The sequence below is a fragment of the Schistocerca gregaria genome, chromosome 7, assembly GCF_023897955.1.
Source record: "Schistocerca gregaria isolate iqSchGreg1 chromosome 7, iqSchGreg1.2, whole genome shotgun sequence".
In the NCBI taxonomy this organism is placed as follows: Eukaryota; Metazoa; Arthropoda; class Insecta; order Orthoptera; family Acrididae; genus Schistocerca; species Schistocerca gregaria.
Window position 1 is genome coordinate 542,820,130 of NC_064926.1, and position 288,358 is coordinate 543,108,487.

The 288,358-nt window shown below is 40.3% G+C and overlaps 5 protein-coding genes across 9 annotated transcripts in view; 2 read left to right on the forward strand and 3 right to left on the reverse strand.

The window, feature by feature from the left end:
- The first annotated feature begins 17,309 nt into the window (after positions 1-17,309).
- LOC126281159 (60S ribosomal protein L22-like) lies at positions 17,310-18,048 on the forward strand. The gene is made up of 2 exons (XM_049979827.1): positions 17,310-17,439; positions 17,523-18,048. The coding sequence occupies exon 2, from the start codon at positions 17,541-17,543 to the stop codon at positions 17,952-17,954; it is 414 nt and encodes a 137-aa protein (XP_049835784.1). The 5' UTR covers positions 17,310-17,439; positions 17,523-17,540; the 3' UTR covers positions 17,955-18,048.
- Positions 18,049-19,958: 1,910 nt separating this feature from the next.
- On the reverse strand, positions 19,959-144,299 carry LOC126281158 (serine/threonine-protein kinase ULK3). 4 transcript variants are annotated; one of them, XR_007551224.1, is made up of 10 exons: positions 144,099-144,299; positions 103,108-103,259; positions 80,758-80,972; positions 67,996-68,222; positions 66,600-66,861; positions 66,179-66,334; positions 51,103-51,287; positions 48,915-49,002; positions 29,343-29,511; positions 19,959-20,412 (listed from the first exon to the last, which is right to left on the reverse strand). XR_007551224.1 is itself a non-coding variant. In XM_049979826.1 (9 exons), the coding sequence occupies exons 1-9, from the start codon at positions 144,183-144,185 to the stop codon at positions 29,492-29,494; spliced, it is 1,392 nt and encodes a 463-aa protein (XP_049835783.1). In that variant the 5' UTR covers positions 144,186-144,290; the 3' UTR covers positions 29,224-29,491. The 4 variants fall into 4 exon arrangements, 1 of the variants encoding a protein (XP_049835783.1); XR_007551223.1 differs by lacking the exon at positions 19,959-20,412 and adding an exon at positions 25,527-29,179 and having other exon boundaries at positions 144,099-144,268; XR_007551225.1 differs by lacking the exon at positions 51,103-51,287 and having other exon boundaries at positions 144,099-144,268.
- Positions 144,300-144,391: 92 nt separating this feature from the next.
- On the forward strand, positions 144,392-221,006 carry LOC126281157 (E3 ubiquitin-protein ligase ariadne-1). 2 transcript variants are annotated; one of them, XM_049979825.1, is made up of 11 exons: positions 144,392-144,574; positions 144,668-144,911; positions 150,132-150,293; positions 166,239-166,307; positions 177,815-178,030; positions 190,010-190,231; positions 191,852-191,982; positions 195,904-196,108; positions 207,437-207,550; positions 208,098-208,210; positions 219,038-221,006. In XM_049979825.1, the coding sequence occupies exons 2-11, from the start codon at positions 144,699-144,701 to the stop codon at positions 219,117-219,119; spliced, it is 1,527 nt and encodes a 508-aa protein (XP_049835782.1). In that variant the 5' UTR covers positions 144,392-144,574; positions 144,668-144,698; the 3' UTR covers positions 219,120-221,006. The 2 variants fall into 2 exon arrangements, with proteins under 2 accessions (XP_049835782.1, XP_049835781.1); XM_049979824.1 differs by having other exon boundaries at positions 144,513-144,568.
- Positions 221,007-230,056: 9,050 nt separating this feature from the next.
- On the reverse strand, positions 230,057-240,078 carry LOC126282238 (uncharacterized). The gene is made up of 2 exons (XM_049981825.1): positions 232,400-240,078; positions 230,057-231,474 (listed from the first exon to the last, which is right to left on the reverse strand). Exon 1 carries the CDS (start codon positions 233,960-233,962, stop codon positions 232,742-232,744), a length of 1,221 nt encoding a protein of 406 aa, XP_049837782.1. The 5' UTR covers positions 233,963-240,078; the 3' UTR covers positions 230,057-231,474; positions 232,400-232,741.
- Positions 240,079-286,786: 46,708 nt separating this feature from the next.
- Positions 286,787-288,358, reverse strand: part of LOC126281588 (uncharacterized) — a 166,534-nt gene continuing 164,962 nt past the window's right edge. The window contains exon 6 of the mRNA XM_049980671.1: positions 286,787-287,177. Within this exon, the coding sequence (XP_049836628.1) occupies positions 287,001-287,177 (177 nt within the window). The 3' untranslated portion in view covers positions 286,787-287,000. The remainder of the gene's footprint in view (positions 287,178-288,358) is intronic.

Below are 288,358 nucleotides of genomic sequence, written 5' to 3' on the forward strand. Positions count from 1 at the left end.
CGGGACTGGATCAGACTCTGAATGTGGCTCTCCAGCAGGGATACGACTTCCTAAAATCCTGCCCCGAAATGAGATCCATCCTTCATGAAATCCTCCCCACTCCACCAAGAGTGTCTTTCCGCCATCCACCTAACCTTCGTAACCTCTGGGTTTATTCCTATTAAATCCCCAAACCACCTTCCCTACCCTCTGGCTCCTACCCTTGCAACCGCCCCTGGTGTAAAACCGGTCCTATTCACCCTCCCACCATTACCTACTCCAGTCCTGTAACCCGGAAGGTGAACACGATCAAAGGCAGAGCTACGTGTGAAAGCACCCACGTGATTTTCCAACTGACCTGCCTACACTGTGACGCTTTCTATGTGGGAATGACCAGCAACAAACATGAATGGACACAGGCAGACAGTGTTTGTTGGTAATGAGGATCACCCTGTGGCTAAACATGCCTTGGTGCATGGCCAGCACGTCTTGGCACAGTGTTACACCGTCCGAGTTATCTGGATACTTCCTACCAACACCAACCTATCCGAACTCCGGATATAGGAACTTGCCCTTCAGAATATCCTCTCTTCTCGATACCCGCCAGGCCTCAATCTCCGCTAATTTCCAGTTGCCGCCACTCACACCTCACCTGTCTTTCAACAACATCTTTGCCTCCACACTTCTGCCTCGACTTACATCTCTGCCCTTACTCTTTGCCTTTAAATATGTCTGCTTGTGTCTGTGTATGAAGGATTGGATATGTGTCTGTGTGTGTGTGTGTGTGTGTGTGTGTGTGTGTGTGTGTGTGTGTGCGCGCGCGCGCGCGAGTATATACCTATCCTATTTCCCCCTAAGGTAAGTCTTTCCGCTCCCGGGATTGGAATGACTCCTTACCCTCTCCCTTAAAACCCACATCCTTTCATCTTTCCTTTTCCTTCCCTCTTTCCTGACGAAGCAGCCGCCGGTTGCGAAAGCTCGAAATTCTGTGTGTGTGTTTGTGTGTTTTATTCATTGTGCCTATCTACCTGTGCTTTCCCGCTTGGTAAGTCTTGGAATCTTTGTTTTTAATATATTTTTCCCATGTGGAAGTTTCTTTCTATTTTATTTACATCATCATTAATTTGAATCCAACAATTACGTTTGTTATTGTCTCTGTTGCATTTCGAAATCTTCTCTATCATCTTACTTTCTCTTTTTGTTTATACAAATAGTTTCACTTTGTATTCATCTTCCCTTTTTCCGTAATCTACCATACATTTTATCCTGCCTAATTATACTCAATAATACGTAATTTACTTCCAAACCATAACTTAAAAATTTTTAACGCTTTCAACATAACCGCTGCTATAAAATCCACTGTTCCAAGTTTACAAACATTTCGTGTAAACTCGTGAATATTATTTCACAGCTTCAGTTCCTTTCACCCATTAAACAACCATCTCAGCTATTTCCAACAACTTTCGTTTTATTTCCATTCCCGTTTTTCCCACATAACCGATCATTTTTTAGCAGCTTCCCACAGGTTTAAACGTTATTATTTCTTCATCAAACAATTGTTAGCCTTATTCTCATAAACCACCAGTACACAACCAGTCCTTTGAATACATTTACACGCATATTTTTCGAGTTTTATTTTTTCGGGAAATATTTTTCGAAACTTTTTTCAAAAAAATTTTTTTTTCGAAACATTTTTCGAGAAATTTTTTTCGAAATTTTCCTGAATTTCCCCACCCTTTAACGTGATCTGGAGACAACATAACTACCTAACCTTTGCACCCATTGTTGTTCACCAACCTAAGTTCAGCACAGGATCAACATAGCTCATCTCAAGCCAACACTTTTTCGACTTTTTTCACACCTTTATCTCCCCCTATATAAATTTCTTTTTATTTTCACTTTAACCTCATATTACCCTTTCCACCTTCTAATACCATGTTAACCTCACAACATCCCTACAACGACCCCATTAAATTTTATTTACATTCCCTCCGCAAACATGCCTTCACCCTAGCCAGATTACGCTCCCATATTTTATTTACTCAGGCTTGTCTGACATTTGGCATTACCCCCAAAGGCCTCACACTTAAAGTTCCCATCTCTGGCTGCAATCCTTCTTTCCATCAGTCCTTATACCAGTTCCAAACAGCACAATCCATAGCCCTCACCCGCCTAATCCTTCACCTATACATCGACTCGGCCAATGAATACACCCGTCAACTCTTATCCCAAATCAAAGTCCTCAATCTTTCCTCTCCCACATCCACACTGGCTGTACATAGCATCCTCCTACAGGCCAACCGCAAATTAGAACAGCATGCCACCCTCCACCTCAAAAAACTATCCAATCTCCTGGTTTCCCACCTCCGGAAAGGCAACTAACTCACCCTCCACAACCTTTCCAACAAACCTCAACCTCCTCTCATTGCACACAGACCCAGTCTCTCCCATCTACTCAATCTCCCACTTCCAGCTCCACTCCCCCCAACACCTCAAAATTCTAGTAAACACAATCTGGAACCTCAACACCCCAATTCAGTAGTTAACCTTTCCTCCAAACCCCTCTCCCAATCCGAAACCTCTGTCCTATCCAAAGGCCTCACCTTCAGCCCCACTCCCAGGTTCAACTAAACAGCCCTTGTCAAAGATTTTCTGTCCTACACTCGTAGTCTCTGCTGGAAATATCACTTTGCCACGAAGAAAAATAATCCTGATCCCACTCCTAATGATCCAACTCCCCAAGACACTATCCAAATTGAACCCTGCCTGGAACAGTTCCACCCTCCATCACAGCAGGACCCACCTCCTCTTCCTCAAAATCACCCTCTCCAAACCTTCCAGGAATTTCTCACTTCCAGCCTTGCCTCTCAATCTTTCTTGAAAAACCTTAATCCTACTCCCAACATCACCACAGCTGAAGCCCAGGCTATCCGTGATCTGAAAGCTGACCGATCCATCATCATTCTTCCAGCTGACAAGGGTTCCACGACCGTGGTACTTGATCGTCGGGAGTATGTGGCTGAGGGACTGCGTCAGCTTTCCGACGACTCTACGTACAAAGTTTGCCAAGGTAATCCCATTCCTGATGTCCAGGCGGAGCTTCAAGGAATCCTCAGAACCTTAGGCCCCCTACAAAACCTTTCACCTGACTCCATCAAACTCCTGACCCCACCGACACCTCGAGTAGTATATTAGCGTTTAACGTCCCGTCGACAGCTAGGTCATTAGAGACGGAGCGCAAGCTCAGGCGAGGGAAGGATGGGGAAGGAAATCGGCCGTGCCCTTTCAAAGGAACCATCCCGGCATTTGCCTGAAGCGATTTAGGGAAATCACGGAAAACCTAAATCAGGATGGCCGGAGACGGGATTGAACCGTCGTCCTCCCGAATGCGAGTCCAGTGTGCTAACCACTGCGCCACCTCGCTGACACCTCGCACTCCTATCTTCTACCTACTTCCTAAAATTCACTAACCCAAACATCCTTGCCGCCCCATTGTAGCTGGTAACCAAGCCCCCACAGAACGTATCTCTGCCTACGTAGATCAACACCTTCAACCCTTAACATGCAGTCTCCCATCATTTATCAAAGACACCAACCACTTTCTCGAACGCCTGGAATCCGTACCCAGTCTGTTAAGCCCGGAAACCATCCTTGTAACCATTGATGCCACTTCCCTATACACAAATATCCCGCACGTCCAGGGCCTCGCTGCAATGGAGCACTTCCTTTCACGCCAATCACCTGCCACCCTACCTAAAACTCTTTCCTCGTCACCTTATCCAGCTTCATCCTGACCCACAACTTCTTCACTTTTGAAGGCCAGACATACCAACAATTAAAGGGAACAGCCATGGGTACCAGGATGGCCCCCTCGTATGCCAACCTATTTATGGGTCTCTTGGAGGAAGCCTTCTTGGTTACCCAAGCCTGCCAACCCAAAGTTTCGTACAGATTTATTGATGACATCTTCATGATCTGGACTCACAGTGAAGAACAACTAAAGAATTTCATCTCCAACCTCAACTCCTTTGGTTCCATCAGATTCACCTGGTCCTACTCCAAATCCCATGCCACTTTCCTTGATGTTGACCTCCATCTGTCCAATGGCCAGCTTTACACATCCATCCACATCAAACCCACCAACAAGCAACAGTACCTCCATTATGACAGCTGCCACCCATTCTATATCAAACGGACCCTTCCCTACAGCCTAGGCCTTCGTGGCAAACGAATCTGCTCCAGTCCTGAATCCCTGGACCATTACACCAACAACCTGAAAACAGCTTTCGCATCCCGCAACTACCTTCCCAACCTGGTACAGAAGCAGATAACCAGAGCCACTTCCTCATCCCCTCAAACCCAGAACCTCTCACAGAAGTACCCCAAAAGTGCCCCACTTGTGACAGGATACTTCCCGGGACTGGATCAGACTCTGAATGTGGCTCTCCAGCAGGGATACGACTTCCTAAAATCCTTCCCCTGAAATGAGATGCATCCTTCATGAAATCCTCCCTACTCCACCAAGAGTGTCTGTCCGCCGTCCACCTAACCTTCGTAAGCTCTTGGTTCATCCCTATGATATCCCCAAACCACCTTCCCTACCCTCTGGCTCCTACCCTTGCAACCGCTCCCGGTGTAAAACCTGTCCTATGCACCCTCCCACCACCACCTACTCCAGTCCTATAACCCGGAAGGTGAACACGATCAAAGGCAGAGCCACGTGTGAAAGCACCCACGTGATTTACCAACTGACCTGCCTACACTGTGATGCTTTCTATGTGGGAATGACCAGCAACAAACTGTCAATTCGCATGAATGGACACAGGCAGACAGTGTTTGTTGGTAATGAGGATCACCCTGTGGCTAAACATGCCTTGGTGCACGGCCAGCACGTCTTGGCACAGTGTTACACCGTCCGAGTTATCTGGATACTTCCTACCAATACCAACCTATCCGAACTCCGGAGATGAGAACTTGCCCTTCAGTATATCCTCTCTTCTCGATATCCGCCACTCATTCCTCACCTGTCTTTCAGCAACATCTTTGCCTCCACACTTCTGCCTCGACTTACATCTCTGCCCTTACTCTTTGCCTTTAAATATGTCTGCTTGTGTCTGTGTATGAAGGAATGGATATGTGTGTGTGTGTGTGTGTGTGTGTGTGTGTGTGTGTGTGCGCGCGCGCGCGCGCGCGCGAGTATATACCTATCCTATTTCCCCCTAAGGTAAGTCTTTCCGCTCCCGGGATTGGAATGACTCCTTACCCTCTCCCTTAAAACCCACATCCTTTCATCTTTCCTTTTCCTTCCCTCTTTCCTGACGAAGCAGCCGCCGGTTGCGAAAGCTCGAAATTCTGTGTGTGTGTTTGTGTGTTTTATTCATTGTGCCTATCTACTGGAGCTTTCCCGCTTGGTAAGTCTTGGAATCTTTGTTTTTATATATATATATATAAAAGGATGTATTTACACATTCATACATATTTTACAATCTCTCTCTCTCTCTCTCTCTCTCTCTCTCTCTCTCTCTCTCTCTCTGTCACACACACACACACATGCATACATATTTTTACACCCCCATATATGCACACACACTCACACCACACATCACACACACAACCAATAATTACACTATGATAAAAGACCCACACTATTTGATGTATAAACCCCCTCATCCCATTCACACACTCATTCTCTCTCTATCTCTCAATCAGAGTCCTCCAACCCTACTTCCGATTCAAGTAAATAGTGGTAGTTTGGGAGGGTTTCCAACCCATCCTCACTAGTGACTCTTTTATCGTCATGAGGAGACAATATAAAGCAACTTTGGTTCTACAAAATAAGATTTCGCAAACTGATAGTGGAAACAGTACATGTAGAATTTGGAGATATCCAGTATGCACATCCCCAAGTAACAGGCTTCATAAACTCTACTGCACTCTTCGACATCTCCACAGCAACAAAGTTTTAATTGAAGATGGTGGCATGCTCAATTTTTAGCCTGGTGATACACTTTCTCACACCATAACACACTTCCCATGCGGTTTTAATCAAAATATCACGTTCATTTCTTACATTCTGCATAGTTTTCCAGAAAATGGGATTGTTCACTAATTTATAAAAATCTTTTTCAGAACCATTACTTGTGACCACCCTCTTTTCGGTATTTAGTTCAATATATTTCTTCAACCAGGGGGATTACTTGGGTGATTGTAACAAACTTCATCCCTAAGCTGAGGCACTGCTAGAGGTTACAATAATGAATAATATACCTCTGCTGATCTCCAACAGCAACCAACAGTTTAGGGATTGTGCTTCCTCGCAGATTTGTTGCTCTGGGCTTAACGGCAAGTTGCTTGTCATTCCATGCAAGTTATTAGGATATGTGATGTCTCTCTCAAGCATATACCCTACATCAGAATCGGCCGCAAGACCCATTATTTTTCCACCTAATCCCTTACAAGTTGTACACATCTAAGTACTTAATGTAACTTGAATCAAGGGGTACGTTAAACACGACACCCATCCATACGTTATTTGCCTCGGCATTCCTGTGAATGCATTGAAAAAGTCCCTCACGGATTCCGTGCTCAAAAAATAGAAGCATTGCAGCATCAGTCAGAAGTTCGATGCTAGCTCCATGTTTTTGAGCATGGCGTCCCAGGACAACCCAGATGCCGTGTAATAAAAGGCGGGGTCTAGAGATTACGTGGCCATACATACACTCAGGAACTTTTCGGAAACATCTGCAAGCAAATGCACGTCTGTGTCCATGTATAGTCTTGCATATTCTCCCAAATTGGGGAAACTGAATTCCCACCAGATATTCACGAGATGCTCATAATCTGCTGTAGTTATGGCATCGCCTGTGAGACGACTGGTAAATGCAGATGTGTCAGGAAGCCTGATTTCATTGAGTTTTGCCATACTATAAACATACTCATATGGGCAAACTCCTTTCCTAGTGGCAAGTTGGAACTTTTCCTCATCAGGAAATGCAGATAGAGTGGTATGCATATCATTCCGAGGTAAAGATTCAACGAGTTTCTGAAGTGAAGTCTGCATGAAGCATAAAGAATCAAGGAAGTGGAGCATAATTTTTGGCATCATTCATTTTGAGAGAGAAATATATTTCTAAACACTTTCAGGGAGGATGCTGACCTGATCATACTTCATACTGAAATTAGCCACATGCTCAACGAGAAAATGAGTGTCATACCCACTCAAATTATGAAAAAAGACAGGTATGTGCCATGGTAACTTATACCTCAAATTGCATGCATTATGAGCTGCAACGCAGAACTTTCCCCAAAGATGATAATGATCTCTATGGGGATTTCTGCTTTTCTATCTAATGGTAGCCCATAAATATGACAATTAACAGCCTTTTCATGCAATTCATCATCACCCTTTGATTTGGTCATGGGAATGTTGGTGTTGTAGAGCTTATCAACTCCCTATGAAAGTTTTTCATGTTCAGTGAGGAGCCAAACCGCAGGATCGTCTCCAACGTAAGACTCATAGCAGTTAAGTTTAGAATCATATCCACATACAACTTGGAACGCTGCTGCATAAGGTACAAGTTTTTGTGTGAAGGATGTATGTGAGGCTAAGGGGTTCCCTTCACAATGAGTAGTAGGAGCTAGCAGGCATTCAAAGCTGGCATACACTACAAAAGGACATCATTGCTGGTGGTGAGCATTTTGAAATTTAATGAAGTTATTATCCTCTGTGGGCATAATGACACGTACCGGATCCTTGGAAGCACAATCTAACAGATGTATGGCTAATAACTCTTCTGATGAAAAATATTTTAGTCACCTTAAACACCGTTTGTTACCTGAGAACAAAGGAGGCGGGATATGTCTCTGATCCAAACATAGTGATAATTATCACCTTCAGAGAAGACCAGCATGTTTACATGCAGCTCTCACTCACCTGAAAATTTTGATAAATGGTGTGCTTGTCTTGCTCATCTGACTTGTCATTATTCTTCTCCAGGCCATAAATGTGAACCGATACTCCGGTATTCTGCACCTGGAATTTTATGGGTAGCTCTATACCATCAAAATTATAATAGGTCTTAGTATCATGGACTTTGTAACTGTTCAGATGCTGTGGATTTGTCTTGTAATTTCTCTCACAAGCCAGGACTGACCACGCAAAACAAGCATCATCATTTGTATTTGCGACATTAATGCATGCCTTCTTGTTAGCGATATCCTCAGAGAACATAATATAACTATAACTTCCATTTACCGGATCATAGACATGTATGTGGATGATAAGGAGTGGTACACCGCTGAGCACTTTAACAGGCCTGCATACTTCCATTTGGAAAATCAGGCCATTATAGCACTCAAGATGGATTCACGATACCACTCAGCAATGGGTGTGCTCCGAGAAATAACGCCACAGCCCATACATAGAGCAGAGCTGTAGCCTCTGTATCACATGTATGTTTAGGTAGGTGATTCAACTTGAAGCATAGTACTGCACTGCATTTAATAGCGTTAAATCACGGATCGTCTGGGACTTTGATAAGCTCGCTCTCCAAGACATGGAGGCACACTTCCAAAACCTCGACAGGGTCACGGTACCTCCTTACCGGATTCTCAGTCCTTGTGAATGAGATATGCCCCTCAAAAGCACTATCAACTGCTGAGTATTCTAGAAGGGTCATTATACTGTTATTCTGATGTCCTTCACTATGAATAGCATGGGGGGAGAACACTTCCACGTGCCATAGGATAATCAATATTACTAGTACTACTACTACAAGTAAGAGTGCAGCACGTCAATGACGGGGCTGATGAAGGTGTGTCAGCTATAGCGAGGGGTATGGACCTTGGTACACACACCTTTCATTGACAGAAGGGGCGAACTCTCCGAGGGGGTGGAGGCGGTGATGGTCGGTGGTAATAATCGGCCTGCAGTGATGGCCCCTCGGGTCTGATGTCCCATTTACTGACCGGTGAGGTGGGAGACAGATACCCTTGTTCGTCTTCTTCTGTCGGCTGAGTTCCCATGGGCGCCAGAGGCTTTGCGGCAGTGCGAGGGCAGGTGCTGCTGCCGCCTCTCGTGCAGCTGTGATTGACGCTATACACAGTGCTGGGTGTCTCTGTGGTGTGTGGGTAATTCTCGCCCCCGCAACCGCTCTAGATACACGATGTACTTTGTGTGATATGCCTGTAGCATAAATAAGAAAAAATAAATTTAATGATCTAGATTTAAAACAATAAATTTTAAGGCTAAATAATGGTAATTATTTTCTGTAATGATAAAGTTCAAAAATATTCCCCTTCTCCACTCTGCCTTCATGGCTTGAGTAACTCATCAGCACATTCAGTGAATTCTCCCACCCACTGAGGTATATCTGCCGCCTCATCTAAAAGGGCCATACACTCACGCCTTTCGGTTTCTTCTTCTTCATCCACAGTAGCTACCATCTCGCGAACCCAGTCAGGGATTTTACCCCCACCTTGCACGACACCCTCAGCAGCCCCCTCCCTATGCATAGAATCATCTAGAAAGAAAGGAAAATAATATGTCTCTGACAGCTCAGTCCAGGCACTTGGAAAAAAATATATATTACACGAAATTATTTTATCTAAGAACTACGCTTTACAAATGTACTTACGTTTGCACTGTGCTTCAGCCCTCTCGACCTCTAGCTGATAGGCTAGCTCAGCCAGCATGTGAGGAATCAATTCTAGAAAGACAGAAAAGACTGAGTATAATATCCAGTATGGAAAAAAATCTCTCTAGCATGCACATACAAACATACATACACAAACTCCGTTAAAGGGTGCACAGCAGTCTGTGGACTGTAGCCCAAACAGATATAACACATAACACAGACACAGAATCTGTTAAAGGGCGCTGCAGTTTGTGGACTGTGGCTGAAACAGATATAACACATACATAGAATCGGTTAAAGGGCACAGCAGTCTGTATAGACTGTGGTCCAAAACAGATATAGCGCAAACAAACATTGAACACAGACACAGAATCTGTTAAATTGCGAAGCAGTTTGTGGACTGTGGCTTAAACAGATATTTGAACACCGAAAAAGTACTTACCAGGTAATTGACTTTCATCTCCTCGGCAGTGCTTGCCGCTGCTCCTGCTGTTGTCGCTGCTTGTACGCTTCATGATGAGAATGAAAATACAACGATTGACCTCTGGACGAAGTACATAAGCAGACTGAGGGCGAGTTCGGTTGTGGTTTGGCTTATATAGCTTCTATGGCGTCGAATCACGTCACTAATGCAGTAGCCAATAGGAGTGCAGCATTCTAGGGGTGGGGGGTGCTATGTCATGAAAGAATGAATGATGGCTGCACTCCTGGTGGGAAAATCTCAAACTTCTCATTTGATCACTGAACCTCCAAGTTATACATTCAGTTATCGAATATCATTAAAATTGGATTGGAATTAAGTTGGTTCAAATGGCTCTGAGCGCTACGCGACTTAACTGCTGAGGTTATCAGTCACCTAGAACTTAGAACTAATTAAACCTAACTAACCTAAGGACATCCATGCCCGAGGCAGGATTCGAACATGCGACCATAGCGACCACTCTGCTCCAGTCTGTAGCACCCAGAATTGCACGGCCACTCCGGCCAGCTGGAATTAAGTACTTACGAAATTCATACGTTAGATGCGTGATGTGTCACATGTGCTCCACTACAATCGTTAGCACATTTCTAGAAGACGATCTGTGGCACCAGTATGAGTGTGCGGGCTAGAGGCTATGACGTCAGCATTCGCGTGCTCGCAGGCTATACACGTGGTGCGTGACCCGTTAGAAACACATGAGAGAGGAAGTATTGCAGCATCTCTCTCTCAGCGCTTGACTACAGGTGGGGCGAGGGTGACACGTGTTTCATGTACTGCGAGCGACGATCTTGGATTACATAACGGGAGTGTGCTCTGGCTGTGTCCTAGACCACGTGGCGACCACAATGTTTGCCAACATCTTGGGTGATGTCAGGGACGACAGCGTCCTTTGGTGCCAGTGCTATGTACCAAGTCATGCGGTGAACACACTGTTTGCCGCCATCTTGTGTAAATGTACATGTGTCATCAGCTGACATCACAGTAACGCCCTCTCGTTGTGGTGCTGTGTACTAGGTCAGTTTTAGTCTGGACCTCATGGCAAACACACTGTTTCCCGCCATTTCTATTCGCCACCTTGGATTACATCACAGATGAGAGTGCTCTCTGGTGGTGGTACTGTGTACTAGATCAGTTGAAGTCTGGACCTCATGGTGAACACACTGGGTGGCTGTGCTGCATGAAATTGATTAAATAAATACTTATGTCCACCACTGGTTGAGTCCTTTTCCCATGAAACCTAAGGAGGTGGTAGTGGTTGGGTGACTGAGGTTAGGTCAAATGTCCTTTCCTTCACGCCATTTTCTTAGGTTAGTAGAGAAACCACAAGTGACTAATCTTCCTGCCAAAATTCAAACTTGGCGCCAGTTCCTAGGAACAAGTGGCAGTCGGATGACTTAGTTTAGTGAAAGTAGCCCAATTTCCCTTTCTTTCCCGCCATTTTCTTAATGTGATGCATTATCCTGTTGCAATTTGAACTTCCCACCACTTTTCTGGGGGATGGAAGAGGAGAGGGTATGACACTTTCCGGCCAAAAGCCGCCATCTTGGATAACGGTACTTACGTCATCAGCTGATGTCATGGCCGCCATCTCGGATGACGTCATACGCTGTTGCCTAGTCTACACGCCGCCATCTTGGATGACGTTATCACCGGCATCTTGGATACATCTGGCAACAATGTAGAGTGTACCAGAATACCCCTTGCCCCAATACTCCAGTTTCTTTGGCCCTTCAGTGCATATACTCTGCAAACCACTGTGAGGTGCATGGCAGAGGGTACGTCCCATTGTACCAGGTACTGGAGTTTCTGCCCGTTCCATTCATTTATGGTGGACAGGAAGAATGGTTGTTTGAAAGCCTCTGTGTGTGCAGTGATTATTCTAAACTTATCTACATGATCCCTAGGTGAGCAATATGTACGAGGTTGTAGTATGTTCCTAATCATTAAATGCCAGTTCTTGAAACTTTGTTAATAGACTTTCTCGAGACAGTCTATGTCTATCTTCAACAGTCTTCCAGTTCAGTTACTTCAGTAGCTCTGTGACATTCTCCCATGGATTAAACAAACCTGTGATCGCTCATGCTGCCCTTCTCTGTATATGTTCAGTATCAGCTGTTACTGCTATCTGGTACGAGTCCAACACGCTTGAGCAATATCCTAGAGCCAGTCACACAAGTGATTTGTAAGAAATTCCTTTGTAAACTGAAGGCACTTGTCCAGTATTCTACCAATAAACCAACAACTAACAGATGCTTCACCCACGACTGAACCCATTTATGATCATTCCATTTCATATCCCTACAAAGGGTTACACTCAGGTATTTGTTGGTCCATTCCAACAGTGACTCATTGATATCATGGTCATAAGATATTATGCTTTTTAGTTTTCCGAAATGCAAAGTATTTCATTTCTGTACATTTAGAGCAAGTTGCCAATCTCTGCACCACATTGAAATCTTATCAAGATCTAGCTGATATTTATGCTGCTTCTTTCAGATAGTACTTCATTATAGACAACAGTCTGCAAAAGGGCTGATTTTACTGTAAACATTTTCTGCAAGGTCATTAATATACAACGTGAACAGCAAGGGTCCCAACACACTTGCCTGGGGCACACCCGAAGTTACTTCTACAACTGACGATGACTCTCCATACAAGGTAACATGTTGTGTCCTCTCTACCAAAAAGTCCTCAATCTCATCACAAATTTCATTTGATACCCCATATGATCGTACTTTTTACAATAAGCATAGATGCAGTAATGACTTAAATGGTTTCAGAAATCAAGTAATACTGCATCTACCTGGCTGCATTGATCCAAAGCTTTCTCTATGTCATGTGTGAAAAGTGGGAGTTGGTTTTCACATGATCGATGTTTTCGAAATCCATGTTGGTTGGCACGAATGAGGTCATTCTGTTTGTGATAGCTCATAATGTTTGAGGTCAGAATATGCTCTAAGATCCTACAACAAACTGATGTCAAGAACATAGGATTACTTCTATTGTCCTTCTTGTAGACGGGTGTGACCTGTACCTTTTTTCAAGATCTGGCATGGTCTTTTGCTAGAGGGATCTACGATAGATTATACCTAGGAGAGAGGCTAACTCAGCCGCAAATTTAGTATGGAATCTGACAGGGATTCCACAGAGACCTGAGGCTTTGTTCAGTTTGAATGATTTCAGCTGTTTCTCAATGCTACTGACACTAATACTTCTTTCACTCATCTTTTCAGGGTACGACGATTAAACTGCGGCAAATCTCCTGGGTTTTCCTTAGTAAAGAGACATTTGGTAACGGAGTTGAACATTTCATCACGCACTGCTCTCTTGATAGCCATACGTATTTAATTCAGTATCTCTCTATCTATAGCCCTTTGTTTTGTACCTATTATGCAGTAATCTCTATTTGTTTAGAAATTTCTTTACAGTCGCTGTATGCCATGGAGGTTCCTTCTCATTATGAACTGTTCTACCGCGTACATATCTATTCAGTGCCTGATCAACTATTCTTTTAAACTTAAACCACAGTTCCTCTACATGCTCCTAACCTGTGTTGAAAGTGTCAAGTTTTTAATTGACATATGACGCTACTGATTGTTTATTTAGTTTACTGAACATATATATCTTTCTGCTTGTTTTAGTTGTACTTTGATAATCATTGTTACCACAACCGCGTCATAGTCACTAATACCAGTTTCGATGTGGACATCCTCTAAGAGGTCAGATTTATTTGTTGCCATTAGATCCTACATATTTCCATCATGAGTGGGGTTCCTAACTATCTGATCTAGATAGTTTTCAGAGAACGCATTTAGTAAACTTTCACAGCATATCTTACCACGCCAACCACGATCAAAATTGGAATTTTCCCAACTGATTGTTGGATGATTTAAGTTTCCACCAATGATTGCAAGTATAGCTGGGTAACTTACGTACATATGAACTGAGCTTTTCTCTTAAGTTTTGAGTTACACCAGCAGATGAGCCTGGTGTGCGACAGAGGGATCTAATTATAATTTCATGCCCACCCCTGATACTATGTGTTGTCCAAACTATCTCAGTGGATTTGAATTTCTTGTCTTCTGCGACAAATACTCCACCTCCATTTCTCATCTGTCTATTCTTCCAATATGCACTTAAATTTTCAGCAAAAATCTCACTCCTAAAAATTTCAGGTTTCAAGCAGCTTTCTGTACCGTGTATTATGTGAGCTTCACTGCCTTTCATGAGCGCTTCAAACTGTGGCACTTTGTTTCGAATGCTACGGCAGTTTACCATTAGGCTTTTAAAATACTCACCTGTAGGTTGGAAGCATTTCTTTCGCCCTTACGCTGATACTTCTGGGTTTCCTAGAGCCATCGTTATCCTACAATTACTGTCATCGTTATCCTCACAAAGTTCCAGGAACCGGTATTAAGTGAAGAACACAGTAATATGCTACAGTGTCTTACGTCTAGCTCTCATAAGGAACGCAAATACACGATAAGAGTGCACGTAAGCATTTAAACAATCACTTCCCGCACTCCAGATGTGCCCAGAATGGGAAGAAACACTAATATATTGTTCATTGGGAAGCATCCTGTGCCGTGTACTTCACAGTGGATTGCAGAGTATGGATGCTGATGTAGAATCTGCCATTTGAGCACCAGATGTGTAAAAAGTAGATCTAGACTGAAGAAAATGCCGGCCATCCTTGAGAGCCTGGGCTGCACTGGCGAATCCCTCATCTTTATCATTTATCAGATTGTTTAAAAACTGTAGTAATGATATTTCACCTCCTCTAATATTGCTATTGGCAGAACTAAATGACCACATCACAGTTTTTGAGCATTTTTGCGAAGGATGGGACATTGCTTGTCTGGCAAAAAGTGTAGATTCCTCAAAGAACCAAGCTTTTACGCATTAACATGACACATCGTAATGATATGAAATACAGCTGCACATATCTCAAGAACTGCTTCATGTTAGCTTTTCTTGGACAGTGTTCTGCAGAACCATGGGGATCTGTGAGGATCACACAGGTGTTCCGCGGGACGTACAAGCCTTTTTTTAATGACATTCAAGAAAGTATTTTTGAAAAACAACAATTAAAATTGACGCTTCCACGAAAAAAAAAAACTGACTCTTCAAACTGTTACCGCCGTCCGTCACAGTAGATCCCATCCACAGCGATCTGTATGGCACTATCGTATTTCGCGAGAAAAATGAGTAGCTTTACACTTTGTAACTTTACATATAGAGAGTATGTTAGTTTATTACAGAAATTTGCAGTTTTATGTCTTGCTTATGAAATGTTGTATACTTTATCCCAAAAAAGGAGAGAAAGAAATGCACCATTAAAAAATACCTTTTTCATAAATTTAAATAAATTATATAAAAAGGAATTGTTGCGTTAATAAGTAATTAAATGTTATCGGAAGACCTGTAACTGCCACTTTTGTTGCAAAGAATAATTTACTGAATGGTGCTCTAAAATAATTCTATAGTAACAAGCCTGCGTTCGAAAATGAAAGTGGTTCCACTTGTCGACAAAATTCAGAAATGCTGATTTAGGTGATCTAACAGTAGCTGTCGTATGGGACTAACGCTCCCTTACACGAAGGTGATTTATAGTACCTTTCAAATGAAGATCAGAAAGTTACTTCTGTGAAAGTCGTTGGATTATTGTAGGACCATTAAGTTTTCCGGCCTTTTGCAGGTAGGTTGCAAGTGCATCCTAGATTTGAGTTACGCTGACATGTAGTTCCCTTAGAACACTTTGCAATATGCGTGCTGTTATATTCTTTCAATTCGTGATTTACAGGTGCATTACAATCCTAAATTCACACCTACGGAACGAATATCAGGCTGGATATTCCGTGTTAGGCGGCTCTAAATCTAAATTTTCTATTGATATCAGCACGTCACTGCCCTTAAATGTTCAAAATAATATTTTCATTTATACTATGAATCAACAACATAATCTCACATATACTGCAACAGAAATTGTAAAAAATAATGCTGAATAACCAATTAACTACAGTGCAAATACTAACTTAACTGCGAATGTCACCCTGTAATTCCTCACAGTACGACACTGATGAGAAATGAAAATCTTGTATAATATTTATTATTCTGATTGTCATCCAAGTTTCGTCTTGATCACACACATACATACTTTTGGCTTCCCGTTCGTCAATGTGCTTTGGAGTTGGATGCATTACGTTTGCTGAGTAGTTGAATAGAATTACCTGCAAGCTGTAAAATGATACGGCAGTACCATCTAGCGCTTAACCCTTTCACTACTTTCGTACCGCAATCGACTGTCGACATTCAGTTGTTACTAAGAAACGCAGAGACGTAACGTTGGGTACAATGGGAAGGAAGGAAAACGCTGATGAATAACACACTACTGCAATCGGATAACTTCAAAAATATATTTTTATGATTTTCAACAGAAACTATTTTTTTCATACGATGATTGCAGCCATAAATCAAAATTTCGTGATGTTCAACCTTCTAGGATGCCGAAAATGTCAACAATTTTACTTAACGAGTTCTTCCAGCGAAGTCACAAATGTGTAGCTTCGAGTGCTCCCACATTAATTTTCTGAAAGTTAATGACGAAAACGTAAATAAACCAATTGTGCTGAAGCTGCGTCAGCAGTTTGTATAGTCGAAGTATAGAGATTCATTAGTTTAGTTTAGAAGAAATGTTTGTAACTGTGTTTCAAATTTATCCGTTTCTCAAATTATAATGTTTGCGGTAATTCCTTGACGAAGAGCTAAACGGCGTTTACAACGCTGCGCTTTAAAAATAATATTTCGCTAGCAGGGTCGCAATCATGCTACAAATGTATTTTACGTTCGCTATCCAACGAAAATCTACCACCTTTATATGTGCTGACAGAAATATTCTGGGATGAGTCCTCAACCACGATATGTAGATAATTAATTTTTTCTGATCTCTATCCGGTGGAGAGTGTTGAGAGTTTATCCATGAAATTTTAAAGATTCCATGAATGAAGCGCAAAAATTATTATTTGAACACCTCCACGTCTTGGATATAGTAATTATTAGAATCGTTAAAAGCAACAAATGTTTACAGAATTTTGCTTGGTGAAATAAATAACAGAAATATGCTATTTAAAACAGAAGCGTATGAATTTTGCTGTTCAATGTTGGCTGCAGCAAGCAGCAACTATTTCATTAATCTTTGTACACTTCCTATAGAACTGTGTTTCCTGTAGCTCTTACGAAGGTCTTTGCAGTGGTGAATTTGTGGTGTGTCGGACACGTGGTGGTTGATTGTGATTTGTGTTTCAACGCATTTAAATTTTTTGTAATTATTCTTCGTAAGAACAGGTGAGTGTTCAAGCTAACATGTTAAGGTAATTAATCCTATTTGTCTATGGAGGGATAACTAACGTCACATGTCATTTGCTTAGCGTCAACACGTTTGCATAATGGCTGCAGTGTCTGCTAAGAAACCCTCGTCCAAAAAACAACATATTCGAGGTAAAGGCATAAAGAAGAAGAAGGTTACTCTTAAGTTCACCGTGGACTGCGCCCACCCTGTTGAGGACAATATCATGGATGTCGCAAATTTCGAGAAGTACCTTCAGGAACGCATTAAGGTCAACGGAAAAACCAATAATTTTGGGAACAATGTGTCTCTGGAGAGAAACAAAGCGAAAGTTTCCATTAATTCTGATGTACCCTTTTCGAAGAGGTACTTGAAGTACCTCACCAAAAAGTACTTGAAGAAAAATAATTTGAGGGATTGGTTGAGAGTTGTCGCCAACGGCAAAGACACTTACGAATTAAGGTACTTCCAGATAAACAGCCAAGAAGACGAGGAAGAAGAAGATAACGATTAAATGTATGTGTAAATTTTTGTAAGATCAATGTTGTGAGTGCCACGGTTTTCCCTGGCGTTAAAGTGGAATAAAGTATCTAATGTGAATCAGCTTATTTTCTGTTTACTTTCGAAAGTTCTTTAGCGTTGCGCGAAAATGGAATTTTGTTCCGGCTATTTTTGGTACGTATTGAATTATAACAGTATCTCTTGTTTGTCAGTAATGTTGCGTTGTTCTGGGTTTCATTAGAACTGTTTCCATCATTATTTTTATTTGGTCGCATGTGCGTGTTACGTGGTTCAGTTTAGAGGAAGTAAGGTGTTCAATTCTATTCAATGTACAGGGTGATGTAAGTGTATAATGTGGTACGTTTTCATTTTGCTGTATTACAAGCTTTTTGCTGTGGGGTTGACCTGCATTTAAACATGGGAGAATTTAAGGCCATAGCTAACAAGTTTCGCACATTGTATTAAGATTTTTCTGCTTCAAATTAGCAGTGGCAGGAAAGTTATGATACAAATAACTCATTGAGCCCAAAACTTTGCGTGTTCAAAATAGGTGTCAAGATAATACTATATGCAGCATCAAAATTTTGACCAAATATGAGGGGTTTGTGATGGTGGTGTGTAAAAATTTGTTGTGGGAATGAGGTATTTGAATTATAGCTACACACATTTGAAAGAGACAAGTTTTTGTTAGGAGCCCACTTTCTGCATTAGTTTGCCAAAGTACTCCTAAAGTGCTCTGCCTCTTTTAGTCACACATAGGCTGTAGTTCAGGTTTGATATTGTGAACATTGATATTTGTTTATTCATTGTTAATTGACAATATAGAGGTGTCTACAGTATGAGCATTCCTCTGCTTATCCAGTGTTCTTTATAATTTATTTTCCAACATTGCTAGTTTGGAAATGTTGTATTGAACTGAATTCACAAATCATACACAATGTAGATAACCAAAATATTGTCAGAAAATTTAAACAAAGTGTCAGTTGCTCCTTGAACCTTCTGAAAAAGTTTATTACTGAAGCAGGTTGCACTTGAGATTGACTTTGCTTGGAGGAAAATGTCCTACTGTAAGTTATAGTTATTTTGGCAAATATTCTGTGTAACATAGCAACATTTTTTTTTTTCTATTCTGATGTAGAAGCTTAGTGGCTGTGCAGAAATAAGTTTAATCATTTACTCCATTGAGGTAATGTCCTGGTATCAGATTATATTTCAGAGAAATGGATTTATGCTTCTTCCTATAAATTTGAAGATGGGGAAACACTTTTGTTTTGGTATATGTAAATTTGAGAACACATGAATTCAGTAACAAGGCAGGAAACACACAGCCCCTTTCCCTTCATGAACTAATCTTGATACATTTAAAGGGTAGATGACCTATCACACTCAAACATTCATTATAAATGTTTGGATGTGCCATGTTTGATACCAATACTGTTGAGAGGGAACAAAAAATCTAAAATAATTTTAAGGAATTCTACAAGAATGAAGCAGCCTGGAAGGTTTGTGCTTGGTTTTACAGCCTGGTGTAAGTATGACACTTCTGTTATTTGGAATTGGAAATACTTTCCTCAAACTATTTTAATGGTAAAGTTCATATCATTTTGTGTGTTTTATAGATATTCTCAATAGTTTATGCACATAACATTGCTCATATCTCATTAGCATAAGCAGTGTCTTAAGATCCGTAACTTTGAATGCAAAGTATAACCTTAACTGGCAGTGCTCAGTTGCTCCAGCTGAAGGTGTTATGTTTTCCTAGAGTATTATGTATCAGTATCTCGGAGAGAAAAACCTTTTATGATAAGTGTGATGGACAACTTGATATGGCTTATCCTGATAAGCGAAAGCAGTTTGTAGTTTTATGTTGTCAGGTGGGGTATGATTGATTTTACATTGTTGCCGGGAAAAAAGTGGTGACTGTCAGCTCTGGGTTGGGAGGAGCTGATACAAGTAATGGTTGGTAGGTCCTATGCAGTAACAAACTCAATTTATGCGATAAAAGCTTACAGTGGAATGAAGACACATGTATATTTATTGTACAAAATGTAATCCTACATGCTCATGTGACATAAATTCAGTTCATCCATGAATCTTGCAATTTGTTGCTAATAATTTTAATGCTTTAATTAGTCTGTAATGACATTAATTTGTTCTAATTTACACGAATATACTAAAGCCACATTACAGGACATTTCCAGAGGTTTCCCACTCTGGTGTATGATTCTTACAATATTCTGTATTTTTAGCATTGAAAAGAACACATTCCACCACTATTCAAAGTGTTGGCGATGGTAATACTTCTTCCAAAAGCTTGTTTTTCTTCGCATGGTGTGCAGCAGTGCACATGATTAAGCATAGCATAGCTAAGAGTACAAACACCAAGGCGAAAGTGCTCAAGTGTTTCCATTTTCAGTACTTTCCCTTCTGTTATTGGTGGGTTCATAAATATGTAAGTATTACGCAGATACCTGAAGAGAAAAAGAAAACAAATTATTACTCATAATTGAAATTCCAAAATGATACACAGTATAGTGTGAAAGGTACAAGCTACCACTTACATTCAAGTGGTTTATGGGAAATATGTAAAGAACAACACTAGCTTTTTAAGTTCAATTTATGTTCCCATCGTGATTAGTTGATTTTTTGTACATGCCATTGTCACATGAGTGTTTGACTGAGGGCTCTTTTCAAGTTGTCCTGAAAGGATTCCATTGTCTAGTTGCATACTGAGCCTTCTGTTTTAATGTCTAGTTTTACTTTCCTTGCCATCTTTTTCTGCCTTAATTGCATGGTTACCTGTTAACTGCATCAGTGAAAGTGCTACTTTGGCTCACAGCATGAAGACTTTCCATTATATATGATTAATGATACAGTATTGTATCAGTGTTCTGCTTTGGCATGGAATTCCAATGCAAAAACTGAAGGTCGCTTAGAGAAATTGGCGGAAGACCGAGAAACAGGATACAAAAGTGACTGCAACAGTATATCAGATTTTGATCAATAAATGTGGTATGGAGGTGGACCAAGAAACTGCTGCAGTATACTGATTTCATGAGAAATTGACATAATAGACAGAAGACTGGGCTTTAATGTTCCACCAATGTCAGAGTTGGGTTCTAGTGGTAGGTGGGTAGATGATATAAAACATTCAGGAACAACATTGTTGAGTGGTCTGCTCACTTTTCCATGAAATTTCATTTCTTGTACCTGTATTACTCTTTTGTTTCTTGAGAAAGGACTACATATTCCATCCCATACATTTTTTGAGCATGGGGACAAGTTGTCGTTTATTTATCAAATTCCTGTCCACTGTTCCTGACTTTTTGTTCAGTGTCTTGATCGTTTATCACTCACTGTTCTGTGGTTCTCATAATGGAGAAACCTGGGATGCAAAGTTAGTCGAGAGGTATACATTAACAAAATGAAACATGTTAAGCTTAATTACTGATGAACTATTGTTAAATTTATGTTAATTATTTGTGCTTACTAATTGTAAGTTTAATAAAATTAATTGGAAACAAAGCTGCTACTTTGGAAAGAAGAGCTGCCAGAATGATGCTACTTGACTGACATGTCAGAGAAATTTTATGTCTTAGAATCTACATAGATATAATCAGATAGTATGTTGGAAGAATAATTACAGGTTTTCAGTTGCTTTTGAATTTTTTGGATTCATTATTTCTTGCTGGTGAAGTCCCGTTGAAGGTTCATACCAGCATATAGAACCTGTGGATACTATATTTTTTGAAGAGGGTGTATCAAGATGAGTGAGTACCTGTGTCATAAAGTTTTCTTTCTACAGCCATTTTCATCAAAAAATTATTTATCAAGGTTTGGGGATATTCTTGTTAGAAAATATCTGGATTTAATGTACATGGGTGGTTTGATAAGTGTTACAAATTTCCAAGAAAGAATGGATCATTTTTATTATGATTTGGTAAGCTGGATTATTGCAAGGATCATATAAAGAATTTCAATAATGTACTGTGTACAGTTCATTGTTGACAGCTGTCTTGTCAGCTGAATGGTAACACACTTGCTTCCCCTGCAGTGGGCTCGGGTTCGATTCTCAGCCGGGTTGGAGATTTTCTCCGCTCGTGGATTGGGTGTTGCGTTGTCGACTGAAATAAGGCTTGCACTTGACAGTCGAAATTCCCCCGGTGAGGCCTCTCAGCCAACAAGGCCATATGGTAATTTCATTTTTTCCTTGACAGCTGTCTGAGAATTGCTTAGTGTGTCAATTGTGAAAATGGGAACAGTTTTGTGTTGTTATTCCATGAGGTTTTGATTGCTAATAGAGTTCAAGAGGTGATTCTATAAAGTTTGCATACAATTTTTATATTCTGCTAAATCAGTCATGCCCAAGAGGCATCGTACTTTTTAGGGAAAAACTATTTATATTCTTAGGAACTGTAGTTTAATGGCATTCACTGTTCCTCTGAAATAGTTTTCTTGCCCTGGCATGTGTACACTCCCTGCTCCCTGCTTCTGTTTAATTTTACCTTTGTTTTAAGGCAAAATGGGACTAGTTTTGTTATTTCATATCCTAAACTTTTTACTTGTCCTGTGGTTTCATTGTCTTCAGCACCATACAACATTATCAAGATATTTCAGTATTATCACCTTCTTGTACTGCAGAATTCAGCTAATTATTGTAGAATGCTTTAAAAGACTGAAATAACCACAGAAGTGGGACATTTTAGAAAAGTGTATATCTGCAAATCACATAATTATGAAAGGACAAACTATAGCTGACGTGGTGATAATTTCCGAGGTACGTTTTAAAATAAGAAAGGAAGCGTAATGTTTAACACTCCGTTGAGGCCACTGGAGACTGAGCACATGCTCGGATTGTATGGAAGGCTGGGGAAGGAAATCAGCTGTGCCTTTTCAAAGTAACCATCCAACGTGTGCCTAGGGTGATGTAGGGAAAACTGGATGGTCAGGTGTGCATATGAGCCACAGTCGTCCTGAATGCAAGTCCAGTATGCTAAGCACTGTGCAACCTCTCAGCAGATTTTTAAATGTCATATGAGCATACCATGTGTACTGTGGACAACACAAAGCTGCACAAAAACATGAACAGCATGTTATCCACATAGGGTGGTATAAATTGTTCCGGATTTATGCAGTCAGAGTTCCCGCTGGGTGGCTACTGGTTTGCAGAATAACGGCAAGAAGCCGAAGTCATAAAGTTTATATAATGTTTCAAAACAAGTAACACAATCAAATCACTGTTTTTCCGGACATTTTGATCTTTCATCAAAAGTGTAAGGAACCCAGTGATCCACATGAATTTGTTAACAGCTGGAACACGTATCTCTGATTGCAAGTGCTCCTGTAAAGGCACACATGATATAGTCTACTTTAAGTTCTCAGGAAATTGAAGGTAACGTCGTCCATGTCATTGGTTAACCCTTCCCTCATCACTAAGCCAGGATGTAATTTTTTGGTGAATTGTAAGCAAAAATAGCCACTCTCTCTCTCGAGGAGGGGGGGGGGGGAGTGGCAGTGTTGCCATTCAACTGAGAAAAAGGTCACAAAACTAGTGTAAAAGAAAAAGATAATGAATGAAAGGAAATTGTCAAGAAAAAGAATCAATATGGAAAACTAGAAGTAAGGAAACTGGTCAATGATGACTAGTGAAGGTTAAGGTCAGGTGGCATAGAAAATGTGCTAGCGAGAAATTTCCCATTTTCACAGCTCAGTGGGATTAAATGGGGTGTGATTGTGATTGGGGGGGAGGGGTGCCAGGAGTTAAAGTTTGCTCCTGATGTCACAACTGGTGTAGTATACAGCTAGTTAGTTGCCTTGCCCAAACAGAACGTGGCATAGTAGCTGCAGCATAGCTAAATACTGTTTTAGGGAGTATAGGTAGGGTATCCATCAGGTATTATGATAAGACAAGTGTTTTCTCACAGCTTGTTAGGGGTGGGGGGAGGGGCGCCATGCATGCACGCACATCATGGGAAGACCTGTTCGGAACTAATTGGGCACTTGTTCAGTCAGTCATTGCTTTCTTTAGATCCTACCGAAGAGAATATGAAGCAAGTCCATCTATACAGTAACAAATACAGGAATCACACGTTTTTACACTGTATTAATATCACTATACTGCTTAATTTCTATGCCAGCGAAATTTTGAAACTGGAGAGAAAACTTCGGACTCCTCAATTATATTACATAGGTGACGTCTATTGATATTCATAGTATTTAGTTGATTATGATGATATCTTTCAAAGACAGTAATTATTTACATGTGTAAATGCTAAGTCCTATTTACAGTACATTATTACTTGCAAATATGCTTCTTGGGTTTGCTGCCAGATCGTATTGTGTAACACAATATTTCAATCAATTCAACTGCTCGTCATCATCAGGTGGTGGTAGCTGCTGCAAGGCGCGACTGGTGATAATCGTGCAGCAGCGTCGATACTTACTGTGCCAGGACCAGGCAAAATGCGTGCGAATGGAAGATGCTCGTAGTTGGAGGAAAGCAGTGCTTCTGGTGCCGCCTTTCTGGGAACCACAGAAAAGTCATCCGCACGTGTGCTATGGGCAATGACTGTTCTGCCAAATGCTCCTGCAGTTAAAGGCTGAATTAAGTGTCAGTAGTGTGTTGTCACGTGATTAATCGGAAGTTCTTAATTTCCCTGCTTTGATTTAATGGAAGCCAGTGCTGGATTTCAGACGGCGCTTACTTTAAAACCTGCTTCGCTGTTGATAAGCTTGTCAGCCTTATGGATAGTATGGCCTCCATAACAACACAGTCTCAGAAAGACGACATTGGGGATAAAATTTGTCTGTTCATAAAGCATATGATGTCCTGTGTCCAGGCAGTGCACCACTACCACTGATTTATGAGGTAGCTCCATGTGTATGACACGTTCTTGCATGGTTCGGCATGTCTGTCCAATATAAGATTTTCCACATTGGCATGGGATTTTACACGTGCCACATTTCCTAAGGCCAAGACCATCTTTGACCGAGCACAGTAAATTCATCAATTTATCTGATGGCCAAAAACACTCTTGATGTCATGCTTGTTGAGGATCCTTTCCATTCTATAAGACATGCTGCAAAAATAAGGCAAGAATGCTGTTGCAGTGGGTGCCTCCGCATCTTCATATCAAAATAGCCATTCTGTTGGATATACCATTCACAGGTATTGTAACTCATCTGGTAGACTGTCGGCATCTGAGACTACATGTGCTCTATGCACAAAAGAGCATAGGCCACTGCTGTGTTGCGCAGGATGACAACAGCGTGTGGCCTGCAATTATAGCTCCATATGAGTTGATTTGCGATAGACACTGTGTCCCAGTGTACCATCAGCTTTTCTTTTGACTACGACGCCCAGGAATGGTAAGATGCCATCCTTTTCCACTTCCATTGTGAACTGTGCATTGGGATGGAGCGAGTTCAGATGCCAGAGAAACACAGGTAACGTCTCTATTCTGTGGTCACACCACAAAAGTATCGTCTACATACTGCCAGAAACGAAGGTTTGAGACTAGCCAACTGCAGTGCTTTTTGCTCGAAGTCTTCCTTAAAATAGTTGGCCACAATGGGACACTCACACGACGACACTGTCCACTTGTTCAAAATACTGGTCACTGAATAAGAAATAAGTTGAGGTAAGCACGTGTTCAAATAATGCCATGATGACATTGGCTGCTGATAAGCTCTAATGAGTCCTGCAGGGGTACTTCCATAAACAAAGGTCAAAACTTAACCAAAATATCCAACGCTTGTAGCTGAAGGTCTTTAGGTGTCCTATGAATTCTGGATATGGTTGATCACACTTGCCTATGAGAGAGGTCCCAACAGTGTAGTAAGATGTTTGGCCAGAAAGTAAGTAGGAGCTCCAATGTCACTCACTATTAGGTGAAGAGGAGTCCCATCCTTAATGTATCTTACGTAGGCCATACAGTCTTGGAGGAACTGCAGCTTGTTGACGTAGGCTTTTATTCTCAGGGTCATCTATCTGGGACTGTGTTGTTAAGGAGGCCCCTACATATTCGTAAGCTGGACAGTCTTGTCAACAGGGATGCAGGTTTTCATCTAAGCGCCACCTGGAATCCAGCAAAGGCTGCCATTAAATCAAAACAGGGAGAATAAGAACTCCCGATTCATTACATGATGCAATGTGCTACTGAGATTTAGTTCAGCCTTTAACCGTAGGAGTGTCCAGCAGCACAGTCATTGCCCATAGCGCACGTGTGCATGGCCTTCCCGCACACACGTATTGTTGCCTGCTTCTGGCATGATAAATTTCGATTCTGCCACGTGATTATCATCAGTTGCGCCTTGCAGCAGTGATGGCAGCATGTCGTCGAGCAATTGCATCGATGATGTATAATGCGAGTTACACAATATGATCCGGCAGCAAACCCAAGAAATGTATTTGCAACAGATCTGTTGGGAAAGCATGAAAAGTCACATTACTAATTGTCATCTTTTTTTTAACAGAACTTTCCATTCCTTGACACTCGATAATCTGTAGAAAGAGTGATGAATGAAGAATGTTTTTTTTAGTTTCCTTTGAACTGGCAGGGTTTCCCAATTTCCTCATGGATGGGAGCTTGTTGAATATTATCTTCACAAGAGACTGCATAACAGTACTGCAAACCTTAGTGAGGCAAAGTAGACATCGAAATAATTACATGTTATAGTTTGTGTATATCACAGCTCAGCAGATACTATTATTGTCAGCAACAAAAACTACAACGGAGCAATTTTTTTTTAGCAAAGGAGTAAGATTTCCAACATCATTAGAAAGGCTTCTGCAATGTGTAAAATATTTTTACTTCTCACGTCTGCTGAGTACTTTGGGTATGTTACATAAGATGACAAAGGGTGAACACATGTTTATTAAGCCAGCACTTTTGTTTTTAGATTAACACACAGAGGCTGCAAGACTGAAGTTGGACGACACTGAGTTATTGTTATGACATTTTGGCTGACAGCTAGGGAGCCATCTTCAGCTGAAGCATTAAAACTGGAAATGGCTGGTGCATGCCACTAAGTTAATGCAAAAAATTGACTTGGCAGTACCTGCACCTAGCTCTTGCTACAAGACCACCCTCTATTGAGTGTTGACCTATACATATTGGTATTATTGCATGTACGCCATCATCAAGTTTATCAAATTGATTGTTACTGCACGTAGCAGTAGGTGTCAAATCAGCATTTTTAAGGGTGTGTTTGTGCGCCTTAGCTTCACTAATATTCAACATAGAAAATCGAGCAAGTAGTTATTAACTTGTGCCACAGTCTGAAGTTTTTTTTTAATAAACTATATAAGGATATGAAACACAATGATTACATTGGTCCAGTTGTGGGTAAAGCAGCTGGTAGACTTCACTGTATTGACAGAATGCTGGGGAAGTGGAATCAGACTAAAAGGATATTGCATACAGATTGTGTGACTAATTCTAGAATATTGTTCAAGTGTGTGGGACCCATCCAAATAGGACTCACAGGGGATATATACAGAAAACAGCAGCACGAATGGTAACAGGTTTGTTTGATCTGTGGGAGAGTATCGTAGAGATAGTGGAGGAACTGGGCTGGTTGAAGATACATGTAAACCATCCTGACAAGGTCTATTAACAAAGTTTCAAGAACCAGCTTTAAATGATGACTAGGAATATACTACAAAACCCTGCATATTGCTCACGTAGGGATTGTGAGGATAACATTAGAATAATTACTGCATGCACAGAGGCATTCAATAATTGTTCCCGCACTCCATAAGTGAACGGAATGGAAAGAAACCCTAATGATTGGTACAATGGGATGTATCCTCTGCCATGCACCTCATGGTGGTTTGCTAGGTATAGGTGTAGATATGCAGTTATAATTTCCAGTTATATCATCTGATGAAAGCTGTCATGCGAAATATGAAGGCAAGAAGTCAACACTATTTGGCTCCAAACCCAAAATCTAGTGTACGTGGGGTGATCACAAGTTAAGAAAGAAGTGCTCATTGGTTGTGGTGGATGTATACGAAATTATTCAATCAATAATTGATTTCATTGCCATATACTGCGACACAGCTGTAACTCCATTAACAGATTCTTTTTATTTTTATCTGTGTTTCGTATTACAAAGCATGTCCATAAAGTAAGTAAACATTATTTCATACTAAAACTTACTTTTACAAGAACGCATTTCTTAAATTATTTTCCTATATAGTTGCCACCACTGTTGAGACATTTGTGACAGCGGGAAACTAACTTTTCTATGCCCTCTTCAGAGAAAGATCACCAGTGAAGACAGCCACTGCTACACACAGTTTTCTGCCATGTCGTCATTGTCAAAAGCGCCTTCCTCCAAAATCACACTTCCAAGTTCAAAAACAAGTGGTAGTTAGGTGTGAGATTGGGACTGTACGATGAATGCTCGAATGAAGCAATGCCGAAGTTTTCTCAATGTTTCACAGTATCTCATTGCATTTACAGTTTCACATCTTGAGAAGGAATTCAACAAACAGAATGCCCTGTCACATCAATGTGCACAATTTTTTGTGCTGAAAATGTTTTGAAGTATCATGACTGCCTCAACTCTGTTTCTATTATTTTGATTCTGAAGCAATATTAAAACCCAAGTTTCATCACCGGTCACAATTATGTTTCAGAATTCGTCTCCCCCATCATTGTATCAGGTAATAAATTTCAAAGCACTGCCAAGTCACTTCATTTAGTGGACGTCTGTAAGCATTCTCGAAAACCAACAGTACACAATTTGTGACAATCTCAAGCAAAACGATTTTTGAAATTTTAGGAAACTAATCACAAAGCATTCTTATTGTGAATAGTCATATTTTCATTCACTTTTTCAACCAGACCATCACTGACAACAGGAGGCCATCCGCACTGTGCTTAGTCATGAGCACTGGTTCATCCAACATTGAATCATTTTCACTTTCTCACCATTCCATCAGTCATTACATTTTCACCATAAGTGCCTACAAGCTGATGATAAATTTCAGCTGGCTTAACATTATTTTTGTTCAAAAACCATATTACAGAATGCACTTCACAGTTTGTGACCTCAGAGTCTGTCTTTAAACATTTTGAATGATCTCTAACAAATGTAAATACAACACAGTCCAGTTGTAATGATGCCAGTGGAAAGACAATGAACCTGAGAGATGCATGGAACTGCAACACTAGTGCTGCAGGGCAGTAGAAGGAAATTGCACTCGCTTGCTGGACCTCTTAGTAATTTCTGTAATATTTCAAATTCTTCATGAAACACACATAATCTGTTACTATTTATAAATAAAACTTTTAGTATTTATTAGTTTTGTATCTTGCAACACAGTGTAGGTAGAAGGAACAATACAGTTCAGCAAACTTCACTTGATAAGTATAAAAGAAACACTGCTTACAAAGAAAATTGTTGTCATCCCAAAGAATTACCATCAGTGACTATTCTGAAAGCTTTATAAAGTGTCCTACTTTGTGGTATCAATTTGTGGTTTCAAAAGAATTCTGGATGTAACTAGATAACACTCCATCAGTTCTCATCAAATGAACTTCATTGTATACTACAGGCTTCTGCAATGACAGAAAAGAAACAGATAAGGCCACATAACACAAATTATTTAAAAAAATCTTAGTTTATCATATTTTTATTATCTTAGACATTAAAGAAATAAAACCCCATTGCAATATATAATATACTTCTTGGCATGTGGTTCATGAAATGGAACTTAAGTGAAAAGCTGTTTTTATTTGTGAAGTATCTTCAATTGTGATTTGTGATCTCATTAGTGTATATGTGCCATTCTGGAGTTTTACTTTGATAGTTCACATGCTCATAATGTTTGGAAACCATCTTAGCACAACTGCAGAGAGATCACAAATTGCCACTGGAGATGCTTCACAAATAAAAGGTAGCGAAACACACATGGCACAATAAAAACAGCTTTTCATGTAGTTGCATTAGATAAATCACATCCTAAAGAGATAGAAGCAACTAAGTAACATTGGAAAACATAAAAATATGATGATGATAAAATTGTACTTCACTTACTTGCTGAAATTTCTCCGAAATATACAATAAAAATGTCAGTGTCACTGTCCAAAGTTAAAATACAAAGCACCTCCACATTGTGTCATGGATGACGACTAGTGCTTTGTGCAGCACTCAACTGTGCACTTATCAGCACCCCTACAAATTCCCAATCTTTGCTCAGTCCAGGCTCACCATTTTCATGAATGATGATGAAATAATGAGGACAACACAAACACCCAGTCATCTTGAGGCAGGTGAAAATCCCTGACCCCACCGGGAATCGAACCTGAGACCCTGTGCTCGGGAAGCAAGAAAGCGAGCATGAGATCACGAGCTGCAGTTGTGTCGTCGAGTGTGGATTAGTAACATCCTTACAGTTTCCAGGAATGGAGGCATAAAATTCGGCAGATCCTTTGTTGCTTTTTAAGAGGAGTAGGCTGCCTCTACTGGCACTATGTTTCACATCGTATCTTCCTTTCAGTTCATACTAATCCATTACAACAGTATACTGCATAAGCACTCGTCACAACCATTGACACAATACAGATGCACACTTAACAATACATGAAAGAACTGAGAAAGGTACCAGTGAAAAACACTTAATCTAGAACTGCAATGTGAGATATTTGCATTGTCTCCACACCTTACTGGTGACAACAAGACTGGAGGTAACTTTTATTTGTGAGCTATGATTACGTTCCAACTTGAAAGTCATGGTGAATGTCTCAAACTTACTTTAGAATTATTAAAAACAAAGATTCCAAGACTTACCAAGCGGGAAAGCGCCAGTAAACAGGCATAATAAAATAACACACACACACACAAAATTATGAGCTTTCGCAACCAGTGGTTGCTTCGTCAGGAAAGAGGAAAGGAAAAGGAAAGATGAAAGGATGTGGGTTTTAAGGGAGAGGGTAAGGAGTCATTCCAATCCCGGGAGCGGAAAGACTTACCTTGGGGAGAAAAAAGGATAGGTATATACTCGTGTGTGTGTGTGTGTGTGTGTGTGTGTGTGTGTTTTTCTCCCAAAGGTAAGTCTTTCCGCTCCCAGGATTGGAATGACTCCTTACCCTCTCCCTTAAAACCCACATCCTTTCATCTTTCCTTTTCCTTCCCTCTTTCCTGACGAAGCAACCGCCGGTTGCGAAAGCTCGTAATTTTGTGTGTGTGTTTGTGTGTTATTTTATTGTCCCTGTCTACCGGCGCTTTCCTGCTTGGTAAGTCTTGGAATCTTTGTTTTTAATATATTTTTCCCATGTGGAAGTTTCTTTCTATTTTATTTACTTTATAATTAACAAAATACGTTCTTTGTTAATGTGAAATCTGCTCCATTCCATAAAGTATCTACAATACAAGGCTGCAAGAGCTATCAACTTCACATAATTCTTGTATATTTCAGTCTGAAACTGTTTCCTCCTCTCTCACATTCTTCCAATTTTCACTATTGTTGCCAGTGTAGTAACAGGTAATCAGTCAGTTCAGTTCCTGACTAAAGCTCATGTGACAACAAAATTTAACCCTTGGAGACAGTATGTATTTTGCACAATTAATAATTACTTGCCCCCACATTTGTTTTATATGTTAATAATTCTTCAAAAATGGCATTTATTTGTCAGTTAAGCCTTTTTGCATAAGTAAATGAAAATTGCAATCTTCCTTCTTCATAAATCTCAAGGCTTGTTTTCAGATGAAAGCTATTCTCCACAGAGGAGCATCTGTTTCTGAAAACATTTTCAAACTCAAGTCAATGCTAGTCCTATACCCAACCAGTAAGCATTGGTGACGTAACACAAATCACAAAAATAATGGTGGGGTTGTCTACCAATGCCTTCACGCAACGTGTTCCAAAATGGCAAGTGAGTATCCACACTATGTGGACATGAGAGGAGGGCCACGGTGAATGTTCAAACTCCCTCGCCCGAAATATTGACAAAACTGAAAATGTGTGTGTGGAAAGGGGGGGGGGGAGGAGGACATGATCTTAAAATCAATTGCAGCGTAAACATTATTTCGAAATTACCGCATTTTTAAACTGCGGTTGTTGCCAGTGTGGGTGATGAGCTAGCATTGGCCACAATGTTGCCACCATTGTGTGCACAGAGCCTCAAAGGAACTTACTTTGTTTGGAGTCCTGGAAAGTACAGTTATCACTATCCCTCCAGGAGGATGCCCTAATTGCTACAGTTGCCAAGGGCTAGTGTGCACAATATGAGAATATCTATTCTAGGCAGTATAATTATAGTGGGAAAGTCCTGCTGGAATGTAAATAAGTAAGTATTTTTATGATAATCTGTGTTTAATTGTATAAATTTAAATAATACGTGCAATATTTCAGAAGTGACCAATTTGACACAAAATTGTACAAGAGAAAAGTAGTTGTATCAAAGCAGATTTTCAAAAAGTCTTTGCAAATATTGCCATTTATCAATTTAATAAAAATCATATCCATCAACTGCAAAAATTAAGGACTGAAGTAACTTTCACATAAGTCCCTGCCAAGTAACCTAGCTTGATGAGGAACCATACCTAAAAAGAACTGCTGCAGTATAGTACGTAAGGTAACTGAAAGAAATATGCTATGAGATGAATAGAAACGACTTTTTATTCAAAGAGAATAAATACTTTGAAGTCACTGTGATTCCCTGGATGTAAAAAAAAAGGGTGGGATGTGGTTCCTAATAGGATGTGTGACATCACGGACAACAGTGCATCGCCTGCATGTACTCCCATGCTGGTGACAAGGTTGGTAGAGGAGTTCCTGTGGTAGGATGGTCCATTCCTTCACCAGCATGGCTGACTACTGCTGGCTGGTTGTTGGTGCATGTGGACCTTCTGCAGTATGTCTCTCCAATGCATTTTGCATGTGGTTGAAGGGGATTGAGGAATGGGCAGGTCAGTCCATTTGTCTCATTCCAAAAGCTCCTCCGCTCATTTTATTTGGAGTAATTGTGCATTATCGAACCATCAATACTATCATTTTCAGCAATGCCGAACTTACCCTCATAAGGCGAGGGGTGGGGTCATGTAATAAACTCAGGAACATTATTGAACATGATCATTTTGATGGTCCAGATGTCATGTTGTGGGGTGGCATAATGTTGCAGGGGCTTTTGGATCTCCAAATCTGGGAATGCTTTACAATTTGCTGAACATTAACTAGATAAAAGAATTGTCTTGAGAGAGGCCTACTGCTTTTTCCATACTGAATACTTCTAAATTGTCTGATATCATTGTAGGGTTAATTCAAAAAGTGATAGCAGACATACAAGATCTCTTGATCCATATTTTTTGTATATCATTTTATCAAGAGCTAGTTGTGTATTAGAAACAAAGAACCTTGGTCTTACAGCTGAAATAACAGAATGTGAAAGGCCATTGACTGTCATCTTTAGCTTTGGACAAATGATAATCCTATGAAGTAATTTCAGTGACTCCGGATGTCACTTTCAACTTTATCCAAAAACATACCTGAAGGGAGATAAATCTCCACTTCATAAACTCGTGATCTAATGTCCTTCAGGATTATGGCATCAGTTTCAACCATTCAGATGAGTTCCTGTTGTTGGCCTCACATAACTGATAAGAGAGAATGGCCTGTGTTTTGAAAGCTTATAATGGTTTTGTCATATTGGCTCATTTTTTCAACAAATAACAAATCATCTTAGAAATTTCATAACAACCATGTTTGTATCATCTTGACCTGTGCAAATTATCCACTATAATTCTTCAAACTGTATTATTGAGTGTGAAATGTCATTCATAAAATGAAATTTAAGTAGGCAGACACTTCATCACCTTTTGGTCATCCAACGCTACTGAGAATTGTAATCCCATACCTGTTTTTTTTTTTTTTTTTTGCAAAGTCACTATGGTGTCTGCCATCTACAACAAGATCTTCAATGTGTCCTACTCAAAATTTTTCCTCATAATTTTCATTATCGATTCTGAATATGTCTTTGTAATGTCATGACGAAATTTTTTTTTAAAAAAATCAGTTTCTGCACTTCATTTTTCATGTAATCCTGTAACCCGTCTTCCTCACAGGTTGTTTTAAAGTAAATTTTGAACTGATGTTAGGTTAATGTGGGACTCATTTTCTAACAGCATTTCCTGCACTTTTTGTGAACAAAAGTAGTTTCTCGTCTTAAACCTCTCATAAATGTTTATATGCCTTTTTTCTTCACTGTGTCAGATCTAACATATCCGCAACACTTTCAGTGATACCTTTTCCACTGCCATATTTGGAAGTGGTTAATAAAAGATGCAGTAAATAAATGAAATGATTGAATATTGGGAACAAAAAACGTTCAATGGAAAGTAAAATATTGACCTTTCCATAAAACTGATAAATAGCAATATTTATTAACCACACAGGGTTTTTAAAAGTTTCTTTGACTCTTTAGCTTTTTGAAAACACGTTTTAAATGTTATTGTGATCATTTCATAGCTTCTGTTACTGCTAATAACTAGACACCAGTGGCTACGAGCTTTAATTTGTACGATAAAGCACATCATTGTGTGATCGAAAATCAATTTTGCTGTTAATAAATCATCAAAATTACGGCCAATGCTGACCTTCCTTCTAATTTTACTTATCATATGGTCGTTGTGCACACAGCACTCTATGGAGTCGCCAATCATATCTGAAGAGAGATAAATCCCCACTTCATAAACTCGTGATCTGATGTCCTTCAGGATTATGGCACCAGTTTCAACCATTCAGATGAGTTCCTGTTGTTGGCCTCTGTGTCTGGCCTCACTCTATGGAATCGCCAATCAATAACATTTTAATGCTCTACAACTTTTCTCTTATAATTTTTTTCATAAAATTAACCAATTCTCAGATATTGCATGTTTTATGGAGATGAAACACTTTTATTGGCAGGTGAAAAACTCGCATTTTCTGATATAGCATTGAAGGCAAGGAAATAATGTTTCATGTAACCACATTATAGACATATTCACATTCAAATGTGGTGCTTATTTGTACTAATGAGTATAAAGTCAAATTAATCCTGTCCAAACACAATTATTCAGTAGATCACCAAGGCTGGAGAGACTTGTCAGAATACAAATGACATAACGACTTCATAATGTTACTTAAAAACCGTCTTGATTGCAATTTTTTTTAAATTCATATGACCGGTTTCGGTTCATTCAGAACCATCTGCAGATCTGTAAAAATAATGATACTAATTTACTATTTCACGGAACCAAATCTTTTTCATCCTATCTAATCAACATCAAATGTACCAGAGCGTACCTGATATTTCAGTTACAGGAGTAACCCGTCCAACGCCAGCAATTTTCACATGCTACGTCACATAAAATTGGTGGGCAGAGTGCACGTCATTTATATTAATTATAACACTATTACCGACAGGTGGCGTCTGGTACATTTGTTACATTCCATTTGCACATACTGTTTCAGAAGACCTATTTTTTTTTAATTAAAAACACTTAATTAAAATATGTAGATGTCAAGGTTAAAATCTGCACTTGTCGGCAATAAAATTATCATTTTTATACGATCTAAAAAACATAGGGTGATTTATATATCTATGGTGATGGTGTGAACTTGTTTTCCTCTATGGTCTGCTTCCGTAGTTCCTGCTATTTCGGTGTTGTGCCGCGGTCCGCTCAGTCGTCTGATGTCCATCGCCGCGGACAAGAGGGCCGCACAGGAGGGCCCCGTCAATGACGCCAGGCACTGGACGCGTCTTCCGGCTTCTCCACCGCGCACCATCTCTCACCCCTCGGCCTGGATCACCACACGCAACAATTGTCATCTTAGTAGGTTGTCATAAATGCTAAAATAGGCGTTATGATTGAATTCGCTTTGCTCGTTGAGGATTAAATCCGGATCTTTATTTTTGTGGTTGTATATTTCAATTTCTTCCAAAATGTTAAGAAACCGTCCCTTATGAGCTCTAAGCAGGATATCTAAATTGTGTTCAATGTTCGTGACTGAGTGCTTTGTCGCAGCCATATGCGCCCCAGAAGCTGTTTTGTTTTGAGAGTAGGTGTGCTCCCTGAATCTGGTTTCAAAGTTCCTACCAGTCTGCCCTATATATTGTTTACAGCAGTCATTACATTTGATCTTATATACTCCTGAATCCTGAAATTTATTCCTACTATTACATATTCTATGATGGAGCTTCAATTTTAACATGTTATTTGTTCAGAACCCTATTTTAAGGTCGGATTTACGAAAGCATCTTTCAATTTTATCTGTAATTCTTCCATTGTAAGTGAGAGCTACATATTTTTTCTTGTTCCTCTGAACTGATACTTGACTTCCTTTTATTTGTTCCATTTGCCTCTTCTTTATCTTCCTATAAATATTCATCACCTGCTTACACGTATATCCGTTCACTACGGCCACTTGTTTTAAAACACTTAACTCCTTTTCTACTTCCTGTTGGCTTAGTGGCAATCTTAGTAGCCTGTATACCATCGAAGTAAAATATGCCCATTTGTATTGCGGTGGGTGACAAGAGCACTCATTGGTAACTAGATCTGTACACACAGGTTTTCTGAATATGCTAAATCCATGCTTGCCATCTTTCTTTATTAGTGTTAAATCTAAGTAATCTATACGGTTGTTTTCTTCAAAATTCCATGGTGAATCTAATTTTCGGGTGTTGAGAGCTCATTTTTTGTGCTAAGTTTTCGATATCATTTTTATCTCCTTTGTATAATAAAATGGAGTCATCAACATATCTCCTGCAATATACAATTTTCTCAGCAATATTAGGATTTTCATCAAAGAATTTGTTTTCTAAGTGATTTACAAATATGTCAGTCAGCGTCCCAGCCAAACTGTTCCCCATTGCCAGCCCGTCTTTCTGTTGATAAATTGTACCATTGAAAGTAAAGTAATTGAACGACAAGACTTGTTCCAACATTTCCACTAGTTCAATCACTTCCCCCAGTGCCAATTTACCATGAGTGAGGAGATTGTCCTTAATGATCTCAATCGTTTCTTTTACGGGAATGTTTGTGTACAGATTGGTGATACCCAATGAAGCTAATGACGCATTCTGAGGTATAAGTACGTCTTTAATTTGCTCGGAGAAAAGTATATATTACAGGAGATATGTTGATGACTCCATTTTATTATACAAAGGAGATAAAAATGATATCGAAAACTTAGCTCAAAAAATGAGCTCTCAACACCCGAAAATTAGATTCACCATGGAATTTGAAGAAAACAACCGTATAGATTACTTAGATTTAACACTAATAAAGAAAGATGGCAAGCATGAATTTAGCATATTCAGAAAACCTACGTGTACAGATCTAGTTATTAATGAGCGCTCTTGTCACCCACCGCAGTACAAATGGGCACATATTACTTCGATGGTATACAGGCTACTAAGATTGCCACTAAGCCAACAGGAGGTAGAAAAGGAGTTAAGTGTTTTAAAACAAGTGGCCGTAGCGAACGGATATACGTGTAAGCAGGTGATGACTATTTATAGGAAGATAAAGAAGATGCAAATGGAACAAATAAAAGGAAGTCAAGTAGCAGTTTAGAGGAACAACAAGAAAAAATATGTAGCTCTCACTTACAATGGAAGAATTACAGATAAAATTGAAAGATGCTTTCGTAAATCTAACCTTAAAATACGGTTCCGAACAAATAACAAGTTAAAATTGAAGCTCCAGCATAGAATATGTAATAGTAGGAATAAATTTCAGGATTCAGGAGTATACAAGATCAAATGTAATGACTGCTGTAAACAATATATAGGGCAGACTGGTAGGAACTTTGAAACCAGATTCAGGGAGCACACCTACTCTCAAAACAAAACGGCTTTTGGGGCGCATATGGCTGCGACAAAGCACTCAGTCACGAACATTGAACACAATTTAGACATCCTGCTTAGAGCTCATAAGGGACGGTTTCATAACATTTTGGAAGAAATTGAAATATACACCCACAAAAATAAAGATCCGGATTTAATCCTCAACGAGCAAAGCGAAGTCAATCATAACGCCTATTTTAGCATTTATGACGACCTACTAAGATGGCAACTGTTGCGTGTGGAGATCAAGGCCGAGGGATGAGAGGTGGTGCGCGGTGGAGAAGCCGGAAGACGTGTCCAGTGCCTGGTGTCGTTGACGGGGCCCTCCTGTGCGGCCCTCTTGCCCGCGGTGATGGACATCAGATGACTGAGCGGACCGCGGCACAACACCGAAATGGCGGGAACTACGGAAGCAGACCGTAGAGGAAAACAAGTTCACACCATCACCATAGATATATAAATCACCCTATGTTCACTCTGCCAACCAATTTTATGTGACGTAGCATGTGAAAATTGCTACGGGTTACTCCTGTAACTGAAATATCAGGTACTCTCTGGTACATTTGATGTTGATTAGATAGGATGAAAAAGGTTTGCTTCCATGAAATAGTAAATTAGTATCATTATTTTTACAGATCTGAAGATGGTTCTGAATGAACCGAAACCGTTCATATGAATAAAAAAAATTGCAATCAAGACGGTTTTTAAGTAACATTATAAAATCACTGATTGCTGCTATCCCATAAGACATTATGACTGTTTTTGCAAAATAACGACTTCAGACTTCTACCGGCATGTACTGATAGTGAATAAGAGGAGGCACTGCCAAGAAAAGTTTCACAAGTTTTAGTTAAAATCATAAGCCTGTATTTTGGTAAGTTGATAAACTTCATACAGTAGCCCAGTTATTGCCAACTTTAGTGATGTAAAATAATTAAAACATGTTCTATTTCATTTCATATTCATTTTTATTAATAAGTACTACAATGATGAATGTAAGCGTTCCTATTCTGCACTTTCACAAAACCTTATAATTCTTGTCTGTCATTTCTACCATAGTAGCGTAATTTTTTCCCCCCTCCGGAAATCCAAATGGGGGATTATTTTAACACCGGACACTGATTGAATATGAGAGGAAGCCATTTTTGTGAATAAAATGGAGACTACATTATGCAGGGAAGAATCTGCCTTCCGCAGTTCTGGAGGCTGCCCACTCCGGGTCAGACGCTGCCCTCGAAACCTAATAGCGCCAGGGTCGGAAAAGAACAAGAGTTGGTCGAGGGTGGCCAGTTACAGTCAGATGAATATGTATTGTACTACTCAGGAGGAGAAGAAAAGGAATGAATGGAGTAGGAATGATTATGACAAAGTAATTGGCTAAATCTGTGGAACATGTGGACTACACAAATGACCGGGTTATTGGTGTAAGGCTGAAAGGAGCACAAAAAGATTTACTGATTGTCCAAGCGTATATGCCAACTTCAGAACATGATCACCAAATTGTAGAGGAAATGTACAATGTAATAGAGAGAATAATGGAAAAAAATAACAAATGCTGCAAAGTAGTAATGGGAGACTGGAACGCCATTGTGGAAAAAAGGAAAGAGGGAAGCATAGTAGGCAGTCATGTTCTTGGAAAGAGAAGTGATAGATGTGAATGACTAATTGATTTCTGCAGGGAAAGGCAGCTTATAGTGGCAAACACATGGTTCAAGAACCACAAGAGGAGGCTCTACACTTGGAAATCACCATAGGATAAATACAGAAACCAAACTGATTTTATACTGGTGGAAGAAAGATACAGGAATGGAATCAAGAAGGTACACACATTACCAGGTGCAGATATTAAAAGTGACCAAAACTGACTTATGGCAGAGATAAGATTGAAAAAACTGAAAACAGTAACCATGGTGAAGAAGTGGGATCTAGAGAAGATAAGATCCAACAAAGAACAAATTACAGAAATGCTGTCACTTGAGTTTCTAAACACATTACGAGACAAAGAACCACCTGATAATCTCAACAAGTACTGGAATATGTTGAAAGAAGGAATAATTAAAGACAGCAAAATATAGAATAAGTAAAAGTGAAAAGGGCAAAAAACCATGGGTCACACAAGAAATGATTTCCAAGATGGAGGAGAGAAGAAAATTTAAAAACAAGAACACTGAAGATGCAAGAAAGATGTACCTAAGATTAAATAATGAACTGCATGAAGAGAAACAGAGCAGGCTGGGAAAAAATGGCTAAAAGAGGAATGTGATCAATTGAAGAACTGGACATGAAGGGAAGATACGACTTACTATACAAAATTGCTAAGCAAAATTATCCAAAAGTCAAAAAGTTTGTATCTGTGCTGCAGAATTAATAAATCTAGTAACAATATCAAAACTGTGTGGGAAGTGATAAAGAGTGAGACTTGTGCAAACTGCCCCAGTAGGTCCCAAAACACTGTTCTCAATAATGAAGATAGACACGTACGAAATCAAAATACTGTGGCAAAAATTTTCAGTGAGCAATGTGTTGCTGAGAAAGCAGGACACAATGGCTCCTTAGAAGAAGCATTTAAAAATACTGAAAGGGCATTTCGCAAACTCCATAGAGCAGATAGGTATAGCCCCTATAACAGTACAAGATGTAAGAAAAACCATTATTTCTTTAAAAGCAAAAAATTCAACTGGTGTTGACGACATCTCTAGCAAATTGCTAAAAGCCTGCTGCAATGAGCTCACTGAAGTCGTAGCTCATATATTCAATGCCTCTCCCCACCAAGGTATCTTCCCTGAAAGTATGAAATATGCTTTTGTAAAGCCCCTCTATAAAAGAGGCAATGCCTCAGATGTTACAAACTATCAGCCTATCTCTCTTCTGAATACATTTTCTAAAGTTCTCGAAAAGCTAATATATGCCAGAATAGTCAGTCACCTAGACAAACATGAAATAATTAGTATAAACCAACTGGGATTCAGGGAAGGTATCTCCACAACTGAAGCAATATTTTTGTTTACAAGTAACATTTTGGAATGCCTCAACAAAAAGACTGCCTGTGGGGGCATATTTTGCGATCTGTCTAAAGCCTTCGACTGTGTTAGTCATAGAATACTTATGAAGAAAGCATAACACTATGGACTCCGAGGACAAATGGGCAACTGGCTCAAATCCTACCTACAGGTCAGACTACAAAAAACAGTGCTAGATGGTAACAATAGTCACATAGGAGGGGTAGAGTCCAACTGGGGAACAGTAAAATATGGAGTTCCACAAGGTTCTGTCCTTGGTCCCCTGCTATTCCTCATATATATCAACGAACTTCCATTGTCATCAAACAAAGCAAGCAATTTTACGATGTTTGCTGATGACACAGGTACTGTGATAGACAGTAAGATACCCTCTGATCTAGAATTAAATGCCAACCATTTACTTGAGGATGTTTTGAAATGGTTCACAGTAAATTCTCTATCAATAAACCTCAGCAAAACTAATTATATGCATTTCCATCCTGGTCACGAAAGTCCACAGGAAATAAACATTATACATGAGAGCCAGCAGACAGAGAGAGCAGATTGTTTGAAATTCTTGGGTTTATATATAGACAGCAGGCTTAACTCAGAACAGCACATCAACCAAACCCTGAAAAGGCTCTGCTCAGAGCAACAATTGCCATTCAGATAATCGCCAAAATTGGAGACATCAAGGAGTGCAGGCTTTCTCGGTGAATTTCATATACGAAGTCTTCACAGGTTGTCAGCCGAGTAGCGTCGTCGTCTCGTAGCAACGTTTCGGTGGAATACGTCTCCATCATCTTCAGGTGAAGTATCGGGATATTGTCGGTTACAGGCTGATATCTCTGCTGGACTGCTGCCCGCTTCCCGCCACCGGCCAATCACATGCCTGCAGAATCGCCATATGCGCATGGGGCTACCAGGGGGGGGGGGGGGGGGGGGGGTTGTGTCCCAGCGTCCATCTCTGTCTGCTCCTTCCATGGCCCTTGGTGGAACAGAATGTTTTTCTCTGATTTTCGTGATTGTAGGCTCCCAGGCTGTGCTGAGATGGTAGCCACTGTCACGGTTGATTAAATTGTCGTGTAACTATATTTCTAGGGACTCTTTGATTACCGAGTCCCAAAATCCGTTGTACTTCATATTTTCTTTGTGTCCTTGAAATCAAAGGTGTGCTTCTTGTCAATGCTATGTTCCACCACAGCAAATGTGTTAGTCTGACCCAAGCATACATGCCTGATGTGTTCATTGCGGCGCTGTGAGATGCAACGCTATGTCTGTCCTACATATTGCATCCCACATTTGCATCCGATCGCCGACATATGGTATTGCTAATCATGTATCACAGATGCTAATACCCATGGTGGGCCCACACCATGTTAAAAACTCGGCTGAGTTTGTGAAGGTACTACAGGGCATGCGGCTGGAAAATGAAGACCTACTAGTCAGCTTCAATGTGACATCCTTATTCACACTAGTACCAATAGAAGACTCCCTGGTTTTACTCGAAGAACACTTTGAGGAGGGTATCATCAAGCTTTTTCGCCATGTGCTAACCACCACCTATTTCAAATGTGGTGGGACGTTCTGCAAATAGACAGATGGTGTAGCTATGGGCTCCCCCCTAGCACCAGGCACAGCCGACCTATACATGGAGCACGTCGAAAAACCACTGGACACTCCTAAACACAAGCCAAAAGGAGTAAGACAAGGATGCTGTCTGTCACCTACCTTTTTCAACCTCTACTTGGAAAATATGATTGACCAATGCTCATTAGATGACAAAGGAATAGAAATTGGAGGAGGAAGAGTAGGGTGTTTGAGGTTTGCTGATGACATGGTCCTTCTAGCCATATGGGAAAAAGAATTGCAAGATTTAGTGGACACCATTGAAGCTAATGGAAAAAATTATGGAATGAAAATTAACACAAAGAAAACAAAAGAATTGGCACTAGGAGGAAATAAAGAAATAAAAATTATGCTGAATGGAGAAATATTATAATAGGTGCAAAATTTTAAGTATTTTAGAAGCAGGATAGACACTGACTGGAAGCGCAGCACAGAAATTAAAACAAGGAGAGCAATGGCAAAAGACACATTTTATAAGAAAAGGAAAATTTTCTGCAGCAGTCTGGACAGAGAACCGAGGAAAAGACTCATAAAATATTTTGTATGGAGTGTTCTGTATGGTTTTGAAACATGGACTTTGAGAAAGAACAACAGAGAAAGGCTGGAGGCTTTTGAGATGTGGACATGGCGGAGGGTGGAAAGAATAAGTTGGATGGACAGAGTAAAAAATGAAGAGGTACTGAGAAGAGTGGAGGAGAAAAGACAGTTACTAGACGCAATAAAAAGAAGAAAAAGAAATTGGATTGGGCATACATTAAGAAAGAGTGACGGACAGATAAAAACAGTTTTAGAAGGTTATGTAGAAGAGAAAAGGAAGTGAAGAAGGAAGAGATTTCAGATACTGGATAACGTGATGGGCGGTACAACTTACAGCATCACGGTACAACACACAACAGCCATAAGAAGGAAGCAATGGTTCACAGAAAATGGAGAGGCAAGGCAAAGGACCTGCTAATATAGCAGAAAACTGATGATGATGAGGGTAGCGTAGTGCCTAATGCATTAGACTCACACGTGGAGACCTGGGTTCAGAGACAGAGATCCAGATTTGGGTTCTGCATAGTTTCCTAGTTTACTCTAGGCAAATGTCAGGATGGTTCCTTGAAAAGCCATACCAATTCGTTCCTCTCCAACAATAATAAAAAAAAAAAACTGAGCAAAGACCTGTCTCTAATGATCTTAGATCTCAACAAGACATAAAACACTGAATTTAACTTCCTGACTTCTACCCTATACCCTAGCAGATGATTGATTGGGGGTGGGGGCATCAGCTTTGAGCAAGATGGAAATTCTTTTCCATTTATTTCTCTTCTCTTTGTGACAATCATTGTGCTTCCTCCTCCACTCACTAACTCATTTTCATGCGGTCCAGACTTAAAAAGCACAAAATTGAGGGGAATTCTAAAAACCCATAAAATAGGAGCAAAACACATGTAATTGGCATATATAATTAAAAATTGCAATCCTCTCCAGTACTTTGTATAAAATCTGTCTAAGTGAAGGAAGTTAAATGTACCATACAATGTTTATACAGCAATTTATGGTGCTGAATTTCAACAGCAATTAAAAAAAATCAAGGCTGTGTAACAGCAAGTAAAAATTTATCAAAGAACTGAAATTGGTTTCTGGGTACAAGACGATCGAGCTGCTTTCTGACGTGCTATGACTACAAATTATACGTTCAAAACACGCATTTTTGAAAGATCGCCCTTCGTGCTCACCAAGAAAAAAAAGCAAAAACTGATGAACATATTGAATTAAACCAAAAACATCACAGCAGCTAAGTGGTTAAATCATAAGCATAAATGCAGCATCTAGTTAATGACATACTTTGTCACCATTGCCGTTATTGTTTAATGCTTTCCTTACGAGCCATACTTCATATGCTCACCACCGTTAAACTGTTATTTTAGGCTTGACGAGAGAAACCAAGACGTGAAAAAGTGAGTTTACTTTCCCAATTGATGTTACAAGCTTACTAGAAGCCGGCTCAGCAAATTTATGTACACTACGTAAAACATAAATTTGAAAGAAAGCTCAGGTGCTGCAGTTGTATATATATATATGAGTAGTGTATGTAGTTGTTTCAACTTTAACACGTCTTTATAAAATGTGCTATCGCAAAACACTTTTCTATTTCCGTGCGGCATCTCTGTCATAGCACATCATCGGGATGAAAAATATATTTCAAACACTTCACAAAATGCTTTCACCTCTACCTGCACTCCCATCGCTGAAGGGCCTCTACCCCTCTCCACACATCCAATAGATGAGCTCATTTTATGTGTGTTAGTATGGTGTGGCGGCTGTGCTGGCTATTGGGTGACTTAACAAGTCACCAGCCAATAAGAGTTCACTAGCTGTAAACGGGTGACATTTCCTCACTTATGACCAAGCATATTCTTCAAGACTCAGGGTTTGAATTTGGAAGGCTGATGACTGGTATTGTTGCTGAATACAATACATCGGAAATACATGCAAAAAGATGAAACAGTGTTATAAGTGGTCCAAGCGAAGGTGGTGGCTGGCCCCTTCGTCACATATTGGCTCAGTCTGGAACACTTCGCTTTGACTGTCCTGTTTTTCCATTACCACTGCAACCTAGCAGTAGTTGTATCATAACTTGCGGTGAAGCTAAATGTTGAAAGTTGTATTGGCAATACTAATTGTGAATCACATAAGCATTTCCTCTCATGTTCCCTATCACAACAGCCTAAAACATTCCCTTAATTCCACCACCACCCGTAGTACGAACCATCTGTCATTTGAGCCACTCACAACTTGTTCAGTCACATCAAATGTCAATATGAAGAAAACGGGACGAAGTCCAGCAAGATGTTGAGTAAGAACTTAGAATCAAGGTAAACTATACTAGTAAGAAATGTGAAATCAGGGAACGGTTTTTTTTTTTTACCAAGACTACGAATTTATTGTGTAGAATTGCGAAAATCTGAGAATGTAAAAGGTTCCATTGTATACTACTTGTTGGAAAAACATGTATGTGCAAATGTTCACTGCTATCTGCATTTTCTCCCATACTAAAACATATCTCCAGGGAGATACAATCTACAGAAGAATTTTACCAATTGATTTCTGCTTAATGATGAATGTTATAATTTAGTTTTTCATAATCAAAGTCCAAGTTGGAATATCAAAAATTATTAAAAGAATAGATTGTTATGCATTGTAGATGCCACACTGTGTTGCAGGCAGGCACTTTGAAAAGACTGTTACTCACTAAGCTTTCAGCCAAAGCCTTCTTCAGAAAAGAAAGTGTATTAAAATGTTGATTTGTTGAACTCCCTGGCTATGCCTATGCATGTGGATAACTGTGAGTTTTACTTGTGCATTGTTGTATTGTATTGTAATGAGGAGTATGGAAAGAAAGTGAACTGATAAAACTTAATGCCACCTCATAACCTACTCGCTCAAATAGTGTGAAGGGTATCACTCCCCCCACCCACCACCCCTCCTCCACCACCAATGACAGGGTACATAACTTTAATCCATGACACCCTGTGGAGGAGTTGGGTTTTAACTCAGGACACTGAAAGGAAGGAAAATTAAGATGTAACACCTCAGTGACAAAAGAACATTGGAGTGAGATTTAGTGATGAGAAACTTAACAACATTACCTCTCCTCCCTATGCCAACCAAGCATCAATAATGAAAATTTCTTCCATGATCACAATTTTCAGTGTCAGGCTCCCAAGCAATATAATCTGCTAACGATGGCAACATCAGCTATAGAGGTGGATTTATATAAAAATATATATGGATGTGAGCTGTTTTATCCATATGATTAATATATGTAATAACAAGAATGTATCGAATGAAAAGGTGATATCCTTCTGGTAAATAAAATACCATTATCACACTAAGAAAAAGGTGTTTTGTTTATAAGAAATATCAATATAATTGCTGCAGAAAATAGCTACACCACAAAGTTTGTTTTAAAATAGTTGGCCAGAAATGTGCACTGCCCATAGTTATTATTTTGGAGTGTCATCTCTTCCTTTTCTTTGGGGAATGAAAGAAGAGGGGGTGGGGGATGGACGATGGTCGTGTTGTAAGTCTTCTCTGAATGTTCCATAAAATTCTGCCTCCTTTATTTGGTCTTCTATAAAACTTATTAAAATCTTGTTTCACTCTCTTCTGAATGCCTCTGCAGTTACCTTTTTTCCCCCTACATATTATCTCTCTCTCTCTCTCTCTCTCTCTCTCTCTCTCTCTCTCTCTCTCTCTCTCTCTCCTCTTTATTTTTATGGTGGTGGTTGTTGTTCAAATACCTCCAGTGTTCCACGCTTTTAGCTACTTTTGAAGATGAGTGACTTTTGACTTAATGAATTTTTTTTAGCACATATTCTTTTTCTTACATATGTAGTTGCCATGTGCCTCCCTATTTTTGACTTGATGAAAATTTTGCTGGCCATCTATTCTGAGTTCTGATACAATTTTGCTAGTCATCATTGCAGACTTGTCTGCATAAAATACATGTGTCATTAAGTCCTGATGGACTCTTAATTTTGTGCCATTGAGAGGTTTTTGAAGTGAATAAATAATTTTGTGTTGAAGTGTTTAAAAAGTTTAACTAATCTTCCCTCATATCTAACTACTATTTCATATGCTAAGTGTTCTATTAGCATCATTTTACATTTCTTTTCTTACTCTTCCTAGCACTGAGGTCTCCAACAGAAATTTGAACATTTCTTTGCAGGCTTAAAAATATTTAGTTTGCAAGTATCTTGTAGAAGCTTTCTGCTCTCTTATTGATCCTGTTGTTGCTTCATGGGTATAAGAGGACTGAAGTGTTTCATGAGCATGTGGTTTCTTATATTGTCCTATAATATGGAGAAACAACATACTCAAAAAAGTTATATACAATACATAACATACTTAAAGAAATATTTGTCTTCTGTAATACAGATACTGTCAGTGACAGGCAAATGCTCAAAACTAGTCTGATTAAATGAACTACCATAAAAAATCAGCTTGTATCTGAGCATTCTTTTTCAAATTTTATACTTCATTTTGTTCCAAATCTCATGTATAGCACCCAAGACCACACACACACACACACACACACACACACACACACACACACAGCTACTCCTTCACTCCCCCCCCCCCCCCCTTTCCCCCAAAACAGTTATTATCACTGAAGATGTCACATAAGGCCAAAAGGCCAATTGCTGACATGAAAAAGAAAACGGGGAATCCTGCATTCCAAACTTAAGTTATAATCTTCTTGCTCACAATATACAGTGATGTCAGGGAATGGTCTGATAAAACCTGTTGCATTGAGAACTATTATGTTTTATTGTGTTGGGAATTACACAACTGGCAAGAACAAGTCACAGAGATCTTGACACAAGTGACATTGGTAGCACTGTCTGGGTGTAGGCAAAACTTGATCTCTTGCCACACATCAGCATGCATCACCAGTGTGACAAATCCTACTGCTGCTGTTATCCAGCCATGCAGATTTGCAATATTATTCATTTGTTCTTTCACAAACACTTTCAGAAGTAAGACCAATGAGCTCAGGTCCAGCAAATGTTCATTTACTTCCCCAAATCCCTAGATCCACTCACTTCCCCTAATCCCTTGATCCATAAATTTCTCTCAAAGTAAGGAGTGTACAATGTTGACTAATGGGTATGGGCACAATTTTGTTAAAAAAAATGTGTCCAGTGGTAACAGTGGACTGTAGTAATTCTTCAGTGTATTCAGGTAAGTGGCATTGGTCAATGTGGGTTCACGAATGAAGAATGGGTTATCCCACTCGTACATAACCATAGCGTGGAGGTTTCCAGGCCCCCTCGCTCTGTAGTTGTGTTGTCTGCTTTTCCAAAGACAGGAAATCGGGCCTAAACTGGAAAGACTATCATCAACCAACAGGAGTCCAACAATGGCTTCACAAACTGTTTCTCATGAGGAAGACCATCTGGTCACATAGTGTGAAGAAGTAGCAGTTTTTGTACATAATCCTGTCCTCTTGGATTTTGGCCTGTTAAATGACATCGTCTCATGGACTGATATCCTAAGGCTACTAACAGATAACACCTTCATGCAGCCAATGGCTGTCTGGATAACCAGAGATTTTGGCATTTTCATTTATGTCACTCACTGTTACCCATCTGCTGAATTATCTGGCTCCAGAGCAGCATACTGTTGTAAGGAGGAGGAGGGGGTTTAACTCGGCTTTGCTCCCTTGTATAAGCTGTGTGTCCAACCCACCACCTCACAAAACTTGCTTTCTCACACACAATGTGTTTTTCATGGTATAAGATGTTTAACTTTCATTTCTGTGCTGAAAGGTCTGTTCTGCTGCTACACTATGGATCTTTGATGTTCACACATATTTTGCATTATAATTACATGGTAACCAAGACAGTTCACTCTGTCCTGTAACATTAAAATTCAATAACATATCATTACAGCTTATTAGCAGGTTTATGAAGAACAAACAGCAAATACCTTGAAGAGTGAAAAAGTACAAACCTTTAGAAAGTGCTGCTGTGTCATCAGTGATACTAATGAGATTTAAGAAAGACTTAATGTTTTCAGCTTGTGTTAACCACTGCTGCACCTGCAAAATTACCAAGACCAAAGATCACTATTAAGAGTAAGTATGAAAATACATTATTACCACCACAACGAAAAAATCTTCAGCATGTCTCTTACAGATCAGCATCGAACTATGAAGAGAACGGAATGGTTGGTTTACTAGCAGTTTTGGGTACACAACATTTAAATCTAATATTGTCCAACTGGAATAATAAGAGAGAGATGCCATGCTCATGTTACTGAACACATGCTTACATGAACATAGTGTGTAGTCAGAGGATACATACATATACACACTCCAGTTTCTCCCCAGTTGTTTTCTTCGTATATTAGTTTACAAATGCGAGCAGTGCCCCTTCACTGCAAGTGTAAGAGCTATTTAAAATGCATAAAGTAACTTTATCCTTGAAAATTAATTCTGTGATTTAGTTATTGCTACCACTGTACATAACCCTCCATGTAATGGGATACTGGAAAGTCATGGGTCAAACACAAATGTTGAGTACCAGCAGACTGGCCTCCATGAACAGCTTAGTGTAATGCTGTGCCAGCCATTCGCTGGCAGTCTTGTTTCCATCTTTTCTTTGATGGTGGGAGACTTGTGAGAAAAACAGGATATGGCATGTGGTTATCTCTATTCCTTCCATCTAATGGTTATGACAAAGGAAAATTTCCTTAGTTTTTAATAGTGCACCATATGGAAAAAAGCACAAAATTCATCAGGGAATATAGTATATCCTACTGATGTTGATTGAAAAAAGCATGTTATAAATATTTTGTAATAGTCATTTTTATTGAGCGGTATAAACAAACAACAGGCAAGAATAACATACTCAGTGCTCTAACATGAGAAAATTCTGAGAGTTGGTTCATACAAGGACTGTAATTAAAATGATAATGAATCAAGCAGAATTTTCATAGTGATTTACCTTCCTGTCAACAGCAATATAATGAAAGGTGGTGCTGCATTTTAGTTTTTGACATCTCAAACACTTCTTACACAAGAGTTGCAGTAACTTTTCTTTATAAATTGGTCCCCAATAAAAATACGTGAAAACGCTCACTTTCAGTTTATTGCAAACTCACCCTATTGGAACATATGGCAGGTCTTTGACGTTTCTATCACATCAAATGTCATAAGAGAGAAGATCAGATTACAAAAGAGAAACAATGTTTTATACATGATTGAAAAAAGACAGAGGGAAATTAAATAACAAATCAGACTGCATGGCTATCAAAATATTAGCTTGGAAAGACAGAAGTTTTATTAATTTGTCTCAGAATGCTTCCAAAACACAAGAAAGCTGCATAGTTTACGCTTCCAGTCATCATCAGCTTCCAGGATCAGGCAGTATATCCACAAGAAGAGAATAATTCCTTCCAAAAAACTGATTACTTAGTTTAGACAAATCTAATTAAAATGGCTCTAAGCACTATGGGTCGTAACATCTGAGGTCATCAATCATCTAATTAATACATGGGCACTTTCCAAAATCGGACATTATGAAATTTTGCTGCTAGATTGCTTCTGAAGTAAAAAGTAGCATCCAGATTTCTCATTCATATGGGCTGCTATGAAGCAGCAGCTTGAATCAGGTACAGTTACCAAGTTTTCCAACTTAAAAAGTCCACACTGGAATAACAACAACATGGGAACAATAGACTGTTATTCACCAAATAGAGGAGGCATTGGGTTGCAGACAGGCGCTTTGAAAAAGAATGCTAGAAATGTTCACCTTTTGGACCCGACTCTACGTGCACCCTCAGACAGCAGTAGCCTCTGCCCTCACATCTACCCTGCTACCTTTCCACTCCCCACACCTCTTCCATAGCCCCCACTATCTACTCCAGCTCATCATCTCAGACACAGTTCCAGTCAGACTGTACTGTGTGTGTGTGTGGGGGGGGGGGGGAGGGGGGGGGGGGGAGTTCGGGCATGCCTGTATGTGTTTTGTGCCAGTGTGTGACTGTTTTCTCCTTCTAATGAAGAAGAGAAATTGAAAGCTGTACATTTCTAGCATTCTTTTTCATGGAGCCTTTATGCGACTTACCGCCTCTTCTATGTTCTGAACAGAAAGCAAACTATCCTTTCCACATTGTTGTTGCAAGTTTCATGACTTACTTGTGTATGTAAGAGGTCACGTCTTCTTCCTTTTGGTTCACTGCTCAGCAGTGGCACAAGTAAACCTAGACAAGATTGAAATTTTTCCAATGCATGTGAGTACTGTCCCTCTTTCAAATACTGCTCTGCAGAAGCACCAATTTCCAGAGCAGTTTGCATTGTGGAGTTTGTCGCACACAATCGCACTGTAAGAAACAAATGGAGAAATGAAAAAGATAAATACTGTGCTTCAGCAAACAACATTCTCATAACAGACAGACTACCTGCATCAAATATACCATCAAAGAATGGGAGACAGAACTGAAAGTAGATCACTAGAATATCAGTTTGGTTTTAGGACAAGCAGCTGCATTTGAGAAACAGTTTTACCTCTGTCTAACAATCTAGGCCAACTTTAGGAAAAAAGAGGAAATATAAATTACAGTCATAGACTCGGAGAAGGCATCATGATAATGTGGAATAGAATGATATGTTTTCCATTGTTAGGTAGTACTTATGATATTAACTGCAGGAATAGAAGGGTAATATTGCTCCATATTACCCTTCTATTCCTGCAGTTAATATCATAAGTACATAAGTAAGGATGGTACAGGAAGCCAGAGTCTACATCTATGTTATTACTCTGCTATTCACAATTAACTACCTGGCAGAGGGTTTAAGGAACCACTTTCAAGCTGTCTCTCTACCGTTCCACTCTCGAACAGCGTGTGGGAAAAAAGAGCACTTAAATTTTTTTGTGATGATAATTTCTCCCTACATAGGTGGGTTCCAACAGAATGGTTTCACTATCGGAGGAGTAAATGTGATTGAAATTTCATGAGAAGATACCATTGCAACGTAAAACACTTTTGTTTTAATGATTGCCACTCCAATTCACGTGTCACGTCTGTGGCACTATCTTCCCTATTTTGGGATAAAACAAAATGAGCCACTCTTCTTTGAACTTATCAATGTTATCCATCAGTCCCACCTGATGCAGATCTCACACTGCACAGCAATACTCATGAATAGGGCAGACAAGTGTGGTGTAAGCAGTCTCTTTAGTAGACCTGTTGCACCTTCTAAATGTTCTGACAATGAATCACAGTCTTTGATCTGCTCTACCCACAACATTATCTATGTGGTCATTCCAATTTAGATTATTTGTAATTGTAATTCCTCAGTATTTAGTTGAATTCACAGCAGCCTTCAGATTTGTGGACTTCTCGCGTAATTGAAATTTACCGGATTTCTTTTAGTACTCACGTGAATAACTTCATACTTTTCTTTATTCAGGGTCAATTGCCACTTTTCGCACCATCAGGAAAGATGTTAAAACACAGTTGTTGGTTGACACCAATGATAATTAATTTGTATGAGGAGGAGATCATGAAGGAAGTAAAGATCTATCTCAATGTGGGAGTTACTTGCAATGGAAAGAAAATCAGCACAATACAGTTTGCTGGCGACAAAACAGTGGTCGCTGAAGTAAATACGAGTTATGTCAGGTGCGTAATGAAATGAGACTTGCACTAGTAATGAAATGAGACTTGCACTAGCTGATAGCTATAATATGCAAATAAACAAAATAACGATAACCAATGGTATGTGCAGCTGGTGGACATGCTAATACCTAAATTTTAAACTACGACAAGAGACTCTTGAGTGATAGCAGAATTTTAATCTGTTTGAAGCACAGCTCTGTATGGCTGTAAAATATGAACAATGGGAAAGACAGAAATAAAACAGACTGAAACCTTTCAACTGTAATGTTAAGGAGCCTGTTGAAGATCAGATGGCTTAACCAAGTAAGGAACAGAGAAAAAGTGTCTAATAAAGAATGTCACGAATCAAACCTTACAGCTGACGAGCAAAGCATCAACAGATTACTTAATTAAACATGTTGTTGAAAATTGTGCAGAAAACAACAGTTAATAAAAACACTTTACAGAGCTCTCTCAGACATGTAGTCAATTAACAATTCATTACAGAGAGAAAAGCATGCATGCAAGATATCAGCTCCAACAATGAATGTCACACAAAAATTTGGGCCACACTTCCGACAGTACACAGTTATGACCTTCTGGAAGCACAGTTTTTGAATTTTCACGTGCACCATTTGTTTATAACTCGCTCTGCTCCACTTCAGCCACCTAAATCCTGAGCATGGAGTGCTGTACATTTGGAGTGACAACTAGTGCTCTTCCTACTTGTGGGATGTCAAAGGCTAAAGAAGAGGGGGAGGAGTACATATGTGCCAAATGTGTTTAGAAATCTTGTTTGAGAACAGACATTATTTTACATGGACACTAGTAAGTAATGTGAGTACATAATATATCAACCTCATGCACAAATACATTCAATATTATTTTAACAATATTCTGATAGTGACATTCTGCAGTTATAAATATGCCTCAAAATCAAAATGAATAAACCTAAGCAACCAAAGAATTATTGTGGAATGAAGTTAATGAGTTTAGATTTATAATTTATTCATGTCAATCAAGTTGAAAAATAGCGAATCTACTGCATATGCACTTGTCTTTAACAGCGCCAGCTTTAAAATCCAAAGAAAAAATGCACAACAGCTATGTTGATAATTAAATTGTGCTATGTTACTTCATTAATGACTCATTTATTTTATTTATTTACACTGCATTTGTGACACAAAATGTAGCATTTTCCATAAAAAAGGGAGCAGGTCACTTATCTGTCCCATATGCCGACATGAACAAGGTACAGGAGGCATTCGCAAGGAGACTGACAAAATCGGTGTGTGTGGTGGCCAGAGAGTTGGATATGAAATGATCTATACTGCACAAAGTCTTACATAAGAGGTTATGTCCATATCCCTATAGCACGTTAGCTGCTTCAGGCATTAAAGCCTATCGACAAGCCTCAATGCGAACAGTTTGCAGTGGATATGCCAGGCAAGATGACTTTTTGACAAGAATTTGTTTCTCCGATGAGGCATTGTTTCATGTATCCCACAAACTGAATCTCATAACATTCGTATTGGCATTCACAGCAACCTCATATTACACGTGAAATGGTAAGAGACAATCATCACGTCAATGTTTGGTGCGGGATCACTGGTGGTGTTGACCTGTACTTGTTACAAGAGTGATGTGCCACAACTGGTATACCTGAATGCTACTGTCATATTCCAGCAGGATGGTGCATTATTGAGACTGGGCCCTAAATGTCCACTAATGCCATGATCCCCTGACCTCACACCACTAGACTCCTTCCTGTGGAGTTTCGTAAAAGATCTGGTGTACCAGCTCAAGGTTAGAGACCTACAGTACTTGAAAGTGTGTATTCGCATTGTATCTGAACATGTGATCGTGGAGATCTTGAATCATAAGTGGAGAGAAATGGAATTCTGGCTAGACATTATCCATGCCACAAAAGATGCACACATTGATATGTATGAACGAGGAAACAAAGCTCTATGAATTATCTTATCACATGTTGAAAACCACTTGTTAATGTCTGGTATACTTTTAAATTAAGTTGTAAAGATATTTTATGGACACCGTGTAGTTCACAAACAAGTTACTCACTCCACTGTACAGTACTTCACACTCAGGCATAGGTGGCTGAAGAAGGGGGCAGAGCAAGTTCAGGCAAACAGTGTGCACAAAACTATAAAAGCTCTATTTTCCAAAGGTCATAATTGTATACTGTCAAAATTATGGCCCAAATTTTCACACAGGATCAATTGCTTGTGCTGATAACTTGCATGTGTGCTGTGATTCTTGAGTTTCTCCCGGCATATTTGATAATCAAAATATCCACGGATGTACTGCCGGTCACAGTGTCCAACGGGCACAATATTTCGGCGATCAAACATGTCGCCATCATCAGGTGAACTGACAGACTGAGCTCCTGTGAACGCGCCGGCATGGAGATCCGTACGCTATGGCTGCTCAGGGGGAACTGGGTTCGGTCGCGGCGGCGGCCGCTTTAAATACCCTCCGCCCGCGGCACGCTCCCTCCGCCGTCCGCGCTCTGCGCTACGGTAGCGTGGTGGAAGAGATTGCGACGGCGTCTGAGATGACGTCGGTGTGATGGCTCTGTCCGCCGTGGTCATCACAACTATGCGTTTGCTCGATTTACTCTTGATTAACCCAATCGCTGGTTCCCAAGCCTTGCTAAGATTATAGCCACAGTCACGGTTTATGAGGTCGTCATTGGTGCGAATTTCGATTGCCTCTCTAACAACGCTGTCCCAGTATCTCGACGTCTGTACCAGAATCCTCGTGCGGTCATACTCCATAGCGTGATTTTCCGACAAACAATGTTCAGCGACCGCCGACTTGCTCGGATACATCAGTCGAGTGTGCCTCTGGTGTTCACGGCATCGATCCTCGACGGTACGCATCGTCCGACCAATATACGACTTGCCACATTGACACGGAATCTGGTACACGCCGGCCTTCCTCAAACCGAGGTCATCTTTGGCGCTCTCCACCAGTGCACGAGTTTTATTCGGAGGACAAAACACAGTTCCGACCCGGTGTTTCTTCAGAATGCGGGCGATTTTCCCTGAGAGTGCGCCTGTGTATGGAATAAATGCAGTGCCTACCTCCTCCCTCGTGACTTCATCCATCTCAACAGGTTGTGATGCAGTGGTTGGGCGGAGAGCACGTTGGATCTGCCATTTTTTCGAAATACAGTTCTCAGATGTTCCAATTCCATCTCAACAGGTTGTGATGCAGTGGTTGGGCGGAGAGCACGTTGGATCTGCCATTTTTTCGAAATACAGTTCTCAGATGTTCCAATTCCTGGGGTAGACTCTCTGTGTCAGAGATAGTGCGCGCCCTATGTACTAGAGTTTTAAGTACCCCATTCCTCTGTGAAGAGTGGTGGCAACTGTCTGCGTGCAGATACAGATCAGTGTGTGTTGTCTTTCGATACACCCCATGACCTAGGGTGCCGTCAGCCCTTCTCCTGACCAAGACGTCAAGGAAAGGTAATTTACCCTCCGTTTCAGTCTCCATAGTGAATTTGATGTTGGGGTGTATGGAGTTTAGATGTGTAAGGAAGTCAAGGAGTTTATCCATACCATGTGGCCAGATGATGAACGTGTCGTCCACGTAACGGAAAAAGCAAGTAGGTTTCCATTCGGATGACGACAGGGCTTCCTCCTCGAAGTTCTCCATGTACAAATTCGCTACCACCGGTGAGAGTGGGCTACCCATGGCGACTCCTTCCGTTTGTTCGTAGTATTCTCCATTAAAAAGAAAACACGTGGAAGTCAAGACCTGCCTAAAAAGTTCAGTGGTACTCTCGTCAAACCTCTGACCAGTCAACTCTAGCGACTCTTGCAGGGGTACCCTCGTAAACAAGGAAACGACGTCAAAACTCACCATGATATCTGACTCATGCAACCTGAAGCTATAAAGGCGCTTAACAAAATCCACGGAATTACAGATGTGATGAGGGCATTTAACCACATAAGGACTTAATATTCCCGTCAGGTATTTGGCCAACAAATATGTAGGTGCCCTGATGTTGCTGACAATGGGGTGTAATGGTACCCCCTCTTTGTGAACCTTCGGGAGTCCATATAGTCTAGGCGGTACCGGACCTTGGGGTAACAATTTCTTAGCGTCACCCTCCGGTAAACCTGCATCCTTGAGAAGAACCCTCGTCTTGTTCTCCACCTTGTTTGTAGGGTCAACGCTGATCTTCTGGTAGGAAACGTCATTTAGCAGGCTCTGCATCTTATCAGTGTAGTCCTTATGGGAGACAACAACTGTAGCATTGCCTTTGTCAGACAACAATTTCAGAGCGATCCCTCAGATCACGAATGGCCGCCCTCTCTTTACTGCTGGCGGAAGTCGAGCTGCAATCTGTTCAACAGCACTAACAATTTCTGCGACCGGAGTGAACTTGGGGGTGGGAACGAAGTTGAGACCTTTCTGCAAAACCGAGACCGCATCATCACTCAACACCATGCCACTCAAATTGATGACAGTCTTGCACGGAACTTGCAGAGATGGTTTGTCAAGGAGACGTGAGAACTTAGCTGTTTGACGTCCCATGGCCTTCTTATGGGCGGAATCAGCTGACACCCAGGTGACACCATCAATCCAATCCCAGGAAAAAGAAGTGAACTTAGTAGCCAGTTGCAAATGTAATTTGAGTAATTCCTGTGAGATAAACTCAAGGCTCCGGCGGGTGAATTGCACTCTCTCGCGTACCAATATGCGAGGCTGGCTCGTTTCTTGATTCTCTTAGCTGCTGCAGAATCGATACGATGCATAACCTTAGCAAAATTTGGAACAACATTCTTGGAACGACATCTCTTTAGAAAGGCAAGAGTACTTAGCAGACGACATCTACGGTGGCACAACTTTTCAAATTTCTTCATGCTGCGATACATCTTCTCCCCGTAAAGGTGTATGATGTGATTCTTGAGTTTCTCCCGGCGTATTTGATAATCAAAATATCCACGGGTGTACTGCCAGTCTACAGTGCCCAACGGGCACAATATTTCGGCGATCAAACATGTCGCCATCATCAGGTGAACTGACGGACTGAGCTCCTGCTTGAAATATGAGATGAAGCTAGACTGTTTGCTTGTAAGAGCCTACACAAAATGTTCCCCTTTAGTTCACTCCTTTCCCACATAAAACACACAGCCCTCTGACTACTCACAGAGACTTGCATTCGTTTTTCTACCAGTAATGGGCAACTTATGAGGCAGTACACAAAGGTAAGTGCCAGCCACTGTTGACAACTGGGCTGGGCACTGGTAACCTCCTTCCCAGCCCCCTTCCTGATTTCCTGTTGCCTGCCATACTTCTCACACCAGTTATCCTATCCTGCCATGTGCCTAGTTGTGACAAACTGCATTTTCAATAACATTAAGTCTTTAGAGACTCACAAATCAATATGCAGAATAAGATGAAAGTACTTCAAGTAGAGATAAATTGCAAATCATATGGATGTATGAACAAAACAAAAGAGAATTTGTGAATTCTGTCGGTATGGAATCTTCTGCAGAACAAGACATTATTAGCAAGTGAAAGGACCGCGAACAAAATTACTGGTAAGGACCAATGGAATGTAAGAAGGAGGAAGCTGGAAGACATACTGCACAGGAAAATGTTTTAATTCACAAGATAGGTCAATACAAGGCCATGCCAGTTTGTTGGAAGTGGGCTAATAATTCAGAAAATTACTCTGGAAGTAAAATGAAAGTAGAATATTTTAATGTGCCTGCACGTTGGATATAGAAGTTTAAGGCACACACTAAAATTCTTTATCAAAACAACTGAGAATGAAACCTAATCCATTAACAAAACTGATTATACTGCCTGGAGAAATGGTGACCTATTTAATGCAGATAGGTTTCAGTGTTTTTTCAAACTGAACTCACTTGTATTTCACAGTAAAAAAGGAAATGTATTAGAAGACAAAATTACAGAATGGGAAGAGAGAGTAGATGAAGATGAGAAAGGATAATATGATACTGCTAGAAGAATTTCACAAAGTGCACTGAAAGACCTAAGTCAAAACAAGGCATCTGGAGTAGATGACACTCCCCCATCATTAATGAGATCCTTGGGATTGCCATCCATGACAAAACTATCCCATTTGGTTGCTAGGCATATGAGACAGGTGAAATACTCTAAGACTTACAGAAAAATGTTAAAATTCCAATTTGAAAGAAAAAAAGGTGTGAAAGCTATTGAACAATTCATGGTTTCAAAATACTAATACAGATTATTTACAGAAGAATGGGAAAACTGGTTGAAGCTGATCTTGGGTAAGATCAATTTGGGAACAAGAGAAATGCTGAAATACACAAAGTGATACTAACCAAACAGTTTATCTCAGAAGATAAGTTAAAGAAAAGCAAACCTACATTTATAGTGTTTGTAGATTTAGGGCTAGCTCTTCCAATGTCAACTGGATTGTACTGGTTCAAATTTAGATGTTAGCACAGATGAATTACAGGGGTGAAGTGTTGTCTATGAGCTGTACAAAAGACAGAGTGGAATTATAAGAGATGAGGGACATGAAATAGAAGCAGTGGCAAGAGAGTAGAACAGGATTGGATTCTATCCCCCATGTTATTTAGTCAGTGTATTGAGAAAGTAGTGTATGAAATCAAAGAGAAAATTGGCAATGGAATTTGCAGGTTTAAGGGGAAGTAACAAAAACTTTGAGGCTCATTGATCACATTTTAATTCTGTCTGGGACAGCAAAGGACTTGAAAGAACAGTTGAATTGAGTGGACTGTGTCTTGAAAAGATGTTATAAAAGGAACATCAACACAAGTAAAACTAAGGTAATGGAATGTAGTCACATTAAATTAAGTGATGCCAAAGGAATTAGATTAGAAAATGAGATGCTAAAAGTATTATATGAGTTTCACTATTTGAGCAGCAAAATAACTGATATGGCTCAAAAAAGAGAGGGTATGAAATGCACACTGCCTATAGCACGAGACCGATAGTAGTTGTGCAGAACACCACCGCAGCCAATGATCCACCTCCTGAGGGTCTGGTCTCCACCAGCTGTTGACAAGAGCAACCTCTGTGGACTGGATACAGGGCAACCACATGGCAGCCAAGCATGATCGGTTCAGTTGGTTGCATACTGGAGAACAGACTACATCACATCCTGCCTCTCCTACTGTGTGTTTAGTGTTGATGTATATTGCTTTCAACATTGGACTATGATATTGGATCATACTTCAGAACTGATCAGAGTAAATTACAAATATGTTTATATATTACTGATGCAGATTAATTATTTCCCCTAGTGCAGATCTCTGACAGCGACAGTTTGCTGTTCCACTACTACTGGCCACCGGTCTTCCTACACTGATACCCAACAGAGGGATAAAACAGTATTTTCTGAAGGTATCTTTCTGGAGTGTACCCCTGTATGGAAGTGAAACATGGACAATAAAACATTCAAGCAAGAAGAGACTAGAAGCTTTTGAAACATGGTGCTACAGAAGAATGTTGAAAATTAGATGGAGAGATTGAATAACTAATCAGGATGTAGTGAACTGAATAGAAATTTATGGCACAACTTGATTACGAGACAGAATCAGGTGATAGGACACATGCAGAGCCATCTGGAAATCATCAGTCTGGTGATGAAGGAAGCGTGGGGGGTAAAAACTAAGGGAGGCAAAAGGACGAATACAGTAGGAAGGTTTAAATGGTTGCAATAATTGCTCAGAGATGAAGAGGCTCACACATGATAAGAGTAGTGTGGAGAGCTGCATCAAAGCAAGGGCCCAGTCCAAAGACCATAAAAACAACCAGAAAGTCTGAATACAATGTAATAATTTATACATATATTTATCATTATGGCCACTCAGCATGAAGTGTGACATTCTTTAATATTGGTAGAAAGATAGTGGTGGATGGTGCAGGGCCTCACTGTGCTTTGCATCCAAGGAATATTAGGAACTGCCATATAAAACTGATGACTATGGGACCTATGGTGGGCATTTTAAGAAAAGGACATCTGTGTCAGAGGAAAATATGTGGCTGATATGAGGAATGTCTATCAGGAGCCCCCAAAATTCACACCAGGCAACCCTTGAAAATTATCTACTGTGGTACATGGTGCAAAATTTCCTTAACGGAGAGTTGAAATTTCATTTGTGGAAGTAGCATTACTATCAAGAACTGTCTGCAAAAGATTGTAACCATCAGATGGAGTATTGAGAAATTATTCTAGGTTGGTTCAGAGACTTTCACCAGTTGTTTCCAAATGTAATCCAGAGTGAATAATAACAATGGAAATTCCTATGTGGAATAATATGTAAAATAAAGGAAAAGCAATCTCTCATGTATAGCTGACTGATGCACATAGAAACACTCAATACAGTATTTACATTGGCTTTCGAGCTCTTTCTCTAGAAACACACACACACACACACACACACACACACACACACACACACACACACACACACACACATATATCCATCCGCACATACACAGACACAAGCAGACATATTTAAAGGCAAAGAGTAAGGGCCCTTACTCAAAAATAACAGAATCAGAATACTTTTAGTAGCCACAAAATGTGTTATCCCGCATGTGTGCAAAGGGTTGTACTAGCCTGCGCACAGAAGCGGGATACCGTATTGTGACAGCTTATGGAATAGATTATGCTATCTATTGAGAGCCCAGAAGACAGGTTACTGTGTTAATGGCCCAGAGTGGTTGTAAGAGAATAAATCACACCTCAGCTTTTGGCAAGATCAATGTGTTTTATTTCTTAAAATTATGTATGCACAGCGCAATCACTGGTAGTAGTTTGTTCCAGTATAACATCAAAACAAATTTTTGATCTATTCCTTCCTTGAAACACAATGAACTCGATCAGCACCTAGACCTACTGGTAAATTAGATTTGGCCAATTGTGTTCATGTACACCAATATCATTGGCTTTGTCTTTATGCAAGATGGTGCCCCAATACATTTTGCAATCATTGTATGAAAATGGCTCAACCATCATTTTCCATAATCGCATTTGGTTCACAGCAGTCCTCATGAATGACTGGTGTGGAGCCCCTATCTTATGCCATGTGACTTCTTCTTCTGGGGATGGGCAAAGGGTGAAGTTTCTAAAGCTAACATCCTGCATGTTCTCATTAGTGTACCACAACAGTTCCTTCTGAAGTCAGTTCTCTAATGATTGGAGAAATTAGTGGAAAATGCTATATGAAATTTGCACTGTAAAAACATTTTGTACCATACTGCTGATCATAATAAATCTTTTTAATCATTTTGTGAATCTAAATATTATTGTGATAGCATTAAAATCCATTATTAATTATGTTACATGCAGTAAGAAATTAGCAGTGTTTTGAAGACAAGAAAGAGAGTCTGATCATGACATACCCATGTGCACTGTCATAATTAGGCCAACATTTTACAAAAGGAAACAAAAATCAGCTACCAAAACAATGGAATATTTGTATAAAGTCCATCTTTTACATAAATTTTCCACTTACTAGTTGTAGAAAATGTCAAATGCATAATTAAAGGAAGGTGTGGAACAAGGATGGGAGAATACCAAAAAACTTATTGAAACAAAAAGCATTCAAAAGTGTCAGCGTGAAGAAAAAAGGCACAGGAAAAGAGGACTATGGAGTTAAAAGACAATTTAAAAAGATTAAATGATGGTAAACAAATAACATATAGCTAATAATACACCAAATAAACTTCTTCTGGAAACAAAGATGTTGCAAAATGGGAGGTTAGGAAACTTCACAGCAAAAACTGTGAAATGAAATTAGGTTGCAGCAGAATGATAATGTGGTAGCTAAATAAACACACACACACACACACACACACACACACACACACACACACACACACACACACACAATTGTCTCAGCTGGTTACTCTAAAGGAGGACACTGTTTGAAAACTTAGTAACAACATTTTCAGACTTATTTATAAGCCTGTCAACAGCTCAACACCTCACACACTAGCTGTTCGCCTATGGAAATAGATCATAAAGTGTAGGTTCATTGTTTAGTCTTCTATTCTTTACATATCAAGCACAACAGATTTCTTTCATTGTCCTGCTCAAACAAGCAGCCTTCTTGCCAAAATGAAGCTGCACAGATCAAGTTCTGTCACTCACCATCTACAGTGAGGCAGGATTTGAAGACATATGGGAACACCAACCAAAATCCTAAAACGAAGGTTTCGTGCTTTCCCCTAAATAATCAACTTGCTGGAAGAAATTTCAATATAAAGTTTGAAAACACTACACTTACTAACTACAAAACACCAAAGTAACAGAAGGTAACTCTTGACAGAGCACTATCTTTCAGAGAGCACATAACAAAAAGAGCAGAAAAATTGAAAAAAAAAAAGATCATCATCATTCAAAAGATGTGAGGAGAGCATTGGTATCCATCTATGTTTTTCTGCTCCAAGTCTTATATTCTGTTCTGCTGAATATTGTGCCTCAGTCTGGCTAAACAGCCGTTATGCACAAAATAAATACATCCAACTAAATAATGCCATGAGAATGATCAATGGTGTCATCAAATCGACACCTATGTAATGGCTGCCATAATAATCCACATTCCACCCTCGCCCCAACCCCTCTCAACTATGGCACATAAATGTTCTTGTGGATGAGTACAAGAAGTTCATGGGAAATAAAAAAGCACCAATCCAGCAAGATGTGTTCAACCTTACTAATGCATGGACTTACAGATGGACTGAACAACATGCTGTGAATCACTCGAAAATCACTGGGATTTGACTTGCCATGCAAACATGATTGGTGAAAACAGAATTAGAACCTAACAAAGCAGATGTGCCTTTTTTTTTTTAAAAAAAAAAAAAACGGGGTGTGTGTGTATGCAGTCATCCCCTCTTTGTGACCGCAGTGATCCACTGAACATCAGACACACTGCTGAAGAATGCTCCCTTCAGTATCCCTGCATGCAGATGTCCCGATTGAGGCAGATGTGCTGCCATGGGTAGAACACAGGAGTAGTTCAGAAATCTGCAATGGATGGCACACACATAGTATCATATGGGCGGACCCGCTGACAGAAATGTTTTCTTGTCAGCAGCAGTAAGTGGAGCAGGCCAGTGCTCCTGCGGAGTTAGAGTGCCACAGACCTAGCCTTGCACTCATGCCGAGAGTTGAGTGCCGGATCATCACTAGCCGCCTACACCAGCCACATGCTGCGTACGTTGTTGTGCACATATCTACATGGGTTCGGATGCTCCACTTTCCATAATTCAGTTCACACGGCGAGTTTGTTTCACTTGTGGTGTTCCATTCCCCGGCTGTTACTGAGTCACCAGCAGCTGACCATGTTGAGTAGCTGCACTGTCACACTTTCTGCAGATACTAAACCCCAAAAGATCATGTGATGGTAGGCCAGAAGGCTTCTGGCTGGTGACCGAGTTGATAGATTACATAAATGCTCTACATGCTTTTTTATAAGATTTTATACTATAAGTATTATGCTGTACAATATATGTATCTCTTCCCAATGTGTCAAAAAACTACATGATAAATAAATAAATACCACAATATGAAACTGCTAGCATAAGTAGAACTCTGATAATTTGGATTCACTCATCTGCTGCACAATAAAGCTTCTAAAGTAAAGAAAATCTCTTACAGTTTATCTCTCTTGAATCAGCTGCAAGCATCATTACTTTTGTGCAACCTTTCCTTTCTCTTATCAATTAATCTGCCTACTCAGCCATGTAATGTTCTTGTTATTACCAGTATCATACTATCAAGCCAAGGTTCACAAGATTACAATTGCTTTATTACACTAGTCTCTTGTTTGGACACTAATAAAAAGGAGGGTACAGCAAGTGTAAGAAGCAAGTCCCACTAATACACATGCTGTCACAGGAAGATGAGTGGCGAGGAGTAGCCAAGTTACAACTGCAATGGACTATGAACCACCTAATAATTCATTCCACAACAAAGAAAGTGAGAGTATTCCTGGAGATTGTTATAGTGCTGCTGTACTGAGTATAGTTTGGCACTAATGCTAATTGTAACAGGAGGCACAATAATAGCAACCTGAAGTTTTAAGATTTTACTGATTTATGTCACAAAGCTCGAAACAATGGGATCAGGTACTAGTTGTGAAAACCAAAGTTAAATGCTACTTCTCCTTTGCTTGTGTCAGTTAACTTAGGTGACAACAACACCCTAATTTAATGACTTATACACTGATTTGGCAAAAGCCATGGGATAGTGATACGCATGTATACTGATGGTAGCAGTATTGCATGCACAAAGTTTAAAAGGACAGTGCAATGGTGGAGCTGTCATTTGTACTCAGGTGATACATGTGCAAAGGTTTCTGACATGATTAGTGATTATGGCTGCACATCAGGTGTCAACAGACTTTGAACGCACAATGTAGCTGGAGCTAGACGCACGGGACATTCCATTCCTGAAATCGTCAGGGAGTTCAGTATTCTGAGGACCCCATTGTCAAAAGTGTGTCGAGAATATCAATTTCAGATTTTACCCCTCACCACGGACAACACAGTGGCTGACAGCCTTCACATAACAACTGAGAGCAGTGGTGTTTGCGTGGAGTTATCAGTGTAAACAGACAAGCAACACTGTATGAAATAACTGCAGAAATCAATGTGGGACATACAACAAATGTATCTGTTATGACAGTGCAGCAAAATTAGGCATTAATGGACTACGGCAGCAGACGACCAATGCAAGTGCCTTTGCTAACAGCACGACGTTGCTTGTAGCACCGCTCGTGGCCTCATGACCATATTGGTTGGACCCTGGACAACTGGAAAACCATGGTCTTGTCAGATGAGTCTCAATTTCAGCTGGTAAGAGCTGATGGTAGGGTTAATGTGTGGCACAGACTCCACAAAGCCATGGTCCAAAGTTGTCAACAAGGCACTGTGGAGGCTTGTGGTGGGTCCCTAATAGTGTGGGTTGTGTTAACATGAAATGGACTGAGTCCTCTGGTCCAAATGAACCAATCATTGACTAGAAATGGTTATGTTCGGCTACTTGGAAACTATATGCAGCCAATCAATCATGGAATTTTTATGGATGACTATTCGCCATGTCACCGGGCCGCAGTTGTTCATGACAGGTTTGAAGAACATACTGAACAATCTGAGCAAATGATTTGGCCACCCAGTTGTCCGACACAAATCCCACCGAACATTTATGGGATATAATTGAGAGGTCAGTTCATGCACAGCATTCTGCACTGGCAACACTTTCACAATTTGGAGAGCTGTAGAAACAGCATGGGTCAGTATTTCTGCAGGGGACTTCCAACGACTTGTTAAGTCCAAGCCATGTCAAACTACTGCCCTACATTGAGGAAAAGGAAGTCCGACACAGTACTGGGACGTATTTCATAACATCTGTCAGCTCAGTGTAGTTAACTCTTTTACAGTTTGTGTTTTAACAATTCCTTCAAAGACAGGAGAGGACAGAAAAGGAGAGTGGTGGTGTGTGCAGTAATACATAGACAATAGATTCAACAGTTATTGTAGTGCTATACCTAATATATAACATGCAATAACAAAAACAAACAAATAAAATCAATTCATACTTAGTTCTTCTAAAGTTCCATCTGTGGTATGTTGACCCTTGGGGTGTTTACAGTTGTTTTCTTTCTCATACAGAAGTGTTTTCAGGTCTTCTGCTCGTCTTATATATTCATTTACCTTATTACGAAAGGCTATTTTTTTCTTGGTATCATCTTCATCTGTTTAATGGAAAACTGGTTTGTGATTAGATTTTCTGTATGTAAACTATTGCAAAACTATATTAGTTTTTTCAGTTGTGCTTAGCAAAAGCACTTATAAAAATAATAGATAATTGATCCGAAGCACACTTTCTTTGAAACTCATAAAAATATTGTACAGTATCTAGTAACCCTTAACCAAACAAAATAAAAAACAGTCTGAGTACAAAGAAATGAGAATTGAACAATATAATTGTGAAGCTTCTAAGCAAAATTCATTTCTTACCATTCACAAGAGGAACAAAATACCTCAAGGATTCACAATAAAGGTCAAATGCCTCGCTGAATTTCTGTTCAGCATCACATTTCACTGCCTTTTGTACCAGCTCCACAGCTTTCTGATAGGATTCTGGTGATGGCATGTGTTCCAGGTCAAGGAAAGGATGATTAAAAAAGGACTCATAATCAATCCTCTCAGAGGGATTATGTTTAAGAAGTCTAACAAGCAGGTCTCTGCATTCATCTGAAATGCACCCACCACGAGGAACCTGTGAATGAAGTACAGTTTAATTAGTCAAAAGACATATGGAAAGTGATCTCTTGTTGTAGTTTCTCTTTCATTCATATCTACTACTCAATACATAGCAGAGATGCTGAGTCACAAATAGGCACAAAAAAAGACTGTCACATTCCATCCTGGATTTCCCACTGTTCTGATATTTACTCCTCACCTACTGCTTCTCTATTACTGAGGTTATTAATCCCAAAATGAAATTGTTTCAGAAATCAAGTCTTCTTTCAACAATGCATTATCAAAGTCTCAGAAATTAAACTTGGAAACATTGAATTTTTGCTATTGATCTCATCCCATCGTACACTGTTATGAGTAATGAGTGATTGGTAACATAGCTGATTTTTTTTTTTTTTTGGTAACAGAGCTGATTTTTTTGCTTGTCCGGCACAATACTGGAAATGAAAAGAATGAAGTACATTGATAAATCACTGCTCTAACAGGAATACCACTTCATTTCAGGTCATGATGAATTTTTGTTAATTAACACCATGTTCCATAAATCACTTGCACAATTTCAAACAAAGTGATGTGCAACACAGCAGCTGCTTCTCCTAGCTTCATCGCCAAAATATGGTGGACTTGTATATGTTCCATTCTGTGTTTTGTCCTAAGGGTTCAGACCAATCAGATCTTCCATCATGAAATTGCAAGTGTGGTTGCTGATTTTGCAGTGCTCTGGATTTGCACAGGCTGGCGTAAATTAATTGGAATAGCAAATTCCTACCAATTTTATTTGTGTGTTGGCTACCAATTATCATTAGCTGATAACATAACACTGCAGATACCGGATTTATATGGATCAAAAGCAACCATTGTGTGTGATCCCTCTCATTTCATCCTGTATAATATATGTGATTTTATTTTAATGTGACTTCTAATGTTACATATTATCATTTTTATAACATAAATAATGTCTGATAGTCATTTAATGCACAAACTAATTCATTTCTACATATGTACTGGAAGGGTATTGGCAGGATTTTGTTTTTAATTTTCATATGAGTATACATTATAGAACTATAGCACAACTAATCATTTATTATGTATACTATATTTAGCCATTACAAAAATATATATTATGAAAAAGTACTCAAAATATAATGCCCACCTCAATAGGCATTTCGCTCTTTATCTTTTCTGCTAGCTCTTTAAAATTACTGGATGAATAAGGTGCTTGTCCAAACAGGCACTCATACATTATGACACCGACTGACCACAGGTCAACAGAGGCATCGTAGTGACGCTTCAGCAGCATCTCAGGTGCCATATACAGAGGTGAACCTCGGAGAGAGCTGTTGTAGTCTTCAGGTGACAAGTACTGGGCAAAACCGAAATCTGTGGAAACAATGAGATGCTTTGTGGAATAACACATTTTTGAATTTTAAGAATTTCAATGTGCAGCATTATCTTTACATAAGGAAGTATGTAGCATTCATACATCAGCCACCATCATGTTGTGAAGATTTCGAGGATATCAAGGTATTTAAGTGCACTGCATGAGATACATACAGGATAGACTCCAATTCATAAAAGTTACTTTGAAGATCGTCACTTCTGAGAATGGCCTTATGCACACTCCAAACTAAGGCCTTTAATTTATTCCCTGCATAAATGAGCATATATGATAGATAATGAATGTGTGAATGTGGTAATGGGGTGTACTGGTTAGTACTCCGTCTTCAGGCCACAAGTGGCCCATAGGGACCATCCGACCGCCATGTTATCCTCAACTGAGGAAGCGGATGGAAGGGGCGTGTGGTCAGCAAACCACTCTTCCGGTCATTATGAAGGCACAGCATAGGAAAGTGACACACAGGCATAGGCACCGATGAGTTCGTGCAGCACAAGATAATGAAGGTGGGAGCAGTGGAGTGGGAGAATGCAATAAAACTGTGGAAGGGGAGGCTGTGGGGAAGACAGTGTGAGCACAATATGAGTTAAATCTGGGTCCTAGGGCTGGGTGGAGGTGGGTGTGGTGCATGGAGCTAGCATCCAGCTAATAACCAGGAGAAACCTCTGCCAGCCCCTTGCACCATTCCCTCCTCCATCCACCCCCAGGACCCAAACTTCACTCATCCTAGGCCCACAGCCTCTTCCCCACAGATCCCTCTTTCTTTGTTCTTTCACATCCTCTCAAACCACTCCTGTGTCATCACTATCATGTGCTGCACAAACGCCCTTGTGCCAGTCCCTGTGCATTACTTTGCTATCCCTTGCATGTGTTGCCCTATCCCCCTTGCCGGCCACCCTTTCCCAGTCCTGCATCCCAATTTCTGCCTCTTTTGTCCCCCTGCCAACTCCACCTGACAAGACCCCCCCCCCCCCCCCCCCCCACTTGGTCTCTTTAGCTGGAATAATGGCAAATTTTCAGTCTTGTTTATGTGCCTGTCAACACCTCTGTTATTCAGGGAGATAATAGTTTCTGAGATAGAATGGCTGGTCAGTTCTTACAAAACCCTTAGTACTGCTGATAGACAAATGCAAAAGTACAAGAAACAATCCTAGTTTCTAAAACTATTCATTCCTTCCTCAGCGAGAAAGACGGAAGTGTTGGAAAAGGGTAGAAAGGATTGGTATGCCACAGAGACCACAGGATGAGAGGGAACCAAATGTTGCAAGGGCAGGGGGAGACAAAAATTAAAGTGTAAACTTGAGGGAGGTAAATAGGCAAACTGTAGTAGATTTCTAAGTACTGTGCCCACTTCTTCAGTCCCATGGTGATGACAACATAATAATAAGTAATAATGGATTAAAAGGAAACAAATTGAATACTACAGTTAAGAAGTAGGAGTAAAAGAATCAGAGAGAGAGAGAGAGAGAGAGTGAGAGAGAGAGAGAGAAGGAGAGGGGGTGAGGAATTGGAGAGCAAACGTGAAACCATAAAACTGGTCTGAGCTGCCAGAGTTGGTGGTCGTGTGTGTGAAGTGTGCTTGCTTGCGTGAATGAATTCTTTTTCTGATGAAGGCTGTGGCCGAAAGCTTATGTGTAAGCATCTTTTAGTCATGCCTGTATGCAATTTAATGTGTTGTCTTTACGGTAAGTAGCAATCTATATTTCCTATATTGCTGATATTCCAAAACTGAAATTTCCATTGTTAGATTTTTAAAAATAATTGATGTATTAAAGAAATAATACAATAATAACAAAAAACCATAAAATAATAAAACAATGTAAGTTAAGTTCAGGAGGATTGTGGGGGAGGAGGAGGAGGAGGAGGAGGAGGAGGAGGACAACGAGGTTATTAGAGATAGAGCACAAGCTTGGATTAGGGATGGATGGGGAAAAACATTGGCTGTGCCGTTCATCAAATGAGTCATCCCAGCATTTGCCTGAAATGATATAGGGAAATCACGGAAAACCTAAATCAAGATGGCCAGAAACTGATTTTGAACCACTGTCCTCTCAAATGTGACTCAGCTGTGCTAACCAATGCGCCACCTTGCTCATTAGGGTTATGGGATGAGAGGATATGCTGGAAGGCAAGTTCCCATCTCTACAGTACTGGGGTTTGGACAATACCAGCAGCCCGTTTAACGCACTCACTGAGGTCGCTTAAATCATGCCGTAGAACATCTTCAGCATCTGGATACTGAGTGCACCCAAGGTGGACAGTTCTTCTGTGTCTTTTCATCAGCTCAGACAGTTTAGTGTTGGATAATTCTACATAAAACTCTGCAATGGAATTGCGACTTTGGTTTATTTGTCTCATAACATATATAATCTAAATCATTTGATTCAGGTACAGGAGACACGTAAAACTGTGGTAGTATTTTGCTGTAAACAAAGAACAGCTGATGTTAACAAACAGCATCATAATAATAATACAATTTTGTTACATATACATACAATAAAATTTAACACTTAATTATCATTTCATCCTCTATGAATTCTTATATTGAATAGTAGCATTTCTCCGACAGAATCTGCTGTAGCCTCATTTTTATAATTTCTAGCATCATGTTATACAGGGTGTACAAGGACAAAAAGTCAATATTTTAAACAGAGATACTATAAGTAATTCTGAACAAAAAATGTTACATGAACATAGGTCCACAAGTGCTTCGTTAGGGAGGTATGGGTATTGAAAGGAACTTTAATTCTGTAAAACTGATGTGCACAACATGAACGTACACGCAATACAACTGGACCGTAATGTGATTTTCTTGCAAACAATGCACGGAAACATGCCATGTTTATGCAACACAACCTACCACGTATTATGGTCATGTGACGTACATACTACAATCACCAGTTGTTTGCGCAGTTGTGCTGTGTAAGTCGCATTGTGTAGTGCACCGGCGATAGATCAGTTAGGTATGTAGTGTATGGTGTTAACTGTTCATACAAGTGCTCCTAAAAATGCCACACATCTACATTAATCAGGAATACACAGATATGGTGTATGTTTATGGCTTCTGCGACAGTAGTGCTACCGCTGCAAGAGAAGAATACCACAGGTGCTTTCTGACTCAATGATTACCTGACAGTAGGGTGTTTATCAAAGTGTTCATCACTTTGCATGCAGCAGGCTCTCTTCCAAGTAGACATTTTTCGTACAAGTGTGCATGTCAACAAACTTCACAAGAAAAGGAAGAAATTATGGCAAGTGTTAAGCAAAGTCCCAGTACAAGCATACGGAGAATGTCCCTGCGTATGAATGTCCCACAGACACGTGTATGGGAAACATTACATGTGGAAAACCTGTATCCATTTCACACACACGTGTCCAAAGTCTCCACAATGGCGACAACACCCAACGACTTCAATTCTGTCATTTGCTTCCATACAAACTATTCACTGGCGAAGCCCAGTTTGCACAACATGGAATAAACAACACATGCAATGATCATCAATGGTCACGGGAAAATAAACACGCTTCAGTGGATAGCAATTTCCAAGTTCATTGGTGTGGCATGACTGGTAACCTTCTGATAGGTCCATTTATTATCAATCAGTGATTGACGGGAAAGAGGTACCTGCATTTTTTGGGAAATTCATTTATGGAACTATTGGAAGACGTTCCTTTAGCCATGCAAACTGGAATGTACTTTCAACATGATGGTGCCCCTCCACACGTTATCTTACATGTGAGGGACCACCTCAACCGCACCTACGCTAATCGCTGGATTCACCATGGCAGTGTTATTAACTGGCCTCCAAGATCACCTGACCTTACACCTTTAGATTTCTGTTTATTGGGTTGGACGAAATCAGAGGTGCACAAAGTGAAGGTAAATACATGAGATGAACTGCTTCATCACAACATGGACACTGCAGAATTGATTAGGAACCAACCACAGGCAAGTGAACAAGCAACACAACATGTTATTGCTAGAGAACAAAAGTGCATTGATGTTCATGGTGGGATACTCACACCTGTTCTGTGAACTGTACAACATCTATGATAACTGTTAAAGCCATTGTAAAAGATGTGGGACATCTTTTTCAACTGAATACATGGAACATGCTTGTTGTAATGCATTATATTCTAAATGCAAAGTACATAATCATTATGTAAAAATGTGTAACAGAACTACTTCTTTGTAACATTGTTTTCAAGAAAATGACGTCATGTTGCAATTGTATTGCGTATATGTTCATGTTGTGCACATCAGTTTTGCATAATTAAAGCCCGTTTCAATATCCATACCTCCCTAAAGAAGCATTTGTGGACCTATGTTCATATAAGATTTTTTGTTCAGAATTACTTATACTATCACTGAGTAAAATATAGATCTTTACTCCCTGAACACCCTGTATATGTTTCTGACCATTAACTTGTTATATATTGTCATTCCCATACACTGTGGAATCCATGCATATAATTTCAACTGGTGTGTGGGTAGCATAAAATTATTTTTATTTCTTGTGTCATGTGTGGTTAAAATGATTCTCTTCAAATAATTTTTGTCTGCTGTGTAGGAAGATTATAATTTCATAAACGTATGTGGAGGGAACAGTTAGGATTTGTAGTTTCCAAAATAATGGGTGACAAGACTCTATTTGGTGTGCAGTACGAATGTATCAGACAATTTTCTTTTGCATTTTCAGCATTCAAGATATACTTCTTGAACTTCCCCCAAAAATTCTCATATCTAATGACAGATTTAAAATAACTATAACAAGTAATTTTTCAAGTACTCAAGTTAGTGGAATTCGCTAGTCTCGAATGAAAAACAGCCCACAATTACACTAAATTATGTCTGCTGTTACGTTTACAGTTGCTGTTGTCACTGCCATGAGGAAAATAATGAATTTGCTTGTATCTGCATTGCAAATACGAAACTGCTTAGTTAATTTGATTTGAAGTCAACATGTGTATTCCAGCTTAAGCACTTGTCCATGTTCAGTCCCAGGAATTTGACCGTGTCAACTTCTTTCATAGGTTAATCATTATATAGTATTTTAAGTTACACAGATTTTCACTGTTTGGTTCTGAAATGGGGTCTTTGCAATGTTCATTTTCAACCCATTTGACTGGAACCAGTTTTCTAAGGTATCAAGTGTGCTGAATACATGTTGACTAATAAATACTGCTGTTAAATAGTTTTGCAGTTTATTTGCCTTTTATATTATATGACTACCTGTTACCTGCAGCTGTGCTTGCAAAGCAGTAGTTTTGTTGTGATTAGTTATAGTGAGCAAGCAAGCTACTGTACGTGCAATAACATCAGCTGCCGTCATATGTCTTCCTCTTCTGGTAAGCATAGCTGGTGATGTGTGTCCTTCTCTCCCAACCTCTAAGCTGTCTCAATGCACGATGTGTCAGCATGTACAGTGTCGCTACTGAGCAGTGCGTACAGAGGGGCATGGGTAGGAGCACACATCTACATGTTGTGCTATTAAGTTGCTATGTTGTTGTTGTTGTTGTTGTTGTTGTTGTTGTGGTCTTCAGTCCTGAGACTGGTTTGATGCAGCTCTCCATGCTACTCTATCCTGTGCAAGCTTCTTCATCTCCCAGTACCTAGTGCAACCTACATCCTTCTGAATCTGCTTAGTGTATTCATCTCTTGGTCTCCCTCTACGATTTTTACCCTCCACACTGCCCTCCAATACTAAATTGGTGATCCCTTGATGCCTCAGAACATGTCCTACCAACCGATCCCTTCTTCTGGTCAAGTTGTGCCACAAACTTCTCTTCTCCCCAATCCGATTCAATACTTCCTCATTAGTTATGTGATCTACTCATCTAATCTTCAGCATTATTCTGTAGCACCACATTTCGAAAGCTTCTATTCTCTTCTTATCCAAACTATTTATCGTCCATGTTTCACTTCCATACATGGCTACACTCCATACAAATACTTTCAGAAATGACTTCCTGACACTTAAATCTATACTCGATGTTAACAAATTTCTCTTCCTCAGAAACGCTTTCCTTGCCATTGCCAGTCTACATTTTATATCCTCTCTACTTCGACCATCATCAGTTATTTTGCTCCCCAAATAGCAAAACTCCTTTACTACTTTAAGTGTCTCATTTCCTAATCTAATTCCCTCAGCATCACCCGACTTAATTCGACTACATTCCATTATCCTCGTTTTGCTTTTGTTGATGTTCATCTTATATCCACCTTTCAAGACACTATCCATTCCATTCAACTGCTCTTCCAAGTCCTTTGCTGTCTCTGACAGAATTACGATGTCATCGGCGAACCTCAAAGTTTTTATTTCCTCTCCATGGATTTTAATACCTACCCCGAATTTTTCTTTTGTTTCCTTTACTGCTTGCTCTATATAGAGATTGAATAACATCGGGGAGAGGCTACAACCCTGTCTTACTCCCTTCCCAACAACTGCTTCCCTTTCATGTCCCTCGACTCTTATAACTGCCATCTGGTTACCCCTGCCACCTTTAGAATTTGGAAGAGAGTATTCCAGTCAACATTGTCAAAAGCTTTCTCTAAGTCTACGAATGCTAGAAACGTAGGTTTGCCTTTCCTTAATCTTTCTTCTAAGATAAGTCGTAAGGTCAGTATTGCCTCACGTGTTCCAACATTTCTACGGAATCCAAACTCATCTTCCCCGAGGTCGCCTTCTACTAGTTTTTCCATTCGTCTGTAAAGAATTCATGTTAGTATTTTGCAGCTGTGGCTTATTAAACTGATTGTTCGGTAATTTTCACATCTGTCAACACTTGCTTACTTTGGGATTGGAATTATTATATTCTTCTTGAAGTCTGCGGGTATTTCGCCTGTTTCATACATCTTGTTCACCAGATGGTAGAGTTTTGTCAGGACTGGCTCTCCCAAGGCCGTCAGTAGTTACACATCACGTAATTTTATGCAACAAATAGAGTGAAATTATGGATGAAACACAATGAAGATAGTATAAGCATTGTATTCATTGCTATGAATCATAGCACATATCACCCAATACAAGCATTTTAGAAATATGATCAAGATCAAAAGTCAGAGGAGCAAATAGTTTTCTCAAAGTGTAAATATTTTTCCCTAATTCACATAATATTCTTCAAATCAGTATTTTGTATTTCACACTCTATAGCAGCCTATGTTCTTCCTCGGGGTACATACTATCTCCACACCAAATTTCATAAATCAGTGAAAACACAGCAGACAGAGCTACTTTTATATTTATAGTGTCAGTGTGGATCGGTTGATAGGACACATTCTGAGGCATCATGGGATCACCAATTTAGTATTGGAAGGAAGTGTGAGGGCTAAAAATCATATGGGTAGACCAAGAGATGAATATAGTATGCAGATTCAGAAATATTCAATTACATTTTTTTCCCATTATCCAGATTTGATGAAATTAAGACTGCGTGGTGCCCCAAGCTATGTTCCAATTAACTGTAAAAACTGCTTAAAAGAGATTAGCATGTGCAAAAAGATGCAGGCATATGTGGCAGTTTTAGATAAAATTTTAAATAATAACTTTTTTCCCATGACCAGTATTTGATGAAATAAGGATTATGTGGTGCCTCATGCTATATTCAAGTTAGCTGTGATTACCCCATGAAAACCTGTCAACTAGTTTTGAAGATTAGCACATTCAAACAGATAGACAAGAAAGTTCTAGTAAAACTTTAAATCACAATCCCCACCACTCCATGATCCAATTTTGATGAAATACAACCTTTACGGGGCCCCAAACTATCTAAGTTACCTGCAACAACCCCTTTAAAATTTATCCAGTAGTTTCAGAGAAGTGTGTTTGAACACACAGAGACAACACTGTTTTACAATGGGAATGACTGCAGAGATATGAATCTTTAGGAAGGATAATGATTTGGGGAAGTCATATGGTTCAATAAGAACATTAACAAGGTGAGGAGTGGTACAGAAAGTTACATTGGCTTTTGTGTGGAAGACACAAAGGAGAGAGGATCTCATTTCATGGATTGACTTGAGAAAATCTTTGTGGAGTAATCTTTTGATACATTCAAAGCCTGACTGGTTCTGAGTACTTCTTAATTTTCTTTTGGGAAATGGTAGCTGCCTTAGTCAGAGGAGAATATTAACAAGAATATTTGTTTTTGGATAAAACTGTGACTTAGTTCCAGAAGAGGCTATTGATGCAGGTGTTGAAGGATTCAGTGGTGAAGCAGCTGCATTTGCCGCAGATGCCTAGGCTTCAGGGAAAGGAGTATTTGTGATGTAGGAAGAGTTAGACCTGTCAAAGTATAGGTATTATTGCTTATTGGTTGGTTTTTTATGGACTGAGGTTTGGATGTGGGATTCATTGAGGTGCACATCAATGTCAAGGAAGATGGCTATGGATCTGCATATAACCAAGTAAATTTGAGTTAGGAAAAGGAGTTACCTGTTGCAGGAAGAGGAGGAGTGCTTCCTCACCATTTTAGACCACAAAAATGTTATCCAAAAATCTGTACCATGATAAGGCACCGAGCTTCTAGGTCTTGATGAATGCCTCGTTCATGAGGTCCAACAAAAGGCTGGCATAGGAGGAGGCCACTCTGTTTCTCATAGCAGTCCTTCTGATTTGTACGTATGTCTGTCCCTCAGAGGTTGAGTAGTTATGAGTAAGTGGGTTAAAATCATCTATTCATTCACTCAGTGACCATACTGGCACTGAAATGGAAGATAACAGAGAAAAGGCTGAAATACTGAATTTGGTATCCTGAAATTGTTTTACCACAGAAGATCTTAACACAGTCCCTTTCACTCGTCATTCGAACATTCAAATAGCAGATATTGAGATAACCGATTTCAGAATAGAGTAACAGCTACAATTGCTTAATTGTGGAAAGGCATCAGGACTAGATGAGACATACAAGATTCTACAAAGATCGTGCAGGAGAACTTGCGCCCCCTTTATTCATCGTAGATCACTTGACCAACAAAGGACATCTATTGACCAGAAGAAAACACATATCATTCCAATTTTTAAGAAGGGCCACAAGATAGATGCACACAATTATAGACCTATGCCATTGATGTCAACCTGTTGAAGAATTATGGAAGATGTTTCATGCTCAAGTATTATGACGATTTTGGAGAATGGAAATCTCCTCTATAAAAACTACAATGGATTACACAAACATAGATCATGTGAAACTTAGCTCACTTTGTTCCTCCATGAGATCAAAACACCATAGACAACAGCACTCAAGTTGATGCCGTGTTCCTTGAATGCAGAAGGCATTGGACACTGCCTCGCACTGCCATATAGTGAAAAAAATACAAGCTTATTATGAGAGCAGATTTGCAACTGGATTCAAGACATCCTAGCAGACAGAACATTACCGTTCTTAATGGAACAAAACCATCATATGTAAAGGTAATTTGCAGAGTAACTTAAGGAAGTGTGATAGGACCATTACTGTTTACAATGTAAGTAAATGATATAGTAGAAAGTGTTGGATGCTCTTTAGGGCTGCCAATGTGTTGGATGCTGTTCATGGATGATGTGGTTTTCTATAACAAACTATCAACATCAGAATATAGCAACAATTTGCAGAATGCCCTCCAGAGAATTGATGAATGGTGCAGGATCTGGCAGTTGGTACTGAGCATAAATAAATGTATAATATTGCACATACATAGGACAAGAAATCCACTGCTGTACAGCTACACTGTTGATGACAAACTGCTGGAAACAGTACCTACTGCAAAATATCTAGGAGTAACTATCCAGAACAACCTTAAGTGGAAAGACTACATATAACAAATAGTGAGAAAAGCAAATTCCAGACTCAGATTCATAGGAAGTATCTTAAGGAAATGTAAAGTCATCGACAAAAAAAGTGGCTTATAAGGTGCTTGTTCAACCAATTCTTGTTCATGTATCTGGGATCCCTACCAGGTAGGGCTGACAGAAAGATAGAGAAGATCCAATGAAGAGTGACATGTTTCGTCACAGGATTGTTTAGCCGGTACGAGAGCATTATGTATATGCTCAACAAACTCCACTGACAGACATTACAGGAGACGTGTAGTTCATCATGGAGATATTTTCTACTGAAACTTCGAGAGAGCACTTTCCATGTAGAGTCAGACAACATATTACTACCGCAAGTCACCATTCTGGTGTCAAGCATTTAGTGTGTGCTGATGCATCAGCACAACAGGTTGTATATTTTAATTGTGTGTTATTTTATTTGTGACAAGCTGATGTCCCTGTCATGTTTTACTTGATACCAAATCACTATGTGACTTTCGGTATGTTAACAAGTAAGTACAACTAGTAACGTTACGTGATCCAATGATGACAGTGTAGATATGCTGACACAGGTCATAGTGACAGAAAGAACTACTACTGATCTTGGCTAGCTTGATTCCTCAAGAATAATATCCTCAATTATTTATTTGTTATATTCCAAACCCCATCTTCTCCTAGAGTTTCTGTCCTCTGTGGTTCCTTGTACCACCATGGAATTTATTTCCTGATGTCTTAACAACTCGTATCATCCTGTCCCTTCTTCTTGTGAGTATTATTCACACCCTGCTGATTCTGTTATGAACCTCCTTTCTTACATTATTAGTCAACATAATTTTCAGTTTTTTGTAGCACAACTTCTCCAATCCTTCGGTTTTCTTCTTTCCAGTTTTCCCAGAACCCACGACTGACTCCTGTGCAATGCTACACAGCAGACATACAGTCTCAGAAGTGTCTTCCTCAAATTAAGGCTTATGTATGATACTAGTAGACTTATTTTAGCAATTAACGCACTCTTTGCCTTTGCTAGTCTGAGAGACATGTAGCCAGGTGAATGAATGGTAAATGAACCACAGAAGTTCTTGGCTCCATTTCAGGAGAAAATGAAAGGCTGAGATGACAGCATACTGAAAGGTGAGTAGAAGGGACTAGAAGACATGCGGAACAAACAAAGGCTACCATCACTCCTGCTCAATCATCTTGGAGAATGTTTTGGGAATTAATAGCTGCCATGTAGTTTCCATAAGCACCTAGAGAAATAGGGAACAGCAAACCCCAACATATCTCAGAAAGATTAATACAACTGAGGTGTAGCACGTGGCTCAGAGGTTGTTCTCTAATGACTGTTTAGCCTGGAAAGCCATCCGTCCCATCAGCAAATAGTATATCTCGAGGTTGACAGTTGGTTTAAGAGGTTTGTGCTACACAAGAGCCTCATTTATCTGGCCCTCATTAATCTTAGTTTCCAGATTATCCAGATTAATTTTTTGTCTCCTTCTACAACTTATGGACCAAAGCATTCTGGAGAACATCAAACATGTATACAAAGGACAGATACCGGGTAAATTAGCTGAAAAGGAGGGAGAAAATAGTGTGTTTTCTAAACTGAAATCAGAAAATATCAAAGATCTGCATCTTCTTGGGATCTAGTTAATGAACTACTGATGTGGAAGTCATGGCCTGCCATTTGTCACTGCACCGCCGAAGTTTGTGAACTTGTCAACATGTCTGAAGTCCTTTAAATATTAGCAAACATTCCTGGTGTTCAGATGTAGACAACAGTAGATGCCTGGTTGCCGAACGACAATGATACTGGTTATGGCATGATAACTGAAGACAGAACTGTATTGTCACCTCTGTACTACAGTGAATGGCAGTGATGGTGACGTGAAAGTGGCATTTCAGGGAAAAATATAATGCCTCAGGTGGAGGAAATGACACAGTTGGAGAAACTAATGGCTGGAAATAGCTCCTGCTGAACTGATGTTAGTGAAACATTTATGTGATTGTGCTACACTCATATGCTACTGAAGTTTGAAACAAAAGAAACTTAAATCTTATTCCAGCAAATAAAACTGAGCAGACTATGATAACCATAAAGTTTAAGTATAAAGAAGTGTTTTTTGTTGTTGCCAAAATAAACAGACTGCATAATGTAGTACACGTTAGTGTTTTTGCATTTAGTAGAATATTGCCAGATATCAGGATTTTCGGAATTCAGATTACATCCAGTCCCACCTAGTCCAGATAAATGAGGCTCTAGTGTACATTTACTTTCCAGAAGGTGAAGCAACTATTACTGTTATTTGTGAGAGAAAAATTTTACTGTAGAACTGCATAGTGACTGCTGAAGTATGCCCACTGCTTAAGGCTGTAGAAAACTTGCGGGGCTCGTGAATCCACAGTTTAGAAATTCAACTGTTTCCAGCCAATATGACCCATGAAAAAAACTTTCCCACTCCCCCCCCCCCCCCTCTCTCTCTCTCTCCTATCCCTCTGTTAGCAACATAGGGTGCTGCTAGCAGAATGTTGAATCACCACCTGAGAACATCACAGATCTGTATTGTGCTGAGGAAGTTTTAGACTACACGTAAGTGTTATGCAAACCACCACAATGGGTGCACAAAATATATAACAGCAAACAACTGTGGGCCAGCAACAACACAAATAATCTATTTTATAAAGTTCTAAAGAACATCAATAAATCACCTTTTTTCTGAGTAAATACCTGCAAGTTTTAAGATTAATTTTGGAGTGGATGTTAGGAGAAGATTCTGTGGCTTCAAGTCCATATGACAGACATTGTGAGATCTGAGAAATTTTAGAGCTACAGCCAGCTGCTGTAGAAACTTCCTGCATACTGTCTCTGGTAATTTTCTGCGTTTGCGTATGAAACAAGACAAGTCTCCACCATTGCAGTACTCCATGACAATGTAGATGTTCCTAGAGGGAGATAAATAGATTTTCCATCAAAGAAACACTGTTTTTATAAATTAAATCACAGAATAAAAAAATGTTGTCGGTTTCCAGTTGGTGCATAGAAAAAACAGAATTAGTTTAAAATGTTATGAAATACCAATCCCTATGAGCTCAATATTTTGTATCTCCTACTTAATGCATACTTTTACCTCACACAGAGTTTCTTTGCTATTGTAATTGGCCCAAGAGTACTGAAGGCATTTGTTTTAATTGCTTTGTATTCTGTTTTCATTGTTTTGTGTCCTATTTATGACTCTTAGCATGTGTAATGTGCTACTTATTCTATGCCATTTCCTTATAGAGAAATATGTCCTGCATAGTTAACTGAGAGCATTATTTGTTCAATAATGTATGGAAAGTTCTGGTTGAGAATTTCGAATTATTTAGGAATAAAGGACATGACTCACTGAAAGGCACAAGTGATGCAACATTGATGAGTACACAAATAAAAGGTACTGAGTTTTCCTAGCTTTTGGAATGACCTTCCTTTTTCAAGCATGTAGGAGAAACGCGTGAGCGGGCGTCCACACACACACACACACACACACACACACACACACACACACACACACACACACGTCTGTCTCCCTACATTGTACTCAGTTGACTTCCAGCTCTTTCCTGGCCCACAATGTGAGGTGGGGGTGCAGGGTGGGGAGGGGTGGGGTGAGGGATGAAGAGAGGTGAGAGGTAGGGAGAGGGTTGGTGGGAAGCATTTGGTGGCTCGTGGGAGAGAGGGGAGCCATCTGTGAGCTAGCTAGGGGCACAGGTAGAGGCAGCAGGTGGCAGAGAGCTGGGCATGCGATTTGAAAGTCTAGGGCATATGATAGCAGCACACAACTAGCTGACACGAATTGGGGAGGTCAAGGGTTCTGAAGTAGGGGTATGTACACACACACACACACACACACACACACACACACACACACACACACTATTGGGTGGGGGGACGGAGAGCCACCTTAGGTTTAGGCCAGGGAAGTTATGGGAGTGAAAGATGTGCTGCAAGGATACTCCCATCTGTGCAGTTCAGAAAAGCTGCTAGTGGAGGTGGTGGGAAGGATCCAGAGGGTGGCATGGATTGTGAGGCAGCCATTGAAATCTTGCATGTTATACTCTGCTGCATGTTGTGCCCCTGGGTGATCCACTTGTTTTTGGCAACAGTTTGGTGGTGGCTCTTCATTCTATTTGAGCGCTGATTGGTTATGATCCCAACATAAAAGGCTGTGGAGTGGTTGTAGCAGAGCTGGTACATAAAAATGGCTGCTTTCAGAGGTTTCCCAGCCTCTGTGAGGTAGGATAAGCCTGTGATGGGACTGGAGTAGATGGTATGAATGGATGGATTGGGCAGGTCCTGCATCAGGGTATTCCACAAGAGTACGAGTCCTGTGACAGGGGATTGGCGGTGGCATAAGGATGGACTAGGAAGTTGTGTAGATTGGGTGGGTGGGTGGGTGGCAGAACACCAATTTGGGAGGGGATGTAACTACCTTGTGGGGGGGGGGGGGGAGGGAGGGACTTCTTTGTGGTTCTTTCTTGGGATGGATGTGAGGATCAGGTGTGTGGTGTGTGTGGGAATATGGCACAGGAGATCTGTTTGTGAATTAGGTCACGGGGGAGGGGGGGGGGGGGGTATGGGGGGGGGGGGTATTGCCTGTCTATCAAGGCCTTTGTGAGGCCTTCAGCAAACACGGTCAGGGATTTCTCGTCACTGCAACTTTTCTGAGATGTGCAGATGGGAGCTATTCTTACAGTGCATTCTTTGCTCCCATAGCCTACCTGGCCTAAAGCTAAGGTAACTCGCTGTCTCCCAACTACCAACACAATAGTGTGTGTGTGTGTGTGTGTGTGTGTGTGTGTGTGTGTGTGTACACACACCATCCCCTACCCCAATATCCCTGCCAAATCTGTGTCAGATAGATGTGTGCTGCAATCACGCCCTAGTGTATCACATTGCGTGCCCAGTCATCTACCAACTGCACTCCCCCTCCCCCCAACCTGCACCCCTTCCCAGCCCACAGATGGCTCCCCACTCTCTCATGATCCACTAGATACTTCCCTCTTAACTCTCTCTCGGTCTCCCACCTCTCTCCATCACTCATCCCACCCCACCCTGCACCCCAACCTCACCCCAGTACACTCATTGTGTGCCAGTAAAGAGCTGGCAGTCAACTGAGCACAATATAGGGAGACAGACATACGCGTGTGTGTGTGTGTGTGTGTGTGTGTGTGTGTGTGTGTGTGTGTGTGTGCACGTGTGCGTGCGCGTGAGCACATGTTTCTCCAACAAGATTGAAGAAGGAAGTTCATTCAGAAAGCTAACAAAGGTGTTTGGCAGGTAAATTTTGGATGGAATTTCTACAAGGAAGACGATTTCAATATATGCATTATGTCACTGGGACCTGAATTTGGGATGGAAATGTTATACAGGGTGTTACAAAAAGGTACAGCCAAACTTTTAGGAAACATTCCTCACACACAAAGAAAGAAAATATGTTATGTGGACATGTGTCCAGAAACGTTTACTTTCCATGTTAGAGCTCATTTTATTACTTCTCTTCAAATCACATTAATCATGGAATGGAAACACACAGCAACAGAATGTACCAGCATGACTTCAAACACTTTGTTACAGGAAATGTTCAAAATGTCCTCCATTAGCGAGGATACATGCATCCACCCTCCGTCACATGGAATCCCTCATGCACTGATGCAGCTCTGGAGAATGGTGTATTGTATCACAGCCGTCCACAATACGAGCACAAAGAGTCTCTACATTTGGTACCGGGGTTGCGTAGACAAGAGCTTTCAAATGCCCCCATAAATGAAAGTCAAAAGGGTTGAGGTCAGGAGAGTGTGGAGGCCATGGAATTGGTCCACCTCTACCAATCCATCGCTCACCAAATCTGTTGTTGAGAAGCGTACAAACACTTCAACTGAAATGCGCAGGAGCTCCATCGTGCATGAAGCACATGTTGTGTCGTACTTGTAAAGGCACATGTTCTAGCAGCACAGGTAGAGTATCCCATATAAAATCATGATAACGTGCTCCACTGAGCGTAGGCGGAAAAACATGGGGCCCAATCAAGACATCACCAACAATGCGTGCCCAAACGCTCACAGAAAATCTGTGTTGATGACGTGATTGCACAATTACGTCCAGATTCTCGTCAGTCCACACATGTTGACTGTGAAAATTTACAATTTGATCACGTTGGAATGAAGCCTCATCCATAAAGAGAACATTTGCACTGAAATGAGGATTGACACATTGTTGGATGAACCATTCGCAGAAGTGTACCCGTGGAGGCCAATCAGCTGCTGATAGTGCCTGCACACGCTGTACATGGTATGGACACAACTGGTTCTCCTGTAGCACTCTCCATACAGTGACGTGGTCAACGATACCTTGTACAGCAGCAACTTCTCTGACGCTGACATTAGGGTTATTGTCAACTGCACGAAGAATTGCCTCGTCCATTGCAGGTGTCCTCGTCGTTCTAGGTCTTCCCCAGTCGTGAGTCATAGGCTGGAATGTTCCATGCTCCCCAAGACGCCGATCAATTGCTTCGAATGTCTTCCTGTCGGGACACCTTCGTTCTGGAAATCTGTCTCGACACAAACATACCGTGCCACGGTTATTGCCCCGTGCTAACCCATACATCAAATGGGCATCTGCCAACTCCGCATTTGTAAACATTGCACTGACTGCAAAACCACATTCGTGATGAACACTAACCTGTTGATGCTACGTACTGATGTGCTTGATGCTAGTACTGTAGAGCAATGAGTCGCATGTCAACACAAGCACCGAAGTCAACATTACCTTCCTTCAATTGGGCCAACTGGCGGTGAATCGAGGAACTACAGTACATACTGACGAAACTAAAATGAGCTCTAACATGGAAGTTAAGCATTTCCGGACACATGTCCACATAACATCTTTTCTTTATTTGTGTGTGAGGAATGTTTCCTGAACGTTTGGCTGTACCTTTTTGTAACACCCTGTATAGAACAAAAATAAAATTACATGTCATATTTTATTGTACATAATTACAGTTGCATTTTATGTAGTTAACAGATAAACATGCTTGACTTTGAAATAGCTGGCAATTATATGTCAAACAAAACTTAATAAGATACAATAAACTTGTAATCTGAACTACTTTTTTTCAGTTTCTACATTCCTTTTGGAGAGAGGTGCTGGGCCAGTGGGTACTACATAAGACTGACAAAGGGTGGAGAAGGGGCCAACAAGAAATCCTGCTACAGAACCCCCAAGAAATCCTGCTACAGAACCCTAGCAAGAAAAGATGCAGGTATTCAGCTTTCAGTTCTACACAGTCAATTCAAAGTGAAAAATCACTCCTAATGTTTAATGCTAAAATATTTCCAGAAACAACAGCTGATTTTTGGACACATACAAATGATGTTAAATAGCAAACTGTATGCAACTGTTGACTGTGCGGATAATGTGCACACGATCTGCTGCAGCAACATACAGGTTGATTGCACATTTTCAGACGATTTCATATGTTTAAATTTCTGCAATGAGTGACAAACATTTTGTCGCTCCTCCAGCACTGGAACAGTTGTGGAGACTCTCTCCATCAAAGAGTCTTTCCCACTGTCAGTGTTGATAACTATAGCTCACATTCCTTTCCTCGGTTGTGTTGTCAAATGTCAAAAGTTTATCAGTAATTTGTCAAAGTATTCATAACAAAGTTTCCTAATGTATTGCCCTGAAACCCAAAGCAGAGAGCTCTAAGATGCTTAGCGAGTCATGGAACATATATCAGAAAAAACAGATTGGAGGTCACAGGAGGGAGAATGTTCATTGCAGTTGACAAAACTATTGCCTCTAATTAGGTCAAATTTGTGTGTGACTTAAGTTATCTGGATGCCTATAACATGTCTAGATGAAGTCAAGTTAATTGTTGGCAGCTTTTACTGGCCACCCGATTCTGCTGTGACAGTTTTGGAGTCATTCAAAGAAAGTTTATGTTCAGTAGCACGGAAATAACCATATCATGCAATATCAGTTGGAAGTGACTTCACTCTAACGAGTATAGAGAGTATGGTAAAATTTGGAAGGTAGGAGATGTACTGGTGGAAATAAAGCTATGAGGACAGGTTGTGTAGCTCAGTCGGTAGAGAACTTGCTTACAAAAGACAAAGGTCAGCTGCAGAGTGAAAATTTGTTTCTGGAATTGGTTAGCTATTGACATTACAATTTTGTATTACAGTTAGTTTATTTATGGGTCAGATAATTCAAGCTTTACAAAGTGTTCCCTGTGTAATCTTAAACTAACTAATACTATTTTAGTTGGCGTATCCATGCGTATCTGTCTCCTGTTGCCCTCTACCAATTGAAGCCTATGATTTCCTTCAGTTCTTTTATCACATTGGTTGGGTGGTCACCTTTCTCTGGGACTCCCACTATAGTATTGCCTTTGTCCATCTTCAGTCATTTCTTCGTGCAATATGTCCTGCCCATTTCCATTGTAGAGCCTTTACCCCTTCCTTAACATCCTGAACTCCTTTCACTGCTCTTATGTCTTCACTTCCATTCCAATCTTTGTTAGTGAGACCTAGGAGTGACCTTTCCTTAGCTCTCCCAGTTGTTCGTATTTTTATGTTGAAAAACATGTTTAAAATCACAGTCATCTCTTTGTATGGGTGGAACAAACTGTTCAAAAATAACCCTTTTCAAGCTTGTTGGCATATCACATAAATATGCTGTGTTTCTTCCATAAGCCCTCCAACCTAACTTGATTAGGCAAAAAATGTCTGGTTTTAAGTCTCCTTGGATATTAACTGACTGTCCCACATAAACATATTCATTACCATTTTTAGAGAGTTGTTCTTCAATATTACTTGTTTTGCAGTTACCCACTTGTTCATAGATTTGTTTTGGACAGATTTATGTTAAGGCCCACTTGTTTACCATTCATTCTAATTCCCTTTTCTTTCCAATTAATTCAGGACATAGCCATCTCAGGGACTATTATAAATACTTTCGGGAATATAAGGTCATCCTGTTTTACTTCTCTTCCAATAGAAAATTCTCTCGTGTGGTTTTCTATACTGAAAGAAGCCATTGAGGAATCATAGATGTAATATAATTTAGTTTTGTACTTTATTTCCACACCCTGTTTGGTCAGTGCCTGTATACCAGGCATATGACTGACAGAATCAAAAGCCTTTTCAAATTCTACACAAGCTGTGCACAGTGGCATTTCATATTCATTTGCTCAGCTAATTACTTCGTGCAGGGTGTTTAAATGATCAACTGCGATATAACCACTCTGGAATCCTCCTTGTTCTATAGGTTGTGGATTTTCCACAATAGCACTAATGTGATTTGCTAAGACTTTAGAGAAAATTTTGTGGATCATGAACGTTTCCTTTTTTTGTATAGAAGGATTACCTCTGCTTTGTTCCAGGAGGCAAGGAGACTGTCTTTTTGTATACAAGCAGTAAAGATTTTAGCCAAATGTTTTTCTATTTCTTCACCAGTAACTTTAAGCATTTCAATTGTCAGACCATTATGGCCACCTTCTTGGTATTCTGCATTTCATTTATAGCTTTTTTTAGTTCTTTTGGGGGGATTTATGGGGTTTTCTCATTTTCATTTGCATAAGGGGTAAAATATAGGGAGTGAAAGGCTATTCACAATTAAAGGCTGTTCACAACTTTAAAGAAAGCAGACAGCAGTTATATGAGTTGACCAGTATGAAAGGGAAGCATGGCTGAGAAGATCCCCATACTTCTTTTGTAGTTTTAACTATCATTTCTACTAGTTTTCTTCTGTTGACTATTCTAATACCATACAAAGAGTCCTCTGGAATTCTCTTTCTTTTTCACTTTATTGATTAATGTTGGTAGTTTCTTTTTTTCAGTGATTTTAGTTTCCTCTTTTCTAGATGTTTCTGTCTGCTTTTGCTCTTACTAATCTGCAGTTGCTACCAGTATTAAACTGGTTTGATACTTAAACAAAACAAAAAACAAAAAAGGGAGAAAGAAAGAAAGAGAGGATGATGAATAAATTATTCCCTTTAGCCAACTTGTTCATTTTCTATTATGATGTTTCTTAAAAAACAAGAAAGAAAGAAAAGTATAGATGATGAATAAACTATTCCCTTTATCCAACTGAACTAACCTTTCACTTCTTTCATTGATTCCATGGCAACCTACAGAAACACCTCCTTGTCTTTTGATACCAACTTTATTTAAATCCACAGTGGTCAGTTTAAAGTGATATATATTGTGAAATATTTTACCTCATCATAAAAAAGCTTCTAATTTGTTGTCACAATGGCTTGAACTAGGAGCAGGTTCTTGCACTATTTGTAACTTAATATTGCATAACCTCTCCCACTATGAACCATGGACTTACCATTAGTGGGGAGGCTTGCGTGCCTCAATGATACAGACAGCCATACCCTAGGTGCAACCACGACAGAGGGTTATCTGTGGGGATGCAAGACAAACGTGTGGTTCCTGAAGAGGGGCAGCAGCCTTTTCAGTAGTTGCAGGGGCAACAGTCTGGATGACTGAACGATCTGGCCTTGTAACATTAACCGAAACGGCCTTGCTGTGCTGGTACTGCGAACGACTGAAAGCAAGGGGAAACCACAGCCATAATTTTTCCCAAGGGCATGCAGCTTTACTGTATCGTTAAATGATGGTGACTTCCTCTTGAGTAAAATATTCTGGAGGTAAAATAGTCCCCCATTTCGGTCTCCGGGCGGGGACTACTCAGGACGACGTTGTTATCAGGAGAAGCAAAACTGGCTTTCTACAGACCAGAGTGTAGAATGTCAGATCCCTTAATCAGGCAGTTAGGTTAGAAAATTTAAAGAGGGCAATGGATAGGTTAAAGTTGGATATAGTGGGAATTAGTGAAGTTCGGTGGCAGGAGGAACAATACTTCTGGTCAGGTGAATACAGGGTTATCAATACAAACTCAAATAGAGGTAATGCAGGAGTAAGTTTAATAATGAATAAAAAAATAGGAGTGTGGGTCAGCTACTACAAACAGCATAGTGAACACATTACTGTAGCCAAGCTAGACACAAAGCCCACACCTACCACAGTAATACAAATTTATATGCCAACTAGCTCCGCAGATGACAAAGAGATTGAAGAAATGTATGATGACATAAAAGCAATTATTCAGATAGTGAAGGGACACAAAAATTTAATAGTCATGGAGTACTGGAATTCGATAGTAGGAAAAAGAAGATAAGGAAAAGTAGTAGGTGAATATGGAATGGGGGTAAGGAATGAAAGAGGCAGCCACCCGGTCGAATTTTGTACAGAGCAAAATTTGATTATAGCTCACACTTGGTTTAAGAATCATGAAAGAAGGTTGTATATGTGGAAGAGGCCTGGAAACACTGGAAGGTTTCAGAGAGATTATATAATGGTAAGACAGAGAATTATGAACCATGTTTTAAATTGTAAGACATTTCCAGGGGCAGATGTGGACTCTGACTACAATTTATTGGTTATGAACTGCAGATGAAAACTGATGAAACTGCAAAAGGGTGGGAATTTAAGGAGATGGGACCTGAATAAACTGAAAGAACCAGAGGTATAAACTGAAAGACCCAGAGGTTGTAGAAACTTTTATAGAAAGCATTAGAGAATGATTGACAGGAACCGGGGAAAGAAATACAGTAGAAGAAGAATGGGTAGCTTTGAGAGATGAAATAGTGAAGGCAGCAGAGGATCAAGTAGGTAAAAAGACAAGGGCTAACAGAAATCCTTGGGTAACCAAAGACATATACAATTTAATTGATGAGAGGAGAAAATATAAAAATGCAGTAAATGAAGCATGCAAAAAGGAATACAAACGCCTCAAAAATGAAACTGACAGGAAGTGCAAAATTCTGCTACACGGAGATGGCTAGAGGACAAATGTAAGGATGTAGATGTATGTATCACTAGGGCTAAGATGGATACTGCCTACAGGAAAATTAAAGAGACCTTTAGAGAAAAGAGAATCTCAAGAGCTCTGATGGAAAACCAGTTCTAAGCAAAGAAGGGAAAGCAGAAAGGTGGAAGGAGTATACAGAGGATCTATACAAGGGTGATGTACTTGAGGGCAATATTGTGGAAATGGAAGAGGACATATGTGAAGCTGAAATTGGAGATATGATGCTACGTGAAGAATTTGACAGGGTACTGAAAGACCTAAGTCAAAACAAGGCCCCGGGGGTATACAACATTCCATTAGAACTACTGATAGCCTTGGCAAACCCAGCCCTGACAAAACTCTACCATCTAGTGAGCAAGACGTATGAGACAGGCGAAATACCTTCAGACTTCAAGAAGAATATACTAATTCCAATCCCAATGAAAGCAGGTGTTGAAAGCTTAATAAGTCACGGCTGTAAAATACTTACAATACAAAAGAAAAATTTGGAGTAGGAACTAAAATCCATGGAGAAGAAATAAAAACTTTGAGGTTTGCCAATGGCATCATAATTCTGTCAGAGACAGCAATGGACCTAGAAGAGCAGTTGAAGAGAATGGACAGTGTCTTGAAAGGAGGATATATAAGATAAACATCAACAAAAGCAAAATGAGAATAATGGGATGCAGTCTAATTAAATCAGGTGATGCTGAGGGAATTAGATTAGGAAATGAAACACTTAAAGTAGTAGATGAGTTTTGCTATGTGGGGAGCAAAATAACTGATGATGGTAGAAGTAGAGAGGATATAAAATATAGACTGACAATGGCAAGAAAAGTGTCTCTGCAGAAGAGAACTTTGCTAATATTGAGTATAGATTTAAGTGTCAAGAAGTCTTTTCTAAAGGTATTTGTATGGAGTGTAGCCATGTATGGATCTGAAACAAGGACGATGGACAAGAAGATAGTAGAAGCTTTTGAAATGTGGTGCTGCAGATCACATAACTAATGATGAGGTTACTGAATAGAATTGGGGAGAAGAGGAATTTGTGGCACAAATTAACTAGAAGAAGGGATCGGTTGGTAGAACATGTTCTGAGGCATGAAAGGAATCACCAATTTTGTATTGGAGGGCAGCACGGAGGGTAAAAATTGTAGAGGGAGACCAAGAGATGAATACACTAAGCAGATTCAGAAGGGTGTAGTGTGCAGTAGTTACTTGGAGATGAAGAAGCTTGCGAAGGATAGAGTTGCATGGAGAGCTCCATCAAACCAGTCTCTGGACTGAAGACCACAACGACGACAACAACAACATTGTAGAATTTGTGGGCAACCAATCAGTCATGCAGTGCTTATTTGAATGCTTGTTTAGATAACTGCTGGACAGTTTGTGAAAGCTTATTAAATAATTTTGAGGTCTTGGGTTCATAACTGTTAACTGGTTTTGACAGTCTGGGGTATGGAGAATAAATGCATTTATTGCTTCTTGTGTTGTAACAATGTATATTTTCTCTCTGTTTTGCTTTTGGTAACTACTTTTTTGTACAAATTAAAACATATAGACATAAGTTTATTACCAGCATGAGTTTTTGTTCACAGAACAAAGATTTACTGAGTGCTTTATATGAAGTAACAGTAATTACCCTGACAGCTTTGTTCTGCAATATTAAGACGTCATGCACACCACTAGAGTTTACTCATATATTTAGAGTGATGTAAATGCTTACCTTTACATAATGTGTGATATCTTATCCAATCAACTAATTGCTGCTTGTTGTTGTTGTTTTTGTTGTTTGGGGTCCTTAGACTGGTTTGCTCTCTATCCTGGGCAAGTCTCTTCATATCTCCCTAACACTCTACATAATTCTTGCAACCTGCATTCATTTGAACCTGCTTACTGTATTCAAGCCTTGGCCTCCCTCTACAGTTTTTACCCTCACACTTCCTTCCATTACCACATTATCGATCCATTGATGTTGCAGGATGTGTCCTATCAACCAGTCTCTTCTTTTATAAAGTTGTGCCATAAATTATTTTCTCCTTGATTAGACTCAGTACCTCCTCATCAATTACCTACCCGTATAATCTTCAGCATTCTTCTGTAGCACCGCATTTCAAAAGCTTCTATTCTCTTCTTGTCTGAACTACTTTCATCCATGTTTCACTTCTGTACAAGGCTACAATCCATGTGAATACCTTCAGAAAAGAATTCCTAACACTTAAATTTATATTATAGGGTAACAAATACCTCTTTTTCAGAAGTGTTTTTCTTATATACCAGCCTGTGTTTTATATCCTCTCTCTTTTGGCTTTCATCAGTTATTTTGCTGTCCAAATGGCAAAACTCATCTACTTCCTTAAATGTCTCATTTCCTAATGCAATTACTCATTTTTTATTTCTCTTGGTGGTCATGTTATAACCTCTTTTCAAGACAATATCCATTTTGTTCAACTGCTCTTCTAAGTTGCTTGCCATTTCTGAGAGACTTACAATAGCACCAGCAACCTCAAAGTTTTTATTTATTCTTCCTACACTTCTAATTCCCTTTCCAAATTTTTCCACAGTTTACTTAAACACTAGCTTAAAGTACACCAGGGGCAGGCTACACCCCTGTCTCACTGTCTTCTCAAACAATGCTTCCCTTTCATGTCCCACACCTCTTATAACTGCAGCCTGTTTTCTGTACAAGTTGTAGATATCATTTGACTCTCTGTATTTTATCCCTGCTAACTTCAATGAGTATTATCCAGTTAACATTGACAATAGTTCTCTTTACTATTATAAACACTTTAAACATAGGTCCCAGTCAAACTTAACCAATGCTCCCTCTGAAACTCTCAACAACCTCTGGTTTCTTCAATTTATTCAGATCCCATCTCCTTAATTTCCTATCTTTTTGCAATTTCTTCAACTTTAATCTACCATTCATAACCAATAAATTGTGGTCAGAGCCCACGTCTAGCACTGAAAATGTCTTAACAGTTTAAAATCTGGTTCTGAAATGTTTGTCTTATCATTAAATAATCAGTATTATACATTCTAGTGATCCAGCTCTCTTCACGTATACAGCCTTCTTACATGATTCTTAAACCAAGTGTTAATGATTATTAAATTATGTTCTGTACAAAATTCCAGCAGGTGGCTCCCCCCCTCCCCCCGCAATCCCCTCTCCCCTCCCCCCACCCAGTCCACATTCTACTAATATTTTTTTCTTCACTTTCCTACTATTGAATTCCAGTTCCCCATCACAGTTAATTGTTTGTCTCCTTTCTATATGAATAATTTCTTTTAGTTCATCATCCATTCTTTCAATCTCTTCTTCACCATCAGAACTAATACAAACCTGTGCTATTGTGAGTGTGTTGGCTTCATGCCTATCTTGGATATAATAACGTATTGTAGCAACACCACAGTTTAGGATAGGGAAAGTTAGTTTTGATATTCTGAGCACAAGTTACAGCCAGGTGGGGGCCGGGTTGCAGTGAGTTATGCATACCAGCAGTGGCGAAGGCAAATAGAGGCCACAGGGTTGTAGAACTGCCGGAGAGGGGACACACGGCAGTTTCCATGTCACAAGTTACAGGCAGAAGGGGCCCAGTAGTGCAACCTAAGCGTTATGCATACGTGACGCAAAGCGGCGCACTTGGCAAAACAGAGGTGTACAGAGGAGTATAAATTGGTGCCATTTTCTAACGAGATTCATTCAAGTGTGGCAGCTCTTCTGGATGGCGGGGCGTGTCACACCTCCAGCTTCACACAGCAGCAGATGGAGTGTCAGCATTCCAGTCTACAGTGGGTCATTGGTTTGACCCCCTGAGTCAAACGCAGGGTCCATCGCCAGTCAGCGGCGGGCCACTCTTCAGCTCACTACCACTGGCAGTCATCTCGGCTCCTGACACACGCCGGTGACATCCCGAGGCGAGGGCCACAGATTCGGATGCTTGATCACTGGCACTTGTTGCCGCCGCAATCTCAGCTACGTCAGCAAGGAAGAAGCAGCAGTGGCAGTGGCCTACGGCTCCCAGTGGAGCAGCGTGGAGGCAACGAGGACCATGGCCACTTAGTCAGCTACTGGCACAACCATCCTGACATCATTGGGAACTCAGCGGGCGGCTGGGGTGCTTCCTCAACATTGCAGGGCCCTTTGAGGCAGACCAAGAGGAACGAGGGCACTGTAGCTAAAAAACAATAAATCACTTGGAAAGTTCTCACTGAGTTTTAATACGGCACCTCCTGGAACCCACTCACTACATTTGGTGTCAGAATAGTGGACTTTGTCTGTCCAGTACAACGTTTGAGCCCACCACCTGCATTACCGTCACAAGATGTAGTGAGTTTTGTCCAGTTTTCTGTTGAGTATTGGAGGTTTTCTTTCTTGTATGTGTATTGGGTATGGCCTGCTAGAAGCCACATTTTAGATGTTTTGTGTGGGCATATATTTTGTTGTCAGAGTAAGTGTTAGTATGTTTAAGGAGTAACACTGTTGTGTAGCATTTAATTACTTTTGTATTGGTGTGAGTATGATGTTACTGAGTGTGATGATACGGAGCTGTAGGAAGTCGGGTTATTCTTGTACTAACTGGGAACGAAAGCAACACAATGGCAGTGTCAAGGATGCAAGGTGTATCAGTGTATCAGAACCAGAAGTGGTGCGGATTTTGATGGAAAAAGTAGCACAATTGACAGTTGACAATACGCAGTTGAGAAATGAATTAACATCTAGAAGTGAGCGAGAAACCGCATCTGATCAGTCGTTGTTGCCTAGGGTACTGGAGATTGATCCAGCTGCTGTGAGTCTGATTATTCCATTTTCTGGCAAGGCATCTGAGGATGTGCTATCGTTTGTGCAGGACTTGGAAATTTCAGCTGTGATGAATGGTTGGTCTGATGAACAGTTGTTACATGTAGCCAAGATTAGATTAACAGGTGAAGTGAAGACATATATAAGGTGTTCAGAGGCCTTAAGGAAGGCAGGACAGTTTAAGCAGTTGAAGGAGGAGCTTTTACAAAGGTACAAGAAACACAATAGTGCTCAGTACTTTAGGGAGAGGTTTAGTACAATGACAATGAGACAGGGGGAGATGGTGGAGAAATTTGCGGACAGGATAAGGGAAATTAATGAGTATACTTACGAGTTGGGTCAGAGCGATGGAGCGAATAGTGTTCTGTTGCAAGAGGCCAAGCAAAGGGCACTTGATGCATTTTTGAGAGGGTTACCAGGGCATATGTCACAGAAAGTGTGTGAAGGGACTCCGAAAGATTTGTATTCGGCCATTCAGCTGGCAATTCAATGTGAGGAAATCACATGGTAACAGGTACGCGAGAGGCTAACAGTATTTGCAGCAAGTATAAAATGGTTTAAGTGCGGTCGTACAGGACACGTGCAGAGGCGATGTACCCAGTCACCAAGAAATAGAGGAAGGGGTGCAAATCAGCAGCATGGAGGAAGGAAAAGTGGAGATAGGTGAGGTGGACAATCTTTTAACAGCAGAGGGGGCCCAAGACCCACCTAAGGGAGCTCCCGTTTAATTTCAATGCTACAAATATACATGCAGAGGTGGAATGTTCAGTGGTAGGATTTATAGGACCTAAAAAGTTTAAGGTTTTGTTGGACACAGAGGCGCAAGTGTCAGTGGCTACTAAGAATATAATGGGACAAAGGTTAAGACCCACCACATTATAGGTTGCATAGAGTGGGGGATAAGTAGGTCACACTTTTGGGGTCGGTGACAGTTGACTTTCGAATAGAGAAAGTCCAATTTGATGCACGCATGGAGGTGGTATCATGGGCAAGCAAGGGCACTGACATGATCCTAGGAGTAGATTTCTTGCAACAACATCATGCCAAAATTGACCTTGGACAACGAACTGTGGAACTTGGTGGAATGTTACTTCAGCTAGGGGAAACTGTTGTCAAAACAGAGCTGTCGTGAGGGGCATTCAACATAATGAACAAACCAATTGAACTGCATACATTAGCATTAAGGCTTAATTTTGCATGAGTGTGTGTCTAGTCGCACCGGGAAGTTGCTTTGGGTAAGTGTGGAGTCAAATCTACCTGTGGGTACAGTATGTGTTATTGAACCATTGGAGGATAATGAAGTTTTGGGTTCACTGGGTTGTTTTGTGAAACTTAGTGTTGTACGTGTACAGGAGGGGAATGACTGGCGAGTAGTTCTCGTGACCATGGATAAGTTTAGTGGTGTAAATGCGAATTTGAGGAAAGGAGTTTTAGTAGCATATTTGGATGTGCCAGGCGACGAATACTGGTGTTCGAGAGCCAGGTGAAACGATCAACCACTAACTGCCAATAGAACTGCATTGTGTGACAAAATTAAGCATTTGAAAGGAGGAGAAAGAGAGCGTATGGAAGAATTATTGTGGGAATTTAAGGATTTATTTTTTTCCATAAGGGCCGTTACCAGCAACTACATTAGTTCAACATAGGCAGATGGTATTATAGAGCATAGTAATAGTTGGTGGGGAGTGGGCATTGTCACTGTGCCTAAAAAATCTATTGATGGAACTAAGAAATACAGGTTCTGTTGTGACTACCAATACCTCAATAATAAGAGAGTAATGGATGCATACCCCATTCCAAACATATTGGAGTCTTTGCATCACTTATGACAGTGCCACTACTTTTCTACGAGTGGTTTGACAAGCAATTATCGTCAGTTAGAGGTGGCTCCAGAGGATCATCCAAAAACTGCTTTCTCTACACCTGGAGGCCATTACCAGCACATTAGAATGCCATTCAGTTTGAAAAACGCTCCGGCAACATTTCAGAGGTTGCTAGACAGTGTCCTGAAGGGTTTGAAACCACGGCAGTGTCTGGTCTATTTGGATGACATTATAGTGTTTTCAAGTAGTATGGAGCAACATAGACAGCGGTTAAGGGAAGTCTTTATGAGTTTAAGAGCAGCTCGTTTGACATTGAGCCTGGAGAAGTGTCATTTTGCATTAGAAGAAGTAAAATACACTCCTGGAAATGGAAAAAAGAACACATTGACACCGGTGTGTCAGACCCACCATACTTGCTCCGGACACTGCGAGAGGGCTGTACAAGCAATGATCACACGCACGGCACAGCGGGCACACCAGGAACCGCGGTGTTAGCCGTCGAATGGCGCTAGCTGCGCAGCATTTGTGCACCGCCGCCGTCAGTGTCAGCCAATTTGCCGTGGCATACGGAGCTCCATCGCAGTCTTTAACACTGGTAGCATGCCGCGACAGCGTGGACGTGAACCGTATGTGCAGTTGACGGACTTGGAGCGAGGGCGTATAGTGGGCATGCGGGACGCCGGGTGTACGTACCGCCGAATTGCTCAACACGTGGGGCGTGAGGTCTCCACAGTACATCGATGTCATCGCCAGTGGTCGGCGGAAGGTGCACGTGCCCGTTGACCTGGGACCGGACCGCAGCGACGCACGGATACACGCCAAGACCGTAGAATCCTACGCAGTGCCGTAGGGGACTGCACCGCCACTTCCCAGCAAATTAGGGACACTGTTACTCCTGGGGTATCGGCGAGGACCATTCGCAACCATCTCCATGAAGCTGGGCTACGGTCCCGCACACCGTTAGGCCGTCTTCCGCTCACGCCCCAACATCATGCAGCCCGCCTCCAGTGATGTCGCGACAGGCGTGAATGGAGGGACGAATGGAGACGTGTCGTTTTCAGCGATGAGAGTCGCTTCTGCCTTGGAGCCAATGATGGTCGTATACGTGTTTGGCGCCGTGCAGGTGAGCGCCACAATCAGGACTGCATACAACCGAGGCACACAGGGCCAACACCCGGCATCATGGTGTGGGGAGCGATCTCCTACACTGGCCGTACACCTCTGGTGATTGTCGAGGGGACACTGAACAGTGCACGGTACATCCAAACCGTCATCGAACCCATCGTTCTACCATTCCTAGACCGGCAAGGGAACTTGCTGTTCCAACAGGACAATGCACGTCCGCATGTATCCCGTGCTCTAGAAGTTGTAAGTCAACTACCCTGGCCAGCAAGATCTCTGGATCTGTCGCCCATTGAGCATGTTTGGGACTGGATGAAGCGTCGTGTCACGCGGTCTGCACGTCCAGCACGAACGCTGGACCAACTGAGGCGCCAGGTGGAAATGGCATGGCAAGCCGTTCGACAGGACTACATCCAGCATCTCTACGATCATCTCCATGGGAGAATAGCAGCCTGCATTGCTGCGAAAGGTGGATAGACACTGTACTAGTGCCGACATTGTGCATGCTCTGTTGCCTGTGTCTATGTGCCTGTGGTTCTGTCAGTGTGATCACGTGATGTATCTGACCCCAGGAATGTGTCAATAAAGTTTCCCCTTCCTGGGACAATGAATTCACGGTGTTCTTATTTCAATTTCCAGGAGTGTATTTGAGTCATATTATCAGTAAGGACGGAGTGCGAACAGAAACTAGGTTGGTACAGGCTGTAATGGTTTTTCAGGAAGCGAAAACAGTTAAGGAAGTGCACTCATTCATCAGAATCTGCAATTTCTATCGAAAGTTTGTGAAGCGTTTTGCAGATTTAGTACAGCCGTTGATGCGATTGTTACAGAAGGGTGAGAAATTTGAGTGGACAGGAGAGTGTCAGAAAGTGTTTGACAAACTGAAAGAAGTGTTAACATTAAGTCCGGTTCTTGTGTTTCCAGATTTTGAAAAGGAGTTTATACTAGCATGTGATACATCGAATCAAGCATTAGGATGTGTTCTTAGTCAGGAAATTGATGGGAAAGAACATCCTGTAACCTAGGCGTCTACGCAGTTGAATGCAGCAGAGAGGAATTACTCAGCAACAGAGAGAGTGATGCTTAGCTTAATCTATGGACTCACATATTCTAAATGTTATTTATATGGGAGAAGATTTCGGGTAGTGACAGATCATGCTGCATTGAAGTGGTTGTTGAGGCTCCATTCACTAGACATACTAGATGGGCTGTGAGGCTTAGTGAATTCAACTATGAGGTGGTGCACAAGCCTGGGAAGAAGCATGGTAATGCGGATGTACTAAGTAGGAAGGTGGCAAAAGTAGAAGTCATAGGTTATGACCTAGCAGTATGGCAAAAATTACAGGACATGGACAACAATTGTCAAATGTATCGGACACAGCTACAATTAAATATGTATGATGGTATTCTGTTCAGGAAAATGAAGTTATGGTCAAGGGTAGTAGTGCCAGCGAAACTGAGGGATGAGGTTTTTAAAGGAAGCACATGATCACGTGTTATCCGGTCATGAAGGGTGTAGAGCGACAAATAGGAGAGTGGTGCAGAGGTATTGGTGGAGAGGTAGGAAAGCAGATGTGGATGAGTACATCAAGAATTATATACCATGTGCACAGAGAGCAGATCTGAGCCAGAAACAGATATAGCTACAACGATTACCGGAAGCAACATGTCCATTCTCTTTACTGGTGATTGATGTCTTAGGACCTTTCAGACGAACACCATCGGGGACCAGATTCATTCTCACAATAACTGACCATTTTTCGAGGGATGCGGAGATGGTGGCTATGCCAAATCAGCAGGCAGCAATGGCCCTGCAAGCATTACTAAACAACTGGATTTTGAAGTTTGGTGTACCAGAGACAATAATTACCGACCAAGGGACCAACTTCATGTCAGATTTCAAGAAGGAATTGTGTAAACTGTTGAATGTAAAGAAGTTGAGGACAAGTGTGTTACATCCACAGGCCAATGGAAGGACAGAACGGGTACACAGAACAATCGGAAAGATGCTGAGTTTCTATGTGAATTCTCATCACCATCAGTGGGACGAGTATTTGAAGCATACTGCATGTGCATACAATGCAAAAGTCCATACAAATACCAGTTTGTCTCCATATGAGGTAGCGTATGGATGAAAAATGCTGTCACTGTTTGATTTAGTGAAGCTACTGAAAGGAAGGACTGGTGAATCTGTACATCAATTTTGCAAGGACAATTCAGGATGTTTGGAAATGGGTACAGAAGGCAAATACAAAGGCTTTGGAAAGACAGGAAGATGCAATAAAGCAGAAAGGAAGTTTACCACAGTATAGAGTGGGGCAATACTGTCCAGCCCCTATACACAAAAAGGGAAAACGAAGGAGTTCCTCACAAGGTATCAAGGGCCATACCAAATTGTTGAAACCACATCTCCCGTTAATGTTAAGCTTCAGTTGCCAACTAGAACAACAATAGTACACACAGGGTGGATACGGACATTTAAGGGTTGCCCGGATGTGATTCCAGGAATGTCACAGGAAGGAAAGAGGAAGAAACAGAGAGTGAAGAGAGAGGCTAAGTACAGAGAAAACCAGGAAGATAGAGTACAGCATGAAGTACTATATGTTTTGCGATCCATAAAGTAGCAGAGTATTTGTAGTTTTTCTGTTTTCGTGTCATGTATCATTGGGTTTGCGTAGAGTAATTAGGCATTGTATTTTATATGTGTTTTCGAGTATTGTGAGCCTGCTAGGGACAGCGGTCTTTTAAGAGGGAGGAAGGGTGATGGTGATCCCTGTCCTCAGGTCACTGAAAAGGAAAGTGTAGCATCTGATGTATGTGGAGTGTTGTTGGAGGAGAAATCAAACAAAGTTCTGGAGAAATAAATGTGTCTGAGTAAATTTAGGGCAAAGCCGTAATAAGTATGTATTGAACGATGTCAGAGTCATACGATTTCCTGTTTAAATTTTTAGTTATCGACAGTGCTGGGTCAGGAAAGTCATGTTTATTGCACCAGTTCATATAACGTTATAACGTAAATTTAAGGATGAAAGTAGTCACAATCGGTGTTGAGTTTGGATCAAAAATAGTGAATGTTGCAGGAAACTCTGTGAAGCTCCAAATTTGGGACACATGCACAGTGCAGATATTTTTAGCCAGGGGGAAAGAAGGGACATTGTGGAACCAAAATTGAGCTTGCAACAGGTCGGGATGCATTGGATCTTCTCCACCTACAAGAATTTGGTAATAGTAGCAAGTTGTTTTGAGCGGGAAGTATTTGCAGAAGCGAAATGTATAGAGCTCGAGGGGAGCAGAATTTTAATCAATGGAACTAAGTGTAATGTAATAGGATCAACCTTCCATCTGCCAGCGTCAATTTCGAGAGTCATGCAATTGAATGCTATGCAGCCACAGGTGTACTGGCCAGAAGCCACTTTAGAGTTTTTGCCAAGGCAGAATCTGACCTTGTTAAATCAAACTCTGGAGTCAGGTCGGTTGAGATCCGTAAACTAGTTCATTTTAGAGCAAGAGGGGCGCATATCAGCAAAGCAACTTGTGCAACATGTCGCTCAATATAGGGAAAGGCAACAGCAAATAACGATCATTTTGAGCACCTCTGTGCTAAGTGTCATCACAGCCTTAACTTTGTTATGTGTTGTTTTCTTTCTGATCAGGCGGAGAGCTAATTCCAAAAGGGAACCAAGAGTAGTCCGAGACCCAATGGACTGGATACCAAGGGCGTGAGACGAGTAGGTAAGGGGATGATCGAGCAGTGGTAGTCCAGTAAGAAATTTTCACGTTTTGTTTCATGTCATGGTTTTAAGAGGGCACTAGATCACATTTAAGTTTTCTAGTAGTAAGGAAATATGCCATAGGTGCCAACCCAAACAAGTTAAGAGCTAGATAAGGGTCAAACCAGGGACCAGGTATTTCTGAAGAGGAGAATAATGTAGCAGCACCACCATTTAGGATATGTTTTGTGCGATATTCTGAGCATGAGTTAAGCCAGGTGTGGGCCGAATCACAGTGAGTTACGCATACCAGCAGTTGTGAAGGCAAGTAGAGGCCACAGGGGCGTAGAACTGCCAGACATGACACACACAGCAGTTTCCATGTCACAAGTTACAGGCAGAAAGGGCCCCCTGGCGCAACCTAAGTGTTATGCATATGTGACGTGAAGCGGTGCGCTTGGCAAAACAGAGGTGCACAGACGAGTATAAATAGGTGTCGTTTTCTAACGAGATTCATTCAAGTGTGGCAGCTGTCCTAGACGGCGGGGCATGTCACACCACCTGCTTCACACAGCAGCAGATGGAGTGCCAGTGCTCCAGTCCATGGCGGGTCATTGGTTTGACCCCCTGAGGCTGACCCAGGGTCCGTAGCCAGCCAGCTAGCAGTGGGCCACTCTTCAGCTCGCTACTGGTGGCAGTTGTCTCGGCTCCCGATACACGCTGGAGACATCCCAGGTGAGGGCTGCAGATTCAGATGCTGGATCGCCGGCACTTGTTGCCGCCGCGATCTTAGCTATGCCAGGGAGGAAGAAGTAACAGCGGGTCCAGCCTACGGCTCCTTGTGGAGCAGCCCAGAGACAACGAGGATGGTGGTCACCGAGCCGGCCATTGGTGCAGCCATCCTGACATCATTGGAACTCAGTGGGCCAGCCAAGGCCGGCTCGACACAGCATTGTATTATACGGGCCACTGGGGTGCTTCCTCGACATTGCTAGGCCCTGTGATACAGGCCAAGAGGAACGAGGGCACTGTAGCTAAAAGACAATAAATCACTTGGAAAGTTCTCGCTGAGTTTTAATACAGCACCTACTGGCACCCACCCACTACAGTATTCACTGTGCTGTTCTAGTTAACTTACTGGCATTCCTGTTTTATTTTATTATTCCTTATTAGACCTACTTCTGCATTACCCCTATTTGATTTTGTATTTATAGCACTGTATTAACCTGACCATAAATCCTGTTCTTCTCACCACTGCAATTCCCTAATGCTCACTACATCTAACTTCAACCTCCCCTTTTTCTTTCTTTATTTTTTAACTCAATCAAAGGATCTAACACTCCACACACTGTGCTACATAATGTCAGTTTTGTTTTTCCTGATGATAACAGCACGTTGAGATCACATTGGTTAAAGTTGTAAGGCCACATCATCCAGACTGTTGCCCCTGCAACTACTGAAGATGATGCTGCTGCACCCTTTAGGAAGCATGGGTTAGTCTGGTCTCTCCACTGATACCCCTCCATTGCAGTTACACCTATGGTATATCTGTATCGTTGAGGCATGAAAGCCACTCCACCTCGACAAGGTCTATGATTCATGGGGATAGGCAGTATACACAGCATTGAATATTTTAGGTAGTCCTAGTTTTGCCCAGAGCCTGTCAGGTTTTGTAACTTTTAACAAAAATGTAATACAATCTAAAATTGAGTACAATTACCTTTCATCCCACATGAAATCTTTCATTTCAACAATATTTTTATGTTTCAGGACTTTCAGCAGTGATATTTCTGTTACCAGATTATCAATGGCAGATCCACTCAGTCTAGATTTATCCACACATTTCACAGCAACTACCTCTCTTGCACCAACCTGAAAAAAGAGTGGAAATTGCTGTAACAAAATACAGATTAAGAAAAATTACTTCTGGGTTTGTGTGTGTGTGTGTGTGTGTGTGTGTGTGTGTGTGTGTGTGTGTGTGTGTGTGCGTGCGTGCGTGAGTGGGTGAGTGAGAAGAGAGAGAGAGAGAGAGAGAGAGAGAGAGAGAGAGAGAGAGAGAGAGAGAGAGAGAGCAGCATAAAGTCAAAGAAATACTTTTAGGTTATGGTTATTATTATGTAGTAAACTTACATCCTAAAATATAATAATGAAAAAGTTATCAATATTTAACTAAATCAATAAACAAATGTATCATCAGAGATAATAAGTAATTTGACCATCAAACTGAAATTACTCTACATGTGAAATGGATACTTTGTTTTTTATTTAAACCCCTTATTTATGAGAAGAGTGAATTCTCTTGCTGAAGTTTACTGTAATGCCATAAAGACGCTATCATGGATCTATTTTGTGGGCTAAACCCTTCAGGCACCTTACAACAGGTCTGACATAGACCACGTCCTCAACCAGTGTTGAATGTTCCATAAACAAAGGAAAGCAGAATTTTGGCATTGGTTCCAAAGCACAGGAAAAACCTGTTGTAGGCTTGTGCAAAGTTGACTTACAGTTACTATTCTACAAGGGGACTGATACCTGGCATTAACTGCTTGATGAAATCTAACACACACTTTATGTTCCAGTTGCAGATAAGATAAAAACCGAAAAATGGAAAATCCAAGATGGAATGTAACAGTGTTATGAAAATGAAAGTTGCTGCTCACCATATAATGGTAATATTGTAAGATAAAAACTGAGGAAACCTTTAATATTGTTACAACAAATAGTTAAGGTTAACTTTTATCTGTCTACAGATTTCAAAACTGTCCCAGGAGTTTGAGTTTCCTCACAAATTGCATATCAAAAGCTCAGAACAATTGTTCTGTTTGCAAGAGGTATCTTGTGGCAGAAGAGACACGAGTACATTCACTATGGAGTTAGCAACACCAAGATTGGACAATGGATGAATGAACTGTGAGATGTGCTCTTCAAAGATGAATCTGGCTTCACTGTGAAAATTCTCACTGTAAGTTGTTGGTGAAGTAAGCAGGCTCAATTTGTAACTTAAATAAGTGACAGTCTTAATGTGAAATACCCTTTGGCTTCACTGAATTATTTTTAATTTTTATCTCTCTGAATTGATAGGTACTAATCATCTGGACTTTGTTTCTTTCATCTTTATTTTTCAGTTTAAGAGGAGAGAGCCATTAGTGCTAGTACCTTCAAGCTATGTACTTGTAGCTCTTTCTATGTGTTTGTAACAATGCTATTGGCCACAGCCTTCATCAGTAAAAGAGAGGTGCATGTGTGAAACACACACACACACACACACACACACACACACACACACACAAAGCAAGAAAGCACATGTCACGCACACATATCAGTCACAGCCTTCATCAGTAGCTGAGAGACACACACTGTTCACACACACAAGCAAGCACACCCCACACACAATTTGAACTGATAAATGTTGTGGGCGAAAGCTTTATGTAAGTGTCTTTTATTTCTGCCTGTCTGCAACTTGACTTGTCTTCTTTATGGCAACTGGCAATCTGTCTTTTCCTACATTGTTGATATTCCACCTGAAGATCCATTGTTCAATCTGTTGTTTGTAACTTAGATTTTTTTTTAGAGTTGTGTATTTCCTTTAGTCACAGAAATATCTATTTAAATTTCATTCTCATTCTCCTCAGCCAGGGTAGTGTGGTTCTTGGAAGTACAATATAATTCTTACACCGGCCGAGGTGGCCGAGTGGCTCCAGGTGCTACAGTCTGGAACCGCGCGACCGCTACGGTCACAGGTTTGAATCCTGCCTCAGGCATGGATGTGTGTGATGTCTTTCGGTTAGTTAGGTTTAAGTAGTTCTAAGTTCTAGGGGACTGATGACCTCAGACGTTAAGTCCCATAGTGCTCAGAGCCATTTGAACCATAATTCTTACAAAAATAAGTATCCAAGTTTGAAGACTGTCTCTTGTTATGCAATGGTATTTTTTTTCACTTACAGACACTATACGTTCTGGATGCAGTTAAGATAAAAACTGAGCAGACTTGTAATAGGATAAGAACAAACAGTTAACTCTTATCTGTCAACAGACAATGTCTACACATTGCAAACAATAGTGACTTACAAATCCTAAAGTTATCTATTAGCGTCACACACTAAATGAAGGTTCTAATGTTAAGTTTATATGTTTCCAGATCGTTGACAAAATAAACTGAGGTCAGTACGCTACTTTGCTGAAATTATAACTAAGTTTGCTTTGCAGCTGGGAATATTTTTCAATGTGACACCTTCTGTACAACAGTCCTAATATATTTTACACACTTTCACTCTCTGCTGCTTTACACGATAATATTATGGGGTAAGGCAGCAAAAAATCAATAAAGTTTTTGTGAATAAAGTTGTATTTATTAGTCAACAAGAGCTGCTCATAAAATAAAACTTTATTCACCACTAACTTAGATAAAAAAATATCTTAAGGAAACATAAGTTATTGCAGCAGCCTATATGGTATCATTACTCTTGTGTCAATAAAAATAAAATTTTAAAAATCCTGTGTCTCTGTCAAAAGCATTAACACAGTTAAATAATCATAGCACACCATACATGTTCATGTTCTCTGTCATAAGCTGGAGTGCACTCTGCATACTGAAAACTGTACAGACCAGCTGCAGGCACATATGTTGGGGTACTTACAGCTGCATAGTGTGCCAGGGGCATTTTTGCCTACTTGAAAACCAATTTGCAGATTGTATGAGAAAAGAATCCCTCAGCATAGACCTAAATTTCTCTAATTTTATAATCAATGTCATTATGCAAGTTTTATGCTGGACAAAGTAATTTGTCACTTTACTGATGTTGGTCCTCAGAATTTTGAGAGCAAGACTCTCTGCAGTACATGGCATCTCTTTTGTAGTGGCTCACACTGGAGCTTTCTGAGTATTCCTGTGACTAAACAAACACATATGCAGCATGAAAAGAATAATTGTTTGAATGCCTCTGTGCGTGCAGTAATTATTCTGATCTTATCCTCACTATTCCTACGTGAGCGATACATAGGGCATTATAGTATATTCCTTCAGTCATCATTTAAAGCCAGTTCTTGAAACTTTGTTAATAGACTTTCTTGGGATAGATTACAATTATCTTCAAGAGTCTGCCAGTTCAGTTTCTTCAGTATCTCTGTGACACTTTCCCACAAATCAAACAAACGTTTGACACTCCGTGGTGCCCTTCTCTTCAATATCCCTGATAGTTCTATCTGGTACAGGTCCCACAAACTTGAGCAGTTGTATGAATGATTTTTAACCAATCACCTTTGTAGACTGACTGCACTTTCCCAGTATTCTACTAATAAACCAAAGTCTACCACCTGCTCTACCCTTGATTGAACCTCTGTGATCATTCCATTTCATATTCCTACAAAGTGTTACACTCAGGTATTTGTAGAGTTGGCTGATTCCAACAGCGACTCATTGATGTTACAGTCATGAGGATGCTTAATCTTTTGTGTTAAGTGTGCAATTTTACATTTCTGTATATTTAAAGCGAATCTTGTCAGGATATGATTGAATATTTATGCAGGTTCTTTCAGACAGTACTTCGTTACAGATAACTGCATCATCTGCAAAAGTCTGAGGTTACTATTAATCTTGTCTGCAAGGTTATTAGTATACAACATGAATAGCTAGAGTAGCATCACACTTCCGTAGGTCAAACCCAAAGTTACCTCTACATCTGATGATGACTCTCCATCTAAGATAACATGCTGTGTCTTTCCTACCAAAAATCCTGAAAACAATCACAAATTTCACTTGATACCCTATATGATTCTACTTTTGACAATAAGCATAGGTGTGAGGCTGAGTCAAATGCTTTTCAGAAATCAAAAAAATACTACATCTACCTGGCTGCCTTGATCCGAAGCTTTCAGTATGTCATTGATAAAAGTGCAAGTCAGGTTTCACACGATGGATGTGTTTGGAATCCATGATGGTTGGCACTAAGGAGGTTATTCTGCTGATGATATTTCATTATGTTTGAACAGCAAATATGTTCTAAGATTTTATAACAAATTGATGTCAAGGGTACTGGATAGTAGTTTGATTGGGCAGTAGTTCTGCAGATCACTTCTACTACCCTTCCTGTAGACAGATCTGACCTGTGTTTTTTTCCAGGAACTGGGGCACAGATTTTTGTTTGGAGGATCTATGCTAGATTATAGTTACAAGAGGGGCTAACTAAGTCACAAATTCATTATATAATCAGACAGGGATTCCATCAGGCTCTGAAGCTTTGTTCAGTTTTAATGATTTCAGCTGTTTCTCAACACCACTTATTTCACTCATCACTCCTGTGGTACAAGGATTAAATTGGGGCACTTCTCCTGGGTTTTCCTTTGTAAAGGAACACTTCAAAATGGATTTAAGCATTTCATGTTTTGCTTTGTTACCCTCAATTTCAGTTCCCGTCTCATTCACTAGGGTCTGGACACCAGCTTTAGTGCCACTTTACATATGACCAGAATTTCTTTGGGTTCTGTGAAAGGTCATTTTACAATATTCTGCTATGGTAATCACTGAAGCCATCACGTACTGCTCTCTTCTATCTATCTGTAAACCTATGCTTTATTTTACACCTATTGTGCAGTAATCTATTTCTTTAGAAGTTTCTTTACAGTGACTGTATAGCATGGAGGTTCTCTCCATTACGAGCTGTTCTACTGGATACATACCTACCCAGTGCAAAACTATTCTTTTAAAGTTGAACCATAGTTCTTTTACATGCTCCTGCCCAGTGCTGAAAGTTTCAAGTTCCTCATTGTGTGTGATACTACTGATTTTTTATCTTGTTTACAGAACATACAAATCTTTCTGATTCTTTTAGCTGTTCTTTGTACTTGGTAATCATTGTTGCCACAACCCCATTGAGTCACAGACAGACACAACAAAAAGACTGCCATACATGTTGAGCTTTCAGCCAGAAAGCCATAGTAGATAACATGCACACATTTATGCAAGCACAATGCACAGCACACAAACACAAGATCACTGTGCTGGGCTACTGAGGCCGGAATGCATGCAACTGTGGCTGATGGGAGAAGCAATCGTGGTGGTGGTGGTGGTGGTGGTGGTGGTGGTGATGGTGGTGGTGGTGATGGTGGGGGGAAGGGGGGGAGGGATGCAGGGGGAGGGGGATGTAAACTGCTACTTGTGGGAGCATGTAGGGATGTGGTGGGGTCAGGGTAGGGCAGCTTGGTTAGAGGGTTGGGGAGGGAGGGGGAGCAGAAAAGGAAAGTAGTAGAGGAGTGGAAAGAAAGATTGTTGGTGCATGTATGCAATAGAAGACTGTGTAGAGCAGGAGTGGTAGTGTGAAAGGTGATAGGTGGATTTTCCCACAGTTTATCGATGACCATTCGTGCAGGCGGACATCTTTCGATTGTCATGCCCACATAGAACACAGCACAGTGATTTCAGCTTAGTTTGTAGCTCATGTAACTGCTTTCACAGATAGTCCTATCTTTGATGGGATAGGCGATGATTGTGACCAGACTGGAATAGATGATGGTGGGAGGATGTATGACACACACCTTGTATCTACATCTATTGCTGAGATATGAGTCATGAGGCCAGGGTTGTCTTATCTCTTGAGTCACCAACCACCTCCCAGAGTCCCACCATTTGACCACAAAGAAGCACTCATCTAGTGACCCGGTACCACCCAGGACTTGAGCAATTGAATCATATTCTCCACCAGGAATTTACTTCCTCTCATTGAGCACTGAAATGAGGAATATCCTAACCACTGTCCCTCCCACAGTGGTATTCTACTGCACATCGAACCTACGCAATATCCTTGTCCATCCCTACTCCACTGCTGCTTCCAATCCCTTGCCTCATGTCTCACACTCCTGCAGTAGATCTAAATGCATGACCTGTCCCATAAAACCTCCCATCACTATCTACTACAATGTCACAAGTATTACCTATCCCATCAATGGCAGGGCTACCAGTGAAAGCAGTCATCTCATCTACAAACTAAGCTGCAACCACAGTCCTGCATTCTACGTGGGCACAATAAGCGACAAGAAATATACCTGCACGAATGGCCACTGACAGATTGTGGCCAAAAGACAGCTGAACCACCAAGTTGCTACACACAATATTCATCACTTTAATGCCTACTTCACAGCCTACGCCAACTGGATCCTTCTTACCCACACCAACATTTCTCCATTGCATGGGTGGGAACTCATCTTGCAATGTATCCTACATTTCCATATCTCCCCCCCCCCCCCCCCCCCCCCGGCCACAACCTTTGTTATTTCCTGTCCTTCCCAGTACCTCTCTCCTTCACTGCTCCCACTCCAACGCTATACAGCCTTCTAGTCTTTTTCCCCTTCCTCTACTTCTCTCCTTTTCTCCTCCTTCACCCCCCCCCCCCCCTTCCTCCAGCCTTAAACCACAGCACTGCATCTAGCTGCCCAGTAACCACCACCTCCCTGGTCCCTGCATGCTACTACAAGCAGCACTTTACCTTCCCCCACCCCTACCCTGCATCCCTCCCCTCTCCAGCCTACTTTTTACGCCCACTATCCAAACTACTTCTCCCATTAGGGTGCAGTTGCTTGCAGTCTGGGCTCAGTGGCCAGAGACAGTGTTCTTGTGTGTGTGTGTGTGTGGGGGGGGGTCTACTTTAGTAAAAGGCCTTTTTACTGAAAGATCAACATGTAGGGCAGTCTTTTTGTTGTATCTGTCAGTGACTCAACATCTCCTGTAAATAAGAAATGGGCCACAATAAAAGAATGGAAACAAACACTGCCTGAAGAACTCTGTAATGGACAGAATCTTTCTTTTTCATAATACTGCCATTACTCCATCCTGGATTTTTCATTGTTTAAAGATATGAGAAGAATACAAGGGACAGGGATGCACTCTCTGTAAGGGGTCCTGACTACGATGAGAAGGGACACAATAAGACCTGAAACAAAAAGAAACATGCTTCAGATCAGTCACCTAAAAGAGATGATGGAGAGGAATAGACTGACATGGCCACAATAAAAGAATGGGAAAAGAAACGCTGCCTGAAGATTTCTGGAATGGACAGTATCTCGAAGAAGGCCAATTGCAAGACCACAAACAAGATGGAGAGACCAGAAGAATGAGGTGAATCAGAGACAACTACAATGCAAGGAAATGCTCAATGACAAGACTTTTACAGAAAATAGAAGACTGAAAGAGACTTTGTGGAGGACATTCATTAATCAGAAATGTTTTAGGAACAAGAAGAAGAAGAGTAATTCTCTTTAATGTCAATATACTTTGTGCAATAATTTTCGAGCCAGTAGGTTCTATCCTCATAGTGCAGTTCTGGAAAATCTGATCTGATCTGATTTTTTCCCTTCGTAATTTCAGCCTTCTCTCATTTTTTAAAAGAATGTTTCCCATGGAACTAGTCAAGATAAACTGCATAATATTCATCACATATTGTTTCATCCTTTCCAAGGTAACCAATCAGAAAAGCCCTTTTTGCAATCCCCACTCCCCCTCCCCCAAAACAAAATATTAAAAATGCTGTATTCTTTACTTTGCAACAAATTAGAGCAACTTCTCCTTTTACTGGTACCTAATTGCTTTGATTTCTGTTACCTTTCTGAGGCCAAATTGGTCCATTTATCATTCAGGGTAATAAACCAAGCCACAAAAACTGATGGATAAAAATAATGTTATAAACATTGCTGAAAAACTTATTTTTGTATTTGCTTTGCCAAGAATTAGAAAGAAAATGCCACATATCTTGCTCAATGGTTTCTTTTCGCTAATTCTTCATGTGAAATGGATGGTATGCTTTCTTCTTATATGCCTGTGGCACCAGCTACTCTAGGCAACTTTAATCAGAAATTATCAAGTATAATACATTGTTGATGTTTTCAACTGTTGTTGCAATTTTGAGTTGTCCTTCATGTAGATTGTTCCTTTAATCCAAAAAATTTACATGATTACTTCAGCCAGTTACTAAAGTGAGCAAAGGAATCTGAATACCATCCCTATCTGTAAAACCAACTTTTCAGATAGGTCTATACAATAATATGGATGGCACAGGGTCCTGAATTTTTATCCAGATTATTTTTGGACATCTGATATACTAGAAACATTGTCCATGTTCTCTATATAAAACGATTCTGGGTGTAATTGTGACCATATGACGCTCAGTAGTTTCCAGCATGCAGATAACCCTGAGAGCAATATTATAAACATGATATGCCAACACTGAATTCTGAGCAGAGTTGCAGAATATAAATGACTAAAGAAGGAAATCAGTGTCACATTATGTTATTACGTATTCAAAAAGCTGACTCATGGGGTATGCAGGACCAATAGAGCAAATAAGGGTAACATAAAAGACTGTTGTTTTTGTTAGGAGGGCTGAATTGCACAGTATTCAGGTACCAGTTACTAGCCAATGACAACATGTCAGCTTGTTTCTCCTGTACTCTTTCTAGCCAGTATGAAAATGACAGAGCTTTAACCCTGTAGCACACTAATGACTAAAAGCCAAAAATAACTGGGAAAAGAGAAAATGATTGGGAAAAGGAGAGCAATCACTTTAAATGAATGTCAAGATTTTCCTATTAGAAAGTGGGCTTTTATGTATGGAAGGAGAACTTCCTGTAGCAAACAGACAAGTGATTCGAAGATAACAAAAATCAGTTTCTTTGTCCTGTTTGTAATTTAGTTGTGAGCAGTGTGTAACATCTTGGTGGAGTCTTAGAAGTATCAAAATATTTTACAGAGTGCTAAAAAAATAATTTTGTGATAATACTAGATAGTTATGTGTTGTAACAATACATATCACTTCAGAGTCTGGTTATCTCAAAATGGAATCAAGAAAAGATTCTTAATAACTGCTGATTTCAAGATAGATTTAGCCAGTGAAGCCAAGAACCCAACAAAATTCACTGACATGATTCAAATATCATGTTTCAGTGCTAATTTAACTGATTTTACAAAAGTAAACGAAATGTCAGCAACATGTGTATATAATATTTTAACCAATTACACTTATAATGAGACAAATAAATTTTATTTAGATTTAGGACTTTCTGATCATTGTGGTCTGTTTATGGAGTACCAAAAACAACAGAATCTTGCTTAAAAAACATCTGCACCAAACACCAGTTCCGCACAGAAAATATGGACTTATTCCATCATAGATTAAATAAGGTGGAGTGGGCTATAGATAACCGTATTTCATGTTCTGAAAATTTTGCTTCTTTTTTGGAAAACTTCCAGCATGTTTTTAATGAATCTCTCTCCCTTACCGTACATCATAAAAAAGTAGGAAATAAAATAAGTGTATTATTGAGAGAATAAAAATCTCTAGTGCAACAAAAAGACATACACAAGGAACTGAAACATGGCTTTTGTTACCCCTGTAAAAAATTACAAAAACACTTTTAAAAAAGTTGTAAAAGCAGCAAAAGAACTGGCAAATAATAAATTTATTTTGGGCAGTGAAAACCAATCAAAGGCATTATGGTCGGTGATCAAAGCTGAAACTAGTGATACAGCTAGAGGTTATAATATTTATAAAAGCATGATAAGAGAACAAAACTATTGTAAATCCTGCTTAGATTTCTAACAATGGAAAATCCGGGATGGAATGTAACTATATTGTGAAGAAGAAAGTTGAAAAGGAAAGTTCCTTTTCATAATATTGCTGCCTAGATTTCTGAATTATTTAATGAATTCCTTATAAACATAAACAAATCAAACATCAATGTGGAGAATTACTCAGATAAGGTAAATTTCTTTAACACAGCAATTTGAAGGTGAAGTTTTCAGTACATTTAGCAAAATTACTGTAAAAGATTTAGAAAGAAGAAAAACATGGGCAGTATGGGATGCAATACCAACAAAAGTGTTAAAAACAGTCTCTACAATAATTGTACAGGTGCTGTCTACAATAGTTAACCAGGCCATTCAAGAAGGTTATTTTCCACACCCACTTAAGTACACAGTAGTCAAGCCACTATTCAGAAAAGGCACAACAGAACACATAGTAATCTATCGCCAAATCTCTCTTCTTCCAGCACTATCAAAAATATTCAAAAATGTAGTCAAAATTTCAAAGAAAAAATTTAAAATAAGCTCAGAAAATCAGTATGGATTTCAAAAAGGCAAAACCACAGTATCTGCTATAAACCATTTTGTAGATAAAATTAGCTTCTCTCTAGACAACTTACTGTATGCCACAGGAATTTTTTGCAAGATATCTAAGGCCTTTAATAGTGTGAATCATTCCTTGCATTACATTACCTTAATACTCGTTCCATAGATCATGAATACAACATTTCATAATGATGTAGAACATGTCAATTTAACATGAGTTTTCATTACACATTTTTTTTAATTTACTTATTTATTTATTTATTTTTGTTACAGTTACTACTTCATACCTAAAAATTCATCTGATGAGTAGAAGGCATTCTCATTCAGAAATTCTTTTAATTTGTTTTTAAATGTTGGATGGCTACCTGTCAGCCTCTTAATGCTATTTGACAAATGACCAAAGATTTTGTGGCAGCATAATTAACCCCTTTCTGTGCCAAACTCTGATTTAATCCAGGATAGTGAAGAGCATCCTTTCTGCTAGTGTTGTAGCTATGCATTTCGCTATGATTTTTGAATTGGGATATGTTACTGACAACAAATTCCATAAGTGAATATATGTATTGCAAAGGTATTGTGAATATACCAAGTTCCTTAAATAAATGTCTGCAAGGTGATCTTGGGTGGTCTCCAGCTATTATTCTGATTACATGCTTTTGTGCAATGAATACTCTTTCTCTTAATGATGAATTACCCCAAAATATGATGCCATATGAAAGCAGTGAATGACAATAGGTTTAGTAAGCTAATTTACGGATAGGTTTATCACCAAAATTTGCACTAACCCAAATAGCTGAATGCAAGTGTTTCAGCAGATCATCAATGTGTTTCTTCTGATTCAATTTCTCATCAGCGCACACACTCAAAAATTTTGAACATTCTGCCTTAGCAACAGACTTCTATTCAAAGTCTATATTTATCAATGGTGTTATGCTATTTACTGCACAGTACTGCACATATCTTGTTTTCTCAAAATTTAGTGGGAGTCCACTTGAAGAGAACAACTTAATAATTTTATGAAAGTCATTATTTACAATTTCCTCAGCTAATTCTTGTTTGTTATGTGTGGATACTATACTTCTATCATCAACAAAAGGAATTAGCTTTGCATTTTCATGAGTGGCAAGTCATTAATACATATTAAGAACAATAAGGAACCCCTGACTGAATCCTGTAGAACACAGTTCTTGACACCTCCCCAGTTAGAGGACTGTTGATTTCTGTAGACTATCTGTACTGTTAATTTCAACCTTCTACACTCTTCCAGTTAAATATGAATTAAACTATTTGTGCACTAGCCCTCTCACACCACAGTACTTAAGCTTATTTAGAAGAATTTCATGAATCACATAGTCAAAAGCATTTGAGAGATCACAAAATATCCCAGTAAGTGATGTTATTCAGAGTATTTAATATTTGATCAGTGAAACCATACATAGCTTTTTCTGTTCAAAAGCCTTCTGAAAATCAAATTGATATTTTCTTAGTACTTCATTTTTACAAATATGTGAAGCTACTGTGGAGTACACGCTATTTCTACTCTGTATACTGGAAAAGTGTGGAAGAGGGATACTTTATTACAATGTTTTAAGTCATACTTAAGCAACCGAAGACAAATAGTAGTTCTATAATCAGAGAGAGGAATTTACACTTCAAAATGGAAAACTATTTCACAATGAGTACCCCATAGTTCTGTCTTAGATCCCATTATGTTTCTGTTTTACGTAAATGATATACCGCTTAATATTGAGTGTCATTCAGTTTTATTTGCAAATGAAACACCTGTAATACTGAAAGCAACAGTACTGACCAAATTCCACAAACTGTATTAAATACTTTAGAAAAATTTGATACCTAGTTTGATTTACATGGGTTAAAATTAAACATGGAAAACACTTAGTTAATGCAGTATAAAACAAAACAAGCAAAATTAAATGATAGTCAGATAAGTTACAAAAACCAGAATTTGCAGCAGGCTATGCGAAATTCCTGAGAATGCAACTATATAAAAATATATCATGGGCCTCACATATACAGTATCTTGCAAATAAATTAAATACCCTAGTATTTGCAATAAGGAGAATGTACAATTCTACCAGTATGGACATAAGAAATGTGGTATGTCACAGCTACTTTGAGTCAGTAATAAGATCTGGAATTGTATTTTGGGGCAACTTAAACCATATGTATCATACATTAAAACTTCAGAAAACTATCGTTAGAAATGTGCACATTGTAGGGTGAAGAAAATCATGTGTCACCCACTCCTAATGAATCTAAGTATAGTAAGTGTTCCCTCTCTATACATCTATGAGCTGATTATCTTTTTACATAGTAATCTGACCTATTTGTGGCAAATAATTTTCATCATGATTACAACACTAGAAATCAAAATAATTTTATCATTAGGGAATTCAATATTCCGAGAGCCACACTGTCAAGAGTGTGCTGAGTATACCAAATGTCAGGCATTACCTCTCACCACTGGTAATACAATGGCCAATGGTTTTTGCTTAACAACTGAGAGTAGTGGTGTTTGTGTAGACTTGCCAGTACTGACAGACAAGCAACACTACGTCAAATAACCACAGAAATCAATGTGGGACATACGACAAACATATCTGTTAGCACAGTGCAGCAAAATTTGGCATTAATGAGCTATGGCAGCAGATGAGTGATGCGATTGCCTTTGCTAACAGCACAACATTGGCTGCAGCACTTCTTCTGGGCTCATGACCATACCAGTTGGACCCTAGACAACAGGAAAAACATGGCCTGAACAGCTGAGTAATGATTTTAGTTAGTAAGACCCAATGGTAGGATTCAAGTGTGGTGCAGACTCAACAGATCCTTGGACCTAAGTCATCAACAAGACAATGCGAAAGCTGGTTGTGGATCCATAAAGATGTGGGTTGTGTTTACATGGAACAGACTGGGTCCTCTGGTCCAAGTGAACCAATCGTTGACTGGACATGGACATGTTCAGCTACTTGGAGACCATTTGCAGCCATCCATGGATTTCACGTTCCCAAACAACAATGGAATTTTTATGGGTGACAATGCGCCATGCTACCAGGTGAAAACTGAACGATTGGTCTGAAGAACATTCTGGGCAATTCAAGCAAATGATTTGGCCACCGAAATTGCTCAACATGAATCCCATCGAACATTTATCGCACATAATTGAGAGGTCAGTTTACGCTCAACATGATGCACTGGCAACACTTTCAAAATTGTGGACAGCTATAGAGACAGCATGACTCAATATTTCTGCAATGGACTTCCAACAAGCCGTGTCGAGTTGCTGCAGTGCGCTGGGCAGGAGGAGGTCCGACGCGATATTAGGAAGTATACCATGACTTTCATCAAATCAGTGTAAGCTTTTAACAGTAATTCTAAAAGCTGAAACAGCTAAAAAAAATAGAGGAAAATATCCATCTTAATGACCATTATCATACTCGGCACCACGAAAAACTTGAAGATTAACTGGTCTCATGAACATGCTGGGTTTGCAACCTACCTCATCTGCATCCTCAGTTGACAAGCCTCCCTGCTGAATAAAGACAGTGAATTTGATCTCAGCAAGGCTTGGGATTTGTTGCATGACAGACTGAGGTCATAGTATGAGGCAGGACATGAACCCAATGAGTGTACAGCAGCAATTGAGGCATTGGAGCACAGGCCCTCTCCCCACTGCTGCTGAGAATTGAAAGTACTCCAATGAATATAAAAGAACACACCCAGGACCAGCTGATTATTCCTCACCAGTCATCTGAAGGCAGCAGAGTCTCATTACTGAAAATCTGTGCAGTATCAACGGCTATACCTAGCTGAACACTGGAGAAGAATTTTAATTTGGCTATTGTGATGTCTCTCCCTCTATTTGTTACCCAATATTTTACAACTGATTTCACAGCTTCTGCTGACAGCTGTATTGCATTTTCAGTTTTCATGGCCACAAGCTGCTTCTTTCAGAAGCATGGTGAAATAGGCACAAAAAAGATCAAAGAGTAAAATCATAATTTGCGGAACAAAATGTTGGTGAATATGTAAAGTCGTACAATTATTGAAATAATAGTGAGAAGACAGCTTAACATAATTTCTTGATCGTGTCTGGCTACTATTCTTAGTCCTGTCATGTGTTCTTGTATGGGTAGCAAATTAGTAATTGTGTTTAAAATATGCCCACATTAGGTGGTGGTGTTTTAAACTATGTGGATAAATGTACTGTCACTTGAGCAAATGTTTTAATGCATCTCTGCAAATCACACTTAAGTGTCTGCCAGAGGGTTCAGCAAATCTCCTGCACAATAGTTCTCTATTATTCCAATCTCAAACAGCACTCAGAAAAAACTAACATGTATATCTTTCCATGCGACCTCTGATTTCCCTTATTTTATTACGATGGTCATTTCTCCATATGTAGGTCAGCATCAACAAAATATTTTTGCATTCGGAGGAGAAAGGTGGTGACTGAAATTTTGTGACAAGATTCTGCTGCAACAAAAAACGCCTTTGTTTTAATGATGTCCATCTCAAATCCTGTTTCATGTCAGTGACACTCTTTCCCCTATTTCGGGACAATACAGAACTTGCTGCTCTTCTTTCAAGTTTCTCTATGTTCTCCCAGACTGCACAACAGTATACTAAAAGAGGACAGACAAGTGTAGTGTAGGCAGTCTCTTCAGTAGATCTGTTGCATTTTCTAAGTGTACTGCCAATAAAGTGCAGTCTTTGGTCCCCTTTCCCCACAACATTTTCTACGTGTTCTTTCCAATTTACGTTGTTTGTAATCGTAATCCCCAGGCATTTAGCTGAATTTGGGCCTTTAGATTTGACTGATTTATTGTGTAACTGAAGCTTACTAGATTTCTTTTAGCACTCATGTGACTGACCTCTCACTTTTCATCGTTTAGGGTCAATTGCCAATTTTTGCACCATACAGATATCTTTTCTAAATCAACTTGAATTTATTTCGATCTTCTGATAATTTTGCTCTATGACAAATGACAGCATCATCTGCAAACAAACTAAGATGGCTGCTCACATTGTCTCCTAAATCGTTTATAAAGATAAGGAACAGCAGGGGGCCTAACACTACCGTGGGGAAGACCAGAAATCAGTTCTGTATTACTCGATGACTTTCCATTAATTACTACAAACTGTGACCTCTCTGATAGGTAATCACGAATCCAGTCACATAACTGGGACGATATTCCATAAGCACACAATTTAACCAGAAGCCGCTTGTGAGGTACAGTGTCAAAACACTTCTCGAAAGCTAGAAATATGGAATCAATTTGAAATCCCTTGTCAATAGCACTCAACACTGCATGTGATTAAAGAGCTAGTTGTGTTTCACAAGGATGATGTTTTCTAAATCTGTGTTAAATGTCTGTCAATAGACCATTCTCTCCAAGGTAATTCATAATGTCTAAGCACAATATATGTTCCAAAATCCTGCTGCATATTGACATTAATTATATGGGCCTGTAATTTAGTGGATTTGCTTTTTAATATTTGCAATTTGTATCCTTCAATCTGATTATGTGTCATCTGCTGCCACTTACGTTAGCAAGCTATACTACAATCTTCTTTTTTAAGTAATTCACCTTGTGCTTGATTGCATCCTTCTGCATCTACACACATACTCAGAAAGCCACCGTATGGCACATGGCGGAAGGTACCCTGTACCACTACTAGTCATTTTCTTTCCTGTTCCATTCGCAAATGGAATGAGGTAAAACTGACTTTCTGTATGCCTCTGTACGAGCCCCAATTTCTGATATCTTGTATCAGCACACTGCTGGGAGGCTTGTATTGGTGTTCATAATGACACTTTGAGACCAGATTGATTGATTGCATGGGGGTAATGGTTTCATAATATATGGATCCACAAAGTACCAATTTCCTCCAAAAAGAACACACACAATTTTGTGGTATTTTACTTGGGGAATCTATGAGCTGTAGCTTACAGGTAGCTAGTTATCAGTTGGTGCTGTTGACTCTAGCACCCACTACAAGAAAAATCAGTTTCTTATGCCTCACAAAAGTGGCCGAATGTTCAAATGACATTGCTGTGGTGTATACTGCTTCGGCAGGCAACTTTGTGTGCTGAGAACCCTTTTTGCCTTAAAGTGATAATGTACACATCTGTAACCCTAATCTATAGATCTACTGTGAAGTGCATGGCAGTGTGTATGTCCCCACAAGACAGTTATTACAGCTTTTTCCCATTCCATTCACATACAGAGTGCAGGAAGAATGGTTGCTTAAATGCCTCTTGCACACTGTAATTAGTCTAATCTCATCTTTGCAATCCCTATGGAAGCAATATGTAAGGGGTTGTAATATATCCCTAGATTCATCACTTAAAGTTTGTTCTACAAACTTTCTAGGTAGGATAATTGTGTCTATCTTTAAGTGCCTTCCTGTTAGGCTCTTTCAGCATGTTTGTGACACTCCCAGATGGACCAGCTAAACTTGTGACTGTTCATGCTGGGAAACTCAGCCAGGCAAGTACCAAAGATGTTAAAAAAGTTCAAGATACTCACAAAAGTAAAATGAAAAATGTTAGTATATTTCATCAAAATATTGGGGGATTGAAGAATAAAATTGATGAGCTTCTGCTTTGTTTAGAAGATATAGAAACTGAGAATGTAATAGATGTACTATGCCTGTCTGAGCATCACATTGTCACTGGTATGCAAAAGGTTAGCATCAATGGGTACAAATTAGCTGCACATGTAAGTAGAGATAATATGATGAGAGGAGGAGATGCCATATATGTCAAAAGCTTCCACAGCGCAAAACATTTAGAAACTAAAAAAAATTGTGTAGAGCAACATGTGGAAGCATGTGCCACTGAACTAAAACTAAATGATGGCACTTTCATAATTGTAACAGGGAATTTCCAGCTATTTCTAGAAAACTTGGATGCTTTGTTGTGCTATCTGTCAGACAGGGGGAAGCAAATTATCATTTGTGGGGATTTCAATGTTGATTCCCTGAAAGAGTGTGATAGGAAGAATGACCTTGTAGTATTACTCAGTTCTTTCAATTTGAGCTCCGTCATTGATTTTCCTACTCGGATAACAAAGAACAGCAGGACACTGATAGATAACTTTTTTATAGACCAAGATAAGTTTAAGGACATAAATGCTTATCCTGTTGAGAATGGTCTTTCAGATCATGGTACACAGCTAGTTACAGTACATGGCATAGCTCCATGCAGTATATCAAATCAGAATTTCAAAGCAGTGAATTCAATTAACAATATAAATACTGCAAACTTTAGGGAAAGACTAAAGGAGTTAGACTGGGATGAAGTGTATATGGAACCCAATGCAAACTTGAAATATAACTTATTTCACGATACATTTTTAAGGGTATTTGAAAATTGTTTTCCCAAGAAAACAGTGAAACACAATTCCAAGAAAACATATAAAAAAACCTTGGCTAACTAAAGGAATAAGAATATCTAGCAACCGTAAAAGAGAACTGTATCTAACAGCAAGAGGGAGTACTGACCCCGAAATTGCTCAATATTATAAAAACTATTGTGCGGTACTAAGAAAAGTTATTAAGAAGTCCAGAAGCATGTGTATCATGTCTGAGATCAGTAACTCTGATAATAAAATTAAAGCAATTTGGAATATTATTGAAAGGGAAACAGGGCAACCAAGAGCACAGTAAGACTTTAGTGCCATAAAACTGAATGACAAGTGTACTAACAAACAATCTGAAATTGGAAATATTTTCAATAATCATTTTTTAAATGTTGTGGAGAAAGTAGGATCTAGATCTTCACTAGAAGAGGCAAGGCTTCTAATAGAAGAGGCCATACCTGTGCAGTTTGAAACAACTGTATTTCCACGAACCTCTCCCTCTGAAATCAGTAAAATAATAAACTCACTGAAAAGTAAAACCACTTACGGAATTGATGGCATTTCCAGCAAGATTCTTAAAGCTTGTTCCCCACAGATAAGTAGGATTCTCAGCCACGTATGTAATACCTCTTTGGAGCAGGGTGTTTTCCCCGATAGACTGAAGTATGCCATTGTAAAGCCATTGCTTAAAAAGGGGGATACGTCGGATGTCAACAACTATTGCCCAATCTCTCTTCTGACAGCTCTATCAAAAAGTTTTGAGAAAGTAATGTATTCAAGAGTAGCCTCCCATATACGTAAAAATAAAGCAATAACAAAATGTCAGTTTGGTTTTCAGAAAGGCTTTTCAACAGAAAATGCTATATACGCTTTCACTGATCAAATATTAAATGCTCTGAATAACCGGACATCACCCATTGGTATTTTTTGTGATCTCTCAAAGGCCTTTGACTGTGTAAATCATGGAATTCTTTTAGATGAGCTAAATCATTATGGCTTGAGGGGGGCAGTGCACAAATGGTTTAATTCATACTTAACTGGAAGAATGCAGAAAGTTGAAGTAAGTGGTTCACGTAATGTTAATACAACAGCTAATTCCTCAAACTGGGGGGGCTATCAAGCACGGGGTCCCACAGGGTTCGGTCTTAGGTCCTTTACTGTTCTTGATATACATTAATGACTTACCATTCCATATTGATGAAGATGCAAAGTTAGTTCTTTTTGCTGATGATATAAGTATAGTAATAACATCCAAAAACCAAGAACTAAGTGATGTAATTGTAAATGATGTTTTTCACAAAATTATGTTCAAAATTTTTAGGTGTGTCCATTGATGAGAGGTTAAACTGGAAGCAACACATTGATGGTCTGCTGAAACGTCTGAGTTCGGCTACGTATGCTATTAGAGTTATTGCAAATTTTGGTGATAAGAATCTCAGTAAATTAGCTTACTATGCCTACTTTCATTCACTGCTTTCGTATGGTATCATATTCTGGGGTAATTCATCGTTGAGTAGAAAAGTATTCATTGCTCAAAAACGTGTAATCAGAATAATTGCTGGAGCCCACCCACGGTCATCTTGCAGACATCTATTTAAGGATCTACGGATCCTCACAGTAACCTCACAGTATATATATTCACTTATGAAATTTGTTGCTAATAATCCAGCCCAGTTCAAAAGTAATAGCAGTGTGCATAGCTATAACACCAGGAGAAAGGATGATCTTCACTATGCAGGGTTAAATCTGACTTTGGCACAGAAGGGGGTAAATTATGCTGCCACAAAAGTCTTTGGTCACCTACCAAACAGCATCAAAAGCCTGACAGATAGTCAACCAACATTTAAAAATAAATTAAAAGAATTTCTAGATGACAACTCCTTCTACTCAATTGGCTGAATTTTTAGATATAAATTAAGGGAGGGAAAAAAACTAACTTAAGCATTAGTGTCATGCAATATTTTGTGTAATGTAATATCTTGTACAGACATCTTTCATTAACCTGACACGTTCCACATCATTACAAAGTGTCGTATTCATGATCTATGGAACAAGTATTAATCTAATCTAATCTAATCTTCTCTGTATCCTTTCAATATCCCTTGTTAATCTCATTTGGTACAGGTACCACACACTGAAGTAATATGTTATTATTGCCCACACAAGTGTTTTCTATGCAGTCTGCTTTGTAGACTGATTGCATTTTCTTAGTATTCTACCAATAAACCATAGTCCATCACAAGCTTCACCTATGACAGACACTACAAAAAATGGGTGTCTATGATACTGGACAGTAGTTTCGTGGGTCATTTCTGCTGCGCTTCTTGTAGATGGGTATGACCAGTACTCTCTTCTATCCACTGGGCACAGTTTTTGTTTCAGGGTATCTTTGGTTTATTAAGGTTGAAAGAAGGCTTAAAACAGTTGCAGATTTGGTATAAAATCGGATAGGGTTCTGTCAGGTCCTGGAGCTATATTTAATTTTAACAGTTTCTGCTGTTTCTCGATGACACTGGTATTAATGTCTATCAAACTCATCTTCGTAATAGTATGAGAATGAAATTGAGGCATTTCTACTGGATTTTCCTTTTTAAAGGAACATTTGACAGCAGAGTTAAGTATTTCTGCTTTTGCTTTGCTACCATAAGATTCAATTCCTGTATTGCCCATGAATGTCTGGACACTTAACTATGGTGCCACTAACTGCCTTTACATACAACTAGAATTTCTTCAGGCTTTGTGAAAGATCTTTTGTTAATATTTCGCTATGGTAACCAGTTATAGCAGACACATTGTGCTGACTGTTACTGGGTGATGGGTACAATCTTGGTGTTCATAGGAGGCATTCGACTTCCATCTGGGATATCCTGTGTTTGTGTGATGGCAAGCAAGACAGAGTGTAGTGGTGTAAGAAGGTGAGAGGAATGTAATTCACACAGAAATGAAAGTGATCTTCATTATTCCATTAGGCTCGAACAGTTAACACGTGTGTACCTTTGATGCAAGTGTGGCCTGGCTTAATCCTGTGTTTTCCTTGCACAGGAGCAGTGAGTGTAGAAAATGACCTATGGCATACACACACAGCTGGAAAGCAGGTTGCTTACTTGGTGAAAGCCAACACAGTAATTGCTGGTGCAAATGGCAGACACTAGAGCACTTGACACAGCATTGCTGCAGGCGAGAGGCAGCCAGTAGCACCTTCAAGCGTGGTGGCCTGATGTCCCATGTTGCACTAGATGACAGTATCACACTAAGTCAAACCCTGAACAGTTGGCGGAGACCAGTGGTAGGCAGCTGGCAGAACCTGATGGCCCAGAGCTGAGTGGTCGTCTGTCTGTGCCTCGGACTATGGGGTGGTCCCACAAATATGGCTGCCAAGTGCCTGGGTGATCACGCAGCAGTCTGCAGTCCGAGGCCTGATGATCACAGTGGTGGCTACATCATAAGTCTGCAGTTGTCTGGCACAGTATTGCCCAGCTGTAGTGTTATGACAGTGTCAGCTCACGGCAGGTGTCGTAACTCAAGCCTGCTGTGCTGATTACCTGCTCAGGTGGCCCAGGGGTTTAAATACAGCTATCTAGCAGCTTACCAGGTGGAAAGAAAACTATTGCCACATTCCTCTTGTCACTGAACCATCTGGTTGTCACAGAAGCTTCCCAAAAGGAGTTCAGTATGCTAGGCATGGGTGTTGTCTTGTGGAAATGGACGGTGTGGGAGTGTCTGCTTCTGTTGGGGGTGCTGTATAGATTGTTGACTGAGGTGGTCAGTGCTTGGAAATTGGTGCTCTGGACACTGCACAGGGCACTGGTTGTGTCATTACACACTGAAGGTGTCATAAATTGCCTACTTGACAGCCAAACATGTTTCATTCAGGATCTCTCTATCCATTGCTCTGTGGTTTGTTTTACACCTATTAAGCAGTAATCTCTGTTTCTTTTAGAAGATTCTTCACTGTGACTGTATACCACGGAGGGTACATCCCATTAGACCTGTTCTACTGCGTACAAATCTATCCAGTGCATTGTCAATTACTCTTTTAAACATGATCCACAGTTCCTCTACATGCTCCTGCCCTGTCTTGAAAATTTCAAATTGCTCATTGAGATATGACACTACTAATTCTTTATCTACTTTACTGAACACACAAATGCTTCTACTTGTTTTGGTTGCCTTTTGTATTCTGGTAATCACTGTTGGTACAACTGTCTCATGGTTACTGATTTCAATGTGGATGTCCTAAAGAGGTCAGGTCTATTTATTGTCATTAGCTCCAATAAATTTTCACAAAGAGTGGGATTTCAAATTATTACATTTTCAAAAAGAGTGGGATTTAGAACTATCAGTTCTATGTTGTTCTCAGAGAAGGTATTTAGTGATATTTCGCACAATGTCTTGTCACGCCCAACACTTTCAAAACTTTAACTATCCCCATTGATTGTTGGGTGATTTGTCTCCTCTGATGATAATAGTATGATTAGGCAACTTATGTACTAGCAAACTGAGGTTTTCTCGAAACTTTTCTGTTACATCAGGAGGCGAGTCTGGTGGTTGATAGAAGGATCTGGTTATAATCCTATGCCTACCTTTGATACTGAATCTTGACCAAACAATCTCACATGCAGCTTCAATTTCTATTTCAATGGATTTGAGTTTCTTGTCTATTGTGACAAATACACCATCCTCATATCCCATTACCATTAGCCTATCCTTTTGGCACATGCTTACACTTTCCCCAAGAATCTCACTGCTATCAATTTCAGGTTTTAACCAGCTTTCTGTGCCTAATGTTATGAGAGCTTCACTGCATTTTAGGAGCACTTCAAACTCTGAAACTTCGCTGCGAATGCTGCTCTGGCAGCTAATCACTGGAATTTTAATATTCTCTTGAGTGGGATGCTGGTCTTTGGATTTTACACTGAAACTTCTGTGTCTCCGCCAGCTATTACTATCTGGACTCGGTGGTGAGGTGCCTAAGAAAAATCAGTCTTGTGTGTCACATTGTCTTACTCACAACTGTAGAGACACTGGACTACACTGAGAATGCAGGTTTATCTTTAACTCCATTATTTATGAATTTCCTATAGTGGAAATAGTACTGAGAAACAGCTTTTGAAAGCCTATTGGAAGGGGGTAGCAAGGAGAAGGGAGTTGGGGCAGAGGGTTGGGTTGGGTTGTTTTTGGGTGAGGAGACCAGACAGCAAGGTCATTGGTCTCATTGGATTAGGAAAGGAAGGGGGAGGAAGTTGGCCATGCCCTTTCGAAGGAACCATCCCAGCATTTGCCTGGAGCGATTTAGGGAAATCACGGAAAACCTAAATCAGGATGACCAGACGTGGGATTGAACCGTTGTCCTTCCGAATGCAAGTCCAGTGTGCTAGCCACTGCACCACCTCGCTATGTTTGGAGCAGAGTGGAGGACAAAAAATGCACACTGGCAAGGGTGGTGCAAAGCTCTTTGTGAGTGGCATACATGGACAACTTGCAGGAAATGCTCTCAGAGGAAAACAATCCAAGGTTATGCAGTTGATAGATTAGTCAATTGGGAGAGTTGATAGGAGTTTCTGAAACATGATTTATTTCACATCAGACACATGCTAGGACCACATGCTACAGACAAAGCTTCAGACAATGGTCTTGTTTATCTTATGAGTGTTTTAATACAAGGAACACTTGATCATCAGGAGTACATGACATATTTAATGACAGCTGGCAAATACACATGAGCACAGACATCCAAGATGGTCCTCTGCCAGTGTAACTTCAAATAGGTTTAATAAGGTTCTGTCAAATTGTGCTGTAAATCCCATTGCAAAACCAACAGCATTTCCTAATTATCGTAGACTTTCTTTTCCCCTGATAGGACCTACATGAGATGTACTCTTGTATAATTACATTACATGTTTGTGTGTGTGTGGGAGGGGGGGGGGGGGGGGGGGAAGAGAAGGTAAAAAAAGTCCACAGATGCACTGTAAGGAACATTCAGTTCGTCTTTCATATTCTAGTGCAAATTTCTTTCACAAACTGTCTCCATACTAATAATGAAAATCCTGAAATCCTTGCAAATTCAAAAGAAAACTAAAAACATATCTTAAGTAGTCAATGCATATGCAAGCCTGATTCATTAGATTTCATGAGTGAACTCTTTCACACACACACACACACACACACACACACACACACACACACACACACACACACACACACACAATGTAGTATCCCGTGGTTGGTTGGTTTAAAAGGGGAGGAAAGGGACCAAACTGTGAGGTCATAGGTCCCTTGTTCCCAGTAGAACAATTACCCAAGGGAAAGAAGAAAACAAAGAAGACGTATGGCACAATAACAGGAGAAAGGAAGAACCAGAAGAACAACAGAAGAACAACAAACACTACAATGGACAAAACAGGACAAGAAAACCACAGAGAAATGAAAGAAACAGAGAGAAGACATCAAAACAAAAGAGCAGATTACCATGGCTGGCTGAGCATGAGAATAAAAAGGAGAAGCCATCCACTCTGCAACACATTAAAACCCCCACCTTAAAATCCCTAGGGTGGAGGACACAGAGTGACAAAGGACATGCGCTAAAACTCAAATCATATGATAGAATCCACCCTCACGAATAAAATGAAAAACTAAAGCTGCTGTTGAGGCATTGTCACCCAACACTGAAGGTAGGGTGCTGGGAAAGTTAAAAGTCAGTCGCAAAGCGGTTAAAAGTGGGCAGTCCAGTAAGAGATGGATGACTGTCATTTGGGAGCCACAGCAACACTGAAGTGGGTCCTCTTGACGGAGGAGGTAACCATATGTGATCCACGTATGGCCAATGCGGAGCTGACAAAGGACAACTAATTCCCTGGAGAAGCCCGCAGGGAAGACTTCCACACATTTGCCGTCTCCTTAATGACACACAGTTTGTTGCGCATACTGTTACGCCACTCCCCCTCCCAACGCCGAAAAACTTTGCTGCGTAAGACAGAATGCAGGTTAGTTTCAGAGATGCCCATCTCCAGGAGCAGTTTACGTGTAGCCTGTTTGACCAGCCTGTCAGCAAGTTCGTTGCCTGGGATTCTGATGTGTCCTGGGGTTCACACAAATACCACTGAGAGACTGGACTGCTTCAGGGCAGAGGTGGACTCCGGATGTTCACTACCAAAGGATGGCAAGGGTAGTACTGGTCAATAGCTTGCAAGCTGCTCAGCAGAGAAGAAAAAACTCCCCATAACAGGAACAGATGTACTAAGAGCATGAGATATGGCCACCATCTCTGCAGTGCATAAACTGTAGCCAGCGGGCAAGGAATGCTGTTCAATGTGGCCTCTGTGGACATAGGTGAAGCCAATATTACCGTCAGCCATCAAGATGTCAGTGTAAACCACTTCAGAGCCCCGGAACACGAGTTAAGAATTGAAAGGAAGTGACAGCGGAGAGCGGCGGGGTTAGTGGAGTCCTTAGGGCCATGCAAAAGGTCCAGAGAAAGCTTCGGCTGAGGTGTACACCATGGAGGCGTACATGGATGGACCTCAAGTAGAGGTGATAAAGGGAAGGACTGCAGTTTGGAGAGAAGGGACTGCATGCGAACCGCAATTGTGAGGCCTGACCTGGACTGCCGATGCGGGAGATGAACTCTCACCGGTGGGAAAAGGAGACGGTAATTCGGATGCTCAGGAGAAGTACAAATGTGTGCAACATAACTGGTGAGCAACTGTGCACATCGGATCAGCAATGGAGGGACTCTGGCCTCCACCAGAACACTGGTCACCAGACTCATTCTAAAAGCTCCCGTTGCTAGGCATGCTGCAGTGGTACACTGCACATTGCTGAGGGTGCAACCGAACTGTAAACCAGATTCCCGTAGTCAAGGCGGGATTGAACAAGGGCTCTGTAGAGCTGCAGCACCATAGAGCAATCTGCACCCCAGTTGGTGGTACTCAGGCAGCGGAGGGCATTGAGGTGCTGCAAGCACTTCTGCTTAAGCTGACAAAGCTGAGGTAGCCAAGTCAATCAGGCATCGAAAACCAGTTCTAAGAATTGATATGTCTCCACTACAGTGAGTGGAGCGTCATTAAGATGAAGTTCTGTTTCCAGATGAACAGTAAAACACCGATAGAAGTGCATAACACACGACTTCGCAGCTGAAAACTGGAAGCCCATCGCTGCACTTTGTGAATGGCTCCCTCAAGGTGCCACTCAGCAACACCAGTACAGGAGCTGCAATACAAAATGCAGAAGTCATCTGCATACAGAGAAGGGGAGACAGACGGCTCTGCAGCTGCTGCTAGGCCGTTAATGGCCACAAAAATTGAGATACACACAATACGGAGCACTGTGGAACACCATTCTCCTGAATAGATGGGGAACTGTGGGAAGCACCAACTTCGAAATGGAAAGTATGGAGCAACAAGAAGTTTTGGATAAAAATCAGGAGTGGACCCCGGAGACCCCACTCCTACAGTGTGGCTAGGGTATGATGTCACCAGGTTGTGTCGTATGCTTTACATAAGTCAAAAAAGATGGCAACCAGGTGTTGGCATCTGGGATAGACTGTTCAGATAGCAGACGTGAGGGACACAAAGTTATCAGCGGTAGAGCGACCCTGGCAGAAGCCGCCCTGACATGGAACCAGTAGGCCACGTGACTCCAGGACACAACCCAACCGCCGACACACCATACATTCCAGCAGCTTACAGAGAACGTTGGTGAGGCTGATGAGCCAATAGCTATCCACATCAAGCGGATTTTTAATGGGTTTTAACACCGGAATGATGGTGCTCTCCTGCCATTGCGATGGAAAGACTCCATCGCAGCAGATCCGGTTGAAGATGGCAAGGAGATATCGCTTGTAGTCAGATGAGAGATGTTTAATCATCTGACTGTGGACCCGATCCAGCCCAGGAGCTGTGTCGGGGCAATGTGCAAGGGTGCTGAGGAGTTTCCACTCTGTAAAGGCAGCGTTATAGGGTTCACTGTGGCATGTAGTGAATGAGAGGACTTTCCTTTCCATCTGCCATTTGAGGGTGTGAAAGGCTGGGTGGTAGTTCTCTGATGCAGAGGCTCGAACATAGTGCTCAGCAAAGTGCTCGGCAATCGTGTCTGTGTTGGTAGAGTGTATGCCTTTGATGTTAATGCCAAAGGTACCTGTTGGGGTCTGGTGCCCAAAAAGACATCTGCCCTCCGTTCAGACTTGGGAAGGTGACATATGGCACCCAATGGTCGACACGTATCTCTCCCAACACTCCTGCTTCCATCATTTTATAAGCAGGTGAACACAGGCACAGATCCGGTTCAAGCCTATTAGGTGTTCTTGGGAAGGGTGCCACTTATGTCACTGTAGAGCTCGCTGATGCTCTTTTAATTGCCTCAGCGACTTCCGGCAACCACTACGGGGCTATCTTTCACCAGGGGCACCCTAGAGAATGAGGTATCGCGTTTTCCACCACAGAAGTGATCACTGTAGCGACTTGCTCAATCACAACATTGATGGCTCCATGTGGGGGAGATTCAATGGTGACAGCAGAAGTGAAGACTACCTAGTCTGCCCATCTGAGTAGGCATCCGTGGGCATGACGCAGGGGGAGTGACAGGAAGATTGGGAAATGGTCACTACCACAAAGGTAGTCATGTCATCTCCAGTGGAAAGATGGGAGAAGTCCTGGGCACCAAATTGATAAATCAATGGCCAAGTAACTACCATGAGCCACACTGAAATGTGTGGCGGCCTCAGTATTTAAGAGGCAGAGGTCGAGTTGGGATAGTAAATTTTCGACATCTCTGTCATGGCCAGTAAGCATGGTGCTACCCCACAAGGAGTTCAGGGCGATAAAATCTCCCAAAAGTAGGAAAGGTTTAGGGAGTTGATCAATCAGTGCAGCTAATATATTCAAGGGTACCGCACCATCTGCAGGGAGGTATACGTTGCAGACAGTTATTACGTGTATCGTCCACATCCTGACAATCACAGCTGCAAGAGGAGTTTGAAGGGGCACAGGTTCAATGCACACCAAGTTCAGGACATAAACGCAAACTCCACCTGACACTCAATTATATTCGCAACATTTCTTGTAATATCCCCTGTAGCCTCTAAGGGCAGGGGTCCGCATTGCCGGGAACCAAGTTTCCTGGAGGGCAATGCAGAAAGCAGGTGTAAAGCTTAACATTTGCCACAACTCAGCCAGGTGATGGAAAAAAACTGCCATTATTCCACTGGAGGATGACATGACCGTGAGACTGGGAAGGCATGAAACACTCAATGAGGCAGTCTGCACCTCAGGGTCACCTGCTGCCACCAACTTATTTCCTGAATGCTGTATCCATTGTGTCTGAGAATCTGCTGAGATCTAGGTCCTGAGCAGATGCTACAATCTTCACCTCATCCCCAGATGCAGAACTTATAGGTAGCGGTGGTGTGGTTGTCACTGCATTCCCTTGGTTTTGGGGTCTTCTCTCTGGATTTCTCTCGCTGATGCTTGGGTTTCTCTGGATGGGAGGGTGTCACTGATTCTATGTATGGGATGGAGGATGATTGTGAAGCCCTATGACCAGCTGCTTTTGGGCACTTCAGCCACTGGCTGGTATCATCTTCGCCACTAGGAGAAACCTGGGAAGCGAATGACCCAAGGGACCGCTTCCTAGCAAGAGGAGCCAAAGAAAACTTACGCTTCTCCAGCTGAGAAGTGGGGACTGGTGTCCCCGATGGTTGGGGAGGGGGGGGGGGGGGGCAGTGCTCCCGAGGTAGGTGGTGCAGAAGCAACAGAGACGGAAGTGCCCCCCACCATCAAGGGGGCAGGTGTACAAGGTGCGACAATAAAATAATGAGACTGATGTGAAAAAAATGTAGCTTACTGTTTTAGTAAAATTTAGTGTTGTTTCCTTCAAAGTAGTTCCCTTCTGATTGCACACACTTTTTTCAGTGCTTCTGCCATTGATGGTAACATTTCTGTAACTCATCTCGTGTAATATCCTCCAAGACCCTCGTCACAGCTTTTTGGATATCTTGTGTTGTTTGAAAATGGTGTCCCTTGACCATCGTTTTGATTCTTGGAAATAGAAAAAGGTCGCACGGAGCAATATCTGGTGAATAAGGTGGCTGTGGTAATAATGAAATTTGTTTTGAGGTTAAAAATTGCTGTACTGACAGAGCAGTATGGGATAGTGCATTATCGTGATGCAGATCTTCAGTTATTATTAGACGAACCATTTCTCAACTTATGTTCAGTTCTTCTGCAATCATTTTCATGGATAATGTTCTATCAGATCGTACTAGTTTACGCACCCTGGACAAGTTGACATCCATCTGTGAGGTTTATGGCCGTCCACTGCAGTCTTCATCTTCAACATTCGTTCTGCCTTCACTAATCATTTTATGCCAATGAAACACTTGAGCTCTTGACATAACCTCCTCTCTAAAAGCCTTCTGAAGCTTACCGTAAGTTATTGCCGCATTTTCACCCAATTTAACGCAAAAAGAAATGCCATACCATTGCGCAATATTATGCGGTTCCATTTCCATGACACGAGACACAAACACATGTTAACTTATTACAGCACAACTCACGACTGAGCAGTTGCATCGATGTGACACTTGGACTAGAAGCAGCTTATAGACCAAGGTCAAAGATATTGTGCCTATGCAAGCCTGCAGGGTTGCCACATTTTGCAAAGAAAATCAGTCTTATTACTTGTTGAACCTCATAGTCTTCTGGCTCTGAGAGCTGACTGGAATTCACAGAACTGATGGGGCTACAACTGTCCACAAAGCAGTGGAATCAGAGGTCACAGCCACAGGATGTAGGCACTAAAATTTCCTCTTAGCCTCAGTGTAGGTCAGTTGGTCCAGGGTCTTGTATTCCATGATTTTCCTTTCTTGCTGTAAAATCCTGCAGTCTGGTGAGGAAGGGGAATGATGTTCTCCGCAGCTGACACAGATGGGAGGCGGGGCACATGGAGTATTGGGATGGGATGGATGTCCACAATCTCGACATGTGATGCCGGAAGTACAGTGGGAAGGCATATGGCAGAACTTCCAGCATTTAAAGCACCACATTGGGGGAGGGATACATGGCTTGACATCACAGCGGTAGACCATCACTTTGACCTTCTCGGGTAATGTGTCACCTTCGAAGGCCAAGATGAAGGCACCGGTGGAAACCTGACTATCTCTCGTACTGGAGGAAATGAACTCCTTGTTGCTCTAGGCTGGCGAACAGCTCGTTGTCGGACTGCAAAAGAAGGTCCCTGTGGAATATAATACTGTAACCATATTTAAACTCTGGTGACGGAAACATCTACCAGCTTGTCACAAGCGAGTAATGCCTGTGACGGGTAGAGGATGCCGGTTTTATCAAGACTGACCCTGACCGCATTTTGGACAAGCCCTCCACCTCCCTAAACTTGTCCTCTAAATGATCTACAACAAACTGAGGCTTCATCTAGACAAAGAAGTCCCTATCAGCTCTCGTACACACTACGTACCGGGGCGAATAAGGTTTGCTGCCATCCTTAGCCTGGCATTCCTCCCATGGTGTGGCCAGTGAGGGGAATGATTTAGGATCATACTTCCTTTCATTGTACTTAGACTTGGAATGTTTAGAGACTGCTGGACTTTGATCACCAGCAAGTGATGATGTGGTATGCTTCATCACACATAATCTGCCCTTATGCCATCCATTCCAACCAGGGGCTCTCTCCACGGGCACAACCCAGCCACAGAAAAGGCCGGGGGCTACAACCAACAGGGTACATGGCGGCCCATTACAACGAACTGGCTACAGTGCTGGATATGAGGTGCAAAGAATTCCATGGTCATCGTCAGCGCAGAAAATGATATTGCATGGTGGGTGGAGGAAAACGCACCTAGGATGGCGTCCTTGTCGAAGAGATGGATGATGAGCGGGACTGCAATGCCTTGACGAGAAAGTGGGCTAAAGATCTAAATGCACGATGGATACGATACACCATGTAAGGCACTCTTTCCCAGTTGGCTTGCTCTTTGGGAAAATTTTGAAAAATGGGGGTCAAACCGTACAGGGGACCATCACATAAAGGCCGAAATTTGTGAAACTCCTTTTAGTCGCCTCTTATGACAGGCAGGAATACCTCAGGCCTATTCTAACCTTCTTAAAGTATCAGTGAAACAATGGAAAATTCCAGATTGGAATATCAACAGTTATGGAAAGGACAGATTGATACTCACCAAAAGATGACATGTTGAATTATAGTGTATCAGTCACAGTTGAAATCAGACAACTCACAAAAATACCTCAGTGCAATACTTTGTAGAGATATGAAATGGAATTGATCACATAGGCTCAGTCATGGGAAAGCAGGCAAAGACTTTGGATTGTTGGTAAATTACAGAGAAAATGCAATCAGTATACAAAAGAGACTGCTTACAAATCACTCGTATGACTCAGTGTAAAGTAATGCTCAAGCGTGTGACTTGTACCAAATAGGATTAACAATGGATATCGAATGTGTACTGAGAAGTGCAGCACAAATAGTGACAGGTTTATTTGATCCATGGGAGAGTGTAACAGTGACGCCGAAGAAACTGAACTCATGGACTCTTATAGGTAGGCATATACTATCCTGAGGAAGCCTACTTACAAAGTTTCAAGAACAGAGTTTAAATAATGACTCCAGGAATATACTGCAACCCCCTAAGTATTGCTCTCGCATGGTTAGTGAGGACAAGGTAAGGTTAATTACAGCACACACGGATGCACTTAAACAATCATTCTTCCCACACTCCAAAGGTGAATAAAGCGGGAGAAAATTCTAACTAGTACAATGGGATGTACCCTCTGCATATACTTCAGAGTTGTTTGCAAAGTATGGATGTAGACGTGTTCCATAAATCTCTTTCATTGTGGGATTTATGGAACATGACATGTGAATGGATGGATGGATGGAAATCCCTTACAGTAGCACAATAATACCTGCTTCTACATCTACACCCTGCAGATAATTTTCAAATCCGTGGAAGAGAGAACTTTTTAATAATAGGAATACTTTTCATTCCATCCACACATAATGGATTAGGCTAAAATCAAGTTCACAGCTGCTATGACAGTGATCAATGATGGACTGGGAGTTTTTGAGCATTCTACATCCACTCTGAAAACTTTCTCACAGCATTAATCATATCAGATTTGGAGAAAAGTTCTGATAGAATGTAAATACTTTTAGGGGTAAAGGAGACCACTCACCAAAATCAGAACCACTGAGCCATCGACAGGCACAAAAAATGTAAGAAAACTTGCTAGCTTTAGGAGTAATCCTTTCTCAAGATAAAGTTTGTGTGTGTGTGTGTGGGGGGGGGGGGGGGGGGGGGGGTGCGTGCGTGCGCGCGCGCGCGCGCGCACTTGTGTGTACTCTAGAACAGAAAAGTACTCCGAAAGCTAGTAAATTTTCCTTCTTTTTTGTGTGTGCCTGTCAATGACTCAATGCTGCTGCTTTTCACTATGTAGGCAACATATTTAAAAATATGACAGTCATTGGTTTACTCATACAAATATCAAGTAAGCAGAAGTACATAAACTGCAGTTACTTGGTATAATTGGGATCAAAGCAGTAATTTTCAGAGTATCAACAAGTTTGCTAACTGTAATTCATTTAAGGAGACATTGATTGGCTTATAACAACGTTTTTCTTTACTTCTGACACAGTCCCAACAGTTTTGGCCTACAGTGTTGATCTTCAGATGCCACAACAGAAAAAGAATAGCTTATATTAAGACCTGAACCACGTACTAATCTTTTCACTAGGCCTACTGCTGAGTACAGTGCTATTAACATATATATCATTCATACCTATGGACGGCATTTGGTGAATGAATGTTCATGTATTGTCAGCTAAACAGAAAATTGGAAATCAGGGAACTATATACATTCGAATAACTGTACCTTTCCTTCCCTACTTTTTGCAGTAGATATGCATGTTCTTACCTGTTCCCAGCTAATGTAAGCACCTCACAGCTGGAAGAAGAGTGCCAATGAGCTGCAACAGGTAACAGCAATTGCCATCCATTCTGCATTATCTCTCCTAATGTTATTTGCAGTAGCATAAACAAGCAGCAGACTGAAGTGCAGCACCATCATGCACTGGAAAATGTACTGTGTCTCCTTTACTGTCAAGACCTCACCCTGTTTTTTAAACAGCTTTACTATTTTAAAGACCAGTATTCAATTTTTATATTTACAAATAACTGACTGTAATGTTGTTGTAATATTTGTCACTTTTTATGGTTTTCACGAGAGGCTGTGCATGTGTAGCACATGGAGTAGGAAAGAAAAAGTACACTTCATTGTATGCATATTATTTCCCTGATTTCTGATTTTGTGTTTAGTTGACAAAGCATGCACATTTGTTCACCAAATGCTGTTCAAAGGTATGAACCATACATCTGCTACTAGTGCTTTACTTAGTTCACAAGTAGACCTAGTGAAAATATTTGTACTTGTTTCACAGCCTAATTTAAGCTTTTCTTCTATTGAACCCCCTGAAGAGGGCGACTGTAGGCTGAAACCGGTTAGGATTGTCATAAAAGGTGTTGTGACAAAAATTTAAAAAAAGGTAAACACGTTCATTTTTATGTACAAATAACATACAGCAAACTAATGACAATTTAATGTAAATATATAACAAAGCAATCAGTTCTGAGAACTTCTGTTCTCTGTTAAAAAATTCATTCCACTTTTATGAAGGTTTTCCTCTTAACTGCGACCTACAAAATAATTGATCTACAATTCTGTATTTTTCTTTGCCGAATGAAATGAGACTGTACAGTTTTCAAGGGCCTTATGACGCCTTACAATTTGATGCCTTGCTGGCTTCCTCACAGATCCTGCACTTTCCCTCACACTGCCTTCAAACATCAAAATTAGGAGCAGCGCACTGACAAAGATGTGAACGAGAAATATTTTAATCTTACTGGGAATCTCCAATACTTAACTCACGACTGTTTAGCACAGTATAACCTTGCATAAGAAATTTACGCATCACATTATATTTGGCACAACAAATTTCTATACATATACATTGGCATGCTGCATTTAACAGGAAACTGTTATAACATTTAATACATATAATAAGAACAGAGTAACAATGTACGGAATAGGCACTTGTCTCTTACAACTGCCATCTGGTTTCTGTACAAATTGTAAATAGCCTTTCGCTCCCTGTATTTTACCCCTGCCACCTTCAGAATTTGAAAGAGAGTATTCCAGTCAACACTGTCAAAAGCTTTCTCTAAGTCTACAAATGCTAGAAATGTAGGTTCGCCTTACTTAATCTTTCTTCTAAAATAAGTCGTACGGTCAGTATTGCCTCATGTGTTCCAACATTTCTACAGAATCCAAATTGATCTTCCCCGAGGTCAGCTTCTACCAGTTTTTCCATTCGTCTGTAAAGAATTCACGTTAGTATTTTGCAACTGCGACTTATTAAACTGACAATTCGGTAATTTTCACATCTGTCAACACCTGCTTTCTTTGGGATTGGAATTATTATATTCTTCTTGAAGTCTGAGGGTATTTCACCTGTCTCACACATCTTGCTCGCAAGATGGTAGAGTTTTGTCAGGACTGGCTCTCCCAAGGCCGTCAGTAGTTCCAATGGAATGTTGTCTACTCCGGGGGCCCTGTTTCGACTTAGGTCTTTCAGTGCTCTGTCAAACTCTTCACGCAGTATCATATCTCCCATTTCATCTTCATCAACCTCCTCTTCCATTTCCATAATATAGTCCTCAAGAACATAACCCCTGTATAGAACCTCTATATACTCCTTCCACCTTTCTGCTTTCCCTTCTTTGCTTAGAACTGGGTTTCCATCTGAGCTCTTCATATTCATGCCAGTGGTTCTCTTTTCTCCAAAGGTCTCTTTAATTTTCCTGTAGGCACTATCTTACCCCTCGTGAGATAAGCCTCTACATGCTTACATTTGTCCCCTAGCCATCCCTGTTTAGCCATTTTGCACTTCCTGTCTATCTCATTTTTGAGACGTTTGTATTCTTTTCTGCCTGCTTCATTTACTGCATTTTTATATTTTCTCCTTTCATCAATTTCATTCAGTATCTCTTCTGTTACCCAAAGATTTCTACCAGCCCTCGTCTTTTTACCTCCTTGATCCTCTGTTGCCTGCACTACTTCATCCCTCAAAGCTACCCATTCTTCTTCTACTGTATTTCTTTCCCCCATTCCTGTCAATTGTTCCCTTATGCTCTCCCTGAAACTCTGTACAACCTCTGGTTATTTCAGTTTATCCAGGTCCCATCTCGTTAAATTTCCATCTTTTTGCAGTTTCTTCAGTTTAAATCTACAGTTCATAACCAATAGATTGTGGTCAGAGTCCACATCTGCCCCTGGAAATGTCTTACAATTTAAAATCTGGTTACTAAATCTCTGTTTTACCATTATATAATCTATCTGAAACCTTTTAGTATATCCAGGGTTCTTCCATGTATACAACATTCTTTCACGATTCTTGAACTAAGTGTTAACTATGATTAAGTTATACTCTGTGCAAAATTCTACCAGGCGGCTTCCTCTTTCATTTCTTAGCCTCAATCCATATTCACCTACTACGTTTCCTTCCCTTCCTTTTCCTACTGTCGAATTCCAGTCACCCATGACTATTAAATTTTCGTCTATATTCACTACCTGAATAATTTCTTTTATCTCAGCATACATTTCATCAATTTCTTCATCATCTGCAGAGCTAGTTGGCATATAAACTTGTACTACTGTAGAAAGCATGGGCTTCGTATCTATCTTGGCCACAATAATGCGTTCACTATGCTGTTTATAGTAGCTTACCCACACTCCTATTTTTTTTATTCATTATTAAATCTACTCCTGTGTTACCCCTATTTGATTTTGTACTTATAACCCTGTATTCACCTGACCAAAAGTCTTGTTCCTCCTGCCACCAAACTTCACTAATTCCCACTATATCTAACTTTAACCTATCCATTTCCCTTTTTTTATTTTCTAACCTACCTGCCCGATTAAGAGATCTGACATTCCACACTCCGATCCGTAGAATGCCAGTTTTCTTTCTCCTGATAATGATGTCCTCTTGAGTAGTCCCCACCCATACATCTGAATGGGGGACTATTTTACCTCCGGAATATTTTACCCAAGAGGACGTCCCCACATGCACACAGAAGTGCTGCAACACAACGTCACATGGACTTAGCTAATGCTGGAGGGAATTGACACCATGAATCCTGCAGGGCTGTCCATAAATCCATGAGGGTACGACGGGGTGGAGATCTCTTCTGAAGAGCACATTGCAAGGCGTCCTAGATATGCTCAATAATGCTCATGTCTGGGGAGTTTGGTCACCAGCGGAAGTGTTTAACTCAGATGAGTATTCATGGAGCCACTCTGTAGCAATTCTGTACATGTGGGGTGTTGCACTGTCCTGTTGGAATTGCCCAAGTCTGTCAGAATACACAATAGACATGAATGGATGCAGGTGATCAGACAGGATGCTTATGTGAGTGTCACCTATCAAAGTCATATTTAGACGTATCAGGCGTCCCATATCACTCCAACTGCACATGCCCCACACCATAACAGAGCCTCCACCAGCTTGAACAGTCCTCTACTGACATACAGGGTCCATGGATTCATGAGGTTGTCTCCATAGCCGTACTCATCCAACTCCTCAATACAATTTTAAACGAGACTCTTCTGATCAGACAACATGTTTCCAGTCACCAACGGTCCAATGTCAGTGTTGACAGGCCCAGGTGTGGCATAAAGCTTTGTGTCGTGCAATCATCAAGGGTACACAAGTGGGCCTTCAGCTCCGAAAGCCCATATCGATGATGTTTCGTTGAATGGTTCGCAAGCTGATACTCGGTGATGGCCCAGCATTAAAATCTGCAGCAATTTGCAGATTTCTTCATCTCTGCTTAACTACTGCAATCCACACCCTTTTGAAACTGCTTACTATAGGCAACCCTTTGTCTTTCGCTACACGTGTCTTGTCATTCAGAATTTCTTTGCGTTGTAGTCCTCTCTGATTCATATTAATTTTTTCCTGGTCTCTCTCTCTCTCGTGCATGGTCTTCCATTTGGCCTTCTTCCAGATTCTATCCATTCTAGAGCTGTTCAGGCAGTGTTTCTTTTATTGTGATCAAACCATGTCAGTCTATTCCTCTCTCTTGTCCCTTTTAGGTGACTGATCTGAAGTGTGTTTCATATTGTTTCATATCTTATTGTGTCCCTTCTCATCTTATCCAGGGCCCTTGTAGAGAGTGCATCTCTGTCACTTGTATTATACTCAGATTTTAAAAAAATGGAAAATCCAGGATCAAATAATGGCAGTATTATGAAAAGGAAAGACTGATACTCATCATATACAGGAGATGTCGAGTCACAGACAGGTACAAAAAAAGAGCTGCCTTACATGTAGATCTTTCAGCCAGAAGGCCTTTAAGTAGACAAAACGAACACACCAAAATTCCGTGATCCTTATGATATGCCCTGCCATCTTATCCCTTTTTGTAGTCAACTGAGCAACGTAAAGCAGTGGTTAGCACATTGGACTTGCATTCAGGAGGACAACGATTCAAGCCTGCACCTTACCATCCTGATTTAGGTTTTCCATGATTTTCCTAAATCACTTACGGAAAATGCCGGGGTGGCTCCTCTGAAAGGGCACGGCTGCTTTTCTTTTCCATCCTTCCCTAATCCAAGCTTGGGCTCCATCTCTAATGTCCGCGATGTCGACAGGATGTTATATACTAATCTCCTCCTCCTCCTCCTTTTTGCAGTCAAGTTGTGTCATAAAGTTCTTTTCTCTTCATTTCAGTGCAGCACCTGCCTCTTTCTTATTGTTCTTTTGTTCACACTTCGTGTTCCATTAATCCCATCATGAAAGAGAGTACTCATGAATGTTGAAGACATCAAATTATACACTAATGGGCACAAACAGGCACTGCATGATACTTCTGTAAAGTAAATATGTCAAGGAAAAGCTCTGGCAGAATGTAAATAGTTTAGGAGTAAAAGATAGTAAAAGTGTTGAGTTGTTGAAAAGCACACCCTTCCACTCCCCTCTGAATCTACACCTCCATGTCATCATCTTTGTGCGCCACATGAACTCACTGGCTCCAGTGCCCATGTGTGGCCGTCCTAGCCTGTGCACCTGTTACCTCTCCCTCCCACATTCCATTCTTGCATACCTGCTGCCTCCCTCTGAGCTGCCAGTTACCTCTCCCAACAGCAATCCTGCCATTGTGCGCGCTAGCTAAGCTTTCGTTGTTTTTGTATGCATGTTGATGCCTCAATGCTTCTACCATTCAAAGAGTGGTCTCCTTTACTCCTAAACGAAAAACATACCACGACTACTTAGAAAGATAATTGTGTGAATTAGTTATAGCCTATATTGTTTTACATATGATTACGTACATTAGGAGAAAAACAGCTACTGTGAGAAAAGCTATTGTTCTGCACTACTCAGTTGCTATTATTATCTAATACTTCAAACACAGCAATTACATTACTTAACACACACCATTATCAGCTGTCTATAAAGGGTGTAACAAAAATTTCCTTTACCAGCCCGAGGACAGGTTCCTCACACCCGGCCCATGTTTACTAGACTTTTTTCCCTTGTTCTGGTCTGTAAAGGGAATTTATTTACACCCAGTATATGGCCAAAGATCTGTTTGAAATGAAAATTTCAAATTAAGCACAATTTACATACCTAAAAGCAAATGTTCTGACAGACTATTGAAGAAGCGACCAATGATGTTTTATTTCTATTTATTTCTGAACATCTGGCAATTTTTCGAATACCACCAGATGTTTGTTAACAACCTGTTACAGACTTTTGCATCAGAATATAAAATTCCATTCTTAACTCTCAACAGGGGCACATAGTCTACATAGGAGTTACTTTTATATCTCGAATTATAGCTGTGAATTCACTCTTGTTAATATCCACAAATCTCAGTTAACTGAACCTACAGATGCCAGATGTCAGCTTCATCCTGTAGCATAATTCTGTGGCATTTGATGTCGTGTGAGGGGGGGGGGGGGGGGGGAGAATTGCTGAAAATATTGTTTGCACCAACATTTTTGTGATGTGGGTTGTGGGGACAGACTGAACTATACCTACATCTATGCTCTGCTAACCACCATCTGTTTCATAGCTAGGCAAGACTGAAAGGTGACAATTAGGTTGCAAGTTGGCAAAGCTAATGTAACTGGTGGAGTACCCATTGCCCCTCAGATTGCATTGTAGGTGTTGCATTTTGCGCCTAATTCACCTTACGTGTATTACAAACATGATTTGAGACAGTACGTACCTGTACCCCATATTGCTACCTCTGACAAAAGAACAGAACCATAGATTTTGGATATAGAATGATATAACTTTATTTTTCACCAGTACAAAAGTATTCACACTTTAAAAATGCTCAGGAAAGTGTTAAAACAATGCTTTAAGAAGTCTAAAGTTAAAAAACACCTCATCTTGTATACAGAGACATGCAAGTCATTTTGGCTTTATTCTTCATAATGCACTGCCAACGAACATACATAACGAGGTTGAAGAAGAAAATGGCTCTTAGATTGGATATGAAAACATTTCTAATTGAGAAGTGTTTCTACAGTTTAAATGAATACGTTATCTTACAGCAGTTGTAGGACTCATTTCTTGTTGAGTATTTTTTAATCTGTTAACAAGTGAACCATATATGCCATGCATTTCTTTGCAAAACCTCCTTCGGGTCGTTTCTTGTTTCCTCTGTTTCATAAGCAGTGCAATACACGTCCTCAGAGAATGGATCTGGTACAAGAATAGTTGTGATGGTTACAGTGTTGGAAAGTGTCTGTGTGTTTATACTTTTCAGCAGCATTATATAATGTGTTTACATTCTTTCAGATGTTTAATATAACAAGTTTCATGTTCTAGCTATAACACTGATTATACTTCTTATGCGTGTTGTAGCCTACTTGTAGACTAGTTACATGTAGTTTTCTTTCCAAATCACAAATCGAGTGAGGTGGCTAAGCCATTGTTAATGCACTGGCCTCGCATTTGGGAGGAGCAGGCTTTGTAACCAGTCCAACAGTCCTGACTTGGGTTTTCCCATGCTGCTAAATGTGACTGCTTGGATGGTTCCATTGATAAAGCCATGTCATACTTCCCGGCCTATCCTCATCTACTCCTGTCCTAATTTGTATATGTGTTAAAATGTATATATTATTTCTGTATTGTGTCTGACAACCCCGATACTGTTATGCTCAACAGCATAAGTACAAATAAATAAAACAAATAAAAATATATCTGCACAAAGGTCTTGACAAGGTAACCAATAATGGTAATTTCTCTTGCATATTTCATCCACAGTAGAGAAGACTTTATATAAGCCACTTTTTCTTGACTCACCCCACAAACTGGGGCAATATTAGTATGAGAGAAAGGTGACTACTAACCAGACTACTACTAAAATTTAATGTGGGTTTATAGAACTTTTCCCACTTCAGTACTTAGTGCCCACCATGTTCAAGCATTGTTCTTAAGGTAATAACTGTCATCATCAGAATTGTTACTAAATCTCTTCTCCGAGTTCCAGTGGTCTTGCATGTCCACTAATATTGTTCTGTTTTCAAGTTTAGGCATGCATAGTTCACAGAATCGCTATTAAAAGAAACATTCGTCCGAATGCTTTTCAATCTCCTGCACATACAAAAAAGTGTCAGAAGCATGTCCTTCAACTTTGCTTTCTCGCCGCAACAAAGGCGACAACTTTTTAATAACGTAACAAAGTTGCAATGGCAATCTCCTCGCCGATATCGGAAGTACAGCACATTACATGTTGGTTTATCACTATGATTAGGGACGAATAATTACATTATTCTTGCGCAACATGAGAAATTTACATTGGTGACGCGAGGGACAGTGGCGCTGCGCTCAGACACATGATTCATGCTCCCGGAAATCGAGAGCTTCAATGTATGAAGAAAAATCAAGCGCTCACACTTGTTTAGCAACGACATATTAAAACACAGGAAGAGTTCCGAACGTACAGTGAAAGAGCACTGCCAGCATTCCACTACCTCCAAATTACTACCTTCGTCTCAACATTTTTAAAGGTGCGTGTATACTTTCTTGTGTTTTAAAGAATCAGACTTAACTCTACATTTTATTAAAAAAGTGATGTGTTCAATTTATCGCATAGTTCTAAGTTCTTACTTTTTTAAACGCTTTATATACTGAAGCATAACTTCCAGCGCCTATTTTCTCAACAATGGCATAGCCCTCCACCTTCGGTAATGCCATATCACATTGCCACCGATTGGAAACAACAACATCAAACCTGCATCTCTGTCACAAACATATGTTTTGATTTTATTTCATTTACTGTCTGGGCGTACTACTGCGGTGCTAGATCGTAGTTTGTTTACCAGAGATTCTAATATTTCACCCCGAATCTTCATATTTTGCAGTTATTTATATATTGTCTAAAAGAGCAAAACTTTCATTCTGCGCTCTGATTTTATAACATCAATAGGTGTGCCTTTCATCAATTTCTACGTATTTGCAGTGTCTGTCGGTTGTTATAGTATGGTAAATTTTAAAGTTGGGTGACTGTCAATACACTACCCAGCAGCCTTAGCCTCTGACCGACAGAAGCTGACGTCATGTACTAAACATCGACAGAAGTACTGGTGAACTATTTTGTGGATTGCTGACCCTGTCCAAATTGTAAGAGTGTAATTTTTCAACCAACTCTCAATACAAACTGTTTCGCGATTGCTCAGGTGGTGGACGTGGCTCGTGTATATCCAAATTATGGATTCAGAAGAGGAGACACTTTACGACGATGTCGACTCCGGGAATGAATCAAGCGGCGACGATGTTGAATTTGCAATGATGGAAGTAGAGGCACCAAATCCGAGAGAGAGGCAGCCTGAAGTTGAAGAATATCCTTTTGAAGTTTTGTCAACAGAGGAGATCGTCCAGTACATGGTGGATTCTATCAAAGAAGTGAATACTGTTGTGGAGGTATGAAAGTTAAAATTTAAACTGCTTGTTAGACTTGTCAAATTCGACACTTGTGTATTGTAATCTTGGTTCACTTTCAAGCAACGTGTTTTGTAATTGTGCACATAGGAGGTGAGAAAAGTGCTTGGAAATGCGGGAAAACGACAACATTTAAGCACTCGTCCCTTGAGATAAGCTGTGTACATACTAACACATCCTTTTTCGCTATGTAGTCGTTTCAAATAGTATTGTTTACGTATTTTTATTTCGTCAGTATTATGTGTGAGCGTTTTCACTGCAAATTTGGAAAATGTAGGGATAGAAGTAAGGCTTGAAAAAGTAACTCAAAACACATACTTTCAAAGTCATTCCCACAAAAAATCAACGACGGAAATACTATTAATTAATAGCTAAACAAATAATAAATTAACAGATTAAAATCAGTGCCCACAAATAAATGACAACATGTGTAACAAAGCAGTTGACATAACTATATGTAAACAAACGATTAGGCCTAACTAGCCTATGTCAGCATCTTGACATTTTTAATTTGCACTGTGCCATACATAGTGTTCTTGTTTATTACATTATTGGCTGTACTGCCAACAACTATTCCAGTCACACTTAAAGTGGTATCACATATAGGGCTAGTATTAACAAATACCTTACTTCATTTTATGAATTCATCTAGGTAAAAATAATACAGTAATACTCTTTCAGCAGTTTACTATTTGCAGCACCACAAAAAATATGAAAAGTTCCAATTATCATAAATATACGAAAACTTTTAACTCTTCTTGTAGTGTTTAGAAGTCATAGCTGTGAAAATTAGTTATTGTCTAAATATCACTTGGAGGCACACCATATTACATAACATAGTCTACTGCAAAGTCAACATCACAAACTGTTTTGAATGGAAGAAGATCAGTTTTCTTTGACCTTTTCAGTTTTGGGCTGTCATTGCTTTTGAATCATCTGTCTTTCAAATCTGATATCAGCTGTGCCTCAAAAGATCATGTTGGCCAAGATGTCAGTAGACCACATAGAATTTGTACAGTAGTCAATGAGTGTTACTTGATCCAGTTATCATTGGCTGGTGCTTGGTTGCTGTAACCTACATGTGTACAAAGAACCATACTGTAGAATTCCACAACTAGTAACTTGAATGGAAGTAGATCAGTTCCCTTTGACCAGTTCAATTTTTCGCTGTCTTTACTTTTCAAGCATCTGTCCTTCAAATATGTTATTAGGCCTAATCCCAAAATTCAGCAGCTGATCCCCAGAAAGATAATATTGGCCAAGACGGCAGAAGAACAAGTAGAGACTTTGTCCAGTAGGCACTGAGCTTGTTCAATAGACAATGAGCAATACTTAGTTGCTTCTATCAAAGATGTACATGTATACAAAGTACCGTACTACAAAATGCCACTGATAGTACAGTTTAATATATCTTGTTCCTCCATATTTAACAGTGTAGGCCTAATTGTCTGAAATGGTAGTAGGAACATCAAACGTAAAGCACAGAGCTGTAGGGCCTACGTGTAGATTTATTGTTTCACATTCACATTTTTGTGATATGTCTTTGTACAGTTATTCTGTGTGATGAGTAAAACAAACATCATAATAAACACTCAATAATTTGCCAGCTGCTATAAAAAGCATAGCTACTAATAAATTTCAGTCTAAGAGGAGCTTATAATATTTATTGGTGACCATCTCCTACAACACTGAGAAATTACTTAGTAGAAGTAGTTGTCACACACATTATAAATAATATCAGATATTGTTTTATGGAATTTCTTTCTTCTGCGAACCTTCGGTACATTAATGTGATCAATGTAAATGTGTTCTGCAGACTGATTTGCTGTTTGTTGATGTGTGGCTACATGAGCCCAAGAATTATCATATACACCTCAGTGTATTATGTCTAGACATTTACAATTTGTGTCAAGATTTTTATTACCTTTCAGACGAAAGTTTGAGACTTATTCCACTTCCTAGAGGGCCATTTCACGTAGAATCTTTGGATGGAACTTGAACATATTTCTTTTTTGTAAATTATATTTTTGTGTTGTCAGAATTTTCTCACTACAGATCTGTGAAACAAAAAGTTAATTAAGTCCCTGTAGTTATACAGTAAGTAGTATTTGTAAATTATTAGAAACAAAGTCAAGAAAATAGATTTGTAAATACAGTACTGCACCACAAAATACACTACGTCATCACACTGATTTTCATAGCAGTTTATATTGAATGGAGTGATCAACAATTAATAGGATACAATATTAAGTAGCCTATAACTCCTCTTCTGCTGTTAGACGTAAATTTTTCCTTTGTTTTATGTACAACTGCTATCGCATGTATTGTTTACCAGTCACATGTGTTGATCAATATTGTTGTGTTTTCTATACATCAGAGGAACTCGTAACCTCTCGTGCGCAAGTAAATTCATTTAGATGTTTATTGCCAACATTAATTTAGTCATAATCGAAATTGTTTGGAAAATAATTGTCCACAGTTTTGGTTGTTATTTCATGTTTAATGTTCGAAGTGAGACAAAGCAGTTTCATGGGTATATTAAATAACTTAAAAGAGGCACAATATGACATAACTAATTTTTCCTAAAAATTCACTCACATGTATTTAAAGATGAAATCCAGTTCTGCTACTATCCAAGCCACACTGCACCCTTTTGTTGTGCACTACAATGAAGACAACACTAAAGCCACATGACTGAACTACGATATCTTTCATGGCTGCTTGTAACACAGTGCAGTGGCATTTAATGTTTCCCAGCTGAAGCCTAGCTTAATATTCAAGGAAAATAAGATGGTCAAAGTTCTGAATTGCAGTGTGATATAAGAATGGGAAAAAACTCTTACATGCCTTCACAAGACTATAATGCTGGTGTAGAAATGCATTTTTTGCCACAACACTGGGTAAACATGCTTATGATGGATTTGGTGACACAGTCAAGACTTTCTGTTGAGCACATTTACAAAGGCAATTTGAAAATCAAATTGTGACTCACAAAGAGCTGTAAAATTTTGCTTAACCTTCAAGTGGGTGTACCATTTTTCATAACACAAGTGGGCGCGTGGTGTTCTTTGTATGCAATGTAAAGAATATATGGTATTATGTTACTGTGGTAAACATGTATGAGCAAAAACAAAGTTTAACCTTAGTTTACTAAAACAATGATAAAATAAACATTATATGAGCTAAACCACTGTTTAACCAAACAGTAATAAAATAAACATTCATAATGTCAATTTGTTGCCTTGTAAAAGTAACAATGCACTTGAAGCATTAAACAGTGCAATTGGATGAGATCCAAGGCAACTGCTCTTTCAATTACTAATTATGTTGTAGGCAACTGCCTGATTGTGGGGATTGTGCTGCTAGTTCGGAATCTGTGCCTCTTTCTTGCACGGATCGTACATTTTTTTCTTGCCTAGCCTGCTGTTTATTTTATACTACTGCTGCTCACTTGGAAGTGTGAGAACACAGTTTATCACAGTGTTAGCTGGAGCAATCATGAAGGAATTACGTACAGGCTCACAATTGTAGAACAACAATGGACTACTACAAGAAACGTTATTTGTCATTGGTGCACTTTATATGGAGGCTCGCCTGCTGGAAGTGCCAGAAACTATTCTTAGCATTGATTTTGATATCTGTACACCAGAGAAATGAAGTGATGTGAGATTATTGCCCTGATTCAGTAATTCAAGGGACACACAAACTACACTCTGTCATTCCAATCTCAGAATGCCATGTTGTAATTAAGCCATACTGTGAATTCGTAATAGAGTATGCAAACCATTTTCCAACATCATACTTGCCTAAAAGAATTGAAGCTGATCGGTAAAATTGCTTTTACTATTAGTGCCAGTTCTTAAAGTTGGTGGGCAGGTTTTTAGATTCTTGAAAAGGGCTACCAATCTAAAATATTCCAAGCTGGTGTTAGCAGTTCAAAGGGACCTTCTGCATCACTTTCTCCTTGTCCAAACCCCATAGTATTTTCAGGTGTCAGTGTTGTGTATCCCAAGATAGGCTGAACTCATGGTGCCTACTGAGTCTACATGTTGACTTCAGCTGTGATCATTTAAAAAATCTAAATGAAAGCTGACTAGTGAGGCTTCAAGTAACATAATAACTAACTAACTAATTCAGGTGACTGCTTTGTGCAGCTGGTCTTTAAAATCATCTCTCACAGTTTCTATTCCAGGTAACTTTAATTAATAAAATAATAACATTAAAATTCCTTTATGTAATACAATATAATTCTCTTAATTTTATTGCTCAAGAACTCATTCGTTTTTCATCTCGAAATTTAAACCACTGATTGTAAACATAAATATGTACTTCTTTTTCCAAGAAAATGCAAACAAATAGTACAGGATTTTTGTATAACATATCAAATTAAAGTTTAAGCAAAAACTTTTATGTCATCAGTTTGAGTCTCCTAGCTACAATAGTTCTGAAGTTACAGGCAATTTAGTTTCATGACATTCTCAGACTAATTAGTTGAGTCTTTGAGTTGATGTCACTCCCGCAATGACTGCCATGTTCAATATTTTTAGGTTCAGGACCTTATTTACACATCAATAGCCCTTTAAATAGTAAGCCATGAGTAAAAATCAACAACTGTTAACAAAATCTGCATCTTCAAATTTTTGTTTTGTGTAGGGTGGGCATTAAGTAGCCCTCCCCCCCCCCCCCCCCCCCCCCACCCCCCTTCCTCCTCTTGTTTGATAATGCACCTTGTGGAAAATGCACTGGTATTGCTAGGGTTAAGAGTATAAACTACTAATTTATGTATTTTTTACTTTACTGTATGGGTAGGGCCCACATACAGAAAACAAAAAATAATGAATGTGTAACGCAATGAGGCCCAAGGCCCAAACATTTGTTTTTTGTGTTTGATGTGGGGCATAGGGCAGTCGAAAGAGAGAGAGAGAGAGAGAGAGAGAGAGAGAGAGGGGGGGGGGGGGCAGAGGCTGAGGGGAGGGGGCATGCCTCTGGGTTTCAGCAGTGATTGTTGATGTGTGTTTGAATCTTTCAGGTTGCAAAAATATATTATTTTTTGTGCTAGGTGACACATTTGTAATCATTGTTGGTTGTCACACACACACACACACGTAAGTTGGAAGTTTCCACATTTTGTTAGATTTTAGATTATAGTCTAATATTGACAAGATTTTTTTACGTAACATGTACCATTTCTTAATTTTACAGATACCAGCTACAACAACTAGGATTCTCCTGAACCATTTCAAATGGGATAAAGAGAAGTTAATGGAGAGATTTTATGATGGGGATCAAGATCAGTTATTTGCAGAAGCTCGTGTTATCAACCCTTTCCGGAAGCCATCTGTTATAACAAGGCCAAAGATAAAGGTACAATTCTTAATGTATTTTCCTGTTTTTGTTAGATGAACCAATGTAATACAAAACTGAATCTACTGCTGCAACAATTTCTTGAAAGATTGTTAAACCATGTTAAGTTTGCTGCTGTAAACTGTTATTAACTTGGAAAGTCTAATTTGGAAGTGTAATGAGACATGAAAGTAGTTCTTCATGCACTTGACTCCAGACAGAAAGAACATTTAAAGATGTGTTAGCTTATTTCCGAGTGCTAGTGATTTCAAGTTTCAATTAAAACCACAAGTGAACCATGGTATATAGTAGCTTGTGACAAAGAAAGGCTGTATTAAGATCTTTCATTTTCCTTGTTTGTCAGAATGTCCTCAGAACATTAAGTTCTTCTGGCATTTAATTCATATTTTCCGTAGGACTGTTATTCTTGCTGTGGGGAGATCAGGAGGCATTGTACTTGCCAGTAATGGAAACTGGTGTAATTATGTTGACTTCATGGTCTCAATCCGTGATTTTATGCTGATATTTGAGTTGTGTCAGTATATCTTAAAGGATTTGTTGAATCGTTCTTGTGCATAGTTCTCAATATTTGGCAGTTTTAGTTATGTCTATTTTTATTTTATATATGTATTCATCCTTTGTCCATTTGGTTCAATAGTATAGCACATGTCAGACGCGTTACAGAAATACTGTGTACACATATACTGAACACCAAAGGAGACTAGAGCAAGAAGTTGGCTGAAAGCTATAATTGTGTGAATCTCTCTCTGTCTTTTTTTGTTCCTATCACGACTCAGCATCTCTGCTATATGGTGGGTAGCAACTTTCCTCCTCTAATATTGTCACATCATTCACGTAAGCAGCTTGGTAAAACCCAAGTCAAGATGGTCGAATGAGATACTAACCCCACTCCTCCCAAAGCTGAGTCTAGTGCATTAACACTAGCTTACTCACTGCATCGGTATATGATTTGGAAAGGAAACCACATATACTTAGTCCACAAGGATAGTTACAAAGTGCACGAGACGTATGATGAATGCTACAACTAGAACATGGAACTTTCGTTATATTGCACTTCTGAAAAATTTAAACACATGAACACATTTTATAATGCCACTGAAAAGTATAAGCACACAATCATCTGCCAAAACTATTTCCATCACAACTATTCTTGTAACGAGTCTCTTTTCTGAGGTGGTGTATACATTGTATCTGAAACATTTGGTTCATTTGTTACGAGATTAAAAAGTGCTCAGCAATAAATGGGGACATACTACTGCTACTGCTACTGCTACTGCTACTGCTACTGCAAGATAACATATTCATTTACACTGTTGAAACACTTCTCAATTAGAAATTAACTCTGCTCTAAAAGCCATTTCATTCAACTTTTTTTGTGTATGTTGGCAGTGCATTATAAGAATGACACCAAAGTTACTTACATATCTTTATATTGAAGATATTCTTTCTTACTCTACATGGAGCAACCCACAGCTGGGAGTGTTAGAACAGCGTTTATTGCTGCAGTTTGCAGGTGTACAAGATTAGCTGTTGTCATCAACACACTTTAACATGTGTAAAAGGAGGGTACTATAATCACACACAACTTTTTAAATAGGGTCTTTCAGTAAGTCCTTGTAGAGCTGGTCATTTAAGTATTTGATTCTTCGTTATTTTGTTAATCTCTCAGATACTGTAGATAATGTGGAAAGGAGTGATATGGGTCGATAGTTTCCAACTTTATGCATATTACCAGCCTGGAATAAAGGTATCACTTTCAAAATTTGTAATCTGTGTGGGAACACTCCCTCAGTGTATGAGAAATCAGTCATATGAGCCAAGGGGTTTGTAATCAGTGAAGCAGTACAGATTAAATGTGAGACTGGTACTTCATCTAAATCTGCTGACACTTTGCATTTGAGGCTTTAATTGCCTTTGCTACTTTGCATTCACTAGCTGGAACTAATCTCTTGCTGTATGCAGTTGTACAATACTGAAATTTATCCCAATATGTAAAATTTAAGCTAAATGTTTGGGAAGCCTTTATTATTATTATTATTATTATTATTATTATTATTATTATTTCTTTACTTTCTCAGACGTTAAGTCTTGATCAAGCGTCACTTCCTTTTAACTGTACGGTATATGTTACATTACATTTAGGAACTTTCGGGTAATTGAACATGTATCAATAATTACATATCTCCACAGTTGTATATATACGTTTGGATGTAGCTGTATTGCGTTGATGTACTGGTGGATTTTGCGTGGTATGACTCCTGTAGTTGATAGTACAATTGGTATAATGTCAACTTTATCCTGATGCCACATGTCCTTGACTTCCTCAGCCAGTTGGATGTATTTTTCATATTATTATTATTATTATTATTATTATTATTTATTATTATTATTATTTGCTTTCATGGCCACATTTGACCACTTTAGTGGATTATTTCCTGATCCTCTTCTTCAGTAAGTGCATGTTTTGTTCTTTCTTAACTGCCCTGTATCTTTTCATTCGTAAGTGCATGTTTTGTTCTTTCTTAACTGCCCTGTATCTTTTCATTCGTTCTGATCTTTCCTCACCTGTAAGGACACTTTTCATTGTGTGTCATTTGTCTACTTTTTGTTTAAATCTTATTTTCTTGTCTTTCAGTTTCTTGAATTTTTTTGTCTTGTTTTGCATATCATCCAAGGTTATATCTAGTTCTCCTATATCCTCTTTAATTTTCTTGATCCACCCAATTTGTTGCTCCAGATTCCACAGTTTCTGCATAATTTTTATTGCTAATTTGGTTTCTGGGGTCTTCATTATGTGGCCAAGGAAAGAAATCCTCTTTATGTATAGTATCTGTGATGGGCTCCAGTTCCCTGTACACTACTTTATGTGACACTATCCACCATTACCATTCCTTCTGGTAGTTTTTATTTATGTATGTTGTTGCTGCTGTTCTCTCTACTTTTAGTATTTTGTCAACTCTGTTTCACTGAATGACTTTAAAAAGAGCCTTGCTTGCATATGTTACCTCTGGCTGAATCACCATCTTGTAGTGTTTTAATTTTGTTTGAATTGATAGACATTTCTTATTATATGTAGACCATGTTAGTTTTTGAGCTTTTGTCATTTTATTAGTTCTTTATTTCCAAGCAGATTTTTCATCCACGTTGTGTGTTATAATCTCTCCAAGATATTTAAATTGCTTCACTGTTTTAATTTTTCTGTTGTCTACTGTTACATGATCTATTAATAGCAGGTCTGTTACTATCGTCTCATGTCTTTTCGAAAGGTATCTGGGTCCTACTTTTTGTGCTATATTTTGCAGGCTCATTATTTGATTTCTAGCTTCTTGTATATTATTAGCTAGTAACACCAAGTCATCTGTGAATACCAAACAATTTAGGTTTATATCATCTTTCTTGGTTCCAGTTGTTCTCTTTGTACCATTCTCTCATCAAGTATTCAAGAGCACAGTTGACTAGCAGTGGTGATAGACTATCTTCTTGTCTTAACCCTGTTTTAATCATAAGTGACTCAGATAGTTCTCCTGTGAATTTTACTTTGGACTTGGTGTTTGTAAGGGTTAATTTTATCATTTTTATTAATTTGTGATGGAGTCCAAAATTTCTTAATATGTGTAGCATAGAAAATCTATGGTTGCGAAGATCTGTGGATGCGATCATACGCTTTTTTGAGGTCTACAAAGGTTATGAGTAGTTGCTTCTGTCTTCTTTTGTAGGCATCCATTATTAATTTTAACGCGATGATCTGTTCCAGGCAGCTTCTTCAGGGTCTAAATCATCCTCAATATATCTCCGCTCCTTTTCAAGTCGATCTTTACAGTGATTGTATTCTTGACAATATTTTATATGTGCAATCCAATAGGGAAATCCCTCTGCAGTTGTCTGGATTTGATTTTTATACTTTTTTGTGTAATGGGTGTATGATAACTGTAGTCCAGTGTTCCGGTAGCTCTTCTGCGATCCAGATTTTAACTTGGCATTGATGTAATATCTTCGTGAGTTCTGTTGCATATTTACAGAGTTCTGCAAATGTTTGATCTTCTCCACTTGCTTTGTAGTTCTTGAGCTTGCTCAAAGCTCTGTAGACTTCCTGAATTGTCTGTGGGTTCATATTTTCTGGTTTGGTTTTTATTGGAGTTTCTGTGTTTATTTCAAGAAGCTCCAGAGGATCCTGACAATTTAGAAGTTCGTTAAAAGATTCTGTTAAAATATTTGAATTTCTGTTATCACTATGGGCCATATTATTGTTTTTATTTTGTAGCATTAGTGTTGGGTGGATCATATCTATGGAGTTGTCTGCTAAATGTTTTGTAGTAATCTCATGAGTTTTTTTCTTACTATTTGTTTCTATCATAGAAAGTATATCTTGTTGATATTGACATTTAACCCTCTTTAATGTTTTTCGAGTCATCTGTCTTTGTTTTGTGATTTCCAAGTAAGATTCTTCTGTTGTTTGATTCTGATACCTTATCAAGGGTATCTTCCACTGTTTTTTCACATTTGTCATTCCACCACTGGTGTTTTTTCTTGGGATTTATTGGGTCTACTTGTTCAGCTATTTGTTTCAATTGGGGAAGTATTTCATCCAGGTTATTTTTATATTCCTAGTTTGTTCTTCATATTCCTTGTTGTTTATTAATTTATGAGGGTCATAGGTTCTCTCCTTTTTGGGTGGGATTTTTTCTTTCTCAGTGGGGTGAATTTAATTTTTATTTTTATGAAGTAATGATCTGATTTGGTGTCAGTTCCTCTCAGGACTTCACATTGCAGATTTTCTTGTGGTAGTTCTTATCCATGCAGACATGACCCATCTGCCATTCTCCTTTTATCCAGTCTTGGTGTTTCCAGGTTTTAAGTTTATTTGGTCTTTTTGTGAAATATGTTGATTTTGAGATAATGTCATGGTTTCTACAGAATTCCACCAATCTCATGCCATTCTGGTTTGTTCTTCGTTGTGCCGGCTATTTCCCTACTATATCTCTGTATCATTCTGGTTTGTTCTTCGTTGTGCCGGCTATTTCCCTACTATATCTCTGTATCTCTCTTCCCTTCCTATTTGGGTATTAAAGCCTCCAGTTAAAATTTTGGTGTGATTTTTGTTGATGTTTGTTTGCTGTCAGATCCAAAATCCATCCACATCTCCTCATGGTCTTTTCTATTATTTTTGTCATTAGTTGGGGCGTGGGCATTTATTATTATGTATGTTCTATTTGCTACTTTTATATTTAATGTTGAGAGCCTAGGAGATTGTGCCTTGAATCCTATTATGGAATCTATCATTTTGAGGTTGACCACGAGTCCTGTTCTGAATTGTGGGCATTGCTTCATTGCCCTTTTCTCTAGTATTCCCTTTTAAATTCTATATCCTTGTCATTCCATTCTTCAAGTCAGGTTGTCAGAATCCCCTGTTGATCAGTTTCTTCTGTCAATATTTAGAGTTTACCTGGTTGAATGAGAGAATTTATATTGTGTGTTGCTATGGTACTTATCTGTCCTGTCTTTAGTCTAAGTTTCAGTCTGCTGTCAGTCTTGGGTGTTTTCAGATGCTCCTGCTCATCTAAGTTATCTTTTAAGTGGCTGCCCACCATATCCAAATGCAGTCTTTCCTGGCTATTGCCACGCGGTGGAATTTTCTTTAAAAGATTTCCTTCCATGGTTGACTGTCAAAGGTGCTCAACCTTCTGTGGAGAAAGCTGTGAGTTACAACTATGTTTGTGAACCGTAGAGGGGCTTAGTTGTTTGGGGTTGAAGGGTAGGCATTTCCTCCATACCCAATAAATTCTATGGTTTTCCCGCCAATACTTGTGTGGCTGATTGCAGTGGTTTCCCACTGGACAGTGGGAAGCCTTTATAAAGTAATCATTCATATATTTGGCAAGTCTTTTTTTCTCAGTATTAATATATATGGCATTTTAAGCATTATTTCCTGCTGTTCATGTTTCTTTTCTGTTTCACTCTTCACAATTTTGTATACATATTTAGATTTGTTGCCCAGTGGTCTTGTTATGCTATTGTTTCTAAGCAGCTTTGCATTTGCAACTACCTATTGATACTTTTTCTTATCAGTCTTTACATATTCTATAAATTGTGGATCTTTTCATTTGGGGACTAGCCTTTTTAGAGTCCTATAGGAAATCTCAAGTCCTCCGTAACCCAGGTACCGGATTTAGCGATCCCAATGAATATACACTGGTCAGTTTCTGTGAAAAACACATTTTAAAATTGTTCTTATATACTGGATAGAATTAATTGTAAGCATTGTTAGTACCTGGTTCTGAAAGCACATCTAACCAGGGTTCATTACTTAGACTGTTTGTAAAACTAGTGCAGTCTTCTTCAGAGAAATTTCATCTATAGGAAAGATACACATTCGTTTCTTCCACTGGTGTAACTGGAATTGTAAGGAAAAGGCGTTATGATCAGCTTGCTCTAAATCAGGATTGATAATTTCTGCCCCTATGGCGACCATGTTTAAAAAATTGCTGTCGTAAAGACTTTCCATTCTGTTTGTTATTCTTGTGGGACTACTTATAACAGAAAACATGTTGGAGCTGTTCAGTACATTAACAAATAGCTCTTTCGATGCAGATTCATCCACATGGATTGTGTTGAGGTCTTCACAGACTATCCTGGTGGCTTTTTTAATAAATATAATATTCAGCAGAGACTCTAATATTTTATTTATGTAGTGTGTGTGTCCCAGACACAAATAGTTTAGGAGAGTCCATTTACAGATACAGCAGGTGCCTTGAATATACTTTATAGTGGCACATCCTTGTAGAATGATGGTATGAACTCGGAAAGCAATGTTGGCATCATGTTGGCTTTGTTTGGGGAGGATGCTGGCAAAAGAAGTGTTTCCATCCTCACAAGGGGGAGAGTAGGTCTCTGATAAGACTGACATGCCTAAACTTGGGTGTGGGACTGAAGGTGATGCCCTTTGAATAGGACTGAAACTTCCAAGAGACAAATGTTGTTGGTGGAAAGGTCAAAAACTGTGTTTTGTTAGGATTCTGGATTTTGTGAAGTGTTGGGAGGGACTTTTAGAGGATGTGATAAATTGAAAAGGTCAGTTAGGCATTATATGGATGCTACGAGAGGTTGACAAGAGGGCTCCTTGTGAGTAAGATAGGTGGTGATGGACAGTGGTACCCCAAGGTGGGAGTAGGACATCACAGGTTGGACGCTTTATGGAGATGGTGTCTGGAAAGCTCTTTCAGGTGTTGGAGTGCGAGAGTTTCAATCGTAGAGATGTGGTGTATGTAGTAAAGATTGCACAGTAACAATATCTTGCAGAGGGAGCAGAGGTGATTCTGGGATGGCTGTCTCTGAAGATGTGTTTCGGCAGTACCAGGTTTGTGAGGAACAGGAACTGCCTTTATTTTTCCAAGGTGATAATTAAAACTTTGAATTGTAGTATATGCTGTTAGTGCAGTTTGGGTAAAATCATTGTGGTTGTATCTCTCGAAACTGTCATAGTAATTATTTTGTAAATGAGGCTCTGACAGCTTGTAATAGCAGCTGAGCATATGTACACAACACATTGTGGTTGGCTGATTTTTCTGCTGTTTAATTAGACATTGTGTTTGCTTTTGCAGACTCTACAAAAGTGTCTTTATATTGCAAAAGATAGTGTAAAATTCTTGTTTATATTTTAGCATTTCCTCTTTTTCAGCACTGTGTGAAACTGGTGGAAAAGTTCTTGACATGTGTTAAATATATGACCATTATTAAATTCTACAGGAAAGATGTCTAGGCTCATATGTAAGAAAAAATTGTTTTCCTTTGTTATCTTCTTCCTTCATTTTCTTCCATTTTATGTTACATAATAATAATAATAATAACAATAATAATAATAATAAACCAGATTGTGGACATTGTAATGGTTCCACCTGAACTGTTGGTTTATTAACAAGTACTTATTTTATTATGTTTTGTACAGTTTGCTATCTTCTATCTTATAAGCCTTCCTCAAGTGCTATACATGTCAAATTTCAGAACTGTCTTGTCTCCTCTTAGTATATGGATATATTATAACACGATGAAAGTGTTAATGGTTGAACAGCTGTTATTGGTGTTCAACAGGCGTAATATTTTGGCAAGCAACTACGTTGCCATCATCAGGTGCACAGACGAGCTGACCACCAAGGCGCTAGCTCGGGGCCTTTATCTTCTCCCTCCCTCCAGGTGTTCCCAACGTGGTCCTGGGGTGTATTTTCCCCTCTTAATTGGTTTATGTTGCACCTTTTCTAAATTTTCCTCTTCCGCTAATAACCAATAGTTAATAGGTGATATTTTACTATAAACTGTCATTTTAATTATATATGGGCCTAGTATTGTTCCATGATATCCTGGAGTCTAGCCCTTGACCCATATTGTTCTCGTTTTGCATCACTATGACCAGATACCGCTTGGAAATTACTTCAATAATACGCTGATTTACTTTTGTGTCATTATTTCGTTGCATATTAATTTACTGGTTTTAAAGTGAATACACCTGTGAGTTTATGTTATCAGTCTGATTTCTTCCCCCTCAATGGTTATTGTGATTTAGACCATTATCCCTGCTGCGAACAGTTTCATTACTGCTTACTCTACAATAATTGGATTCCTTCGACCATGGTAAGGAATTAGGAAAGTATTTGTTATTCCTGTTCCCCGACTTTGTCTTTCACTGAATAATTATCATTTCTTTCAGTACTCAGTGTGTCTAAATGCTAATAACTCATTCTCGGTTTTCCACACTCTATACAATATTCCTTGTCGAGCGTGGTATCTTAAACGTCTAATGAATACTTTTACTAAGTGCATTTCATGTATTGGATCATCAAAGTACTTAGATTTTGTCAAATGTAATTCTATGTACTTTTTATATGTGCCCCATGAATTGCTGTATGGAGTAGGGTCTAATAACTTTAAGATTAATTTTTGCCGAGTACTTGATGGCCAGTACTTTCTCTTAAAGCTTTCCTCAAAATCTTTCCTAGACACACATTCTTCTGCATGAGCATTTCCCCATTCCACAGCATCTCCCATTGAACATCCTAATGTGAAATCTATTTTGTTTAAGTCATCCCACTTTTTAGGTAAAGATGTGGCAAGCACTCTTAAAGAATAAATTGGGCGTACATCGCCATCTGGTTTATACTTTGTAGATTGCTTTGCTAAATTAAACCCATTTCCTATATATAAATCCTGTATTACATCGTTAGTTGGTCCTGTCATAGTTTCAGGTTTACTATTTTCTAATTTCTGTTTAGTATCATCTGTTACTTCCCATATTGTATTAAGTTCTTGTTTACTGTTAAATTTACCTTCCCCCAGAAGTGATTTTGTCATTATTTATTTCTGTTTTGTGTTTTACTTCTTGCTTTACAAATAAGTGTAAATGTTTAACCAACTGTTTTATAGCATCAGGTGTCCTAATTACAGCATTTTTCTGTATGGACATGATACATTTATTTGCATCTGAAATACTGGCTCGTACCGCTTGGAATTGGGAATTCACATTATCTACATAGCCCGTCCACTGTCGGGTTGTTATTCTATGTACACTTTCTTGTAAATAATCTGTTAACACTTGTTTAACTGCTTGTTGCACCTCTACTGACACTGATTCTCGTAAATCATTTACTTTAGAGTTTATTTCCATTATTTTAATGTTTTGATTATTAATTTGTGTGTTAAAGTTAGATTCTGAGTTATTTTTTACTTCTGTATTTTACGGCTTAATACACCATCTATTGATTCAGTAATTTGTTCCTTAATGGACTTAATTAATTATACTCGTTCCACTTTCCATCCTTCCGTATCCTTCTCTGCTTGTTCTTTAGTTATATCTTCTAGTATCGATCTTAACTCCTCGTTTTGCATTGCCATTTTTCTTGTGATCGGCATGCACTATTTATTACTAGTCAACAATATTAACATTAAACCCTATACTCACAGAACTGTTCCTACTTTGTAAATGTTCAGTGCTCATCCATCTGCTGAACTGTGAACTGCATGCTGGTTGTAGAACAGCTAAAGCCGACGTCTCTCTTGTGCTGCCATTGATTGGACAACACAACACCCCGTACTCATGTAACTGCTCGCTGCTCTGCATTGATAAATCCTGCTGCAACGATGTCCGCCGTATGCGTTATTCAGTTGAAACAATTTTGTTAAGTTTTGAACTAATTCCATGCACTCATTGCTTGTAATATGAGTGCACTTTCTGCTGCCACTGTCGTCTTTATTTTTTCTGTTTCAGGTTTGCGACAGTAAATTATATTTTCCATTCAGATATCTGTTTAATATTTGTTCTTTGACAGTTTGTTCAAAAGAAGCTCTTAATTATTTTAGATTTATTGTTGCGTGCGTTATAAGACACTGTTGTTGATTACTAGTTGCCAGAAGCAACTTCTCTATCTTCTATTCTTTGGAGTTGTAATTCTGACTCAAATAATTTTCTGCACTTACTTGCTGGTGCATTCTCCGTTCGCGTTTACCAGCGTACGGGGTGCATTTTTCCATCTTTTCTTGCTGCTGTTTATTTTGTAAGGTTTGTGGTGAGTCTTGTGCCAGCAGTAGTGAGAAGTTGTGTCCCAAGCTGATATAACAGGGCAATATTTTGACCACCCTAATACATCATCAGATGAAAGTAGTAGTACCTTTATCCCGGGAGATCCGGGAAAAACCTGGGAATTTTTTGATCCGAGAGAAAACTCGGAGAAACCTGGGAATTTTTCGTTGTTTTAGTTTTCAGTGAAATTTTTGTAAGAATCGCTATTCTAACAGAGGATATTACTGTATGCTGCTACTGCAGAATAATACTGCAAAAATAAAACCTTAATGAGAAAAAAACGAAAAGAAAACATAAATTGCGAAGGAAATGTGCCATATACAACAAAAAACACAAAGCTCATACAAGTGTTTGCCCACAGCAAAATGTGTCAAAGGCTTTAGGAAGACTGTGCAATGCTTCATAACAACAGATTCGGTGCGTGACGTCGCAACTGTTTACATTAGATTCATTTTAGCTGTTACAAGCAGGCTCATGTGCATGCGCAATTGAGTGGTGTACGAGTAGTGCCTTCTCCCACTTCTGGCTACAGAAATGTGGCTGTTGGCTATAGAAACAGTCACAGCAAGCAGCTAGATGCAACCGGAGTGCGGCACTAACTTAGTATTGCCCCGGTTCGGAAATATCTAGATTCAAGGCTGTTGTGTAGAACAGTCTGAATTATAGTGGGGAAGTGTGTAGCCTGCACGTGACCTTAGCCTGCACGTGACCTGCGATTACATGTAGTGATTTTGCTGTTTCCTTCACGTCAAATGAAAACAAAATTGATTTTTATGTCCAGGAGATATCAAATGAATTAAAATACATTTACATAATTACAGAAAGCTAATATACGTTATTAGTTTCAGATTTTATTTCCACTTCTCTGATAGCCATTCATTTATTGCCTTGTAGAACAATGAAGGTTTTTTGTCGGTTTGCTAAAGAAATTTGGTTTTTATTAATCTTTTACACTGAGGCAGTCAATGCGTTTGAAACAAAGTGTTCAGTTCGACACTATTTGCTAATTCAACTGCTCACTGCATTGCAAGTGCACGTTATCATCTTCTAGCACATATGGCATTATGCCATAATAAAGAATCAAAAATGACTTAATACAGTACTGGTACTAAAAGAAAATTTACATCCTGAAACCCACACTGAAAAGCTTAATATCAGGTCGAGGTCTTCGTCATTGGGAATCTGGGCATACAAATGTGCTCTTTAAGTAAGCACTTTAAATGTGCCATTTTAGTGTGGTTCACGAAATTCTGATGCTCTTGGAGTATCTTCTGATGTCTTTTTTTCTTTTATGACATAGTGTAAGATCTTTTAATGTTTTACTGTATGAATGTACAGGCTTTCTGCATCATAGCAGCTGCCAAAGCGCAGTGGTGCCTGTTATTTGGTGCTCTCTGACGACTACTGAAACTAACCTATTACTAACAGTTCACGGGACAATATTGCGAATGGTGGTTTGAAAAGTGTTACTTTCAAAGTAAATTTCCTTTTATGCAATTTAAACTATGTGCAAGAATATACGATGAATTTCTTAAATCGCATAGCGTTTTATGACAAGCCATTTGGAAGTATTTCGAGCCCAGAAGATCACACACTCATGTCGTTATTCCTTTTTGTGTATCCTTAAGTGATGTTGCTTTTAGCTGACATCACGTGTCCTGTGGTCTGAATATCCGCTGTCATCGACTAGCGGGATCCTGTGACATGAGCTATGACTTGCTTACAAAAGTGCATCGCAACTCGATTACAATGCTTCGGAAAGTAACGTGCGGTGTTTGGTGGAATTTAAATTTATACTTTCGTAATACAAAAATATGCAGTGTACATGTTGCTGCACACCAAAAAGCTTTCCAAAAGGAGTTTTCTTCATTGAGTTTAGTTTTCTAAAGTGCTTTTTTCCTTGTCCGCATATACACCCTGTCAGAGTAGTTTTTTTGGTCATCCAGATCCTTCCATGCCATGTCACCTCCCTGTCAGTTCAACTGAAGTGAAGATTCCTGGAATGCTTCTGCAAATTCTCTTTGCTGTGCTACCAAATAAATAATGACACTTCTCACAAACAGGGCTATATTTGGCCCAGCATTTTCACTATTACTTTCCACAACACAACTAACAATTGATACGGTAATACCACTCTCTTGAGTGCATTCAAACATCTGTACGTGTATACTGTAAGAGCTGAGGGGGGGGGGGGGGGGGGGGGGCAGAAAAACAACTACCGCCCTTCAGTTGTTCATTACAACCTTGTTGGTGTGTCATTTACTCCATAGCTCTCAGATTCAGGCATTTGTCGCACCATGGCACAAATGACTCCCGGACGACCAGTGGCTGTAATACCATTTTTACTGGTCTCCTTCTCACTGGCTCCACCACTGTTCCACCTTCACTGCATACAAGAAAGGAAACCAAACAGTTTCCCTTTCCCAATATATTTATCCGTATTCAATTTACTCATGATCATCTCTTATCAACAGCTTTGCAATGGAGTGTTGGGATGTTTACAAATATACTGAAACAGTACATGTCCCGCCATTCAGACGAGAGATATCTTGCTTAAGTCTCAAGTTACATACATGTTCTTTTTAACAATTCTATTATTATTATTATTATTATTATTATTATTATTATTATTATTATTATTATTCTACTCTTACATCTTTAAGCTACCTTTACATAATTTCTCCAACATAACTTTTTATAATCATTAATGATCACTCTTGACTATGTTGTCTTAATTGCTTAACTACTTTGCTCCTGTTTGGTAGGATTCATTCATTTTCTTGATATGTGTAATATTATTTCTCATAGCTTGTTACTTTCTTTTAAGAGTATGGCTATCTTTTCTCGGTCAGCCGAGGTATCTGAGGAACATGCATAGTACAAACGTATTACTTGTCATAGGTCAACTTTTCTTAGGTGTGCTTACTGCCTTTTATTCATCATTCCTAATTAGAGTACACTCCAAATTTCAGATATATTTATATCTTCCATTACCTTTCCTTCTACTTTCTCCCATATCCCCTTTTGACTTCCATGTCTTTACTCTATTTCAGGTCTTAAGTTTTTCGCTTACTACATACTTCACATTTCAACTCATTACATGTCTAAGTATTCTTAATTGCACTCTATTCTTTCTTTTGTTCTCTCTTTTCTTAAAACCCAAGCTTCAGCTAGCTTAACGATTCAAAACATTACTGTTTCTACTGCCCTCTTCTATTAATCCATTTTCTGTACCTGTATCCTATCTTTCTATTTGTCATCCTACTATTATCGTCATGTCAAATAGTATTTAGTACTTGTTTGCTTGTCCTTTCTCCCCTCCTAATTTATGATGTGAGTAAATAGACATTTTCTCTATTAACCACAAATTATTTCTCCCATTTAGTCCTGGACAGTGATCCGTCTTAAATAACATCTCTTTACTTTATCATAGTTCACAAATTTACTTTCACATCTGTGCAGCATTATCTCCTTCATGTTGTACACCTCCCTCTGAGGGTGCTGAACACAAACCTGTATTCACCTTACAACCCAGCTCTGCCCTGGAAACAGTTGTGTCTACCTATGAATTGTTTCTGAGCAATTAATCTAACCCCAGTTCTACCTTGTCTTTGTGTGCTTGCTAATTACAGTATGGAACATAGATTTTGATCTGTTTACCTTTCCGGCAGCAAAAGAAAAAACTCAAAAACTGTTGGGCCTCCCGCATCTCTGGATTGCACAATGTGGTATCTGTTGACTTCAGAGTTTGGCAACTTGTAGAATCTTGTATAGGGTGTCAGTAAAGGTTTGCTATTTGAACCTTAAGACTACAACAAACAGATAAGTAAATGTGGGAAACATTGTCATTGTTCTCCAAACATGGAAATATGCAATCTTTATTAGTAAATTAGCAACAGTTCGTTTCTGGTAATTAACTGTTATCTTCAAGAGGATATAGTTAATGTTTTGATTCATTGAACCAGCGAAAGACAGTGGCTGTGGGAAGAAACAAATACTCAGATGCCCAATGTGTTTGCTTGTAGCTCAGTTTGAAATTGTAATAATCATTTTTATATAAGTATTGTCCAATTTCATAATACCATAGTACTATGTTTTGTCATAATTTTTGGCGCTGATCACTGACAATTTTAACAGTAAAATTTCAGTGAAGCAAGACTTTAAAGATAAGTGTACTCAGTCACAATCCTGATTCATAATGAATGAATTTAGGATTAACTCTTGAATGTATAAACTGAATACTGAACATAACTAAAGTTTGTATAAAACATGCCTCTTTCTGGGGTTCAAAGTGGAGTTTTATATTTCAAGTTCCTGGTGGATATCAAGCAGGAAATTGAAAATCCCCAAATGTTCCGAAACAAAGTAAAAATAAAAACCTTATTACCCACTCTTATATTTAACAAAATATTTGAACTTGGAGATGTATATATTTGGCTTATCTAGTGTTTGTATTAAATGGATTTTAACTTTTGACAGTGTGTAGAGAGCTGATAGCGCTTTGTGTACTGGTATTACACTGTTGTCAGGTGATCTCATACATGTTTGACATTCACACTGGGTGCACTGAAGAACGGGCATATTTTATGATTGCAGTAGAGCATGTAGTGGTTTTATAGCTATAGCTGTAGCATTATTGATTTTCAGTGTGACTACTTCTTTGATAACATAATGTACAGTGTTCTTTCACTTGAGTTCTGCCACAATCACGTCTGAAGATGAAATTGTATACTTTAAACATTGATTTTGTGAATTAAATACCATCATAAAACAGCTGAATGGATTATCTAGTAATCGTATATTAATGAAATACAGTTGAACATGCCGTAGATTCCACCCACAAAGATGAATTACGCAAAATGTTGTATGTGTAGTTACATAAATGCTTTGTTTCAATTATTATATGCAAATGGCCGCTCAATAATGTAGGAGGGGGAGCAATGGTTTTCAAAGTATAACTTGGCTTCTTCCACATTTTTGAAAGCACTCCTTCATGGTGGGATGCACAATCTGACAGTGTGTGTGAATAAACAACTTGAGCTTGTAACTCACGCCCAGACCCTTGCCTTTTGTGACCACGCTCGTAGTAAGTTATTGGAGTATTCCCTATGGTCCAAATCAAAGTATCAGCCTGACAGTACATTTCCAAACTCTACAGCGACTCATCCATGTTTCTTGCTGGGCTTGCAGTTGTAAGACTTATGACATTGTGGGAGATGCCATGGTTGTTTCTGTAATGAAACTCACTGGCAGAGTAAAACTTTATTTTAGAGGTAATGTTTGTTGTTGTTAATTTATGCATTGTAAAAGATGAGACATTTGAATCAGATTTACGTGCATTCTTTGTCATCATTTGATAACTGAAATTATTTATTTTGCAGTTGCCAAGGAAGGGGTCAGCAACAGGAACAGAAGAATGTGAGATATGTTTTTCAGTCTTGCCATCTTCAGTAAGTTGTACTTTATGCTTCTTTATGGTCAGTGGTGAACTGTTCGTGTGTTTATTTGTGTCAATTCTAAGGACACATAATTTGTTGAAGATACAGTAAAAGTCTGTTCTGCGTTTATCAGAAGGTTGATCCAGCATTAGAATAAACACACATTTTCTATGATTCAATTAATACTTCTCATTGCACTTGTAGTCACTACAAAATATAACTGCTCCTTCTTGATAATTTAATATCTGTGAAGTAAAATATATTGATATGTTATGTGAAATAGCAAGAAACTTAAAAAATTAAAGAAATTTTTAAAGTTAAAAATTTAAACATTCTTGATTGCATAAAAATGTTTACATTGGTGACTAGTTTTAGTCTATTTGCAGAACACCTTCAGATCTTTACCCAGTGGTGTAGCAGATATTCTTAACTAACATATTGTGTTACATATAGTTTTCCTTCAAAAGGAGTACATATTATCTACATTTATCATACATTAACTCTATTTTAGAGTTTGTTAGAGGTTATAATTAATCTTAACACAGTTTAGAAAACTAGTGGTTTTTACCACAGGTCTTTCAGTGTCCATAACAGAAATCTCTTTTTGTGTATTTGCTTCAATTCTTGCAGGGAGTTAGTAATTTTATTAGCTCAACAAATTAAACGATAGTCGGCGGGCTTGATTTAAAGTTATTTGATCTCTGTGCTGTAATATACCGCACCCAACCACAATGCAGCCCCACTGTGAATGTTGTTCTCGAACAGGAGATGAGTTAGTTGTAAGCACTTGGAAATCCCCCTGACAACTGTCAAACGATTGGCAACTGCTGCCAGCTGGTGTATTGCAAGAGCTCCCGAGAATCATGTTCCTGTAGTACTTGTATCAAAGGTACCTCAGGTACTATTCTTATCTGTGGATCCTGTCTCCTCTGTAGGAACTATGGGATCTGTCATTACTCTTCCACTTGAGTGTGAGTGGCATGTCAGTGGTAGATCTAGGCATCCTGTACATGATAGATGGGGGACGGAGGACTCGGGGTGTTACACCAATCCCCCTAACCAACAAGATCAAGGTGTTGTCTTTCACTGAAATTTAAACTGAGCCAGTGGAATTCATTTCACCTGCTTTGGGAAAATCTGCTTTGTACACAAAAGGTAGGGGTCTATTAAAAATTAGCAGTTCAAACATATGGTGAATAATGATACCCCTTAGGGAAATGGCAGCAAGGGATGGCAAGAAACATGGAGGAGGACACTCAGTGTATGTCTGGAGGCCTCATTCAGTATGTTGGAGAGGTTGTCTGTCAGCCATTGACGAAACAGGGTGTAACCAACAAGAGATTGTGGTGCACGTTGAAACAAACAATGCTTATTGTCTGGGCTCTGAGGTCATACTTGAATCATTCCAGCAACTAGCAGAGAATGTTGAGAAGACCAGCCTTGTGCACAAGTTTAAACAAAGCTCACAATTTGCAGCATTGTCCCCAGAACTGATTGTGGTCCCCTTTTTCTGAATCAAATAGAAGGACTGAACCAAATACTTTGAGGGTTCTGTGATAAGCTAGCCTACAACCTCCTGGACTTTCACCATACAGTTGAGAACTGTAGGACCTCTTAAATGTTTCAGGTATGTGCTGCACATCAGAGGCTGCTATCTAGGTAGCTGACTGTGTATGGAGTGCACAGAAAAGTTTTTTTATACTAGGCGTACTGCATTCTCTACAGATAACGATAGCTGTAGGAGACTTAAGTATAACTGTAAGATCCAAAAGAATGCCCCCCCCCCCCCCCCCCCCCGCCAAGGCAATAGTATAAAAACCCTAGTAGTTAACTGACAAAACATTTGCAACAAAGTGTCAGATTGAAGTGCTCCTGAAAAACAGTGAAGCTCACATAATATTAAATACAAAAAGCTGGTTTGAACCTGAAATTAATGGCAGTGAGATTTTTGTGGAAAATTTAACTATGTCAGAAGGATAGGCTAATGGGGGTAAAAGTTAAAGCTACATGTGAGATTGTGTGGGCAGGACTCAGTATCAGGGGTGAACGTAAAATGGCTATTGGATCAGTCTCTTGCCCATGAGAAGCATCTGCTGATGTAACTGAATATTTCAGAGACAACTCCAGTGTGCTTGTACTTAAATTCTCCAATAATAATGCAGTTGTCAGTAGAGACTTCAATCATCCAACAATCAATTTGGAAAATTAGTGTTTTGTTAGTGGTGGAAGAGACAAAAGATGCTGTCAAGCATTACTAAATGCCTTCTTTGAAAGCTACATAGAACAGATAGTTTGGAACCCCACTCGTGGTGAAAATAAATTGCATTTAATGGCAACAAATAGACCCGCCTCTGAGGATGTCCTCATCAGAACCGTATCAGGGAACTTGATGCAGCTGTGGCAACAATGAATACCAAAGTACAAAGGACAACTACAACAAGTAGAAATCAAACAATCGCAAATCCGATATGGAGTGTAACAATGTTGTCAGAAGGAAAGTTGCTACTCACCATATAGCTGAGATGCTGAGTCACAGATAAGCACAAGACGCCGCCGCCACAAATACAGCATTCGGCCAGTAAGGCCTTCGTCAAAATTAGATGACAAACACACACATACACATTCACGCAAATGCAACTCACACACACGATGGCAGTCTCAACCAACTGAGGCCACACTGCGAGCAGCAGCACCAGTGCATGATGGGAGTGGCGACTGGGTAGGGGTAAAAAGAGGAGGGAGAGAGATGATAGGGTAGGGGTGGCAGACAGTGATGTGCTGAGGGGAGCACACAGGGTCGAGATGGAAAGAGGTTAGGACAGCTATGTGCAGTCAGGAGGTTAGACAGAGGGCATTGGAGAGGTGGGGACAGGGAATGGGGGGAGGGAGGATAGTGGAAAACGAGAGATGTAAAAAGACTGGGTGCAATGGGAGAATGAGGGCTGTGTAGTGCTGGAATGGGAACAGAGAACGGGCTGGACGGGAGAGGACAAAGACTAACTAATGTTGAGACAGCTAGGGTTCTGGGAACATAGGTTATATTGCAGGGAAAGTTCCCACCTGCACAATTCAGAAAAGCTGGTTTTGGTGGGAAGGATCAAGATCTGGCTGAATATTTATGCAGCTTCATTGAGACAATACTTCATTAAAGAAATTGCATCATCTGCAAAAAGAGGATACCATTAATATTGTCTGCAAGGTCATTAATACGCGAGGGTCCCAACACACGTCACTAGGGCACACCCGAAGTGACTTCTACATCTGACAGTGACTCGCTATCTCAGGTAACTTGCTGCATCTTCCCTACAAAAAATCTAGTGGCAAATTTTGCTTGATTCCCCATGCAATCATACTTTTCATAATATGGGTAGAGGTGATACTGATTCAAATCCTTTATTAGGAATAAAGAAGTACTCCATCTGATTAACTGCCCTTCAGTACGTTGTACGAAAAATGCGGGTTATGTTTCACATGATCGATGTTTTCAGGATCCATGCTGATTGGAATGGAGGTCATTCTGTTTGAGATACCTCACTATGTTTGAACTCGGATTGTATTCTATGATTCTATAACAAGTCGATGTTAAGGCTGCTGGATGGTAGGTTTGTGGCTGATTTCTACAGTATTCTTCCAAATGGGTGTGATTTGTGTTTGTTCCAGCTGCTGCGCACTTTTTTTGTTCAAGGGACATTTGATAGATTATAGTTAGAAAAGAGGCTAACTCAGGTTCAAATTCGGCACAGAATCTGACAGGGATTCCACAGAGATCCGGAGTTTTGTTCAATTTTAATGATTTCAGCTGTTTCCCAAAACTGCTGACATTAACATTTATTTCACTAATCTTTCCAGTGGTCCAAGAATTGAATTGGAGCAATTCTACTGGGTTTTTACTTTTGGAAGCAGCATTTGAAAACTTAAGTTAAGCATTCTACGTTTTCATTAGCTATTCACAATTTCAGTTCCTGTCTCATTTGTGAATGACTGGACACTAACTTTGGTGCCACTAATAGCCTTTACATATGACCAGAATTTCTTTGGGTTTTGTCAAAGATCATTTGACAATATTCAGCTTCAACAGTCACTGAAGGTTTCATACATTGCTCTCTTCACAGTGAAATGCATTTCACCTGTGCTTTGTTTTACACCTATTATGCGGCGTCTCTGCAGTGAAGGGAGATGAAAATTTAATAGTCATCGAGGACTGAAATTTGTAGGAAAAGGAAGAGAAGGAAAATTGGTAGGTGAATATGGAATGGGGGTAAGGAATGAAAGAGGAAACTGCATGATAGAATTTTGCCCAGAGCATAACTTAACCATAGCTAACATTTGGTTTAAGAATCATGAAAGATTGTTGTATTCGTGGAAGAGGCCTGGAGACACTGGAAGGTTTCAGATAGATTATACAGGATGTCCCATTCAAACCTCCCTGATTTCAAGGACACAGGAGAGAAAAACCACAGTAGATACAACAATGAAAAATGCACCACATTGTAGAGCATCTCAAAGAATTTATATTCCCATGCCAGAAGTGCCAAATGTTATTGCCAGAGTGCAGCATGGTTGCAGGAAGTGAAAATGGCGACTCCACAGCAGCGCACACAAGCAGTAGTGTGGTTTGCAGAAACAAAATCGCTGATTACTGTGCAAAGAAATTATCATTGTGTGCATGGAGGTGATCCACCTGATGTGAAAACAATTAAGAAATTGTATAGGAAGTTTCAGGCAACAGGAAGTGTTCTGAAACATTCTGGCGGTGCATGTTACAGAGTTTCAGAAGAGACAGTGGAGGACGTGAGACAAATGTTTCTCAGAAGCCCACGTAAGTCAATTCGTCAAGCATCTAGGAAACTTGATGTACCTCAAGCAACATTGCATCGTGTAGTTCACTAGTGTCTTCATATATGTGGTTACAAAGTGCAAATTCTGCAACATCTGACATGAATGACAAACCATGCCGACAACAAATCTGCAGATATGCTGGAACGTATTGATGTGGATGCCAGCTTCCTGGAAAGAGGTTTATTTCGTATGAGGCAATCCTTCATCTATCAGGAATGGTTAATAGGCATAATGAAACTTCCTGGCAGATTAAAACTGTGTGCCCGACTGAGACTCGAACTCGGGACCTTTGCCTTTCGCAGGCAAGTGCTCTACCAGAAGTAAAGCTGTGAGTACCGGGCGTGAGTCGTGCTTCGTTAGCTCAGTTGGTAGAGCACTCGCCCACGAAAGGCAAAGGTCCCGAGTTCGAGTCTCAGTCGGGCACACAGTTTTAATCTGCCAGGAAGTTTCATATCAGCGCACACTCCGCTGCAGAGTGAAAATCTCATTCTGGAATAGGCATAATGTTTGGATTTGGGGTTCGCAAAATCCACATGTCATTAACATGTTCATGATAGCCCTAAACTAAACATCCGGTGCCTGCCTACCACATTCACCCGACATTATGCTGCCTGATTTCTTCATGTGGGGATTCGTGAAGGACCCGTGTATGCGACCAGAGTGGACGATATTTCTACATTGCGACATCGTATCACTAATGCAATTGCAACAATAACAGAGGAGATGTTACAGAGAACTTGACAAGAAATTGAATATAGATTTGATATTCTTCATGCTACAAATAGTTCACATGATCAGGTGTATTGATGATACATAAATAAATTCTTTGAGATGCTGTACAATGTGGTGCATTTTTCATTGTCATATCTACTGTGGATTTTTTTCCCTAGTTCTTTGAAATCAGGGAGATTTGAGTGGTACACCCTGTATAATGGTAAGGCAGAGATTTAGGAACCAGGTTTTAAATTGTAAGACATTTCCAGGGGCAGATGTGGACTCTGACCACAATATATTGCTTATGAACTGTAGATTAAAACTGATGAAACTGCAAAAATGTGGAAATTTAACAAGATGGGACCTGGATAAACTGATAGAACCAGAGATTGTAGAGGGTTTGAGCATTAGGGAACAATTGACAAGAGCGGGGGAAAGAAATACAGTAGAAAAAGAATGGATAGCTTTTAGAGATGAAATCATGAAGGCAGCAGAAGATCAAGTAGGTAAAAAGATGAGGACTAGTAGAAATCATTAGGTAATAGAGGAGATATAAAATTTTAATTGATGAATGAAGAAAATATAAAAATACAGTAAATGAAGTGGGCAAAAAGGAGTACAAATGTCTCAAGAATGAGATCGACAGGAAGTACAAAATGGGTAAGCAGGGATGGCTAGAGGACAAATGTAAGGCTAGAGGACAAATGTAAGGATGTAGAGGCATATATCACTAGGGGTAAGATAGATACTGCCTAGAGGAAAATTAGAGAGACCTTTGGAGAAAAGAGAACCACTTGTGTGAATATCAAGAGCTCAGATAGGAAACCAGTTCTAGGCAAAGATGGGTCAAGCAGAAAGGTGGAAGGACTGTATAGAGGGTCTATACAAGGACAATGTACTCGAGAGCAATATTATGTAAATGGAAGAGGACGTAGGTGAAGATACGATGGGAAATACAATACTGCATAAAGAATTTGACAGAGCACTGAAAGACCTGTCTAAAAAAGGCCCCGTGGAGTAGACGTCATTCCAGTAGAACTACTGATAGCCTTGGGGGAGCCAGCTTTCACAAAACTCTACCATCTAATGATGAAGATACATGAGACACGCAAAATACCCTCAGACTTCAAGAGGAATATACTAATTCCAATCCCAAAGAAAGCAGGTGTTGACAGGTGTGAAAATTACCGAACTATCGGGTTAATAAGTCACGGCTTCAAAATACCAACATGAATTCTTTACAGACAAATGGAAAAATTGGTGTAAGCCAACCTTGGGGAAGATTGGTTTGAATTCTGTAGAAATGCTGGAACACATGAGGCAATACTGACGCTACAACTTATCTTAGAAAATAGATTAAGGAAAGGCAAACCTGCATTTCTAGCATTTGTAGACTTAGAGAAAGCTTTTGACAATGTTGACTGGAAGACACTCTTTCAAATTCTGAAGGTGGCAGAGATAAAATATAAAGAGCTAGGACTATTTACAATTTGTATAGAAACCAGATGGCTGTTATAGGAGTCGAGGGGCATGAAAGGGAAACATTGATTGAGAAGTTAGTGAGACAGGGTTGTAGCCTATTTCCTATGTTATTCAGTCTTTATATGAAGCAAGCAATAAAGGAAACAAAAGAAAAAATTGGAGAAGGAATTAAAATCCATGAAGAAGAAATAAAAACTTTGAGGTTTGCCGATGACATTGTCATTCTGTTAGAAGCAACAAAGCAGTTGAACAGAATGGACAGTGTCTTGAAAGGGGGATATAAGATGAACAACAACAACAAAAGCAAAACAAGGATAATGGAATGTAGCAGAATTAAATCAGATGATGCTGAGGGAATTGGATTAGGAAATGAGACACTTAAAGTAGTAGATGAGTTTTTCTATTTAGGGAGCAAAATAACAGATGGTTGAAGTAGAGAGGATGTAAAATGTAGACTGGCAATGGCAAGGAAAGTGTTTCTGAAGAAGAGAAATTTGCTAACATCTAGTATAGATTTAAGTCTCAGGAAGTGTTTTCTGAAAGTATTTGTAGAGTGTGCAGCCATGTATGGAAGTGAAACATGGACGATAGATAATTTAGAGTAGAACAGAATGGAAGCTTTCAAAATGTAGTGCTACAGAGGAATGCTGAAGATTAGATGAGTAGATCATGTAACTAATGAGGAGGTACTGAAGAATTGGTGAGGAGAGAAATTTGTGGCACAACATGACTAAAAGAAGGGATCTGTTGGTAGGACACGTTCCGAGGCATAAAGGGATCATCAGTTTAGTGTTGGAGGGAAGTGCGGAGGGTAAAAGTAGAGGGAGACCAAGGCTTGTTTACACTAAACAGATTTAGAAAGATGTAGGTCGCAGTAGTTACTCGCAGATGAAAAACCTTGTACAGGATAGAGTAGCATGGAGAGCTGCATCAAACTCTTTGGACTGAAGACAACAACAACAACGACAAAACAACAAATCCAGTACCTTCTGCACATTCATCTTACAGGTGTGGTAGACAGATACCATCCTTGTTTCAGTTCTCTCGTTATTCTGAAGGCCTCTCAAGAAATTTCTTTCCCCCGCATTATTGTCATGTTCTGGAAACTTGTAGAGTTTGATATTTTTATTTAAATTTTTGGGATTTCCTCTGACCACAGCATCTCAAACAATAGCTGTAGTGGCACTGTGTTATATGCTTCCTCAAGATCTATGAAGACCAAATGACTACTGAGATTCCTTTCAAATATCTTTTGCGTGATCTTAGCGTTAAGATGTTATGTACACATGACCTATGTCTCCTAAAACCACTTTGTTTTTCTACATCATTGACATATTTTTCATTCTTGATTTTAAAATTCTCCCATACAGCCTGTTAATTGAACTTGTAACACTTATGCCACAATAATTGCTACACTTTTTCTTGCTTCCTTTTGTGTGTTTCTGGCTTAGATACTCCAAGTCCCACATTGCTGGAATTTCCTCCCAATACCACGTACATTTATTAAATATTAAATAACTTGCTTAGATATTTAATAACTTGCTTAGATGTTCTTATAGAGTGATTGGGCCATATCTTACTAACTCTGTTTTTACATTTCCAGGCGCAGGTGATTTCCTAATTTTCATTTGTGTAGCTGTGTTCTGTATCTCTTTCATAGTTGTTTTCTGTACCTCCTCACCATCCTAGTTCTTCTGTATCCCCACTTTATTTCATATACTCTGTCCTTCCTTCTGTTAGCACGTCTTTAAAATGCTTCTCCCTCTATACCAGACTGGCAGATTTGCTCTTTCTTTTACTTCTTTCCTCAGCCTTCTAACCATTTTCCATGTCGCCGCCACTTTTGTGCTACCTATGCATCGATTGATTTCCTCATATTTATTTTAGTAGATTTCATTTTCCTCCTTGGACGTGTCCTCCTTTACTCCTCTGTTCATTCTGACATACAAGGCTCTCAGGTGTTTGTCCTCTGTTCTCTACCAATTATTATAGAACATCTTTTTTAGGCTTACTTTTTCTTTAATGTTCTGAGTCTATTATTGTGGTGGCTGCTTTCTTCCTTCTATGTGCTGCCCCAGTGCTTCAAATGCTGCTTCATGCATACATTTTTTAATTCCTTGGTACATATGCTCCATTGTTCTATTCTCTAAGTGTCTCAGTTTGTTAGACAGTTGTGAATTGCACAGACTCTTTTGCAAGCTATCCAAGTTGTATTTCTTAGTATCCACTGTCCTCATGGGAATACTTGCCTCTTTGCTTTGTCTTTGGCCCTTGGATGTTGCTATCATCTTTGCACCTAACAGGAAGTGATCGGAGCCACGTTCTGTACCACTTTAGATGCTTAACGTCATTTGTTGTTAAGTTGCAATTTTTCTTTTGAATAATATAGTTTATTTTTGACCTAATATTTCTGGAAGGACTCTCTCATGTGTACTTGTGTATCTGCTTGTGGGGAAAGAAACCATTTAGAATCTTGAATGACAGTGTTTCACACATATTCACTGATCCTTCCCCATTGTCATTTACTGTGTCATCTCCATATCTTCCCACTACTCCCTATCAGTGGCCACCCTCTACTTTTCCATTAAAATCTCCCATTAAATGATTTCTTTGTAGTATGCTATATTTTAATTTCCCTTCCCCTTGACCTTTGCTTCACTGAAATACTTCTCTTTTCTTTGTACCCAAATGCTGCACATTCCACATTATTATAAACATAGTCCTTTTTTGTAGCCATTTTAATCTATGTGATGATCCAGTCCCTTTATGTTTTCCAGGCTTTTGACTGAGGTCTTGAGCTGAGAAAACATTTTACTGGCCCAGCGATTCAACCCCACCTTCATGGACTGGGCAATATTTTGGGTTGCCATCCCATAGGCAGACGGCCTCCCAAGGCTTTGAGCTCTGCCCACCCAACGAAACAAGTGAAAGAAACCTCAGTACTGGAGGTAGGGAAGATGGGACATTGTGAGACACCCTTCATCTCATTACTCCCCTGGGGCTTGACCGGCGTGGGAGACACTACCGGCAGTTATGCTGCCACCAGTAAAGCCCCCCGCTTCATTGAAATATGCAAATACTCTTGCCCACATGGGCATTGCTACAGTAAGGCAGTGTCTCGTGAGAAGGAAAAATATGGTATCCTATGACTATAATATCAGTGAGTTACTTTTGGCCTCAGCCAACTCGTACAAATACCTGGATGTACACTTTGTACAGATATGAAGGGGAACGATCACCTAGGCTCAGTCGTGAGTAAAACTGTTGCTAGGCTTAGGTTTATTGGTATTATATTGGGGAAGTACGAGACTGGAATAGAAGGGAGAACCGATAGAGGTACTCAAGGTACCCTCCGCCACACACCGTCAGGTGGCTTGCGGAGTATGGATGTAGATGTAGAAGTGGAATCAGTCTACACAGGAGAGTGCCTGCAAATCACTCATGCGACCCATTCTAGAATATTGCTGTAATGTGTGGGATTCATACCAAAAAGGACTAACGGAGTATTGAATGTAGACAGAGAAGGGCAGCACAAATGGTCGCGGTTTGTTTAACCTGTTGTAGAGTGTCACAGAGATGCTGAAGAAACTGAACTGGCAGGCTCTTGAAGACAGGTGTAAACTACCCCGAGAACGCCTACTTTCAAATTTCTCACATAGGGATCATAAGGAGAAGATTAATTTAATCTGTGAATGCACTGTAAACAATAATTCTTCCCATTCTCCGTATGTGAATAGAATGGGAAGGAACCCTAATAACTCATACAGTGGAGCATACCCTCTGCCGTACTCTTCACAGTGGTTTGCAAGTATCAATGTAGATATAGGTAGCAGGCAGAGGTGCTATACAGAGCAGGTATTGCCTGTTGAAAGATAAATTTCTGATGATGGTTTACAAATTGACCAAAGCCGGCCACCATTGTCATAAATGTTTTTAAGTGATCAAGACTCTTTAAATTTTTGAACTGAGGTCAGTGTTCTTCCAGTAATGTTTTGCAAAAATGATTAAGTAACTTTTAATTAGTCATACAATACATTGACTGATTAAGATCTGAAGTATTATTATGTCAGTTATAAACAACTGATGCTCTCATTTACTCGATGATTGCAACTGTTGGTGAAACAACCCCAGCAGGGCATTAATTGTTGTGGCAAAACATGACAGTTAACAACTTGCTTGGTCTTCCCCATCATTCAAACATGACATTGTTTCAGAAACACCACTAGATACACTGCTTATGTGCCTCAGGAGCATTTATTTTGTCAGGAATTTCTAAAAGAGCACACTGTTTAGTGACGGGCACTTGTACACATCCAACAATCGAATTATTCTTTTTGTTCTCATTAAATATTTGGATGCTGTTACTTTGATATGTCACAACTTTAATGTGGTGCCATAGACACTGAGTTTTCTCTTGTGGAATATGAGTTTTCTAGAACTGACTTATGGCATAACTTAAGAAACATCTTTTGCTGTTTTCACAGATGATGACTGGCCTTGAATGTGGTCATCGTTTCTGTGTCCAGTGTTGGGCTGAATACCTTACAACAAAGATAATGGAGGAAGGCATGGGACAGACAATAGCCTGTGCAGCACACGGCTGTGATATTTTAGTAGATGATGCAACTGTGATGGCTCTTGTCCGGGACTCGAAAGTAAAGTTGAAGTACCAACATCTTATAACGAACAGTTTTGTTGAGGTGAGTAACTTGAACTCGTTGATTTATTGTGTTAGTGTAAGTGGATATTCATATAAAATAACCACAGCATCAGCTGCTGCAGAAAAGACATTGTAATGAATGTATATGTTTTCTGAAAGTGTGGAAGGTGGGGGACAGGGAATGAATAATTACAAAGAATCTAATTCTCAGACAATAGAAAGTCCAGTTTGGAATATTGGTAACAAATTCTGTCATACATAGAATTTAGAAGAAGGGTAAACAGACAAGTAATAAATGAGTATTACTGATTTTGTGCAGTCAGCAATATCAGTACATCATTGGATACTCTATACATTGAAATTGTCTCTATAACTTGCAACTCCGATTTTTATCCCATCATTAGTGTATATCTTTAAAGTGACCAAGTCTTGTTATAAGTTTCTCGCCAAGTGCAGTGGCACAGCAGCAAAACTGAGCAGTCATAATCATTGGATGATAGCTTGTTTCATAGCTTTCTTAAACTAGCATGTCAGGATGAATTTGTTGCCCCTACCCTTGGCAATATCTAAGGTACTGATTCATTTCTAATGAATGCAACATTGCTACGAAGTTAAACACTTCCTGCTTAACACTGTGTTTCTTGACCAGGGTAAAGCAGAGAGGAGGTTAAGAGATTCTGCAGAACTGTGTTGAGAATACTGTTTCACAGTACCTACTGTTCACATATTGGGTTCTTTCAGCTGTGGACCATAGATACAGAATCTTTTACACAATGTTTTCAAATAATGGTATTCATTTTATTTCTTGCCATTCTGGATGTGAAAATTGTATGCCAGTTTTGAGCCAATGTTGTAAATGTGGTAATCTTCTTATTACAGTATATCAGACCCATCTTCAAATGTATTACAAAGATGTGTTTTATGGGAAAATATATACACATTTTTTATTAGTCGAGAAGACATTTGAAATACCTTAAATAATTGCACAACAATGTAAAGAAAGGATAGATAGCTGCTTGTCATAAAGATGACACATTAGCTGTCGGCCACAGCCTACATCAGAAGGAGAAAGAGAAACACATACTAGTCATTAGTACAAGCAGGCAAACATCACAGGCACGTAGCCACCAACTTCGGCAACTCAGATCTTCCCACCTTTCAGGGTGAATTCATGTGTTTCATAGCTCCTGTACAAGGTTAAATAAATTCAACAATTCTGAAAAGAATAGAATGCTACTCACTTGAAAAATGACACATTGAGTTGCACTATAAAAAGGCTGTTAAGAACTGATCTTTCGGTCAAAGCATTCTTCAGGAAGGAAAGGAGCAAAACACACCCATGTGCGCCCCCCCTCCCTGCCCCCCCCCCCCCCCCCACACACACACACACTGACAGAGTGAGTGAGTGTCACACTAGGAGATACACACACACACACACACACACACACACACACACACACACTCCTATCTTCGTCTGCTCTAGCTGGACTGCAACTGTTGTGTTGAACGAAAGCAGTAATCTGGAGTGAGGCAGGAAGGGGGTATAGTAGGGTAAGGATGTAGACTAGTGAGTACAGTGGTAGAGAGTAGTGCACAATGAGAGTGAGAGGACATGAATTGGAAAGAGGTGATAGGATAGAGGGGATGGAAACCGTTGGGTGGAGAGTGTGGAGACAGTAGGTTATCATAGGTTGAGGTCAGAATAATTTAGAGAGCAGAGAGTGAAGATAATTCCTATCTGCACATTTCAGAAAAGCTGGTAGTGATGGCGAGGGTCCAGATGGCCCTGGTTGTGAAGCAGCCATTGATGTCAAGAATGTTATGTTCAGCTGCATATTGTGCCACAGGGTGGTCTACCTTGCTCTTGGCCACAATTTGGCAGTGGCCATTCATCCTGATGGGTAGCAGGTTGGTAGTCATACCAATATGAAAAGCTGTGTAATGATTGCAGCTTGTTTTAGGTGGAGGGGGAAGAATCTTTAGTAGGATGCCTCTCATTACAGGGCATGATGAAGAATGTGTTTCGGTTTTTCCATCTCGGAGTGCTATTGGGTCACTAAGGTGCATTCCTTCATAGCTGGTTCCGGAGGGGCAGTGGGGGGGGGGGGGGGGCCCTCCTGGGAGGATTGGGTGGGTCGGGATATGGCTCAGGAAACTGGTTAACAAGCTAGTTCTGGGAGTTGGTGCCTGTCTGTGAAGGTCTTTGTGATACCTTCAAAACGCTGGGCACAGTAGTTCTTGTCAGTGCAGATATGCCAGAACCAGGTGGCCATGCTTTAAGGGATTTTGTGGAAGGGATAGCAGCTGTCAAAACGCAGCTACTGTTGATGGTTGTTGGGTTTAGTGTGGACAGACATGTGAATGGAGTCATCAGAGGGGGGAGGTGGTGGTGGTGGTGGTGTGGTGGTGTGGTGGTGGTCAACGTCCAGGAAGGTGGCACACTGGGTTGAGAAGGACAAGGTGAAGCGAGTGGGAGAGAATGTGTTGAGGCTATGAAGGAATGAGGATAGATTGTCTTAGCCTATGTCTAGATCATGAAGATATCGTCAGACCAGGGGTTGGGTGTTTTGGGAGTCTAGGAAGGTATCCTTTAGATGACCCATAAACAAAAAAAGTTGGCATGGGGGGGGGGGGGGGCACTGTGCATGTTCCCAGTGACTGTGCCATGGATTTGTTTGTATACAAGGGTTATATGCCCCAGGAAACCAGGAAATTTGGGAAAAACTTGAGATTTTTCACCTGGGAAAAACTGGGGAAATTTTCGTTGTTTTAATTTTCAGTTCAATTTTTGTGATTTTGGCTGGTAAGAGCTGATACTGTAACATAGAATTTTACTTTACCCCACTACTGCAAAATAATTCTGCAACAATAAAATGTAACCAAGTGAGTAACACCAAAATAAAAATTTAGTTCCAAAGGAAAATGTGCCATTTAAAACACCAAAACACACTGCACACACAATCATCTTCCAACAACAAAATGTGTCAAAGGCTTTAGGACAAAGAGCATACATACACTTCATAACAACAAACTGCTTTCTACGAGTGTGACATCACAACTGTTTGAATTTGTAACAGGTTGCAGGAAAACATTGTGAATAGTTGCTTGTGAAACATTACTTTCAAAGCAAATTTCCTTTTATACAAGATGAATTATGTGATGAATTCTTTAATTGCAACACATTTGACTCTCATTCAAAACTTAATATTTTGAGTGCCAGCCGCTTGGAAAAATTTCAGGCTCAGAACACCATCCATTTATGCCATTATTTAAAATTTTAATGGCATATATGCATTTGCTTTGTCTTAAAGGATAACACATGCTAAAAAATACCAAGAATAAATATTAGTTTTCCATATTTATTGCAGTTCTTTCAGAAATTACCTTCAACATCGCAGCGCGTCAGAAATCGTTGTTTAATATATTAAAAAAACTAAAAACCTGCCGCGATTGTGAAAAAAGCACCCAGTGTTAAGTGTTAACCCAGGTTTCGGCGTAGATAACTAAACCTTCTTCAGAACAACAATAAAACCCAGAAGTGCCTAAGAAGACCTTTGTCAATGATTAAAAGCACATCATGGCTATACATATATAAACGAAAAAGAAAAGGAAAACACAAACAGTACATATGTACATGATTAAAAGAACACCATGGCTATACATTTATAAATGAAAAAGAAAAAGAAAACAGAAACAGTACATATGTACAAAGTCAAAACCACTACTTAACTTGCAGTTGCAGTTTATGGCAGGTCATGGCCCATCGAACATAGGCCAGTGTGAGGTGGAGCATACACCATTAAGTTAAGTAGTGGTTTTGACTTTGTACATACAGGGTGTTTCAAAAATGACCGGTATATTTGAAACGGCAATAAAAACTAAACGAGCAGCGATAGAAATACACCGTTTATTGAAATATGCTTGGGACAACAGTACATTTTTAGGCGGACAAACTTTCGAACTTACAGTAGTTACAATTTTCAACAACAGATGGCGCTGCAAGTGATGTGAAAGATATAGAAGACAACATAGTCTATGGGTCCGCCATTCTGTACGTCGTCTTTCTGCTGTAAGCGTGTGCTGTTCACAACGTGCAAGTGTGCTGTGGACAACATGGTTTATTCCTTAGAACAGAGGATTTTTCTGGTGTTGGGATTCCACCGCCTAGAACACAGTGTTGTTGCAACAAGATGAAGTTTTCAATGGAGGTTTAATGTAACCAAAGGACCGAAAAGCGATACAATAAAGGATCTGTTTGAAAAATTTCAATGGACTGGGAACGTGACGGATGAACATGCTGGAAAGGTAGGGCGACAGCGTACGGCAACCACAGAGGACAATGCGCAGCTAGTGCAGCAGGTGACCCAACAGTGGCCTCGGGTTTCCGTTCGCCATGTTGCAGCTGCGGTCCAAATGACGCCAACGTCCACGTATCGTCTCATGCGCCGGAGTTTACACCTCTATCCATACAAAATTCAAACATGGCAACCCCTCAGCGCCGCTACCATTGCTCCACGAGAGACATTCGCTAACGATATAGTGCACAGGATTGATGACGGCGATATGCATGTGGGCAGCTTACTGACGAAGCTTATTTTTACCTGGACGGCTTCGTCAATAAACAGAACTGGCGCATATGGGGAACAGAAAAGCCCCATGTTGCAGTCCCATCGTCCCTGCATCCTCAAAAAGTACTGGTCTGGGCCGCTATTTCTTCCAAAGGAATCATTGGCCCATTTTTCAGATCCGAAACGATTACTGCATCACGCTATCTGGACATTCTTCGTGAATTTGTGGCGGTACAAACTGCCTTAGACGACACTGCGAACACCTCGTGGTTTATGCAAGATGGTGCCCGGCCACATCGCACGGCCGACGTCTTTAATTTCCTGAATGAATATTTCGATGATCGTGTGATTGCTTTGGGCTATCCGAAACATACAGGAGGCGGTGTGGATTGGCCTCCCTATTCGCCAGACATGAACCTCTGTGACTTCTTTCTGTGGGGACACTTGAAAGACCAGGTGTACCGCCAGAATCCAGAAACAATTGAACAGCTGAAGCAGTACATCTCATCTGCATGTGAAGCCATTCCGCCAGACACGTTGTCAAAGGTTTCGGGTAATTTCATTCAGAGACTAAGCCATATTATTGCTACGCATGGTGGATATGTGGAAAATATTGTACTATAGAGTTTCCCAGACCGCAGCGCCATCTGTTGTTGACAATTGTAACTACTGTAATTTTGAAAGTTTGTCTGCCTGAAAATGTACTGTTGTCCCAAGCATATTGCAAGAAACGGTGTATTTCTATCGCTGCTCGTTTAGCTTGTATTGCCGTTTCAAATATACCGGTCATTTTTGAAACACCCCGTATGTATTGTTTGTGTTTTCCTTTTCTTTTTTGTTTATAAATGTATAGCCAATGTGTTCTGTTAATAATTGACAAAGGTCTTCTTAGGCACTTGTGGGTTTTATTGTTGTTCTGAAGGAGGTGTAGTTATCTATGCCAAAACCTGGGTTAACACTTAACACTAGGTGCTTTTTTCACAATCGCAGCGGGTTTTTAGTTTTTTAATTACAAATTATGCAGTAACGATGGAAAAACATGCACTGTGGACTTCTTGAGCAATTTCCCACATAATTAGATTTTCAGTGGAAAAGTCGATGTGCTTGACAAAATGTGTTCAGACAAATAACCCATGAAATATTTAGTGCACAGCAGCAAAATTTGTAATTTTACTTGTCAGTAATATGCAGCTGCTGCAGTTTAAGCTGTGCTCTTAGGATCCTGCCTAACCACACCATCAGAGGAAAAACAGCAGAAGATTTTGATGAGCAGTATTACATGTGATATCATAGCTTTTCTTGTAGCTGTACTGTATGCGTATTAATTTGAACCATTAAGTTTTCCTATTTGTGTGTTTGTACTACTTAACGTTGATGTTGCTACTGGTTGACTACAACACATGACCTATGCTCAGAATATCTGCGGTCATTGGTTGATGAGATCACATGTCATGCGCTCTGATTGGCTGACAGAAGCAGAGTGCACAGTGTGATCTCGATTTCAGTGCTTCAGAAGCTACTGTACTCTGTGCAATTTGTATTTATATTTTCGTAATACAAAAATATGCAGTATACGTGTTGTCGTGCATTAAAGAAGTTCTACATCTTTGTTTAAAAACCCTTGCCATTAAAAGGATTGGTACATTTTACAGCTCTGACAGAAATTATATTGTCACTTAAGACAGAAATAATGTACTTTCACCCATTGTATAGTGTATTTTCACATTTATAACTGGAAAATTTTGGAATTTTAAGTTTAATCTGAAACCTCTCTGTGTAACAGTCTTTTCGTTGTACCAATCTGCAACTCAATGTGTTACGTGTCATCCTTACAGTGAGTAGCAACCTATCCTTTTCATAATTGTACAGCATACAGCAGTTTGATTTCTTCTATAGCTCCTAAGTATTCACTGTGTACTGTGGCTTAACTTCAATTCACACTGTTCCAGCTGTATACTGGATGTCAGTATGGTACTACACTTCTGCAGATACTCTGTTCAGAATCTCAAGGCTAATGTATTTTAGATATTCATCTAGCCAAAATTAATTTAGCTATCTTCAAAGTGTAACAGTGTCAGAGTGACGTTCTTAGATACACACAGTATTTAAAGTATTCTGTGAAAGTAAATACTTTACAGTTATATTGAAAGAATTGGTGACAAGGCAGTTTACGAGACAGTCATTAAACAAATAAGTATGTGGATGAACTTGTTATTGTGGATATATATTTTGCAAATGGTGTTGAGTATGCAACATAATTTTGGTAGTTATATCATATGGACCTTGCCGTTGGTGGGGAGGCTTGCGTGCCTCAGCGATACAGATAGCCGTACCGTAGGTGCAACCACAACAGAGGGGTATCTGTTGAGAGGCCAGACAAACGTGTGGTTCCTGAAGAGGGGCAGCAGCCTTTTCAGTAGTTGCAGGGGCAACAGTCTGGATGATTGACTGATCTGGCCTTGTAACAATAACCAAAATGGCCTTGCTGTGCTGGTACTGTGAACGCCTGAAATCAAGGGAAAACTATGGCCGTAATTTTTCCCGAGGGCATGCAGCTTTACTGTATGATTAAATGATGATGGCATCCTCTTGGGTAAAATATTCCGGAGGTAAAATAGTCCCCCATTCGGATCAACGGGCGGGGACTACTCAAGAGGATGTCGTTATCAGCAGAAAGAAACCTGGCATTCTACAGATCAGAGCGTGGAATGTCAGACCCCTTAATCGGGCAGGTAGGTTAGAAAATTTAAAAAGGGAAATGGATAGGTTAAAGTTAGATATAGTGGGAATTAGTGAAGTTCGGTGGCAGGAGGAACAAGACTTCTGGTCAGGTGACTACAGGATTATAAACACACAATCAAATAGGGGTAATGCCGGAGTAGGTTTAATAAAGAATAGGAAAATAGGAATGCGGGTAAGCTACTACAAACAGCATAGTGAACGCATTATTGTGTCCAAGATAGATACGAAGCCCACACCTACTACAGTAGTACAAGTTTATATGCCAACTAGTTCTGCAGATGATGAAGAAATTGAAGAAATGTATGATCAAATAAAAGAAATTATTCAGATAGTGAAGGGCGGCGAAAATTTAATAGTCATGGGTGACTGGAATTCAGTAGTAGGAAAAGGGAGAGAAGGAAACATAGTAGGTGAATATGGACTGGGGCAAAGAAATGAAAGAGGAAGCCGCCTGGTAGAATTTTGCACAGAGCACAACTTAATCATAGCTAACACCTGGTTCAAGAATCATCAAAGAAGGCTGTATACATGGAAGAAGCCTGGAGATACTAAAAGGTATCAGATAGATTATATAATGGTAAGACAGAGATTTAGGAACCAGGTTTTAAGTTGTAAGACATTTTCAGGGGCAGATGTGGACTCTGACCACAATCTATTGGTTATGACCTGTAGATTAAAACTGAAGAAACTGCAAAAAGGTGGGAATTTAAGGAGATGGGACCTGGATAAACTGAAAGAACCAGAGGTTGTACAGAATTTCAGGGAGAGCATAAGGGAGCAATTGACAGGAATGGGGGAGAGAAATACAGTAGAAGAAGAATGGGTAGCTTTGAGAAATGAAATAGTGAAGGCAGCAGAGGATCAAGTAGGTAAAAAGACGAGGGCTAGTAGAAATCCTTGGGTAACAGAAGAAATATTGAATTTAATTGATGAAAGGAGAAAATATAAAAATGCAGTAAATGAAGCAGACAAAAAGGAATACAGACGTCTCAAAAATGAGATCGACAGGAAGTGCAAAATGGCTAAGCAGGGATGGCTAGAGGACAAATGTAAGGATGTAGAGGCTTATGTCACTAGGGGTAAGATAGATACTGCCTACAGAAAAATTAAAGAGACCTTTGGAGATAAGAGAACCACTTGTATGAACATAAAGAGCTCAGATGGAAACCCAGTTCTAAGCAAAGAAGGGAAAGCAGAAAGGTGGAAGGAGTATATAGAGGGTCTATACAAGGGCGATGTACTTGAGGACAATATTATGGAAATGGAAGAGGATGTAGATGAAGATGAAATGGGAGATAAGATACTGCGTGAAGAGTTTGACAGAGCACTGAAAGACCCGAGTCGAAACAAGGCCCCTGGAGTAGACAACATTCCATTGGAACTACTGACGACCTTGGGAGAGCCAGTCCTGACAAAACTCTACCATCTTGCGAGCAAAATGTGTGAGACAGGTGAAATACCCTCAGACTTCAAGAAGAATATAATAATTCCAATCCCAAAGAAAGCAGGTGTTGACAGATGTGAAAATTACCGAACAATCAGTTTAATAAGCCACAGCTGCAAAATACTAACGCGAATTCTTTACAGACGAATGGAAAAACTAGTAGAAGCCGACCTCGGGGAAGATGAGTTTGGATTCCGTAGAAATGTTGGAACATGTGAGGCAATACTGACCGTACGACTTATCTTAGAAGATAGATTAAGGAAGGGCAAGCCTATGTTTCTAGCATTTGTAGACTTAGAGAAAGCTTTTGACAGTGTTGACTGGAATACTCTCTTTCAAATTCTAAAGGTGGCAGGGGTAAAATACAGGGAGCGAAAGGCTATTTACAATTTGTACAGAAACCAGATGGCAGTTATAAGAGTCAAGGGACATGAAAGGGAAGCAGTGGTTGGGAAGGGAGTGAGACACGGTTGTAGTCGCTCCCCGATGTTACTCAATCTGTATATTGAGCAAGCAGTGAAGGAAACAAAAGAAAAATTCGGAGTAGGTATTAAAATCCATGGAGAAGAAATAAAAACTTTGAGGTTCGCCGATGACATTGTAATTCTGTCAGAGACAGCAAAGGACTTGGAAGAGCAGTTGAATGGAATGGATAGTGTCTTGAAAGGAGGATATAAGATGAACATCAACAAAAGCAAAACGAGGATAATGGAATGTAGTCGAATTGAATCAGGTGATGCTGAGGGAACTAGATTAGGAAATGAGACACTTAAAGTAGTAGATGAGTTTTGCTATTTGGGGAGCAAAATAACTGATGATGGTCGAAGTAGAGAGGATATAAAATGTAGACTTGCAATGGCAAGGAAAGTGTTTCTGAAGAAGAGAAATTTGTTAACATCGAGTATAGATTTAAGTGTCAGGAAGTCATTTCTGAAAGTATTTGTATGGAGTGTAGCCATGTATGGAAGTGAAACGTGGACGATAAATAGTATGGACAAGAAGAGAATAGAAGCTTTTGAAATATGGTGCTTTAGAAGAATGCTGAAGATTAGATGGGTAGATCACATAACTAATGAGGAAGTATTGAATGGGACTGGGGAGGAGAGAAGTTTGTAGCACAACTTGACCAGAAGAAGGGATTGGTTGGTAGGACATGTTCTGAGGCATCAAGGGATCACCAATTTAGTATTGGAGGGCAGTGTGGAGGGTAAAAATCGTAAAGGGAGACCAAGAGATGACTACACTAAGCAGATTCAGAAGTATGTAGGTTGCAGTAGATACTGGGAGATGAAGAAGCTTGCACAGGATAGAGTAGCATGGAGAGCTGCATCAAACCAGTCTCAGGACTGAAGACCACAACAACAACATCATAGGCAGGATAGTTAGAGGAGGCAGTAACTAATGGAAGATTTTGTGAAGTTGTTGTATACCATATACTTGACCTAAGAAATACATACAGGGTGTATACGGACCGGGACATCCGGGAAAAACCCAGGAATTTCATAGAATTCCGGGATTTTTCATTGTTTTAGATTTCATTTAAAGTTTTGTAGGTTTGACATGTAAGATCTGATACTCTGACAAAGAACTTTAGTCCACTACTGTTGAATAATACTGCAGCAATGAAACATAAATCAGGGAATAACACCAAAATAAAAGTTTAGTTGCATAGAAAATGGGTAATTTACACAATGCTCAGACCAGTTTGCCGATACTGTAAAGTGTCAAAGGCTTTAGGTCAAAGATTATGCAGTACGTCCGTAACTAACGTGCATTCAATATGCGTGACGTCACAATTGTTTACATTTCTAATAGATCACCAGTAAATATTACGAATAGTGGCTTGAGATGTGTTACTTTCAAAGGAAATTTTCACGCAAGATGATTTATGTTACATGTGAGAATGTGCAGTGAATTTCTTAAATCATAGGGCATTATAAATCTCATTCAAAACATAACACTTTGAGGATCAGCCATTTGAAAAATGTCGGGCCCAGAAGATAAGTCATTTATGCCACTATTTAAAATTTTACTGGCACATTTGTATTTGATATGACTTAATGTGTAACACACGCTACAAAAAGACTGAGCTTCAAGTTAGTTTTCATATTTAATGTTGTTCTTACATAGATAAAAAATTATGCAATCGATGTAATTGACCTTCAAAAAAATGTGCATAATGTGTTACTGAGTAATGTCACAAGTCTTTTGATGCCAGAACACCTCGACTTTTCTATGCAACTGATAATCATTTTGGCACGATTTTAATTGCCAAATTAGAGCCTGTTAGTAGGCCTACGGACTTCCTATCATTGTAGGACTAATAACAGTGGATACCAATAGACGATGCAATTCTCGTTCGTACATACACATCTACTTAAGAGTTAACCGCTGTAGAAACGCACTTTGCTGATCTGAGCGAGCTCGGCCTACCTTCATAACGTACGCGCTGCGGCCTGTCTTTCTCGTAGGCCTCGTGCTCTGAATAACTGACGTCATTCGCTAGCGAGATCACGTGACATGAGCTATGACTGGGTGACAAGAGTGCATCGCTCAACGCAATCTCTATTTTAGAGTTTCCGAAGCTACCGTGCTGTAATTTGTGGAATTGGTGTGTATACTTACGCAATACGAAAATAAACTCTGTGCATATTGTCTTGCATCAAACATCTTTCCAAACATTATTGTTTTTTCCTGGATTTCGTTTTCTAAAGTGCTGGGACGTCCTCCACCGGTATAAGACCTTTACGATTCAAAGGACTGATAGGTTTTACAGCTCCCAGGGAAAGTATACTGTTGCTTAACATTAATGTATTTTCACCCACTTTATACGCAATTTCATCCGGAAGAAATCGAGTTTTTAACTGGGAAATCCGGGAATAATTTTTTTTTTACCCCCCCATGTGCACATAGGCACCCTGTACATAACAAGTTCATAATTTGTAAATTCATTAAAGTTATATCCAAGATGATAACCTGGCCATTTGTTGAAATCGAAATAATAAATTTTGTGACACTAGATACAACTAATACAAGAGCATAATTTATTTCAAAACTCATTAATGCATTATTTGATGTGTTTTGTAAAAGAAATGTCAAACTAATAGGTGAACTATCTTGAGGATTCTTAAATGCAAAAGTATAAGAAAGTAACTGATTAAAAGGTCTTACTTTTGTTGACTGTTCTAGAGAATTGATCCACTATAGGTTTTTAATTCTATGCAAGGTTAGAAACATAAATTGTATTTTTGTTGATTATTTACAGTGCAATCGTTTGCTGAGGTGGTGTCCCTCTCCAGATTGTAACAATGCAATCAAAGTGCAATATGTGGAAGCCAGGCCTGTAACATGTAAGTGTTCACACACGTTCTGCTTCGCATGTGGCGAGAACTGGCACGATCCTGTCAAATGCCACTTGCTGCGTAAGTGGATAAAGAAGTGCGATGATGACTCAGAGACTTCTAACTGGATAGCAGCAAATACAAAGGTTAGCATCTACATCCATACCTATACTCTGCAAACCACCATGAAGTGCATGGCAGATGGTACGTCTCATTGTACCAGTTATTAGGATTTCTCCCCATTTCATTCATGTATGAAGTGCGGGAAGAATGATTGTTTGAATTTCTGTGTGTGTGTGTGTGTGTGTGTGTGTGTGTGTAGCAATTATTCCAATCTTATTCTCATGATTCCTATGTGAGTGATACATAGGAGGTTACAGTATATTCATAGAATCATCATTTAAAGCCGGTTCTTGAAACTTTGTTAGTAGACTTTCTCAGGATAGTGTGTCTGTCTTCTAGAGTCTGTCCAGTTTCTCCAGTATCTCTGTGACAGTGCCCCACTGATCAAACAAACGTGTGACCATTAATGCTGCCCTTCTCTCTGTACATTCAATATTTCCTGTTAGTCCTATTTGGTACAGGTCTCACACACTTAAACAATATTCTAGAACCGGTCACACGTGTGATTTCTAAGCAATCTCCTTTGTAGACTGATTGAACTTCCCCAGTATTCTACCTATAAACTGAAGTCTACCACATGCTTTACCCACAACTGAGCCTGTGTGAACATTCTATTTCGTATCACTACAAAGTATTACATCCAGGTATTTGTATGAGTTGACTTTTTTTGTGAAGTACACATTTTTATATCTTCAAACGTTTAAAGCAAGCTTCCAATGTTTGCAGCACTTTGAAATGTTATCGAGAGCTGACTGAAAATTTATATAGCTTCTTTCAGGAGATAAGATATGAAGTTGTTGCAGTAAAATAAATACTCAGATAAGAACTCTTGCTGAGCTATTTGACATGTTAACTTCAGATTTCATACAAAGATAACAATTTGCACAGTGCATTAGGAGTTCACACTCATCGCCATAACTAAACTTCCAATTCCTGCACTCACCCCGACTTACCGAGTAACAATAGTGTGAGAAGTAATAACTGCTCACACTGTGTACAATAGGTGTGGAATATTATTGTTCTTCATAAGAGTATGTGCATGTGTACTGTATAAAGCCATATGAATAACAAATTTGGTAAAGGCAATATGTACTTACTGTGAAATATTTGAAAATATGTACGGGACATTGTGCATTGTAAGCAAGGAGTCTGAACTGAAACGAAAGTGGATGCGTGGGAAGCAGCTCTCACTCCTCATTTAGAAGGGCGTCTGGCTTATAGAAGGCAATAATACCAGTGATGGGATATTGGCTGCTGGACTCGCATTTGGGCAGACCATGGTTAAAATCCCCCTCCAGCATTACTGATTTAGATCTTCTTCGGTTTACATCAGTTGGATGTAAGGATGTTTCCTTTGGAAAGGAAGCTGACATCCTAGCCCCATTGTAATCCTATGCAAGCTTCTGCTCCATCTCGAATGACCTCATCGTCAATTGGATGTCAAAACATAATCTTCCTTTTCCTGTGCTGAATCTCGCATTTTGTTTATTACATGCCACTTTCTATATAACATTTTGAGAAACAAAATTTGACATGGATAGAACACAAAATCTTTCATAAGGAACTGTAGTAGGTAAGTCACCTTTTTTAAAGAACCAGACAAAGTAAGAAGTAACTTAACACATTTTGTCAATTATTTTCAGGAGTGTCCAAAGTGTAATGTCACAATTGAGAAAGATGGTGGCTGCAATCACATGGTTTGCAAAAATCAGAACTGTAAAGCAGATTTTTGTTGGGTGTGCCTAGGTCCTTGGGAACCTCATGGATCTTCATGGTAAGTTCTATCACCATAAATACCTGCAATTAATTCTCTGTGAATTAATGTGTTCTGGATATCACTAGCATTCATTAGAATACAAGCAGTATCCATTTTTCCATTAAGTGATTCTAGTCACAGTGAAATTACTGACACTCACCTGTGGATAAAATCACAAATGATAAAATATGGCATACTCAGGAGATTGAATTAGTTGTGTAGCTTTTCTTACTTAAACTATCTCATTTTAATAAGTAAAAATGCAGTAAACAGATACAGAATTATTTTAGGCCAGAAAGAAACAGTACTACCAGTGGATGCTTCATCTCTCCATCCTTTAATAAGATATTAAACAATGGAAAATCCATGATGGAACTTAACAGTATAATGAAAAGGATAGTTGCTACTCACCATATAGCGGAGGTGCTGAGTCACAGAAAGGCACAATAAAAAGACTGTCACAAAGTTAGCTTTTGACCAACAAGACCTTTGTGAAAAGTAGACAAAGCGCGCGCGCGCGCACACACACACACACACACACACACACACACACACACACACATTCGCACGAGTGTGTGCATGTGTGTATGTTGTTTTACTTTTCACAAAGGCCTTGTTGGCTAAACGCTAACTTTCTGACCGTCTTTTTGTGGTGCCTTTCGGCAACTCAACATCTCAGCTATTTGTTAAGTGTTTTTTTTTTTTTTTTTTAAATAGTGCGTTCTTATTACCGTGCCTATTTCACTTACATTACCCATTCCAATACTTACTTTTTTACAGCGTTGCTATAGATTACTTCAGGGTAGTTCCTTAAATAGGCCATGGCTGCTTCCTTCCCTAATTTTTACCCATTTGAGGTAACTTTCTAATTGCCATAGTGCTAGTGGGGCTTCTTTCATTACCCCCTCTTCCACCCTTGATAGCCTCCCCCCCCCCCCCCCCCCCACACACACACACACACACACACAAGCGATTGTACAACTAATTACTCAAAGTTTGTTCATGTGCCGTGTCTTTGCCATATTCTGTTGTTTGCGCTTTGGTTTTACAACATTACATCATTCCAGTATCTTCCCTAGGCTGTTTTATTGAAATAAAAGTTAATTGACTGTTTATTGTATTATTTCCTCCTTTGTTTCTGTAAGCTGTTGAGTGTTTCTGAGATGTGCTAAAAACTTGCTGTTGAAGACCATTAGTAGGTTATGAGATGACTGTTTTAAGTACAGTATAACCTCGCTTTTATGTTCCCGGAATTAAAGTTTTCCCGCCATTTACGACATTTTTTATTGGTCCCATCAAATTTCCTATGCCCACAATGTTAATTTGCACCTGATTTGGCATCAGCACATTTATAATTTTCCTGTGATTTACGTATTACGAAAAAATATTTCTGGAGAAAATATGATGCTGGTATAATGTTGGCCGTCCAGTAGTGTTTACAAATATTAAATGCTTAAGTTTCTTGACACCCCAGTGCACTCTATTCAGTGGATTTGAGCGGGTAAATGAGTAAAAGCTGTAACAATTATTTTTGCCGTATCTCCTGCCGCTGCCTAGCTCTACTTGGCGTGGTGGCTGATGGGAGTAACTAGGTTCATTCGAATGAAGATATCATGAACAATCACAACCATTTTTGAACTGTCTCTACTGGGAAAATGGAGTTTCGTGATTACTGTGATCGTCGTGACACCTTTGATGAACCATATTTAGCGTGTTTAAGCGTATGGCCACGTGGAGCGCTAGTTGACACTGTCATTCACTTTGTTTTGCTCAAATGTTTTTAGTGTAAACACAGTGCCGGTTACGTATTGTATTCATGCTAAGCAAAATGTGTTTCAAGAATTTATTCTCGTTGTCAAGTACAGCATTTATGTATGTATTTTTTGTGATGATACACAAACAGACAAACAACGTCAGTGATAGCTTGTGCACGTGTGTGTGTGTGTGTGTGTGTGTGTGTGTGTGTGTGTGTGTGTGTGGTTTTCTACATAACTGATAGGCACAGTAAGTACCTGATAACCTTAAAAAGTTTGGTACAGTGCAAGAGATGCAGAATAACACTATACAGAATACTTATTTACATATTTGCACTTGACAATAAGAAAAAAATTCTCAAATTGTGTTGTGCTAAGCATGAAAAAATACGTAATTAGTGCAATATTTCATTATTTAAATAATGAATGACAGCTGCAGGATTTCCAAAAATATCAATTATAACATTTGAAATTAAGTCAGATGTTTCCACTTCCCGAGCAGATATCAATTCCAGTTACATTAGCTGTTTTTATTAGATACTAAACCTTTATTTGATCATAAAAAAAGTCCTGACAAGTCTTTTGACACCTGTTATGTACTTACATCATACATAAAGTACAAGGGGCTACCCTATACAAACTTTTACAGCTTAAAACATTATTTCCCACATTTTATACCATTTTTTTAAGTCCCTTGAAAAGTGTAAAAGCGTGGTTTTGCTGTATGCTGCAGGTCTTCGCCAGCAGTGCACAGATTACAGTTTTTTTGAGAAGAGCAGGGATAAGAACAAATGGTATTGTCAGACTGGCTTTGAACTTGGATATTGCACGATGAAATTTGGCTGGAGAATTATAGGTGTCAAACATGTCTGGGTGAATAAAAAGAAATAAGTAGTTTTTTGCATAAGGTGAAGTTTGAAATAAACCAGAATTGGAGGTGAGGCCATGATAATTTTCTGGTAAGAGTTACCTAGTGCCCCACACTCATCAATATTGATGTGAAAACATTTATTTTCTCTCCTTCATACTTTCTTATACAACAAAATACCATCAGATTGCTAATAACAAGAAGACTAACAGTGCATAAACAGTGCTAGAGCCTACAATGGATAGATCGTGTCTGTATGTGTTTGTCATGAAGTATTGGTTTTGCCTGTGACATCTTTGGACCGATGTTGGTGCATGTACATAATTATTATGGATTAGCCTTGTGTAAAAGTTATAAATTGTGTAGGGTGGAAGCATATTTAGTGAAGACATTGATTCAAGTGCAGTTGTGAAGAGCTTTTGCAGCGCTAATTGTACCCAAAGCGAGACAATAAAAATACTCACAGGAATAACAGTGAAACTCGGTATTAAATTAGCAAATTACTAATTAATGTAAGATACTGCAAATATGCTCAGAATTATGAAAAGTGCAGCAGAGGAAAGCTTGTGTCAAAAGGAATCTAAAATGCCTAAAAGGTCCAGAACCGAGTAAATGTGAGAGCTATTTTAGTGTTGAAAAGGAAATGGAAAAACTGCGCAAAGTGATTACGTAGCTGGCCCATCAGGCGTATAGCAGTCAGCAACAGTACAAACTTGTGATTTATCTAGTCTGAAACCATTGTATTAATAAGATTGATAACTAAAGTAAATATTAATATGAGAAACCTGTCATGATTTTACCCTGATGTTTTTGTGAAAAATCTACACCACAGACCTCAGTTGCATATGCAGGACTTCTTAGTTTGTGCAGTTTTAGTTTTCGTAGTGAAAATTGCATTAAACAAGTCACTAATATAGATATCAGGCTATGCTACAGATCAGTCTGTTACCAGACCCGTACTTCTCACCTATGTTAGTCATTGATGTAGCAGACATGCAACTGGGTTGTCGCTTTCCGTATGTGTATATTGTCACACTTCCAACTGTTTTGCTAGTATTCTCTTGACACATAGCAGCCTTTTGTTGGAAAAAGCAAACTATATTTCGTATGAAAAAAAAAAAGATATGTTGTTCGGTAATTTGTTTATTTACTCAATTTGTGGTCCCCTAATTTGTTCACTTACTCATTCTGTGCTCCCCTTCCTCTAATGGATTCAGTGTGTTTATACATTATAGTGTTCAAGCATTATCTTTTTCAAATGTTACTTTCTTATGTTGGCCTTTGCATGTAATTGCAATTATTTACTTTTTAATGTAGGTATAATTGCAATCGCTATGATGAAGAAGAAGCAAAAGCAGCAAGGGATGCTCAAGAAAGGTCACGTGCAGCTCTCCAACGGTACTTATTCTATTGTAACCGGTACATGAACCACATGCAGTCTCTCAAATTTGAACACAAGCTGTATGCCTCAGTGAAAGAAAAGATGGAAGAAATGCAGCAGCATAATATGTCATGGATAGAGGCAAGTTTTATGCACTAATAATTTAACAGTTTGCAGATGAAATGGTGTGTGTGTGTGTGTGTGTGTGTGTGTGTGTGTGTGTGTGTGTGTGAATTGGAGGAGGAGGGGGGGGGGGTCTGTAGATTTGTGATAAAGACCCTGCAATATCCTGAAGAACTAAAGGAAGTAATTAAAGAAAAAAAAGGCACTATGAAGTGTAAAAATCATTTACACTTCAGTGAAAGCTATTAAAGTTTGAAATGAAGGTACACATAATGTGAAAAGAATTATGAAGTCAGAAAAGACTTCTACACAGAGTGAGGAATCAATGGGATTATTGACAGTTCCTAGGTTTAGCATTAGTGATTGTTTCATCTGGGCAAAAGACAGACAGAAAAATGTATGGCTAAGGATGTGCATGTAATGTAAAGAGAAAAGGAAAAGTCACTTTCGGCTAAAGATGACTTGCATTGTTTGGTGCACTATCATGAGGTCGATACAAGTCAAGATGACGTGCACACCTATTAATCTGATTGTAAAAATTTAAAAAATTCATAATGTACATATTAAAAGTATCTGTCTGCTCTCAGAATTGTGTCTTCCACACCCCCTTACACCTCTACCACAATTGCCTTTTTATTTTTCCTCTTTTCTTTCTCATTTATCTCTTTATCTTGCATTTCTTTACCAAATTTAATCCTTACCTCTGATTTGTCATCTTTCTGCATCTCATTATGAGTTATGTGGGATTTGAACTTCAGCTGCCATAATCAATTATTATATTCTGGGTCTTTTTCTGCACTTAGTCTTCCCTACACCATTTGTAAATCTTTTCATGGACTTCCCTTTCCACCTTAATTTCCTAATGATAATGAAACTTTCAAGCTTTTTCATTGTTTTTGGTTCTGTAAAGCCTATTCCAGTTGTTATTTTAAAAGCTCATAAGCTGCCTTCTTTTGTTGCATTAAACATGTTCCATGTTTAACAAATGTGGAAATATCATCTCTGTTTTGAACAAACTAGTAAAACAGAAGTATAACAAAATATTAAAAGAATAACTGCATTGTCAGTATTATAAGCAACCCTAGGAAACAAAATGGTTATGTCAAAACTGTGACAACCATTTAGTTCCCTGCAGTGTTTCCTTGTGTATGACTGAGCGAGGTGAGACAATGGTTAGCTCACTCAACTTGCATTTGGGAAGGCAACAGTTCAAACCCATATCTGGCCATCCTGATTTAGGTTGTCCGTGATTTCCCTAAATTGCTTCAGGCAAATGCCAGGATGGTTCCCTTGAAAGGGCTTGGCAGAGTTCCTTCCCTAATCTGATGGAACTGATGACCTCGTTGTATGGTCCCCTCCCCCAAATTAATCAACCAACCTTGTGTATGGCTAACATTTGGTACCTCAGTACACACTGTATTTCTTTAGATAAAAATCTACAAAGTAAGATGCTATCCTGTTTTGTCTGAACAGTTAAGTTACTCTCGATTATAACCATCATTGCAGAATGCACATGCTGTAGCAAAGCTGGAGAAGGTGCATGCCCATGCCACACAAACTTTTGATCCTCGACATAACCCGTCCCCCTCCCTCTCTCTTTGCTTATTGCAACACACACACACACACACACACACACACCTCATTGTTCATTCTCACCCACGTTCCTGTACATTTTTAACATATTTCTGTGTTGTTTCATGCAGTGTCATTGTAGTTTTGCGTATTTTTATGTATTTGTGCATATTTTTACATGTGTGTGCATATTTTTGCTTATCTGAGCATGTTTGTGTGTGTCTTCACATGTTTTTTATGCTTCTTTTTGCATCTTTTCGCTTATCCAGCTCCTCTCACAACCATAAACACATATTTTGCCCATTTCTGCATCTTTCCTATTTCCTTTACACCAGAAAAGTATCCCTTTCCCTGGCTAAAACCCAGTCCAACATCCTGTTTATCAAATGCTGCCTAAACCTTGGAATCTCTCCAAATGACCTAACTGTAAAGATTCCTCTCTCTGTATCCCACCCCTCCATTCACAATGACCTACACCTTTTCAGATTCCATCAATCCCTGGCCCTCACAAACCTGGTACTGTACAAACACATCTCCATGGCACAGACATCTCAGAACTACCTCTGCTCCCACCACACGATACTACTACTCTGCAATCCCTACTTCATACATCAATCCATGAAATTGAATCCGTTGCTCTCCAGCACCTGGATGAGCATTCTAGACAACACTTCTGTAAGCTATCCAACTTGCTGAAATCTTACTGCCGCCTTGGGGCACCATTATCCAACCCTCATTGTACCCACAGTGTTCCCCCCAGGGAGCCCGCAGTCCTTCTGTGGGTACAGGTGTGGTGCGCACGGGGTCCCGAGCTATTGCAGTCTCCTTTCCTTTCCAGGCTGCATTCACGTCCCTGTTCCTCTCCCTCCCTATCCTTGCTGCTTTGTCCCTGCTCCTTCTTTTCCCTCTTAGTGGACTTCTTTAGGTCGACCTGGCCGTCCTCCTGGCTTTGTTTTGGTGTGTGCTATTTTTCGGCGTTTTTTTGGTCCCCTTTGGGTTTGACCTCCATTTCCAAAATTTTCCATTCAGTTTGAGCCATTTGGGGATGAACTTCCTACCTTGCTTCCATGGTACAGGTTCCTTTCCTCCTCCCCTCCCCTTTGCACCCTGGCCCCCCTCCTGCTAGGTCACCAGCATGGTATCCAATCTGTGTGGTGGGGCTGTTAAGTACCCACTTTGTTGAGCCCCCTGAAACCACAGGGAACAGACTGCTAGTACTTGAGCTGTTAACACTTCGTGTATGCCCAGGAGTCAATGCTCTTCACTTTGGGGCACCATAACTCCCGGCAATGGCCGCCATGCCAGACAGCCCTTGCTGTGGCTGGGTAGCACCCACAGAGTGAGCCCCTGATCAGAGTGGATGTTACTAGGGCGGACGCCTTGTGCATGAAGCGACAAAAGCTTCACTAACCTGGCCATTCTGTGGCCATCTCTGAGAGTGGTAGCAGACGTGACATTCCTTCTGATTCTTTGGCCTTCCCCTTCCTGGCCACCCCCTGGATGATGGTCAAGCTTGCTGGCTTGGGTTGAAACCTTTCCCCCGGTACCTGGTTTGTACCAGGACGGATGGCAGAAGTTTTGCCATGCCATGACCAAGCCTTTGTTTTTCGTGGAGACGATTGAAGGTAAGTATGGTGAAGTGGAATCGATGAGTAAAATGCGGCCCGGTGCTTTGCTCATAAAGACATCATCTACCGCCCAATCAAATGCCCTGCATGCTTGTGACCGTCTTGGTGACGTCCCAGTCTCCGTCACGCCCCACCAATCTTTGAACTTGGTACAGGGCATTATTTTCCACAGAGATCTTCTTCTCGAAACTGATGAGGAGCTACATGCTAACCTGGAGCGGCGAGGGGTTTGTTTTATCCGCCGTGTGCAGCGAGGCCCTCCAAACAATCGCACCGCTATGAGCACCTTCATCCTGGCCTTCAAGGGGGATGTTCTCCCAGAGTAGGTCAAAGTAATGTTGTATCGGTGTGATGTAAAACCTTATATTCCACTACTGATGAGATGCTTTAAATGCATGTCCTCATGCTACACCACTGATCCCTCTGCAGTGACGGTGGGCGGCCCCTCAATGAGGGGAGTGCCTGTGCTCCGCCACCGGTGTGTGTAAATAGTCATGGCCAGCATTCTCCCACGCTCGCCTGTGTGCCCAGTGTTTGTGAAAGAAAGGAGGATTCAAGAGTACAAAACCTTAGATCGGCTCACCTACACCGAGGCTCGTCAAAAGTATGACCGGCTCCATCCCGTGTCAGTGACTTCTACTTTTACTTCAGTTACGTCCATTCCCCATCCTACCCCCCTCCTCTTTCCATCCCCACCCCATTCGCCCCATGCCTTCAGCCCTCTCCATCCTCTCCCCCTTCCCGTCAGTACCCATACCCACCCCTTCGGGTGCTGCTCCCCTTCCCCCGCCGGAGAAGTACTCCCCTCCGGTAGCCGCCGGTACTGGAGCTCCTTCCCAGGACTCCTCTTCCCGGCACCCTCCTGAAAGGTGATCTACTGCTCCACATCGGCAGCGCGATTCGCGGCCAGTGGGCACCAAGATTGCCTGTTGTAATTCCGTGTCGCCTCCGCTGACGTCTGCTCTTCTGTTCCTTCCCAAGAGAAGAAGCAGAAATGCAAGAACAAGGGCAAGGCCCCTCCGGTACTCACTGAGGTGCAGCCTTCCCCCCCTCCAGTCAGTCAATGAACCAACAGTCTGACCCCACCTATATGGATATTACCCCATTCCTATCGATGACGGATGGCAACTCGGCAGTGTAACGGACTCTGGTCCCTTCGCTTCCTCTGTGGACTCCAGCTTGAGAATCCTCCAGTGGAATTGTAATGGGTATTTGTGTCACCTTCAAGAGTTGCAGCCCCTTCTTTCCTTCTACTCTGTCGCTTGTATTGCCCTCCAGGAGACCCATTTTGTCCATTCTTACTCACGTGCCCTTCATGGGTTCCACACTTCCTGTCATAACCGAATTGGCCCTTTACAGGCTTCTGGTGGTGTCTGTACCTTGGTTCACAAGGACATTGTTATTAAATGGGTTCTCCTCCACACCACTCTGGAAACCATTGCTGTCAGGGACCATCTGGCCACTCCCATCACAATCTATAATCTTTACCTCTCACCTGACAGGTCACTCACATCCGATGCCCTCACCACCTTTCTTAACAACTCCCTTCTCCCTTCCTGCTATTAGGGGACTTTAATGCCCACAAGTCTCTTTGGGGTAGTGATACGACTACTGACCTGGGCAGGACAGTTGAAGTTCTTCTGACAGGGCTTGACCTCTGTTTACTAAACACAGGCGCTCCCACACACTTCAGTATGGCGCACAGCACTTTCTCTACCATTGACCTCTCCAACTGCAGTCCTGGCTTTCTTTCCTCCATTCAGTGGGGAGTCCACGATGACTCATGTGACAGCGACCGTCGACCATTACCCGATTGTTTTGACCTTCCTTCAGTGTCTCTCGCCCCATCTCCCTCCCAGAAGGGCCATATATAAGGCTGATTGGGGTGTCTTCTCCTCTGCTCCCATTCCCCCTGTATTGCCACACGACAGTGTTGAGGAATCTACTCAGACGTTGACTGCCGCCATCCTTTTAGCAGCTGTTTCAGCAATCCCTTCTTCCTCAGGTTCCCTACGCCGGAAGACGGTCCTTTGGTGGACTCTGGAAATTGCTGCGGTCATAAAAGACCACCACTGTGCTCTTCAACACTTCAAGCAGCACCCTTCTACTGCTCTTCTTCTGGTCTTTAAACGACTCCGCACCCGGGCCCGCTACCTAATCAAGTTTCAGAAATGGATTTGCTGGGAATGATACATAGCTGCCATAGGACCACACACCCCTTCTTCACAAATCTGGGTGAAACACAAGTGAATTTTTGGCCACCGTCTTCCCACTGGGGTTGCAGGAATTTCTGGCATGGTGTTGTCCTTACCAATCCGGACTTTGTAGCAGAAAATTTCGCTCAGCACTTTGCTCAAGCTTCGGCGACCATGTTCCTTCTCCTGGAAGACCGCTCAGAACGACTGCTTTTGTCTTTTGTTTCTCGCTGCTCGGAGCCATATAATGGTCCATTCAGCGAGTGGAAATTTGCCAACGCCCTCGCCATTGGTGGCTGGCCACTATCGTAAACTGACCCTCTTCAACCCTCTGTGGACTGAGGGAGTCTTTCCTACCCAGTGACAGGAAAGCATTGTTGTTCTGGTGTTGAAGCGAGGGAAGTCGCCTCTTCAGTTGGATAGCTATTGCCCAATTAGCCTTACAAAAACCCTCTGCAAGCTCCTTGAATGCATGGTGAGTAGGCGGCTGTTTTGGATCATTGAATCCCGCGACCTTTTGTCATCAACTCAAAGTGGTTTTCGCTATGGCCACTCTACGGTGGATAACTTGGTCCACCTGAAGTCTGTTATCTGCTCGGCTTTTGCTCATAGGCAACACCTCCATGCAGTCTTCTTTGATCTGCATAAAGCCTATGACACCACCTGGTGGCACCACATCGTCACCACCCTTCACAAATGGGGCCTTCGCGGCGCTCTGCCCATTTTTATCCATAACTTCCTTTCTTGTCACTCTTTTCGGGTCCAAGTTGGCTGCTCCTACAGCACAGCACTCCCCATCGGCAAGAAAATGGGGTTCCACAGGGTTCTGTGCTGAACGTCCCTCTCTTTCCCATAGCCATTAATGGTCTGGTGACAGTTGTTGGGCCGATAGTGTCCCCTCTTTGTATGCTGACGATTTTTTTATTTACCTCGCTTCCTCCATAATGGGCACTGCAGAACGCTGTCTACAGGTTGGAAATTTGCCAGGCGCACTCATGGGCTCTCTCCCATGGCTTTCAGTTTTTGGCGGCCAAGACATGTCGTGCATTTCTGGTGTCGCCGTACAGTCTGTTCCCATCCGGAACTGTTCCTCGATGGCCAGCCCCTTGAGGTAGTGGACACCCATTGCTTTTTGGGCCTTGTCTTCGATACCTGGTTGACATGACTCCCTTATCTTCGCCAGCGGAAGAGGACATGCTGGTCCCATATCGGTGCTCTTAGGTGTCTGTACAATACCACCTGGGGTGCAGATTGCTCTGTTCTCCTGCGATTGTATCAAGCGTTGGTCCAGTCTCGTTTAGACTGTCGAAGTCCTCTCCGTCACCTTCGACGCTGCAGATACTAGACCCCATCCACCACTGTGGGATCCGACTTGTGACTGGTGCCTTCTGGAGTAGACCCATACTTAGCCTTCTCGCAGAAGGAGGGATTTCACCACTGCGAGCTCTGCATCAACAACAGCTGATATCTTATGAAATACGCATTACTGCACCCCACAGCACCTTAATTATATCCTCCTTTATCCAGACACGGAGATCACCCTGGCTCAGCGGCGGTCACGATGTGTGCCTACCATGGCTGACCACATTCAGTCACTCTTTTGTGAGCTCCAGCAATTCCCTTTACCGCCTCTTTTCTCTGCTCACGCATGTACCCCTCCTTGGTGCGTTTCTCGGCTGCAGCTCTGTCTTCATCTCTAAATTGATTCAAAGGATTCTGTCCCTCCGATAGCTCTTCGTTCAGGGTTCAGAAGTGATTTATACTGATAGCTCCATGGTTGCTGACCACACTTGGTTTGCTTACACCTATGCGCGATGCACAGAACTTCATTCCTTGCCAGATGGTTGTAGTTTTTTTACTGCAGAATTGGTAGCCATCTTGTGCGCACTGGTACATCTCCGCTCCTGCTCAGGACTATCCTTCACTATCTGTAGTGACTCATTGAGCGGTTTGCACACTATCGGCCAGTGCTTCCCTCGCCACCCGTTGGTTTTTACTGTCCAGGACTCCCTTTCTCTCCTTGTTCAATGTGGATGCTCGGTGGTTTTCATTTTGGCCCCAGGCCTTGTTGGGATTCCTGGCAATGTACTTGCCGATCGACTGGCTAAGTTAGCTACTATCAGGCCATCTCTTGCATTTGGCATTCCGGAAATAGACCTTCGCTCGGCATACGTTGTCAGGTTTTGGGCTTTTGGGATGCAGAATGACACCCTCTTTCTTTGCCAAGAAGCTCAGGGCGAGTAAGGATTCACAACTCCGTGGCGGTCCTCCTCCTGGGCCTCTCGCAAGGCCCGTGTCATCCTATGCTGGCTCCGCTTCGGCCATACTTGGTTGACTAATGGTTATCTCCTCCAGCATGAGGCCCCCCCCCCCCCCCCCCCCTGTGTCATTGTGAATCGATGTTGAATGTGGCTCACATCTTATTGGGCTGCCCCAACATAGCCACCTTGCATCGGACTTTTAGTTCTCCCAAAACTCCCTACCAACTCTCCACCAAATCCAGAGCCAAAACATTCTTGTAACACTGTCTTAAGTTTTCCACCAAAACCCTCAGCTCCACAGATGTTTCAGTCATATCCAAAGGCAGCCCTATACCCAAATTTAACCATACTAGACTTGTCAAAGACGTACTCTCCTTCTTCCGATCCTTGCAATGGAAACTCTTCTTTGATGACAATCGTTGCAACCAAAACAACTGTAATTCCAACATTGCACCCTGCCTTTTCCACTTTATAACACCACCCAGCCATGATCCTTGCCTCCCACCTAATCACCTGCTGGTCACCTTCCAGGAATTTCTTACCTCCAACTTAGCCTCGCTTCCTTCCCAGGACCCCTTCCTCACAACACCAACCTTTCAGCAGAAGAAAGAGCAGTCATACACAACCTCAAAACAAATCCTGACCTAATCATCCTATCTGCAGACAGAGAATCTGTTATGAATCACTTGGCAGTATGCCTCCAACATTTGCCTGACTATTCCACCTACAAACTCTATCAAACTGATCTTATCATAGAAGTCCAACACAAACTCCAATCAATCCCTGCTTAAAGTCTTAGGCCCTTCCCAGAACATCTCCCCTGAATTCATTTCCCTTCTCACCCCTGTGGCACCCCACACACCCACCTTCTACATGCTGCCCAAAATACATAAACCCAACAGTCCTGGATGCCCCATTGTGGCTGGTTATTGTGCTGCCACTGAAAGAATTTCAGCCCTCATTGACCAACACCTCCAACCAGTTGCCCATAGTCTAGCTGCCCACGTCAAAGACATGAACCACTTTCTTCGCTGACTCTCCACCACCTCCACCCCTTTGCCTCGTGGATCCCTACTTGTCACTGTTGACGCCACCTCCTTGTGCACAAACATCCCTCATTCCCATGGTCTTACCACTATTGAACACTACCTTTCCCAATGTCCTTCAGACTCCGGACCCACTACTTCATTCCTCATACTCCTTACTGACTTTATCCTAACCCACAACTACTTCTCATTTGAAGGCAAAGCATATAAATAAATCTGTGGCACAGCCATGGGCACCCGCATGGCATCTTCCTATGCCATCCTTTTTATGGGCCGTCTAGAGGAGACTGTCCTAGCCTCCCAAACATCAAACTCTTAGACTGGTTCAAGTTCATTAATGATGTCTTCATGATCTGGACCCTTCATTCCTCCACAACCTGGACACCATCACATGGTGATACTCAACGCTGCATGCCACCTTCCTAGATGGTGAGCTCCTTCTTGCTGATGGCTGCATTCACACCTATGTTAAACCCACATTAAACCCACCAATTACCAACAGTCCGTGCATTTTGAAAGCTGTCATCTCTTTCACACCAAAAAATTCTTCTCTTACAGACAGCCCGGTCACCTGGGAACAGTGTATCTGCAGTGACAAAAACTCTCTTGGCCAGTATACTGAGGGTTTCACCAAGGCCTTCTGACATAGGCACTATCCCCCAGATGTAGTCTGCAAACAGATCTCCCGTGCAATTTCCTCTCACACGCCCAATCTTCCCACCACCCCCAAGAACCACACTCTTAAGAGTGTCCCCTAAAGCCAGTACCACCCTGGACTGGAACAACTGAACCACTTCCTTTGCCAAGGCTTTCATCATGCCCTGAAATGCGACATCGTACCCAAGATACTTCCCACCCCTCTATCACCCACCCTACCTCCACAACATCCCTTCCATCTCTATGCCACCTCCAATGTCACTCTCTTGCCACAAGGATCATATCTCTGTGGAAGACCCAGGTGCAAAACCTGCCCAATCTACCCACAGAGTACTTCGTATTCCTGTCCTGTCACGGGTTTATCCTACCTCATCAGGGGCCGGGCCACATATGAGATCAGTCATGTCATTTACCAGCTTTGCTGCAATCATTGCACAGGTTTTTATGTTGTTATGATTACCAAACACCTGTTCACCAGGATGAATGGGCAGTGCCAGACTGTAGCCGAGAGCAGAGTAAATGTGACACAACATGGAGTTGAACATAACACACTTCATTTCAGTGGCTACTTCACTACCAGAGCCACCTGGATCCTCCCCTCCATCACCATCTTTTCTGAACTGCGCACTTGGGATTTATCCTTAAAACACATTCTCCATTCACATAATTATCCTGGCCTCAACCAATGGTAATTTACTGTCCCAACCCCCTCCACCCAACACTTTCCACCCCCTCAGTCCTGGCACCACCTCCCCATTCTCATCTCCGATACTGTTTATTTGCAGCTCTCTGCCAATGCATCCGCCTGTCTTTCCCTGCTCCTTTCCGTTTTTCTTTTTTCCCCCCTCCCACTCCGTACACCACAACATCCTGACACTGTGCCAGTTGGTGGTCCAGTCCCTGCACCCTTCACCATACAGCATTTGTCTATCACCCCACCCATAGACTACCATCACTTCCCCTTCCCTGCCCCCTCCAAATAGCTGCTTCCATCCCACATGATGTTGTATTCTGGCCGAAGATGCTGGAGAGTTGGCGGTCATGTGTGCATGAGGTGCGTCCTTGCTTGTGTATATGAATGGCGTGTGTCTGTTTCTTTCACTCATGAAGACTGTGGCTGATAGCTTCAAGCAAGTGTCTTTTAATTGTGACTGTCTGCAAATTGATGTATCTTCCTTATGGTAAGTAGCAATTTGTCTTTTCCTACATTGTTGAAGATGCATGTTAGCTAGTTTATTGTATGCACTAATTTATTGAGTGCAGTCCTTGCCCTGATGCAGTTTTCATATCTATAATTTTTGAAATTGTCGTTTATAGTTCATTTTCCCCATAAAAAAAAAATTAAATTGCTCTCTCTCTCTGTCTCTCTGTCTCTCTCTCTCTCTTTTCCTCTTCCTCTTTCTCTTCCTCTTCCCCTCCCCTTTTTCCGTTATCCAAAAAGGTCTGTCCATTTTTTGTTAAAATGAATATATTCTCTTCATTAAAGTTACAAACTGCTCAGTGGAGCTTATTACATTTGTTAACCAATACTTTCCAAGAAAACCAAGAACAGTGAAGAGATAATTATTGATAGGAAAAGTACCTACACAGTGTAGTGAAACTATCCTTTCAACATTTTTGGTCTGCACTGCAGATGCAACAGCAGCCAGTTTATACATAGCGGACTAATCTCAGTTATATACTAGCATTTCCCAGCAGTGTGCTATCATCAGCTGACTCAGAGGTTCGACTTTTCATTACTCCTTTCCTTTCAGACCTCAGTCACACACACACAGTTTTAATTTGTTACAAATTTGCATTAAAAGAATGTGCACATTATATTTTATTACATGTTAAAGAAAAGACGACCATAATTACTGCACAAAATGTCAAAAATTTAAGAGACCAGAAATTTCTTACTGTGATAATAGCTTAGATTTCACTGCATTGTGTCTCTCCCATATGATTTGACTTAACAATAGGTATATGTATGTGCATATTGTTCCAGGTTCAGTTCTTGAAGAGAGCTGTCGACATCTTGTGTCAGTGCCGCCAAACTCTGATGTATACATATGTGTTTGCATATTATTTAAAGAAAAATAACCAATCAGTTATTTTTGAGGTACTTATTTTTTCACTTGTATATGATAAATGTCATCTGTTTTTAAATTTGGTGTCATTAATTAGCGGGAGACTGTGACTTAGTTTTTTGCTGTGTTAATCTTAGGAAGAACATTCCTAGTTCAGAACTTGGTTGATCTTTGATACAGTTTCACATCTGTGTGTGTCAGAAAAGCACAACCACAACTAACCTCATTATGTAACCTTTTTTTTTCCTTCATTGCAAAAAGCTGGTTCTATAGGCATCAAGATGGCAGTTAGCTATGGCAGTCACACAAATAGTTCTGTTTTCTACATTTAAATAGTTCTGTTTTCTACATTTGAAACTCTAGATTTTCTTTAGTGAACAATCTCCCACATCCAGGACACATCAGTCTGAGTTCTTTGTACAATAATGATAATCTAGTGACTAACAAGAATTACATTGTACTTACATACAGTATTAAGCACTGGAACATATAGTTTGGTGTAGGGATGTTGTAGTATTCAGTAACTAATTAATCAGAGTGTATGCTAAGTTCTCTTAAAACCTGTTTACTTCTTCCCAGGATAACCAACGGGATTTGGAAAGTGCCACAGAAACATTGTCAGAGTACTTGGAGAGAGATATTACATCTGAAAATTTGGCAGACATAAAGCAAATAGTCCAGGATAAATACAGGTAGGAGAACCGCTAAAAGTTTGTTGCAACTTCTACTAAAAATTTCAGTAGATACTGAGCTGTTGTTAAACATGATAAATTCCCTCACGATGTTTCCTTGTATTAGTTCTGCAAGGTAAGTTTGCTGTCTGTGTACGTGCAAATCCCTTAAAGTCTGCAGGAAAACATTCTGCTAGGAGGTTGGTATTGACACAACTCCTCAGTACCCTTGAGATGAGTAAGTAAACCTGTCACGAGGTGTGCAGCTTAGTTTGAACTTAACAGATTGTTCAAACAATGGAAACTCCGGGTTGTAATATCAATAATATAAGGAAAATGTGGCAGGAAAAGGGAAGGCCTAGCAAGGTAAGGTGGGGGGGGGGGGGGGTGGAGCGGACAGTGACTAGAATGCTATTAGGCATAGCACCAGATAGCTGTGGGGCAGGAAGGGGGGGGGGAAACGGGCAGCAAAAAAGGAGAAGAGCAAGGAAGGGGAAAGATGGGCGTATGCGATAGCAGAGGGTGGAACACAGAGGGTAAGGGGATGAGAATAGGGAGGAAGTGATCACACAGACGGGACGGACACTGTTAGGTGGAGGGTGCATGGACTGTAGGTTATGGTAGATTGAGCCCAGGATAATTTTGAGAGCGGAGAATGTGTTGTGAAGATAACTCCCATCTGCACAACTCTCAAAAGCTGCTGGTGGAGGGGAGGATCCAGATGGCTCAGGTAGTGAAGCAGTCATTGAAATCAAGCCTATTATGTTTAGTTGCATGTTGTGCCACAGGATGGTCTTCTTTGCTGTTGGCGATGACTGTTGATCCTGGTTGATAGTCATAACCAATGTAAAAAGCTGTGCAATGATTGCAGCAAAGCTGGTATATGACATGGATTAGCCTGTGACAGGACTGGATAGGAAGTGTTGGCTGGGTGTATTGGGGAGGTCTTGCATCTGGGTCTTCCATGGGGATATGATGCCACTCCCAATCCCAATCCCTTGCTACAGTTCAATGTCTTACTTTTTTCCTTGTTCATAGTAGGAAACATTGAACGTTTTTGACAGAGCCTACTGGATGTCAACCCTGTGGTTACAAATTGCTGGAGTAGGCTGTGAATGTCAGAATAATATCTCACCACCTTTCCAAAGTAACCATGTTACTAATCTACTCTTGGCTTCCTCCACAGTTACCCAATTGGTGCCATCTTGATACCACTCAGCCTCGCAACTGCAAATACTATTAGGCTCTCAAATACGCTGTTGTCTGACATGCCCAGATGATAAGTGGATAGCATTGCAACTAGTTTTGTGTAGTACCTAATTTCAGCAATCAGTTCTTAATTTCATAATATTTTCTGGATGTGTTGCTGTTCTGTGGATTTTTGCCAAATTTATGGAATCCATTGAATTCATCCATTGTAGTAGAAACATTAGAGTCCAGGCAGATCAATGAAAAGATGTTAAACATTTAAGCTTTTGGACATAAAGTTCTTCTATGGAAATAGAAAATACACATGCATTCACACAAGCACAACTTACACACAAATTGTGACTGTTACTGGCTGCTGTTGCCTGACTGTGGACTGCAACTGTGTTTGATGTGAGCTGCAATTTGAGGTGGGTGGTGAGGGCATGATGCAGGGAGGGGGAGGTTTGTGCTCTGTGTGAGAGCATGGTCTCATGGTGGGGCAGGATAGGGCAGCTAAGTGCAGCAGAGTCAGAAGGACAGGACCGAAGGATACCTTGCAGAGTGACTTCCCGCCTGCGCAATTCAGAAAAGCTGTTGTTGGTAGGAAGGATCCAGATGACACAGACAGTGAAGCAGTCATTGAAGGGAAGGTTGTTGTGTAGGGCAGAGTTCAGCAACTGGGTCGTCCAGCTGTGTCTTAGCCACAGTTTTTCGGTGGTTATTCATGCAGACAAACAGAAATGACTGTCTGTATGCCCCCGTACAGGTCCATATTTCGCTTACACTTGTAGTCCTTAAACTAAATCTATGTTGGTGGCAGTAGAATCATTCTGCAATCAGCTTTAAATGCCACTTCACTAATTTTTTTCAGTAGTGTTCCTGGAAAAGAATGTTGTCTTTGCTACATTTGAGTTCCTGAAGCATCTTGGTAATACTTGTGTGTTGATAGAACCTGCTGGTAACAAATCTAGCACCCTTCCTCTGAATTGCTTATATGTCTTCCTTTAATCTGACCTGGTGGTGATCCCAAACACTCGAGCAGTACCCAAGGCTAGGTTGCATCAGTGTACCATATGCAGTCTTGTTTGCAGATGAACCACACTTTCTTAAAACTTTCTAAAAAAAACCTAAGTCGACCATTTGCTTTGCCAGTACAGTCCTTAAATGTGTGGTACATAACATATTGTTTTGCAAAGTTATACCTGGATACTTAATTGACCTGGCTGTGTCCAGCAGCACACTACTAATGCTGCATTCGAACATAGTGGGATTGTTTTTCCTACTCATCCGCATTACTTACATTTTTCACATTTAGCACTAACTGCCATTTATCACAAAAAATAGAAGTTTTGTCCAACTCATCTTGATCCTCCTACAGTCACTCAATGGAAACACTTTCCCATACACCACAGCTTCATCAGCAGTCAGTCACAGATTGCGGCTCATCCTGTGTGCCATATCGTTTAGCTGTCCTATCACACTTCCCTGGGGCATGCCTGATGATACTTGCCAGGTATAGATTGGGAGTGTGATGCCATCAAAACTTGTGCCAGAGACAGAGAATCGTGTGGCATTGTTCTGGATGTCTTGTCCGATAATTACCTTGAGCAGACCTGAACTTATCGAATCAGTTAACGGAGAGGAAGGTATCAGTGATCATAAGGCTGTGACAGCATCTATGATGGTGGGTCCTGCAAGAAATGTTAAGAAAGGCAGGAAGATATATTTGCTCAGCAAGGCTGACAGGATACAAATGTGGAGGACAAATGAAAAAAAATTCAAAAGCATCGTTCAATATGCCCTAGACAAGTACGTTCTGGGTAAGGTTTTAAGTGATGGGAAAGATCCACCATGGTTTAATACCTGCGTTAGATAAGTGCTACATAAACAAAGCCCACTTCATCTCAGATTTAAGAGATGTAAAAAAACTAGTTGACAGACAAAAGCTGAACTAAACGAAATGAGCATAAGGAGAGCAATGAGAGAAGCACTCAATGATTGTGAAAGTAAGACATTGTCGACTGACCTGAGTAAAAACCACAAGAAATTTTGGTCATATGTAAAATCAGTAAGTGGGTAAAAAATCATCTATTCATTCTCTCAGTGACCACACTGGCACCGAAATGGAAGATAACAGAGAGAAGGTCGAAATACTGAATTTGGTCTTCCAAAGTTGTTTCACCGCAGAAGATCGTAACACTTTCCCTCCTTTCAGTCGTTGTGTGAACGTTGTAATGGCAGATATTGAGATAGTCGATCACGGAATTGAAAAGCAGCTACAGTTGCTTAGTAGTGGTAAGGCATCATTACCAAATGAGATACCTATAAGGCATCAGGATCAGATGAGATACGTATAAGATTCTATAAGGATTGTGCAAAAGAAATTGCTCTACTTCTAGCAGTAATTTATCATAGATCGCTTGAGCAATGAAAGGTATCTAACAACTGGAAAAAAAGTGCAAGTCAGTCCTGTTTTTAAGAAAGGCTGTAAGACAGATCCACACAATTATAGACCTATATTGTTGATGTCAATCTGTTGTGGAATTATGGAACATGTTTTATGTTCAAGAATTATGACGTTTTTCGAAAACAAACACCTCCTCTATGAAAATCAACATGGATTTCATAAACAGACATCCTGTGAGGCTCAGCTCACTCCATTCCTCCATGAGAACCACAGCGCAGTGGACAATGGCGGTCAGGTTGATGCCATGTTCCTCGATTTCAGTAAGGCATTTGACAACATCCCGCATTGCCATTTAATAAAAAATTATGAGCTTATGGAGTTTCAAAGCAGACTTGCGATTCGATTTGAGACTTTCTTGCAGTTAGAACTCAACAAGTCACTCTTGACTTAACAAAACTGACAGCTGTAAAGGTAATATCTGGAGTACCACAGAGAAGTGTGATAGGACCGTTGCTGTTTACAATGTATATAAATGATCTGTAGAAAGCATCGGATGCTCTTTAAGACTATTCACAGATGATTCAGTTGCCTACACCAAAGTAGCAATGCCAGAAGACACTAAAATTTTGCAGAATGACCTAAAGAGAACTGATGAATTGTGCAGGCTCTGGTAGTTGACCCTGAATGTAACATAGTGTGCGTACATAAGAAAAGAAACCCACTATTGTACAGCTACACTATTGATGACAAACAGCTGGAGACGACGTAACTATCCAGAGCTATCTTAGGTGGAATCACCATATAAAACAGATAGTGGGAAAAGCAGACACAAGACTCAGATTCATCGGAAGAATCTTAAGGAAATGTAACTCATCCACGAAAGAAGTTGCTTGTAAGGCACTTGTTCGCCCAATTCTTGAGTATTGTTCATCTATCTGGGATCCCTTTCAGATAGGACTGATAGAGAAGATAGAGAAAATGCAAAATGCAATGAAGAGTGGTGTGTTTCGTCACGGGATCTGTTATGTGGTGTAATGTGTTGGCATCCTCTGGGGTAAAATATTCCGGAGATACATCCGCCTCCCCAGGTGTGGCTGGGGCCTGCATGGGAAAATCACATCACCAGGAAAAATACTAAACTGGTCCTCTATGAATTGAGCATGTACTGTTAGAATCTTTAATCAAATAAGCAGGTTAAACAATTTAAAAAGGAAGTTAAATATAGTGGGAATTTGTGAAGTTCAGGAAGAACAGGGCTTCTGGTCGGGTGAGTACAGGGTTACAAATAGAAAGTCAAATAGGCGTAATGCAAGAGTAGGTCTAAAAATTAGTAGAAAAATAGAAATATATATAAGGTAGTGTGAACAGCATAGTGAATGAGTGCCATGCCCACCACACAGTAGTACAAGTTTATATGCCTACTAGCTCTGCAGAAGATGAAGTATTGAAAGAATAGTACAAAGAAAAAAATCAATTATTGATAAAATTATTTAATTATATTGAAAACAAAGATTCCAAGACTTACCAAGCGGGAAAGCGCCGGCAGACAGGCACATGAACAAAACACACAAACACACACACAGAATTACGAGCTTTCGCAACTGGCAGTTGCTTCGTCAGAAAAGAGGGAAGGAGAGGGAAAAATGAAAGGATGTGGGTTTTAAGGGAGAGGGTAAGGAGTCATTCCAATCCCGGGAGCGGAAAGACTTCCCTTAGGGGAAAAAAGGACAGGTGTACACTCGCACACACACACATATCCATCCGCACATACACAGACACAAGCAGACATATGTCTGTGTATGTGCGGATGGATATGTGTGTGTGTGCGAGTGTACACCTGTCCTTTTTTTCCCCTAAGGGAAGTCTTTCCGCTCCCGGGATTGGAATGACTCCTTACCCTCTCCCTTAAAACCCACATCCTTTCATTTTTCCCTCTCCTCCCCTCTTTTCTGACGAAGCAACTGCCAGTTGCGAAAGCTCGTAATTCTGTGCGTGTGTTTGTGTGTTTTGTTCATGTGCCTGTCTGCTGGTGCTTTCCCGCTTGGTAAGTCTTGGAATCTTTGTTTTCAATATATTTTTCCCATGGGGAAGTTTCTTTCTATTAAATTATTTAATTAGATAGATAAAAAATCTACTCACCTAGCGGCAGCAGAACACACACATAAAAGACCGTTGTGATTGGCAAGCTTTTTGAGCCAGTGGCTCCTTCAGGCAGAAGGGTTGAAGGGGAAGGAAGAAGGGTGAAGGAAAATGACTGGAGAGGTCTAAGAAAAGGGTTAGATTTTGGGAAAGTCACACTTAACTTTGCAGTTCAGGGGAGATTTACCATATGGGATGAAAAGGAAAGACTAGTTGTTGGGGACTGCTTCGGACAAATTTGAAAACTTGAGAGCTTAAAGATGGAAAACAGAGCAATATGCAAGACAGAGATTACTACCAAAACATTATGCACGAATGAATAATAGTGAGAAGCTGAGTGCATTGTATGTAACAAAGGTGGGAGGGGGCGGTGAAAAATAGAGGAAAAGACAATGAAAGATGTAAGAAATTAAAACGGAGAGAAGCAAAGAGTAATTACAATGAAGAAAAGCTGAAACGGAAAAAAATAACGTAAGTTAAGGTCAGGTGGGTAAGGACATGTAGTGATAGTTCCCACTTGTGGAGTTCTGAGAAACTGGTGTCTGGGGGAAAAATTCAGATGGCATGTGTGGTGTGAAACAGGCACTGAGGTCACAAATGTCATGATGTTCTGCAACAGGATATTGAGAGTTGCCAGTATATACCCTCCGCCTATGCCCATTCATCCTGATTGATAATTTGGTGGTAGTCATGCCGATGTAGAAGGCTGAACAGTGTTTACGTAATAGCTGGTATATAATGTGACAATTTGCAGGTGGCTCGCCCTTTGATAGTTTTTGTTTTGCCAGTTACAGGGCTATTAGAGGTGTTGGTAGGAGGGTGCATAGGGCAAGTCTTGCAGCGGAGACGGTCACAGGGGTAGAAGTCATTGTTTCTATTTAGATACTGAGAACCAGAATGCGGTCGATAGTTTTCCCATCACTAGTGCCACAATAGTATCGGCTGCTGCTGTGGATCTTGTACTTAGTTGAGTCCTCTGTTTTGTGCAGCACAGTTGGCCAGAAAAATCCCTGGGGCCATGTCTCGGATCCCTTCCATAATTACTACTGTCGGTAAGTCTCCGCTTACCCATGGTTCTGGGTGACTTTCCCAAAATCTACCCCTTTTCCTGGACCTCTCCAAAATTTTTTCCTTTACCATTCACTCTTCTTCCTTCCCCTTCAACCCTTCTGCCTGAAGGAGGAGCCACTGGCTCAAGCTTGCCAATCGCAACAGTCTTTTATGTATGTGCTGCTGCCGCTTGGTGAGTAGACTTTTTATCTATTCAATTAAATAATTGAAAGAATGTATGATAAAACAGAATGATTAAGACAGTTAAGAGATATGAAAATTTAATTTTGGTTGGAGACTGGAATTCATTAGTAGGGAAAGTAAGTGAAAGGGAAAATAGTAAGAGAACATGGGCTGCAGGATACAAATGAAAGGGGAAGCTGTCTGGAAAAATTTTGCACAGAGCATCATTTGATTGAGGTAGAAACTTGATTTAAAAATTGTAATACAAAGTTGTATGCGTGAAGACACTCTGGGAGGTTTCAGATAGATTATATCATGGTAAGACAGTAAGTTTGACATCAGATTTTTAAAATGCAGAAACATTTCCAGATGTCAGCGTGAACTGTGGCCATAATCCATTGGTTAGAAACCACAAATTAAAACCTTAGAAACTGAGACATTTTTGTTGTTTACAACAACAATCTCTCAATTTATCCAATCCTTATCTATTAATATTACCTTTCTGCAGTTTCGACAGCTTTAATCTGTGATTCACAACAACAAAAAGCAAATTAAGCAGGCAAAAGGGATTACAGACAACTAAAACGTGAAATTGACACAAAGTGCAAAATGCTTAAGTAGATACAGCTATAACACATATAAGAGTGTAGAAGCATTTATAACTAGGGGAAAGATAAATATTGTCTACAGGAAGATCAACGAGACCTTTGGAGAAGGGAGCAGCATCTGTATGAATATCAACAGCTCAGATGACAAAACAGTACCAACCAAAGAAGGGAAATCTGAAAGGTGGGGGGAATATACTGATGGGCCACAATGGTATGACCATCTGCTTAGTAGCTGTTTGTCCATCTTTGGAAGACAATACAGCAGTGACTCTGCTCAGCAAGAATTCAAGAAGCCCTTGGGAGGATTCTGGAGGTGTGCTGCGCCAAATGTCTTTGTACAAGTAAAGTAAATTCAGCCCAGTATATTTTCGGCATCCCAGTTCTGTTCCATTGGGTTCACATAGCCAAATTAGTTAATAAGACATGAGCTTGAGTTCAGTGCCTCAACCCTTGACTACTGCAGCACAGTTCTTGCCTTGTGACACAGACAGTTACCCTGTTGGAACATGGCATCGCCATTGGAGAGAATGTTGAGGATCGAGGTATGCATATGGTCCACAGTAATCTTACATAGTCCACGGCTGCTATCGTGCTCTTTAATAACTAGCACAGGTCCCACAAAATCCCAGGCAACTCTCCCCCATAGCAAATATTGCCCTCACTAGCCTGCATCTGTGACCTAGTTCACATTTCAAGCGGCCTGGATGGTGATGAATCCGGACAGTGTGTACTGAAACACGTACCGGCACCAACTTTGTACTCTGTTGTGAGGTCTACCACAAATAGCAGCCTGTCCTTCTCCAGGGAGCAGGCAACTCGCCAACCTCTGTTTTCTTTGACAAAGTGTAGCTTCCGATATCTAATTGCATACACAGGGCTTCACTGTCCTTCAATTCCTTTTCATAGGTGCTCATGGCTGTGTCACATGAACAGGCACCAGCTTCGCCATTCCTGATAAGCTCATTCCTAGGTGCTGAGCCAGAATAATCTGCTATTTATCAAAGTTGCTCATTGGATTTCCCAATTTGCAGACTTCTTTGTCACTAGACTCATTCCTTTACATCTACATATATATTCTGCAAGACTTCATACACATTACTGGTCATTTGCTTTCCTGTTCCACTCACAGATAGAGTGAGGGGAAAAATGACTGTTTGTATGCCTCTGTACAAACCCTAATTTTTTGCATCTTATCTTCGTGGTCCTTACACAAAATGTCTGTTGGTGACAGGAGAATCGTTCTGTAGTCAGCTTCAAATACCAGTTCTCTAAATTTTCTCAATTGTGCTCCTCTAAAAGAATGTTGACTTCCCTCCAAGGATCCCCATTTGAATTCCAAAGCATCTGTGCAACACTTGTGTGTTCAAACCTACCAGTAATAAATCTAGCAGCCAGCCATTCAATTGCTTTGATGTCTTCCTTTAATCTGACCTGTTTCGGTCGGATCCCAAATACTTCAGCAGCTATCAAGAATACATCGCACTAGCATCCTATATTTGGTCTGCTTTACAGATGAAGCGCAGCTTCCCAAAATTCTTCCAGTAAACTGAAGTCGATCTGTTGCCTTGCTTACCACAATCCTCACATGCTCATTCTACTTCACATCACTCCCCTTCACTTACGTACTTTCCTCAGAAGGGCTGTAGAATAGAAAGGGACTTCAAGAAATATTTTAGAAAGGGAAGAGGAAGTAAAGGAAGATGAGGAGGGTGATAAGATACTACAAAAAGAATTTAATAGAGCACTGAAAGACTTAAGGTGAAATGTGGTACAAGAAGTAAATGACATTCCATCAGAATTATTGAGATCCTTGGGAGAACCAGTCATGGAAAGACTGTTCCATCTAGTGAGGCATGTGAAATACCTTCATACTTCCAGGAAAATGTAATAATTCAAATTCAAAAAAATAGATGTGCAGATAGGTGTGAATATTATCAACCCATCAGTTTTAATAAGTCATGGTTGCAAAGTACAGAAAATCTGGGCTAATGCCAACCTCAGGAAAACTTTGAGTCCCATAGAAACCTATGAACCTACAAGACAATACTGACCCTGTGATTTACCTTAGACAGTTAAAGAAAGGAAAATCTACATTTATAGTGATTGTATATTTACAAAAAGCTTTTGACATTGTTGACTGGAATACTCTCTATGTAACTCTGAAGTTAACACAGATAAAATACAGGGAGAAGAGTCGAAGCATGTGAAAGGGAAGCAGTAGTTGAGAAGAGAATGATACAGTGTTGTAGCCTCTTCCCCATTTTACTCAATCTGTGCATTGTGCAAGCTGGAAGGAAACTAGGAGAAATTTGAAAAGGGAATGAAAACTCATTGTTATTTTGTTCGTGATAGCAAAGGATTTGGAATGGAATGGATAGCCTCATGAAAAGAGATTATAGAGGTAACAAAAAATAAAACAATGGTAATGAAATGCAGTTTAATTAAAGAAAAAAGTAGTAGATGAGGCTTTTATTATTATTATTCTGGCAGCAGTGTAACAAGTTAGAGGTGGTGATAAAAGTTTATATTTCTTTTGGGGCACTAAAAAAAATATACTTAAGATCTCGTTAATATTAATATTCTTTCAGTAGATTATTGTACATTTCATTGTCTTTCAGATGTGTACGTATGCACACAAGTGCTAATAGTTCTATGAATATCATACCACCTATACTTAATTATTTTGAATAAATGGTGTGATGAACTTCCTTTTTTTCAAAAATCATACTTATAAGTCTTGGAGTTCTAGCTGAGGTAGGAGACACCAATGTGTGTGATTGTTTTGGAGGGATAGTCATTTGAATACTAAAAACTATTCATTGGAAAACATCTAAATGCCTTTAGATACATTTAGTACTCTTCTCAAGTGACATGAGGTGGTGGTACTTGGGGAGAAAGGGTTTCAAATTCAAGTGTGGTATACCGGTCTGCGGTTTTCCGCAGTTCTCTTAAATCACACCAGACTAATGCCAGGATGATTTCTCCAGAGAGGCTTTGGTTGATTCCTCTTCCATTATTGTCCAGTCTGAGTTTATTCTGCGCCTCTAATGAACTAATGTTGACATGATATTAATTCCAAATCTTTCTCCTTTCTAGTTCAGTTTTGGAATCCTTTATTTGATAAGCTTCATCATTATATGATATTCTGTATTTGCTGTAAGCTTAAGCCGTGTGCATTGAAGAAAAATATTCTGTATAATACTTCAAAGCCATTCAGAATATTTTCAGAATGAATTGCCACTGAAATTCTAATTTTTCTGTTTGTTGGTTTAGGTATTGTGATGGAAGACGGAAAGCGCTGCTGGAGCATGTTCATGAGGGGTATGAAAAAGAATGGTGGGAGTACACTGAGTAATCAAAATGGCTGGCACATTCCTGTGACTAGCTAAAAATGCCTGAGAGAATGTAGCAAGCATTGAAGTGGAGCACCGAGTCCCTGAGCTTGTGAAAATTGCAGGATTAATGTTCTCTCGTTGAGCAAAGTTTTCCTACGTAGGTCCTTCAGAAGGACCTTGGCAACCTGTGAGACTAAGTTGTATAAAGTGGTCCAGGTGTAGAGAAGAGAAATAAAAATTCCATGTACAGTAATTTTCCTAAGAGATTGTCTATAATGAGACAACAGAAAGGTTACAAGACTGGGAAAACTCGCAGTCTATCTATCTCTCTCTCTCTCTAATGTCAGGTTTTCAACTTTTTCATTCAGCCACGTTTTTAGCCGATATTAAATTGTACATAACATTTGTTTCTATTAATTCTACAGCTTCTTTTGGCACCGTTTTATTATATAAAATTTATATATACACATACACACAAACATCAGATTGTTTAGTTTTCATGTGGTTGAGTGGTGTCGTGTAGTATGTCGTACGGTGAATCATATTAGTGCTTCAAGAGTATCATAGCTGAAGTCAGTTCAGCAGTTGAAGTGTGTGGAATCATTGTCACGTCAAATGTGTGGATATGCAACACCAGTGTTTGCTTTGATACACAACTGATCCAAATGACTGAATAGAAATTAAAAAAACAAAAAACAAAAAAAACTACCATCATGTTAAGCTCAGAAGCTCTCATGATTTAAGTCTTCCTGAACTGAAGCCTAATTGTTATGATGGTGTATTGTACCATGTGTACTCTACTATTACTATGGCAACATCTTACATGTGTTGCAAACTGTATGGTTTTATAAACCGTATGAGCAGAATGGAACACATCTTGTGTTTCCCTCCACGTGCTTTGCTTTTAAATTGTGTACAGTAAGAGTCCAGTATATTTCAGATTATGCAGTCTGCTGTATTGCTGGTGTGTGTGTGTCTAGCATTTTATTAGAATGTTTTGACAGCTTGGTGACATTTCAGTTTTAGATCATAAAACTGTGATTACCTATTTTATTAATTCTGTATTTATTTCTTATCACAATAATTGCTTTCCAGATTTTTGTCAGCATTTCTGGAGCACTGTATGGAAGTGTTTTTGAATACTTTTTGAACAGTACTGTGACAGTGTAGGTATTTGTGAAAGGTGACCTTCACTTAGAGGATGTTTGATTCAGTAGGTACTACTGTAGTAGTACTGTGTAGTGAGTGTGCATGTGTGCAGGCTTTCCATTTTATGATAAAAAGAAAAACGATTGGTCCTCAGATGATTGTAGTCCTTGAAGAAAAAGATTTAAAAAATCTATTTATACACTAAGCAGTTAATATTTTTGGCTCAGATCATTCGTATGTATATATTATTGTTAACACGCAATGGCTGATGTTACTGTTTATAAAAGTAAACTTTTTAAAACTGATTTACTCAGTTTGAGCATTAGCTAACATGAGTACTGTTTTCACTCTAGGTTGACTCAGAACAGTGTGATATTAGGCAGCGTACAAGCTACCTTTTACTTAAGGTATTGAAGTAGCAGTGCTATGATGGTGTTGATATGAATGAGCAACCGACAAATATAAAGAAAACAAACTTCTTTTCTCTTTGTTGAATGGAGACTGTTTTATTTGGAATCACTTGTAATTATTGATGAACCGTGTATTATGTTTGTTAATTATTGCAATAATATGATGCTTTCTTCTTAAGCAATATTAAGTATCTATGTCTTTTCCATTAATTTTGTTATATTTTTAAATCCTCTTCATAAAATCACAAAAACCGTTTAAATAATTGCGTCCCAGAAATTTGCATCTGTCACTGTAAAAACTTTCCAGATACTAAATGATCAGAATTAAAATTTCTGATAAGTTTTAAATGTTTTTTTGTCATGATTTACCACAATCCTAGTGTGTTTTTGAAGGAACTTCTTAATATTGTTTTGAATTTGCTAGTATGTTTCGAGAAAGGTAACTATGGATGAAGATTCTTGTCATTCTGCTTTACTGCTCTATGTGTGTTACTTAATACCTGCTGTGCATCACCACTGAAAACTTTTCCAGCAGTGCTGCAGAAAGAAGTAAGTGCCATAAATTGCAGCAGTTACCAGCAACCTGCATAAAGAGATAGTAGAAGAAGAAAATTTTTCCAGTAACCCTTGTATTTGTTAGTAAGGATCACTACAGCAAATATCCTGTTTAGAATATGTTAAGACCAGAATGTTCACAATTTTCTAGTTTTTAAGGTAAGAAGAAACTAAAAATTTACCACAGTAATGGGATGGTAAATTATAATTACATCTCTTCAACTGGCAGAAGTGCTGTTACATATGACTGTGTTTCTGGTGATAGTTTCAAAGAAAAATAACTGAAAAAATTGAAAACTGGATTTTAAAATTGAAGAAAATTAAAATAAGGAAGTGTTAGGCATACAATGTTGCCAAGATCTGATTTCGGGAGAAAAAGCCATCAAGTTAAAAATAACATTAATTAAAAGTGCATAATGCATATGAAATAAGAACTTACAAAATAAATAATTCAAACAGATAGGTGTGATCACAATGTCTTGGGCACATTCTTGTATAAGGTTTTAGATTTCCTGAATTTAATTCTGTTGGACCAGGTATATAGGGAAAGAATTATACTTGATGTATGTGGACACAAGAGCAATGAACATGCAGCTCAACGTTTGTAAAGATTTCACATGTAAAGAGCTGATATGATGATGGTGTAATAGGTTGCATAACGATTGTCATTAACCCTTGTACTATTAGTAGTATGTGCTGTTGTATATGCAGGTACCCTGAACAAGTACAAGCTTTGATGAAGCTTCTCCAGAAGGGTAGTGAATAAACTTCAAAATAATTTTGTTAAAGAAATGCACGCATTTTAACTCATGCAGGCTGGCGTGAGGTCTGGAACATGACAAGGTAATGAGAATTGAGAAAAACGGACGTAGCTGGTGGAATACTTAACTTTAATCCATTAATGATGAACGTCGGTCTGGACGGTACATGATTCTCACAATATTAATAGTAACGGATAATGGCACCTTGCTAGGTCATAGCAAATAACGTACCTGAAGGCTATGCTAACTAGCGTCTCGGCAAATGAGAGTGTAGAAGTCAATGAACCATCACTAGCAAAGACGGCTGTACAACTGGGGTGAGTGACAGGAAGTCTCTGTAGACCTGCCATGTGGCGGCGCTCGGTCTGCAATCACTGATAGTGGCGACACGCGGGTCCGACGTATACTACCGGACCGCGGCCGATTTAAAGGCTACCACCTAGCAAGTGTGGTGTCTGGCGGTAACACCACATCCATAATGCTCTCTTGCCAGCTAAACAATCCCATGAGGAAACTCACCACTCTTCGTGGGATCTTCTTTACCTCCTCTATCAATCCTACCTGATAGGGATCCCAGTTAGATGAACAATATTCAAGAATCAGACGAACAAGTACCTTATAAACCACTTCTTTGGAAGATGAGTTAAGTTTCCTTAAGGTTCGTCTAATGAATCTGAGTCTGGTATCTGCTTTTCCCACTATCTGTTTTATATGGTCATTCCACTTGAGATCGCTCTGGATAGTTACCTAAATATTTCACGGCAGACACTGTCTCCAGCTGTTTGTCATCAATAGTGTAGCTGTTCAATAGTGGGTTTCTTTTCCAATGTATGCACAATATGTTACATTCAGGGTCAACTACCAGAGCCTGCACAATTCATCAGTTCTCTTTAGGTCATTCTGCAAAATTTTAGTGTCTTCTGGCATTGCTACTTTGGTGTAGGCAACTGAATCATCTGTGAATAGTCTTAAAGAGCATCCGATGCTTTCTACAGATCATTTATATACATTGTAAACAGCAACGGTCCTATCACACTTCTCTGTGGTACTCCAGATATTACCTTTACAGCTGTCAGTTTTGTTAAGTCAAGAGTGACTTGTTGAGTTCTAACTGCAAGAAAGTCTCAAATCGAATCGCAAGTCTGCTTTGAAACTCCATAAGCTCATAATTTTTTATTAAATGGCAATGCGGGATGTTGTCAAATGCCTTACTGAAATCGAGGAACATGGCATCAACCTGACCGCCATTGTCCACTGCGCTGTGGTTCTCATGGAGGAATGGAGTGAGCTGAGCCTCACAGGATGTCTGTTTATGAAATCCATGTTGATTTTCATAGAGGAGGTGTTTGTTTTCGAAAAACGTCATAATTCTTGAACATAAAACATGTTCCATAATTCCACAACAGATTGACATCAACAATATAGGTCTATAATTGTGTGGATCTGTCTTACAGCCTTTCTTAAAAACAGGACTGACTTGCACTTTTTTTCCAGTTGTTAGATACCTTTCATTGCTCAAGCGATCTATGATAAATTACTGCTAGAAGTAGAGCAATTTCTTTTGCACAATCCTTATAGAATCTTATACGTATCTCATCTGATCCTGATGCCTTATAGGTATCTCATTTGGTAATGATGCCTTACCACTACTAAGCAACTGTAGCTGCTTTTCAATTCCGTGATCGACTATCTCAATATCTGCCATTACAACGTTCACACAACGACTGAAAGGAGGGAAAGTGTTACGATCTTCTGCGGTGAAACAACTTTGGAAGACCAAATTCAGTATTTCGACCTTCTCTCTGTTATCTTCCATTTCGGTGCCAGTGTGGTCACTGAGAGAATGAATAGATGATTTTTTACCCACTTACTGATTTTACATATGACCAAAATTTCTTGTGGTTTTTACTCAGGTCAGTCGACAATGTCTTACTTTCACAATCATTGAGTGCTTCTCTCATTGCTCTCCTTATGCTCATTTCGTTTAGTTCAGCTTTTGTCTGTCAACTAGTTTTTTTACATCTCTTAAATCTGAGATGAAGTGGGCTTTGTTTATGTAGCACTTATCTAACGCAGGTATTAAACCATGGTGGATCTTTCCCATCACTTAAAACCTTACCCAGAACGTACTTGTCTAGGGCATATTGAACGATGCTTTTGAATTTTTTTTCATTTGTCCTCCACATTTGTATCCTGTCAGCCTTGCTGAGCAAATATATCTTCCTGCCTTTCTTAACATTTCTTGCAGGACCCACCATCATAGATGCTGTCACAGCCTTATGATCACTGATACCTTCCTCTCCGTTAACTGATTCGATAAGTTCAGGTCTGCTCAAGGTAATTATCGGACAAGACATCCAGAACAATGCCACACGATTCTCTGTCTCTGGCACAAGTTTTGATGGCATCACACTCCCAATCTATACCTGGCAAGTATCATCAGGCATGCCCCAGGGAAGTGTGATAGGACAGCTAAACGATATGGCACACAGGATGAGCCGCAATCTGTGACTGACTGCTGATGAAGCTGTGGTGTATGGGAAAGTGTTTCCATTGAGTGACTGTAGGAGGATCAAGATGAGTTGGACAAAACTTCTATTTTTTGTGATAAATGGCAGTTAGTGCTAAATGTGAAAAATGTAAGTAATGCGGATGAGTAGGAAAAACAATCCCACTATGTTCGAATGCAGCATTAGTAGTGTGCTGCTGGACACAGCCAGGTCAATTAAGTATCCAGGTATAACTTTGCAAAACAATATGTTATGTACCACACATTTAAGGACTGTACTGGCAAAGCAAATGGTCGACTTAGGTTTTTTTTAGAAAGTTTTAAGAAAGTGTGGTTCATCTGCAAACAAGACTGCATATGGTACACTGATGCAACCTAGCCTTGGGTACTGCTCGAGTGTTTGGGATCACCACCAGGTCAGATTAAAGGAAGACATATAAGCAATTCAGAGGAAGGGTGCTAGATTTGTTACCAGCAGGTTCTATCAACACACAAGTATTACCAAGATGCTTCAGGAACTCAAATGTAGCAAAGGCAACCTTCTTTTCCAGGAACACTACTGAAAAAAATTAGTGAAGTGGCATTTAAAGCTGATTGCAGAATGATTCTACTGCCACCAAATTCAGTATTTCGACCTTCTCTCTGTTATCTTCCATTTCGGTGCCAGTGTGGTCACTGAGAGAATGAATAGATGATTTTTTGACCCACTTACTGATTTTACATATGACCAAAATCTCTTGTGGTTTTTACTCAGGTCAGTTGACAATGTCTTACTTTCAAAATCATTGAGTGCTTCTCTTATTGCTCTCCTTATGCTCATTTTCGCTTCGTTCAGCTTTTGTTTTTTCAACTAGGTTTTCACTTCTCTTAAATCTGAGATGAAGTGCTCTTTGTTTACGTAGCGCTTTTCTAACATGGCTATTAAACTATGGTGGATCTCTTTCATCCCTCAAAACCTTACTGAGGACATACTTGTCTAGGGCATGTTGAACGATGCCTTTGAAATTTTTCCATTTGCTCTCCACATCTTCATTAACAAACTAATCAGCAGGTCCCTGTTAATTCAATAAACAGCTTCAACAATCCAGTGTCTTAGCTCTTGAAAAGAAGTTAACACAGGTGGGACAGTGACACTATCTTTTATGTTACCCAAGAAAAGAAAAATTGGAGGTGTGAGGATTGGTGACCTGGAAGGCTAAAAGTAATGAACAAGAGCTTGTTATCCACCTATTGCAATCCATGTTGTGGGATGGTGGTGTTAAGATAACACAGCATCTCAAAGTGAAAGAGAGGTGAGGCATGTAGTGCATGAAAATGAAATTGTTGGAATCTTTGTGAAGTTGAGGAAACAACCAGTTTTGCGACACATCCAGGTATGACACTCCTGTCACAGTTTCTTCTACTAAACTTTGTGAACAGAAACGGCACAAAAAATAGAGTTTCAGTAAGTCTCTTTAATGTTCAGCACCAGTGCCAGCATTTTGTCGATCAAGCATTCTTACATTATGTCGATTTACTTTACTCCATAGATGAACTGTTCTTTCTTCCAAAGATGAGTCGTTTGGAAAAGTGTCGTGTGCCCCATCCTGGAGAACTGAAATGCAAAATTTGTACCTTCTGTTACAGTCACCATGAAGTAATTGGCACAGTGACTCAGACACGTAAGGTATTATATGACGGCTTCGCTTCAGAACACGTCATGTCATTGTTTGACAAAATTGAAGTTGCTGGCCTGTCTGTCTTGCGGACGTCCTAGGGCTCCGTATGACTGCATCTTGGGTACGGTCGACATTTTCATCAGATGTGGGTGGCTGACCATTGCTCTTCTGTTTGCGAACCAACTCCCACAAATTTTGTTTGCCAGTGATAAATCTGCTTGTGCAGATGCATCTTCTTGCTGAAGCAAAGGCGGAATGCACACTGAACTTGAACAATGAATTGGCTTCCCGTAAATTCCAACACGCAAAATGACTTCTCTTGTGGTGTAGCCGCCATGTTGCAACAAACAAACAAACAAACAAACATACAGCAGCGCAGCTGTGTCAAAACTTCTGAACCTTCATCTGTCCAGTGATATGTGCAGTGTGTTTCTACATGTTATAGTCTGACTGTAATAAACAGTTGAAATCTGTTGTTCTTTTGGTATGCAGTTAGTGTGCCATTTATAGGGTAGTCACCATTTCATGAATAGATTGTTTATTTCCTGTTGGAGTTTGTAGCTATTTAGTTTTATCGTATCTTAATTGAGTGGTCTTTGGGTATAAATATCTGTATTTAAAAAGGAAAAAAAATTGAGAGCCATTGATACTACCTAGAATTGGTGCATTGAAAACAAAGCTGACTATGCATCAAGCACAACATACAGCTGCACCACTTCACTATTATGTCCATATCTCCAGTAGCCTACTGTGGTGAATTAACAATTTGTTTAATTCATTATTGCATCCACTTGGTTACTACCAGTTAAGTTTATGAAATATGGTGGACATTATTTGTTCAAATTTTGCCACATCTAAAAGTTTGTCAGATTGAATTCATTGGGTTCTTCTTTCTTTGCCACTTCTGAATGTTCTGACATATGCTGTTGTCAGTCACTGACGCTGCACAATTATTGGCTACATACATTTATCTCATCATTCCACTTCTTTTCCAGAAAAACTGGAAGATTTTTTACTTGTACTTGGGATCCCCAACAAGAATATCCCCGTGTGTGGACTGCCTTATACTTTGCCGGAAGACTGAACGGTGTTAACATTTCGACTGCCAAGTTTCCGTGATGCCACGTGAACACTGACAGCCACAAGCTCCACTTTGTTTAGTACAGTATGTTGTGGTGTGGTTTGTTTGTAATACATTTACACTCAAATGTGGCTTGTTGACAAAATGTGTAACTGTCAAAGAAAGTGGCCTGTAAATGTAATTTCAGGTTGGAGACATTTTATCAGTTTAGCCTTAGACCTAGTTGTTGCTTCTTGCAGTTCTATGTGCTGTAGATTTGTTGCGGTATTGTGCATTATTTTGTATTTCTCCATCAAACTGACACCAGTACACAGGAAATCATACAATATCTTTTTTGACATTCTCTAGGAGCTGAAGAGATTACCACAGTTATCGTGGTCCAGTATTGGAAAATACAAAAGTCCTCTGCCTGACAGTCACACGAGAAAAATATAACAGAAATAGAAAAGTACAAAAGAGGTGCCAAGAGTGTTACTTGAAGTTGGCTAAAACTGCAGAAAGATCTGAAGCTTTGAAATGAAGGATAAAGGAAGTCACACTTAGTCAGACAAGCAATAAATGGCTCTTCCCATCTTGTTATTCTAACACTTTTGTTTCTAATTCTCGTTGTGGGGTAACTAACTTGCAGCAGTCAGCATCCCTGTGGAGCACTGAGTTGACACGTTACACCGAGACATGATGCTTCCCTGGGCGTCCTAGGTTGTTCTAAATATTGATGTATTAATGGACGTGTGTAAATAAGGATGGAGTAAAATATTTTATGTGATATCCAATTTTTTTTTGAACGTGTACTGGCCTGGACTGAGTTGGCGGCAAGGCAGCTGTCTGGCACACTGCATCATGTGCGAGGCTCTGCTGCGCCTGAGGGCAGCCCCAAGGCAGTCAGTGTGTTAACACCCTATGGCAGATCAAGAATTCAGCTGAACACCTGCTGCTCATGAACAGGGTTCTTCAACTTGTGTCCTCTAACTATATCTAACGGATTCGGTTAATTGGAACAAAAAGCAGCTAGCAGAAAACAGACTTTCAATGACTACAGTTCCATGTTCCAGGCAACATCTTGAACCATTTTCTGTATTTACTTGAGTCCAAATATTTAATTATGAAGAATTTGTTTACTGCTCTGAATTTAGTTTAACCAAAAGCACATTTCTGTTTTGCTGTTCAGGTCAGGGTTTATTATTATTATTATTATTATTATTGTGCAGTACAACACATCAAGGTTTATAATCTTATTTTGCACTATCTAGATACTTGTCCTTCAAGGTGAAAAGTTGATTATACAGTAGTTCACGTCTCACGTCTCCTTGTCATGTCAAGAACCTGCTGCAGCTGCAGCATGCAGTGTTTTCTCTGTTGATATAATCATCAATTTGTTACGATGTAAAAGTACTTTCCTTCATAGTGTTCCTTCTAAATACACTCAAAACATTCGATAAAATACAAATGCTATTCATTGTAGGTCATTATTACAACGTGAACTAAGCTGTAAAAGATCAAATAGGTTGTCAAAAATGCAATTAGCAGCTAAATTTCAAAGTAGTTAGAAATTCCTTTTGGGAGTGTCATGTAAATGGCCACCATCTTGAAATGACGAAAAATTTCAAATCAAAAGTAGATCAGTTTTTGGCTTTGACACATTTCAGCATAATTGATTCAGTAGAGTATCATCATTTAATAAAATTAGTACTTACGAGCCCATTATGAAGAAGATCAGTGGATTAAGTATGCTTGAGTATCCCACAGACACCACTGGCAGACACCATTTCACTATATTAGAGATTATAAGGGTTCCTGGGAAGTAAAGTTATAAAACAAGCAAAATATTTCTTGTTGTAGTTGGCAGGAGAGCCAACCGTGTTCCTAAAGTAGGCCGAAATGCACGCGTTTCAGCTCACGCAGGCTGGCTTGTGGTCTGGAACATGATAAGGGAATTACAAGTGAGAAAAACGGACGTAGCTGGTGGAATACTTAACTTTAATCCATTAATGACTTGTCCTCATATCGCGCTCAGCCCCGAGATGGTCGCTCACCGGCTGAGTTGCTCCACGGTCGTCATCCCGAGAACTTTCAACTTCGACATCTGTGACTTGAAAGTCCTGACTAATTGTTCAGCAGCACCGCTTGACTGTGGCAAAAACGGCGCGGACGTCAGATATTGAATACCATTGGCCTTGCAGAATGACTGAAATTCTGCGGATATGAATTGTGGGCCATTGTCGGAAACAATAGTCTGTGGAAGACCTTCAATGCAAAAGATAGCGCGGATAACGTTTGATGGTGGCAGATGATGTCGTGGAAGACATCCGGACAACAAAAGGAAAATTACTGAATGAATCTACCACAACCAACCATCTAGCATTCCAGAATGGACCAGCAAAATTGATGTGTAAGCGTTGCCAAGGGGAAGTGGCTTGTGGCCATGCAAAGAATTTCCACGGTGTGCTGATTGTTGTTCGGCACACACCATGCAAGAAGAGCACGTATTCGTAATCGCAGCATCTATTCTGAACAAAGTACAGTGCTGACGAGCAAGTTGTTTCGTTCTCACTATACCCCAATGTACTTGGTGGAGAAACTGTAAGACAGAGGACTGTAATGAACATGGTACCACGACCCTGGACTGATCATTATCAGGACACAACAGCAAAACACCACATTGTACATAAAGTCTCTCCTTCTGAGCAAAAAATCGGTGAACCAACAGGTCCCCGATCCGTGACTTTGACAAGGGCCATTGCGTAGCAACAAAACGCAGAACGGGAGCAAGGACAGGGTCGGCAGCTGTGGCTGTAGCAACACGACGAAAATCAATCGGAAACGATTTGACAACGTCATCGGTTTCTGCATCAATGAACATGCAAGCAATTTCGGAGGAATCGAATGCCCTATCCTCAGCAACAGGCAAACGGGACAACGCATTGGCGTTTCTGTGCTTAGCAGTGGACCGATACAAGATATCGTAGCGGTACTGCGAGAGGAAAATAGACCAGCGAATGAATTTCTGCGCTGTACGTGGAGGTACAGGCTTGGTAGGATGAAAAAGCGATGTCAAAGGTTTGTGGTCTGCAATTATGGTAAAGTGACGACCATACAAGAAATCATGAAACTTTGTAACACCAAATACGAGAGCCAATGCTTCTTTCTCGATCTGTGAATAATTTCTTTGCGCAGATGAGAGCAATTTGGACGCAAAGCAATAGGGCGATCGTGCGATCCATCTTTGTGCGCAAGCACAGCACCGATCCCGAAATCCGATGCATCCACCATCAACAAGAGGGGCTTGTGGGGATCGAATGGTGTAAGGCAAGTATTGGAAAGCAATGCCGATTTCAACTGGTGAAAGGCGCGTTCGCATTCCGTCATCCAGACGAACGGAACATGCTTACGGCGTAAGCGATGAAGCGGAGCTGAAATGGAAGAGGCATGCCGCACATAGCGATGGTAATAATTTATTTTTCCCAGCACACTCTGTAGCTGCTTCAAATTCTGCGGCAACGGCAAGTCTTGGATGGCACGAAGGTGCGCGGGACTGGGATGTATGCCCTGGGCATTGAGTACATGTCCCAAGTATGGCAAGTCCCGAGCAAAAAACACACATTTGTCCTTCCGCAAGCGAAGACCATTTTGTCGCAAGACCTGAAATAATGTTAGGAGATTGTCCAAATGTTCTTCTTCCGTCTTTCCGGAGATCACAATATCATTCAGATAATTTGCTACAGTAGGGACCGACACAAACAGTTTATAGATATTGCTGAAACAATGCAGGGGTGGTTGCACACCTGAATGGCAGTCATTTGAATCGATACAAACCAAGATGCGTGTTAACCACCAAAACGCACTGGGATTCTTCGTCCACCGGTATTTGCAAGTACGCATCTGCGAGGTCCAACTTCGAAAAATATTTATCCGGGCACAGTTTGTCAAAAAGATCTTCCGGGCGGGGTAAAGGAAAAGTTGCAATCACGAGTTGTGGATTCGCTTTTGCCTTGAAGTCCACACAAAGTCTCAACTTTCTTGAAGGTTTTGGCAAAATTACTAAGGGTGATGCCCAGAAAGAAGCCTGCATACTTTCAATCACACCTTGTGATTCCAAATCGTGTAATGTTTTTGCGACCTCATCACGCAAGGCGTTGGGAACATTGCACGCTGTGAAAAATTTCGGTTGCGCGTTTACTTTCAGTTCCAAATGTGCTTATAAAGTTCTTAGCGCAACCGAGGCCCGGTGCAAAAATATCTGCAAATTCTTCACATTGTTGTTGTTGTTATTGTCTTCAGTCCTGAGACTGGTTTGATGCAGCTCTCCATGCTACTCTACCCTGTGCAAGCTGCTTCATCTCCCAGTACCTACTGCAACCTACATCCTTCTGAATCTGCTTAGTGTACTCATCTCTCGGTCTCCCTCTACGATTTTTACCCTCCACGCTGCCCTCCAATGCTAAATTTGTGATCCCTTGATGCCTCAAAACATCTCCTACCAACCGATCCCTTCTTCTAGTCAAGTTGTGCCACAAACTTCTCTTCTCCCCAATCCTATTCAATACCTCCTCATTACTTACGTGATCTATCCACCTTATCTTCAGTATTCTTCTGTAGCACCACATTTTGAAAGCTTCTATTCTCTTCTTGTCCAAACTAGTTATCGTCCATGTTTCACTTCCATACATGGCTACACTCCAAACAAATACTTTCAGAAACGACTTCCTGATACATAAATCTATATTCGATGTTAACAAATTTCTCTTCTTCAGAAACGCTTTTCTTGCCATTGCCAGTCTACATTTTATATCCTCTCTACTTCGACCATCATCAGTTATTTTACTTCCTAAATAGCAAAACTCCTTTACTACTTTAAGTGTCTCATTTCCTAATCTAATTCCCTCAGCATCACCCGATTTAATTTGACTACATTCCATTATCCTCGTTTTGCTTTTGTTAATGTTCATCTTATATCCTCCTTTCAAGACACTGTCCATTCCGTTCAACTGCTCTTCCAAGTCCTTTGCCGTCTCTGACAGAATTACAATGTCATCGGCGAACCTCAAGGTTTTTACTTCGTCTCCATGAATTTTAATACCTACTCCAAATTTTTCTTTTGTTTCCTTTACTGCTTGCTCAATATACAGATTGAATAACATCGGGGAGAGGCTACAACCCTGTCTCACTCCTATCTTCACATAGACAAGAAAAACTGTCTGAAGGTACAGTCTGGTTCACTGATAGGACCTTATTTACTATAGACAAGTTAAACAACTGAAATAAATCGAAACCAAACAAGTTCACTGCAGAAGAAGAACGAAGGACGTAAAATGACACAAGTTTTGTTTGTCCTTTGTATGTTGCAAGAAGGCTCCATTGTCCGAACACAGGGATGTTTTGACCTGAATAGCTATGCAACTTAACATTTGCGGCACGCAATGGAGGTGTGCCCAGCAGTTTGTAAGTGTCTTGATTGATCAGTGAAACTGCAGTCCCGGTATTGATCTGGAATGGTATTACTTTGCCGTTAATGGCCAAGTCTAGAAAAAGTTTATTGTCCTGCTGACGACAAGAGCGACTGTCTCATGCAACGTGAACTGACACTGGTACATAATCACTTGCGACTTGACAGGAGTTCCGGCGATGTCGACACACACTATTTTTGTGATGAACACAGTCACTGTTAGAGTGGCACTGCGCGGAGTAGAATGAACTACATGAATTTCCATGGGTGAAGTTTCGCGAGCCTGAGTATCCTTGGTTCGATTCCGGCGCGAAGCAAAGGGCCTGGAACGGTTTTGAGCTTCCAACCTGAGCTTTTTCTGGCAAACACTCTGAACATGTCCTTTTTTATTACAATAAAAGCAAATAGCTTGGTGTGACGGGCAATTCTCACGCGAATGTTTAGTAGCACACCGCGGGCATGATTTGATCACTGCATTTGCTTGCCAGCACGGTACACGTGGCTGAGAGCCTGGCGGCAGCAGCGCGGCCGGGCGCGTGGGCTGTTTACTGCTCCGTGCAGCTCGCCTGGTGTGCCGGTTAACCTGACACACTGCTGGCGAAGTTTCAAATGATTCCTGAGCAAAGGCAAGTGTGTCCTGCCGATCCAATACGTCCATCACTTGTTGAAGGGAGGGGTTTACTAGTTTCAAAATCTGTTCCCTTATACGAACATCAGAAACGTTCTGTGCAATTGCATCACGTACCATAGTATCTGAATAAGGGAGTCCACATTGACACTCAAAAGCACAATCTCTAGTAAGGCCTTGTAAAGTTGCAACCCACTCCCGATTAGTCTGACCTGTCGTATGTTTTGTACGAAAGAAGGTATACCGTTTGGCATCTACATTGACTGATTCTTTAAAATATGCATCTAATGCAGACAAAATTTCTTCGTAGGACAGAGTTGCGACTTCGCGTCTGGGAAATAATTTGACTATCACACGGTACGTAGTCATGCCTACTGAAGAAAGCAGGAAAGGCTGCCGCTCGTTACCTTGAATTCTGTAGGTGGCGAGATGGAATCCAAATTGGCGTGACCACTCCGTCCAGCTTTCCAGTGCAGCATCAAAAGGTCGAAAAGTGGGTGCAGTAGTGTTTTGTGGCTGCGTTAGCGGTGAAGCGGCTGCTGCCGCATCGTTTTGCATTGCACGTTGACCCTGGACGAGCTGTCCAAGGGCATCCAGTAAGGCCTGCGTCTGCTGATTCTGTAAGCGATAAAATTCGGACAGTACATCTGGAGATTGTGGCGAAGCCATTACACAAGTAAATCAGGGCAATATCGATAAGAACACTTTTACTCTCGTCGCCAATGTTGTGGTTGGCAGGAGAGCCAACCGTGTTCCTAAAGGAGGCCGAAATGCACGCGTTTCAGCTCATGCAGGCTGGCGTGAGGTCTGGAACATGACAAGGGAATTAGAAGTGAGAAAAACGGACGTAGCTGGTGGAATACTTAACTTTAATCCATTAATGACGAACGTCGCTCTTTATGGTACATGATTCACAATATCAATAGTACGGATACTGGCGCCTTGCTAGGTCGTAGCAAATAACGTAGCTGAAGGCTATGCTAACTATCGTCTCGGCAAATGAGAGCATAGAAGTCAGTGAACCAACGCTAGGAAAGTCGGCTGTACAACTGGGGCGAGTGCTAGGAAGTCTCTCTAGACCTGCCGTATGGCAGCGCTCGGTCTGCAATCACTGATAGTGGCGACAGGCGGGTCCAACGTATACTAACGGACTGCGGACGATTTAAAGGCTACCACCTAGCAAGTGTGGTGTCTGGCGGTGACACCACATTTCTAATGCACAGTATTTTCATACGAACTTCATGGGTGTTTATAATATACATTTAGCTACTTTTTATGTAATCACCATTGAGCTTGTACATTTTATAGGTTGACAAGGTTCCCAGTAGCAGGATCAACATTTTGAAGTCACCTATACAGTGACATAGGTTAAGGTCCCAGGTATCACACACTGCAGCCGTTCACACTGATGGTCCCTTGTTTGTGAGTAATCAATCAGAAACAATTTTTAAATTCTCAGTGATGGTTGACAATATAATGGTTAGTATACAGACATAAAATGCAAAAGGTTGTGGGTTCAAATCTTGTGAGGTGCTTTGAGAGTTTTCGTGTTTAAATCTTTATTGAAATGATGATTGTGATTCTTTTGATTTAATTAATTGATTTAAATTTAATTTTTAATTCCAATGCTTTCTCACATCATTTTAATCATTCAGTCTCCATTTTACGTGGATATAATCCCTTTGTTCATTTAAATCTTCTTCTGTGTAACTTTTGTCATAGTGCATTAAGGATTTATGTTTGTGTGATGATTAAGATCCAAAAAATGTACATCCTGTAGTGAAAAAAATGTTTTGGGCACCATTGTACAGTTAATGTAAGTTGATTACTTTGTTGTTTGTGTTTTAACTGATACATCAGCAGTTTCAAGTGTTTAAATATTACGGTAGATAAATAAAAAGAATTAAATTCACATGCATGTAGATCCCAAGTGAAAAAAGAATGATAGGAAGAAAAAATGAGAGCAACTGAAAAAAGTTAATATGGTGATTAAAGTGATGTGACAAAGGAATAAAAATAAAAAATTCATTTATCCCAAGTAATTAAACAAAAATAATGACCAAAGTCTTTTTTGGAAAGAAAAAAAAAATTCAAAGCATCTGATGAGATTCGAACTTGCAGACTTACCTTAACCATTACACAGCATAATCTATCTGTTAAACATCCTTTTTTTCAAAGTTGTAGACCATCACACAAAATTCCGAATTTTTTTTCGTCAATTACTCGCAAACAAGGCCCACCAGGCTGAAAAGGTGCAGGGTATCGAACCTGGGACCCTGCATCAGTATATAGGTGATTTCAAAAAGTCTATCTCACTGCTTGGGACCTCTCCTTGTACGCAGGAACTTCATTATTCTTTAGTCAGTCCATCCCTTACTCTGGCAGTGAGCACTGCCCAGGCTTGAGTTTTTAGCAGAGATGATGTTTACATTGCAGTCATACCATTTCAAACACTGACTTAGAAGAAACAGATCAGTGAGCAAAAGAAATGGAAATTTTCCACTAGTAACATATGTACCTACAGAGTAATAAGGGGAAAATGAATATCTAAGAACATATTGTTGTCAAAGTTTCCAGAACACAAACCGGTAGCTCAGCATTCTGTGGAATACATTACGTGCAACAATTGCAAATATCTGAAAATTCCCAAAACATCTTTTCTCGCATAAAAGCACTATTAAATTAGTGAATGATTGTGTTTGAACGTGGACTCCATTGCCAACAGCTTTTAAAAAGTGCAAATTAAGTTTTCAGTTCTCAATACAATATGATTTTTTTGTGCGACACTCGCAAATGTTCGAAAATGCAAAGTATATCACAATGGAAACAAGCATTGACACAGTCAATGAGAGATGATGTGAAAACAACATGAACAGTAAAATATTAGAAAGTAGAATTTCGATTCAGACCTATGTGGCACATACACGATCTCGCACAAAAGAAAATCTGGAAGTTGACATATGTATGTAAATAAATATGTGAAAACAACTCTTTTTTTTCTTTTTTTACTCAGCTGAATTTGTGACATGTTGTATACAAAGACAAACACTGCAGCATTAGTTTATAACTGTGAAAATTGCAAACAAATATAGAGTAATATGAACAATCGAATTGGTTCAATCTGATCAGGAACTGTGTCCTGTTCTATCCAGCCAAAACTTGGAGATGGAGATTTACTCCAGTGTCAATAGTTACACTTGCATTTTTGGCAACTTTACCTTCTGACAAGCCCTCTTCAACTTCCTCATTGTCTGCTTGTGCGTTTTCATTCAGGTGTTCCTTCAAATTTGAGCAAATGAAAGTTGCTAGGTTTGTGATCAGGATTGTACTATGAATATGCAAGTTTTTCTAATCAGAAGACTTGGCATTTGTGGCAAATGTAATGGGTTTGAGGCATGATGTGATGCAGTGAACAATCTACAGCAGCAGCAACACTCCGCTTTATTTGGCGGGCATATCCAGTAACATCCTAAAGCAGACATCAATATTGATAGTGTATCCTCAAGGCAAAACTCTAATGTGAAGTAATAGTAGTATTCCCAAACTAAGAGTCAGGAGTCTTACAGGTGACTTCATTCTACTGTGTCACATGTGGGTTGTGGGCTCTGCATTTGTGCTCAGAAGAGTCAAGATACTGATTGATTTATTCTCCATGACAGGATAATTCTTTTGAAAAAGACACACAGAATTTCCTTCTCCAGTTTGAAACTGTGCTAAGTGTTACATTTCATCAGTGGGACATTGAACTTTAATCCTCCCTCTCCTTCATTGTTGTGTAAATGAATGACTACACAGCCTGACAAAAAAAAGTGAGCCACCCAGAAGGAGGAATCAAAGTGAAACTTCACCGGTCGATAGAGGGTGTGCAATATTATTTCAGTGATCAGTGTTGAGTCAAATTTATGAAGAAGTTAGCAGTATGAGCACACTCAGTATGACGTTGCACCATCTCTGGCCTGGATGTGTGCACCGATTCAGTCGGGAAAGTTGTCAAAGTCGTTTTATCCTTTCCCGAGGCAAGCTGGGCCACAACTGTTGTAATTGGTCCTTGATATCTGGATACTGGCACTGGGATAGAATTGGTGTCCTAACTGAGCCCAGACATGTTCTATTTGGATCAGATTTGGGGATCTTGCTGGTTACAGCAATATCTCACGATCACACACATAGAAGACACGTGATGTGTGGGCAAGCATTGTCATCGAAAAATGGTACCACAATACTGTTGCATGAAGTGTAACGCATGAGGATGCAGGGTGCCCATCACGTACTGTTACGCCGTCAGATTCCCCTTGGTTACTGCCAGCCACGACCTTAAGTCATACCCGATGGCTCGCAATGCCGTTAGTCCAGGAATACATCACTTTTCCTCTCTTGCCACCACACTCACTGACAGTGGTCTGCCACATTAGTGCGTATCTGTGATACATCACCAAACACAATGTGACACCATTCATTATCAGCCCGTGCTTCCTGGTCATGGCATCACTCAAAACGAAGCTGTTTGTGTTGTGTCTTAACGGCAGCCTATTCGTGGGATGTTAATTCCTTACTCTACCTGCCCCTGGTCTCTAACCAGTGGTGGGGGATGATGCAGAATGTTGCTGGGAATCCTTCATTTGTTCCCAAATGTGAAGGGTTTATGATGTGCTCAGCACACAGTAGGGTGATCCTCCCTCTCATGGTAAGTATCCAAGAGTATACCTGCTCTCGTATTTCCGCGCAGTCCACTGTGAGAACACTGTCGTGTTCGAATGCCCCACAAATCTAAATACTAAATTATTCGACCAGCCAGGCAAGTGGAGAAGCCACTTTCAAATTCTGTCGGGTGCTGATTTCACTGTCTCACAGTAAGTGGCATCACTGTCCTTCACGGTTGACACTTGACATCTGATGTTGTTCATGCTACCAGGCCTGGAAACAATACTAAACACAAACAACACTACTGCAATCTGGTAGTCATTCTACTTGTCAGAGATAATTGCAGCTCTAAACCATTTACATCTATGTCTTCTGAGTGCTTCACTCTTTTCCTCAAGCAGTATACAGGTGTTTCAGTACATCTACAACTACACCTACATGTTACTCTGCAATTCACACTTAAGTGCATGGCAGAGGGTTCATCGAACCATTTTCATACTACTTCTCTACCATTCCACTCTCGAATGGGGTGTGGGGAAAAAGGAACACCTAAATCTTTCCGTTTGAGCTCTGATTTCTTTTATTTTATTATGATGATCATTTCTCCCTACGTAGGTGGGTGTCAATAAAATATTTATGCATTCAGAAGAGAAAGGTGGTGATTGAAATTTTGTAAACAGATCTTGCCGCAAAGAAAACTGCCTTTGTTTCAGTGACTGCCACCCCAACTCACATATCGTATGAGTGACACTCTTACCCCTATTGCGCAATAACACAAAACGAGCTGCCCTTCTTCGCACTTTTTTGATGTCCTCCATCAATACTACCTGGTAAGGATCCCATACCATGCAGCAAAATTCCAGCAGAGGACAGACAAGTGTAATGTAGGCTGTTATCCATTTAATATTAAAAACGAAAAAAATTATATGACATTTGCACTTGGGTGAATATGGATGCGAGTAGCATTCTGAACTCTTCTCTCGAGTACAGTAGTGCGATGCTTCAGATCTGCTGAACTGTGGCATCTTGGTCAGACAATAGAGGATGTGGAAATGTCATCAATTGTGGAAAAATGGAATGTCTTAAAATTTTGTTAAACTTGTATCTTTGCTTCTCAGATGACCTCTCATAAGGTTAACCAACAAAAAAATTTGTCATGATTTTCCTAACAACAGTGTAAAACAGTTCACTTTGCCATGGACTGGACAAGTTTCCAGCGATAGGAGGCACAATGTCCAATGGGTCCTGCTACAAAATGTGATGCAGGTGTCCCGAAATCTGTGGGTGCTTATTAATTTGTCCACGTCTGGAGAGTACTGATTCCACAACTGTTGTTCTGTTAATGAAAAGCCACTGTTGTTGCTTAATTAGAATTTTATTGAATCCACACAGTCAGTTTTGGCCTTTAAACACACTCCAAAGGTATGCAACTCTTAATTGTTTGTAAACATACTTTCGTAAGCAGTCAACAAACCACCCAAGCTACACTAGAGCTCTCAACAATTCCCAGTGGCTTAAATTTTGCTCATTAGAGAACATAACTTTATGCTTGGCTTGTAAGCTGCACCTATTTTACTATTTCATTAAATCCAAATAATTACTTCCAGCATCTTATTTGAAAAATTTGCAATTCGAAATTATGAAACATGCTCTTGACAAAGTTGTTCGGGAATGGAGAAAAGCAGGTGCAGCGGCACACAGACTGAGACCAAAACGTAAGGGCATAGAATTATACTGTTTAGTATTTGCTGATGACATGGCACTGGTCGCCCAAGACATTACCAATGCACAGAAACAGCTAGAATTATTACAAGAGCGGGCAGCAAAAATAGAATTACAAATTTCATTTGAAAAAACAAAATTTATGACTGACGCCAAAGATGCACCTTCTGATCTCAAAATTTGTAGTAACTATATTTCTCGAGTAAAAGAATTTAAATATTTAGGTGAATGGATTGCAGAAAATTGTAATGAAAAGAAATCTGTCAGATCAAGAGTCCACAAAATGGAGACTGCATTTCAGTTTACCAAAAACATTTACAACGAAGAGTCTCTCATGGGACTGCAAAATACTACACTACACAACAGTAATTAAACCTGCAGCTCTCTACGCATCTGAGACACTAAACCTTCAACACAGAACACTAAAAGGGGAATTAGAAGGAAAGAACGTAAAATAATGAGGAAAATCCTAGGACCAAGAACTAAAGATGGTGTGCATTATCCAAAACCCAATGCAGAAATGTACAAAAATATCTCCAAAATAACAGACACAAAGCACATGAGAATAATCCAGTTTATGGGGCATTAAGAAAGAATGGACTCAAACATGTTAACACACAAAATCCATACATTTTTAAAGAACAAAATTACAAGACCAAACTGGTACAAACAGACGGAAAAAGACCTGAGAGAATTAGGGTCTCTAAATCTACATGACAGAAATGAAATGAGGAAAATCACAAACACTTGGGGTTTTGAGGATGATGAGAAAAAAACTAACTGACATACGTGGTCTACGCTAGCCCATTCGTTGCTTATGAAGGAATACTGGGCGAAAAGGAAGGCCAACAAATGTTGATTACACATGGTCATAAATCATCCATCCGCGAAGAAGAAGAAGAAACACATTGGAATATAATGTTTGTTAAACTAAAGATTGCTAATGGTTTTGATGTATTGTATTGTACAGTTTTTTTAATTGTGACATGCCCATTTTCCTTGTGATGTGATTGGGCATGAATCTTTTACTGTTTTTGTTATTTGACATTGCTCCTCTAGGGGATAACATCAGTTACATATTGCTTTATTTGCACTGTACATATATAACCATTGTCTCCCATCTCCTATTATATAAATATTTATATAACTTCACACACTGCGGAAAAAAATCAATAATTTAGTGCACCTGAAAAGAAGTCGTCAATTTCAATCTGATGATAGCCTCTGCCACATGTGGGATAATAGATGTACTGACAATGGGTTCAACATCATTTGCCAACAGATTGCGCAGTGGCATAGCTACCAGAGCACACTCTGTGTCTACCTTTTAATAAGGTATGCTCACACCCACAAAACTCAGTGTGGTGCAAATGTGTGAAGCAAGCAGGCACCCATTCCAAGGAGACACATTCATGCTTCTTACAGCCAAGTGAGCGAGTTTGAAAGGGGTCAAATTGTGCCCTTCTGAGTGGCAGAACGGACTTTTCAGAAAACTGCCATACAAGTTCGATGTGCTGTTTCAGTTGTGCAATGATGTTGGTATCAGTGATCACACGAACATTTTCTCAGTCATATACAAGGTTCTGGATGCCCACGGCACAGATGCTTTCCATGACTACCATATTGTAAAGATAGCAGTGGCAGGTTGTACAGCTACCACCACAGCACAGAAAAGAGGGCTTTTGAGGCCAGATGAATCGGCGCAAACTGGTTATTAGGAGGCGAACTACGGGCATGCACACCTCTAGTCTACCTTCCATCCAAGAAGCAGTGCCCCACCCCACACCATATGGTCTGGGTTGTGGTAAGCTACAACCCTTGCTCATCTTTGGTGTTTCTGGAGAGGACACTAACCAACACTCGGTATGTGCATAATATAGTTAGACCAATTCTTTTGCCATTATTGCAACAGGAAGGTGATAAATTGTGCCAGCTGGATAATACTCGTCCCATACACTAGTCATGAAACTCGACGTGCTCTGCAAGATGCGTAGCAAATCTGCTGGCCAACAGTGTCTCCGGACTGCACTCCAATTGAGCACATTTAGCATATGATGGGACGAGAAGCATATTGTGACTCATCAACCAACAACTCTTACAAAACTACGGGAAGAGGTTGAGTAGACTTGGCATGGCACAACATAACCCAGGACAGCATTTGCCACCTCTATAATCGACTGGATGTCAAGAGTCAGTGCCTGCACTGCCGCCCATGGAGGCTACAGTACATCCCAGTACAGGTGTTTCAGCATGGGTCAACACATGGTAGCTCAGGACCACTTGTGTTATTGACCTGTGAATGTAAGCATATTATATACTCCATATGCTCTGCTGCAGCAACAAATCTTGAGTGAACTGGAAACCTCTGAAAGGGTGTACTAATATTTTTTCATGCAGTGTGTTATGTATTAACAATGATAGTTTCAGACACACTTGATTATGGCTTAACATAAAGGCCAAAAGCTGTTGAATGGACGTAATAAAGTTCTAATTAAGCAACTAGAACAGCTTTTCAGTAATCTGTGGGTGCTGTTTCTGATATAGGCAAACAGTCCCAGGGGTTTCACTGGGTTATAAATCTGGGGACTTCATGGACCAGGATAGATGTTTGGTTGCTCCTGAATGTTGTTGTAGCCAATCAGAGTTTCAGCCTTTTGGTCACATGAATTATTATACTGTATGACAAGGCTGCTAATGATATAGTACGTAGAGATCCTTATCACATCAATCCAAGGATCCAATCCAATGAAAAACTGCCACAGGAACACTCACATCGTGTTCTAGCTTGCATCACATTTTTTACACAGTTCTGAGGTTTTTTTATTGACACAGGTGTGTCTTGCCCATATGTGAGTACAAATATGATTTGTCAAACTAACCAATATATCTCCGCTGATCTCTTGTCCATTGCTGGTGTGTCTTCATCTGCAATGCTCTCCATACCATACTATACCACTCAAAGAGCTCTTGAAGCTTTGGCATATTAAGTGGTCATGCACATAGTATGCCATTCAGTTTGATTAGAATCTTGGGCGGTGCAGATGCGTATTGAGGCAGTGGAGGAGTTCTGCCATATACAGACTGCTGAGGCAGTCCAACCTGCAATGTGCCTTGGAAGAGGCCGCCATTTCCATGTTACAGTCAGGACAATATCCAGGTGGATAAAACAATGGCGTGAGAGGTTCTGTAACGATTGTGAAACATAAGCGACCCAAAATGAGAGTTCAAATGCTCAAACATATCTCATGAGTTCGTGCGTCTCTCACCAAAGCCCACAACAATCTGTCCATCACCATTCCAGAACACTGCAAATCATTCCCATTTATTTTTTTTTTTTTTTTTTTTCTCTAGAGGAGGGTGAAACAGGGTTTAAAGTTTCATCCTTGTAATCTGTAAGTGGCTCAACAACTATGGCTGAGAGAGAAAGTTAGTAGGTGCAGTTTCTGCACATTACTGGACGAAACAGATCTGGATGATGAATTTCTGACAAATCTTGTGATGTCAGAAAAGGCGAACTTTCAATTGAATGGGTTAGTCAATAAACAAAACTTCAATAGTACTCAAAGGCAAACCTGCAGCTTACTCATGAAAAGGCCCAGCATCGACCAAAGGTCATCGTCTGGTGTGCTACTAAACAATGCATTGCAAATGTGGATCATATTTTTTCCTGAAGACAACAGTGGTCAGCCAGTGAGTGTCAATTTCGGGGTGTAAGCAGCCATGATTATCACTGCTTTAGATCAACAGCTGCAGGGTCTCTGCTATCTAAATGCACTACAGTTTCAGCAATATGGAGCTACATCTCATAATTCAATGAGTACACTGGGACAACACTACCCACATTGATAACCGTGACAATTTGATGATACCCCAGGATCGATAAGATCATCTGGTCTTTCAGCCCCTGATTTTTGGTGTTATCACAAGTACAATTTTTCATGGAGATTTCACAATACTGATGAATTGAAAGCAATAATCTTTGAAGAGAGAGGCCATTCCTCAAGAAAAGAAGAAGGAAGGATTGGGTTTAATGTCTCGTCAATATCAAGATCATTAGAGATGGATTCACTCCTCAAGAAATTACTGGGTACATAATGAGCAGCAAATGCAAAATCTTCATCAGTGCATCACCAATTATGGCAGCCATTTGTGGGGTGTACTTTTTAAGACATGAACTTGCCTTTGGCTCTCCATTAATGGCAATGTGTGTAAAACAGTTATATGTAAGTTACAGTGATCAGCCAGAACATTATAAGCACCTATCTAATAGCCAGTATGTCCACCTCTGGCACAGATAATAGTGGCAACTCATTGTGGCATGGAAGCAATGAGGCCTTGATAGGTCGCTGGAGGGAGCTGGCACCACATCTGCACACACAAGTCACCTAATTCCTGTAAATTTCAGGGAGGGAGGCAATGAGTTCTGACGCCACATTCAATCACATCCCAGATATGTTTGATCGCATTCAGATTTGGTGAGTTGGCAGGCCAGATATCAATTGGAACTCGCAACTGTGTTCCTCAAACTACCCCTCACATTCCTGGGCTTGTGACATGGAGCATAATCTTGTTGAATAATACCACTGTCGTCAGGAAACATGATTGTCATAAAGTAAAGGGGTGTACATGGTCTGCAACTAGTGTGCAATACTCCTTGCCATCATGGTGACTTGCGAAAGTTCCACTGACCCATGGATACCCACCTGACTTTCCCAAAGCATAATGGAGCTGCCGGCAGTTTGTCTCGTACCGCAGCAGGTGTCAAGGAGCTGTTCCCCTGGAAGATGATGGATTCATGCCCTCCCTTGCACGATGAAGAAGGTATTGGAATTTATCAGACCATGCAACACTCTGCCATTACACCAATGTCCAGAGCTGATGGCCACATGCCCATTTCAGTTGTAGTTCACGATGTTAACACCATAACATTGGCATATGTATAGATCATCAGCTGCCCAGCCTATGGTGTCCAACATCTACAATGAAGGGTGGCCACCCAACCCAACTACATATGGATGTGGTTTCACCTTGGTTTTGACACCTGTTGAAGACACTAACCATAGCACTCCTCAAACACCTGACAGGCTGTGAAGTTTCTGAAATTCTCATGGCGAGACTCCAGGCCATCATAATCTGTCCTCAGATAGTTTGCGCGTCTTCCCCTACACACAGACAGAGTGCTCACTAATACTACATCCATCATGTGTGTGTCTGACTAGCAGTCATTCCTCACCAAATGATGTTGCTATGACCTGGACAGGTTTATATTGATAGTAGGCTGGTGGTTGTAATCTCCTTTGTCTGATCAGTGTATATTGGTGTAAATAAATGCTAAAACTAATTATAACTAAATGAAAAAAACACTACTTTCTGTGGACCACCCTGTACACTCTGTACTTTCTTATACTTACTTCCCAACTCTTTCTTTTTCAGACAAAAAAGTGTAAAAAACACACGCACACACACAGTCTCACACATTCGCGCACCCGCACGCACGCACACACTTCTGTGGCTGTTGTCACAATTACAAGCATAGCATGACAAGTTTGTTCATTAGAACGACATAGTACAGAAAATATATGCATCAGGACAACACAGTAGCAGAAGCATGTTACAAAGTGAGCCACAGAAGTTTCTAGTGAAATTGCGTGAAGGTAAAAAAATATGTGGAATCCTGGAACAATGGAGACTGGAAGTGAGAAAAGGTTTGGGAAAGAGAGCAGAAACAAAGTGCTTATTCGATCATTAGTGCTTGAAGTATCTAAGGAAAAAAATGCCAGAATGTACAAGAGGAAAATAGCAGAGATGAAGCATTCAAGAAGAAACCTACATATGATTAGGTAAGAGAACTCAATAAACAAAACAGGACTTATTTTGAGTATTATTAGTTAGTTAGTTGTGTCAAGAAGTGAGGCACCCTAAAAGTGTGGAAAAGATATACTGTCTGTAATAATAGCTTAACATAAGTAATTTTCAAAAGTTGATTGTTTTCATTGACAAACAGGTAGTTTGCTAAATGGAATAAAATCTGACTATTTAAAAAATAAAATAACTAAGACAGGGAGATGCTCTGTCCCCTCTTCTTTTTACTGTAACCTTGGAGAGAGTTGTGAAGAAAGTCTAATTAATACCTGCTGAGATGATAAAAAAAATGAAGTTAATGTTTTGGCATATGTGGATGATATAGCACTCACTGAAAAAAGTTAAATAGAGAGTAGACTGTTGATTGTGGTGCTCATAGAGAAGCATCCAAACTTTGCCTAAAATTAAACAATCAAAAAACAAAGTATGTGGTAGTTCAGAGATGCAGAGAGAGACAAAACCACCAACTGAACTTCATAATTGCCATCCATAAATTCAAACACATTGAATAGAGTCAAGTGAATCAAGATGTCTGTTCTTTCGGACATATCCAAAAGAATAGACACCACACGGGTTCCGCAGCTGTGATACATACTATGTAAATTGAAGGGTGGAGGGGGAAGAGGAAGTAGAGAAAAGGGAAGGGATTACTGATGTCAGCTGCATAGGAATTTTATGCAGAATCAGTCACAAATGTGAAATGAAAAGTGAAAAAGTGTTTTAGACTGGGGTCTCCTGCTTACTAGGCAGTTGCATTAACTGCTGCGCCACCCAGACACACTGTTTATCGCAACTGTGCAGACTGTCTCAGAATGCCTCTCAGCTGACCCACGTTCCCACCTCGCACCATCTCTCCACAATCTCTGTCCGTGCCGTCCATGCTCGCTGATTTTAGATTTCTGCTTGAGGTTGAATGTCAATGGGCTATGGATCCCATGAGGTGTCTGTTCTTTTGACTTGTCCGCATTCAGATAATTCGTATAATTGATTTGTCTCGATGGCTGATGAATCTACCACCGTCAGTGCAGATGCACAATTACGTTCGACATCCTGCCAGAATTTCGAAGTAGTGAGCACGGAAGACGTGATAGGTGGATAGGTGGTGCTAGATGGGAATGTGGGTCAGCTGAGAGGCATGCCGAGATAGTCAGTCCTCGCAAATGCGGTAAACATTGTGTCAGGATGGCACAGTGGTTAGCGCCCCTGCCTAGTAAGCACGAGATCTTGGGTTTGAATCCTGGCCCGGCACATATTTTCACTCTGCGCCACTGATCTCACATAATGGCCCACCTGGGTTGGTGCCCTGATGCACTCTGGTGAGATGCCAAAGAAGCCGTTATTTAAGCAATTGCCGATGAGTGCTCAAACTATTACTGTTGTCCAGTCAAGGTATTCAGTGCCGTGCACAGTCTGTATTTCATTGTATCTTACATGTTTCTCTGTGAAGTACTACATTCCATAAATCTTGTTTGTTCTTGCTATAATAAATTTGGCAATGAATGAGAGTTACGTTTTCTCCACATGTTAGTGTCAGTGCTCAGTCACCTGTCAAATATCTCAATGGAAGAAATACTCCAACTGCTCATTGCCCAGCAGCAAGGTTCCGGGGAACAACAGCAGGCTCTCATCACTGCACTTCCTAAGGTGGCATTTGTGTGTTTGCAGCATGTTGCTCTCCTGTCAGTGCAACCGTCACCCTTTCCGGCATATGATGAATTGGCTGAAGATTTGAGACTCCTACGGGACATGGTTACTCCAACATTTCCAAGTTTTTTGTGTGGTCAATGCAAATTTGTGTAGGGCTTTCTTTCTTTCGTGGATTTTGTCGTGCATTTATCAGTTCTTGTGCTGACATGCACCTTTGCAAGAACCAGCCAGCATATCAGTTGATGAAATGTGCAAGCTTCTCTCACCCTATTAATATGACAGAGTGCATGTCATTGCGAGGTGTGAAATTTTACCATTGTCAGAAATGCCCAAACCAATCTTACAAAGCCTAGGCTGCAGAATTACATGGGGCTCAGCCACCATCATAAATTTGTTACTAGTACCCATCGTGAATCCTCTGCTGATCGCTTGGTGCTTGACATTATGATTCGTCGGGCCCCGGATAGAGAAGTTCACGGAAAAGCACTTCAATTCCAATACTTGTGAATGTACACTTTGAAGTGCCATGGGCTGCAGGTGGTCAGATTGCTGCATGGAGAGAAGTATCAGAGGTTGTTCGGTCAACCCCTGTTAGGCATTCTGCAAATGTTCAGGATGACGGGAAGCCATAGCAACAGTACAGCCTTCGCCTCAGCATCACATAGGGCAGTGTCGGTTATGGCCACAGCAGCAACAGGCCGTGTGCCCCATTCTGTCTTGCCCATATTGCTCCATCCAAAATGAGCATACTGCATGACATAAGTGTTGGGCTGTTTGCAACAAGTGTTGAAAGAAAGGCCACATTCATCGACATGTAAGTCCTCTCCAAACGTGGCGGACCCATTAGAACCAATAGACATAAACAGTATCTCTGGCGCTGATGACCTTGACGTTGAGTGCCCATAAGCCCCAACACACACACAGTATCTCTGCAGTGACTGTCTCCCTGGACAAATTGTTTATTGACTTGCATGTGTTTAATAGCCCAATAAAACTGCAAGGGGATACAGGAGCTGCAGTGACTTAAGTAAACACACAAATGTATGTGGACTTTGGCTCCCCTCTCCTCACTCAGGTTTCATGGAAGTTGGTTAGCTACAATGAACAGCATATTTAAATCCTAGGTCAGTTCTCCACTCCTGTCTCTTACAAATCTTTTTAGTTCAGCCTCTCACCTTCCTTGTTGTGGATCATTTCCATACTGAAGACCTATTTATGTTAGATGTGTTTAACACTTTTGGTTACTCCATTGCCAATGAGGTCTATTTAATGTCAGATCAAGCTCTGTACCAGCATCTGGAGTCCTCTGCTCTGAGTTTTCATCTCTGTTTTCCCATGAGAATTGTGCTGCTGGTTTTCAGGCCCACGTTATCATGAAAGAGTCCACCTGCTCTCGTTTTTTTCACGCACAGCAGATTCTTGTCGCATTGCATGATTCTGTCAAGGCCAAATTAGACCATTTGATATCACTCTATGTCATTTGACATATTTATTTCAGTGAATGGGCTACATCAGTGATCATCGTTGAGAAGGTGACAGGTAAGCTTCACCTGTGCAGCAACTTCAGTGTCAAGATTAATACACAGTCTGTGATAGATACATACACTTTGCCCCACCCTTATGAGTGGCTCACAAAATTATCAGACAGTCACTACTTTTGCAACACTGATTTGTTAGAAGCGTACCTCCAGCTCGCCTTTGATGAGGCACTAGCCGCTTTCTCATTGTCAATACGACTTTCGACCTATAGCAATATCAACACCTGCCTTTTGGCATCGATAGCGTATCCGCAATTTTTCAGAGGTTTTTAGAAGAACTGTCAGCCTGTGTGCCCAGCTGCATCAATTACCTTGACAATATCATTGTTTCAGATTCTTCCACCGAAGATCACCTTAGTAATCATCAATTGTTTGTTTTCTGTTTTACAGTCTGTGAGTCTCGAGTGTAATCTTCTCAAATCTCTTTTTTTTTTTTTCAGTTGTCAATTGAGTATCTCAGTTTTGTGGTTTCTTGCACAGGGGTCAAGACATTGCTTCACCATGTTGGCACAATTGTGACTTTGTGGTGACCAACATCCATTAAGGAAATGCAGGCATTTCTAGGTAAAGATGCATACTACCATAAGTTTTTACTGGATGCATCCACTGTTGGTCAGCCCCTGCACATGCTTTTGCATAAGGATGTGCCTTTCTGTGTTCCCCAGCTTGTGACCAAGCATTTGGTTTGCTTAAATCTAAGCTTCAATCTGCCCAATTTTGGCCATTTTTCAGCCAGATCGGCATCTCATATTGGCTACAGATGCCTCTTAGTGTGGTCTTGGTGCCATGTTGGCACAAAAACACACAGACTGGTCTGAACAACCCATTCCTTACACTTGTAAGACTTTAACTCATGTTTGGTATAGGTATTCTCAGACTGAAAAGGATGCTTTAGCGACTGTGTTCATCCTCAATAAATTTCATGTCTTCTTATATGGTTCAAAGTTCCATTTAATCATGGATCACAAGCCACTGGTGGCTATTTTTAACCTTTTGGCTTCTGTGCCAGGCAAGGCAGCACTTGGTTTGCAGCTGTGGGCCTTCTCCCTCTCCTCTCATCATTATCAGGTCCAATACCGGCTAATGGCTCAACATGCCAACACCGATGACTTATCTCCCCTTCAAATTGGGCCATACCTTGAGTCCAATCAGGACTGAGAACCAGAATGCAGTCGATGGTTTTCCCATCACTAGCATCACAATAGGATCAGCTGTTGGTGTGGAACATGTACTTAGTTGAGTACTCTGTTTTGTGCAGCGTGATTGGCTGGAAAGATCCCTGGGGCCTTCCCTCAGATCCCTTGCATAATTACTTGTCCCTCAAGTGCCGCCTTTCTGTGTTTGATGAGACTCTTTTCTTAGCTATGGAGGATGCTGCTCCATGGGTTGTTATTCCCATTTGCTTCTGCCAAGATGTACTGTGGCATATGCATGTTGGTCATTGGCGGACCTCTCGCACCAAAGCTTTGGCCTATAAGTGTGTGGATTAGCTGGGCATAGATGGGTACATTATGCACCTTAGCACTGCTTGCACTCATTGTATTCAGTAACAGGTAGCCCTTTGGGCATCTTTTTTCTCCCTGGCCAATGCTGCAGCATCCATGGGAACATCGACATGTTGATTTTGCTGGGCCCTTCCTAAATCGGTACTCACTCATTGTATTGGATGCCTATTCCAAGTTTCCCTTCATGGTGTGTTGTCCATTCACTTCTGTGGCAGCCACTATTTTGGTTCTGTTTTAAAATTTTGCGATTCAAGGACTTTTGTATACTATGGTTACTGATAATGACATCTGGTTTGTTTCTGGACAATTTGCATTTTTTTTTTTTTTTTTTTTCTTTTTTTTTTTGGCAGGTTAGTGATGTTCACCATTTCACGACTCCCCCATTTCATCCTCAATCTAATGGTGCGGCCAAAAACATGTTTCAGATGTTTAAAACTCAGATGTGGAAGTTTGAGATTGTACTGATTTATTCTCATGATGGACAAGAGCCTGGCAGAGTTGCTACATGCACGCCAATCACGGACCCTCCTTCACCTGCTGCATCCAACACTGTGACCGCCAGCTCTATGATGGTTCCTGCTGGTGTGCCTGTCTTGGGCTCGTAGTTTTGACTGCCGGCCAAAGTGGGGTCCTGCCCTCACCAAGCATCACCAGGGCCAGCATCTATGTGTTGTCCACACTCCTGACAGGTGGAGCTTCCGTTCCTTCAAACAGTGGCTGTTCACCACAGGATCTGTCCCAGAGTGACCACCGCCTCCCCTGCCCCCACTGATGCCTGTTCCTGTGTCACAGATGGTTCATTTTGCACTGTAGTGGGTGTTGCTGCCTGGTCACTGTTTGGGGTTTCTGCCTCTGCCTCCACCTCCACTCCTCAGCTGCCATCGCCAGTGCAGCCCCCACATCCGTTACTGGGTCCCGTGTGGCTGCTGTCTTTGACACCTCCGGTGATGCCTCTGGTGTCAACCACTGATGTCAACGAGGATGTTGCTATGGAAACCCCATCCCTGGTCCAGCCATACAACCTCTCATGAGACGAGAGCAGGCATGCCAACCTGCCCTCTCATCACTTACACCACTACTCTTTGGTGCCTGCCCGACACTTGCTGCAGCAGCTGTTGTCCATCATGTGATGAAATTGACACCAGTGCTGTCATTGACGCTTTCCGTGACTCATATTCACAGTGCCTTGTGAGATCAGTGCTTTTGACATGCAATTTCAAAGCTCACACGTCCGTACAGTTCACAGGTCCCCCTATAGAGATCATCTTGGCAGGCCACTGGCGTGCTCTGGTGAGCTGCAGAGGAAACAGTTTTATTTAAGCAATTCCAAATGAGTGCTCAGCCTATTCTGTAATCTGTATTACTGTTATCCAGTCAATGTGTTGAATGCTATGCACAACCTGTACTTAATTGTATCTTACTTTTTTAGTATAAAGTACTACATTCCATAAATCACAATTGTTCTTGCTATAACAACCCCTCACCTCCACCTTCAATTTACATAAAGCGGAATAGTTCTAATTTTTGGTGTGCAATAATAGGCAAAGAAAATCAGAGACAAGCAGAAGTGAAAATGGGATTGAAAAATGGATACTAAAACTTCTAGGGTCTAAGCTATTGACAAGAGAATATAAAATGAAGCTACATAACATAATAATCAGATCAGTTCTTACCTAAAATGCAATTTAACTAAAACAGAAGAATACCAATTACAAGTAGCTGAAAACAAAGTTTATAGAAAAGTCTTTGATCCATACTATGATAATGAATCGCAAAACTGGAAAAGAAGAGATAACACAGAAATCCACATGCTGTCACAACAAGCAGCAATAATGCTCATAATCATTTACCGCAGACTTCAATAGACAGGTCACATGATGAGAATGAAAGAGGATCACTTGGTTTCAAGAATATTCATGGAGTCATTTGGTAAGAGATCCAGGGGGAAGTCCAGAGGTGTGCAGGTGAATGAAATTAAAACAATATGCAGCAGGATGGATGTAAATAAGTGGCAGGAAGTAGCACAAGATAGCAACAATTTTAGGCAACATGTGAGGTCAGCATGGGAACTTCAAGACCTTAGAAGCTAAGAAGAAGAAACAAATAGTTTTTGTAAACAAAATAGGAGGAAAGGTAAATATTACCTTCTAATTAACTGTGGGAGGCACATGTAAAAGGTAAGAAAATTGAACTAGCTTTTGAGCATTTGATCTTTTTTATGTAATTACAGACATGCACACTGTCCCAGTTAATTGGTCCCAAAGATGTTTGCGGAGGTGAAGGAAATGATTTCAGCAACTGGAAGGGTGAAAGTCATGTGTGGGAGTATTGGAAGACAGGTAGCTCTCAGTAGCAAATGGGCAATGGGACTTTCTTATTGGGAAAAAAATACCAGATAGGGTAGAAATCAAACAATGGAAAATCCAGAATATAATATAACAACATTATGAAATTTACTACTCACCATATAATGGAGATGCTGAGTTGTAGATAGTTACAACAAAAAGACTGTCACAAATAAGCTTTTGGGCAACAAGGCCATTGTCAAAGGTTTGTGCCTTGGGTGGGAGAAGGGGGGGGGGGGGGGGATGGAGAGTGGAAAAGGAGAGGAGCACATAAAAGAAGAGCAAAAGATAGGTGGGTGCATTGTCAGAGAGTGGCACATACAATGAGGGGGAGGGGAGATGAATTGGGAGGAGATGTATAGGCAGAGGGTACTGTTGGGTGCAGGGTGTGGGGACAACAGGTTACCATAAGTTGAGGCTATGATGATTTTTGGTGTGGAGAATGTGTTGTAAGGATATCTCCCATCTGTGCAGTTCAGAAAAGCTGGTAGAGGATGGGAGGATCCAGATGACCCACAAGTGAAGCACCCACTGAAATCAAGCTTGTAATAATGTTCAGCTACATATTGCTCCTGGCCATAGTTTGGTAGTGGCCATACATCCTGGTGGACAGCTGGATGGTAGTCATACCATTACAAAAAGTTGTGCAATGATTTTATGATATGGCTGCTTTCACAAGTGCCCTGGCCTGTGATGGAGTTACAAGATACCTGTGACAGGATCGGAACAGGAAATGCTAGGTGGGTGAATTGGACAGGTCTTGTACCTTGGTATTCCACAAGGATATTATCCCTGTGACAATGGGTAGGTATTATGAGATGGACTAGGATGTTGTGGAGATTAAGTAGGTGACGGAAAACCACTTTAGGAGAGTGGGAAGGGTCTTGGTTAGGATTTCCCCCATTTCAGGTATGATGATAGATAATCATAGCCCTGATAAAAGATGTGGTTCAGTTGTTGCAGTCCATGATGGTACTGAGTGACAAGGGGGTGGGGGGGGGGGGGGGGGGCACTCCTTTGTAGCTGTCTCTTGGGGGTAGTGGGAGGATTTGGGGGTGTGCGGGGATATGATATGGGAGATACGTTTGCAGACTAGGTCTTGGGGTAGTGCTCGTTTGTGAAGACCTCTGTGAGACTTTCATTATACTGAGCAATCTAATCATTGCACATATACCGTCTCCAGATGCCCAGAGGGTATGGGAGGCATTTTATGGTATATAAGCAATGACAGCTGTCAAAATGCACAGGTACTGTTGGTGGTTAGTGGGTTTAATGTGGATAGAAGTTTGGATGGAGCCATCACAATCCATTTATCTGTTTCCCCTCTTCAACAAGTGACTTTGTGCCTCTTTATTCTATTTTCTATTGTTCCCTCCATGGTAACCATATAAATTTGTCCACAAACTCACCCAAATGGCATGTGTGTTAAAGTACAAACTTCCAAGCAATGGGGAAGCAAGCCGGTTCTGGTTCAAGTCCAACTGGTACATTAATAATAACGGCCTGTGTGCTGGCCAGCCCGGACATAGTTTTTATGTGATTTCCCATGTCCCACTATGTGAGTACCAGGTTGATACCTATGTTCCATCTCATATACATGCTATCCAAAGATTTAGACAATTTTCTTACAATTGTTTACAGAATTTACTGTAGATGCAGACAGATGGGTATCATACACTGATTCTATCCCAGGGATGGGACGAATACGAGACTGCGGAGCAGAGACTGGAAGTTTAGGCATTATAAATTATTAAAAAAAGGCAAGCAAAAAGGCATTTTAAATAGCTAAAGCAGGCAATAAAAAGCAGCATAGAAAACCTTACATTACACCTATTTATTCTCTAGATTGTATTATTCAGAAAATGGTACAATCAGCATATTTATAATAACATCATGTTGTATCATATTTTTAAAATAACACTAAACAAAATGCTAATTGTACCCAATAGGAAAATGAAAATGCTTCTTGAAAGCCTATGCATTAAAATGATTTGCCATCTTGTTGGTTGCAAATTTTGTGGATTCATGTTGAGCCTCCTGTCAGATAATACAATACTTTTCATAAGTGAAAATAATCACTTAAAATCTAGAGAAGTAATATGAGCAAATTTAAAACACTTAACTGTTGTAGGGTCCATTTCTACTGCAGTAGAACTTTAACTTTATACAATGTTTGAAATGCTTCTAAGTTTGTTAAGAAAGGCATTTTTTAAAAACAACATTTTACACTTTTCCCTAACTAGTGAATCTTGTTTCCCTGGTACTCTCTCCAATCTTTACACTGCATTATCCAAAATTTTCACTGACTTCATCAAAGGGTGCTTGGTTCTTGAGGCCTGCATGTCATTGGGGCAGAAAACTGAACTCGGCAGCAATGAAAGTTCTACCAGTGCAAAATGCTTGGTAGAGGGGTACATCCCATTGTACCAGTTATTAGGGTTTCTTCCCATTCAATTCACATATGGAGCTCAGGAAGAATGAGTGTTTGAATGCACTGTGTTATAATTATTCTAATCTTATCCTCATTATTCTTGCATGAGAAACAGGTAGGAGGTTGTAGTATATTCCTACAGTCATAATTTAAAGCCGGTTCTTGAAACTTCATTAGTAGACTTTCTTGGGATAGTTTACATCTATCTTCGAGAGTCTGCCAGTTTAGTTTCTTCAGTATCTCTGTGACACTCTCCCATGGATCAAATAAAACCTGTGACCTTTGTGATGCTCTTCTCTCTAAACATTCAATATCCCCTGTTAGTCCTATTTAGTATGGGTCCCACACACTTGAGCAATATTCTAGAATAGATCACATGAGTGATTTGTAAGCTATCTCCTTCGTAGGTGGATTGTGCTTCCCCAGTATTCTGCCAATGAAACGAAGTCTAACACCTGTTCCACCCACAACTGAGCCTATGTAACCACCCCATTTCATATCCTTATGAAGTGTTACACCCATTGTGTGAAGTGCACAGTTTTACATTTCTGAACATTCAAAGTTAAGTTGTCAGTTGTTGCACCACTTGAAACCTTATGAAGATCTGATTGAATATTTATGCTGCTTCTTTCCAACAGTACTTTATTACAGATAACTGCATCATCTTCAAACAATCTGAGGTTACTATTAATGCTGTCTGTAAGGTCATTAATATACAGCACCAACAGAAAGTATCCCAACACATTTACCTGAGGCGCACCTGAAGTTACTTCTACAGCTAACAATGACTCTCCGTCTGAGATAACATGCTGTGCCATCCCTTCCAAAATATTTTCAATGCAGTCACAAAAATTCAGTTGATGCCCCATATGATTGAACTTTTGGCAGTAGTCATATGTGTGGTACTGAGTCAAGTGCTTTTCAGAAATCAAGAAATATTGCATCTACCTGATGGCCTAGATCCAAAACTTTCAGTGTGTCATAGGAGAAAAGTGTAAATTGGGTTTCACATGATCGATGTTTTCATAATCCATACTGGTTGGTGGTACCGTATTTACTCGAATCTAAGCCGCACTCGAATCTAAGCCGCAGCTGAAAAATGAGACTCGAAATCAAGGAAAAAAATTTTCCCGAATCTAAGCCGCACCTGAAGTTTTGAGACTCGAAATTCAAGCGGAGAGAAAAGTTTTAGGCCACACCTCCAAATTGAAACAAAGTTCGTCCATTGTAATATGAGACACAATTTTGGTCAAATAAATGACGATACAGCTACAGAAGTTTGGTTCGAGTCGTAAGCTTAGCAGTTAAGCTTTACCAAGTAGACATTGCTATGCGTCAGGTGCTCCGTCCGTATTTATACGGGTACCCTTCCTTTTTCACGTGCTTTGTCTGGTTTGATCTAATAAGTGCCGTTCTCTTTGTTATAGGCGTTTACATCACTCTAAGCTGAAAATAAATTACTGTGCTGTGTCATCCATTGTTGGTCGCATTCTGATAATGAGTGTTTACGGCCTGTCGCCGCTCACGGCATGACTTGCTTTTGTGCGCGCTACTGCCACTTACAATTTAAAAAAGAGAGGAATCGTCTCATTATCGAAGCAATAGCAAGAGACTGCTATTTGTTGTTACCTACACTGCTGCTTTCTTTGATAATGCTCAACAAGAACCAAATAGTAGGATGCATATGATACAAAATGTTCTGGACGAGAGTTCAGCGAAAATTTTTCTCCGTTCGAAGATCTTTGCAGACGCCTCTTTAGTACATTACATTCTGCACAGAAAATAGTCATCTTAGATTTAAAAATCTAGTCAATTGCCGTGCTTCAATTCTGACTGTATCACTATTAGGCATAAGAATAATACGAATATAAACATTACATGATATGTATATTCTTCTGCGTTTGCCGTTGTCTCACTCTAGTTTCGTAGTTTATTAGGCAGACAGGATGAGATAGCAGCAAACATGAAAGAATACATGGCAAAATGTTTATATTCTTATTATTCTTATGGTGAAGAGAATACTGTTGTGTGATTCACAATTCATAAAAGTTCCTATTAGCAACCATCTCTTCTCACAGGTAGGAAAAATTCAGAACGTAGAGTTGGCCATATTGAGACATCCCAGTCTTACCAGTCGGATTTTCGTAGTACATTGAAATGATGCCCCATTCGAAGATGAACAATACGGAATTTTTATTTACTTCGTTGGTTTATGTATGAAAATGAAGTGGTCGAAACTCGGGGCGGAGAAAAAAAGCTCGTCTTCCACCTTTTTTTACTGACGCAGAGGTTTCGGCGCCAGTATTTATCTTTGTGCCTGCAAAGCATGCCTGTATAGCGCTACATATTCGATGGCAGAAGTTAGTTGTGGCGGCACCTACCAACATTTTTCAGAACTTCCGCTTACTTTGCACTCGATTCTAAGCCGCAGGCGGTTTTTTGGATTACAAAAACCAGAAAATAAGTGCGGCTTAGATTCGAGTAAATACGGTAGTCATTCTGTTCGAGATACCTCATTGTGTTTGAGTCAACACTATGTTCTAAGATTCTACAACAAATTAAAGTTAAAGATATTGGTCAGCAGTTTTGTGGATTACTTCTGCTACCATTCTTGTAGACAGGTGCTACCTGTGCTTTTTTTCCACAAATGGGCAGAGATTTTTGTTTGAGGGATCTGTAATAGATTATAATTAGAAGAGGGGTTAACTCAGCCACAAATTCAATTTAGAATCTGGCAGGGAGTTCATTGGGCCTTGGAACTTTGTACAATTTTAATGATTTCAGCTGTTTCTCAACACCACTAATATTGATTTCACTCATCTTTTCAGTGATACAAAGATTAAATTATGGCGATTCTCCTGGGTATTCCTTTATAAAGAAACATTTGAAACTGGAGTTAAGTGTTTCAGCTTTTGCTTTACTACCCTCAATTCCAGTCCCTGTCTCATTTGCTAGGACTGGAGAGTTACTTTGGTGTCACTAACAGCCTTTACCTGCATCTAGCATTTCTTTGGGTTCTGTGAAAGATCACTTGACAATATTCTGCTATGGCAGTATTCTGATATGGCAATCATTGAAGGCTTTTCCATTCCTCTATTGATGGCCACACATGTTTCAATCAACATCTCTCTAGCTATAGTCCTACACCTTGTTGTACGCCTATTATGCAGTAATTTCCATTTAGAAGTTTCTATGCAGTTATTGTATACCATGGAGGTCCATTATCAACTGTTCCACTGGGTACATATCTATCCACTGCATTGTCAGCTGTTTTCTAAAACCTGAGCCAGATTTCCTCTATGTGCTCCTGCCCTGTGCTGAAAGTTTCAACTTTACTGAACATATATATCTTTCTGCTTGTTTGAGTTGTCCTTCGTAGTTTGATAATCATTATTGCCACAACTGCATCATGGTCACTGATACCAGTTTCTATGTGGGCATCCTCAAAGAGGTTAGGTTCCTTTGTTGGAATTAGATCCAATATATTTCCATCATAAGTGGGATTTTGAACTGTCTGTTCTAGGTGGGTTTTCAGAGAACACGTTTGGTAAAGTTTCACAGGATATTTTATCATGCCCACCACTAACACAACTGTAATTTTCCCAATTGATAATGTTGGATCATTACAGTCTTCACCAATGATTACAGTATGATAGGCAGACCGACGTACAAGTGAACTGAAGTTATCTCTGAATTTGTGGGTTACATCAAGAGATGAGTCTGGTGGGCAATAGAAGGATCCAATTATCACTCTATGCCCACCCTTGATATTGAGTCTTGCACAAACAATCTGTCATGCAACTTCAATTTCATATCTCAATGGATTTGAGTTTCTTCTCTACTGCAACCAATACACCACCTCAATTTCCCATTTGCCTATTCTTTTGATATACATTTAAATTTTCCACATAAATCTCACTGCTGTCAATTGCAGGTTTAAACCAGCTTTCTGTAGCTATTATTATGTGAGCGTCACTGCTTTTCAGGAGTCCTTCAACCTCTGGCACTTTGTTGTGAATGTTCTCGCAGTTCACTAGTAGGATTTTCATACTCTCACCTGTAAGAGGCACTTCTTTTGATCTTTCAGTGATACTTCTGGGTTTCCTACAGCAATCGTTATCTGGATTGGATGGAGAGTTGTCTAATCTAAAAAAATCCTTGTGTGCACCTGGGTAGCATCCTCTGATGTGTAATGCACACATGACCCATTTAGGGGCACCCTACAGTTCACAATCCTATGGTGCAAGTCCACGAAGCCACAGCCTAGCTTGTCACAGATCTGGTTTAGTGCTTCCACTCGACTCACAGCCAAGGGGACTTGATTGGTTCTGGGGACAATGCTGCAAATTGTGAGCTTAATTGAAACTCCATGCACAAGGATGGTTTTCAGTCTTTTCTGCCAGTAGCTGGAGTGATCCAAGTATGACCTCAGAGCCCAGGTGACAGGCATCATTAGTTCCAATGTGCTCCACAGTCTGCAGTTGCTTGCACCGTTCCCTCAATGGCCACTGGAATAGCCTCTTCAGTGTGTTGAATGAGGCCCCCTGGTGAACTACCTGAGTGCACCTGGTGTGCTTTCCTTTCCCTTGCTGCCATTTCCAATAATTGATAGACCCCTACACTTTTGCTTTTGCTTCTTCTTGACACTTTGCACAATGGGTTTCCCCAAAACAGGTGAAGTGAGTCCGATTGGCTCAAGTTTCAGTTTCAGTGAAGGACAGCAACTTGGACTTGTTTGTTAGAGGGATCAGTATAACAACGTAAGTCCTCTGTGGTCCCTGTCCACACTGTACTGGATGGCTAGATCTATCATTGAAATTCTGCTCACAATTTGAGTGGATGAGTTAAGTCATTTCTCATTTCTGAGAAGTTCTTCACTGCTACAGTAGAAGAGGTTTCATGCTCCAGAGTGATGAACACCTTAATATATGATGGAAATCTGAATTTTAATACACTTCTCCTGAAATGTGTGTCCCACATCTCGTTATGATAGGTTGACAGGAAAGAGATATACTTGGTGCAACATCCTTAAATGTCTGATACCTTTATGGGTATTTCACAAAACAATCTTGTTAATTCCAGAAATCAATTTGTTAATATCTGGAAACAAGAACTGTATTGCCCCTGACACCTTGTGAAAACCACATATAAGGATAATTCAAATCAAAACCTTAGAAGTTCCATAAAATTTCAAAAAGTTGTGTGATAAGTGTGCCTTGTGGATCAGAAACTGCAGACAGGTGACAGAGTGAGGCTACAATACCACAGGAGAAGGCCACCTTGCAGTCAATGTGCTCCGCGATTTGGCAGTGATCTGTGATGTGTTTTTTGTGTAGTCAAGGTGTCAAACCAATCAAAATTCATTGCAATCAATTGAAATTGATCGGAGAATGACAGCGCAGTATAGTGATTCATGTTTGTAATTGCAGAAGGTGTACTAGTGGTGTAGGGAATTTAAAACTGGTGTAACTTCTGTGGAGGATGCCCCAAGGCGAGGGCAGTCTCACTGTGTAGTGATGGATGAGAACATTGTGTTACATTAGTAGATTTGCTCACAGTGCTTGTTCACAATGTACTGCACTCCAGTAAGATTCTGCAAGATGGGCACCACGTCAGTCAACTGCCGAACTGGAAGACCGTCGCATCGATGTCTGTGAAGAACTTTTCCGTTGTTTCCACATCAAAGGTGATGCATTTATGGGAAAAAGTTTTACACGCAGTGAGACTTGGGTCTACTATCACCAATCAGAAATGAAAATCTCAAGCAAGGAATGGTGCCACAGCTCATACTGAAACCAAAAAAATTCTCCACTCAACCATTTACTTGAAAAGTCATATACACTATCTTCCGGGATGCACATAGAGTAATACTAGAACATTACATGGATAGAGGAGTGACAGTAACCATTACATATGAAGAAAAGCTGAAAAATCAACTTGGCCCTACAATCAGGAGTAAAAGATGAGGACTTCTGACTTCAGGAATGTTAATTACTACAGCATGACAATGCCCAACTGCGTAGAGCCTATAAGACAGTTGAGACTATTCAGGAAATTAAATCTGGGTGCCTGGTACGTCATCCTTATTCACCAGAACTCCCTCCCAGTAACTTTCATCTGTTCACTGCACTCAGAGAAGCAATGGGAGGGAGGCATTTCAGAATTGACAGAGAGGTGAAAATGGCAGTACATGGCTCACTACACACACAACCAAAAGAATCCCTTCAGCTTGGTATATATGCACTTCCAAAGTGGTGGTGTATATGCAGTCAACATCAGAGAGACTACGTTGAAAAATGACATGCAAGTTTTTTGTTCATGTTTACAATTCAAAATATTAAAGCACTTTTAAGGTTTTTATCTGAATCACCCTCATACTACACAGCTCACGTGAATCGTTCTCAGAAATAGCAGTTTTAAAGTCATCTGAGTGTTTTTCATACATGGCATAGCATATGAGATGAAAAGTAATAAATACATTGTCATATTTATTTACTTTATTTAGCACCTTTGCATGAACATGTAGTAAGGACAAGATCCAACTACTCATTTACATTGGCAGTTTTACAAAATAATAATCACATTCACCATTTAATTATCATAGATATATCATTTTAATTACAGCAATGCCATACACAATAACACATTCTAAATCTACTGTAAAATCTACCAATACAAAATTTTATTCTGTTACACCGTACCAAAGTACACATCTTGAAATACTACTATTCTGCCTACAGACATTTTAATTCTATTACACTGTACGCCTACTTCCAATTTTTTATATTTAGCATGAATTCATTGACTGAACAGAAAGGACTTCCTATAAAGAACAGTTCTATTGTTTGTTTAAATTTCTCTTTAAAGTTAATATTTGAAATATAAAGCAGTTAACAGTTGTACAGATTTATTGCCATATAAGCAATACTTCTTCCAAGTTGTGATGAAGCAATCTGGGATTACTTTGCTTCCTTTCTACTTCCTCTCTTGTTTTGCCATCTGCCGCTTTAAATTCATTTTATTTTCATTTTTGACTAATTACCATTAACATACATGAGCATAATCTGCATTTCCATAAAAGAGAAAGGTTGGCCTTCAGTCTTAAGAAATATAGCACCAGATCTAATTTTGTGCTTAGTTTTGGGTATGTACCTAATTTATTTTAGCTATTCCTAGTTAATACTTTTGTTATAGGGTGAAATCAGTAATTGTTTCTTGAGTTAGATTTTATTGTTGACTTATAAACAAATATAAATTCTGTACTAACTATGAGCATTTGGAAGAAGAACTAGTAAGATTCTTTAATTATTTATTTGGCTCTATTTGAAAACATGTTAGCAAAGACAGCCCTTTGAGCTTTAGGCTTTTGCTAACTTTGTCTGATGAATTCCCTGTTCCAGTGTTAATTATCTTCCATGTGCTCCTGACTTTATTCAATGACTGAGCAATGCTGTTTCCCACAAACTGCTTTTTCTTCCATCTTTTAGTGTCTCGTTTAAGTCTACTTGTAAACTTTATAATATTCACCAAAATGTTCAGGTGTGTATGGATCTTTGTTAATACTATAAAGATGTTTTCGTATTTTACAGGATACAGATTTATACTCTTTGTCAACAATGGCACATGCCCCCCCCCCCCCCTCCCCCACCTTCTTCAGTGCCCTTCTTCCTTATTTTACTCGGTAGACACTCCTCTACAACTATTAAGTAAGTACCCAACAAAATGTTATATTTAACATTTATGTTATCAGAAAGAAACAGTTCTGACAAATTTCATTTTCCAGGTTTTTCTTTTGAAACTGAATGTTAAAGATTCTGGTGTCTCTATATTGTTGTTGTTGTGGTCTTCAGTCCTGAGACTGGTTTGATGCAGCTCTCCATGCTACTGTACCCTGTGAAGACTTCTTCATCTCCCAGTATCTACTGCAACCTACATCCTTCTGAATCTGCTTAGTGTATTCATCTCTTGGTCTCCCTCTACGATTTTTAACCTCCACACTGCCCTCCAATGCTAAACTGGTAATACCTTGATGCCTCAGAACATGTCCTACCAAACGGTCCCTTCTTCTTGTCAAGTTGTGCCACAAACTCCTCTTCTCCCCAATTCTATTCAATACCTCCTCATTAGTTATGTGATAAACCCATCTTATCTTCAGCATTCTTCTGTAGCACAACATTTTGATAGCTTCTATTCTCTTCTTGTCCAAACTATTTATCGTCCATGTTTCACTTCTATACAAATACTTTCAGAAACGAGTTCCTGACACTTAAATCTATACTCGATGTTAACAAATTTCTCTTCTTCAGAAACGCTTTCCTTGCCATTACCAGTCTCCATTTTATATCCTCTCTACTTTGACCATCATCAGTTATTTTACTCCCCAAATATCAAAATTCCTTTACTACTTTAAGTGTCTCATTTCCTAATCTAACTCCTTCAGTATCACTCGAGTTAAGTCGACTACGTTCCATTGTCCTTGTTTTGATTTTTTTGATGTTTGTCTTATATCCTCCTTTCAAGACACTGTCCATTCCGTTCAACTGCTCTTCCAAGTCCTTTGCTGTCTCTGATAGAATTACAATGTCATCGGCAAAGCTCAAGTTTGGATTTTAATACCTACTCCAAATTTTTCTTTTGTTTCCTTTACTGCTTGCTCAATATACAGATTGAATAACATCAGGGAGAGGCTACAACCCTGTCTCACTCCCTTCCCAACCATTGTGTCCCTTTCATGTCCCTTGACTCTTATAACTGCCATCTGGTTTCTGTATAATTTGTAAATAGCCTTTCGCTTCCTGTATTTTACCCCTTCCACCTTTAGAATGTGAAAGAGAGTATTCCAGTCAACATTGTCAAAAGCTTTCTCTAAGTCTACAAATGCTAGAAATGTAGGTTTGCCTTTCCTTAATCTTTCTTCTAAGATAAGTCGTAAGGTCAGTATTGCCTCATGTGTTCCAATATTTCTGCAGAATCCAATCTGATCTTCCCCGAGGTTGGCTTCTACCAGTCTTTCCACTTGTCTGTAAAGAATTCGTGTTAGTATTTTGCAGCTGTGACTTATTAAACTGATAGTTCAGTAATTTTCATATCTGTCAACACCTGCTTTCCTTGGGGTTGGAATTATTATATTCTTCTTGAAATCTGAGGGTATTTCATCTGTCTCTTACATCTTGCACACCAGATGGTAGAGTTTTGTCAGGACTGGCTCTCCCAAGGCTGTCAGTAGTTTTAATGGAATGTTGTCTACTTCCAAGGCCTATAAGAGAAATAGTAGTGAATATCTACCTTCATAGCATGTTTCATAATTGTAATCTGTGAATTGTGGTCTGACAGACTCACTTAATTTGTCAGGTAGTTATAAAATAAGTGACACACTTTGTATTCCTGCTTATTCTAGTAAAAAACTGAACAGTATTTTGAAAATCATTATGTTGTAAGTAGTGTGTCAAGCTCTACTTTGGATCTTGTGTCGGATGAAAAGTTAATGTTCAAGTCCCCACATAAAATTAGTTTCGTCTTCTCGAAGTATTATAGTACCCTGTCCATGATTTGTATTGTAACTGAATAAGACTATAGGGAAACTTAAAGTAGAAGTCAGAGCCCAGAACTGCAATGAGGACACAGCCAGACAGGAGGTGGTAGTCACTGAACTGCATGATCAGCTCCTGTGTCATCAAGCCACAAACGTCGAAATCAGGCCACAAACCACAGACATTGGATGCAGGCAGCCATTGTCCATCCTTGACGAGCACCATTCAGCAACAGCAAGAGTTCTGTGACACTGTTCCAGGTGTTAGTGCCCCGAGATCGGCCTCTGAGAAGCCCCTATGGTCTGACTGACTTCACGTCATCAATACATGCTGCTGATTATGCCACACGCCGGACTTTGTCCTATTCCAGATTGTTCACAGTGGTCCACAAATGCAGCCTTCCATGAATTCACTGTCAAGAACCAGTATTTAAATGTTTCCAACCCAAGTATGCCATATTTGCCATGGCAGTGCCATGCACAGCACCTGCCGTGTGTCAGCTGGGGGTCTTCACTGTAAACTCAGCTGCCAACAGATCATGAATGAGCCACTTCTGCTCTTCTGCCCAGCCCAGGCAGCCAACACCATGATAGGTGCCAGACTCTGCTGTTCAGCTCTGGGCAACACCATTATTGTGTCACTGGGATGACATGGCCTTCGACTGCCATGAAGATATGACGACTGCGGCATGGGCGCATGCTGCCGTCTCAGCTCTTCTCACAAACCAGAAATGCTATTGCAGTATTCTGTCTCCCGGGCAGTGCATGCATGCTGCTCACCGTATGACTACACTGGCCACTCAGCGCGGAATATTATGTGAAGAAGAAAATGCACTTGAATGACTGTACGAGCTGGATTGAATAATTAAAGACATGTTCATGTTCATGTTCATGGAGGAATCAATTTGAATGACTGAATCACTCCGTTTACATGGGGCTCCAAACACCAGGTTTTGTAAACCAATTTCCAAATACTGCTTCTGGGTGGTCAAATAAATACTTCAAAATAGATTCTGGAAATCCACTTCTGCTTTCCAGTTTTCCAATTCCACAATCGATTTTTGCTCCCATATAAATGCAACCAGTTTGAAAACTTGCTTTGGTGGTCAGGATTCATCTTGTTTTTAAACATTTTCAGCTAGTATGGATGGAATGGCTTTTTGTACAGTGAATAATAAGTAGAAACATTAGACTGAAGCTGTTTACACCTCATCCAATTGAAGTGAAAGAGCAATTTTGCTGACTAAATCATAAACTATATCAACTGTTTTCCAGGTGCCATATTTAACTGGGCTAGAAAATCTGTGTCAGATCTTAACATGTAAATACAACAACGAAAAACAGTTTTCAAAATTCGCATTTCGTCTTTCGGAAGATGTGTGACATGTAAACTTAGTGAACAAAGGACTGTGTATATCCACCTCTGGTCTGTCTGTCGCTCCCCCACAGGTGACCCCTGTCTCCCAAACTATCTACTGATTTTACCACACCCACAGGAAGACTCAAAGCTGCCCTGCAAGAAGTACTGCTCTTGTCCAACTCCAGTTTGCCCATAGCTACACCTGTCGTCCTACAGTACAAATATATTGAAATCACCACATGGTGCCCTGTATATAGAGAGTACAATACAATTTATATTTTGGAGACCAGCTTTTGCACCATTGGCTATTCGTGGGAATTATTGTTACAGGGCAGTTTATGTTATCCCTCATTATTATGCAATTGCCTCCATTATTGAACTGTTTTGAATCTGTATTAAATTTCTTCAGGCCACATTAACTAATGAATTGGTGAATAGATGTGTGATAAGTTGAATTGTTAACTTTTTCCAGACACTCTGTTGTAAGCAGCAGCAGTGCTTCTATTGATTCACCTTATGAAGGATCGAATGGTCCAATAATGACATTGGCAATAAAATGACCTGTAGGATCAGTTGACTTGTTGATGAAATTCAGATCATTTTATTTTTCACTTCATCTTTAATGATTTTCATTACTTCATCAAAACATTCACTTCCATAACTTTCTCGCAAACTTGACTCACTGGGCACAGATTCATCCATACACTTCTCCAAAATCTGTCTTAATGTGCAACTCTGTAGTTTCTGAAAAGGGCCCGGCATCAGTAAAAGCTTTGCATAATTTGAATACAAACAGCAATTTTCAACTTGATGTTGCAATTGCCATTGGAAGCAAAGGAATCTTCTTCCCAATGTCCTTGGAAAGTGCATTTTTGGTTTTGATTGTATTTATAAATCAAAAAATGAAATATTTCGTTTTGGAGTTCACTGACAGCTCACATATTTTTCACAGGAGCATCAGTCCAAGTATGTCAGGTCCAAAAGTATAAATGTAACTTTGCATTTTTCTAATAAATGAACATTTAATTTCAGCATATTACTAACTAGACTCCACAACAAGAAAATTGATAGCAAGAGAAATTTAGAACAATAATGAAACCACATTCTAGCACCGGCACTGACTATTGCTCCTGAAGAAGGTATGACCTGACAGGAAGCTAAGTAAATGCAAGCCATAATTTAAACCCTTACCTAAAGTTACCACTTTTCATGGAAACATTCATTGTTGTTTTTTAATAATGTAGGAATAAATAATAATAAAAAGGCAACAAAAGGCCTTTATTTTAGTGATTAGGCATTTATATAAAAAAAAGGCAGAAAAGGGCAACATAAAACTACAGTGTTACAATCACAAAGGTGAAAATTGTACAGAAACACTTTCAAATTGAAGATAGATTTAACACAGTTAAAAAACATTCTGCCAAAGCTCCAGTCTGTGTTGATGACTGTAGATGTTTAGTCTCCGAGATGCTTAGTCTCCTTAAACTCATAATCAGCAGTATGTATACAACTACATGGTATCTGATGAGGTTTAGAGATTGCAGCCGGATCACGTTGACTTCTTGCCATGATATTTCGGCTGGCAATCGTCCAGTCATCTTCAGATGAGTGTACAGCACTGGAGAATGCCAAGTTACTGGTATTGGCTTTATAGCAAAAATTGGTGCGGAAATACATGCCCATTGTTGGCCATCACAGGAGCATCCTCCATCGAAATCTGCACCCTCTGTAAATACTGTTCTATCTGTGGCACACAGGTGCATGCATAAAGGTGAAACTACATGTCTGCCCTCCATTGGAATGTGCACTCGTGTCACTAAAACCAGACGTTAGATGTCACCAGGCACGTCGTTATGAATAAACAGTTCTCTCTCAGTACAAATTAGAGAAATCAACAGGTCCCAAGCCTTGTCTTGTTGAAAGCTGCCACCATGATTTATAAGATTTTGTGGTAGATGTATTTCCACAGAGTCTTTAACTATTGAATCCCAAAAAGTTCTTGCTGGGGCCAAGATTTTTGTGGCAGAAAAATCCATAGAGTGTCCTGTGGTAATACAATGCTCAGCTATGGCTGACTTACTGGGCTGCAAAAGGTAGATGTGGTGCTCATATTGAATGCACCTTTCATGTACTGTGCGTATTGTCCGATCCATGTAAGTTTTTCCACACTGGCAAGGAATTCTGTAGATCCTGGCCTTCTGTAGACCCAGATCATCTTTTACTGAGCTGAGAAGAGCACTAATCTTCACCGGTGGCCGGAAGGTTACTTTAACTTGATGTTTCCTTAGGATTTTTCCTACTTTAGAGGAAAGATTGCTGACATACAGAAGGAATGCCCTGGACTTGAACAGCTCCTCATCTTCTTGATGTTGTGGGTGGTCAAGTTTCTTCCTACTCAGTGCTGTTCTGATCCGGAGAGCAACCATTATCTTTGAACGCTGATCGTAGATCTTCCATTCCTTTGCAAGGCTGCTTCCATCAGAAACAACATGAGCCCAGTGCACCCACGTTCTAAGGACGTCAGTAGTTTGTGAAGGGTGATGGCAACTCAATGCTTGCAGGTAAAGGCCCATGTGGGCTTGAAAGGCCATATAACCTCGTTGGCACAGAACTATGAGGTCTTAGTCCGAAGATCCATAAAAAAGAAGTTCCACTATGGCCAATCATCAGTAATATCAATGCCCCCATGTATGATTTGGCAATACATCTTGCATCTCTACTGAGAATTTTATGGGGAAATGCATGCATCATTTTCACAACTCGACTGACTAAGACTGAAGTCATTTCAACTCAGTGAAACTGACTTACTAGTGAACTTCGATGTCATCTCACCTTTCACTAAGGTTCCTCTTATGGACTCTTTGGCACTCATTAACAATAAGTCCATGCCCAATATAACAGCACTTTTTCATCATGTTCTTTCCTCAACCTACTTTTTATTTAACAACGAAATTGTGAGGTGCTCAGTCTTGGCTTGGCAGCCATTGAGAATGGAGATCCCGTTGGATGTTACCACCAGGTTCGAATTGTGCCCAGTTGTTCAGTTTTTGAAAGCAAAGGGCATTGTTCCAATTGAAATTGATGGTGAATTGATGAAAGTGTCATGCATGGATGTCAAAAATGTTGTAAGTGGTATAGAGAGTTTGCAGCAGCTGGTCAGACCGAAATTCACTACAAACAAAGGAGTGGGAGACCATCCATTTCTGAGGAGACAGTGTTGAAGGTTGAGCAAAGCATTCGTGAAGATTGGTAGATCACCCTGGATGATCTCTGCATGTTGGTTCCTGAGATTTCCCAAAGCACCGCTCACAGAATTTTAATGGAAACATTGAACTACCTGAAGGTGTGCACAAGATGGGTGCCATGCATGCTGACTGAGGACCACATGCGGCAATGAGATGATGCTTCCCGTGCATTTCTTCACCGCCTTGCAACCAAACAGTACAACCTTCTGGACTCAATTGTCATGGGTGACGAAACCTGGGCATACCACTTTACATCTGAGACCAAGCAACAATCACGCCAGTGGCAGCATCCTTCTTCGCCAAAGCCACGGAGCTGACGGCAAGCTGGTACGACATGAGCATACAAAAACTGCCACAGTGTCTACAAAAATGCATAGACAGAAACGGAGATTATGTTGAAAAATAGCTAAATGTTCAAGCTGTAAACTGATGTAAACCACTGTAGAAATAAACAGGTCTATGTACTTATAAAAAATAGGAGACCTTACTTTTGGCATTACCCTCATAATATCAATTAAGATAAGGGTTAACATCATGGAACCATCAGTTTAATAAGTCATGCTTGCAAAATACTGATACAAATTATTTACAGAAGAATGGAAAAACTGGCAGAAACTATAATTGGGGCAGGTAAGTTTGAGTTCCAGAGAAATGCAGTAGCATGTGTGGCCATATTGACACTACAAATTATCCTAGAAGATGGCTCAGAGAACAGCAAATCTGTGTTTATAGAATTTGTGTATTCAGAGAAAGCTTCAGGAAGGGAAAGATTTCTGGGGACACACACTGTGATACGTGTTCCTGATGTACTATAAGGGGAATATCTATGATTTGACCAAAGACTGCAGTTTGTTCTGAATTGTGTTCAGTGTAAGATGTGTCTCTCTATCTCATGACTCAATAAAGTATATTTATATATACCTGCCTTGCATATATTGATGGAAGACTCCCTATTATCAAAGTAGGGACATCGTCCACAGAGGTGATCTCAACAATCTGCAAGAACTGCATATGAGGCAATTTTCGTGCTGATACAGTTATTACACAAAGACAATGCAACCCATGCATAACTGACATGTGCTAAAATTTGCACATTCTGGCAAAGGCTGCCATTGTGAACAGTGCAATGCTTCTCAACCAACACTCTGACCATCTATAGACATCAATTGTGCAAGCGATGTGCTTCAGCACTGTGGCTCAGTGTACACTGGAAGTACTGAACAGCTAAAAGTAATGAAAAATTTAGTGTGGAACCTCATTGACATTCCTATTTTGCAGAAATACCACACAACTGTTGAGCTGAAACATTCTATCTGCTCAGATTTGCACTTGTTTGTCATAATTCAATGCCCTTTGTGGACAGTGGATGATAAATTACATCGAGAACATTTCACCAATCACCAACAATGGACTTATACCATTGACAATAATGTCAGTGACCATGTGCTACGGTATCAGCCTCTGGACACTTACTTCCACATAGTGGCCCGACCATCTCCACCCGACTGCCTCTGTCTGTGATGTCACTGCCACCACACAGCACAGTGACCTGCACCCAGTCAAAACAAGTATCACACCGAGCACTCATGCCCCATTTGCTGCCACAATTGCATGGGCACAATTCCATAACACTGTGCACGACTGTTGCCTGTCATGTCACTACTCGACGTTGCCCAAAGCTGCTCACCAATTCCACAAGACTTGTTATTAGACTTCCAATGGGATTGTTCTACAGCTTCACACCAGTGTTGGCATATCTTTCAAATGGAACTGGTACCACACTTTGATGTGTTGCATGAGACAGCCATGTATTCTGTGACATGTGCGGTGTCTTGAGTTTCGCTCACTATGAAAGTCTTCTCACAACCGGACACATCACATCCATTTCCGAGAATCACGTTTTCAATTGTTCGACCTGGTTCATCCTCTCCAATGGACCACCTTTTGATAGACGTAAGTTCAGACACCGATCCTCCATTTGCCGACTCGTCGACAAAAGACGAACCTACAGCATTGCAACTGCATGAGGCCACCATCCCAGATTGCAGTGTACTAAGCCACAACCCACATCCTACATCTGTCACCGTCTTGCTGCCTAACATAGACATTCTCTGTTAAAGACTTTATAAAATCAGATCTAGGGATGCACATTTTATGTTACTTTCACCTCTCCCTGTTCTTTCACCACATCACTCTCCTGCACACTGACGTGGGCTGCTGCACCTCACAATCACTCTGGCAATTACACCTGGTACAATATGAAGATAGCCATTCATCCATTGATACGTTTTCGGAGTGTGACTCCTCAATTGACAAGCTCTCGGTGGTTCAGCAACACCATGCCATCTGTGAACGGATGAACTCTGTAGGACGAATACATTGCTTCCACAACATAATAAAGATATGCCCACTGCCCTTACCCTGTCGTACAAGCAGCTCATGGCCTTGACACTCAACCATCATGATGACACAAAAGTGGGAGTGTTTGTGAGGTATCAATTCCACTGACCGGACATGCTGTCCGTGTCTGACCAAGTCCACTCCCTGCTCAACCCAGCACCTGCACTGTCACCGATCCAGGATACATAGTGAAGCACACACATCAGTACAACACAACCTGCCTCCCCACCTAGCTATTCTGTCAGTGGCATCATCGTGCACATCCCTCCACCTGGACAGCACGTCATTGCCAACCTCTTCTGTGTGAGTCACCACCGCGCAGCTTGTCTGCCGCCCACAGACGATCTTCACATGACAGCACTGACCCCACCATCTATGATTACCTGGTCCCACATTCAACTACAGAACATCTACCACAGATTGAAAATTATCTGTGACAACTCATTCAGTATACTTCAGAGGCATTTAAAATCACATGACATCTTTTCCACCATCTTCAGTTCCACAATTGATCTCCACCTACAGCTTTGGCACCTCTTCACAACATGAGTTCAACACAACAGATCCAGACTCTGTGATAGCATCTCTCTCTACACATACTTCAACCACAACCTGAAACATCAGTTACTCAGTATTCCTGTCTCGTCATGGCCCTCAGTCTGTCACACATGGCCACAGCACAGACCACGCCCATCGTAGCTCGTGCCGGCAGATAAATTACTAACTGGTGTCAACCACATTGTCCCTTCAACATACACTGTTCCTTTCATCAGATCAAAATGCCTCTGGTGCGGTCTCCAAGTGCCAACTTCCTCACCGCCGACTCCCCACTTCCATCTCTCTGGTTGTACTGCCGACATCCCATGGGGAAACACTGGATGCTCCCCATGACAACGAAAACTGTACTACCACCTGTTCAGTGCTCGTACCATGCCCACTGTGACTTCAAAAAATGGTCTGGTCATGTCTCACAAAAGACAGCCCTGGCACGACCTGTCATATATATCTGTACCACTACTTCAGGAGTCATCAACATCACTCCTGTCTTCCTGTTAGTGCTGTACACTCTTGAAGGTCACTCACTGCAATACACATTGCTGACGTACTATTACGGGAATACCTGTGGCTTGACCAAAGACTGCAGTGTGATCGGAATCATGTTTGATGTAAGACATGTCCCTGTATCTCGTGATTCAATAAAGTATATTTAGCTATACCCACCTCATGTATGTTATAGGGACACACCCTGTTATCAACATAGTGACTTTTTCCACAGGTTATTTACATCATGAATAGTAGTCTGACTGCAGTTATGAGATTTGAAGGACATGAAAGGGAAGGAGTATTTCAGAAAAGAGAGAAGGTTGCAGCTTATCCTTGAGTTTATTCAATCTGAGGATTGAGATACCAGTAAAGGAAACCAAATAGAAATATGGAAACACAATTAAAATTCAGCAAGAATAAATAAAGGTTTTGATGTTTGTCAGTGACATTGAAACTCTGTTAGAGATGAAAATGGGCTTAGAAGATCAGTTGAAGAGAATGAATAGTTGTCTTGTATGGACCTTATATGATGTGAACAAAAATGAAACAAGTATAATGGTGGCACATAGTCAAATGCAATTGGGAGGTGCTCAGGATATTAAATTAGGAAATGAGACACAAATGGTAATAGATGAGTTTTGCCACTCGAACAGTGAAATAACTGATAGTGGCTAAAATAGAGAGGATATACAATACTGAATGGCAATAGCATTAGAAATGTGCTTCAGAAGAATGCTGAATACTACTTGGGCAGATCAGATAATTAATGAAGAAGTATAGAATCAAATATAGGAGAAAATAAATTTAGGACTCAAGTTGATGGAAAGAAGGGATCATTTGATAGGAAACATCCTGAAGCATCAAGGGACAGTTAATTAGATAATAGAGGGAAATGTGGAGGGTAAAAATTGTAGAGAGAGACCAAGGTTTGACTACAGTAAGCAGGTGGTATGCAGAAATGAAAGATACTTGCATAGGATAGACTACAGTTTAGAGCTGCATCAAATCAACAACAACAACAACAACAACAATAGCAACTAAAGTAAAGGCTGCAGGAGAAATTATTGTATTGTGTCCTTGTACCATGTGATGATATGTAACAATAGATATTTAAAAATACTTTATCCATGTTATATGAAAGATTAGATTATACATAGCCCTTGTGATCTCTCAGGTTTTCTTGGCACAGTTGATTAATAGTGAGTTATGAATGCTGAGCCAAGTTTTTGTTTCCATTTTCTGCACAATATTTCAACAATAAACCCAACTATCTTCTTCAGCTGCTGCGAGTTTTACTATTATGTGTATCACATTTCATGGAAATGTGGCATGTTGTATGTTGGGCAGACTATCAGAACCGTCAAGGAGAGATGCAAGAAGCATCAGTGACACACCTGACTAATCCAACCAAGCAAATCAATTGTTGCCAAGCTCTGCCTCAAATACAGGGAGTTTCAAAATGAATGTATTGACTTCAAACAGAGGAAACTCCAGGTAGGAATATCAACATAGTAGGAAAAGACATTGCTGCATAAAGAAGACATGTTAAGTTGCAGACAGGCATAATTAGGACAATTACATAAAGCTTTCGGCCACAGCCTTCATCGGTAAGAGAGAGACACCCACTATTCATTATTCATACATACAAGTATGCACACCTCATGCCCATATGACCACCAAATCCAGCCTCTCGGGCCAGAATTCAGCATCATGTGTGATGCAAGCAGCAATCTGAAGGGAGTGGGGAAGGGGAAGGGATAGTAGTGTAGGGGTGGGGAACACTGTCTGGTGGAGTGTGCAGGGACTAGACTGCCAACAGGTGCAGAGTCAGGATGTAGTGGGGCAAGGAGGTGGGGTGGGGGGTGGGGGTGGGGAGCAACAAAAGAGGAGAGGAGGAGCAGGGAAAGACAGGTGGTTGCATTTGCAGAGGGCTGCAAATAAACAGGGGTGGAGATGAGAATGGGGAGTTGATGATAGGACACAGAGGGAGGAAACTGTTGGGTGGAAGGTTTAGGGACAGTACATTACCATAGGTTGAGGCCAGCATAATTATGGAAGTGGAGAATGTGTTGTAAGGATAACTCCCAAGTGCACATTTCAGAAAAGATGGTGATGGAGGGAAGGATTCAGATAACTCAAAATGTGAAGCAGTCACTGAAATCAAGTGTGTTATGTTCAGCTCCATTTCTTTGGTAAATGATGTTTACTTATTATGATGTTTCATAAATTCAGAGAAGAATAGAAGCAGTGGTCAAGCAAGAACTGTTTTAACTTTATTTTAAATGCATTTAATGTTGATATGAAGGCATATGGTTATATTAAACTAAATTAAACTTATACATGTAAATGTAATGCAAATACCTTGTGCAGCATCAAGGACAAATTTTTGTATCTTATTAGACAATAATGATCTACAATATATTACACCATTTCTGTTAGTTATGTAAACTGTATATGTACACAAATGATGACATCAATTGCATTTTAATGCCTAAAGATGGATAATAAAATAAATAAATTATATAACATAGCTCCAGAATGAGGCACTCCTCTTTTGCATAAGTTTGTATTTACTGAGTTCCTGTGTAGGTTCATCTTCTGTCTAGTTTCATATGTGTGTATATCATAGTTGTGTTTGAAGAGATTTTGCTCTTTTTCAGATGCTCCCTTTTGTGAAAATTAGTATTTCGTATATATACAAGGGGCAGTGGCAATATTTTCAGGGTTTTAAAAAGGGGTCTACAGGAATCCTTATGTTTAGGTTTTTTATCACCCTCATAATCTTTTTCATTAAAAACAAAGATTCCAAGACTTACCAAGTGGGAAAGTGCCGGCAGACAGGCATAATGAACAAAACACACAAACACACGCACAGAATTACTAGCTTTCGCAACCGATGGTTGCTTCTTCAGGAAAGCAGGAAGGAGAGGGAAAGACGAAAGGATGTGGGTTTTAAGGGAGAGGGTAAGGAGTCATTCCAATCCCAGGAGCGGAAAGACTTCCCTTAGTGGGAAAAAAGGACAGGTGTACACTCGCACACACACACATATCCATCCGCACATACACAGACACAAGCAGACATATTTAAAGGCAAAGAGTAAGGGCAGCGATGTCAGTCGAGGCGGAAGTACAGAGGCAAAGAAGTTGTTGAAAGACAGTTGAGGTATGAGTGGCGGCAACTTGAAATTAGCAGAGGTTAAGGCCTGGCGGATATCGAGAAGAGAGGATATACTGAAGGGCAAGTTCCCATCTCTGGAGTTCGGATAGGTTGGTGTTGATGGGAAGTATCCAGATAACTCAGACAGTGTAACACTGTGCCAAGATGTGCTGGCCGTGCACCAAGGCATGTTTAGCCACACGGTGATCCTCATTACCAACAAACACTGCGTGCCTGTGTCCATTCATGAGAATGGACAGTTTGTTGCTGGTCATGCCCACATAGAAAGCGTCACAGTGTAGGCAGGTCAGTTGGTAAATCACGTGGGTGCTTTCACACTTGGCTCTCCCTTTGATCGTGTACACCTTCCGGGTTACAGGACTGGAGTAGGTGGTGGTGGGAGGGTGCATAGGACAGGTTTTACACCGGGGGCGGTTGCAAGGGTAGGAGCCAGAGCGTAGGGAAGGTGGTTTGGGGATTTCATAGGGATGAACCAAGAGGTTACAAAGGTTAGGTGGACGGCGGAAAGACACTCTTGGTGGAGTGGGGAGGATTTCATAAAGGATGGATCTCATTTCGGGGCAGGATTTTAGGAAGTCGTATCCCTGCTGGAGAGCCACATTCAGAGTCTGATCAGGATACTTCCCGGGACTGGTTTGATGAAGCTGTCCATGCTGCTCTATCCTGTGCAAGCTTCTTCATCTCCCAGTATCTACTGCAACCTACATACTTCTGAATCTGCTTAGTTTATTTATCTCTTGGTCTCCCTCTACAATTTTTACCCTCCACACTGCCCTCCAATGTTAAATTTGTCAGCCCTTGGTGCCTCAGAACATGTCCTACCAACCGGTCCCTTCTTCTTGTCAAGTTGTGCCACAATCTCCTCTTCTCCCCAATTCTGTTCAATACCACCTCATCAGTTATGTGATCTACCCATCTAATCTTGAGCATTCTTCTGAAGCACCACATTTCAAAAGCTTCTATTCTCTTCTTGTCCAAACTATTTATCATCCATGTTTCACTTCCATACATGGCTACAATCCATACAAATACTTTCAGAAACGACTTCCTAACACTTAAATCTATATTCGATGTTAAACAAATTTCTCTTCTTCAGAAACGCTTTCCTTGCCTTTGCCAGTCTACATTTTATATCCTCTCTACTTCGACCATCATCAGTTATCTTGCTCCCCAAATAGCAAAACTCCTTTACTACTTTAAGTGTCTCATTTCCTAATATAATTCCCTCAGCATCACCCGACTTAATTCAACTACATTCCATTATCCTCGTTTCGCTTTTGTTGATGTTCATCTTATACCCTCCTTTCAAGACACTGTCCATTCCATTCAACTGCTCTTCCAAATCCTTTGCTGTCTCTGACAGAATTACAATGTCATCGGCGAACCTCAATGTTTTTATTTCTTCTCCATGGATTTTAATACCTACTCCGAATTTTTCTTTTGTTTCCTTTACTGCTTGCTCAACAACAGATTGAGGGGGATAGGCTACAACCCTGTCTTACACCCTTCCCAACCACTGCTCCCCTTTCATGTCCCCCGACTCTTAACTGCCATCTGGTTTCTGTATAAATTGTAAATAGCCTGCCGCCCCCTGTATTTTACCCCTGCCACCTTCAGAATTTGAAAGAGTCAACATTGTCAAAAGCTTTCTCTAAGTCTACAAATGCTAGAAATGTAGGTTTGCCTTTTCTTAATCTTTCTTCTAAGATAAGTCGTAAGGTCAGTATTGCCTCACGTGTTCCAATATTTCTATGAAATCCAAACTGATTTTCCCTGAGGTCGGCTTCTACCAGTTTTTCCATTTGTCTGTAAAGAATTCACGTTAGTATTTTGCATCCGTGACTTATTAAACTGATTGTTCGGTAATTTTTGCACCTGTCAGCACCTTCTTTCTTTGGGATTGGACTTATTATATTCTTCTTGAAGTCTGAGGGTATTTCGCCTGTTTTCATACATCTTGCTCACCAGATGGTAGAGTTTTGTCAGGACTGGCTCTCCCAAGACCGTCACTAGTTCCAATGGAATGTTGTCTACTCCAGGGGCCTTGTTTCGACTTAGGTCTTTCAGTTCTCTGTCAAACTCTTCACGCAGTATTGTATCTCCCATTTCGTCTTCATCTACATTCTCTTCCACTTCCAGAATATTGTCCTGAAGTATGTTGCCCTTGTATAGACCCTCTATATACTCCTTCCACCTTTCTGCCTTCCCTTCTTTGCTTAGAACTGGGTTTCCATCTGAGCTCTTGATATTCATACACGTGGTTCTCTTCTCTCCAAAGGTCTCTTTAATTTTCCTGTAGGCAGTATCTATCTTACCCCTAGTGAGATAAGCCTCTACATCTTTACATTTGTCCTCTAGCCATCCCTGTGTAGCCATTTTGCACTTCCTATCAGTCTCATTTTTGAGATGTTTGTATTCCTTTTTGCCTGCTTCACTTACTGCATTTTTGTATTTTCTCCTTTCATAAATTAAATTCAGTATCTCTTCTGTTACACAAGGATTTCTACTAGCCCTCGCCTTTTTGCCTACTTGATGCTCTGTTGCCTTCACTGTTTCATTCCTCAAAGCTAGCCATTCTTCTTTTACTGTATTTCTTTCCCCCGTTCCTGTCAATTGTTCCCTTGCGCTCCGCCTGAATCTCTGTACTACCCCTGGTTCTTTCAGTTTATCCAGGTGCCATCTCCTTAAATTCCCACCTTTTTGCAGTTTCTTCAGTTTTAATCTACAGTTCATAAGCAATAGATTGTTGTCAGAGTCCACATCTGCCCCTGGAAATGTCTTACAATTTAATACCTGGTTCCTAAATCTCTGTTTACCATTATATAATCTTTCTGATACCTTCTAGTATTTCCAGGATTCTTCCATGTGTACAACCTTCTTTTATGATTCTTGAACCAGGTCTTAGCTATGATTAAGTTGTGCTCTGTGCAAAATTCTACCAGGCAGCTTCCTCTTTCATTTCTTTCCCCCAATCCATATTCACCTACTATGTTTCCTTCTCTCCCTTTTCCTACTCTCGAATTCCAGTCACCCATGACTATTAAATTTTCATCAACCTTCACTACCTGAATAATTTCTTTTATTTCATCATACATTTCATCAATTTCTTCATTATCTGCAGAGCTAGTTGGCATATAAACTTGTACTACTGTAGTAGGCATGGGCTTCGTGTCTATCTTGGCCACAATAATGTGTTCACTATGCTCTTTGTAGTAGCTTACCCGCACTCCTATTGTTTTTATTAATTATTAAACCTACTCCTGCATTACCCCTATTTGATTTTGTATTTACAACCCTGTATTCACCTGACCAAAAGTCTTGTTCCTTCTGTTACCGACCTTCACTAATTCCGACTATATCTAACTTTAACCTATCCATTTCCGTTTTTAAGTTTTCTAACCTATCTGCCCGATTAAGGGATCTGACATTCCACGCTCCGATCCATAGAACAGCAGTTTTCTTTCTCCTGATAACGACGTCCTCTTGAGTAGCCCCACCCGGAGATCCAAATGGGGGACTATTTTACCCAAGAGGACGCCATCATCATTTAACCATACAGTAAAGCTGCATGCCCTCGGAAAAAGTACGGCTGTAGTTTCCTCTTGCTTTCAGCCGTTCGCAGTACCAGCACAGCAAGGCTGTTTTGGTTAGTGTTACAAGGCCAGATCAGTCAATCATCCAGACTGTTGCCCCTGCAACTACTAAAAAGGCTGCTGCCCCTCTTCAGGAACGCACGTTTGTCTGGCCTCTCAACAGATACCCCTTCGTTGTGGTTGCACCTACGGTACGGCCATCTCTATCGCTGAGGCACGCAATCCTCCCCACTAACGGCAAGGTCCATGGTTCATGGTGGTGAGGGGGGCGGGGGGGGGGGGGGGGGGGGGGGAAGGGGGATTTGAACATAGTGATTGCTAAAACCCATGCTTACAACTTGCATATTATAGACATATTTGCACATATTTATCAAGATCTGATCAATAATAGATGCAGAGGTAGGTGTTTCTCGAGTTGGTTCAGTTACCATTGGACTGATGTTGAATTATTGTAGTAAATTTATAATGTCATCTCTGAATTTATTGGATTTCGAGAAATCAATATTAAAGTCACCACATATAATTATATTTTTCTTGGGAGAGTGAATTTCTTCCAAGAGTTCTTCCATGTGATTGTAAAACACTCCTTTGCCTCCATTGGTGAACTGTATACACAAATAATAACTGTATTTTGCCTTGATAGTTCAGCAATAGAGAGTTCTATATCTTTTTCAGAGAACAGTTTATGGTATTTAGTTACACTATTGAATTCAATAATATCTTTAACATATACACAAGTACCCCCATGACTTGATATTTTCCTACAAAACATGCTTGAAAGTTTGAACTGAACAAGGTATGTTTGCTCTAACATATCTTGATCCTTGTGACAAAAGATCGTGGTTGGGGATGGCATAGAGATGGACTAGGTTGTTTTGGAGGTTGGATGGGTGGTAGAAGGGTGAGTAGGATGTCTTTCATTTCAAGGCATGATGAAAGGTAATCAAAGCATTGGCAAAGAATGCGGTTCAGTTGTTCCGGTCCAGGGTGGTATTAGGTGAAGGGGGCACTCCTATGTGTCTGGTTCTTGGGGGTGGTGGGAGGATTCAGGGTGTGAAGGCAAATGGCATGGGAGATCTGTTTGCGGACTACATCTGGGGGATAGTGCCTGTGTCAGAAGGCCTTGGTGAGATCCTCAGTATACTGACCAAGAGAGTTTTTGTCACTGCAGATACACTGTTCCCAGGTGGCCGGGCTGTCTGTAAGAGAAGAATTTTTTGGTGTGAAAGATATGACAGCTGTCAAAATGCACATACTGTTGGTGACTGGTGGGTTTAATGTGGACATAGGTGTGGATGCAATCATCTGCAAGAAGGAGCTCACCATCTAGGAAGGTGGTATGCTGAGTTGAGTACCACCATGTGATGGTGTCAAGGTTGTGGAGGAATGAAGGGCCCAGATCATGAAGACATCATTAATGAACTTGAACCAGACTAAGAGTTTGATGTTTGGGAGGCTAGGACAGTCTCCTCTAGACGGCCCATAAAAAGGATGGCATAGGAGGATGCCATGCAGGTGCCCATGGCTGCGCCACAGATTTATTGATATGCCTTGCCTTCAAATGAGAAGTAGTTGTGGGTTAGGATAAAGTCAGTAAGGAGTATGAGGAATGAGAGAGTGGGTCCGGAGTCTGAAGGACATTGGGAAAGGTAGTGTTCAATAGCATTAAGACCATGGGCATGAGGGATGTTGGTGTATAGGGATGTTGCATCAACAGTTATAAGTACAGATCTATGAGATAAAGGGGTGGGGATTGAAATATTACTGTATCTTATTACTACCTATCAGAACCCCTCAGAGAGCATTAAAGATAAACACCAGTCCTAACTGTCCAATTGTAAAGTGACCTGTTTCCAAATTACATACAAAAATAACCACTATTTCAGTATACATATAATTCAAAAACGATGCTTTGCTGATTAACATTGTTCTTTTGTGAGAAACATAATATAAATGTGAAATTGATACTGTAACTAATTGAAAGAAATGTAGCACATTGTCAGGATGTACCAGTAAACCTATCAGTATCAAATTACTACAGAAAATTAAATAGAACACATAAATAAAGCATGTTAATTGAATCTCCAATATATGTTAGCACTAAAATTCGGGCACTAGTTGATTTGTTATAAACAAATTTAGAAATGTAATTGTTACCTGTAACATAATTGGTCATAAAATGTTATATTAACTCGTAACCAAGTTGAAAATAGGTTCACCTTGTTCAGCACTGAGATTGTAAATTTTTAGCAATGTGTAGCTCATATTCGGTTTAACTTTCAATTGTGATTTTACATAAAATTGTAATTTTCATTGTAGGTAATTGTTAATAAAAGTATAAACAGAGGTCACGCAGGCACCATGGGGCACTCATTTTTTGGTTAGGGTTGCGAGCAAATGTATTGTAGGCTCACTTGTTTGTTGATTGTTGTGAATTCTGTGTCGTTTGATGTCAACTTTGGGTATATCTGATGTAACTGGTACAGTTCACCAGGCTCAGACACCAGAGTCCTGGAAATATATTAGTGTTAAAACTGCACTGTACTTTGGAATTTATTTGGGAGTCTTCCGCAATCCTTTTCATAGGCTGCACAGTGACAAGATGAATCCAGGAATTTTACAAAACCCCGACAACTAAACAACTCTCAATGTTGGTAGAATTGACGTAAAAACAACTGCGCATCAACTGGGCATTTCACTCAAAACATTTGCAACGCAGAGGTGGGAAAATATGAACATCTCAGGATGCTGCAGAGTTGGTGAAGAATTGGTTGGTATCTTTGCCATGGGAGGCTAGATTACAGGTAATTGGTTGGAGGTGTTGTTCAATGAGGGCTGAAATTCTTTCAGCGAGAGCACAATAACCAGCCACAATGGAATATCCAAAATTGTTAGGTTTGTGGATTATTGGGAGCATGTAGAAGGTGGGTGTGCAGGGTGTCACAAGGGTTAGGAGGGGAATGGATTCAGTTAGGAAGTTCTGGGAAGGACCTGAGGCTTTAAGCAGGGATTAGAGTTTGCATTGGACTTCTGAGATGGGATCACTCTGGCACAGTTTATAGGTGGAGGAGTCAGATAACAGGTGGAGGCCTTCTGACAGGTAGACACTATGATTCATAACAACAGTGGTGTAATCTTTGTCTGCAGGCCTAGATAAGGATTTGTTTCGAGGTTGTGTATGGTTGCTCTTTCTTGTACTGAAAGGTTGGTGTTCTGGGGAAGGGGCCTGAGGAAGGATGGTGAGGCTAAGTTGGAGGTAAGGAATTACTGGAAGCTGACCAGTGGGTGTTTAGGTGTGGATCCAAGAGATGTTTGGCATGACCCACGAGTCTGCCAATTGGTTCATATTGATGGTCAGCTCAGTTACTGCTTGAAATGAGGTTGATCTCTCACCTGTGCTCGAGTGGAAGGTCACCTGGGGGCAGGTGAGCTACAGAAGCCAAATGTAAGGGGCCAAATGTAAGGCCTCCATGGTTAGTCTGACAGGTTCCAGGTGCTATCTATGGCTGACAATGTCCCTCAGCCAGATGCAGTCACCTGTCCTGTTTCAGAGGAAACCTCTCAGCTTGCAAGATCCAGGCAGTCACAGAGAGTGGAATAATTAGCAGCTGCGCAGCTGAATATTAGGTGCATTGTGGGCTCCTTTGGGGACATGGCTGCCAAGGAGGGGAAAAAAGCCAATGTACTCTCATTGTGCATACAGGAGAGGAGTCATTCCAGGTGTGATATGGGCGGCCCTTTCAGATGCCATGTAGCATGGTGCAGCCTACTGCAGGTGGTGGTTTATGTTGGTAACAATGATGTGTGTCTCTTTGGATCACAAGAGATTCTCTCTGGTTTTGAGTGGCTAACCAAAGTGGTAAAGGCTGTCATTCTTGGGAGATGAAAGCAGAGCTCACCATTTGCAGTATAATCAACAGCACTGATTGTAGACCTCTGGTAGAGAGCCAAATGGAGTCTGAATCATAGACTCAGACAGTTCTGTGACTGTGTAGGATACAGATTCCTTGACATGCAGCGCTGGGTGGTGGAGTTTCAGGTTCCACTAAATAGGTGAGGAGTCTATTACATGCAGGAGGCTGCTACATGTGTAGCAGGGGACTGTGTGGCATGGATTGGGCAGTTTTTTAGGTTAGAGGACCTCAAGGAAACACAGAAAGGCTTCAATCTCAAAGGGTGCAGGACGAACACAGGAAAAATGTAAATCCAGGAATCATAAGTGTAACAGTTGTAAATTGTCATCACTGTGTTGTGAAAGTACCACAGTGCTAATAGAAAGCAGTGATGCTCAAATCTTTGTCAGCACTGAAACCTAGCTAAAGCCAGAGATAAGTGCAGCCAAAACTTTTGCAAAGGATTTAATGTTATTCAGAAAGGATAGGATAAATACAGTTGGTGGTGCCATGTTTGTTGCTGTTAGAAGTAGTTTGTATTGTAGCAAAATTGAAGTAGATAGTTCCTATGACTTAGTATGGGTAGGTCATTTTTGGCAATTGGAATGAAATAATAATCGAATCCTTTTACCAACCTCCCAGCTCAGATGATACAATTGCTAAAAGGTTCAAAGAAAACTTGAATCTACTTTCAAACACATAACTGACTCATGCAATTATAGTTGGTGGTGACTACCATTTACCCTTGATATGTTCATGAAGATACATGTTTAAATCCAAAAGTATGCATAAAAAAAATCATCTGAAGTTGTGCTAAACACATTATCTGGAAATTACTTAGAGCAATTAGTTCATGAGCCTACTCAAATAGTATATGGTTGTAAAAACACACTTGACCTCTTTGCAACAAAAAATCTTAAGCTAATAGCAACCATTAAAATGGATACAGGGGTTAGTGAACACAGGGTTGTTATAGCGAGACTGAATACCGTAACTACAAAATCCTTCAAAAATATATGAAAAATATATGTATTCAAACCCAGCAGATAAAAATTTGCTTTACTCCTTCCTGAGAGACAATCTCCACTTCTTCTAAATTGACTATGTAAGTGCAGACCAGATGTGGCTTGAATTTAAAGAAATAGTATCAACAGCAATTGAGAGATGTATACCAAATAAATTAATAAATAATGGAGCTGATACCCCATGGTCCACAAAACATGTCAGAACACTGTCGCAGAAACAATGCAACGAACATGTCAAATTTGAATGAACACCAATCTCCTAAGACTGGCAATCTTTTACAGAAGCTCAAAATTTAGAGCAGACTTCAACATAGGATGTGTACAACAAGTTTCCACAATGAAAGTTTGTCTTGTAACCTGACAGAAAATCCAAAGAGATTCTGGCCGTACATAAACTATGCTAATGGCAAAACACTATCAATACCTTCTCTGTGGGACATCAATGGAAATACTATAAATGATGATGCCACTAAAGTAGAGTTACTAAACACATTTTTCTGAAATTTCTTCACCAAAGAAGACAAAGTAAATATTCTAGAATTTGAATCAAGAATAACTGCCAATGCATGTAACGTAAGAGGTAGATATCCTTGGAGTAGTGAAGCAGCTTAAATCACATAATAAAATCAAATTTGCTGGTCCAGACTATATAGCAATTGGGTTCCTTTCAGAGTATTCTGTTGCAGTATCTCCATACTTAGCAATCATATACAACTACTCGCTCAATGAAAGATCTTACCCAAAGCCTGGAAAGTTGCACAGGTCATGTCAATATTCAAGAAAGATAATGGGAGTAATCCACTAAATTATAGGCCCATGTCATTAATGTTAATATGCGGCAGGATTTTGGAACATATACTGTGTCTGAACATTCTAGTTTACCTAAGAAAGAACGATCTAATGACACACAGTCAACACAGATTTAGAAAACATTGTTCTTGTGAAACAAAATTAGGTCTTTACTCACAAGAAATGTTGAGTGCTATCAACAAAGGATTACAAATTAATTCCATATAGCTAGATTTCCAGAAGGCTTTTGACTCTATACTTCACAAGCAGCTTTTAATCAACTTGCACACTTATAGAATATTGTCTCAGTTATGTGACTGGATTCATGATTTGCTGTCAGAGAGATCACATTTCATAGTAACTGATGGAAAGCCATTGAGTAAAACAGAAGTGATTTCTGGCATTCCTCAAGGTAGTGTTACAAGTCCTCTGTTGATTTAGGAGACAATTTGATCAGCCATTTAAAGTTGTTTCCAGATGATGCTGTCATTTATCACGTAGTGAAGCCATCAGAAGATCAAAAGAAATTGCAAAACAATTTAGAAAAGATGCCTGAATGGTGTGAAAATTGACCCTAAATAATGAAAAGTGTGAGGTCATCCACTTGAGTGCTAAAACTAACCTGTTACATTTTGGTTACACAATAAATCAATCAAATCTAAAGAATGTAAATTCAACTAAATACTTAAGAATTACAATTGCAAACAATTTAAATTGCCAAGAACAAATAGGAAATGTGTGGGGAAGGCGAACCAAAGACTGTGTTTTACTGACAGAACACTTAGAAAAAATAACAGATCTATTAAAGAGACTGCCTACACTACGCTTGTCCATCCTCTTTTGGAGTACTGCTGCATGGTGTGGAATCCTTACCAGATGGGATTAATGGGCAGCATGTTTTGTATTATCAAGAAATAGAAGGGTTAGTGTCATGGACATGGTACAGAGTATGGGGTAGACATCATGAAACCAAGGTGTTTCTTGTTGTGTCAGAATTTTCTCATGAAATTTCAAACACCAACTTTCTCCTCTGAATGTGAAAATATTTTGTTGACACCAACCTACATAAGGAAAATTATCATCATAATAAAATAAGGGAAATAGTGCTAGCATGAGAAGATATAGGTGCTTGTTTTTTCCACACGCTTTTCACGAGTGGAATAACAGAGAATTATTGTGAAGATGGTTCAATGAACGCTCTGTCAGGCACTAAAGTGTGATTTTCAGGATTGTTATGTAGATGTAAATGCAGATTTAGATGTAGATGTGCAGCCTGGTCATGCCAGAAGATAACAGTTTATGGCTCAGAAACACAAAAGACGACATCAGACATCAGTAAGAAAGATGCACTTCCATCAGAAAACTTCTCCAGCTGCCTGCACAGGAAAGGTGTTAGAGACTCAACTGGAACACCAGTTTTTCAACTAATGTCACCAGTATACTCTACACTCATGTCAAAAGGTACATAACTTGTAAAATAGTCATGGAATTCTTAAGCAAATGCAGACTACACAAATAAGCTACTATGTGCTATTATATATTTTTTGCATTCAGATGTGTTATTAATGTAACACAACACTGGTTGCATACTATATACACCAACTGTCATTAAAATTAAGTGAAAAGAAAGAGTAGGCAAAAACGTTATCTTCCTGTCTGTTATCACATGTTGCTACTTGTAGATGCTTCACCAGAGGCAAAACAATAATAAACTTAGACACACAATCAATAAACAAACTCAGCAGAAACAGTGTAGTAGTTTAATTATATTTTCTGGTAATGTATGCAACTCTCTCCTGAGAATACATATTCTCTAAGTAAGAGTAATCAAATATAAACATGTAAGAAAGTTTCAGTCAATATTAGGCTTTGGAACAACAATCATCATTACAATACCAAATTAATTTACTTATTTACAGTTACAGTAGCAGTTGAATGTGACAGTGTTTTGAGGGACATCTCATCGACGACTACATTTCTTGGGCTGACAGGGCCATGGTTCATCTACAGGATTAGACAGAAGCCTCTCACCCTCTTTCACAAAAAGACATCTGTCATACGGGACCAACTTGCGACATCTGCCACCAGGGATTCCTCCTCTAAACCGTATGGTGGCTCTTTCCAAATTGTCAAGAACCTGAAAAACATCTTTCTGTGTATCTGGCATAGTTACAGATTACAACTTATTACAAAATTTACAAAATCTCTCTCTCTCTCTCTCTCTCTCTCTCTCTCTCTCTCTCTCTCTCTCACACACACACACACACACACACACACACACACACACACACACACAAACACAACTGGAATAATTGTGGATGGAATGAATACTTAATATTTTTACAATATTTTATTTTACATTAGTGATTATTTCTTTAAAAAAAAATTACTCCTGCAACTGATTTCATATTTCTTTGCACACATATGGACCAAAAACTCAAGATACAGTGTAAAAGCAATGATCAAGCAAAAGGGTTTTGAGACTCCTATTTAACAAAGAAAGAGACTTCATGTTTTTTTTATTTCTGGTGGCAGATTGTTGTAAAGTTGAATGACTTGGTTAAATTACTGGATAGGAGTAGGTGGTGGTGGGAAGATGTACTTGAGTCTTGCATCTATTTCTATTACAAGGAAATGAGCCACAAGGCAAGGGATTTGAGGCAGGGATGGAGTAGGTATGGACGAGGATATTGTGTAGGTACAGTGAGTAGCAGAATACCATTGAGGGAGGGGTGGGATTGTAGTGGGTAGGATAGTCCTCATTTCAGGGCATGACGAGAGATAGTAGAAACCCTTGCAAAGAATGTCATTCAGTTGCTACAGTCCTGGGTGGTACTGGTAACAAGGGGAATACTCCTTTGTGGCTGGACAAAGGGACTACAGGAGGTGGTAGTTGACTGGGGAGTTAAGACACAGGTGATCTGTTTCTGTATCAGGTTGGGACAGTAATCTGTCTGTGAAGGCCCCAGCGAGATCCTTGGTAAATTTGTAGAGGTAGTGCGTGTCACTACAGATGCCACAGCAACAAATGGCTAGCCTGTATGGAGGGAACTTCTTGGTATGGAATGGGTAGTAGCTGTCGAAGAGGAGGTATTGGTGTTCATTGGTAGGTTAAATATGGATGCAGGTACTGATGCAACCACTGTTGCAGTGGAGGCCAACACTGAGGAAGATAGCTTGGATGGCCTGAGGAGGACCAAGTGAATCAAATGGGGAAAAGGTGTTGAGGTTCTCATGGAATGTGGCTAGGGTGTCCTCTCCCTCAATTCAGATCACAAAAATATCATAAATGAATCTGAACATGGTGACAGTTATGAG

What these genes read in the sequence shown, in the direction of transcription:
- LOC126281159 (XM_049979827.1), top strand. Translation starts at nt 17,541, where the DNA reads ATGGCTGCAGTGTCTGCTAAGAAACCCTCGTCCAAAAAACAACATATT.
- LOC126281158 (XM_049979826.1), bottom strand. Translation starts at nt 144,185, where the DNA reads ATGGCATTACCGAAGGTGGAGGGCTATGCCATTGTTGAGAAAATAGGC. An exon ending in TGGAACTTTAGAAGAACTAA is followed by an intron (nt 51,288 to 66,178) that starts GTATGAATTGAT and finishes TGTTTCTTACAG; the next exon opens with TGCGATTGTGTGCGACAAAC. An exon ending in GTGACCTCTTACATACACAA is followed by an intron (nt 49,003 to 51,102) that starts GTAAGTCATGAA and finishes GTAATTTTGCAG; the next exon opens with GTGCAGCAGTGGTTAACACA.
- LOC126281157 (XM_049979825.1), top strand. Translation starts at nt 144,699, where the DNA reads ATGGATTCAGAAGAGGAGACACTTTACGACGATGTCGACTCCGGGAAT. An exon ending in AAGTGAATACTGTTGTGGAG is followed by an intron (nt 144,912 to 150,131) that starts GTATGAAAGTTA and finishes TTAATTTTACAG; the next exon opens with ATACCAGCTACAACAACTAG. An exon ending in TAACAAGGCCAAAGATAAAG is followed by an intron (nt 150,294 to 166,238) that starts GTACAATTCTTA and finishes TTTATTTTGCAG; the next exon opens with TTGCCAAGGAAGGGGTCAGC.
- LOC126282238 (XM_049981825.1), bottom strand. Translation starts at nt 233,962, where the DNA reads ATGGCTTCGCCACAATCTCCAGATGTACTGTCCGAATTTTATCGCTTA.